Raw genomic sequence first — 256,192 nt, 5'->3', positions numbered from 1 at the left:
CCTCTGCATTTAACATTTCTGTTTTCCCAGGCCTCAGCTGCCAGCATAATGGATTGGGAATGCACATTTAAGGTGGAAAGCATTCCTGGAAACTGGCTGTTCTTCAAAGGCATATTTACTGGATGTTCCAATAGCCACGACACAATAAACATACAGCAGTATTACACTGGCTAAAAATATCTGGGATAAAAGAAGAGTGAAACTCCCATTGCCATTTTATTTAATATTTTTATCAATGATCTGAATGACTCCATATAAATCCTTGTCATGGGAAAGTTTGCAGATGCCAAAGAGATTGGTGGGAGGGGAACAAGAAGCAGGATTGGGTTATCAATACACTGGGATCTGACGTGAGTGAGAGCTGGCCCCATGCCAGTGAAATGTGATTTAAACAGCCAAACACAAGGTAAGAAATCTGAAACCAGAAACACAGGTTACACTCACAGGCTGCTGTCTCAGAAAGGAAGAGTTTGGAAAAGGACTTGGAGGACATTGGAGATTTGCTGTAGCCCTAAAGCTGCCATAAAGGGGGACTGTGATCACTCAGTGCTCAGAAGAGACAATGGATGATCCCAGCAGGAAGGATTCCTTCTGGCACACAGGAACCTGCTGGAAGGCCATGATCAGGCTCTGTTCCTTCCTTAATGGAAAAAGGGAAAATACAGGAGCAACACTGCAAAGCTAAACAGTGACTCTGGGGCTGGGAAATGGAAGGTGCCCAGTGCTCTCCTGAAGGAGCCCAAGGTGCCAGCTTGTCAAGGATGTGACTTGTCAAGGATCACTGCTCCAGGCACTGATATGGGATGGCAGTTGGTGAGGAGGACTCTTGGGAACAATGATACCTCTTCCAAGACAATTGCAAATTCAACCTTGAAGTAAAACCTAACAGAAACAGCCATGGAGGATGTCCAGCACTGGAAGAGCTTCCCAAGGCACCAGGTGAAATGATGAGGTCAGGTGTTTTCCAGAAGGGGCTCTTTAGCTGACCTCTGGAAGAAATTACACAGGGGATTGGTTACACTATGGAATCCCTGGATTACTACACTGGATTCTAGTCCTTGCACAGACTGTTTGGAGCAAGTGTCTCTTTGTATTTGAGGGAATGGAGGAAGCCTGTGGAATGGCTCAGGCAGCCTGGAAGACTTTTCCTGGCTGCCTCAAACTCTACACAAGGGGATACTCCTGCTTAAGCTTTACATACTGTAAGTTATAGGGCTGTCTCTTCCCAAATTAAACAAACAGAGATTCCCTCCTGCCGAGCTGAAAATCTCAGTATCAGTTTCTCCAGTCCTCAACAAATCCTCACCAGTCTGGCTCGGGAGAAAATGCATAAAGAACCCCCGTCTGCTCTGAGTTCCAGCTGGGGAGCTGCATGGATATCAGCAAGGTTTCAGGGTGTAACAGAGCAGAAACCAGCTCAGCATGCTCATCCTCTCAAGCTAAGTCTGTCCTTCTGTTTCCATAGATTAGCTCTTCCCTGCACTCCCCCTGCACAGGATGCCAGGCTGGCCACGGCAGCAGCGAGCCGGGAACAGCGGGAGGTCCTGCTTCATCCAGCACCAGCTCCCACGTCCCCAACAGTGGCAGCTTTTGTTCTCCTGGCTCCTGTCTGATCTCTCCAGCCCGTCTTACATTCCTCCTTCAGGGCCCCCTCCAAAAGTTACTCCACAAAACATGATCCTGCTTTTCTATTTCAAATCCAGACCTGGCATTGGAGCAAAAATAAAAAACGATCCATCATGGCACTGATGCACAAAGGTCTTTTTCCATCTCTGCCTTGGTTTGTGCAAGCTGAACTGTCACAAGCTGCTCTTTGAATACACAGGGAACACATGGATTCAGGGAGGGGGATACAAGGAGTGTATTTCCTGGATACAAAAGTGAATGCATGGAGTAAAGTGATCTTATCTGTACAGCTTCCTGCCAAAGCAAGCTGTGAGCTTGTGGCACTGGGTGAACCCCACTTCTCACTGCTCCCATTCAGTGCTGTGTCCCACTTGCCCTGTGTCTTGGCTCCTAAATCCCACATCATCAGTGGCAACTTTTCCACCATAGACCAGATCCTGGGGGAGCACCAGGTGCAAGTGCCCTTGGCAGATCCAAGTGTGCCCAGACAGTGCCATCCCTCCCCTTGGGAGCTACAGCGATTGTAATCACAAAACAAGCAACTTCCTGACTGGGAGCTATTGCTTCCCTGGAACAACAGCATTTCAGAGTGAATGTGTTAGCAAAACAATAAACCAGGCTGTGCATGTCCAGATTAACTTTCATCTGCTCTTTCCAGGAAGGAGGAGCTGCTCTGACAGCTCCCTGCACATCCCGTGCCTGTGCTGGTGTTTGCTTTGTCTGGAGCAGGGCGGCCCCTTTGAGGGGACTCTCCTGACCTTGCCAATTACTACAGTCAGGTCCAGTCTGCAGAACTGGAGTCCTTTCAGCCATGGGAAGAGCCCCAGAGACCCACAGAACCCATTCTGCTATTGAATGCTCCAAGCCATGGAGCCAGACCAAACCTATCCCAAGAAATTCCTCCCAAAACACAGAGTGGACCAGCACTGGGCATTTCACTCCCCAAATCTGTCCATATTGCTCCTTCCTGCTTCTAGTGCAGGTTGCACCTTTAGGAAGCCTCTCTGCCCCTGCCTGTCTCCCTGCAGGACCTCATGGTGCTTCCCAGACAGCCAACACAGCCCAATTAGCTCAATCTGCCCCCTTCCCCTCTGTTCTGATTTAGCTAAACAAGATTCCCATCAGCAGGAGAGGGAAGGGGGTATGACTGGAGCTCACAATTTACCCACAGTTGTCAAGAGCAGCTCATCCCTGGAACCAGGTTGGAATAACCTGCTGTAGTGGAAAGTGTCCCTGCCCATAGCAGGGGTTGGGACTGGATGGGCTCTAAATTCACCAGTCTGTGATTCCATGATTAGCCTCTTGTCTGTGAGTGAGTACAGCCTGCAGAGGTCCACACCCTGGGAGCTTGGCTTGGACCATCAAACCCTCTGACTTCTCCAACTCACTGTCAGGCTCTGAATAAAAGAAAATCGAAATAATCTAAAGAAAATCTAAATAAAATTCAGGCTCTGAATAAAAGAAAATCCAGAGCTGAGGTTCAGGAAGGGAACCGTGTGTTCTCATGCTGGAGGCCCTGAAGGAAGTGGAGGTGAATTCCCATAAAGAAATTACCAGGATCATTAAGGATTAATAATTATCTTTGCATCTGATAAGCTATTGGAGCTTTAATTTCCTGCAAGGTTTTGTGAGCTGTTGTGTGTACAACAAATTGTGTGTGAGCTCAGCCTGGCGTTCGCGGGCTCCGATGACAGCCTGGCTAAGATGTGCTCAGCCACCAGTTATTTTCCAATTAATGTGGAGCTGTGGTGTGATGAGTAATCCTGCACAGAGAGGGAATCTTAATTTGCCTGCCCTTAGAACAGGTTACTGGGATTTCTAATGGGTGGCAAACAATTGCAAATCCTAACTAACCAAAATAACAGGGCCCTGGCTGGTGTCAGGTCTAATTTCACTGAATGCCAGGATTGTTACATTCTCCTGTGGTGGTGGATTTTGAACTGGCACCAGGAATGAGTTATTCCCACTCCACAGGGATTTCAGATTTCATCTTTGCTTCTATCTTTGATTTATTGAACAGATTTATTTTCTGGGTTAGATGTTAATATTTTTGCCCTTCTGTTAATGATAAGGTTTGCAGTTCAGTGTCTCACTGGTGAAGGAATCAGGAGTGTGGGACCTGGGTGTGCTGGAAGTGTGATTGGCTGCCTTTAGACACTTCCACTGGCTCAGAAACACTGGTGTTCTCCCCCTTTGCAGAAATCTCAGTTCAAAAGCATCACTCTTCTCCCAGAAATGAATTCTGCCTCAGGAGCTGATTTAAATCAGAGACCAAAATAGAGGAAAAACCACTTTCCTGTTATTCTCACTCTTCCCCTGCTCAGAATCTCATGCAACAAATCAGCTGCTACTTACAGAACGTCTTCCCAAGACTGAGCTTTTCTCCTGGAGAGCTTGGAAGAGGAGGGCATGTCCCTCTGCCACTGGAGCAGCACAGGCAGCACATCACTCTGGAAGCTATCCCAGTTACCTTCTATCAACCACTACTGGGCAAACATTTATGGTGAGAGTGTCTTAAGGAGCCAAAAAATTTAAAAATGAAGGAAAACTCTCTCTGTGTCCTGCAGGTGATTTCTCTCCCCCCACTCTCCCAGTACAAACCTCCCCATCTCAACCCTAAAAACCCCAGTTTGTACAGAGCTCTGCCACGGAGCATCTTGGTCCAGTCAGGATCATGTTTTCAGTCTCCCTGCATAATTCAGCAAGATTTTACTGCCAGGAAGTAATTTCTCTGCAAAGAAAGACCAGTAAGTCTTGTCTGATCCCTTTAGCACTGTATAACTGCAAATTTAATGACCCTACATGCTGCCATGTCCTGTAAATCTTTAGTAAAAATATTAAAGAGCCCCAGCAGAGAATCTGCTGCTCAGCCCCCTCCTCACTGACACTCACCCTGAGCTCCAAGCCTTCTTCCTTTTTTATTTTACTCTTTTCCATAATATATTATTTTAACCTACATTTAGGGAGTTTGGACCATAATCCATCAGGCAAAATTTTCTTAAAGCCTCTTGGACAACCAGATAGATTTATACTATCTAGCCTGATAGTTACTTCATTAGCATAAGTGATCAAATTAGTCTGACATGATTTACCTGCAATATATCCATGCTGACTCATTCCTATTACGGTAAATTTATACATCCTAAAAAAAAAAATAAAATTGAGCTGCAGACTAACTGTAAATGAACATTTTGGAAGGGGATTCCTCTGGAATTTCTGCCTCCTGTTGTTATTTCTGTTGGGATGGAGCACAGCCATTGTTGGGTTGTTTTGGGAATGGGCTGGACTAAAAGTGAGCCAGAGGGTACAGGAACAAGTGGAGGCATGAAAGAACTATCACTGCAGAGAGGGCAGCCACAGTCAGAGATTCTTGACTCCTTTCAGAGAGAGACACAGCACAAGGAATTAAGCCTGGTACAAGACACTCAAAGTGGGATTTATCTGATCTGATTTTCTACAGACCCCAGTGAAGCACCTTGGGCAAGAGAGAGAGGAGCAGATCCACCCAGGAGCTTCCAACCACAGACCCACCATTGCCTTCTAACAAAACTACTAAAGCCCACCTCCCCAAAAACCAAAAAAAGCTATTGAGTGGCCAAACTATCTGTTTCTTACAGTTCCTTTCCCCACCATGGTGGGCAATAATGTCCTTCCCCAAAGGGTTTACCCAGAGCTGAATGCAGCTGCCAGGCCCCAGGCAGCAGCCCCAGCCTGCAGGGATTGCTGCTGGCACAGCACACAGGCACTCACTGGGGCCTGGGGTGCAATTCCAGCTCTGCTCCTGTCCTCTTGTGCCACCTTTAGGCACAGCACCTTCCTCCCAGAGCTGCCTTCCCTCCCACCTCGAGCCTGCTTTGGTTAAACCTGAACTCTCCAGAGGACAGAGCAGCTCAGGTATCTCCCTGAGTCCTCTGGGCAAAGATGCCTAAATCTGCTTCCAACTCTTTCAGTCAAAGCAGAGACTTTTCTTCCATTTTGCTGTTGGCTGAACATTCAGTTGAGATTCCTCACACAGGATTTAAAGATGGGAGAGGAGGGAGAGAGACTTTTGATATGGGCAGGTAGTGGCAGGGCAAGGGGCAGTAGTTTTAAACTGCCACAGGGCAGGGATGGATGGGATATTGAGAATGAGGAATTGTTCCCTGGCAGGGTGGGCAGGCCCTGGCACAGGTGCCCAGAGCAGCTGGGGCTGCCCCTGCATCCCTGGCAGCGCCCAAGGCCAGGCTGGACAGGGCTGGGAGCAGCCTGGGACAGTGGAAGGGGTCCCTGCCATGGCAGGGGTGGGATGGGATGAACTTTAATGTCCCTTCCAACCCAAACCATTCTGGTATTCCATGACCTGGGAACTTAACCACATAGCACTGCTAAATGAAATTTTGTCCAGGGAAGCATTTTGATATCAAAGGATGCTCCCAAAGGCTCACTCCACATGCAGCTATTGGGTAACCTGTGTTACCACCTGAATCATAAAATTACATTTTCATGTCAACCCTGTTCTCCAAGACAATGAAGCCACATTCAACATCGTGTTGAGGGCAAGGTCAGTCAAGTAGTTTTTAAATGGTCACCGTTGAGAGGTAAAACAAAGGTCCAGTCATTAAAGCACTGGAAAACTGGGCCTTTTTCACTACATAATCCTCTGTCAAGCCTCCCCACTCAGTGGTTGGCACAGTAAAATAATATAGCCAGAGATGATATTTTTTTCCTCCTACATAAACTCTCATTTAGTTTCTCGAGGGAAAGAAAAACCTCTTCAAGCTCTTAAGAGTTTAAAGAGAAATAAAGCTAAGTGTGACAGTCACTGAGGCATTTCCAGCCTGCTGTGTTGGATCAAGGGATGAGTTTTGTCCTTGAGGAAGAACAGGCACCAGTGAGGATTCATCCCTGACCAAGCAGCAAAATTCAGTGTAACTGAGGCTGGTCCTTAAGCACTGTTGACTTCAAAAGGTTTTAAGCACATATTTAAAATTATGGGAGGCTTTGATAACCTGGGACCTTACTCAAATCCAAGGATCTCTCTAGGAGAGGAGGAGATGCTGTCTCCAAGCACAGGACACACATGGCACTCCAGGTAACCCCTGAATTAGCACATAATCTGTGCCCTGCCAGGAAATCTGAGTCTCTTCTCCATGAGCACCATGAACATCATGGCAGTGCTGCAGGAACTTTCTCCTTAATTACATGGGCTCTCTAGAGCAACCAGGCACTGTGTAATTAGTCCCAAAATGAAGCATTTCAGTAACTTGCATTTAACACGTAGTACTGCCATCCTGATTGTCAGCCAGTGTTCAGCCACCATAAAAAGATGTTCTTCTTACACAGGAAAACAGATTTTTTCTGCTTCTAAGATGCTGCAGATTGGAGAATTTTTCCAGGCTTTATTACCATCAAGTCCTGTGTCCTTACAGATCTCAGGGTCAGCACTGACAAGGGAGCTTATCAGGCAGAATGATCTCTGGAGCAGGTTCCCAGCTGGATTAAGCACTGCTGTGAATGGAGGAAATCAACCCAAAAAATAACAGGGAAAATGACAGCCTTTCTGCCATTTGACAGAGATCTTGCTTTTCCCTTTTTTCCCTTGTACACGTTCATAATTTTGTAGACAGGTAATTACATGTCTGATGTAAAGACCACCCCTCCTAGTTCAGGCTTCAAAGCTGGCAGAATTCAGATGCAATTTTATCACAGCAATCACAGATCCAGCAGAAATGCAGCTGGGATGGAGGTGGAAGATCTCACTTCCAGTCGAGGTATTCAAGTGAGAGACAGGGAATCAGCCACAGAGCTGCTGCTCTTGCCTTTACCTTCATCCTCCAAGGAAGGAATGCACAGGTGAGCTCAGTTCTCCCCCAAGACAGGGATCCAGGCCACCCCAGCTCCCAGCTGAGCAGGACTGCACCCAGGAAGGTGAATTAAGTGGGGTGAACCAAGATCACCCTAAACCCGAGCCTGTTTCCTACAGCCAGCTCAGCATCCCAGCCCTGCCATTCCCATCTCTCCCACCCTGGCTGTGGCAGGGGCAGAGGCAGCTCAGTCTGCCCAGCCTCCCTGCCCAGACATGCCCTTCCTTCCCCATGGAGCCCCACAGCCACATTCCCTTGGACTGGAAAGCTTCTGGCAGGCAATGGCTGGCAGCCATGTGGGCCAGTGAGCACATGTTATTTGGGGAGGGCAGGAGTGAGGAACACCTCAGAATTTAGGGCATGGTAGCCCAATTCCAGCTTCCTCTGAAGCATGGAGTGGACTCTGCTCAGGAGAGGAGCTGGTGTAGAATTCAGAATCACAGAACATTCTGAGCTGGAAGGGACCCAGGAGGATCATCAAGTCCCACTCTGAAGTGAATAGCTCATACAGGGGTCAAACCCACAACCCTGGCATTATTAGCACCATGCTCTGACCACCTGAGCTAATCCCAGTGAAGAACCACAGGGAATTTTCAGAAGGACACTGCCCAGAGACTCTGGTCTGTTGTCATGAGCTGGTCTGGGGGCGTCAGAGCGAGAGCTGCGCTGCCAAGGCTGCCAAGATCAGGTGTAAATGAACACATCAAACAAGCAGAGAAAAAAGCAGGAGTGCAGTGAACAAACATTTGCTTTAACAGCAGCTTCTACTCACCTGGATCTTGTCAAAACACCTTTATCTCATAAGCAGCACTGCTCAGCATCAGCGCCGTGCCATCCTAGTAGGGCAAACAAACCTTCCCACAAGATGTGAAGATAAAGGGGAAGAATAAAAACAGCTTCACTGGTTTTCTAGTGACAGGATGGCCAGTGGAGAAAACTGATATTCCCTGAACAAAACCAAACACTGGCTAGGAAATGAGCCCTGAAATTACCATCAGACATTTCCCTGTCTAACAGACGCTTGTTCTGGAGGTCTTCAGTCATTATTATTTCAGGGTTGTGCCTGGCATCAATTCTTTCTGACACATACAGACAGAACAAGCCAGAAATGGATCCCAACTGCTCCTAAGAAACTCCAGCCCTGGGGACTGCCCCTCTCCAGCCCAGGAGATCTGCTCACACTGTTACTATTCTTACCACTTTCCCAGCACCTACATTGAATATCCTTTGCTGTTAAGGCCATTCTTGCCCTCCCAGCACAGACCCATCCCTCCCTCTTTGCCAGAGCATCATCACCAGGTGCTCTCCTGCCCAAACATGTCCAGTTCCCTCTGTCTGCTCCCCGAGCAAATGTTCCCTGGAATTCTGATAGCTCCAACCTGCTGCTCATCTCTGTTGGTGTGTGCACCTCCTGTCCCCCACTGAGGCAGGTTTACAGATCTTTCAGGTGCAATTTCTATTTTATGAATAAAAGAAAAGATCTGGTCAATCAGAGACATGAGAAAAAAGACACAGGAGCCCTGTCTCTGCTCAAACACGCCCAAAGAGCAAAAGCCTAAAATACACTGTGGATGAGCAGATAAAACCAGGAGCATCACAACTGAATTGGGATGCCTGGTCACTTTAGCTCTGTCACAACTGTACCCTGCTGGTGCTATTGAAGCCTCTCAGCTGCCCTTTAGCAGCACGTCCCTTTCTGAAGCTGCCAGGCCTTTGTTCCTCCCCAGAATAGTGTCCTGCTCGTGCACACAGGGGCAGGGCAAGGTTGGACACTGTGCACTGCATTGTACTGTCAGCCTAAATAGAAGCTGATGGGATAATAATTAATTGCAGTCTCCCTGTAATAAAAGACAAGGCAAAGCCAGAGATATAAATAAAATCATCAAAGGGACTCACAGAATAGGAGCTGTGTCTGCATTTTGTGGGCAATTTACAAGCCAAAGGAAGGTTGGGAACCCAAGGACTGAAAAGCAATAAAAATCTATGGAGCCCTCAGAAAACCGTGACAGCGTCTCGCTGATCTGTCTTGTTACCAGGCAGAGGTATAAATTCCCTCAACATCTCTGTTGTTTAAGGAGCTGGAAAGGGAAGGGGAAAGCAGGGCTTGGAGTGGGAGTGACCCCCAGCTCACTGAGCCCCGCTCAGCGGGGAGGTGCCCTGGGAAGAATAGAGGAGACAGAAGGCACCCAGCTCTGCTCCGGGGGCTGCCAGCAAAGCACCAGCCTGGAAACGGAGCCTGCCGAGCTCCGGCCAGCCCCAGGGCTTTCACCGAGACGTTTTTAACTCTCTTTGTGCCGCGAGGGCTCCTTTCCTTATGGCCTGCACAAAAGCAAACCCTCCCCTGACCCGCAGCTGCCTGTCGCTGCTCCCCGGCTGTCACCGCCTTCCAGCCCAGGGCCAGACTGGGGAGGAGGCACAGCCGGGGCTCAAAGGGCCCCGACACTGCCCCGGCCTGAGCAGCTGCAGCCTGAGAACACGGCAGGGAGGAGAGAGGGGAATCCTCCCCCTGCGCCCTCCCCGTGAGGCCGTGAGAGAGGAAAATGGATAGAAAGGAGCGTGGATACGAAGGGAGGGGAGGGCAAGATCCTCCGTCCCGTTTAATGCCTCATTCTCACTAAAGTCGGACAAACAGGTACCTAAACCCCCTCAACGCTGCTGCCATGACACATCCTGTGCTCAGCAGCCTGCCCTGATCCCCAGATCTTTCCACGCAGCCTCAAAGACAGAAGGGCTGAAGGAAGATGACCAGGTGCTCCCATAAAAGGGGGAGAGGTACAGCCCTCCCAGACATCTGGGCCAAACGGCTGCTGCTCCAGGCCCCTTCTCCTGGGAAACGGGCTATTGTACATTCAGCTCATCTCCATATGGCCCTGGATCCCAGCACTGAGATACACAGCCTTCCCTCCTTCATCCCTAAAGTGGATGGAGAGGTCAGGAACAGTGGGAAAGCAAAGGAGACACACCCTCAGCCTCTGGTAAAAGCTTTTCTTGCTAAGTGTGTGCATAGCAGGGACGAGCTGGGAGCACAGATCCCAAATCCCAGCCCCACATCTGAGCTTTGTTTTGTGTTCCTCTTTCCTCTCCCTGGCTTTTTTTTTTTTTTTTTTTTTTTAATTCTCCTTTCAGAACCTTCTTCTCTGGCTAAACCAAGCCAAGGTAAAGAAACAACAACTAATTAAAAGGAACTGACATTGCACAATGTCCCCCCAAAGGCAAACACGATCTTCTTCCCAAAGAACAAATAAGTCCTCAACTAAACAACGGCTTCCTTAATGGAGTCAGCAAAGTCTTTCTTCCACCCGATCCCTAAACAAAGCAACCAGAGAGGAAAGTCACCTCCCTTTCCCTGCTCCTGCTTGCCAGGGCTTTTCATCCCCGCAGCAGTGATGGGATGGGAAAGGGGCTCTGCCCTGCTGGGGACCTACTGGGAGGTCAGCAGAGAGGGGATGATCACAGACCAGCCCTGCCCTGTCAGGAAGGAGAGGGGATACAGCCCCAGCCAGCCCTGCGGGCAGCACAGCTCTGGCCAGCCCAGGAGCTCAGGCTACAACTTTTGCCTTTGCTTCCAAGCAGGGCACAGAACCAAAGCTGGGTTGGTTGGATTTAGGGACCAGGTGCTGGATCTAAAAGGAGAAGCCTGTGTGAGATGAGGGTCAGCCACACCTTTCCAGTCTAAACAGCTCTCTCTTCTCTATGCTCAGAAGTTGGATTGATTATTTTAAAGCTCTTTTTCAACCTGAAGGATTTTATGATTGTGTGACACTATCCAAGGACCCGGAGGGGCGATGCCCAGAGCAAACTCAGCAGTGCAGCATCTCCAGCTTGGCTCCAGGGAACTCAGAATGGATCAATCAGAAGTCTCCTGTCACCTGGCAGGTATCCTGATAAAGCCCATCCCTGTCTGGGTGCAGAGCTGGAGTGATGGGTGGTGTGGGGAGAGAAAGGCAAACTGAGAGTTAATCTGTGTCCTTGACTCCAAGCAAGTTGAGAGCTGCTAGAGAGAGTGGGAGAGATCTGGAAAGCACCCAAACGTTTGTGGGGCCTGCCACCAGATCCTCCCTCTAGCTTGCAAGCAATGCTGTGGGTAGGGAGAAGGGAAGGAGACTCCAAGTGCTGCCAAGGGAAGAGCACACTGTGGGTACACGAGCAGGAAAATCAGAGCTCAGCTGCAGCTGTGCCAGCTTTGTCACTGCCCACTCCCAAGGACCACCCTTGTGCCATCTGCCAGCCAGGGTGGCCTCTCACTGCTCCCTAATCTGGCTCAGCCAACATGAGCTGTCTTTTTCCATACCCTACACGTGCATGAGCACTTCCCTTCTGCCTCCTTGTCCCTCTGTGGGAGGGATGGATGGGTGGGTGGGTGGGGAATGCACATGAGGAGTTATCAGCACACTGCTGGTGTCCCACATTTCACATCCATCGTTTCCTGAGGTTTTAAAAGACCACAGCTCAGCTTGCTCCTCAGGAGCCCTCCCAACCCACACCTATGTCACACATCCCTCAGCCAAGGCCATTTTAGAGGGATTCACTTTGTGCTCTCAGGGCAGCCTTGTATTGCCAGACACCACAATGAGCCACAGAACACAGGGATTCTGGACCCAGAAAGTCTCCAGAGACCGCAGCTTGATAAGGAAGACATTGGCAATCCCTATTCCTTCAGCCAAAGAGCTCTCAAGGCTGAATTCAGTCACCATGAAGCTGGCCAAGGTCTTTGGTGGGTGAGAGCCATCAAAATGTCCAGCCTGCCCTCTGTGCAGGAGGACACAGGCCTGGTGAGATGAGCCCCACAGCTCCAACACCAAACATTTCTCAGAGCACTCAGCCAGGAAGACCCTCCTTGCCCAGCTGGTCCAGAAGCTTCTTCTGCCAAGGGCACAGTCCTGGTTGTCCTCCTGACCTGAGAACCAACATTACTGCTGAACTTCAAATCCAGGGCTGCCCCTAAACCCCCCAACTCCATCCTTTCCTGCAGCTCCAGAGGGCTGGATGGCCACAAGTGCCTGCTGGGGGGGAGTGTCCCAGGGCCTCTCTGGTGAGCCAGGGCAGGCTCTGCAGAGGCAGCTCCTGCTGAGGGTCAGATCCTGACACTGCCAGACTGGGCACAAGAGCAGCGTTGTCAGCAGGGCCCTCACCCAGCCCTGTGTGACTCTGCCCTGCCCAGAACAGACACACAAACAGAGCCACTTCCCCGAGCTGCAGGAGCAGCCCTGCCAGCAGAGGGGCCGTAACCTTTTGCTGAAATACACCAACTTCAAAAAATTCCATTCTGGGGACAGAACAGATGCTCATCTATCACACCTTCAGCTGTAAGATATCCCCTTCCCACCAGGAGGCTTTTTTTTAACCTGCATCCAGGCAACGGGAGCCACGCTGGCTGATGGACACATTGCACAGCCAGCCCGAGGTAATTCCTGCTCACGGGCAGGGGAGGGAGAGCTTGGGAACGGCTCTGCTCAAGGCTCCAGAAGGTGATTAAATACTGGGCTGCTCAGAACCACACTGGCAGCCAGGCAGGAACAGGTCAGAGGTGAGGAGGGAGGATCTCACCATGTGAATATGGAGTATAAAGGGAAGCATCTCCCTCTGATTCTGATTCCAGCCTCTTGTGCAGTGTGAGCAGAGGAACAGGTTGGAGGAGAGGCTGCCTGTGCTGAGCTGTCACAGCAGCACCCAGAGAGGACAGGGATTGGACTCAAGCTTAGAAACTGCTCCAGCCTGTGCATGGAAGAAGGGGAAGGGTGCAGGCACCTCCTCTGCCCACCCTCAGCCTGGATCCAGGACTGCTGCTCCTTCAGCCTCAGCAGGCTGATCAGGCAGAACCTTGGGCCTCCTGCCTTTCCTGTTCCTGAGCCATCCTGCCTGCTGTGCAATTTAGGAAGTGTGGCACAGACTGTGCAGGGTGTGAGCACACTCACATGCTAAACCAAATGCAGTTCAAGGTTTTTTATCAGGACGTGATAACACCTGGACTTTGGGCATGTATTCAGACTAGTTTAGTGATTAGTAGTAAATATTCTTGGTGATAGCACGTGTGAAATGCAAGCCAGAGCTCTTTTGATCTTCTGTCTTCGTTCTCCTGGATCCTGGACTCCATGGCACAAGGAACCACATGACTGCAGCCATGGGAGGTGAGTGCTCAATGAAGAACATTGCTGTGTCCTCTCCTGCTCTGCACTCCAAGATCCTGCTGTTACAGCCTGCTGGGATTGCTGGAAGGAGGCAGCTGAGTGAGAAATCATGGATTTTAAATAAAAACAGAGGAGTCCTGATGGATATGGCATAAGGACATGTGGGCTCAGCTTTCCCCAGGGCTTGGACAGGTTCTTGAGCCTTGTGAGCAGTCAAAGATGATGATGATACCAGATGCTCATGGTGCTCCAAGGCACTGTTCCCTGCTCCTCAGAAGCTCCACAGATATCCTGCAGACCCATCAGTGGAAGGCACAGCAAGAGCAGAGCACACAGGATGCCTAGGGCCATGTCATCGTGTGCTGCTAATGCCATGAGGAAGGAAGCACCATACCTTGCAGTTTATTTATTATTCTGTGTGCCCCAAGAGCAAAACCAGATACCAGCAGCTCTCCCTGCTATAGGATTCCTGGAAGAGAGCACTCCATCCAGCTGAGCTCCCACGGACAAGTGAGGGCTGGTGTGTTCAAGCAGGTGTGTTAAAACTCTCCCTGTGACAGAATTTTACAGCCCCTGAGATGCTGCAGCCTTCCATTAATGCTGCACTTGACTTTCCAGGCTCTGTCCCTCACTGGCAGCCTCATGATGCTGAGGTGAGTCCTACAGAGCCATTTCCCTGAGCTCACCCTTCCAGGCACATCAGATTCACCAGCTCAGAGGCAGCAGCAGCAGCATCCTGAGAGGCTGTTGAGGGCAGGAGGGCAGAGCTGCCAAGTCCTGAGGGGATCTTCCAGCTTAAACTTTATCTGCTGGAGACCTGCAGCCCCTGAGCTCACACTTGTTGGGCACTGTGCTCACAGAAGAGCCCTGCAGTGCTACAGCAGTTCCTCTGTTCTTTACAAGAGTTTTCTTCCTCCACAAAGGTGTTCTTTTACAGGCATTTCCTTCTCAGGTGTCCCCACAGCGTGTCTGGGTGCTGCAGAGCTGCTGTGGGCACATGATGTGACTTCCACAGTGCTGGGAACGGGGCAAGGAGAACAGGCAGGCCCTGAACCCAAGGAACCTCCCACCCTGGGCTTATCATTCCAAGGCCTGGTTGCTCCATAAACCTGGAGCATGGAGGTGTGACCATGGAGCCATGGAGGAGCATGGAGCATGGAGGTGTGAGCAAGGAGGATCACAGCTGTGTGGAAGGCACTGGACTGCCATGGAGGGCTGTGGGAGCAGAGCTATTTGAGTCACTCAGTGAAGACTTCAGCCACACTGACTGCAGAGTACCCCAGGGTTTAGGACAGAGCCCTGCTCAGGGTGACAGCCAGGGGCTGGCTGCTGGCAGAGCACAAGGCACAGCTCCAGCTCAGCAGGGCCATTTGTTCTTTGACTTCATCTTCATCTTCATCCCTGGGCTGTTCTGAAGGAAAGTTTGTGTGAGACAAACACACATGGCACACAATGCCAGCTTCAGAGCAAGCTGTGAGGAGGCAGATTGAGCTCTCTGTGCAAACCAACAGCAAAACCATTCCTTGGTGGCTTCTCTTGTGGGACACTTCAAAGGCACCACGCAGCCACAACGCTGCTGCTGCCCTGGGGAAGGACTCTCTGAATACCCTCTGTGAATGAGAAGTAAAAATTAAGCACTTCTATTTGGCACGTGCAGCCCAATAAAGATCCCTGAATGCTCAGCTTCTCATTGAACCTAAGGCAGGCTGTTAATTCGTTATTCACTTCCCAGCCTGGAAGGAAAAGCATGTTATACCCGAGGGCCAGAACTGATGAACAGAGCCATAAATCAAGCAGTTTACAAGACCAGCAATTAGGAAACAAGCCGACAGAAGGGAGAACTCTGTCAGTAATAAAGCAGACACACCACAGGATCTGCTGAGTGCTCAAAGCAACAGGGGATACACAGTCCTTTCCACACTCCATCTCTAATTCTTCCAGTCCTTTGCTGTTTTTTCCCTCTCTCTCCTACTTCCTTTTATTTCCTCCTGCCCTCCCTCCAGCTTTTCCTCTGTTCTCTCCCTCCTCTCTTCCAGAAATCCTGTTCTTCCAGTGAATGCAGGAGCACACCTGCTGAGCAAATGGGTTTGGCAGCTGCTGCCCAGGAGCAGAGGCAGATGCTGGGTACCAGCAGCCACAGGATGATGGATATGGGCAGCCCACAGGTGCAGGGTGGCATGGGGGCAGCTGGGTGCTGCTCTCCAGCCCAAGCACTGCACAGTGCAGGGCAGGGGACAGGTCCTGGGATGGTGGTGCTGGGGGAGAGAGTGGCAGTGGCACAAATAAGGAAGGCATGGGGTGACTCTAAACCACCTCACTTGCTTCTGCCCTACTCATATCCTGGATCCAGCACCAGTCAGATCCAGCTCCCTTGACTTTGACAGCAACTTCCAACACTCTCCCAATATCTCCTTCTCTCTTCCTACTTCCCTGTCCCTTGACATTACTCCAGATGATCTCCTGGAGAGAAGCCACTGGGTGGCCAAGGGGCTTCAGTGGCTTTAGACCCATTGCAGGTCCTGATCCCATGGGCAGCTCTGCACCATGTAGCCCCATAGAACCCCCCCAGAGAAGGGAGGCAGTGCTGGGGGCTGGCTGGACACTCCTTCCCAGATGCTGCATTCCTGTGGAGCAGCACTCTGGGCAGAGTCAGCCCTGAGCAGCTGTTCTGCACACAGCACAGGCATCCACATGTGAAATCCCAGTGCAGGACATGGGCTTGAACCACCTCTCACATCCCCCCTGCTCCATGCTCTGCCACAGCTGCTGAACATCACAGATTTGGGAAATCACAGCCAGAGGTGAGAGATTTTTGGCACCAGTCTCCCTATAACAAGAGGAATATGGCTAATTATGAACCTCCTTTTATCAAGAAAGGAGGGAGACCAGACACTCCTCCAGTCACCCCAAGACCAAACAGATCAAGTTATGCCAAGAATTAAGTGTGTGATATTCCAGTGCAGCCTGGAGGAGCCTTATGTTAACAATGAGCATCACTCCAACACCCTCCACGCTGCCTACAAGTGGAAAAGCCAAAGATTTGTCAGGAAAAGTTGTCCATGAGAGGAGGAAACATCTCCTCTAACCTTGAGCAGAGAGAGATTAATAATCCAGCTCCCCCAGCGCTGGGGACGAGAGGCTTTGATGAGCTCTTTGGCAAGTGCTGTAGGAAGAGGCTGCAATGCAAAGTTAAATAATTAGGTCACTGCAGAGCACGAGGAAAGAAAGTAGAAATGTTCTCTGATTCCAGAGAAGGAGCAAACAGCTGCATTTCTGGAGACAGGCTGCATCAAACTCCCCGAGGAGTTGAGGAGGGGAATGGGTTTCAAGGTCTTGGGGAAAGCAAATCCCAGACACGAGGCCATGACAACAAAGCACACTCAACAGCTGGGACTCCTTGGGACAAGACAGGAAATCCTCTTCCAAGAAAGGTTTTTCCCACTCAGATCTTGGCAAGCCACTGTGAGCATTTACCTTTCACTTATGCAAGGTCTCTCTCAGGCCAGCCAGCCATGGATTCCAGAACAACTGGACAGTTTCTGAACTACTATGACTCACCCTAAATGTGTTTGAAGACAGGGGAGATCCCAACAGAGCTGTGTGGGGCTTGCCTCAGTTATCCCAATATAGATGCAGGGAGCCCCTGAGGCAGGGAATAATGTGCCCTGACTCCATGATTCAGAAGGCAGAACAATTGCTTTATTAAGCTACACTATATTACATTAATGCTATACTAAATTACATACTAAAGAGATACTAAAGAAAAACCCATGACTGTCTGCAGACAGCCAGGACACAGCTTTGACCCAATTGGCCAAGGAATTAAAACAACCTTCACTGGTGTCCAATTAACAAATCACTTTGGGTAACCAATCTCCATAACACATTCCACGTGTGCAAAACAACAGGGGCAGTGAACAGAGATAAGAATTGGTTTTTTTTTCTGAGCTTCTCACTGCCTTTCCCAGGAAAAATCCTGGGATAGAGCTGTGCCTGCTGCTCTCTGTGAAGAGAGCTGCAGCCACATCCCAGCCCATGGTGTTGCCCTGGGTTCCCAGTGCCATGCAGGGAGCACCTGTGGAGCAGTGCTGCTCTTTGTCACCTCTGAGCACAGAGCCCACAGGGGAGTCACAGGTGTCTCCTGCTGCACCATCCCAAGTCTCTCAGCTGTCCATGGCGCACAGGAAGGAAGAACAAGAGGGAATAACAACTGCTGGCACTTGGGCCAAGGGTTTGTTTGCCCAGAAGTGCCACAGAGGACCTCCACAGCATCAGGTAGGTTGGGAGTGGCGCTTGAAGGGAATCCCAGGCGCGCTCCGGGAAGGTCAGAGCTCCACAGTGAGCCATATGTTCAGCCTTGGCTTCCCCTCCCAGTGCCAGGACATGTCTGTGAGGAAGGAAGCCAGAGGGAATGTGGATCACCACTGAGACAGAGCCTCTCCTTGGCTCCCACCCTAATTAACCATCAGAAGAGCCCTGCCTTGCCAATAAAGAATGTGGGTAGGTAATTAATTAGTGGCCTACTGGGATCCCGGCACCTCTCACCCAAGCCCAGCTCCATGGATTGATACAAAGTGGATTTCATGGAAACACAGTGGTTTTCCCATTGTGGCTTTGAGCTAAATGGAACTGGTTTTGGAAGGAACCTCATTCACAGTCCTGTCCCATGACTGATGCTTGGCTCCTCACCCTGCATGTACAGGAGGAGACTGGAAAGGAACCTGCCTGTGGAATGCAGGAATGACACAGAGAGAGCCCCTGAACTGATTTGTGAGCTATTTATGTTCTCCATCCTCCCTGAATAAGAAACCAGCAAAAGCAGAAGGACACAACAATCCTTTCCCACAGGAGGAAGCTGGAGGTGAAAAGTGTCCAGGAGCTGGAACAGGGACAGCAAACTGAGGCTCAGGTGGTTCTTTTCCTCTCCCATGACAATGGGTGACATTGAAGCACCAAGGTGTCAGGCCCAGGGGAAGGAGCAAGGGCAGAAAGAGCATCAGGAAATCACATCAGGGCAGCCAAAAATGTTTTTAAGAGATGCTCAGAAGACAAGATGAGGAGCAGCTGCCAGAGGTCAAGGGATAATCTCTCTGGCCTGGGATGGAATAACACTTTTCTGGGGGTACTGAGGGTCTGGCACCATGGATGATACCCACTCTGCCACATCCCATGCAGAGATCCAAACCAGAGCCAGCTGCAGCATCCTGCAGATGCACAGAACATGCACAGCATGAGACAAAGCCACACTGTTGGGTGTCAGGGCTGGTTTGTAGGCCCAACCAGTGACAGAGCTCTAGAGGGCAAAGAGAACAGAAAGAAAGGTCACTCTGTTTAGAACAAGGGGCTCAGAGCCAGACAGAGCACAGTATCAGCAGTGGGACAGGCCAGAACAGCCCTGTACCCCAGGAGAAAGGAGCCATCCTCCGCCCAAACTTGCAGTTGTCCTCCCTTCCTAACAAGTTTCTGGCTCATTAACCTTGTTTTGCTTCTCTTCATCTCCTTTATTGCAGCTGGAGCCTTTCCAGCTCCCTCTCCTGGCTTGATGTCCCTGTCCCTTGCAGCCCTGCTTCGGGGGGACAGGTGCCATGCTGCTCTTGTCTGTCTGTCCCTAAGACACAGCATTGTCCCAACACCAGCAACTTCTCCCAGGTGACATCCACACTGGGAGCTATTGTAACCTCTCCTTTCAGAGTCCTCTGATAGCCCTTGTCCAAATAAACTCATCTTGAAAAGATCAGGATTTTTCTTTCCAACAGACACCTTTTTCACTCCTCTCAGTCAGCTCTCCTTTTTCCACATAAAGCTGTCAGTTCCATGAAAATGTCAGCTCAAGGCTCGGCAACCATCGAGAAACAGATCAAGTGGAATGAATCATTTGGAAAGCGAAGAACAGAACAGAGAAATCTATGATTCATCCACACCTTGGGTACAGCGGGCACTCGTGGTCCCTTCATCTCAAAAGGGGATATCAGAACTGAAACAGATTCTGAAAAGAGCACAACAGATGGTGGCAGACACACAGCATAATTAAAAGCACAATTACCGAGGCACAATGAAGTAGGCTCAGCCTCGTTAGTGTGCAAGAGAAAAGGCTCGTGGGGAAAAAGTCAGGGTGTGAAGTCATTATTGCTGTGAAGGGGGCTTGGCTCCTCACCTCCTCCTCCAAGCCAAGGGCTCAGGGCTGTGGATTAAGCTCAGAGAAGCACCCCAGGAGGTGCAGCTCACCCCTCCTGCCGTAGACCAGGGAATCCATCCTCTACATCTGCTCCTGAAGCTGGCACGGAGGCTTTGCTTCCAGTGTCTCAGGAACACAGGGACAACCACATTCACCTCTACAATTCCCATTATCTCCTTCTCTCAGTCAAACATCCTCTCTTTTCTCTATCATATTAGGAGAAAAGCTCATCCCAGTGTTCTCAGGAGTAAGTTAATTATACCAGTGCTGAAGGCCTTTCCTTGCCTCTCCCCATCTGTCATCTTTCATTCATTATGAAGGAATGAGCCCCCACCTTCTATCAGCTCATAGCACCAGGCCACCCACCAGATTTCCAAGGAAGCACTGTCGTGCTTTTCTTTATTCATGCTTCTAGCAGGGAAAAACACCCAGAAAGCTCCTCACTTGTCTTCAAAACCTCCTTTTGCTGTGACTCTGCAGCAAGTTTGCCAGCACAGCACCAGGATCACAGTCAGGATCCCTTCACTGCTCCTCTGTTCACCTCCACCAGTCTCACACTTCAGCAGGAGCTCTTCAGGACAAGCCTCCTCCTTTTCCCTGGTGCAATTCCACAACTCAGAGCTTGGTTTTGCAGCTCTCCTGCTGAGGATGTACCACAAGAGCTTCCCCAGCTTCAGTATCTTCCTCTTCTGATCCATTCCTTCCCAAAGGACCATGGGAGGGACATTCAGGCCCCTCACTGTACTGGTCCCACTCTCTTCCTAGACTGGTTGAGCTGGGCCAGGGCATGCAATGGTCTGGGCTGGCCCCAAGTCCTCTGTGGTCTGCAGGGAAGGAGCTCCTTGGATCCAGATTTGTGTGTGGAATTAGCTGGAATCCCTTCAAAAGCCTGTGACACTTCATCTCCTCAGCAAAACATCTGAGATGCTGCACATTTATTTACTGTGATGTTCCAAGTTATAAAGTGCCTTTCTAAACCACCCCTGGATAACACTGGATGGGAGCTGGAATCGTCCCCTCTGCACTTGGAAAAGCCCACAAAGAGGCTGGAGGAGCTCTAGGAGCACAGGGGAAGCCTGGTGGGTGTTAAGTCAGTGATAAACCTGCTTTGAAAGCAGAACCTCTGCTAGCATAGAAAAGGGCCAAGATTTTGGAAAAGATTTCACACTCAGTGCTGAGCACTGTGCTCAGGAAAACCCAATTATCCAGGACAGCAGCCCAGAGAGGCAGAACAATCCCTGCCCTTGAAGACAAACAAAAGCTGACTGGATAATGGCCAGACCAACTGGACTTCACTGGCTCCAGCTGGCTCTGGAGACTCCCTGAGTGTCCTTTCACCCCATTATCCACTGCCTGGGGAACTACACATCCCTGGCACCACAGGCAAGTCCCAGTTGCACAGGGATCAGCAAGGCTCTCCCAGTCAGCCCCAGAGCACGCCCTGGAGCTCAGCTCTCCTCCTTGGCTCCCTGGCATGAGGTACCCACAGCAGAGGAGCAGGCCCTGAGCTGGGTGCCTTTTGCACACAGGAAAATGGCTCCTGTCTTGACAGCTTTCCTACAGTCCTGTGGATAAGCCAGAGGGTGCCCCTGGAAAAACAATCTGCAGGAAAGTTGAAATGTTGGAGTGAAAGTCTCACTGGTTTGCATTTGAATTTCAGTAAAAATGCACTTAGACCAATGTTTGGCTCCAAAAACCCTTCCAGGTTTGAAAGCAGCTCCTAAGAGCCTTGCTAAAGCAGTTCTTGGCAGTGGGGTGCTGTCTGCAGAAGAAACACCAGTTCCCACTGACAGACACAGGATGGGAACTGCCCCTCCCTCACAGCAGACACCCCAGGACTGGCATCCTGTAAGGATGGATTTTACCCTTCACCTGGGGATCATCATGGAAAACAAGGGGTTATAAAGCCACTTTATAACCTGGAACATCACAGCAAATAAATGTGCAGCATCTCAGATGTTCTGCTGAAGAGATGAGGCGTTGTGGGCTTTTGATAAGATTCCAACTAATTCCACATACAAATCTGGCTCCAAGGCCCTCCCTTCCACGCAGACTGTTACTAAGGCCTTGACTCAAAAGGCTGAATGCAGTGACTGACTGCATTCCTCCTGACCAGGTCTTTCTCTGGCCTCTTCTCCCTTGCTGCAAAGCTTGGCCCTCCCTAACAGTGCAGCACAAGGGAAGAGAGGACCATGCTGCAGGACATAGGTTGAAGGATGTTGGGTTTTGATGCTTGCAGGGACTTGTTTTGAACTGAGACCACTTGGATTTGCTTGGACATTTGTAGCCCCAGACCCCCAAGGCTGTGCAGTAGCACAGGGGAGGGTAGTTCTGCCACCAGGGAGCTCAGCCCTGAAGTCTGTGTGTATTCCAGGGCTGGCAGGAAAATAGGGAGGAGCAGAGGCAGCATCACAAGGGGAAACATGAGAGACTTCCCTTGGAATAATCCCTTCCATGGAGAGGGGTTCAAGCAGCTGTAGGCTCTTCCAGATTACACCTTCCAAATCCCTGGGATCAAGCAGAAAGAGGCTGAGTTGTTGTTTCCACAGCCTCACTCTGGAAACTACACCCAGTAACACTTCACAGAGATGGTTCAGGACTGGCCCTGCTCCTGTTCTCCACAATGCAATAAAAAGTGTGCTGGCAGCTCAGAGAATTCCCCATGGCGTGTTCAGATGTGGCTGATGTCCTTTAAAATAATCAGTGCATCCTCCAAAACACTGCCTGCATTCCCTGCTCCTGAAAACTGCCTGCTGGAAGTGCTAATGTGCTGTTAGACTCTGTGTGATGATTATAGATGATAAACATAATTATTTTGGGTCCTGATTGCCTCTGCTGTCTCCATTCTGTTGCTGATGTGTAAAGCAATCTCAGTGTTATCAGTTTTATGGGCAGAGTGTGGAGGTACAGATTTATTCCTGAAGCCAAACCCTCAGGGAACAACCCCCCCTCCCCCCTGAGGCACTGAGCTGTGCTGTGACAGATTCCTGCTGCTTGGAGCGTGGAGTCTTTAAGATGCACCTGAACAGTGCCCAGCCCAGGTCAGACAGTGATGGAGGTGGGTTTCCTCATCCAGCTGTAAATCCCAGGGGATTTCCCACTGGTGATGGAGTGGGAGTGATTTGACTGACCTCTGCCCAAAGCAGTGCTGCCAGGCAGGTACCTCACAACAGGACTTCATGGACATGAAGAAAATCAAGCCTCCTAAAGCAGCACAGTGGCCCATTCAACCTGGGGTACTGTGAGTGAAGCTGGGGTGGGGGAGCCCTTCAGATTAGGACCAGCAGATGCCTCAGGTTGGGATCCAGAGCACAAACCTCTGACTTTTGCTTAAACCCCTGACTAATCCATCCTCCAAAAGAGTGCAATTGTTTCCCAGCCATGAAAATAAAGACAGCACTGCTAAGCCCTATGGGAGGATGTCATTGTCCCTTATAGAAAAGGTGAGAGACAGGAGACATATACTGTGACAACTGTAGGGATCTGCACAGGAGAAATAACCAAAGGAAGGCCCACCCTTTGTGTTCCATCATCTTCTCTTTACTGTCATACTGTCCTGTTTGTGGCCTTGGGCTGTGAACTCCCTCTTGTACCACCCCTGGCACATCCTGAGAGAGATGGAAGTGGCATGGTCTGTACAGCACCATGAACATTCCTGCCAGTGCAGGAGGAAAGGGTTACTGGAGAAGGCTGAGGAGCAGAAGGAATAGTGGGATTGGCAGATTTTAAGCTCCCCAAGCAGCCCTGCTTCCCTCCACACTAACCCCATCATGACCTGGCTCCACAGAGACAGCCACTGCCTGGAAAACAACTTGCTCTTTAAGTTTTATTATTAAATAAATAAATCCAGCCAGCTATCACAAGGCCCTGCAGCCAGAGCAGCCAAGGAAAGGATTGGAGAAGGCAGAAAAGCTCCAGTGAGAGCAGGTAACCAGAGACATGTTCAGCACAGAGCAGAGACAAGGCTCCTCACATGAGCAGGCTGCAGCCCCACAAAGATCCCCCCTGGCCTGGCCTGGCTGTGCAGGGAATTCACACGTACAGGCAGGGCGACGCCGAGCCCTGGCTGCTCAACAATCAACTTTTATTCTCTGCAGACCAGCAAAGCCAAGATTTCAGTAAACACACAACCCCAAAAATGTGCCTGTGGATTGGGTAGAGCAGAGCCTGTGCTCTGCCTGCCAAACTACAAAGGCCTGCTCTGCTGGGTGGTTTCACGGTGAGGTTTCTGTGGGGAGGAAGTGTTTCCAGTGGTCAGGGCAGGGAGCAGGGCTCCAGGAGAGCTGCATCCATCCCTGGCTCTAGGAATGTGGAAAGCTCTGATTGCAGGAAATCTCACACACACTCAGAGCTGCTCTCCCTCTGCACATCCCTCCTTGCTGAGGCACAGAGCTCTGAGGGAAGGCTGATAACACTGCCTGACCTTGCAGGGGTGTTGTGGTGCTGGGTGATTGATGCCTGAAAGGCTGTCAGAGCTCTCTGGATTAAAATCTCCCTGCAAGGCACTGGGAGACTGCACATACGGGTGCAGACACTGAGGGATGCAGCTCACACTCTCTGCTCCCCTCCCTGCCTGCAAATCCCCACATGGACTTGCTGGGCCTGCTACTCCTGCATTTAAATATTTACAAGATGGGCCTGCAGAAAAGCTGGGGTTTAGAGCAGAGCAGCCAACACTCAGCTCAAAGCTGCCCTGACAAACCCAGCCTGCTGCTCAGGCTGCCCAGGCTCAGCCCCAGCTCTGCTGAGCCCACAGCAGACACAGCCCAGCCCTGCTCAGTTTGGCCAGGCTGGAACCTGGGACCTCCTCTGGCCCTTGGCATGGCTTTCTCTTCCTTTCACCCTCCATGTCATTCACATGCTGCCTACTCCATCTTTTACCTCATTCATGAAGACAATAAAAAGGCTGGAAGCCCTGATCCCTGTGGCCTGCCTTTGGAAAAGTGAGGTACTTTACCTCCTTGAGCAGCCCCCATCACCTCCTCCATGGGAAGGACCTTGCCTGGAGGTGTGCAGAGCTCATAGAGCAGCTCCTCTGCCCCTGGGGAGAAACCCCCAACTGCACCAACAGTTTCTATAACAAATGAAAAAGCAAGCAGGAAGGAGCATCACTGTCACAGGATGGCTCTGTGTTGAGTAGCTGTGCTGGGCTTGGCTCTTTACAGTATTTTATTCAACTTTTGGGCTCCCTTCTTGTCCTAAACAGATCTGGACACTGTTAACTTTTCTAAATCTTCTTTTACCTTATTGGCTGTGTTTCAGAAATAGGTGGCATGAGTCAATCACAGAGGACCAGTTTATAACATTGTAAGCTACTTCCCTCAAGTGGAGGGAATAAAAATCACTCAGCTGTGTGTCACAGGCTCTGTGTGTACCTCAGGTAGGGGGAAGATAATGGGAGATGGACACCTGCACGAGGTAGAACCTACCAAGGTGTCTGAAAGGTGTTAGGAGAACAGAAACATTGCCAGTGACAGTACAGAAGAAACTTTCCCACTGCACAGACCTCAAGGCACATGGGGGCACCCTGTGGGTCAGATCCCAAAGGGGCAGGTGCTCTGAGAGCCCAGCAAGTTCCCACATGGACAGCTCCTCTACATCCATGCCCAGGCTCTGGGAACATGCTGAATGCAAGCTGAGATGAGTGACAAGTGCTCCTACACAGCATTTCAGCACAAATGGAAGAGACTGCTTAGAAGCAGCTTGAGGGGTGGGTGAAAGACCTGTGGAACAAAGCTTTCCTGCCTCCCAGAGCTGGGCTGCCAGGCAGGATGGGATGGAGGGCACCAGGCCCAGCTGAGGGAGCTGCCAGCACTGGTGGTGGGAGCTGCACTCACCCTGAGGCTCTGTCTCATCTCACGGTCTCTGTTTTCCTCGGAGAAGCCAATGAAACACAAAGAATCCCCATTTCATCACAGTTCTACAGGTGTGGAGACAGCAGCCCAGCTCCAGCCTCTTCCCTGTGCTGTGAGCAGGAGGATGTTTCATCTCCTGCAAATGCAAAGAGATAACAGGGGTTTAGCACGAGGCAGGATTTGTTTCTGATCAGCCCAACAAAAGGACACACAACCCGTTTATCACTGGAAATTAATTGTGCCATCAATGCAGATGCCTGCAATTACTTCTGTTAAATATTATCTTTAATTAACTGTAAAATATATAATTAATAAACTTGCCCCCTCATTTTTGTTAAGTTTCACTGCTAAGACCTTATTACTGAAATAAATCTTCCTAGCAACACACGTTGGCAGAACAGAGGAAGGTGCACGCCTCCAGCACAGGATAATTTCCGTATGGGAAGTGGAATTAGGAGGGAGGAATAATCACCTCTCTTCATGGCTAGGACTGTAGAGACACCCCACTCTGCCACCAGTTGTTTCAGCTTGTGCTGCTTGGAAGCAGGCACAGAGAATCTGCTTTGGCTGCCAGGGATGGCTCACTCTGAAAGCTGTCAGGCAGATGCATGCTCGTCTTTCAAGCCTGGAGAAACAAAAAAATAAATTTCCTTTTCTGATTTATAGTCCATTAAAGAAGTTTTCTGACTGTAAAGCTGCACAGAAAGACCTTGGTGGTTAGGCTGGTTCTTTTAGAAGCCCTGTGTTGCTCCAGCTCTCAGTGCTGGGCTAGAGCTGCATGACTGATTTGCTTCCCACTTACATCAGAACTGTTTGGATTCAGGGAGGTTTGGGGATGGCTCTTAAACCATCCCAATTAGAAACGCTTCAAAAACATTGCTGAAATTTGACTCCAAGCATAAAATTCCCCTTAGACTTTGTCTCCACTTGTGATCTTTACCTCAAGTTCGTTGATTGCCAGATTAACCAGAGGTAATTAAAATATTTCCAAAGGCTGTTCTGGGCAACACTTTTTGCCTTGCTGCAGGTGACAAATGTTTGTGGTTTGCCTGAGGCTGGTGTTCCCTCCTGCCTGAGCTGAGCATGCCAAACCCAGAGGAATGCCTGCTCCATCACCTTCCTCCCTGCCTGGGGAAGGTGGCACAGGGACCCAGGGGCTGCTGGCACGAGGGAGGAGTGAACAAGCACAGAGATCCAGCTCCTGGGCATGGAGGGACATAAAGAGGCACACAGGAGGGAAAGGGCTCTATGGCTTTAGAGGAAACCCTGCAATTTCCCTGCTTTTGCAGGTACCTGCATGGCCCCCAGCAGAGCCCACAGCCTGGCAGTGTCAGTGCAGGTGAACTTCAGAAACAGAAGCACAGAAGCACTGAGGCTGGGAAAGACCTGTGTGATCACCAAGTCCAACTCTCCAGCCAGCAGCACCACCATGGTCACCACTAAATCATGTCCTCAGGTGCCATTTGCACATCTTTTTTGGACACTTCCAGGGATGGTGGCTCCAGCACTTTCCTGTTCCAATGCCTGACCACCCTTTCTGTGGAGAAGTTTTTCCTAATACCTGGTCTAAACCTCCCCTGACACAATTTTCCCTTCAATGCCCTGGTTTGGTCCCATTTGGAGCTATTTCACAGAATCACTGAGGTTGGAAAAGCCCTCCAAGACAATCAAGTCCCACCTATGATTGATCCCCACCCTGTCCCCAGCCCAGAGCACTGAGTGCCTCCTCCAGGCATTCCTTGGACACCTCCAGGGATGGGGACTCCAAACCTCCCTGGGCAGCCCCTTCCAATGTCTGAGCAACCTTTCCATGGAGAAATTCCTCCTGATGTCCAACCTGAAGCTCCCCTGGCACAGCCTGAGGCCTTTTCCTCTTGTCTTTAGTAGAAGAGGAGAAGGATTCTCACCTTAACCACTGTACCAAGGTTTTAGCAATGAGATGAACGTGGGGAGACAGAGGGTATCAGTTCCTGGCCATCCACTACCACTTTGTCACCCCATTTTGCAGCTGTGAGCAGACTAAAAAGGGCTCTGTGGGTTGTGGGTGCTGAAATGTCCAACCCCTGACACAGAGCAGGTCCTGTCTCAAAAAAACATAGGGGAGACCCTCACCCTGCTACAGCCTGAGTCTAAAGAAAGGGCTCCATTCTCCACTTCATTTAACTACCACTTAAAAATGGTGTCAGACAAATGTTAAAACAGCCAGCCAATTTGATTACACAAAAATTTTAGAGTCAGCAAATTATCTAGTGAAATGATGCATATAGAAATGTTAATTCAACAGCAACCAAAGCCTTCCACATCCCTTAACATCTAAAGATGATAATTCTACACAAAGAAAAGAGAGGCCTGAGCATACTGTCCTTGCTGGAGAAATTACAGGAATATTCTAGCTCCCACCTACACGGTATCCTATATGCAGTGATATAAATAGCAGGGGCTGAGGGAGAGTTTAGAAGTGGGTTTGGGCTGGAAGCTCTGAAATCATATTATTTGCCCTGGGTTTGCTGGGAGAGAGGCTCCAGTATCAGCCCATTCCCACCATGTGCCTCTCTGCAGAATCTTTCTGTATAAAAGTCTAATTTTCCTGTTCTATACAAAGCATAAAGGTATTTTATTTTGACACACACATACTCCCACCCTCGGGAGTGAGGACCCTTTGTGCCCACTCCCAGGCATTTTGTTCCTCAGGATCCCTGCTGGATCAGACCAGGAACACTGGAGAGGGAGAATGGAAGAGTTAAGCAACTTAACTCTCTGGCTCTCGGGCCGCAGAAGGGGAGGGAGCAGGGAGGCAAAGCATCTGGCTTCCCTGCTTCCCTAACAGCCTGGCGGGAAGGCTGCTGTCAATTCCGCCTTCTGCCTTGTTGGAAGAAAGTAGAAGTGACAAGAGGCCCTGCAGGCAGGCAGCCAGCAACCAGAAATTCAATTGTGCTACCTCCTGAAACTGGACTCTTTTTTTGGAGACCCTTTCCCTGAAATTGTTTTGACTTTAAAGAAAGGACTGTCATCACAGTCCAGGGCCAATTCATCACCCCTGCTCTCCTGGCTCTCCTTGCCTCCATGCAAGCACATTTGCACAAAAGGATTTCCATTTTCTGGGCTGCTCTACAACCAGCCTCACCCACAATAAATACACAGACCCATAAATATGCACACACACACACACACACAGACACACAAACACTGTTATTTATAGGTACAGCCAGACGCCCGGCCGGGTGTGTTCCTTCACTGTGTAACACCAGGGCTGCAGCAGCTGAATTTACTCCACACCCCCAGCTCAGCAAGCAGAGTGTGGGCCATACGGTCTGTCCCAGGGGCTTAGACCAACTGGTTATTGGCTGGTGCTGTTGTTCCTCTAACAAGCCCCTGGATATATGGCAGGGGCTGCAGAGAAATGCAGCTGGAGGAGCCTCTCCCTGTCAGCAGCAATCTGTCACCGCGCGCCCGCGCCCGCCCCGTGCAGCACAAAAGCTGCACGCCAGTGTCAGCACAAAGGTCAGGCTGCAGGTAGGCTGGGGGGGTTCTTCGTTTCTGGCAACGTGCAGCCAGCTTGAGGCACCGTCTGGATGCTGCAGCAGGAATTTCAGCCTCACAGATGCCTGGCTATAATTTAAAACGAGGCAGCATTTCCATTACAAACCCCATTTTTCCCTGTGGATTTATACCTCAGCTATTCAGCTCCACTTTGGGGTGGACCTTCTTCACATTTTTCCTGCACAACATTTAAATCCAGCTCAGCCTCTGTTGGTTGTGAGATGGAGAAGGAAATTACGTATGCACACAAACACTCACGAGCACACACAAAAAGCTTACACAAACATATGCCCGCAGAGAGATCTGTCACAAAAAACCAGACCAGCCAATGCAAATAAGCTCAATTTTAAAAGTGAATTAATTTGACTCGATTATTCTAAATTATTAACAAGTTCCAGCAACCTTAGAATGCAATAACCACACTCGAGCTTTCATCCGGGTTAAATGGAAACAGATAACTCACACTGATAGAGATGATACCAGTACAAATCTGTGACAGCAAAGTTGGAGGCACAAACCCGACCCACTCGGAGCCCCTCTCCTTGCAGCAGTGTGGTAACAACTCCTGGATGCTTCCCCTCCCCTGAAATATTCCAGTGCCATGAATCACCCCTGACAGAGCCAGAACCCCCCTGTTTCCCTGGTTGCCAGGTGAAACCTGACCTGCACCACACTCCTGTCTGTTTATAACTTGCTTTGCCTTAAAAAGCCCATTTTGTTAGGGTTTTTTTAACTCTCTATCGATTCTACTTTGATGTAGTCCAATAAAGCACATTGACAGGAGCAATTTATGTTGGCCAGTGCCTCCAGTTCCAAGGAAGCCTTCCTGGCATATGAAGAAGGGTTAAGCACCTGGCAAGTACCATACAGGTTATCTAGTTATCCCAGATTACCAGGCCTGAGATGAGGAATGACCTCCTGTTTCTCCCACTCCCAAGCAGAAATTGGTATGATTCTCTCTATGATCACTTCCTCACACCACACAGAAACATTAGGAAATGTGACAAGGATTTTCTCCATCTGAAAAGGAAAAAGCTGAAAGTGGCCACTGGAAGGAGATGAGCATTCCCTCACCTCTGATGGCACAGAAACCAATCCTGGGGCACCAGAGCTGGCACTGGTACCAGCAGGGCTCAAGCACCTGGAAATTGTAAGATGTGCCTATTCACATTCCTGCACAGGTGTGCAAATGCAAATTGTTCCAGTGGCACAAAGATCTCAATGAGGCAGTTAGGAATAGCATGGATTTATCCTGTCAGCTGGAAACGTTGCTGGTGTGCACATGATATGCTGTACTCCCTCTTCCTTTCCTGGTTTCACACTCAGACCTTGCTCCTGAGGCTGGGGAAGCACTGACCAAGAGCATCACTCAGGGAAGACATTTAGTAGATGTTTAGGTGGCTCCTAAGTGCAATCTAACAGTTTCCTTGCCTTTTGCTGAGAGGACAGAGGAGCAGAGCTGAGAGCTGCAGGGATTGGAAAACTCAGCTCAATTTAGCTACAGGGCAGTTTAAAGTGCCTGTTGCATTTTTCATTTAAGTACAGCAAATCCCCTCACTAAGCACCAGCTCAGGTGGCCATAGCTCCTGGAATGCTAAGTGGGGAGCAGGTATTGGACAGGCCATGCATCAGGCAGAGCAGGGAGCAGCTGGAGAGGGACCCTGTCCTTCCAGGGAGGAGATGCCACCTGTCAGCAGCGCCCGCCGCTCCGCAGGCATCCGACCATGCTGGATTCTCATCCATCCAAAGCTTCCTGCAGTCACCAGGCATGGATAGGGTTTCACTCCTCACCAGCTGGAGCTCCAGGAAAGGCAAGTCCAAGTCTCTGTCTCCAGAAATGAAGATGAGGGGGGAACAGAGAGGCTGCAGTCGTGACACAGCAGAGATGGCCCTTGGTCACCTCCCGTGCCAACGGGACACTTGGGTGCTGAAAATGCAGCCCAGCACTTACAAAAGGAAAAGAACACAACAAAAACTTGGTCTTAAAACCCACCCAGACCTGCTGCCCCTGTGCCAGGCTCCCAGGGAGCCCCTGCTGCAAGAAGGGGGACAAGGCACAATTATTTGCCATGAGGCTGAGAGCACCTAACTTAGAGCTCTTCATTTATCAGAGAAAGAGCTGCAGAGCCTCCTGTCTCCTCACAGAGAGCCCTTCCCAGCACCAGCAGGAGGTTTCCTCATCCATGCATGCACCCTGAGCTCCATGGGCAGCTGGCAGTGCCCAGGGCTGAGGAAGGATGGCTGAGTGTGGCAGCCAGGCTGGAGCACAGGCAGACAGGAGGAGGGAGAGGAGCTGCAGCAGCCCTGGGTGAGCTGAGATGGACACAGGGCTCTGCACAGTGACCCCACTGTGTGGCTGCTCCAGGATCCCCCAGAGCTCCCACATGGCAGCTCCTGAGTGCTCAGGGGCTGCCAGGACAAGCACGTGGCACTCACTGGCATCCCACCCAGCAGTTATGAAGCCATCACTTGCTCAGGCTGTCCCCAGACAGTGCCAGCAGAGCTCTGCCTGCTCTCACCTGATTGGCATTTTTGGATGCTGTCACTGAGAGGCAGTTTTGGAGCTTTGGGACCTGCTGAGGAGAATGAGGCCAAATTCTCAGCCCTTCTGCCTCCCCACTTCTGCCCTGCTTTCTCTTTTCTGGAAAGTTTTCCCATGCTAAGTATAGCTCCTAACAGGTGCATGACCAGAGGGGACTGTCAGGGATGCAGCTGTCCCCACAGAGGCCTGGCTCCATCTCCATCTGTCTCACTGGAGCTGTCCATGCTGCCTGGCTGAGCTCTCTGGACACAGGATGGGGGAGCAGCAGGGATGCAGGCAGGAAATACACGTACACACACACAGGGAGGGAGATTGTGCCAGGGAATGCCACAAACAAAGCCTCTAACATCAAACTAATGCATCCTTTGAGGCTTTCAAGACCCCTTGGCACACACAGGCAGGTTGCCAGCTAACTCATCTCTCTTCCTTGCCATGCTACCAGCCTGATGCCAAGGTCAAGCTTTAAAGGAAAGCTGGCTGCTCTGTAATCCCCTGTGCCTCATTTGGGGATGCCATAAACTCGTAAGGATCAGTGACAGAAAATATTTGACTGGGGCCAAGGCCAGTGTGATGCCTGAAGTGTTCCCTTGCCCGGGCACTGCCAGTCCTGCCTCCCACCCTGCCAGCCCCACAGCAGCCCCTTCCAGCTGGGAACCAGCCCTGGGGCTGCAGGTGAGGTGAGGCAGTGACACAGGGAGCTGGGATCCCTCTAACACCCCAGAGTGGGCAGGGGACATCAGGAGGCACCTCCACATGCACAGTGGTGACAAGGTGTCCCAAATTGTAGGGGACAGGTGCTGGGGTGACCATGCTGGGCACTGAGTTGGGGAGATGAAAATAGGAGCAAGAGGGATAAGTGACAACCCTGCTCACAAACTAAAGGTGCTTCCAATCCCTGAGGTGTCCTGGGATAATTCCAGGCTGAGAGGACATGAGGAAAGAAGAATTTTGGAACAGCCCACTGGGTGTTGCAGCAGATCTGGTTCACAAATCTGGGTCCTGGGATGTGTGCTGTGCTAACAGGCTGGCTTGGCTTAATGGGAGGGTGATGAAAACCATCTGCAGAGAATAGGATGGCACAGTGACATCAGCACCACTGGAAGAACAGAGGAGGAGGAGGTTTCTGCAGTCACACTGGGCCACCACAGGACGTGCTGCAGGCTGTACTTTGGCCCCAGAGTCCCACATCTGAATTTGGGGAACCCAGAGCCCAACTCCCTGCTCAAGCTGCAGGAAAGTGAGCCACAACCAGCCCTCAAAACTCTGCTGGGGCTCAGTGAAGGGGTGGGAGGGGCTGGGTGAGACTGATGTGTATAAATCCTTAGCAGAGGGAAAATCCATTCTCTTCTTTAATTCTCTGCTCAAATGAATTTTGAAATGAAACCACACTGCTGGTAGCAATCCAGTCACACCCTCCCAAAGGAAGAACCCTGCATCCTGGGTTGACATTTTTTCCCTGGATCTGGGGTGACTTTCCTTCACCCTTTCACAACAACTCCTTTCAGGCAGAAGTGCTGACTGAAGCTCTCTGGGTCTCCAAAGACCATTCCATCAGCTCGGTGCTGCTGGGGCTGCCAGGCTGAGTTATCACAGGTCCTGCCCTCCCCTGCCATTAATACCTGCTCACCAAGGGAGCCCCAGCCAGCCCAGGCAGAGAAAGGCAACCTTGAGCTGCAGGAGTCTCCCACAGTAAGGAAGGAGGCATCAAAGGGAAAAAAGAGAAAAATAAATGTACCCCAGGCATCTCTGGATAGTCTTAACAGAGCTCAGACAGCCCCAGGAAAGGAATGAATTACTGGGAGTCATGAACTTTCCAGCTCACATTCCCCAAGGAGCTCCAGCCACACCTCATGCCCAGCCTGATGTCCCACAGCTCTGTGTCCCACAGTCTGGGGTCTCCTTCTGTCCCAGTCCAACCCCTTCCTGCCAGGCAGAGGCTCACACTCCTGTCCTGCTGCCACCTGTGTGACTGTGCCAGGTAACACCTGTAAATTATCTTCCTGCCAAAGCCCAGAGTAAACCAAGACAGAAGCAACACCCAGCACTGCAGCAGCACAGCTGGAACATCTGCAGCGTTGTGCAATCCCCTGCCTGGCCAGACGTGGGACTGAGAAAGGGCTTTCTGCTGAAAAATCCAAGACATGGGTAAAATTCTCTTTGTTTTTGGTTTTAATCCCAGACCTTGAGTGCCTAAACCCCAGGACTCGTGCCAGCACCCCAGCAATGAGCACAGTCACCCCTTGAACACTCCAGAAGTGAACAGGATCAGTGACCAAACATGGGAGCAGGGCTTTGTCCCTGGCCAGGGACACCAGCAGCACAAACCCAACTCAGGGATCTGAGCAGCCTTGGTCAAACCTCCTGCCTGCACTTCACCATCCAAACATCAATCTCCTGGGGGAGGAGGGGGGTTGATGTGCTCTGTGGATTAGAGCTGGTGAATTAAGAACCTATAAAGATATTATCTAGGATCAGCCTTGAGAGCCCCAAAACACCCAGAGCCACAACTTTACTACAAAGCCTTCAGAAACAGGGTGTTCTTCAGTCCCCATCTCCTGGGGCCCTGTGTCTGCATGCAAAATTCCACTTTTGTTACTGCAAAAATGGCATTCCAGGCTCCCACAGCTGAAAAGTCTGAGAATGCAGCTGAAGGATTAAACCCCTCCTCCCCAGACCAGAAAATAAAGAGAACTAAAGCAGTTCTGCAAACTAGAAGGATTTGAAGCCAATTTTGTGACTGTATCAGGCAGACCTGGCATTCTTTGTACTCAGGAGAAGCAGGGCAGAATAAAGGGGGATTGACCAGAGGACTGGGATGGCTCCCTCCTATGTGCACATTTCTGGAGGTGGAAGAGAGGAGGCAGAGGGAACAGGAGCAGACATTTGAGAGACATTTACAAACGGATTTCTGAGCCAAAATTTCCCCTCAGTTGCACCTGCACATCTCTGCAAACATACCTGGCCTCTGCACTGTGGGTTGAGGACAATTTAACCTGGAGTCTGAACAACGGGATTAAGCACTGGATCAGCAGAAAAATGGTTGCAGATAGCTACGATTGCCACTGGAGAGTGATTGTTTCCCTGAGCCACATTGTGAAAGTGTCGGTGCCTTTGTGAGATTTAATGGCCCAATTATCGCAGGCGGTGTCACCTCCTCCCTTTGTGCATGCCCAGACCTGCTCTGTGCCTTCCTTCCCCTCTCCCGCTCTGCCAGCAGGCAAACACACCTTTGCTGCTTCTTCCTGGGTAGTTCTCAACCCACCTTCTCCCCTGCCCAGGGATGGGGGGCCGGGGATGCCAGACCAGGTGGTCTCTGGGATGGCTGTCTCATCCTAAAGGTGGCTATTTGGGTCTTTTTCCATGGGTGAAAATCGAAGTTTTTACTTAATTCACAAAAATCTAATTTAAAAAATTCTCATTGAAGTCATGTCAAGCTCTCCTCCCAAACATCAGAGTGAGCCACCATCCTGGTCTCCAGCAGCTGCAGCCTCTGTCACACAGCACCTGTCAGCATCCCAGCAGCTCCACCTGGCACTCACAGCAAGGGGCTTGGCTGGGATGTCCAAGGAAGGGGATTGAGAGGGCCCTGCCAGACTACAAAGTGCTTTATCACCCAAAGACTGAGGTTACACCCAGGCAGAGATCAACCAGTCTCTGTTAGCCCCACAATCCCTCTCTAAGGAACATCCACTGAATACTCCATAGGCACAGAAACCTACCTTTGGTACCTGGCTCCTTGGAGAGCAGCACCTGAGCCAAAAGCCCACAGAGCTGTGGCAATGGGCAGTGCTGCTCCTCCCCAGCACAGCAGGGTCAGGCCACAGGGAGAGTTAATCCCACAATGGTTGGGTTGGAAGGGACCTCAGAGCTCACCCAGTTCCACCCTGCCAGGGACAGGGACAATTTCACTGGGCCAGTTCGCTCCAAGCCCCATCCAGCTTGGCCTTGGATACTTTCAAATTAATTCCAGAATTCAAGAAGGGGCAGGGGCTGGTGTCAGGAAGGGGCAAAGCTCCTCTTCTGCTCTCCTAAGAGCAGCCTGCAGCAGGCCATCCAAGATATCCTCACCGGATATTAATAAAGCACTATAACAACCAGAATTAGAGAGTTTCACCACAGGATTGGACATTTATGTGCACAAGAACAGCATCTGAGGGACTCCAGCTCCAGTGACAATCAGAGCAGCTCCTGCCTCTCCTGCTCTGGGGTAGGAGCTGCTGCCAGCTGGGGTCAGGGGGGAATCTCCCCTCACAGGGTAGTATTGCACAATTATGGCCATTATGGGATTTTTATGTCTTCCTTTAAGGCATCCAGCTCAGCTTCTGGTGGAGACAGGATACAGGGCTGGAAGTTCTGTTGGTCTGTTCAGCTCAGTTTTTATGTCCTAATACAAAATTAATGCTTCTCTCACTGAGACTTCATGAGGCAAAGCTGCCTGCTCTGGGCATTCCAACTGGCAAAGCAAAAGTGGGGCTGCAAATTGATTCCTTCCCAATGCTCCTGGATGGAACACATCCCTCAGCTCCCACCCAGGCTCTCTGACTCACCTACACCAGTGCAGCCCCCCAGACTCTCAGGAGCAGCACCCTGGTGCTGCAGTTTGCAGCTCCCATGCTCGAGGGGTCCCTCAGCCTCCTGCTTCCTCTGCCAGGGATGCCAGATCCACAAATCCCTGCTGCAATACAGGTGGGCTGCAGGCACTTTAAACCTGACTGTGCCTCCTCTTCAGCAGCCTCTCCTGCTGACTAAGGGGCTGCCTGTCAGGTTAGGCAGGAACAGCTGTCTCAAAAACTGTATTTCAGGATTCACACAGAGGTTCCTTCTGATTGTATGGAACAACACCTCATTCATCATTCAGAGTGCCAGACAGAGCCACTCATCTTCACTCGATGACACCTCTTATCTACAAACACCTCGACTGACTCACAACCAGCCTGTGAACCCATCAGGATCTTTTTACCATGCCAGGGGCAGGTTTTCCTGGCTCACATCCAGCACAGTGCTGGGGGCTGGAAGAATTCCTTGCTCCCACGAGGACTTTTTCAGGGTTTTTCTGAGCAGACACTGTGCTCCTAGCGACTGGAGCAGGCTGTTTTTCTGGAGCTGATAATTTTGGTGTCCAAGTGGAAGCCAAGCTCTGCAATTGCCTTGTGTGTGGCTGGCTTGTGGCTTGCCCTGAGGGAATCCATGGCACTGCTGGGAATTCTGACCCCAGAGTCCTGACTCAGGCGTTCTGCAAAACCACAGGGCCTGTTGCTTCCAGGCCCATCTCTGTGCTCCTGTGTCTCTGCTGGGGCCAGCACAGGGATGGAAAAGGCAGGATTTGAACTGCTGGACCCACAACAAGGAGAGAAGTGAGCAGCAGTCATCTCCCACAGTGCAGCTCCAGAAGCCTCTTCCCTTTGGCTTTGTGTCCAGCTGTGAACCTGCAACAACTTCCACCATCCTCACCTTCCTGCTTCCACCTGATCCTCTCCAAGCCATCTCCACCTCACTGCAGGCTGCCACAGAGCTCCTCTACCTCCTCCAACCAATGCCATAAAGTAAATTATGGTGCACTGTTACTGATGGGGGAGCTTTGACACACACAGCTTAATTCACTGGGAAAGAGGACTCAAATATTAGGCCCTGACTCTGAAATAGGGAATTTCTCTGGGTGGCCCTTAGTGACAAACTGACCACACAGAACAATGAGGCAGAGGACCAGAGCCCCTGAGCCCATCCTGTGACACCAAACACTCCTGCTGTGCCCTGCTCTGATCACAGCACCATGCTGAACCCTCCTTCACCCTGCAGCTCTCTCTGTCTAGGGAACAATGTCCTGATTCCTAGAGGGATGTCGACCAAATCATAAAGATGTAATGACATTGTCTGGGCTGACATGCTGATCAATGCCTTTCATGCAAAATTATGCTTTCTGCAACTAATAAATATTGATCCTTTTTGTTCCTGTGCAGCTCTGCAATAAAGAGTGACTTAAATGTCTGCCAGCTCTGAGCTTCCACCATCATTTTCCAGCCCCCAGCTCCTTGGCAGCATCCCTCTGCACTTCCTACTGACACTGGTGCCAGTGCCTGATCCCAAGGAGGGCACAGCACCCCCATGAACATCCACCTCCCTCTGTTCTCCTGTCCTTTGAATGGTCCTCATGTCACAGGGGTTCATGGGAAGCAGTGGAAAATAAATGGAATTGGAGAGAGTGCTGGAGAAGGGGAGCAGGGTCATGTCCTGGGCACATTTAGGATAATAAACAGGAGGAACCAGGCCAAGTGCAGAACAAATAGAAACATTTACAACTGCTTGGCAGGGGAATCATGTAAGTGCTAATGGGCTTGGTTCAGACTCCTTAAATCAAAGCTCTGGGCTCGGCAGCCAGCGCCTGCTGACAAACTCTGCTGGACACAGGGATCCATTCAGCCCTGAGGAAAGCCTGGGCTCCACGTGGCAGCAAGTCCTGCTCCATTTGCTCCTCTTCTGGACAGGGGTGAAGCAGGACCCTGCCCTTGACACCCACTTGGCTCCCTCAGCTGCCCACCCCAGAGCCCGGTGGCCGCTGCTCCTGCCCGCACACGGACCCCAGGGTGATGTGATGGAACCCCCAGGTTGGGTTCTGGACCCTCTTTGCTCCAGGTCTCACTCCTCTGCCTCTCATCCTCCCATCTCCCCAGCCCCAGCTGGAAGAGGAGCCTTTCCCAGCCTCCCAGGAGTGCAGAGAAGGGAGCTGCCCCAGAGTGCACAAGGTGTGAACTCAGAGCCAGGGCTGCAAATGGATTGATGATGACAGGCAGAGGCCTGGCTTCAGTCACTGCTGCCTGGCAGCCAGGCACTGATTGGATCTGTGTGCTACACACATTTTGGGAGCACACTGCCTTCCTCTGCTGAAGGGATTCAAACCCATCCTGAGCAGAGTTCAGCTGCAAGAGTGAACCACAAAGCAGGAAGGGCCAAAGGTCCACAGTGCCCTGTACAACCTCAGGGAAATGTGTCCTGCTCCCTTCCCCATGCAGACAGCAGAGTGCTGAGAAGGCTTTTAAGGCAAAAAAACCTACAGATAAATACTCTGCCTCTGGATTACAGAGCTTAAAATATGATGGCATCTCCCCCAGATTGTGAATGGGTTCCCTGAAGAGCTCCTACAGTTCTGAGACCCTCCCTTCCCCATTCCCCTCCTGGGAGTATTGGAGAGGCAAAGGGCTGCTGTTCCAGCAGATTTGCAGGAGTGGGAGTTGAAGAATCAATGAAGCTCTGAAAGCCAGTGGGGAAAGTCATTCTGCACCTTCCTGACACCAGGAATAAATGATTCAGCTGGAAAGGGAAAAAAAAATCCAACAACCCTCAAATGAGGCTGGAATTACCCTCTGGAGAGATATTTCATCTTGAGGAATTGTGTTTGCTGCAGTGTTCATCTTACTGAGCCACAGCAAGGCTTTAATATCCAGCAAAAGGTCAAACCTAAATGGGAATTGCCAGAGCCTGCTGGAGCTCCTGCCTGCACATGAGCTCCCAACCCTCACATGGAGCAGCTCTGCCCAAACCAAGGCCTGAAACAGGGAATGGAGCTGAGCTGGACCCTGTAGGGATATCTCCCTTCCTTATGGGATATTTCCCTTCCCAATGGGATCCCAGACACAGCTCAGCCCTGCACTCACTCCCTTTGGATGGATACAAAAGGAACAGGGGCTGTTTGGAGAGAATGCTGAGAGCTTCCAGATGTTTCCACCCAAGGGATCTCCCTGATTGTCAAGGAAGATGGGATTTCAAGGCACCTGAGGGCTGCAGAGGCAGCTGCCAGCTGCTCCTCAGCTGGAACATCCATGCTTGAGGCATTGCCAGTGCCTCCAAGTCCAGCACAGTCTGCAGGGCTGTGGGAGCTCTCTCCTCATGCCCATCAGCTCCCCATGGATAGAGAGTTCTTCCCACTTTTCCCATTTCTGCTTTGGTACTGCTGCTGTCTCCCTCCACCCACACATCTGCTTAGCCTCTCCTTGGTAATTTGTATTCTTCTTCCTTGCCTCAGACTGAGCTCTGCGCCCTGTGACTCTGGTATGGCAATCCCAGGCTGCAGCAGAGTTCCAGGGATCAATTAGGCACACAGGAGATGAAGGCAGGTGAAGCCAGGGAGCTTCCTGTCCCCTCCACACCGAGACAAAGGTGAATGTCCAAGAAAAGAAAGGGAACTGAGCCCTTCCTGACACATCCACCATCCCCCCAGGAGGGCACAATGCTCATCAGTGAGCTCAGCAGAGCAGAGGGGGGGATTTTACCTAAAGCAGAGCTGAAAATCTGCTTGAGCTTTGAGCTTGATAGCAAAACTGGTCCCATGCTGCAGGCTAAATCCAGACCCTGCAAGGAAACAGATTTGGGACCTATCAGCAATCCTGACAGCCCTGAGCCTTCCAGTGGCCACCTCAGTCATCCCACACCACGTGGAGCCCTCCTGCTTTCCTGTTCAGGACCTCATCAACCTCTACCAATGCATTCTCATCCTGCCCAGCAATTCCAGCTGTCCTTTCAGCCATTCCTGATGAACAAGGTGCCATCCATGATGGGCAACACGCTGGTTTCTGTGCCAATGTGGAGGAACATCCACTGGGGATGGAACTACCACTCTCACTTCCACATGTGACTCAAGCCAGATTTCACTATGTACAGAGAGATTAAATTTCTCTAAGGTTAACACAAGATAATTTTTTGTTCAAATATTTACAGTTAGAGCTCACCAGAAAATCAACAGGATTCTGCTGGACAACACTCAACTATCCACATCCCTCAAAGGCAAACAGGGTTTTTATGTGGTATTTAAAGTATCCTGAGAAGCCATCCAGAATGAAGCCCTCACAACTGCTCCTGTGCCAGGCTGGGTCTGTGCCATACATCCATGCCTCTGAGGGAAGCAGGAAAACTTGCTGGCCTTTTCTCCCTAATAATGAGCCCACATGGACACAGCCAGAGCAGGTCACCAGCCCTCACATGGTCACACAAACAGAGGAGGTGGAGACCATTCAGAACTGCATCCAGCAGCCACATACTTGGGAAGCCCATGCTGGGGAAAATGGGCTCAGGTTGCTTCTCCTCGTGTTTGGCTTTGTGGAGATGTTTGTGTCTCCTGGATGCAAAACTTCCCTGGCAACAAACCAGAGCTGTCATTTGGAATCTTGTCCTTTCTGTCCAGGATGTTTAAATTCAAGCCTCAAACTTGTGGTTGGCAGGGAACAGGGGCAAACAAAGAGCCAAACAATCTGCTGTCAGCTCCTGAGTGCCCAGCCTGCCCAGTTATCCCTCCTGTCCATGGGGAATGGTGGAGTACAGAGGCTCAGGGGCCAGTCACAGATTGAAGCTGCTCAGACTTACAAGACAGAATTAAAAAAGCCCAGCAGACAATAAGTGTACTGAAACATTTAGGTTTTGCTCCCTCCTCTGCAGGGTCTGTTGTTTCACGAGCAGAAGGGACTCACCCACAGCTGCACTAAACATCTGGGGCTTGAGGAACATTCCCTGTCTGCTTCTGAACCTTTGTTTGCTACTCCCCCAACCCCTGACCCTCTTTTGACATGCCAACCTTTACTTGAAGCTCCCCTCACTCCCTCCTGAGACTGCTCCTGTCTGCTGTGTGTGCACCTGAGATTCCATGGTTTTCTGTCAGGGAAGTTTTCTGGGAGGGAAGTTTGCCAGAGCTGCTGTGTCAGGTGCTAAGCTCAGGTGGGAATTGTTCTCTCCCTCCTCTGCTCCTTTCCAAGGGTTAAGAGGGAAGGTGAGCACAGGCTGGATCCCTGTGTGAAGAGCTCTGAAGGGAGCACAGACATCCTCAGACGTTACTCCCACCGAGGTGATTTAACAGCCTCCCTTGCCTAGGTGAACAATCAGCTTTCCAAGGGAGGGAACGACTTTCTGAGGCTTTTCTAACAGGCAGTGCTTTTCTGGGATGAAGCTCCTGCCTTTGAAGGTCTCTGATCTCTCCCAGTGCCCTGGGGCTTTCTCCTTACTCTGCTCATCCTGCAAATGCATCCCGTGCCAGCTTCTCTCTCTGCTGGGTTCAGAAACATTTCCCTGCAGCCACAGAGTTTGTGTATGGTGCCCTCAATCCACCAGGCTCACAGGGAATGCAGGAGTGCACACAACTCCTTCCTCTTGGTCATCCCCTCTAACCCAGCCCTACAGATGGCAGGTCAGCCCTCCCTGTGCTGCTGAAAAAGGGAGCACAGAGGCAAGGGCAATGCAGACAACGTCCTAAACAAATCTGCTGTTTACAAGGTCCTCTGTAAACTGTTTACTTTGCTGGGGAGAAAGCATGGAGGCACAGCAGCTGGAGAGTGCTCTTCCCACTGGGAACAACTCCACTCCCGTTTGCTCCACTGCTGTGGGAGGGACTGGAGCCCATGCACATCTGGAAATGGTGCAAAGGCATGAGAGGAAAGAAGAGGCAGCAAAACGCCAGCACCACCCACTCCCCCAGGCTGTCAGGAGCTCTGGCTACCTCAGCACTGCCTCCCAGAGCACACTCTGAGGAAGGTGGTCTGTCCCTGGGGTGCAAGGTGACAGGGAACAGCCATCCTCAGGCTCTGAGCAGTGCCTGTGATGGTCAGGCTGAGCTGTTCCCTGCTGCCAGAGGAAGCACCCAGCCAGCCCTGAAGATCACTTGGAGCCACTTGGCTCTTGGGCTGTGTGAGGAGGGAGCCTTGTGACTCTCATCCCTCAGAAATGTGGTGTGTGGTGCCTCCTGCTCATGGTTAAACATGGGGCCTCAGGAATACCAGCTAGAACATTGTAAAGTGCTGGCATAAAATAAAAGAATGTGCCTCTAATCTGCCTGTTTCCTGTCCATGGAAAGTTCTTTGAAGTGCCTGTGCTCAGGGCAGTGCTGGAACAGCCATGATCCAGCTGACCAGCACAACACTGGCTGGTGACACAGCGTGACTGCCCAAGCCCTGGGGGCTGCCACGGGGCAAGGAGGCTCTGAGGGGGGACATGGAAGAGTTAAAACACCCTGCATCAGTCCCCTTCACACTGCAAGGTTGGTTTTGTTACTTGAGCAGGATGTGAGAAAACACAGCCTCCACTCAAGGAAGGTGAGAAGTGCTGTGAAGCCAGAAATAGTCCCAGAGGGGTAGGGGAATGGGCAGCCAGCTGGAGCAGCAAGGACAGAGAAAACATCCTCCCTACACATGATATGGCAACCCCTGACCTGCTGGTTGGAAAGAAATACAGGTACAATGACTAAAAAATACAAAAAAGAAAGTGGGCAAACTCAGGCTGCCCAGAGCAGCTGTGGCTGCCCCATCCCTGGAAGTGTCCAAGGCCAGGTTGGATGGGGCTTGGACAAACCTGGGACAGTGGAAGGTGTCCCTGCCCATGGCAGGGGGTGGAATGAGGTGATTTTTAAGGTCCCTTCCAACCAAAACCAGTCTGTGACTCTATGATTATAGGTACAATGATTTTTAAAACAAAGGAAATGGTCAAACTCACCCATTTGGTGTGAAGGGCAGGCAGGGACACTGCAGTGCTCCATCAGAAGGGGTAAGAGATGTTCATCCACATTTACTCTCAAACACAGAACAACTCCACTCTCAGCACCTTCACTCTCCATCCAGTCATTCTTCCAGGGCCCAGTTGTGTCCCTGTCCTGATCAGGAAGAGGATGGAGGGGTCTCCCAGCAGAACCAAACATCTCAGCCAGTCAGAATGTCAGTGGCATCTGCAGGACCCCTCAAGGACTGAGCTAAAAGAAAAACAACAGAGGAAAAAAATACCCAAACTTTGTCAGGCCAAGCCATTACAAAAGACCATCAAGTTCCTTTGTTGAAGAAAAAAACTCAAATCCAAAATCATTTTTCACAGCCAACCCCAAAGAAAATTTGTTTGGTTTTGGTTTCAGAAGCTTTTGTGCAGCTCTAAAAGCATCAGCCAGCTACATTTCTGAATGAAATGGCTCCACAAAATGAAAACTTGAGCAATTTTGTTTTAAACTAAGTCAGAAAGGACTGGAGCCGTAATCCCCTAGGAGTGCTGGATGTGTTTCCTTGGCTCAAAATGACTTGCTGAGTTTGCCCTGAATTTAGTGGATATTTTTGCTCAACACCACATGGCTCAGGCACAGTGACAAAGCACCTTCAGATTCCAGTCCTTGCAGTGACCTGCAGGGATACCCCAGTGCTCCCTAAGCCTTGAGAAAGGCCCTGTGGAGGTGGGTAGGCACAGTTTGGAAAAGGTGTTAGGGCTTTTTGGTGAGTGGGCAGCCTTTCCCACTTCTATTTTAATTCTGAGACTCACTCTTCTTCATACAACCAGCACAGCCAGGGCAAAGAGATTCCTTCAGGCAACATCTCCAGTGTGAGCACCTTGCCCAAAAATCCCACAGGCAAAGGCAGAGGGACAGCACAGCAAATTAATCTGTCATAAATTCCCTCATGCCTGGTGTGACAGGCTGGTCAGCACCTGTGTCCTCTAATGACAAAGGGATCATCTCTTCCCTTCTTCTTCCCAGGGGTTTTATTACTACAAACCTTTAAAACATAGACAAAATGGCCAGGAATTAACCCACACATTTTCTCAGCATGAAGCTCCAGACTCACATGTCAGGCAATGTTCCAAAATCATCTGCTGGAATGCTGTCCCAGACATCCACCTGGAGCAGCCTCCTCCTGTGCCTTCCAGGAGCATCCCCATCCCTCCCCATTGATTCAGAGCATGGCTGGGATATGGTCTGTGTTCCTGGCAGCTGTGGGAAGGGGAAAAGCAGAGCTGGGAGGAGGCAGTGGCCTGGTTTGGGATGAGGATTTGTGCTCCCCATGCCTCCCCAAGGTCAGGGGGCGGTGGGAGCTGCCCCCAGCCCTGCATCCCCTCACCCCTGTTTCTAGACAACCCTCCCTGCTGGCATGCCAAGGGCCTTTCCATGCATGGAAGTATTGAGGAATTCTTGCAATTAATTCCCTGTCATCCCCCAGACAGCTGTGCTGTGGAGGAGTGCCACAGAGCAGCAAGCAGGGGGCAAAGACAGACAGACTGCCAAGGGAGGCACTGGGGTCACACCTGTGCTGCTCCAGAGCTGTGCTGGGAGAAAGGCCTGACCAAGCTCCAGAGGGAATGGCAGCTCCTAAGTCAAACCCAAGTAATAAGGTGGTCTTGTAGGGGGAAAAGATTAATCATTATTGGCAGCAAAGAATGTGCAAGTCTAACAAAAGCTAAAGGGTTTTTTATTACAGTCCAACTGCAGCTGGGAAGACAATGTTAGCAAAGAATCATTAAATCTGTTGCAAGAATAAATTTTCTTTGATCCAAACCATAAAATGGGAGTGAAATCCTCTTAAGCCAGCAGCAGCTCCTAATGGAATAGACATTATTATTTTTTTTGCAAACCAATAATAAAAAATAAAAAGGGGTTAGATTATTAAGTGAATAGATTAGGCTCCCAAATGGTAAATATTTAGTCAAGCAAAACCTGCCTAATTTAATACCTGCCTCAATTAATTTTTCACTTTGGGATTATAATTGAAGGGAATAAGGGCATTTTCTGACTGTACAACAGGGATTCATGAACCCTGTTTTCCCAGAATTCAGGCAGGAGAAGAAAGACCTAGGGAAACTTTCCCTTGCTAACCCCAGGTAACATCAGTGCTGCTGCATGTGCCAGTGATGAGCTGGCAGCTTCTGCAAGCCTGGAAGATGGAAGGTGAAGCCAAGGTCCCCTCTCACAGATGGTCATTAAATTTCCTGAAACATCTGACCAGGAGGTCACTCCTGATATTATCAAATTTAAAAAATATTACAGAAAATTTGAAGCAATTTCTTACTGCAGTCTGATTTAGTCCCTGCTTTCAGGGCAAGCTTGGAATATTCCTCCCTCAGTGCTTTTCCCTCTCTGCCAGACACAGGAGATGTGGGAAGGGAGTGGAACTCTGAGCTCCAGCATTCACAGGGGCTCTGTACACCCAGGTGGGGAAATTTCCCTTCTCTGGGGCAGGTGGTGTAAAGAGAGTGTGTCCTGTGCCCAGGGAGCCTTTTCCACTCCAGACACTCCTCCTCTATGCTCTGGACAATCTGTCTTCCTCCTCCATGGGCTCTGCTCCCTTCCCACTCTCCAGAGGGCATCCTTGGCTGCTCAGACCTTTCAGGCCTCTAAAAGATGACCTGATCTAGACATGGCCTCTGCACAGTGGAGCTTTACATCAGCAAGTCAAAGGAGGGGACTCTGCCCCCTCAGGTGAGACCCCACCTGCAGAGCTGCCCCAGCCCTGGGGCCAGCACAGAGAGGATGTGGAGCTGCTGGAGAGAGCCCAGAGGGGGGCATGGAGATGCTCTGAGGGTGGAGCCCCTCTGCTCTGGAGCCAGGCTGGGAGATCTGGGGCTGCTCACCCGGACAAGAGAAGGCTCCAGGGAACCCTCAGAGCCCCTGCCAGGGCCTGAAGGGGCTCCAGGAGAGCTGGAGAGGGACAAGGGATGGAGGGACAGGACACAGGGAATGGCTTCCCACTGCCAGAGAGCAGGGATGGATGAGATATTGGGAAGGAATTCCTGGATGGGAGGATGGGGAGGCCCTGGCCCACATTGCCCAGAGCAGCTGTGGCTGCCCCTGGATCCCTGGCAGTGTCCAAGGTGAGGTTGGACAGAGCTTGGAGCACCCTGGGACAGTGGAAGATGTCCCTGCTTGTGACAGGGGGTGAGACTGGATGAGCTTTAATGTCCCTTCCAGCCCAGCCAGGCTGGGATTCTCTGATTCCATGATTTTTACAGCTCATATGCACAAAACACACTGATGTGCTCAGTAACAGCCATCCACCACTGCTCGCTGTCCCCATCACTTGCACAAGAGTTCTAGAGATGAAGATTCCTGGAGCAGCTCCAGACCCCACTACAAGGGGATATCACCACTAGGTCTGCCCTGGAAAGAACCACATGGCCACTGGCTTGCAGCTGGCAACCAACTCTGATATCCTGCTCCTGGAAGCACACACTGCAATAAGGGGGAAGAAGAGAAACATTTGAGTACAAACCTTCCTGCCTGCAAGCATTTCTGATCCTGGCTTGACCAGCTCAAACTCGGCTCCAGGAGTGTAAACTTCAGTGCATGTCAGAAGTCTTTTGGGGAGGAAGATGAGAAAGCACAGGGGTTTATCTGACATAGATCTTGCTGTCATGTCAGAGCTCTGTTGCTTTTGTTTTCCAGACAGGAACCTCACTGGCAAGTGCTGGTGAGTGCTGCAGGCTCGTGCAGCCTCTCCACACAAATTCCTGGTGCAGGTCTGGTTGTATGTTGTGCACAAGGGTTAGTGGGGACAAAAATGAGAGAGAGATGGATTCAATAATGAAATCTTGAAGTAAAAATGTGGCTGGTCAGCTGACAGAGAAGGTCAGGAGTACTTTAGACCCAAACAGTTCTTAAATCCAGGTAAGAAACGGGACATCTGTGGCAACAGCAGAATCATCAGAAATAGCAGTTAATCCCAAATTGGGAGCAAGTAAAGCCCAGAGCTTGCCAGAGAACAACATGTCAGCAGGATTAGGGGCAAACCTTACAGGGCAGCTGTGATTCTGAAGGCCTGAGAAGCCAATTGTGATCAAAGAGGCACGCAGGCACAAGAGGAAACAGCATGGAACCCAGAATCCTCCTCCTGAAGGCAGATGGAGGTGAGTGACAGCCCAGCAGATCCTTTCCAAATCACCCCCCGGGTCCCAGGAGCAATGGATGGGGGACTGCTCACGTGACGCTGACTGACACGCTGCAAGATTGTCTGTGGGAAAGGAACAAGAGGGGTAATTTTATTGTCACGTCCCGCAGGGGGGTGTAAGGAAAATCACAGCATGAGAAAATGACAGTGTATCTGTCTGAGGTCATTTGCATGCCCAGATAATCTGTGGGAGGAGAGCCAGAGTTGCTGTGTTTGACAGAGGCAACACCATGACAATGGGCCTGGGAATGGGGAGATTTGCAAGCCCTGAAACCAGCCTGGTGTTTGCTGCTCTCAGAAACCAAAAGGATCTGACTTCATCATTTAGGCTTCCAGGATTACACTTTCCTCCCTCATTATGGGCTGTATGATGGTCTCATCTTGCTGATGGCACAGAGGGACAGTCCCACGCTCAGAAGTGTGCCCACACCCCAAGGACACACTTAGGGGACACAAAGAGACCATACACAGGCAAAGGAGCAGAAACATGAAGGCAGACATTGGGTAGCTGTAGCAGTGCAGCCCAGTAGATTTTGGCAGGGATCCAGAAGAAGGAAAAAAGGCTTTGTCAGTGGTTACAGGTTGATCCTCTGCTGCAGAGGGAGTAACCTGGGAGAAACACACGGTGGCAGATGGGAACTGGCATGGCTGGCAGGAACACTCAGCATGTCTGCAGTGGAAAATCCAGCTGATGGTTGGATGGAGCAGGGCCAGGAGGACAGGCTGCCTGCAGGAGGCAAGGCACTGCACAGGGAGTGTGAGGAGATGGTGACAGGCTGGGTGAGACTCACTCACACAACCCTTTAACACTGCACTGCCAGAGGCTCCCAGGAAAATCCCAATGATAAGGTGTGTGGGACTCTGCACAGCACTGATAAGTGTGGCAGAAATCTGATTGCTTCAAAAACCTGGGCATTCCAAAGGGATTTCAGCTGGGTGCACAGGGAGGACGAGTTGGATTTCAGAGATAACCTTTGGGCAGAACCATCCAGCTTTCAGCAAAGCCCAGATATGGGTATTTAGAGAAAGGTCAAGTCAAAGAGAATGGAGGGGGTGAGTGGATGGTGAGAAAGAGACATCAAGAAAGGAGCAGGGAAGAGCAAGTATGAGGAGATTTAAAACTCCTGAGCTGAAGGCAGAAGGTAGGTGTCCAGGAAGGGCAGTCAGAAAGCAGAATGTGAATTAATTTGGACAGTGCAGGATGGTTTAGAAGGAAAGTGGTTGCTCTGTGAGTCATCAGCAGGACATTAAATATGCAAAATTTGTAAATAAGGTCACCCCGAGAGGGAACACAGCAGGAAGAGAGGAGGGCTGGGCAAATAGCCAAGGATGGAGCAGGTGAAGTAGCTGACAGTACCTGAGGATTGTCAAGCAGGGCAGGCACAGCCCCAGATCCATCAAGGCAGGGGGAATTGGACAGAGGGGAATCACAAACCTCCCCTCCACCAACAGGTAGACTTGTCCCTAGCAGACCCAAAGAGAAAGCAAACTGTGATGTCAGTGTGCTAGTGGTAGCCATACATTGGAAAAGACAAGCCCACAGCTGCAGCTGGCAGGGAGTTGTGTGGGAAGCTGAGCCTACCCAGCATTATTCAGCTGCTTCCCAGGTGCTGGAAGAGCCAGAGCTCGTGTCTGAGATTGCAGGGGCAGGAGCAGTGGGATCCTGAAAGGCTCAATTGACCCCAGGTTACAGAGCCAGCTGGGCACAGGCCAGGGCTGAGCTCACCCACTCACCTGGAGCTGGCTGGGAAGCAGAAGGCAGCTGGGGGGAATGCCAGGTTACCTTGCTGCTGCCAATGGCCTCTCATTTGTCAGCGAGGGATGCAGGCAATTTACACAGGGATGGGGGACTGGTGCAGGTGTTAGGCAGCCACCCTGAGAGCTCAAGACAACAAAGAGATCCTGAAAAAAAAGCAGATCCATTTCTAGCTGCAGAGAGGCTCTTAGCAAGTCCAGCAAGCCCCAGGCAGAGCTAGGGGAAGGGGGGCTGGGAACAGACCACTGGGACAATGGTCCAAGGACAAAAGGGCTGCATTAAAGGGCCTATTCTGGCAGTTAAGCCAGGTTTAAGCAATTTTGCTGCTGCCCAATCTGAGGCTAATAATGAGTCAGTCTTAAAACCTGGAAATGCCTGGCCAAGTCAGTGGAGAAGAGAGGGTGAAGCACTTAAGCAGTCCAAACATTATGTTTCTTTCTGTCTGCACGTTCAGGACAAAGGCAAACTGCTCTCAGGTTTAAAGTACACGATTCCTGATGGAAGGAAGATATTACACAGACCTGCTGTGGTGCTGTGGTGGGGTGAGGAGCCTTAACATCTCTGTCTGGGGCAACCCCCAGAGGCAAAGTTCAGTGAGCTGGTGCCAGGGTGAGTGGCAGAGGTTATCCAAAAGCCAGGCTCCATGAAATGCAGTTAGTCAGGACAAAGTGCCTGGTCTCTACAGGCTGCCTGCTTTGCTGTTTACCTGACCCAGCAATCCAGAATTTCTTTTACACAGCTTCATTTATAAAAGAATCCAGTCTGCAAAGCACAGCTTAGCCCAAATTTCCACTACCAGACTTCATCAGATCACTCCAGGCTCTGAGACCACTGTCTCCACACAGTAATAGACATTATCCTCAGGCTTTGTGTGTGTTTATGTTACCCTTCCATTTTCCCTTCAGATATGACATGCAATTCTAGAAAACATGTTATAAACTCTTCTGCTCTGGAGTTCTGCCACCTCTGATTGCACTCATTTCAGCCAAGGATGTAGTTTCAAAGTAAATCAATAAACAGGGCTTAAAAGGGTCCTACAGACAGAGGCTGGGGGCAGCACCACCTCCCCCTCCCCAGTTATCTCTGCTGTGCTTCAACCTAACCAAGTAAATGGGTGAAATCCAAACAGGAAAACACTCCCCAAAGCTCCCCAGTGCTGCTTTACAATATGGGAGTAGGGGCCAGGGCCTGCCTTGCACCTGGAATATCACTTCCAGTGTTCAGAGTTCCCAGTGAGCATGAGTGGGTGTCACAGCACAATCAGGGCAGCTGGGAGGCTCTCCCAGGGATCATGGGCAGGGGTACCCCTCACTGCCAGCCTGTGGTACCCACGGGGGGCTGCAGCCAGGGTCTCCTGCTTGCTGCAGGTGCTTCTGGAGAAACCCAAGGAAACATCTCAACCCCAGTGAGAGACTGGAATGGCAAACCTGGAAAGCCTGGATTCAGAAGGGGGGCATGCACCTCCCACTCTTACTGAAGACGTTTAGGGCCCCTTAGGCTTCCTATCACATGGAGAGGAGCACATCCAAGTACAGCATACCTAGATTTGTCTGGGAATCCCAGGGGAGCACATCTTCACTCCTAATCCTCCTTTACACTGCTTGTGGCTTCTCATGCTTCCCAGCACACCAACAGCCATACAGACACAGGATCTGATCCTTGGGAGTCTCCCAAGAAGCTCTAACAAGGTTGTACCTCCTCAAGCAGCTCCTCCAAGGTGACCCTAATGGACCCCATGAGCAGAGCATGGACTGCTGGCTGAACACCTCCCTAGGGAAGAGCTGAGAGCTGGATTATTCATCACCAGGAGCTGTCCTGCTCTCCAGGATCAATGCACACATGGGCAAGGAACTCTTTGTGTCAGAGAAACCTCTGACACAAAGCCTGCTTGGATGCACTCACAGCAGGATTTACAGAGCAAATTAACTCCACTGGTTGAATTACTAGCATTTTTTTTCTTTCAAAATCTCCAAAGGCTGCATAGACACAATGCTGACAACTCAGCCAGAGAGGAGGGCTGCTGTTGCACACAATGAGAATGAAGACTCCCTCACTCTGCCACCAAACAACTGTTGGGTTTTTGCCTGGCTGCATCTTCAGTTGAGATCTCCATTACTTGTGTGCTGATGGTTGTATTGGTGTGTCTGCCTGGGCTTCCTTGGGCCAGCTCAAGACATCTGCTCTGCTGCTTTTCCTTGCTGTAAAACAGAATGAATCATTCAGGCTAGAAGTGATCTCTTGTTTTGGTTGTCTTCATGGGCTGGTCTCTGTTCAGTGCTCTGTGCTCTGTTTCCAAATCCAGCATTGTGTGTGTAGAATCTGATTAGGGGAGTTTACACCACCAGAATATACATCCAGTGTAGCAATTGCACACAGCTCTGGAAGAGCCTCCCACACAACACACTGGCACAGTGAAGCTTCTACTAGAGACATGTGGGACGAGCAGCCCACGTGTCTCCTGCACAACCAGATTACTCAGCCCCAGAGTGCTGCTCAAAGCAGCATTTCCTTGGGATTCAGGGAGAGATCCCACAGCCTGCTGCTCTTTTTTGTGGGGTCTGTCCTCGTTCACAGAGCTATTACTCATTGTCTGTAAGGCTGGATGCCACCAAGGTGCTCTGAGCTATCCCAGCCTGCAAAGAAGGTTCCTGTGAGCTGCACTGAGTGACACAAGTGCCAGAAGCCATATCCATGACATTCCCCTGCACAGCACCAGGCATCTGAACTGCACACACCGCTGTGGTGCCTCAGTTTCTCTCTGTACCTCCAGCACAGGCTTCCCTGCCCTTCACCCAGGCAAACCACAAATTCAAAAGGCCAAATTCTTCCCTGTGTCCATGCAAAGCAGCCCCTGTGACCCCTGCAGAGCAAGGAGAACCCTCCCACCCTGCCCAGGACTGCAGAGCTCTGTTATGTGGCCCCAGTGCAACACTTCCAACCCCAAAGCTGCTTTTCCTGCTGGGAACCATCCCCTGCTCTGGGCACCTGCAGCACTGAGCAGCTTTAGGGGTGCTCAGCCATGGGGTAATTAATGAACACATGTAATCACTTCTATTATCTGCAATTTGAAGGCAACTCTTATCAAGGCAGAGCTGGAGCTGTGCCCACCCAGGGCACAGCCACATCTGGGGCTCAGGACCTTTGCTCACTCATTCTCCCTGGCTGCTCAGGGAGTCAGGTGCTGCCGTTCCTAGAAGGTGAATAAATTATTACTGCAAATTACTCTGATGAAGTGGCTTTTATTAGAAAGCCAGACACAAAGGGAGTTTGCTGATTGGCTCCCAGTGATGTCATACCCAGCACAGCACTCAAACACAGAGATACGAATTTTCTCGTCTATATTTTGCATATAATTTTCATTTTCTCCTGGCAATAAAGACACCAGCGAAGCCTTTCACTCAGGGAGGGTGGTGGGGGGTCTGTACTGCTCAAGTGGCTGATGAAAGAGAAGTGGCCTTTGTTCCTCTGTCTTGCAGGGAACCTCAGGCTAACAGTTTGCACCCACAAAGGCACTGTGGTTTATTGCTCTATTACAAACCCATCACTCCATTTTCTTAGGTGGATAGCAGAGAAATTGGCATTTTTTTGGCTTCATTGTATCTAAAATCATTCTGATCACAGAGATTTTGCTATTTACAAGCTGAAGCTTAAAGTGCAGATAAAGCAACAGCTTTCTGATTGTCATCAGAAGATGGGTACAGGGCTTTGGGAAAAAAACAGGCAGCAAAATCCCACCTAATTATTTATTTTCCAAGTTTCACATAGTGGTTGTTTCTCCCTGCAAAGCCATTGTGAGTTCTCAGTGAGGACTGTCAGAGGCAGACTCAGTGACCAGCACACCGTGTGCTCTCACTCCTCTTCCCTAATTGAATGTCCTATCAAACTTACAGAATTTCCCTAGGAAACATTCCAGCTTTAATCATTTCTGGATGCAACAGGCTCAAACAGCAGAGCCCTGTGTGGAGAGCAGGCATGGAAGTATCCCTTGCCTCACTGAACTGGAATGAACTCCCAAATTCAAGCGAAGGCTGTGGTTTCCTCAGCAGCTCCCTCACGCAAGGCTGCCGCAGTTCTGGGCCCCTGTTGTCCCTGCTGACCCTGGGCATGGGCAGAGGGGAAGGTTTTCCATACCTTCCTGCCTCCATTATGTACCAGCGAGGTGTAAATTTTGCTGGGATGGCCAAGTGTAACATTTCCAGCCCTGGAAACAGGCTCCTGCTTGTTCTGTGCAAACACTGGGCTCTCCTCCAACAGAGCCAGCACAAATCCTGAGCTGACCTACAGTGCCTGCCTATTCCCCTTTGATTATGGCTCCAAAGTCATTTGTCCTACAAGGGCAGAAAACAAAACATATCTATCACTTGGAAGATGTCCTGGAAACCCCCAGACAGTTGCACTGATGAAACTGGACACTGAGGGCTACTGGAGAGCTCAAACATAGTTAGATTTGCTGTTCCCAGTCCTGGGGTCACGACTCCCATGCAACATCATCAACTCCACTTTATTCCAGGTGGCTTGAAGTTGGAAATCATTCTCTCTTATTGTCTGAAGATTTGCTGAGCTGCCTGCCCTTTGTGGAAAACAGGAGCTGCCCTCAGACTCCTGGATGTTGGATCTGAGGCTTTTGAAATCCTGAGGGTGAAGGTGCAAGGAACAGGCATCCGGGAAGGAGAGCGCCTGACTGTGAATCAGAGTGAGAAGGAATGTGAAGGCTGCAGTCCTGGGAGAGGATGCTGGCTGAGACACGCAGCCAGCAGCAGCAAAAAGGGAATGGGCTCTCAGGTTTAAGACCTGGAACAGATTCAAATCACCCCTTTTAGGTCTGACCTCCTTGCCTATCTGAGGAAGACAGCAGAGAGGGGAGGGAGCCATGAATCTTGGATCCTGTCCTTATGTGGCTTGGCCCTACATCCCTCTTTGCTTTTACCACTCCATGTGTAGAACAGAGGGTTATTAAAAGCACCAGAAGAATCTCAAGTAAAACAATTTTACTGTTTTAAGAGCTTTGTTATAGCATCTCTGGAGCTCTGGCTCGGACCACCGCAGACCATTGTCGGGAAGCTCTAAACAGCCTTTGGATATTGAATTACTGCTCAGAAACGTATCAAATTCCAAAATTGCAAACACTCATTCGGTCCAAAAAAAGAAGCCTCTGTAGAACAGTACCCACTCACACAGACAGCAAAACCATCATGCTGGCCTAACTCAGCTTCCCTTCCCCACCCAGAGCAACAGCCTTGCCCCAGTCTCATTCCAGCAGTGTTATTTTCCTGGGAAGCAGCAGGGCTCTAGAGGAGAACACAGTCCCACCTACTCATCACTCACCTCCAAACAAGAGCCCTTCTATTGCTTGGCTTTTAATGAAATTGGGGCTTGATATCTCAGTCAGCCCCTCCCTTCCACTTGAGGACAGCATTAGCATCAGTCTGGATTATAATATCCAGTAAGATGTTCTGGGGCGATATGAATCAAAGCCCTGAAAGTGGGATTGTGTTTAATTAATTGTGGCTGACAGATGAAGGTATTGATCGTAGATTGAGAGGTTCAGGACTGGCCCAGGGGATAATTATTGCAGGGCACACTGTGTTAGGGTGATATTTTTTTAATTTCTGGCGATGTAGGAGGGAAGCAGGGGGGAAATAAGTGAATAATTGCAGCTAATTAGGACTTGTGTATGCATCCCAAATTAATTTGTTTGAATAATCAACCACCAACAGCAGTCTGATCCAAAAGGAAAAGGAAACAACTGCTCAGAAAGATCTCAATTCCTCCCATAAATTGTGCAGTCCCATGTCTGGGATAAACGTTTTATGGAATTGAGGCCCTAAATACAGAAGGGGAATCGGGCAAGATTATTGAGTGGAAACACTTGCTTTTGCCTAAGATCTCCAATAAATCAAAGGGGGTGGGTGAGGCAGTGGGATGGCAGGGTGTGGGATAGCAGATGATGCTCCTGCTGTGGCCCCCACCCTGTCTATCCCTATCCATGTGCAACAGCCCCCCCGCCTGACCGCCGGCCGCCACCCCCTTCCCAGGTGGGACACGGGAGGTGCGGGACGGTCACGGGGGGATCAGACACACAACTGCTGTCGGGAGGTGCGGGACGGTCACGGGAGGGATCAGACACACAACTGCTGTCGGGAGGTGCGGGACGGTCACGGGAGGGATCAGACACACAACTGCTGTCGGGAGGTGCGGGATGGTCACGGTGGGGATCAGACACACAACTGCTGTCGGGAGGTGCGGGATGGTCACGGTGGGGATCAGACACACAACTGCTGTCGCCGCGGGGCTCATGAGGGGTGTCTCGGGCGAGGAGAGGGCAGATGGAGGCGAGGCTGCGGCAGCAATCTGTGTCCCGGTGCTCGGCCCCTCGCTCCGGTCCGCGGGATCCCCGTAATCCCCCCCGGCAGCCCTGCTGCTACAAACACTCTCATCACCAGCACAGCGGGGGCAGCTCAGCACAGACAGCGAATGATCTAGCGGGGGGTTAATAAAAGGACTGGCGCAGAACAAAAAGCCTGTCAGCCGCCACAAGATGTGCTCTCCTCCCCTTGTGCCCCCCAGGAAATTAAAAACCGGAGCCTGTGGTGTGCAGTGTTCTCTGCGGGACTGGACGGGGCACTGGGATGTGGAAGGGTAGGGTGGGAAGGGGGAAGTAGGGAGTTAAATGTTTGTCCCAGCTGTTGTTTCTGACGCGATCTGTCAAGAGCTGTTACTCAAAAGGACAGGACTACCTGGTCTTTCCAAACCTGAAGAGACCAAGGCACATTTCTGTGTGCTGCTGCCAGTAGCTCCTCCTGGAGAGAGTCCACTACATCCTGCCAGGCTGCTGTGCCTGACACCACCGAAGTCCATGTTTCCATGGAAATGGGGAGAGAACGGATGCCTGTGACACGACATACCTTTCCTGATGTACATTTGGACCACTTCTAACATCCCTTTCTAGCGACAACCTTCAGGACTGGATATTTTGCAGGCACAACCGAAACAGAACAAGAAGGGGGGAAAGATATCTGGTATGAATCAAACCCTACCATGAATGATGGTATTAATCAAACCCCACCATCCTTTCTGGTGAGCAGCAGCTGAACTCCAAAGTACATTAATCCACTAAAACACCCTTCTAGGCAGAGAGACCCCCGCACTAAACACCATACAATTCACAAGCGCATAGTGAGGATCTGCCCCTCCCCTCTCCGGGCTGGGTTGGGTAAAGTTTCCAGCAGCATTTCCCTGCCGAGGGCTGCGATCGCAGCGCTCGGAGGTTCCCCGGCGTTTCCCCGTGCGCAGCCCGGGCTGCGCAGCGCGGGCCCGCAGCGCCCTCTCCCGCGGCACCGGGGCACCCCCGGCAGTCCGGGGCTGCCCTGCCCGGTACCCCCGGCAGTCCGGGGCTGCCCTGCCCTGCCCGGTACCCGGGCGGTCAGTACCGCCCACCCAGGGCTAACCCCGGCACCATCCAAACCAGCAGCGACTTCTGTGCGCTTTGAGGGATTCTGGTGAGCAGAGAGAAGCTGTTGGGGAAGATGAAACAGGAAAGCCTTATAAATATGATTGCCTGGCAAAAGATTTTGAAAATATAGAAACTATAAGCGAGATTGAAATGAAAGCAAGCTTTGAGATACCTCAGTTAGTGAACAACTGGAAAACAATGGTGTGGCCAGCTGAGGGTGATCCCCTTTTGATGGAACAACACCCTCTGCCTGCAGACAGGCCCAAGGCTCAGAGCAGACCCCACTAGCTTGACAGAAGGGGTCCAAAGAGGAGTTTTTAGGATTTAAAATGTAACACAGTGTGGTAATGTAATAATTCTTATAGGCTGTATGGAAATGCTATAGGATTTGTATCTTGTACTAGATTGGTTAGTGAGAATCAGAATATTCAACACAGAAGGAGATTTATTGTATTGTAACGGGAACTTTGCACTCTTACCCTTTTACTCCTCTTACACTTTTGCTCTCTTGCCCTTTTACTCTCTTACCCTCTCATCCTCTTTCCCCCTCTCTCCTCTCAGCCCTGCTCTGAGCTGTGGCTGGCAGCTCCCAGTAGGGCCCTGCCCCCAGGCCCTTTGCAATAAACCCCAAGTTCCAGACCTGGCTGCAGAGATCTCTCATCTCCATCCATCCTGACCGTGCTGCCCCCAACACTCCTACAAGAAGCAGAAGGCTTTGCCTACCTACAGCTTGCCAACAACGCTGGGCACTTCAGATAAAAGTGAGGAGGCTCACAGAAGCTTTGCTGAGGGTATGTCAGTTTGGCATCTCTCAGAAGAGCGTGGAATAAAGCCATTATCCCTCTCTTGGACGCAGTGCTCAGCACGTGAGGTCTGGCTGCACCTCAGGGTGTCAAGCAGCCAAAGCCTCACTGGTCTGTTCTCAGAGGTTTTGTGCAGCCTCTCCCAGCAGCTGCTCCTGTCCCACACTGCCCTGGGCATCTCTGTGCCCACACTGCAGACCAGCCTGCCCTGCACCTCACTCCAGACCCATCAGCACAGCACATTAGGAGGAGAAACACGAGAGATTTGCAAAGCCAAAGGCAAAGCAATGACAAATTTTGTCTCTGTAGGGAGTTTGCCTGGGATTATTATCATTTTAAAGGGCAAGTTACTGCTCCTAGAGCTAGGAGCCAAGGATTTGAATAAAGGAGCTTCATGAATGCAGATACATTGCATAGACAGAATAAATAAAGCTTATCCACAGCTGCCATTTTACTTTCCAAGTGGGTGAAAATGAGATGTGCCATCCCCAGGAGATGCAGAAAGGGCTTCAGCCCCTTCATTAGACACAGAGAAGAGGCCGAGATGCCAGGCCTGGCTGAGTGCTTCCACCCTGCCAGGAGAGCAATGTGCTGGACAAGGAGCCTTCCCCCAAGGAACACCACTCCCAGGAAGCAAAGGCTTCCTGGCTACCATGAAAACACTTGGAAACTGGAAACACTCCTGCCCTTCCTCAGTGCAAGGGACTCCAGAAGACACCGGTGTCAGAGCCAGAGCCAGCTACACCCACAGGACATTCAGCACCACACTGCAGCTCCTGAATAAAGTCAGCAGAATAAATGATAAATGAAATAAAATGGGATTTCAATTGACCAGAACATTTCATTCAGTCCAAAAGCAAATGAGAAGCCCAGGGCTCCCTGTGAGCAAGAAGCAGCAGCACTGTGACATGTCCCAGCCCTGCCCTCCCCAGTGTGGGCACTCACAGCATCTGGCCAGATGTGCCCTCAGGCCCTACACCTTGGCTCATGCACCAGCACCTGCTGCTGGGAAATAAGTTTTTTCAACATTCCTTCCTGCCACATCCATCTCAGACAGTAGAAATAACCATCATGTCTCTCACACCATGTTACATGTCCTGACAGATCTGCCCAGCCAAGACATCCCTTGTAACCCCAGCCTTGATTTTTCCCTGATCTCAGTGCATTTGGCACCAAAGGGATTTTCTCCAGGCTTGGGAAGTTGTTACTTCTTTTGGTGCCATTGGGAAAACTGTGTGTGCTGTGTGGGAGATCAGCTGGGCTGAGTGCAAGCAGCCCTGTAGTGACAGGAGGGTGGTTTATGTGGGGTTGTAACAGGGCTGGGATATGCTCCATGGCAGGCAGCAGGTCTGTGTTCCTCCTGCTGCTGCTGAGCACATCCCTGCACATATCCTGTCCCCCAAGTCTCATTTGTCCTACACCTGCAGTGAGTGTGTGTATTTTTGGTCTTGGGGAAGCATACAAGCAAGAATTTACCTGCTTAATGGGTTCTGCTGGGTCCCACCTGTCCACAAAGAGCAGTGTAACACTGGCAGGACCTCTTGGTGGTAGTTCCACGTGGTCTTTGTGTGCTGGTGATAGAGGATTTGTTTTTTCTTAGCACTTTTCTGCTTTGTTTTGGGTCTTCCACCACTGCTGGCTGTGGCAACATTGAAAGCACCAGCTTCAGGGTGTGCAGGCACCAAAGTGAGGAAATTCCCCTTTTGGTGCTCTAGGTAAGGACAGATCAAATCCAAAGCAGACAAGGGCAAGGAGCCCATGCTCCTGACTCCATCACCGAAGACATACACTCACCCTGGGATCAAACACTGTGCCAGGATGCCACGTCCAGCTCTGGCAGCACAAAGGCTCCCTGCTGTTCACTCTGTCTGCACTCTATTTGTGCTCACCTCAGCTGCTGGACTGGCACCCCATGGCCTTAACTTCAGGAGGGTGACAGTGACACTGTCCTGACAGAGCTCTCCTGAGGGCTGAAGCCCTGCCAGTGCTCAACACCTCCTCACTCACTTTGCCCTAGGCAGGCTCCAAACCCACCTCTCCCACTGCGCTGCCCACAGCTCCTCCCAAGCTCACAGCACCTGTTACTCCAGCAAAGAAGTGGATCCCAGTCATGTGAGGACACTTGCAGAGCCCCAGCTTTGCAGGGACTGGAGTTGGTAGTTTATGCCTCCAGGGTGACATTGCAGATGAAAATCAAAACGCCAGAACCGACCAAAGGAATTTTAAAAAGCATTTTCTGCTTTTAGGCAGCTGAGGGATGAACAGATCTAGATTCACTGGGCTTAGGTCAGTCTGTCTGAGATCCACGGGTCCTTCTTGCTCTGTCCTTCCACTTCTTCCCCTTCCCAGAAACACCCAGCTGAGTCTCTCACTGTGCAACTCCCAGGTCAGTCTTTAGAGGGGCTGCAGTAGTTTATTTGTTTAAATCTCTGCAGGCACTCAGACTTCTCAGGAGCCCTCAATCTTGACAGAGTAGCAAATATTCACAACTGTAAATGTGTCTTGCACAGTTTGTTCTCAGATTCCTGCTAACAGCACCCAAAGTTTGGCTGATGCCCTCTTTTTCTGCGTTTTCTTTTATATGGAACAAACATCTTGTTTTGCCATTACCTTGTGGTATTTATGATGTGTAAGGCTGCTCAGGGTTCCAACTCTGTACCCTTGTGTCCTTTTCTCCTCCACAGACACAAGCTGCAGCATGTCACTTCAGCAGAATGTGCCAAAGGCATTTGGGGGGCACTCACAGTGGCATTTTACAACTGCTCCTTGGGGATTTGATCTCTTCCTTCTTAAAAGACCTTCTGTCCTTGAGATATAGCTTGAACTTTTCACATGAGACCACAATATGCTAAACATTCCTGTGCTATTTAGAGCCATCTTTGCTCTGTTGATAGCAGTGACATGCCCAGGAAAGCCACTGCTCTGCTGGCACTCCATTTACTGGCAACAGGTGACATGGTCAACCCTATTACTGATGGATAAGACCTGCTGTGGGTGTGTCACGTGGATGTAAATGTCTCCCTAACAGTTCTCTTTGGTAGGGTCAACTCAAGGCTTGCAAATATTTGGAAGGAAGCTGGAGTTTTTACATCCCAACAGCATCTGATCTGGCAGTCCACATCTTTCCTGGGCCAAGTCCAAACCTCAGGAATTCAGCAGGTGCCTGCTGTGTGCTATTACAAACCAGGATTTCATCTGAGGTTTACTCCCCCAGCTCTTGTTAGTAGACTGATGGCTTTGTGATTATGATTTTCCTCAGCTTCTGTCTTGAGATATTTCTGTGCCTGAGATTGTCACTGGGCACTGCACTGACTCCCACTTCTCTCTGATTGCTGTGCTAATGAGACACTGAATAACCCACATAAAAAATGCTTTCCTTGGGTTGAAGCATGGTGTCACTCCCCCCATTTCACAATAAGGTCAGAAGGAGACTCCCTGAGACCTGCTAGCCTAGGAAACAAACCTAAATCCCTGCCTGGGGGGATTCAAGTTCAGCTGCTGTTCATGGGCCATGCAGCACCAACCAGCCCTGCCTGGGGCAGACACAACCTTGTCCTACCTCCCTTACCTGTTACCCATGAGCAGCACAGGGCTCACAACTGTTACTCTCTGGCCTGCCAAGCAGAAATTACTATTTCAGTCAGAACGTTGGAGGCTGATGGAAATCTGACAGTCCATGGCTAAGCTGCCAGCTGGGAAGTGGGTGGAAATGAATCTTTTGTCGAATAGTTAAACTGCCTTTTCTCCAGATTAATTAATTCACAAAAAATGCATCCCTTCCTGGGTTTCACAGCTGAAAACAAAGCCAGTCTCACCTCCCCTGCACTATCTGTCAGTCGTACCACAAAGTGTGGAAGCGCTCACTCCATCGTTCCTCGTGTGATCAAATCCTGGGGAAAAAAGAAAATCCCTGCACTGGTTCCAATTCACCTGAGGTTCTGAGCTGCCCCACATCCATTTTTCAAACAGTTACACCCAAACAGCTGGTTCTGCCTTGAACTGATCCACAGGGCCATGACCCCAGGCAGAAGCCCCAGCACAAACTCAAAGCACTCAAGGCACTGCCCAGTTCTATTTTCAGCCCAACTTTCCCTCAGTTTGAATTAAATGCCAGGTGTCTGTTCCATATCTCCAACCCTCAGATCACATTTGGTTTCCCATGGACCAGATCCAAGGAGTGATGGATAGCTGGACAGGTGCCCAGCTGAAAGCTCAAGAGCCCAGCAGTGAGAAGCATCTCAGCACCTGTGTCTTGACAGAGACAGGAGCAGGCTGAAAATCCAGCTGTCCACAGGCTCCTGCTCCTCATCTGCTAGCACAGCACCTTGGATAATCTCAAAGCCCACTCATCAGGTGCTCAGGGCATAGCTGTGCCCTATCTCAGCCCCATGTCCTGTGCAGCTGCCCAGACCTGTCTTTCTCACCTTCAGCTGCCAGCTAAGTGCTAAATCTGTAGCAGACTCCAAAGATTATCAGTTCTTTTCCTGTAAGGAAGCTTTGTTTGGGAAAGGCTTCCTCACACACCTCTATATTTGGCACCTTAGCACTCCACTTGAAGTGAAAACCAAGCCCAGTAACATCCCTCCCCTCCAGAGTAGGCCACAAGGCACTCACAGCATGTGCAGACTCCCACAGGCCACTACCCCACCTCTGGAACAGTGAGATACCTGGGAAAGGAAAAGCCATCCCTCCCTGCTCACCCTCTAGATACAGAAGACTTCACAGTCCCCTGGAGTTGAAGGGTTCCTTTTCAGACAACTCTTCCTTGTACAGAAGCTGGTCCAGATCAACAGATTGTTCTTTCCTGGTTATTTTTATACTATATCATTTTTGAGGTTAACAAGCAGCCAAAACTGTCCTTGTAAGCCTGAGTTTGGCTAAGGAGAGTGTTCTGTCAGCAGCTGATTCCTCAGGAGGAAATCACTGAAAAGTCTGTTGTTTCCTTTGGAGATGAATGACCTCCTCCAGACAGCAGATGGAGTAGTCACTTGCTGCTGAGGTCTTCTGCAGCAGGATGTTTCAGCGAGAGGAAAAGGGGGAGGAATAAAGTAACATTCTGTCTTGGCCACTTCCGAGAAGGGAAAGGTCACAACAGTCATTTCTGAAATCCAGAGAGCAGCAGAAGTAGAGAAGCATCAGTTTCTTTTCTTCTGTACTTTTGTGAGGATGAAGGAGGAAGAGTCTTTCTCAGTTTGTCCACCATGGAGAGGCTTTCAGGGCCTCTTTAGCCCCTTGTCCCCATCAGTGCCCAACAGCCATTTCTACTCGAGTTGTGCTGTGCTGTGAGGCAGGGAGATCAAGCATCCCCCTCACCCCAAACAGCCTGAGGATGCTGCAGGGAAGCCCTCAGTCCTGCAGCACTAACAAAGCACAGGCTGAGCTCCCAGAATGGAGACAGTCAATCACATGCAGACTTGCAAAAGGCAGTCTCTGGAGCCTGAGCTGGTTGATCACCCAGCAACTTCCCTGGGAACCTACCTGGGTTTCCCTTTGATCTCTTTTGGTTAGTACTTCTCCTTGTCATGTGTGATGCCCAGCCTAGAGGCAAGACATCCTCACAAGACTTATAAGTGCCACAGAACTACAAAGGAAAAAGGAATTTCATCCTCACAAAGCCTGAGCAATATCTATACACACACATAAGAAAAAGCAGACTTCAAACACTTACAAAAGGACTTATTGTGTTCTGGATTTCTGTGGTTTTCCAGTGTCTTACAGCTTTATTTCAGGACCATAAGATACTTTCTTTGAAACCTTTTCAAGCTCTTCCCCACACAACCAGTTTTAGCATCCCTTTGCTCCTCCACCCCTCTTTATTTTATAAAAGATTTTCTGGGTGTTCTGACTGTGCATCACTTTCCTCAACCATGTTTTTTCTATTTCTCTGATTGTTGTCTCTTTATGGAAGAGGTTAGAGACCTCTTTTACCTACTTAAACAATATAGTTCCATCTGCAGCTACAATCACTACCTTTGGTCTCATTTAACAGCAAGCACTCCATGCCCTATGCTTCCTGTATTCACACAGAAGCAAAATACCAGGGACACCTTTGTCACAGCAAATTCCATGGCCCAAACCTCTGTGGACAGATCTAGAGCTGACAGCTTTGCCAGGCACTGCTATTTATGAGCTGTGTCTGTTAACACACAACCCAGGGGGGTGTGTGAGCAGTTTACAGTATGAACTATGAAATACACAAGTAGGTTTGGCAGTCTCAATGGTGACATTCTCAAACAACTGCCTCTCAGAAGACCAATACACACATTCACTGCAAAGTCTGACTCAGGGCTTCAGCTGGCATGTTAAAATATGCCCAGCTTACACTGTTGCATAAGGCACATCCTATCTGGATCAGCCACCCCTGAGAGAGCACCTGACTGCACATTCTGCAGTTCCTGGAGCTGTAGCACAGCCTGGAAGATGCTAAGGAAGAGACAGGGATCAGGAGGAGGGAGCAGAGGCGGCCCCAGTGCTGCTCTGTGGGAGTGATGAGATCTGTAAGGCAGGATCCCCAAGGATGAGCAGCTGATGTCACCTCACGCTGTCCCCACCCTGAGGGACTCTCCCACAGGGCTGTGGGTGACTGGAGCAGCAAAATGGCAGCTGAGCCAGTGGGAGAGAACCAGTCCCCATGGACTCACAGCCCTGTGCCCACAACACAGATGATGTGCTTCTCTTCAAGCCAGGTCTTATGAGCTCTCAGAGAAACCCATCACAGCTGAGAGAGCTCAGCTTCCACTAACAGCATAAAATTAGCAGGATGGCTTCTGAGTTAGTGTTGGAAACAGAAAAAGGTTTAATAAAAGGCAAAATAACAAAGTTCTTACAGAGAAAAACCAAACCAGGGGCAAGAGGCTCTTGCTCCTGCTAAAACACTCCACAAAAGCAATTATTTCCTTTGTTCTCTTCCTTTTCTAGTGAATTACCTAGGCCAGACCTCTTGGCCTCTGTCCAACTGGACAGCCCCAGGTATGAGGTGAAGTCCCAAAAGTCCTATGAGGTGTCTTTTGTACCAAACTGGGAGAGAAACTTCTGGGCTTTGTGCCTTTTTAAGCAGACAATGAATAATTTAGTCACTCCGTCAACAGGGGGCACCAAGACTGCCTGTTCCAGACACGCCTAGGACACACACCAAGTGAGGAACAGAAACACGTTATGTTCACACCGAGAGCTCAAGTGCATATTTGCTGGTAAAACTGTGGCACTCTCTTTCCCTCTCCCCTGCTCATGGAAAGCTGAGGGGGTCCTGTCCCTTGCAAAGTGCCCTCAGAAGCCCCCACACACAGCTCTGAAGCTGAGTCCCTACAGCACAGCACACACGTTGGCTTCTCTGTTCTCACCTTTCCAGGCCTACCTAAATCCTTCTTCCATAATCCTCTGCCACAGCAAGGGCTTCCACTACAGCCTCAAAGGCTGCAAATCAAAGGCTTCTCAAGCACCCAGCTTTAGGGAGTTTTCTACAACACTAACAGAAATGAAGGTTTTAGCATGTAATTTTGCTGGTGGGGTTGTACTACACCAGTTTGTGGTACATGATGAGGTTTTAGCCTTTTGTATCACAGGAATTGGTAGGCATCAAACATTTCAAGGCACACTCACTCCCAACAACACTGGCACTGCCATTAGTGCTGAAATGATGTGAATATAAATTATAACAACCAAAATACAGAATCCAAAGTATTTACAATGAGCTACAACCCACAGAACACTCACCAATGGGCATGCTAATTGGATGGGTGTAGGGTACTGCAGAATAATTCAAGTTTGGATTTCAGAGTTCCTTCCCAGAGATAAGACTGAGCATCTGTCATCCATCTTCTACCTTGCCAAGTTAAGAAAACATGAAAACACTTCAAGCATTGCTCTGCTCACCTATACCCATCCTTTCTTCTGAACAACACACCTCTTGTGGCAGCATATACCACAGCTGAGATAGCACAATACACAGAGCATCATCACACAATATCAGGAGGCTTCAACCCATACAGAGTAACAACACACCACTTCAGAAGGCTTCAGGCATCTGCCCATACAGAGAAACACCATGTCACACCAGAAAGCTGCAAGCCTCTGCCCTTCCCATTCTTTAGCCCAACCTTTTATACCCCTTGTATTTATGCACTGCCCCTGGGTGCCCTCTGCTCCCTTTGGTGGTTGCTCAGTGCCCCTGGGCACTCCATGGCTCATTGCTGGCAGTGCTGCTCACCTGCTGCTCACAGCTGCACCCACTGGGGATGAGCTGCAGCCCCACTCCCAATCACCACACACTGGGTGCCTACAACCTCTAACACATCTTATCACTCTCATGTTTACAGGGCCACACCTGACAGATAAACTCGGGTTTGGCTGCAGAGCTCAGCTCCTGCCAGTGTTGTAGCTGGAGTCACACAGGAGCATAACTGGAAATGCAGGCAAAAAACATTCCTACCAAAGTTTCTCACTTCCTGAGGATGACTTCCTAACCTGTCTTCTTCCCACAAATTTTAGTTGTTCCATCTTCATTGATCTGAACCATTTGCTCCAGAAACAAGCAGCTCAGCAGTCACTGCAATCACCTCTGATTGCTTGGGGTGTTCCCCAAGCTGGCACCAGTGCCTACTTGGGCTGGTTTGACAGTGCCAAGTGCCTCCTACAAACTGACACCAGGAACCTGGGCTGCTGACTTTTGTTTGCTAGAGAAAATGCCTGAACAGTTGTTCAGGGGCCTGAGGCCCAAAATGGCCACTGCCTGCTGGAATTTCACCTTTCACAGGATGCCTCCCAGACCCAAGCTGGCACCAGTGCCAACTCGGGCTGGTTTGACAGTGCCAAGTGGCTCCTGCAATCTGCCATCAGGAGCATGGGAAGGTGAGTTTGTTTCCAGGGGAAAAGGGCTGGCATTTGTGTTCAGGGTCATGTGGCCTGGAGTGGCCAGCTGCCACCAGCACAGGATGTGGCTCATGCCATGCCCAGCTCCTGTGGATTTTCTGGAAGCCAGGCTGGTCACCACAGGGTGTGAGCAACCAGCACTGCAAGATCCAGCAATGTGGCTCCAACTGAAAGAAATGCATATATTTGGACATGGATGATGCCAGCTCTTGCCTGGTGTCTCAGGCAAAATGGAAATAGTTCCTCCTCTCACTGCTGAGCTGTCAAAAACTGGGAGGTGGCAAGGTCTCCAAGAAGGCAGATTCATAACCTGGGAGAGAGGGAAAGGGATTTTCTGTGCAGAAATACTTTTGCACAGCAAATCTCTCCAATGTGGTTCAGATTCTCTAGAACATCCACACAAGTGGCATCTGGCAGCTTCAGACTCTCCCAACTCTCATTCTGGGAACAGAGTTGCCAGAGAAGCTGATAGTAATTATTTAAAACTGGGATTTGCTTATTTCCCATGCCATTCTACTTCTGAAGCGCTGCTCTACTGAGGAGAGGTTTGCAACTGCCAAGACATGAGAGAGTGTTTGTTATTAACACATCACTAAATAATCAGGGGCCTAGCAGGGGGCTGGGCATGCACATGAGTCCTCCTCTGTTGCTGATAGTGTGGATGGAAGTCCCCAGGTATCCCATTAGGTGACAAGTGAGAATGAGTACTGCAGCCAAAACCAAGCAATTTGGCACAATTTAGTAGAGAGATGGCATTTTCTGCTCGTAAAGGGCCCAGAATTGGAACAGCATGAGATGTTTCTGATTGAGATGGAGCTGTGCTGGCCAAGCTGAGTGGGTGTCTCACAGAGCAGAGCAGCAGTGGGTGTTGAAGTCCAGGACTGAGATCTGCTGGCAGAGCTCAGATGGGGAATGTTGCCCAGTTTCTGAGAACAACACTGAGTGTGTATTTTAATTAGAGCTCCTCTGCTCATCTGCATGGCTCAGCAGAAACTTTGTGAATTTTCTAGGCCTTTATTAGGATCCATCTTTCTTCTCCTCCCCCAGTGAAGCCACACCAATAGCAACCACCCACCCCACATGTTCTGCTGCTGGCTGCCATGGAATGCCACAGGTAGGCACTGACTCCATGTCCATGGAGTGGGGTGTGTCTGGAAAGAGTGTCCAGATCAGACTAAATGAGCCCTGTGAGCAAAGGCAGTCTGATAGCAAGGTATGATGAGACACAGATGAGTGAGCTGGACACACAAAACCTGAGTGACAGACTCCAGGGTGCCTGGGGAAGGCAGAGATAAGGGACAGTACATTGGGAGTGTTGGGCAGGACAGGGGCCCAGAGGGCTGCAAGGACCTGCCATCCAAATCGTGCCCTGGGTCCTGCCCAGTGTTCATTGGCTCCATCCCAGGCACTGCAGACACACATGACCCATCCTAACAACAATAAAGGAATTCATACTTTGGGAAGGCTCCTCCCCTCCCTGTGTTGTGCACTGACCTAGAGTTTAACTGGCCAAAGCAGCTCAACGGGAATGAGCCCATTTGAATATGGAAACTCAACTCAGTAAGGAGTAAAGACAATTGCTTCAAGCTTGTGAGTTCAGAGAAAGAAAAACAGGTTTCCAGATCTCCTTTGGGAACAAGAACCTGTGGCTTTCACCCCTCCCTGTTGTTTCCTCCCCGTGCCCACCCTCATTCCCTTCCCTCTTGCCCTCCTGCCTTATGAGGGGCTGGCAAACCCTCATTTCTCCAAGGCCATGGTCTGAAAAGCAAATTCAGTGAGGCCAAAAGCTCACACAGACAGGTCTGTCAGCTCTGAGTGGCCTGAGAACAGGTGCCACAGTGCAGCTCTGCAGAGCTGATCTTCAAACAAGCAAGAATCACATCCTTTGTCTGCTTCCTGCAGAACAAGGGGGTTTTCCACCTTTTTTCTTTTTCCCCCACCTTTTCTGGTTTTTTTATTTTTTTCCTAAAGGGAACAAGTTCCATTTCCAATAACTGAACACTGATTAAAACCACTGTCCTTCTACCACCCCCCCCAAGTTGCAAGCAGCTTACACTAAAAAGCTGTCAAGAAAAAGATTTCTTGTACAAGGATTTCATAACACCAGGGAAAAGAAATGAAAGAAAACTGTTGACATTAAATTTTAACTCTTTCCATTCTGAAAAATATTTTAAATCTTACCCTTCTCTTCTCATGCTTTTTCTCATCCCAGTGAAAATTCATTGAGATCAGTTTCAACTCTTGGAAATTACACACAGCAGTGACCCAGAGGCAATCAGCTTGCTATTTCCATAATTAAACAGGTATTTAATCAATACTTTTTATTCAGTCTGAGTTAGCTCATATGAATGCAACAGCCCTGTGTCCCTCTCTGGTACCTCTGACTGGAATTCATGGGGTGGCTCAAGGGCAGGCAATAAGGAGCTGGACTTCAGTTCTCAGCCAACAGTTTCACCTCTAATTTTGCTGTTTGAGGCAAATCAAGATCTCCATTGGCTTAAAAAATAAATGTTGACCAAGAAATGAGTGTTTAGCTCTTTAACTGAACAGGTTCTCTGAGAGAACTTGTCTTTTTATAGACCTCTTGTTTTTGTTGGCAGATTGTAAAATGAATCATACAATTACCTTTGCAGCCTTATTCAAGTGCACTGCCAGAACTGTCCATGGAGGCTGAGCACCAGCAGTTTACAAAGATCAAACTGAGGTGGGTCCTTCTCAGCAGCATCAATTGCATTGATGTGGAAACTGCATCTGCAGAAAAAAAAACCCCAAACTTTACTCTTCAGGGCAACAACTGCATCAGCACCACGTGTCGAACCAATCATCCCAATTGTGAATTGTGCCTGAATTCCCCAAAGTACTGCTGTGTCATATTGCTGCTCACAGCCACACCCTGACATGGGACTAATAATGGGGTCCCTGAGCAGTGACAATGCTCTGGGTTGAGGCTGCCCCATGGGCACATCTAATTATGATGTTCTGTGACAAGGCTATAAATACCCCTCGTCCCACAGGTGGAGCCCTCATTACAGCAGGGTTTTGGGGCAGGTATGTACTCTGTTGTCTCTGCCTGCCTGGGCTGGAGAGCTGTTTGTGACCATGAGAGCCTCACGGGCCTCTCCCCCAGGGAGCGTGAAACCTGCGAGATTTCATAAACACACATGGATCAAACATCAGCCAGAAAAGCACTGAAGGGGAAATGATTAAATCAGCTCAAATGAAAAAGCTACTGACAAAAACCAGAGACCACCTGAGCAAAGGAAAAGGGGAATTACACCTTAACCAAGCAACTCTGGTGAGCTGAACAGGGTCTGAGAGGAAAAGATGATCACTCTGTGAAGGGCTGCTATGGCAGGAAGGTATTCAAGGATAAAGAACTGCATGAAGGATCTGTTGAAAAACAGGGAAGGCAGAAAGGCCTCTAGTTTGTCTTCACAATTCTGTTCTTTAAGATCATTACATTATCGCTTTAGGCTCACAATCCCAGTCGTGCCCCAGGTCACCATCAGCTGTCAGGTGAGGAGGTTCTCACTCTCTCGTTCACCAGCAATTCCAGCCTCCACCATCCACCTGGCCTGCCCATCTTTGCACCCCCAAAGCTCTGAGGAATAACTTTCAGAGAAAGAGAATACATAAATAAATGAGGATGTCATTTATGGCAATGTCTAGGAAGAAAGGGGACCTGATGGTCAGCCAGTGAGCCATGAGGGCCAGACATGAATCCATGGCATGGCTGCTGACTAAATAGCGTCCTAAAAAGAAAGAAAAATCAGCAAAAAAGCCTTTCACTAATCTATCTCCTTTACTGCTTGCTTTGTCAGAGTCTGAGGAGATGACAATCACTCACAACACAGAACTGAATAAGGAAATTATCGGCTGCCTCAGCCAACGCGGTGTGGCACACAGTTGTCAAACTCTTGCAAATTTTGTCAGAAGTCTCTGAGTGAACGCTCCTGCAATTTCTAAAGAAGCCCAGAAAAACTCTCTTTCATTAGAAAGGGAAACTTCCTTCTTGCTCACTAGGGCATCTCTGTGAGAGATGCACCAGGCAGCAAAGGGCGTTCCCAGGGCTGCTCCCAGCGCCGGTGCCCTCAGGGGTGTGGGCAGGTCTAATGAAGCCAGCGCCGCACCCTGGGGAAGGCACGGAAGAGGCCGAGACAGACCGGGAACTTAAAAAAAAAAAAAAATATATATACATATATATATTAGGGTTGGTTATTAGCTTCAGACAGTGACTGGGTTGATGGATGTGAGCCTTTAGAGAAACTTTGGTATGAGGCAGGGCAGAGGAGCTGTGGGACTACAGGCACTGCACTGTTGGGGCAGAGTGGAAATACAACACAGACCCACAAAGGTGTTGGGGAACAAAGAAATAACGGCACCGTGAGGAGGAACCCCGGGGAGGGGATGGCCAGCAGTACCACGTACATAGGAGGCTGCAGGCATCAGCTCAGCACTACTGAAGGCCCCAGCACCGGGGCAGTGCTCACCGCGGGCTCCTCATCCCAGCTGCCTGAGGTTCCCGGAGGGCTCGGCCCGGCGGTGCCGTGAGGGAGCCTCCGTCCCGCCACCTCCCCTCACGACGCGCCGCCCACTGCCGCCTATGCTATTCTGGTGCCGACTTACGCAGGTGACGTAGCAGCATTGCCGGGCCGCACGCAAGTTTCTCAGAGGGGAGCGCTATTCCCATACCGATTTACGCAAGTAGCGCAACAGCACAGGCCGAGCCGCACGCAGATTGCGCATAAAGAGCGGCGCGCCGGGATTCCCGAAGAGATTTACGCCATCCGCCGGCCGGCGGGGGCGGGGCGCTACGGAGGCGGCGTAAGGAGGCCCCCGCCGGCGGCGCCCCGCCTCAGCCGCGGCGGCGGGGGAGGAGGAGGAGGAGCAGCGGAGCGCGCCCAGCGCGATGTGGCAGCGGTCGGTGTGCGTGGGCCTGCTGGCCCTGGCGCTGGGCTACCTGTGCGTGCTGGGCCCCGAGCTGCCCCCCGCGGCCCTGCGGCAGCTCTCGGCCTCATTGCTGGGGACGCTGCGCCGCGCCCGCTCGCTGGAGGCGCGCACGGTGGCGGCCTGGCAGGCGGCCATTGTCCGCCCTGCGCGCGGCTGGGCGCGCGTCGCCGTCGGGTAGGTGCGGGAGCGCGCGGGGAGCGCCCCTGGCGGCGGGGCGGGAGCGCGCCTGGGCCGGGATGCGCGTCCCGGTGTCCACGTGTGTGGGTATGGAATGTGCGGGTACGGATGTGCTGCGGCACCGGCGTGCATGGGGATGTATCCCGTACCTGGGATGTGTCTGCGCCGCCCAGGTGAGACCACACCTGCAGAGCTGCTTCAGCTCTGGAGTCCCCAACATCAGGACGTGGATTTGCTGGAGCATCTAGAGGAGACCACGGAGATGCTCTGAGGGTGGAGCCCCTCTGCTCTGGAGCCAGGCTGGGAGAGCTGGGGGTGCTCACCTGGACAAGAGAAGCTCCAGGGAAACCTCAGAGCCCTGCCAGGGCCTGAAGGGGCTCCAGGAGAGCTGGAGAGGGACTGGGGACAAGGGATGGAGTGACAGGACACAGGGAGTGGCTTCCCACTGCCATTGGGCAGGGATAGATGGGATATTGGGAAGGAATTCGTCTCAGTGAGGGTGGTGAGGCCCTGGCACAGGGTGCCCAGAGCAGCTGTGGCTGCCCCTGCATCCCTGGCAAGTTGAGGTTGGACAGGGCTTGGAGCAGCCTGGGATAGTAGAAGGTGTCCCTGCCCATGGCAGGGGATGGAGCTCAGATGACCTTGAAGGTCCCTTCCAATCCAAACCATTCCATGGTTCCATGAAAAAGAACTGGATGTGAGTGCAGCACCTCCCACAGTGCTGCTCAGTTGGAGTTGGATGTTGGCCGAGGGCATCAATGATCCAGAACACTCCTGTGGTGGGGATTTAAGTTGGGCTCTGGCCCTCTTGGAGCCCTTCTCAGAGATATTATTCCTACCAAACTTGTCTGTAAAACAACTTGGTGTACAGTCTGAGGTTTGGGGTTCAGGTCAGTTGGAGCTGCTGGTCCATCCAGCACAGGCTGGCAATAAATAGGTACCAGAGACAAGTTATAAAGTGAGAAAGGAGTGAAGTCTTTCTTTGGGAAGAGGTAACTGAGTCCAGACACAGCTGGAGAGAGATAAGGAGGGAAGGGACAGGGAAGGCAATGGATATTGAGCTCAGGGAAATTCAACACCCTTTCTCTTTTTAAAGTGGGAAGAGAACAAGGGGAAAGTTCAGGAATGTCACATTGATCATATATTTAGTGCTTGACTCACTTTCTTTTAAACATGGACATGGCAGGTAACTTGACTATGACTGGATGAATCATCCTTTGGATGTTGGAAGGAGTTATCCACGTCCATGGCTGTGTGGCTCTGTGTTAGCAGAGGAAGAGGACTTAGTTTTATCCCCTTGGATCTGTAATGATTCATTAAAACAAAATTTGGGGCTAAAATGCTGCTTGAATTTATGCTTTCTTTTCTGTGCGATGCTTGGGAATTTCTCTGTCCTTGTTGTAGCAGGTGATGCACATCCTGAGGATTTCTGGGTTGGTTACCTTGTGGAATGGAAAGCCTCAGGGTTTTTCATGTCCTTTATTTTGTGTGATGTAGCTTTTTTTTTTGTTGCAGCCCAAATGTGACTCCAGAGAGGTCAGTGCCAAGGGAATGCTGAGTGCTGAGCACTCCTCACTGACAGGGAGCAGGAACTGGCCCTTGGAGTGTCATGGGGGGAGAGCTGGAGAAACTCAGGGATCCTGCACGAGTTTGATTGATGGTTTGGATCCCTGTCAGGGAAATGTGGGACAGAGGAACAGAAATGGCACTTGACAGCAGCTACAGAAGATGTTTAAATTGCATCTCTGTGCAGTTGCTGATGTTATCTCAGGAAGTATTTCCTATTTGTTGTTATCGCTCTGAAACCACAGAGTGAGACAAGGGCAAGTGTTTCTAAATTGTCTTCTGGGGTTCTGGTTCCTGCCACAAAGTCTCCTGTCCTGTAGGCTGAATTAGACTGTGATTAAATCCATGAGACATGGGGACTGGAAGTCAGACTTTCCAAAAAAACCTGGATCTGCTGAAATGGTTCTTATCCTTCCCTTACAATTGCAGGATTTTTCTCCTGTTTCCACTGCAGGCTATTTCTGTAAGCTAGGGATGATCCTTTGGAAACTCATTTTCAAATATTTCAACTGACAAATTGCTCTCTTGACTTTTTGTAAACAGAGCCAGCCTGTGTGGGGAGTTGTGTGTGGGTTGGCTATTATTAGGAATAGTTGAAACTCCAGAGGCTGATCTAGCTGACTTCAACGCTTTCAGTTTTGTTTTAAACGTGCAGTTTTGAATCACATGCACATTTTAAACCCAAAATACATGGGTATTAGAAGCTTTTAAAAGCTTCTAAGAATTTAAAATGCCACTGTTACTATTCCTGTTTTTTTTTTTTTTTTAAGCAAGCCCAAGGCAGGAAATGAAGTAGAACCTGTATTGTAACACACTCAACCACCTTTGGACCACACAGCTTTCCTTGTTTTCGTGGAGCAGAAAGTTAGAAATCCCTCCCTGAGCACAATAAAAGCCAGTCAACCAGAGAAGCTTTAGGAGAGAATTTCAGGAAATTCCTGTGCCTTTTTTCCCTTTGGCTGGTTGTTCTCCCCCTGCAGAGTCAGGGATGTGCCCTCCCTGCCCTCCCAGGTGCCCTGAGGTCTGTGTGCTTTTCCCAGGACGCCTTTTCTTTCTCTCTCCCAGCGTCAACGCCTGCGTGGACGTGGTTCTGTCTGGGGTGAAGCTGCTGGAGGCTCTGGGCCTGGAGCCCAGTGATGGGAAGAACCATGCAGTCCTGAAATCTGGGCAGGACCTGAAGGAGGCTTTTGCCCACTTCATGGAGAGAGGGGCGGCTGCCGAGCGCTTCTTCAGCGATGCCGAGGCCTTCCAGGACATTGCCCGCACAGCCTCAGAGCACCCCGCAGCACAGGTGGGTCTGCACCCAGCACAGAGCCTTGGGAATCCTCTTCCCTACTTCCTTGTCACTGCTGACTTTCATTCTCTCTCTAGAGAGCAAATCATTGAGGAAGAAGCTTGTGGTGTAGCTTGAGTTGTGTTAATGGTTTTCCCTGGGATTCTGTCCCCGCTGCAGATGAGAGGAGGTTCAATGGTGTCTCCCCTGCTGACATTCCTAAACTGAAATGTCAGAGATGTCTCTTGGGAGCCAGATGGGGCTGAGGATGTAAAAGAGGCTGGGAGTGAGGAGTTGCCTGATTTTTAGCTGTATGGCCTGTTTTCTGTGAGAGAAGCCAGGAGTGGTTGGCCCATCCAGTGCCACCCTCTGCCATGGGCAGGGACACCTTCCACTAGATCAGGTTGCTCCAAGCCCTGTCCAACCTCACCTTGGGATCCAGGGGCAGCCCCAGCTGCTCTGGGCACCCTGTGCCAGGGCCTCACCACCTCACAGGGAAGAATTCCTTCCCAATATCCCATCTAACCCTGCCCAATGGCAGTGGGAAGCCATTCCCTGTGTCCTGTCCCTCCATCCCTTGTCCCCAGTCCCTCTCCAGCTCTCCTGGAGCCCCTTCAGGCCCTGGCAGGGGCTCTGAGGTTTCCCTGGCGCCTTCTCTTGTCCAGGTGAGCAGCCCCCAGCTCTCCCAGCCTGGCTCCAGAGCAGCCCTTGGACCTTCTCCATGGCCTCCTCTGAGCACCTGTGACCTCAGGACAACCCATATTCACTGCTTTTCAAGCTCAAATCAGAGTTGAACTGGAAAGTTTGACCTTTACTATTGAAGAAGCTTCCACAGTTCCTTTCACTTCACATGGGCACAGGCACCCGGTTTCAACTCAGCCTCAAACTGGAGGAAGAATTGCTGCAGATTTAAATGATTCCTTGTCAGCCTTGCTAAAAACCCACAGGGCTTTAGGCACAGAGAGGTTGCACAGGAGTAAGGGCTGATTAATTGATTTTTACATGGCTGTTACCTGAAGGTGAATATTAAGGTTATAAAAATAAAGAATGCTCAACTTGTTGAGATCTCACTGAGAACTGTAAGATCATTTTGCCTTCAGCCTCAACAACCTTTAGTAACGTGGGTACTGCTGAACCCTGTTCTAAAAAGCCAAAATCTCCAGCCTGTGCTGAGGACTAAATGTGTTTCAAGGTCCCAAAGCAAGGGGATGCCCACACCCAGCTCTGTTTGTTTTACAGCTTTACGTGGGAGGAAATGCTGCTCTCATCGGGCAGAAGCTTGCAACAAACCCAGACCTGAAGGTACACACGTTCAAACATCTCATGCCATTTGCTTGTGTTCTTTAATTTGCTTGTCTCCTGTTACTTCTGTGTAAATTTTGGGGATCTGGCAGTTATTTCTTAGGTTCTGCTGGTGGAACATATGGTTGGACTTCCAAGCTAATTTTTAAAAATTGAATTATTAACTTTTTAAAATCAGTTGTGTAGGAAATGCTTAAATTTTGGCAAGGGACATGGCAAGGGAAACTTTGTTTTTCCTTGTTTTCTAGATCCTCCTTTGTGGCCCAGTTGGTCCCAAACTCCATGAACTGCTCGATGACAATGTGGTTGTGCCACCTGAATCCATGCAGGAAAGAGATGAATTCCATCTTATCTTGGAATATCAAGCAGGTACAACGGAGCAGGTGTTCAGTGGTACCCCTGAACATCACTAAGATTGGTGCATTGTCATTCTGAACCTCCATAAACACTAAAATGCTCCCTGAAAACAGAGATTTAACCATGTTAAATCTGATGAAACTGGTAATCTTCTGTAATGAACCGCTGGAAACTGCTGATGAAATTCAGGGTAACCTTCATGTGATGAAGGTTAAAACAGTTCTAAAAGCTAAAATGGCTTTTCTTGCTGCTGATGGAACCCATTGAATTTGTGATTTTGCCCAGGAATAAAGCAGTTCACACACACTTGGTCCTGTTTGCTCCACCCCAGGTGAGCAGTGGGGCCGAGTGAGGGCACCCTCTGCCAACCGCTTCATCTTCTCCCACGACCTGTCCAACGGCGCCCTGAACATGCTGGAGGTGTTTGTGTCCAGCCTGGATGAGTTCCAGCCTGACCTGGTGGTGCTTTCAGGCCTGCACATGATGGAAGGGCAGAGCAAGGAGATGAGACAGAGGCGACTCATGGAGGTGAGATACTGAATCCCTGGATTTCCTTCAGCTCCCCTCCAAGTGTTTTTTTGTTTCCCCAGGTTTGAAGGTGTAGGAAGGCTGTGCCTTCAGAGCTCCCACAGGTCTCAGTACTGAATGCCAAAAGGAGAGTGGGAGCTGCAGGAATGGCTGAAGTCTAATCATGTAACACTGTCTCTTCTTGGATTCTGTGGCTTGTCTAGGGAAAAGAATGGCTGGTTGCCTGGCTGGAGGGTGTTGATCTGGTTACTGGGCTTATCTAGCAGCTGAACCAGGCTTTTTCTGTGCTGGACACAGATGATCCAGGTTATAATCAACACCTGCACTCCTCAAAGAGCATCTGTCTTGTGCCACCTGTTTTACAGCTGAGGGCTTATCCTGATGTAAGGCATTGGCATTTTTCATGTTCTGGGATCTGCTCCTCTGCAGCTGCTTCAGATTTGTGAGGTTTTTGGAAATAATCCATTAGAAAGGTTCTGAGCTGGGAGCAGATTAAGGTTAGATACAGTTTTCCTGTCCTCAGATTCTGCAAACTAGAAGTTGTTTTATTTCCTCTCCTTAGCAGTACATACACAGGTCAGACATCTCTTTGAATTGTTTATATCCACACACAGGGGGATTAAAGGATGTGTCTTTTGAGTCAAAAACCTTTTTCTTCTGTTCCTTAATAAATACGTGTTCTAAGGTTGTATTTTCCTTTTCCCTGTAGGCTGTGGCCTCCATCTCTGATATCCCAACCGACATTCCCATACACCTGGAGCTGGCCAGTATGACTGATCAGGATTTTATGAGCAACATTGTGCATCAGGTAAGGAAAATGAAAGGATGTGCTCTTTTCACTTCAGTATCACAGTGCACACACTAGTGCATGAATATAGAAATCAAAACTCAGCATTTGGACTGTACATTGGAAGGTGGATGAATTTGAGCTGAGTTTATAATTTTAAAGTATCCCTTGATTTCTTTGCAGAATTTCTTTCCCGGTGGTTCCTTGTTTGGCTTGACACAGCTCTGATCTCAGTGTTATGTTTTATGTGGAGCTGATGTGGTTGTTATTCTTTACTGTCTGGAAAATTAATTGCACCAAATGGAATGTTTTCTTGGCTAAGTAATTCTTGCCAACTTGTGGAAGTGCAGCGATTGGGAAACTGGGTGCTGCTTCTGCTGAGCCAGCAATGGGGTACTGCAAAAACCCCAGCCTGGGGAGGACTCCAGGTGTGACTCTGCTCCTGAAGGCAAACGTGCTGTCCCTGTTTCTGTTAGCAGGTCTTTCCCCTGGTGAACTCCATCGGGCTGAACGAGCAGGAGCTGCTGTTCCTCACCCAGTCTGCCTCTGGTCCCCACGCCTCCCTGGCCTCCTGGAGCGGCATTCCCGACGTGGGGGTGGTCAGTGACATCCTCTTCTGGATCCTGAAGGAGCACGGCAAGACGGCGCAGCGGGCCTCGGACCTGACCCGGATCCACTTCCACACGCTGGCCTACCACATCCTGGTCACCGTGGACGGCCACTGGGGCAACCAGGCAGCAGCAGTGGCAGCTGGGGCCAGGGCTGCCGGCACCCAGGCCTGTGCCACCGACACCATCGACACCAGCAAGGTCTTCCTCAAAGCTCCCCTGGAGTTTGTCACCTCCCACACGGAGGCGCCGTCCAAAATCTCCCTCAATCCGGACGAGCCCGTGGTGCAGTGGCACAGGGAAGGCATCTCCTTCCACTTCACCCCTGTGCTGGTGTGCAAGGATCCCGTGCGGACCGTGGGGCTCGGGGATGCCATCTCGGCCGAGGGACTGCTCTATTCTGAAGTGTATCCTCAGTAGCAAACCAGGAGCCTCCTTCTTCTCCAGCACTGCACGGTGTCTGAGACCCGTGGATTGGGATTTGAAGCAGTGGTGGTATAGGAACAGAACCAGGGTGTGGTGTGTTTTCTGGGTATAAATGAAAAAGAGCCAAAGAATAATTCCAGGTATAAACTGTCAGCTACATTCCAGTCACTCAGCAGTGACTCGAGCGCTTCACGTGCAGGTCAGGTGCAAATGTTTTAATATTTAATGTGAAAACTGGCTTTGTCTTAAGGGGGAGGGACACAAAGACCAAAATCCCTGGCTGGCAAAGTTTGCTGCTCGTAGCTCAGAATGGATCTTTTCTGGTAGTGCTGCAAAGTGCAGCAGCAGGAGAATTTTCTGCCTCTGGATCCCAGAGAGAGCACAGCAGTGCCCAGTCCTGCCTTGCCTCTGGTAAATTCAAAATAAAAGGCTTGTGGGTTATCTCCTCCCAGCACTTTGCAAACCTTCCTTGGGGTGAGGATGGAATTACTGCCTGGTGCAATCACCTCTCCGTGTGCCCAGCTCCAGAGGAGGCCACGGTCCCAAAATGTGACACAGACTGAACCTACTGCAGGCTGCACAGGTGATTCTGGATATCTGTGACTAAGGGTGTTCAACTGAGCCCCAGCAGCCTGTGCTTAGTTTTTAGGAAACAAGGAGTGAAGATAATCAGGTTTTCTGTTTGGGGGACAGCTCTGTTTCCCTGCCAGGGGACCCCCAAACCATTCCCTGTGTTTGCTGTACACTTAATACTCTGCTAATGGTGTGTTACAGAAAAGCTCTTGAGTGCTGGAGACTCATTTTTGGTTGTTTGAGAATGGTTGTGCCAAATTCTTCAGTCTCCCTGCCCTCTATTAGGAAAGTTTAATATATCAGGGAGGGTCCCTCTGGAAGCTCAAAAGCTGCAACAGGTGTTTTCCAGGTAAGACTGAAGTGAGGTGGCCTTTTCAGGGTTTGATCTTGGGTTTTTTTTTGACTAGGTCACTGATAGTTTCTTTGCTCTGGCCTGTGAAATTAAAAAAGCAGAATCATGTCTCCTTGTTAAATACTTTGCTTCTATTTTTTTACCTTTTCACAGTCACACACTAAGAATTGCAGAGCAGCAGCATGGTTTTCTCTCTTCCCAGCACGGTTTTGTCTCTGGCCACTTCAGGAACCTGGAGTGTATTTGCACAGCTCTCAAGGCAGTTTTCAGTAGAACTGGGTTAAGTGCAATCAGCCTGTCTGGGCAAGCCTGTGCCTTCCCAGAGCTTGGCAGAGGTTGTTCCAGGTCAGTCTTTGCACCTGAATGGAGGGAGGAGAGTCTGTGTCACTCAGGGTGGAGTGATCTGTTGCAGTAACACTGTCAGGCTGCTGTCAGTGGTGTTCTCTGTTGGGAAAAGCCATCCTGGCTGCTCTGCAAGGATGCAAATTGGCAGCTGTTGTACTTGCACTGACTCAGCACACAATGCTGTCTGTCATGTGTACTCAGCTTTCCCCTGAGCAGTGTTCTGTGTTGTAAAGAGCAGAAGTACAGTCAGTGCTGTGTTTTCCTGCAGCTCAGCCCACCTTGAGCTTCCCTTGAGTGTCAGCATTTTATCCAGGTACAGGATCTTCTTAAGACTTGAGGCATTTCAACCCAGATTATTTTTTTATGAAGATGATTATTACTACTATTATTATTATAATTGATAAACTGTAGCACAGGAGTTGGAGTTCTGGTTTAGTCTTCCAAAACTGAAAATAAATGAAAAGAACCTCTCTTTTTGGCTCACTTAGAGGTCCAAGGCCATTAGCAAGGCAGTTTTGCAGCCTGGGATGGTGGCCTTTTGGCACTCCACTCACTCCTAGGGCCACCAAAGGCCATGGATCTGCCAGCTGGAAACTGATCCTTGGCTTGTACTGTGGATTCTGGACCTGGAAACAAAACAAAACTAAATACACACAAGCTGTCACCAGCAATGGCCCTGCTGCTGTATTTCACTTCTTTCTTGCTAAAACACTTGCAGGGATGTGAGGCTGATGGGACTGACATTCCTTAGGGCCACCTAGAAACATGTGACTGCACACAGACCTTGTCCCAGGGTTAGCTGTGCTTGCACTGAACAGGAACGTGATAGGCTAAAATCAGCTTTTTTAATCTGAGTCAGTAAGTGCTGTAAAGAATCATTAAAAAGGAGCTTACTCCTTAGGAATCATCTGGGCCAAAAAGCTAAATTAATATAATTATTGTTAGCTCCTTCTTCCTGCTGCTCCTCACAGGTAGACATTTCTGCTGCAGCCCATTCTGGGTGTGCTGGAACACCTGGCATGGGGAGTCCCAGCTCTAATCCCAGCAGCTGGGGATGGCCAGGCTGCTCTCTACCCAAATCTGTTTTATCAGGCACATAGAGCTCATCTGCACCCAAAGTCAATTCCCAAGGAGAATCCTTAACCACCATGACCTGTTCATCAGCTGTGCCAGTGGGATCCCTGATTAAGTTGTGGAACAATCTATATGGTAATAAATCTGAATTGAATGGAGGGGCCCAGCAGCCTTTGCTTTGTTTCACATGCTGTGAACATGATGTGCTTAACTTCCTTCTGCCTTCCCAAATTAATGACAGGGAGACAGAGCTGCTGAAATGCTTCCCCTGTAGTTGTAGTCTCACACCCCTGCACAGCTACAGTAGTGACAACAAAGAAAAACTGCTTCAACAGCTGCAGAAATACCAAAGCTTCAAAACCAGGCTTGAGCTGACCCTGTTCCCCCTCATCCTCTGTCTCTACAAATTCTGTTTGTTCTCCTGTGTTACTTGTACCTTGAAATCCTCAGTGATGGATGACTCAAACCTCAGCCAGCCTCACTCCTGGAGCAGGGTTTGCAATGGAAATGTTTATTCACACAGATTCTGCTGGAGGTGCAGCAGCAGAGCTCAGCACTGTGACAGCTCACCATGGGAAAACCTGTGCACCTTGGTATTTTCACTTGTGTGTTCCTGTAGCCACCTTGGCTTGGGTTTATTTTGCCTTATCCACGATCCAAAATTAGCATTCTTCCCATGTTTCCTGTGTATGGCACTTAGTGAGGGTCAAGTGCTGGATTATTTGGGAGGTGTGAATCACAGGGGCCTGGCAGATCTCAAAGGACACGTTCCTTCTCCCCTGGGCCCTTGGTGCTGTGCCATGGAAGAGCCAATCCCAAATCCAACTCTTGCCAGTTTAAAGGCTCTTGACCTCTGTTCCTCTCCAGGGCAGTTTCTCAGCATTACTAAGAATTACTTGATTTTCTTTTGTTTCCTGGTTATCTCCTGTTGGGATGTGTGAGCTGACCTCCCTTCCCAAGTTCATTTACAGAACTGGTGCTGAAGTGTTCTTCCTCAGCCTTTAGCAAAGACCTCATTAACTGCTTTGTGCTGGATGTTTCAGAGCTCAGCTCAACTCATTAGCCACTGGAATCCAAAGCCTGGAAAGCAACAGAGCACTAAATCCATTCCAAAACCCAATGGAAAACCATCAGCAGTTGTGCTTGGGTTCTTTTTTCACTATTTATTCTGTAATGATACACTGAATAATCAGGGTTTGTGTGCCACAGGGTGACTTTTCCAGCCATGTCCTGAGCAAAGAGTTAAATAATGGGACAGTTCTGTGAAATGGTACAACAGAACTCAATTTCCAGTTATCCTGAACTGTTGGTTGGGGGTTCTTTTGGAGCTTGCAGCTTAGGTGGAAGCTGAGGGTTGTGAGGGGGTGAACAGCTGAAGTGTTTCTGTGCCAGTATTGTCTCTGTGCAATCTGTTCCAGAGCAGTGCTGGCACAGACTTGTGTCACACAATTGCTGCCTTGCTATTCCTGGGCTAAGGAACCTCAGAGTGTTGGGGAGAACAGGAGAAAACCAGAGGAAAATACTGGGTCTGAGTAACCTTAGCAATAAAACTTGGATTTCAGAGCCAGGAATGCTGGTTCTACCTCTTGGAGATGTCAGATGAAGTTCTCCTCTTTCACTTTGGAGCAGTTCCTTGTGTGGCATCTCAGCTGGATCCAGGCAGAATTCTCAGGGAGTCACTGGTCCAGACTCTGGTGGGAGGATGTTCCCTCAGGGAAGGAGAGGTGCAGGTTGCCAACAGCACATGGCCATTCCCTCCTGTGCCAGGAGCTCTGTTTCCAACACCCTGGCATCAGCCTGTGCTCAGCAGAGCTCACAGCAGCTGGGGAACACAAATGATGGCAGCAATTATCCCATTCAAATGCAAGGGGAGGCAATGGAAAAATAACCCTGGAAACCTCCACTGTGAATTTCTCAGGAAAGCTGCCCCTTGGTGCAGACTGGGTAAAACTGGGTTCAAATCTCACCTGTGTCTTCCATTAAAAACACAGATTTTTTGGAGCAGTTTGGTTTGAGGGAGTGGTAAAGCTTTCCTTGTAGCAGAGCTGGGTTTTCTCTTCTAGAAAAGTCTTGGCAGATGGAGTACTTGTTACAACATGGGCTCTTTTTGAATGCATTTATGTGTGGAGCTTATTATTTTAGCAAAGCTTTCCCCATTCAGCACTGAGGCTTGTCTGTCTCTGCAGAAGAGGCTTTGCCAACTGAAACCCACTCCCCAGCTGGGAAATCTAAATTCTCAACAGCTTTAAGGCCCCCACATCCACCTTGCTCAGTCACAACCAAGCACAGGAGCACAGCATGTACCCACTAATACTGCCTGTAGCATAAATCAGCATCCAGTTGTCTCAGGGACCTCAACACCACATTTTTTGGGTTGAACACATGTTGCTGGATAGACAGATCATTACTCTTGGCTGGAAAAAGGTCTTGCCACTCAGGCATTGATGTTTGAATGACTTTTGTTTTGTTTCCTGTGCAGCAGCCAAGATGCAAAGTACCTTGTGAGCTCTGCTTTACCCTGTTCATCACAGACCTTGCCCTAAAAAGGGGAAGAAAGGTCCTAAAGCAGATGGTTTCTGCTTCCCTCGAAATTAAGCTCATGATTCTTTCCAGTTAAGGGGGAGAAAAGAGGGGATTAGAATTATGGCTGATGCCAGAAACAGGTTTTGGAACATAAGGTGTGATTTCCAAAATCCCTAAATGCCTCAGTGCAGTCCTGCTGAAGACTCCCTTGCTTCATTCCAGCTGAAAGGGCAGTCCAGCCTCATCACCATGAGCACAAAAATGCTCTCCAGAATGATCCCAGCAATTCACTGCATGCAAATGCCACCATCACCATGCCCAAGGGAGGAAAGGGGACAGGACAGGAATTGCAGCTCTATTTATTATCCAACTGGAATTACATATTTAAAAATGCTCCCCTAGACATGAAGCTCCCAGGAAGAAAGAAGGTGTTACTGCTTCATTTCATAGAATTGGTTCACTGTTGCATAAGCTTTTCACAAAATAGATATTTAAAATAAATCCCTTCACAGTACCTCCAAGTGCAGTATGTGCTCCCTGTGTGACACTTATCCCATCAAAGCATCATAGGACAGAAATCTGCCTCGAATTCAAGTTTTGGGGCTGAAGTGAAGAATTCACAGCCCACCCCTGCTCTTCAATCCTCACCTCTTCTTCCCAGGCACTCTGTTAGGCTGCAGGGACTTTCAGTGTAAGAAGTTAAATGTGAATAAAAATCTCTGCACTGTACCTGACTGACATTGTTTCTTGTCTGGTTTGTTTCAAATTGCTAATGCTCTGCAAAAAAATTCTGTTTAACTCCTGGCAGGAGGGAATCCTTACAGAAGTGCTGCCCTGGGGCTGAACTGACACAAAACCCAGCAGAAAGGACACCTGAGAGGGAAAAAAAGCCACATTTAAGATAAGCAGTCAGTCTGGGCTACCAGAACCCAGGGGAAAGTGAGGGGTCCTGCTCTTTCAGTGCTCTCCAGGGACCAGGAGAGCACTTCAGCTCCTGGCTGGGCTCTAAAGATGCATTAATGCTTTTGGATAAGAGCAACAAACCACAGAGCACAGCTGAAGGCTGGGATGTACCCAGAGCCCTGCCTGTACCCTGCTGCCTCCAGGATGTTTCCATGACTAACCTTCCTCTCCTGGGCTGCTAATTATGGAGGGATACAGTCCAACAGTGCAGAACCAAAAGCAGGAAAGAAATTGTCAAACAGCTGGGGAGCTTCACCAGCAAACACAGAGCCCTGAAGCTTCAGTTTTTACTGGTTCTTTATGCAAACTCAGCTGCTCACCAGTTCAGCCACTGGAAGGGTTTGATTCTCCTCACCACCCAGGCTCCTAAATCACTACTGCTGGCTTTGCTACAGGTCCTTCTGGAGGACTCACACCCAGCCTGTAGAGAGCTGGACCCTCATGCTGTGTAGTGAGCTGTGACTGCACTAAGAGTAGCTACACAGCAACCTCTGGTCACTGCAGTGAGTGCCTGGAACAAGGCAGAGCCACAAGCTGAAGTCCCTGATAGAAAACAGCTCCATCCAGACTGACAGACAGTGGGGAGAAGCCACCCTGGGGCAGGTCCCTTTCTCCAATCCCAGGCAGCCCTGGAGAGGCTCCTGCACTGCCTGTGCTGCCCAGAGCTGCCCTACTCTGCTGCCTCCTGGCTCTGGTGCTTCTCCTTCCCCTGCTCCTCGTGCCCTGTGGGAGCTGAGTTCTCCTCAGGGCTCGTTTCTGAGTCCTGCTCCTGTTCTGGCTCCAGAGGCAGGGAGGGAGGCTTTTTTGGCAGAGCTGGTGTTGCAGCACCTGGGGAGAGAACACAGTTAAAGTTACTCTGTGCCTATGTGTGTGCTGTCTGCTCTTTATGTCCTTCTCAGCAGCAGAGGTGCAAAACAATCACAGCTTTTAATTACCCTCAGATTCCTCCTGCCTACCATTGGTTTATTGACACTGAGTTATCCAGACCTTACAGTGCCTGAAGTCCTGCTGAAAGGAAGCTCAGCTACAGTCAGAATTCAGTACAAATGTAGGAATTAACTCATGCCCTGGAAGGGAAAACATTTTCTAGAATAATGAATCCCAGAATGGTTTGGGTTGAGAAGGACCTTAAAGCCCATCTCATTCCATCCCCTGCCATGGGCAGGGACACCTTCCACTGTCCCAGGGTGCTCCCAGCCCTGTCCAGCCTGGCCTTGGACACTGCCAGGGATGCAGGGGCAGCCACAGCTGCTCTGGGCACCTGTGCCAGGGCCTCACCACCTCACAGGGAAGTGCCACTTCCAGTTCCACTGAAGCTGGTTTATGCTTAAGCTGCAAAGTGTTGCTTGCACTTCACAGCTTTAGCAAATATGGGGAGAGTTTCCAGGCAGGTAAAGTAGCTGCTTACAGAATTAAATCACAACAGGACACAAGTTGTTTCTACATTTACATTTAAGGTGCCAACTGGTGTTATGAACCAGCTCCCTTCTCTGATCTGGATGATGAAGTCCTTCAGGTACACCCTAAACCCCTGATGTGTCTTATTTTTCAGATTTTCTGGCTAAGTCTTCCCTGCATGGAAAGTTTATTCCATGTGTGAAAAATGGGACAGGTCCTTGGGGATGCCAAAGAAAGAGGCCTGGATTACACAACCACTCTCCTGGTTCAGCCCACAGGCAACAAGACTGAGAGTGACAGAAAATCACCACAGTGAGCAACATCTCCAGTGCATTCCTCCTTGGAAGCTGAGGGGTGAGAGGAGGTCAGCCTTGGAATGGCTCAGGAGATGCTCCCACCCAGCCCCAGCACATGCAGTGATGGGCTGAGCCTCCAAAGGCTCACACCACCCCTCAGTCCCACTAAATCCAGCAACACCTGCAAGGATGGGCAGCTTTGGAGCAATCCAGCTGCAGTTATTGTTGTCAGAGAATGGATGAAAGTACTTTGGGAAATTGTCCATCTTTTCCCTTCTCTGCAGCAGTCTGCCTGTGCATGGCAGCTCCTGGGCTCTTGCTAAGAAAGGCAAGAGGTCTGGTTGCTGAAACTGCTTCCTTCCCAGAGCAAGAGCACAATCTCATGCTAATGGAACCTTGCCCATTGTGGTTCAGACAGGAAGAGAAACTTTCCCAGCCTCCCACATCCCCACAAAAGCAGGAGAGTGAAATACACTACACAGAGCATCTTCCTGAACTCAGAAATCTGGGAAAGTTTTCACCAAATATTGCCCTCACTGCTGTGTCAGCAGTCAATCCCCTCCCACACAGGTGCTGTGACTCTTCCAAAGGGAAGAGAGATTTATTTTCTTCCCTCCCACATCTATACTTGAAAGAACAGCAGTGCAGACGTACCTGGGGGGAGCTGCATGGTTTTCCCATATCCTGCAGCAGAGGACATGGCTTGACCCAGGGCCTGGTTGGAGCCCAAAGGCTGCTGAGAGCTGGACTTCCCTGACCCAGCAGCTTTCTGCTTGGATTTGGACTCTTTTGAAGGCTTGCTCCACACCAGGCTCTCCCCAACCTGCAGGGCAGCCCCCATCTTCTGGGCCATCTCCACCATCTTCTCGAGAAGCAAAAAGAGAAGAGCACTGTAAGCAGGGACACTTCAGAGAACAATACAGTCAACAACTCCATCAAATAAAGAAAACCTACAAGAAAAGGTCGGTGGAGAGCTGGCTACAGTTTGGTGCTTGGGGGAAACATCTCCACTAATTCAGTCCCTTAATTAAGAGGGAATCTTGTCTTGCTGTGTATTGATTGAAGAACTGGGCTTCAAAGAGCAGAAAGGAAGCGAGCAGCTCTCAGCAGGCGCTCGCTCTGCCTGGAAAATCTCACAAGCACAATTTGCTCCTAATAACTGGACCCTAAGTCAAACCTTCTCCTCATTTGCTGCCAGCCCTGGGGTGGCTCCTGAGCTCAGGCACAAACCTCGGGGTCGAAGTCGGGCGTGCTGCTCTCCCTGGCCACGCTGACCTTCCTCTCCATCTCCTGGAACTGGCTCAGGGCCCCCTCCTTGTCGCCCTGGTTGTAGAGCAGGACAGCATAGTTCAGGTTGATGAGGGGGTTGCACCTGCAGCAGACACATGGGATGCATCACATTTCCTGAGGGAACAATTATCCTGGCTGCAGTAATGCTAAGATGTGCCTGAGCAAAGCTGGACACACCTCACTGTCTGGCAAAGTGCTTTGGGAGCATGGCTGAGACCCTCTTGCCTGATGACAGAGCCAGTGTTGGGCTCTGCAAAGGCCCTGGGTGTCAGTGCCAACAGAAACCCCCCATCACTGCCTCCCTCTCTGCAACAGCCAGCTCTGGGGGCAATCCTGGGACTCTCTGGCCTCCCAGCCCCACCAGTCATGGGGCTTTTTCATACTGAGACAGATGATTGATGTTTCTCTGATTTACCTCAGAGTCTCCCAGCATTCCCAGTCTGCAGGAGAGCAGCTCATCATGGGACAGGCAGCACAACAGAGCCCTGCTCTTGGGTTTTATAACCTGACACACCACAGGATGTGCTGTTTACATTTCATTTCCTCACCTCCTCTCTCTCCTACCCCAGCTGCACGCAGCTGCAGGTACTGCTACAGGTGAACACAAGCACCTGCACACTCCTGCCCCCTTCCTGAATGAAGATTTCACAAGGCAGAACTGCTCATACACTCTCATTTCCCAAACAGTCCATCTCCTTCACTGGGATACATCAACCCTCTCCATCTGGGCTGGCCAGGTGACACTGTCATGTTTTCTGAAAAATCCTTTCACCAGGATTTCTTCTCCTGGGAAGCTGAGAAGCCTCAGAGAAAAATGAAAACAATAATTATCTGATTGCTTCTCCTGTTTTGCTGCTTTGGAATGTGGTCTGGAGATTGTTTACAGGTGGTTGTTGGATTGGTTTCATGTGAATTGTTTTAACTTAATGACCAATCACCATCAGCTCTGTCAGACTCTGAGGAGTCAGTCACAAGTTTTTCATCATCATTCTTGTTAAGCCTTCTGATGTATCCTTTCTCTTTCTTTAGTTTTTGTATAGCATTCTTTAATACAATATCATATCATAAAATAATAAATCAGCCTTCTGAGAACATGGAGTCAGATTCCTCATCCCTCACCTCGTCCTGGGGACCCAGCAAACTCAACAGCCAGGGTGGGTGGAGCAGCTCTGCCTGCTCACAGCTCCCTGTGTGGACCCCACAGGAGCATCCCTGCACCCAGGCCAGGCAGGGATGCTCTGATGCTCCATGGATTGACAAGAAATGTGAGTGAGGTACTGGTGCCCTCTCCTGGAGCATGGCTGGGATAACTGGAACCATCCATGGCCAAGGCAGAGGCAAAAATAAATAAATAATATCCTGTAAAAGTTTTATAAAGAATATCCTTGATTTAAATATATTTTAATTCTATTTTGCCTTTAATTTTTGCTGGTGTTAATGGATTAATGGTCTCTTTTTATTCACTAGAGCTCCTGCTTGACCAGTCTGTTGTTAACAACAGTTTTTAATGAACTCTCTGTTCATTAAAAGCTGTTGTCAATCAGTGAGCACTGTCTTGTACTTGCACTTTGAAATACCCCCAGGATGGGCAGTGAGTTTTGTGAATACATGTTTGCTGTCTCACTTTTTTGTCCCCATTGCTCCTCTGGAGCAATGCAGAAGGGAAGGATCCTGCTGGCCCTGGGCAATAAATGAAGTGTAACCTGCAGGCCCTGACTCTCCAGTCCTGGTGATTCTCCATCCCAGGGCAAGGAAGGCAACTCTTAAAAGAAATCTCACTGCATTTATAACCATGGCTTCTTCTCCTTTAACCAGGAAACTGGAATGCTGAGCCCACCACAGAATAAGCCCTCCTCCCTGTCTTTGCCAAAACACTGAGGAGATCAGTCAGTCCTGAGAACGGCCAGTTTTAAAATTAATTGAACCTGATGGAGCTATTTCACCACCTTCAAGAGCTGAGAAGCAATATGACAGTCAGAGAAAAATCAATAGCTGAATACCCACAGAAAGGACAGTTACAAGCCACAACCAGGAGTGGAACACATTTTTCTTAAGAGTTTTCCAAGTTATTTCTATTCCAGCCCCCAGCATGGCACCTAGGCCACTACAAAGGCATTCCTGGTGATGGAAACCAACCACCTTCATCCCCACCAGCTCAGAACACACCAGCAAGGGAAACTTGTGGGGACACAGATTCAGCCTCACAGCCTGGATGTTCCCCCCAGCAGGCCCTGGCAGTGGGAATTCATTTTTGCTTTGATGAGGGTTTATTTTCCTGGTCAGACCATAGAGCTGAAGCATTGCTCAAGTGCCAAATACCTGGGCAAAGTTGTAGAGCCCATTTACTGTTCCTTCTCTTTGAGCAAAGCACACAAGGCCCTGACTAAGGAGTCTGAGCTGCCTTTAAGGTCCTGTCCTGCCTTGCTATGCATGGAAAGATGATCAGGAACAGAATCATGGAATGGTTTGGGTGGGAAAAGACCTTAAATCCCATCCAGTGCCACCCCTGCCATGGCAGGGACACCTTCCACTGTCCCAGGTGCTCCAAGCCCTGTCCAGCCTGGCCTTGGGCACTGCCAGGGATGCAGGGACAGCCCCAGCTGCTCTGGGCACCCTGTGCCAGGGCCTGCCCTCCCTCACAGGGAGGGATTCATCCCTGGTGTCCCATCTACCACCAGCCTGTGTGGCCCCTGCAGATCAAAGTGCTTTTGGCACTGCCCTGTCAGCTGGAGACAGGCTCTGGAGTGCTGGTAGGTCTAAGTCTGCAAATATTCACAGTAAACTGGGAGAGAAACAAAACTATTAATAAATATGAGGTAATTTTGGTTTTGTGCCTGGAATGATGACATACTCTGAGGTTCAGCTTAACATTTCTGAAATCAAGTGCTCTGATTTTAAGACTTAGACTGCAAACATAGATGTTCTTAATGAAGGAGCTGCCCTTTAACTTGCTTTATACAAACTTTTGCACATTCTCCCAGCTAAAGTCTTCCCTCTGCCCAATTCAGAACAGGCTCTACCCCAGACATCTCACTGCTCTGCACTGTGTTTAAATTTTGGGTTAAAAAGTATGTTTTCTTCTACTCAATCTGCTCCACTGTGTATAAATATTCACCAAAAAGAGGACTGGCATCCAAAGTCACCACCACTGATTCACTACCCAAACAGCAAAACAAAAAACAGCTCTGGGTTGCTCTGAAATAAAATCCTCTCTCATTTTTCAGAGCTGACTTAAATTAAAAAGAAAAAAAAAGAGTTTTAACACTGTCACTGTCACAGCTACAAGAATAAAAGTATTTCCCAACGACAAACCATTTAGGGTTGAGATAGAGTGAGAGGCAAAGGGAATGAGTGCAGGGAGGCAAAGCAAGCCCAAACCAGTGACAGCTCTGACAAAAACTTACTTGTCCAAGGCCACAGCTTGCTCATAGGAACATTTGGCATTCTCAATGTCTTCAAGGTTGGTCAGAGCAACTGCACCAAAGCAAAACATACACACAGGAGGAGATGTTTCACAAGCAGCTGATTTTTAGGACAATTCTGAATGTCATCAAATAGGTGTCAGCAGGGTTGTCTGGACTCCTGCCAGGATTAACCCTACTGGATGGAATGGCCTGGGTTGGAAGTGACCTTAAAGCTCATCCAGTCTCAACCTGCTATGGACAGGGACACCTCTCACTATCCCAGGTTGTTTCAAGTCCTGCCCAGCCTGGCCTTGGACACTTCCAGGGATCCAGGGGCAGCCACAGCTGCTCTGGGCAACCTGTGCCAGGGAAGGATTTCTTCCTAATATCCCATCTAACCATACAATGTCATTTCTGACATATTTATCTCATTTCATCCCAAAAATATCCAGTGCTGGAAACCCACACCCACTCCTTAGGCAACCCAACCCCAGTCTCACATGTGCCAAGACTTTTCCAATATTTAATCTGGATCTGACTGCAGTTTTCCCTTCTATTTCCCCACAGAGAAGAGACTGGGCATCAGCTCCTTAGTAAAGCCTTTATGGCATGTTTCTTTACTTCACCCCACACCTCCTGTCTGTGCTGTGGTGTTCCCAAGAGGGATGCACAGGGAGCATCCCATACCTGCCAGGAGCATGTAGAGCTCTGCCATCTTGGGCTGGAAGTTGATGGCAGCACTGAGGAAGTGGAAGGCTGAGGCATACTGCTGCATTGTGAGGTGCACCAAGCCCAGGTTGTACAGGATCTTCCAGTCAAAGGGAGCCAGGTAGTTTGCCCTCTTTAAGCAGCTGACAGCCTTGGGAAAAAAGGGATAAATGTGCTAGAACAGCCCCCACATTCTCAGGTTTCTGTGGTTGAGATGACCCCCAAGGTATTAGAAAGTCTTTTTTCTCCAGGACCAAAGAAGTCAAGATTTGTCTGTTCTGCTTTTCAGGGTTGTTTATGTTCTCTTATCTGTTCCATTCTTTCTCTAAGAAAGAAAGAATCAAGAAAGAATCTGCTGAGATCTGTCCAGCAGGTTGGGTTGTGGCACAGTGACAGCCCTTGGGGTGGTGTTGGCTTTTTATACTAAGAACTACCTGTACTTTATTTACAATGATTTTCCAATACCTACCACCTATGTTAGACACTCTGTCTTTATTCTAAACCAATCCAAAAGTGTCACCATCCCATCAGAAGATGGAGGACAAGAAGAAGGACAGGACATGCCCAGATTCCTCCATCTTGCCTCTTGAACCCCCATTCTAAAACCCCAAAATTCTACTTTTTCACCCTGTGACAAATTCACCATCATTCTACTCCAACTCCTGTGGCTTGTAAATCTCACACAAAGTTGGTAATGGTTTCCATGGACTAAAATCCAAGGCACAGGTGGTTTTGACTCTGTGCCAAGGTCTCTGAGCCCCCTGCCAGGGTCTGGAATCACCCAGGGCAGCCAGAGCAATGTCCTGGGTCCCGACACCACATGACAGGAATCTTGTGCTTGCATGAAATTGGATGCAGATGGGAGAAAAAATGGAAACTGAATACTTACTGCCACATATTTCTTCTTCCCAAAGAAGCACATGCCAATGTTGTTCCAGAGTGGGGGGCTCTCAGGAACACTGCTGGCCACCACCTTGTACTTGGAGAGGGCGACATCGAAATCCCCGTGGGCCTGCATCATGCTGCCAGCAGCCAGGGTGGCCTGGGGACAAGACACAACAGTGACCCACTCACAGCCCCATCTGCTCCCACAGGAGAGAACAAAATGATTCAAGTAAAACCATCCCAGGAACAACCATTTCACTTCTAAGCACTGCCAAGATCAACAGTGGGAGCAGATGGGGATTCTGGAATCTCCCACCACAGAGCAGAACACAGGGTGAGGAACAAACCTGAGTCTGCTTCTCCCTGCACTGTTTGAATCATAACTGTGTTAGAAATGAGTTTGCCCAGAGGAGCTGTGGCTGCCCCATCCCTGAAGTGTCCAGGCCATGCTGATGGAGCACCCTGGGACAGTGGAAGGGGGTGGAACAGGATGGGCTTTAAGGTCCCTTTCAAATCAAAGCATTCTGTGAGTCTGTGATTCCATAAGCATTGCAACATGACACTACAAATGTTTAGGGTATTTTTTGGGCTGACAGAAGTACTTCTTAAGACTGAGGCTCTGAAAAGATCTGTGCACTAATAGATTCCTTTTACAACCAAGCACAGATAGAAATAGTTCTGGTGTAAGTTAAGTGAGGAGTAAAATGTACTCAAGCAAGACATGCAGCAAAGCTCTCCTAGTTCACACTGACTGGCTGATACTGCAAATTAATGGGAATATGCATGGGGAAAAAAAAGGAAGTGAGTACAACACACTATATTTAAACCACACTAGTTAAGTCCTTTTTAAGATTTCACAGTGACAAGTAAAATTCCTAAGTGTAAAGGTGTTTTCACAACAACTCATGTTTGTCAACCACACATTTCAATGCTCTGCATCGCCAACAGGGGAAAAAAAGGAGAGAAATTAAGTAACAGCCCTAAAAAGGGAAGCAGTTCCACAATGACAAATGAAACCCAGACACCAAGCTCAGCTTTCCAGGCCAGAGCCAAGGAAATATACACAGCAGCTGGAAGCACAAGGCTATCAGCAGATGGGAGAATAATAAAATGCAATATCACTTGCATCACAAGGGACCTGGCACAGCTCTTCAGGGATTTTTAAAATCCAGAAGATCTTCCTTCCAAAGTAAATTCCACCTGGCTTTGGTGCAACTTCAGATTAAAAACCAAAGGGATCAATTTAATATCATCCCATATTCTGCCTCCTTCCCTTTCCCTACCTCCACACACATCCAACTCCCTACCCAGGGAAAAATCCCAGAAATGTATTTCACAAAAAGCTCTCTGGGCAGGATCCTTTCCAGCCTCTCCAGGCCCCAGATGCAGATGGCAGAGCTCTGACAGTGGCTTTAGGAGGTGTCCCCTCATGGTTCAGCTGGGTCATTTCCACTCCTCACCATACCTTGTAGTTGCCTGGGTCGTAGGTAAGCACATTCCCGAGGTGCTCAAAAGCCTTCTGGTACTCCCCAGCCTGGAAAATGAAGTACATAAGCATCAGAAATTCAGGAGTAAGGGGAGTTAAGAAGGAGAATACAGGGTTTGTGGGCACCAGAATTTCTGGTTCAGTCAGAAAAGTGAGTTTTACAGTGCTCCCATTACACACACATGTTCCTGTTTGATAATTCACAGAACAGATTCTAAGAATTTGACTTGGCTGGATTCACTGTTCTGACCCAACCACAAATGAGCTCTGGGTTCACAGGTCTCTGCTCCTTTCTCTAGCCCAGAACACAGGCTACAAACTGCTACTCTGCACATCCCCAAGTGCCTCACCACAAATTTCTCACTCCCCAGGGCTCTCCTGTTCAGGGCACTTCCCTTCCCTTGTCTTCTCAGGGACTGAAGGTGTTAGAGGGCATCACTGTGGCCATATATGAGCATGTGAGAGCTTGGAAACACTTAAATCCTACAGACTGCAACCACATAAGCTCCAAGGTCCCTTCCAAGCCATCCTGTGATTCTGTGGTTTCAACTGAATTCACCTGAAGCTCATCTCATTCCATGCCATAGGCAGGGACATCTTCCACTGTCCCAGGCTGCTCCAAGCCCCAGTGTCCCACCAGGCCTTGGGCACTGCCAGGGATGCAGGGGCAGCCCCAGCTGCTCTGGGCACCTGTGCCAGGGCCTGCCCACCCTCACAGGGACAATTCCTTCCCAATCTCCCATCCATCCCTGCCCTCTGGCAGTGGAAGCCACTCCCTGTGTCCTGTCCCTCCATCCCTTGTCCCAGTCCCTCTCCTGGAGCCCCTTCAGGCCCTGGCAGGGCTCTGAGGTTTCCCTGGAGCTTCTCTTGTCCAGGTGAGCAGCCCCAGCTCTCCCAGCCTGGCTCCAGAGCACCCTCAGAGCAGCTTGGGGGCCTCCTCCTCCTTTCAGGCACTACTCCCTACTCTTCTTTGCTTGTTCACTCTTTGGGAAGCCAGCTTCTGGAATAATCCAGCCCTTCCCATCCATTGCACAGACACAAGGATAAGCACACCTTTGTTATTTAAATTGATTCTGATTTTCCTTTATGGTGCATTAACACTCACAATTTCATGGCTGCTTTTTCAGGATAACTTGCAAGACTCCTGCTGCAGAAGCAAGGTAATGACTAGTCATGTTTTGTTATACTTGGAGGATTTATAACAGAGTTAGGGCTGTTGCCAAACAGAATTCCTGCTCTGGCTCTGCTCCAGGCAATCAGTTTGCTTTTAGCAGCAAAGACAAGATACAGAAAAGCAAGTTCTGTCCTGTTAAATTCAGTCTGTAGAGAAGCATGTGCAAGCAATGGGAAGGTGGATAGAAATTAACTCTATAAAAAAATCCAACAGGGTTATACTGAAAATAATTCAGTTTTTGTAACAGTAACAGCATTTAGTACCTGCAGGTACAGTAGGCCCAGGGCTGTGAGGAGGTCTGTGTTTTCTGGAGAAAACCTGGAACATAAAAGCCTGAGTTTGTTTTTCAGCCCTTCTAGAACAGGGTAAAAAATAGAACATGGAATTCTGATGCTACATTATTGTTGTATCAATCCAGGAAATTAAACTGTAATTACTAAAAACAATTATTAGAACTGCCATCATGGGGACTTCCTTTGAATAACATCACACCTCAGCTACCCAAATATCTTCTGGGGATTGGTGGGAAGGCACTAGGCTCTGTGAAATATATCTGGACACATAATAAGATAATGTGGTTTTGTTAAGCTTCAAAGTGAGTCTGAATCAGTGACCTGGAAATACAAAATGAGATTTTCCATTGTCTCTCATAAACCACCCTGTAAATCCATCCATCCTAAGCCTCTTGGGCCATGTAGGGCAGGCAATCCTCAGCATTCCTGATGGATTCTACACACTCCTCATCAGAATTTTAATTCACTTTATAAAAAGATTACAAATAAATAGGATGGAAACCACAACAAAAAAGGACAAAGCTGAGAGAGAGACACAATTTGTGGTCTCACTCACCCCAAAAGGAGTCAGTTTTTAATTCCCTGCTACCAAGACTTAAAAAAAAATCTGATCTGCACACTCACACTGGCACCTCTAAACTTCAACTACAACAGAACCACCTGTGCCTGGTGGAATATAGACAAGGAATAACAGACTATCCTGGAGCTGGAAACAGCAAGAAAAATGTCATAGGCAGATGAGAACAAAAAAAACCCCAGGAATAAACAGGAATGAAGAAGAAAGGAGGGCAGGGGAGCACCAGGATAAGAATATAAACCTGGTAAGATGCTTAGCAAGGATTATTTACGTAATAAACATTCTAGATTAGTCCAAATGCCTGCCCAACCCCAGCCACCCTCAGGCAGCAGTGGGGCAGACATGTAAGGAAACACTGCATCAGTACCCCCTGCCTCCCAACACACTCCTGATTTTCTTTCCAGTGCTCGCCTCCATGGCAAAGCTGCATTTGAAAGCACTGATAAGGCTTGGGAATGCCCTAAAACAAGGATATGTGGGCACTGAGGAGCAGGGATGGGGTGGGAGAAAGTGCCTGTGCCCAGCACACCTCCCTCAGCCACAAGCTGCTCTGAGGGAAAGCAGCAAGTGACCCCCAGGCAGAGATTTTGGGGGGACAGTCAGGGTTACATTGTTTTGGGAGATAAACCTTTGGCATGGATGAAGTCAGTTTTGGATCACTTTGCTCCCAGGCATCTCCATCCATTTGTTATTCCAATTTTTTCTGGCAGTCCTTCCAACAGCTCCCTTCTTCCCTGCCACACTGTTAGCAGGAGCAGAGACAGCTGAAGTGCTTGGAAGTGCCAGCTTTGCTCAGAGCCCCTGTAATTACCATTAGCTTTTTAATCATGGCCTCAATTCAGATCTGGGACACCAATCAATTTTCTCCTGGCATAGGATGGGAATGGGCAGATGGAAAAAAAGGGATATTTCTTACTCTACAGCTTTCTTATATACTTCAATGGCTTTATCCATCTCCCCCTCCAAGAGGTGAATTTTGCCCAGCATCATGTAGGTCAGGTCGTGTCTGTTGAGCTCCAGGGCATTGTTGAGCTGGTCTTGTGCCTAAAAACACAACCACAGAGAAGAAAAAAATAATAATTATTCCAGAGCCCTCAGCAGAGCAACGGCTCATGAGTAATCCCCAACAGCCAGGGAAGGAGAACAGCCAACAAACATCCCCTGCACCTGGAGAACACAAACCCCAGCCCAGCTAATCCTTGGAACAAGCTCTGCACCAGCAGCCACCTGCTTTTAGGGGCAGTAAAAGGCAACACTTTCAAGCCAAGCAAGAGGCATTTGCCTCGCCAGGAGGAGATGAGCACAGGCCTGCTCCTGGATTTGAGTTGGTTTGGCTTGAGGGACGCTCTGGATTTGCTGGGTGAACTGATACTTTGCAGCTTATTCTTCCTTAAAATGTCTATTCCAGCAGTGAGGAAGTGAAGATCTCGGGGGAGGTGTGAGCAGGTCCCATTTTGGAAGGTGTCAGTGCAGATAACAAATCCCAAGTGTGAACCCACACTCCAGAGGCTGCTTTTGCACAGGGATGCCTTGAACAGGGAGCACAGCTGGGGTTTGCTGCAAGGGCCACAGCACCCCACCAGCAAGGGCAGCAGGGAGGGGCTGGGCTAAATTTGGAACAAAAAGGGTCTAAATGCTGGTTTTTCCCTTAGAGTAGCTGGATCAGAGACAGCTCAGTGCTCACCACCAGCACTCAGGGGATGGTAAGTGAGGAACTGGGAATGGCACGCTCAGACCTGGGAATAAAACTGCATTTCAACCTCCAAAACTCCTGTACTAACTCCAGGTGTAGTTCAAAAGGAGCTTCAGACACAGGAGCAAAACCTTCCCATGGAGGAAAAAAGGACCTGCTGCACCTCCAGCAAACAACCCCACAACTCCTTCCCTCTGAGTCTGCCAGACCCAAGGAGCTGAGGTTTCCTGCAGGAACTCTCTGCATGAGATGCAGCAGTTGAGCTGGGGAAATGGTTTGGGGTTTTATCATCACCCTTCCCTTGCTTCAAGAGGATGGAGCTGGATTGCTGCTCCTACAAAGCCAGCAGTGTTCCTGGGTCTGCCTTTAAAGGGCTCAGACACTGAAGCAGCTCTTATTGGAGCACAGCCCATTTTCTGTCTAGTTTGAGGTTTCTCAAACATTCCCTTTAAAACCAAAAATGTTCTCTGAAAAATCTTAGATTTCAGAAAAAGCCTCTGGCCCTGCCACAGGGTGATCTCCCTTTACACAACCTCAATGACTTGCAGCTGACTCAAAGTAATTCAACACACAAATGGAAACAGAGCTCACAAACCTTTGCTCCCAGAAACAAAACACTGAAGCAGAAAACTTTCTTGAAGCTTCTTGCTGTAAATGATCCATTTCAATCTACCAAAGACAGTGAAATTTCTGGGATGCTTCCTTGCTTCCCACTGAAATTACCTTGTTGAAGTGTTTCAGGTACATGTAGCACACACCCAGGTTGTGGCTGATCTCCTGCATGAAAAAAAGCCAAATCAGCACAAGGTATGAAATAAAATCTGACAACTCTGACCCAGAGGAGGAGAGCCCTGTGACTGCCCACACCGTTCTTGCTTTTTAGAGCAAGTAAACCTATAAATTCCAGTTACTTCAGGCACCCACAGAGCTTAAGTGGGGTTGTACACAAAACGTTACAGTCCACTGAGACAAAAACCACAGAAATGACAAACCTCTTCTGAGACATCAGACATTTTGTTTTCAGAGAACAAGGAGCACAGACTGGTTTCTTCATTGTGGTGTCACCCTCTAAAACTTGCTGCCCTCATGGGTGACTCTGTTTGGCTGTACATCAGTAGGATATGCACAGTGTCCAACCCAGCTGGACAAAACTGAAGATGTGCCTCATTTCACAAAACACAACTTGAGCACTGGAATATCTGATATCCCTCTGGTATCCTAAACAATTTTGCACAGGGTAGGGAGATCCCTTAGGGATCCCAAACACTCTGGTCTGTAGGGAGCATCCCTGCCCCTAACTCCTCACCCCCAGTTTAACACAAAAGTCACCTTCCCAACCCCAGCAAATCCCTGAAAAGCAAAGTTCTCCCAATTTCTTATTTTATTCTGCTGAGCATTTCACTGATTGATCAGCTTAGACAGCCTTGACCTTTGGAAACTCTCTCACTTCCCCATCAACCTGTTTTCCTCCATGCAGCCTCTCCAGCTGTGCAGAACTGAATCAGTGACTCCAGGTTGCTGCAGGCTGTAGAATGAGGGAAGAGCAGAGTCTGATTCTGCTTCCAGTGCTGAGCCAGGAATGGGGAATAACTAATCAAAATACCCACTGGCATCTGCCTGCTGGGTTGTAAATAGGGTTACAAGCATGCCAAGCACTGGAAATGCAGGTGGAAAAAAGCCTTGTGATACAAAAGGTTTCTGAGCTGTCTGGCACAGGGTAATTTGAATAACACCAAAGCTATCCTTGTATCCTGAATTTTGGATGTACTGACAAACAAAGGAATGAGCTCACACATTGCAAGCCTGCTTTAGAAACACTTTGCAGGCAAAACAGGCACCTGCAGAAGGCTGCAAGGCATGGCCTCTCCCTCACCCACTGTCACACCCTTCCCTTTGCAATGCTCTTCCTCTCTTTTTGTCTTTTTATACAGAAGAGCTCATTGAATCACTGCTCCTGCATTTTCAATGATGTTTTGCATACAGAAAAGCTTTCCCAATTACTCAAGCAAGTTTTAATAACTGAGGTTTCCAAACTCTCCCCATATTTCCCTTAAAGCACAGATGTGGTTATGTTAAAATAGATCCTTGGCAAAGTTCCAACACACTGCTCAATTCTCTGTGCCCCAAGCCAGGGATTTGCCCCAGGGCATGGGATTTGGTTCCTGTGATCCACAGGCTGTGAGCTCACACTGCCTGTGGTCTGAGCCTGCTCACCATGGTTTGGGACAAGTTTGCAGTTATTACAAGGATCTGCAACCCCCCAAACACTCACCCAGTCCTTCTCATCGAGTTTTGCTGCTTCATTGTACACTTCAATGGCTGCCTTATGCTTCCCCAGGAGAAACCTGCAAAAGGATTGCAATTCTTATGTCTTTCCTGTTTTCAGACCCTGCTGTGCAGCCACTATCACCTTTGCCAGTGAGAAATTATCTTATTTGCTGTATCTCCAGACATCTGCAGGAGAAGTTTACAATCTGAGCACTGCTCCCTTTCAGGACCAAGGTCATCCATCCTGACACTACTGGGGATGTAAGGAATGAATGCCCAGGCTCTGCAACCTGCTTTTGTCTCCAAAGAAAGAGACAGGTGCCCCAACACAACATTCAGCAACAGAAAAGGATCTGTAGGGTAAGTCTGCCCAGCTCAGGTCAGCACCTGTAGCTCTGGACCTTGAAATCAGTATCACCTTTCTGCCTGAAGCCCAAAGAAAGAGAAAACACAAGAGCAGCCAGGCAGATAACAGAGATTCTGCTTAAAGAACAACCCACGCTTCTGGAAGCCAAGCCAAGTGTTGATAAGGAGGAAACATGTCTGGAATTAAGCAGCCTAAGAGAAAAACAAAGCATGGAAGTCCTGGGTGGCACATCCAAGAGAAACAACAAATAAAACACCACTCACAGGGATCGTGCCACCTGCTTGAGGTTGTCAGCGCTTCGAGGGTTCAGAATGGAACATGTCTGGAAAAGTTCAAGAGATTCTTGAATTTTCCCCTCCAAGCGAAATATCAAAGCTGTAAAACAACATAGAGCAGGCAAATGAATCCATTCTCAGCAGGAAAAACGTGCCTCTGACAGCAGGGAAAGAAGGAGGAGCACAGATCTATCACATCAGTGCTCCTCTGGTGCTTGTCCCTCCTGCAGCACCCACAGTTTTGTGCCCAAGGGCAGGACTCTGTGTGCCTGGGGAAATTCAGGGGTCAGAACAAAAGCTTTAAGCTTTAAACCTTGGGCAGTTGCTTGTACAGATGCAATCTGGATTTCTCCCCTCCCCAGCCTCTCCAGGCTGCAATATGTCCCTGCCAGCAAATCTCCACCGTCCCCCATCATGGCATTTGGAATTGGAATGTCACATTTTGGGAGACATTTTTTAGGGGCCAGAGGGCAGGGCAGGAAGAGGAATGCCATCCTTAGAGCAAGGAGTGAGACAATGATCACCTGGGGTGGGCAACAATCAGAAAACATGCATCTGTAACAGAATCAAACACACAGCAACACACTGAAGGTCAGGAACCCATACCCCAAAGAAGAACTGATGACAAATACAGAGAAAACAGGACATTTAATCTGCCCATTTCATGTGAAAATCCCAAATTTCAATACTAAATGGAGCAAGCAGAGGGGAAAAATTGTAATTTTTTCCCTATGTTCTATGGGAACATGGGGCAGGGAAATTCCATAGGTTAGGGAAATTCTGTGTTTCCCTCACCTATCCCCTGTATTGTTCTCTGTATCTCAAATCAGGGGTGACCTGCTTTAGTAAAAAGATTTTCAGACATACCTTGAACATAGACAGCATATTCACAGAGCCCTTGGGACTCCTGGAGCTGCTCTTTGATGACAGCCTGGAAGGACAAAATTGTAAACTCACATCATTTTAACAAAGTCAATTCCAGAGATTTGGTTCCAGTCACAAAAACCACAACCCCACCTCTAACAAGGGCACTGGACCATGATGGGACAACCACACAGTGCACACAACAGAGCTCTGTGCCAGGAACACTGTGGCCCTTTTAGTATTGCTCTGTTCATTCCTATTCCCAAAGATAATTAGGTACTACCTGGGGAAAACACCAGGAGGCATCTCTGAAAGCATCCTCTGCTGATAAAGGTCTCTACTCCAGGCCCTTTGTGAAGAAATAAATTGAACTGGAGCAACTGCAGCTGAGTGCATGAAAGCCAAAAGAACAAATGAGGAGTGAACAGGGAAAAAAATAAACAACTGATGAAAATGTAAATTCTTGCTGGCTTCATCCACACAGCTCCCAGTTTGGGGTGGGGTGGCTGCAGTCTGGATACATTCCATAGTCACAACTGGTCCCACTTTTGGAGGATGAACACCCTGGACAGGAATCAAGAGCGTAATTTCTGCTCTGAGACTGCCCTTTGTGCAGAAGTGGAAGAACACAGGGAGTAAGAGTAACTTCTGAGTGAGCAGTGACTGGTGCTTATCTGGCATTTCAGATGTGTATGGTCAGTAGCAGCATCCCCTGCCTCTGAGAGGAACAGAAGTGAAGGACCTGAAAACTGAACCCCAAATACAGCACGTGCGAGGAAAACTATTATTGAGAAAGTTATTCTTGAGAAGATATTAACTGAGAAGTTACCACTGAGAAGGAAAGCTCTTATTTACAACCCTCACTCGTGAAGAGAGGAAGGAAAAGGAAGAACAGGCCTGAGCTGCTCTTCTCTCACCTGTACCTGATAATTTATCTATGTAACTCTTTACAAAGTGCATGATTATAAAACACTGTACTCAGAAGTAACCAACATCTCCTCAATTCACATACTCTGGATTGTTCCATCTACATAAACCTGGATTCTCAGAGCAAGAGAGGGCAATAGAGAGCTATCTTTTAGAGAAATCTGATTAATTCTATAAACCCTAAGAAGTCCCACAGCAAAAGGCCCTCAGCTGAGGAATATGATCTCAAATCCCAGATTTCTTCCCCCAAGTTTATTTAAGGTGCTGATGACAGAATTTAGACACAACTGGCAGGAGACCAAGCAGTCTCTGTGTCATCTGCAGCTGCAGACTCTCAGGGATGTCTGCCTGGCACCTTGCTCAAGCAGCATTGAAAGGGTCAAAATCACTTTAATGCCTTCACTCTGGGGAGTTGATGTCAGTAAATAAACAGTTTTTAATGGCCTTTTAGTTCATTGAAAACTAAGGGAGATTTTAAATTCTGTTAGAGAGGGAGCATTTCAAAGCACTGATCGGGAAAGACCAAAATTCATTAACACAACAGGTCATTTGTTTCTCACTAAGACTAAGCTGATGGATTTTAACAACACCCAAACCGTCCTGGAATCTTCCAGTTTGATTGCAAAAACACTGATTTTTGAGCTCTGAGGAAAAGGAAAGCTGGCCTGCCAAGCAGAGGAGTATTTATTAGCTGTCTTCTCTCGATTTTCCCCTGCTATTTCCTTGCTTCCATGACTGATGAAGACACGGACACATCAGTGTTGCCTTTATATCATCCATTTGTTATTTTCTCTGGTTTCCTGAGCTGCACATATTTTTCTTTTCTGTGCTCTGTAATTCTACATCCCATCACAGAAACAATCAACACACAGAATCACACCAAGAAACTCCAGTCAGACCACAAAGAAAGGGAAACAATTTTCTGGTTTGAGGGCCAGTCCAGCTTGTGTCTCTATCTATGCCAACCAAGATCTGAGAGGAAATTACTGTAATGATACAACTCCCTGGCTCTGTTAATTAAGAGCTAAATGAAATTCCTCCAGCCTGCCCATTTCCTAAGCACCTCCAAGGCTTCTCCAGCAGAGGCAAGTCCTGACCAAAGTGGTGTTGCAGAAGCCAAAAAGACTTTTCAGATCTTTGCTGCACATGCCAGAATCAGAATGGCAACTCCTGTCCCCTCCTCCTGCCCATGGGTGCATCATCTTCTTGTGTTCATTTTATCAGAAAAACACACTGTTAAAAATAAAAATTTGCCATTTCCTTAGTCCACTTCCCATTATAATTCCAGACAACCAGTTCTAAGCTGCTCACCAAGCCCAAGATGAATTAGAGCATGCCATGGATCATGTGTAAAATGAAAGAATTTTGCTCAAGAGTTACCAGGATGGTTTTTATTTACACTTGGTAGTAATGTTTCCCTCAACTGAAGTGTTTTCATAGTGTCCCTGTAGTACCATCAAGAAACCTGCACTGTGGAACTGTGTTATTATCAGTTTGGAAAACCCTATCCATCACTTGGAACAACAGAGGTCTGCAGCTCTTTCCACTTTTCCCTTCCCAGTGACATCCTGAGCTCACAGACTGCTCCAGAGAGCTGCACCCTCAGATCCTGAAGGCAGCCAAGGACTGGAGACCACTGAAGTCATTTTACTCATGTTTTCTCTCGGTCCCTTTCTTCCAAAAGAAGTCAGGAAAGAGAGTGGTTGGGAAACTGTCAAGAAAACTGTTTTGTCATGACATCAGTGAAATAATTCCCACATTCTGGAGGCAGCTCTTACCTTGCACTCCTCGTAGTCTCTGCGGACGTAGAGCAGATAAATCAACCAGTTCTTCCTCTCTAGGAGTGGCAGCTCTGGGGCTGTACATGGAAAATATCCACAGAACACAAGGAATCAGACTGAGCAGCAGAGAATCTGGGAGAGATAGTCCCAGCCACCCCAACTGCCTGCACAAGGCAAGGAATTCAAGAACTGCAATTGCAATTAATGATTTGACTTAAAGGCTGGAGTGTGGATTTCTAAATAGGGTCTGGTTTTATTCTACTTCTCAAATTCGTGGATAAAACACCTTGGTCAGGATAGACACTAAATAAAAGCTCTAAGCAGAAAACTTCCACCTACTGGAAGATGGTCTACTGGAAGGTGTCCCTGCCCACAGCACAGGGCTGGAACAAGATGGGTTTTAAGGTCCCTTCCAACTCAAACCAGCCTGGGATTCTAAAAGACTTGAGGCATCAGCTCCTCCTGGAGCAGATCCTGGAGTAAACAGCTCCACACACACGTTTTAATTCAACACCAACACTGGTTGGAGGAATTGCATCTTTTCAAATACACAAGAAGGAAGGAGGAAATGAGTTGGATTCACATTTTGAATCTAGGGCAAAAGAATCAAAGGTCTTTAAGATGAATTTCTGGGACTGAATGAGCAGGAAACAGTAGATAAACACAAAAAGAGATAGGAGACATGGGGTCTGAAAGTGTGAATAATTTCAAAAGGTCAAACTTAGTTCTTTGAATCTGTGAAGGGACTATGAAACATCACAGGTCTGAGAGACTGAAGCCACTGCAGAAAAACATTTGATGCAGTGGAGGAGGAAGCCTTGTGCTCCAGCATTTCAATGGTGCAGAGCTGGCAGCAGTAATTACGGCAAATCACGGATGGATGTTGCTTAGCGATATCCACGTCGGGTTTACAAGTTGAACACACTGCTGTGCATTTCATTAAGGCTGAGAATGTATTGCCTGGGACTGGAGTCTCCATTCCGAGGGGTAACCATAGCAACTGGCCCAAAAGCTCCGTGTTTGCAAGTCAATATTGTGACACGAGCGCAGAGGCAAAGGCAGGCGAGGGCTGGGGCAGAGCTGGGGGGACACAGCACAGGGACACCTCCTGCAGCACAGGGACACCTCCTGCAGCACAGGGACACCTCCTGCAGCACAGGGACACCTCCTCCAGCACAGGGACACCTCCTGCACCACAGGGACACCTCCTGCACCACAGGGACACCTCCTGCAGCACAGGGACACCTCCTCCAGCACAGGGACACCTCCTGCAGCACAGGGACACCTCCTGCAGCACAGGGACACCTCCTGCAGCCCTTTGGAGGGAGCAGAGCCACCCCCGGACACGCTGGCTCAGCTCCAGCAGCACAGAGCAGAAGGTGACACTGGGGAGCCCGGGGCCCTCTGCCATCAGAGGTGAGGAAGAAGAAACCCTGCAGGGGAAGGGCTGGTGCCAAGTGTAATTATCTTTTGGAATGGCTGAGCTTTAATCGATTCTGGAGCACACCAGGCTCTTCCCCACAACCCACATCAAGTCCAGTTTCTCTTAGAGCTCCTAAATCCAACATCCTTTAGCTTTTGAATTTGGAAAACATTTCACAAAGCCATTCTCATTTTCTTGGTTTCTGGAGCACACCAGGCTCTCCCCCGTAACCCACATCAAGTCCAGTTTCTCTTAGAGCTCCTAAATCCAACACCCTTCAGCTGCTGAATTTGGAAAACATTTCACAAAGCCATTCTCATTTCCTTGGTTTTTCTTTCTTAAATTCCAGAGTATCCATCTAGATTTATATTAGAGCTGAGAATTAAATGTGCACACTAGCAATTTAAGGTCAAATAGCTTCTAAAGAAGGTTCAACTACCCTAAAACAAATAGAAAGCTTGCAGTCCAAACAAAAAAGTAATCCAAACACACAAAAGAGTAATCCAAACAAAAGAGTAATGCAAACAGGCTGAGCTTACAGAAACGCACAGATCAGGGATCCAAACATTCCCAAATTCTGCTCTGCTGTGGAGTATCCAGATCTTTGTAAGTAAAGCATTTTAATAAGCATGTTCCCAGATCAGATTAATTGATTTCTGATAGCTTCATGTTTCCCATTTGTCCTTCTTTCAGTGAGAGGAAGAAGGGAAGAGTCAAGAGGCTGCCTAAATAGCCACAAATTGATTGAAACCCCACTACTTCACATCTGAAGCCCACTCAGGGGCTACCAAATTCACTGACACTCTGTAATTACTTCCCTGTGCAGGTTATTACCAGTGCCAGGGTGTGACAGGCACACAACACCTGGGGGTGCTGGAAATGCTCTGTCCCATCCCTGGAAGTGTCCAAGGCCAGCCTGGATGGGGCTTGGAGCACCCTGGTCCAGTGGGAGGTGTCCCTGCCCATGGCAAGGGGTGGGATCAGATGGGTTTAAGGTCCCTTCCAACCCAAACCAGTCTGGGATTCTGTAAAAGCAGCTGGACTTGTGTGCCCTTCCTGCCTGGCATCTCCTGGTGCCACTATCTGATATAAAACCACCAAACATGACACACCTGGGCAGTTCCCACCTTCTTCTCTAAGTACCCTGCAAACTCTATGTACCCATCAACATTCCACTAACAGTCAGAACTGAAGCATCCTTCACCATTTTGTGCCTATTAATACAGCCTCAAATTAGAAAATCCTGCAGCTGTCTGAAATAGGGAATAGTCAAAAGAACTCCAGACACACCCCACCAGGTCTCCAACCATCTGTTCATGCCTTACTGGGAAGGTAAAAAGTACCATTAAAGGTTAAAATACACACCAGTGTTGTGGGCTAAGATAAGATGCCATTACACCAGAGAGGGGATGGAGGATTGCTTGTTTAATTCCTGAAGGAAAGAGCTTTTTCACACTTCTGAGACAAGAAGGATGTTGCACTCCACTCCCACACCATGGAAACGCCTGCTGGGAATAGGGATGGGAAGGGAGAAATGCTGAACATCAGACTGAGGGCTGAGCAGAACAACAGGCTGCAAAGGGGAAGGGGGAAACCCAAGGAGTTGCCTAAAAGTGCTGGGATGGAGAGAAAATGGAGAAATGGAAAGGCACTGTGAGCCCCAGGAGTGAGCACTGTTGACATCTGCAGATAAACCAGCTCTGCTTCCCCCAGGGATGCACCTGTGAGCTGAGGAAAACTCTGTGTGATTGGGAAAACACAGGGAGATTTGATGCTCCTAAAAGTCATTTGGAAATGGCAACAAGGCTGACTGAGGAGACACAAATCACTTTTTTTTCCTTCTTTCTCCCTAAGACAAGCAAATTGAAAGCAGACCAACAATTCTGATGTTTTTCAAAATCTGTGACAAAACTCATGGTTAAATTTAACACAGGAACATATCTGATACCCCCAAAAATAGCTGTGGGACGTAAAGGATTATTACCAGGCTCTGTGCCCTATTCAGATGCAGAAAGAATTAATGGAAATTATTTACACACCTCTCCAGAGCCTCAACCACTTAATGTGCATTCCAGCTTTCCCACAAAGCAGTGGATACCTGCTCCTGGTGAATTTATCTCCCTCAGGTTTGCTCCCCCAGCCTGCTGATAAGGGCTGGCACAGTGCAATGGGTCACTGCATTCTCCTGAAGAAAATGGAAATACAAATGCCTGGTAATTTGGGTCTCTAGCTCCAGAGAAAGGGAATAAAACACCTTCTTCAATCTATGGACCTTCAGGATTTTCTCCTATGTCACTGCTGTATGAAGAGACACTTTTCTTTGTCACCTCTAGCAATAATCCCAGGCACTGCACAGGTTGGAAAAGTGTGGTTTAGATCCTTCCTAGCAGTGAAGAAACAAAAAGCCATTATTTGCTGTAAATCAATCTGCCCAAAGGCCAGCTCAGGAAAACACAATCATCAAAGAACTTGGTATCTACATCAAAAAGAGTTTATAACTTGCATAATTGTCTTTCAGCCTCTCTTTTGTGGGACTACAAAAGTCCTGTGCCAGGGAGTCAGCCACCAAAAATATGATTAAATGCCTTTGAAGTGTGTTTTGATTGAATTCAAAAGGGAATCCATCTGATCCCCTCGCTGGCCAGTGATTGATTGCACGAGCCACTTCCAGCAATGTGATTTTTCTTTCTGACAATGCTCCTTTAAGGAAGCCACTGGAGCAGAAACCCTGACAGAATCAGAGTAAGATCATCAGATTTGTATCTGTGCTGCTCTATCATCACTCTTTCCCTTTATTCCTCCTCTTATAGATTTTCTCAGAGGACTGGAAAAAATAATAATGAGTTATTCCCTTTTGTGTAAACCTCCCTAGGTAATTATTTTGTGCTTGCATCTTCATATTGGGTAATTATAGCTTAGGGATGAACTATCAAACAGTGGGGTTTAGATTTAATAAAAGGCCTTTAAATTGCTGTAAAAATAAGAGGGGAAAAAGGCCCCAGAAGCTCCTATGAGATTTCATGGGGGAAATGATTGCTAAAGCACCAGCAGGAAGAAGTGGCTCAAGAAAAGGTTTCAGTCATCTCAGAGAGAAAAAACCAGTTCAGAGCCCAGCCCTCCTTCCAATCCAGATTATTGGAAAGGGTCCAAGCCCCAGTTCTCCCCTTCCAGCTCTGAGCCCAACCTGCAGCAGCCTGAGCAAGAGCAGCAAAGGGGCAAAAGACTCAAGAAGACACAAGAAGAACTTGTTATGGCCCAAAATCCCCAAGAACCTAAAGCACACATAACATACAGCACAAAGAGAGGTCAGAAAGGCTTTGCAAAGGCAGTTAAATAGAAGTAGTTTTAATTTTTTTATTCTGCAGTAGCTTCCTGAGCCACAGCCTAGATCCATTGTGGAAGGTACCACATATGTGGGATAGGTTTTCCAACAGGATTCAGCTGTCCCTTTCCAAATTCTAGTTCAAAATTCCATATTGCAAAACAGCATCATCCAAGAACAGAGATATTTTCAAAACTAACAAACACCCAGACAGTGCCTCAATTCTCTATTGTGACATTTTGATATTGAGGCAGCAGAAGCACAAAAGAATTTCATAAAGTGAATCAGAATCCCAGGATGGTTTGAGTTGGAAGGACCTTAAAGACAATCAAGTCCCAGTCCCCTGCCACCTTCCATTGTCCCAGGCTGCTCCAAGCCCTGTCCAAGCTGGCCTTGGACACTGCCAAGGATCCAGGGGCAGCCACAGCTGCTCTGGGCACCCTGTGCCAGGGCCTCAGCACCCTCACAGTCAAGAATTTCTTTCCAATATCTATGTCTAAATTCATGATTAAATTTGACACAAGAACATATCTGATCCCCCCCAAAATGGCTGTAGGAAGTAAAGGATTATTACCAGGCTCTGTGCTCTATTCAGATGCAGAAAGAATTAATGGAAATTATTTATACACCTCTCCAGAGCCACAACCATCTTAATTTCCAAGCCCCAGTGTCCCACCAGGCCTTGGGCACTTCCAGGGATGCAGGGGCAGCCACAGCTGCTCTGGGCACCCTGTGCCAGAGCCTGCCCACGCTCACAGCCAGGAATTCCTTCCCAATATCCCATCCATCCCTGCCCTCTGGCAGTTTCAAACCACAGCACCTTGCTCTGAAGTCAGAGGAGGAAGCAGGGCTGTGGCAAAGAGAGATGCAGGTTTTCAGCTCCCATCACCAGGCCAGGCTCACTGGGACACACAGCAGCAGGACTGGATGGGTTTGGACATTCAATCCCCACTCCCAAGTTATTCTGCTCATTGCCTTAATGGCAAACTCCCAATGGCATAAAGACAACCCACTTGTCTCTGCAGGGGAGCCTCCACATCTGAGAGGCAGCACATGGAATTCTGTGGGAGCACCACCAGCCCCCTCCCACACTCCCAGCCCAGCCTCCAGTGGCTGTGTGCTGCCATTCCTGCCAGGATTACCATTACTGCCACTCCCAGAGCCTGGGGAAGGTGCAGGCATAGCTGTGGTTAGAGCCCAAACACAGCTCTGTGCTCTCCTATCCATTTAAATAAACATGGATAGGGAGGATGAGCCCATCTGTGCTGTCTCCTTTTTGCCTTGAGCTTCACAAGCTGCCAACGCCAGGAATTCCTCTCCAGTTTGGAAATCCAGTGTCAGGGAGGGAATGAGCATCTTCTGGGCAAAAATTACATTAAAATAATAGGGCACACACTCCAACAGCTTCTACAGAACAACACAACCCTGCAGGGAATTGGATTTTCTGAAACAAGGTATGATAATGGAGAGAAAGCATTTGTAAGCTCTAATATCAATCTTCTTATCAAGATTTAAAACTAACAGACTGCCTTGGTGTCAGAAGAGCATCCTACAAATTTCCAGCAGAGCCAAATTTGACAAGAAATCCTCTTCCTTCCTCAGACTCTTTTACTGAGACTGTGGCAGTATAAATACATGAGAGCTTTGAAAGAAAACTAGCACAGGAACATTGCTCTTCCTACGCCCAGATCCATCCTTGGAGTTTGAAAATGGAGCTGTTAATGTATTCAAAACTCAGTAATAATGAAAAATAACCCCAAAACCCAGCACTCAGAAGAGGCTCTACGAGCTGTATTTCACTCACCATGTGTGAGGGAATATATGTGAGAATAAAGGTGTTTGTATGCACAAACCCCTCTAAAATGGATATAAACAACAACAAAAAAAGGACCAGCTTTACACTGCAGCCGTTCTCTGGTTAATCCCTTTTCCCTGTGTTTTCCTGTTTGCAAATTGTTGCTGGAGCACCTTTAAATCAAGCCCTAAAGCCGTGTGGTTGCTGGTTATTTACAGTCAGCTGGGGTTAATAAAACTCATCACACACAGCCGAGTGCTGGCTGGAGCTGTAACTCATCCCCAGAGCTGCCTCCCACGGTTTAATAGCTCCACGAGGGGCAGGGAAAGCTGGAAGGAGCCTGGAAAACAGAGGTTTAAACAACAAAAAAAAGCAACATTTCTGACTCTCCACCTCCCCCTGCAGGAAAATTAGCTAGGGATAGATGAAAGACTTCAAAATTGTATCTTAAATCTGATTTATACTCTAGGGCATGGGGAAGAAGGGGCATTTTCTCTTGCTACTATGCACTGCATAAATCTCATTGAGTTGCTTACTCAGATTTGTGGCTTTTTTCTGATTTAAGACATTTACAGTTCTGAGTTACTCCAAAGAAAGATGGTTTCCTTTATGAAATAAATACCCTGATTATTCAATTAATTTGCCAAATGAATAGAATTGATTTATTGAATTATTTGTGTTCTACTCCATGCTGCTCAAGTTCAACCTGAAGGTGAAGTGGGATGATCTGTAAATAAACACACACTTGTCACCCCCCTGGACCTCCCAGTGACAGTGAGGCTCCCAGGGGCAGAACCAGTTTGGTCACTGGGAAATCCCTGTTAGCAGTAGGAGGCTGCTGAGATATCACTGGGCAGCCCTGAGTCCATCTGGGGGGATGAGATTTACACACATCTTTAACACAAATACATGATACTGATCATTACTCCATAAAAAGTTGATATCAAGCCTGATAATGCTCAATTCAAATCTAAAATTTGATTCAAACAAATAACACTGGAGAGAGGTTTAGTAACAAATACCTTTAAAAAGAAATTTGAAAAATTTCTATGGTTTCTCTGAAAAATGAGAATTGAAAGTCTGTTTGCTCTTCATGAGCCAATTTTGACCATCAGTGCTGACTGCTGAGGAGAGATGTGCTCAGAACAGAGGAAAACCAAAAAATAGGGGGAAAAACCAAAAACCAGGCTACTTTATATGGCAGTTCCAAAGTCCCTGAGGATGCAGACACCACACTTGGAGATACTCAAGGCTCCAAGTCCTGGCATGACATCCAAATCTTCTCTGTTTAAACCATGTTCTGCCTGATGCCTGGTGCTCTTGTAGGCACGGTGGAGTCTGAGCCCTCTCTGGGTGTGTGTTCCCAGATTTGGGGAGCAGAGCAGACCATGGCAAAGGCATGGCAATAAAATGCCTTCTGAACAGCAGAGGTGGTCTGAGATACTCACTGCTGGCTCCTCTCTGCCTCCTCCCACAGCAACACTGGCATGGGAGATATTTCCCCCACATGTGGCTGCAGGCATTCCCAAAATAACCAGCTTCTCATTAATTCCAGCATCAGGAGCAAAGTAGTTTGGGGATTTCCAGTTCTAATCCCTCCTCTGGCTTTAATTCCTATGCTTAGTCTTTTTCTGTCTACAGCATGAGGTATTTTACATGAAAATTGAAACTAAAATAGTTGTAAGGCATTCGTAAGAAAAGCTTTTCCTTTAGAAAGCAAAATAAAATTCCAGCATGGAGAGGACCAGAATCCAGCCACATCAATCTTTGATATTTCCCACTCCATAAGGAATAGCACCTAGAACCTGTCCTCAGTTCATCCACTGCCAAAGAATGCTACATTGAAGGAATATTACAAGAACATAGATATATTTACACAAAAAAAAATATAGAAGCTGGTCTTGCAAACATTTCAATACTCCCTACACAAGACCCTATAGTTTGAGTTCTTCCAGCCTCATTGCCTCAGGATAAAGTTTTCCAGGAGGGAAATCCCAGCCTATCCCAGGATGAACATTTGCCTGTGCACCTTCACTCTTCCCTACTGCACAAATGTGTTAATGCTATAGTCTTTAATTACACAGTCACAGAAGCACAGCCTGCCTCCTTCTAATTAGAAGTATAAAAATGAATCACAGTCATGCAGGGAATGAAATTATTGAGAATTATGAATAAACCAGTGATAAAATCCCAGGACTTGCAGCATGTGTAATGCAGCTGGAAGCGTTGGCAGTGAAGGGGACAAGCCCTGCAAGGAGTGAATGGAGATATTTTTTATTCAAAAAGCCCTCAGTGAGCTGCTCCATGCTCAACATGTCCTGTCATTCCTGTGCCACAGATGCTGTTGGAGAGCTGGGCTAAATGCCAACAGGTGATTCTGTCCCTAAAGACTCAGATGCCCAAATTCCAGCTGCACAGACACTGGGAATTCTGACTCTTGAGTGAGCTGCATCTCCTTCACGTGTCTGAAAATGAAGAGATGAGTGAGCTGCCTTGGGCTGTCTCCAAGGTAAAGGAGAGGAAGAGGCATCCTTAGGAAGGGATCCATCCCAGCACAGGTGGCTGGGAGAGGTCAGGGAATGGCACAGATGCCCTTTGCACTGACTACACATGCAGCACGGGTGATCTGCTGAGACTTGCTCTGCATCAGAGACAACTCAGTGCAGAGAGATGAATCCCACCCTTCCTAAATTTGTCACTCACTATTTTTACAGAATTATTTTTAAATTCCCACCAGGAGATGCTATTTTATCTGTATGCAACACGCCAAAAAACTGCAGCTGAAGGCTTTAAAATCAGAAGACACTTGCCTGGCACCAAGGACTTTCAAAGAAGCTTCAAAAAATGAATTTACCTGTTTTAAAAACTGGCACTAAAATGTTCCCTGTTGTGCTGCCTGCAAAGGATTCCCTGCTCCTCTCAGCACAGATATTAATATACACACACAAGAGGGCAGAGCTGTGCTAGCACATTCCATTTTAAATATTACCAGTTCTTTGCAGTGCAGGGATTACTGGGCTGGTATTCTGGGGAGAAGAGGATGAAGTGAAGGATATTATAGAATTTAATTACCCAGAAATGATAATCCATTTTTTTAATCTCACTACTCAAAACTAGCAGCTGCATCAGATCCTGAGCATCACACACAGCACTCGCTGCTCCCCACTTATCGGCGAGATGGAAATACCCAAGTCTCTTACATAAAACAATGATGTAATTACCAACTAATCTAGCTTATTTAGGAACCAATTTCTTCCCACGAGGTTGGGGGTTCAAATGGACTAAAAGATCTTGGCTTGCATGTGGCCAAATGGAAGCGAATGGGTATGGACAGATAAGGGCTGGATTGCCTCCCTCCGACCATGACATTCCACTAAGGCCTTTTCTTTCTGACACACTTAGAAGTATTAATTAATTTAACTCAAGGGGGTTGTTTTTATCTGGATTTCTCAGGCAGCTTCACTCTTACAAGTTCAAAGGCAGCTTTGAAGCCAGCTCAAAGAATGGATTTATATTGATTTAAGAAACTGTACCAGAAATTCAGAAATGATCAGCACTGCAAGTGCATGGAATCGACTCCACAGGGTAGAGAGTTCCTGCTCTTCAGATTAAATACTCACAGAATCCCTCAAAACATCTGCAGGAGCAGGAGGGATCCCCACTGGTTCATCTGGGCAAGCAGGAGCCACCCAGAGAGAGACAGGACAGCTTATCAAAAGCCACTTACCTATTTCTGCATAATCTGAGCATTATTTATTATTATTTATTGCATTCTTATCCATTAGCATTATTAAGAGCCACATTTTGAGATTGTTTATTGGCACTTCCTAACCAGAGCCACCACCCATCAGGCCAAGCAGTGCATTGTAATATATCCATTTATATGATACTTTTCATTTCATGTCTCCAAATGTTTTGTTAACCAAAAGCCTGCAGCATCCAAAACCTATCACTGGATATTAGGCCAAGCTTGTGGTTGATAAATGGAAAGCAACAAAAGCCAGAGCACTTTGCCAAAGGTCACACATAAATCCTTCCTTCAAACCCTAGAAAAAACATACCTACAAAGCACCCAAAAAATACCCCAATGCCCAGGCCCAGGAGAACACTTGATGTCTGCTAACAGTTTCACAGGGTTTTCATTTTGAAAATTATTTACCTGACCCTTCCTGTGGCAAGTGTAGAGGTGGTTGATGACAATTCAGAATTCTCATTCTTGACAGATTAATGGATTTTTAGGACAAGTTCTTCCCAGTGATTCAAGCAAAATCAATTCTGCTTCAGTGAGTTTATTATACTGTGTACATATTTAGGATTCTACCTTGTCATTAAAACACCATCAGTGCATCTCAGAAAGTCTGAGGTCTCATATTCATGTAGAAATCCAAATGCATTTAAAATTGTCCCATTAACCTCTGAACTGTTATTAGATAAACACGAGCTCAGAACTTACTTTCTAAACGTTTTTTCCACAATAAAGGGAAATAAATTGGAGTTATGTTCCATAAAAATCAACAATACAAGCTGGTAAAAGCAATTCTCCACTCCAGTACCATCAGATCCTATAAAATTATTTGATTTGCCTGTGTGGGAAAAAGAAAGTGGGAAAAAGATGGGAGACAGCCTATCTCAATTCCAAACCAGTAAAGCATTTAGGAAAATATCTGATTAATTTAGAATGCAGGAGGGAGATTAAAATCCCACCTCATCACACACTGACATTAACTCCTTATCACTTCAAGGAACAGAGCTTGAATTTATTTATTCCACCCTCAGTTGCTTGGGGATCAACAGAGGGAGAGTTATGGATGGAGCAACAAAGGGAACTGATTTTGGGAGCAGCTCTCCCAACAGGGGATAAAGGACAAAACAATGAATGCTACTCCTGTGTCAGCTGCTGAGGGACAATTGTCACCAAGGGTGGCCACAGATACTTGGAGGGGTCACCTCCACCCGTGCTGTTAATTCAGATCATTGCAGGGAGAGATTTCAAACCTGATTCCACCAACACCATCTGCTCCAGAATCTTGCTGAACACTCATCCTCTTCCTCAGGGCTGGCCTGCCTACAAGCCAGAGCCTCCCAAATCCCAACTTTCAGGCTTTGGCAGCCCAACATGAGGGATCAGCTACTCCATGAACAAATTCCAACTCCAAACTCAACATTATCCTTCTAAGAGCCAAACAATGCAGTTGCTAAACTCTGGTTGTAGGTTCCACCTTTTCTTGGCTCACAGGGAGGATCATGGGAGGAAAGCAAGGAACAGGGAGGGGAAGCTACAAAATTCAGGTTCAATATATCCAAAGGAAAACAAGGAACAGTGAGGGGAAACCACTCAATTCAGGTTCAATATATCCAAAGGAAAGTAAGGAACAAGGAGGGGAAACCACGCAATTCAGGTTCAATATATCCAGTGGAAAGCAAGGAACAGGGAGGGGAAGCTACAAAATTCAGGTTCAATATATCCAAAGGAAAGTAAGGAACAGGGAGGGGAAACCACTCAATTCAGGTTCAATATATCCAATGGAAAGCAAGGAACAGTGAAGGGAAACCACTCAATTCAGGTTCAATATATCCAGTGGAAAGCAAGGAACAGTGAAGGGAAACCACTCAATTCAGGTTCAATATATCCAAAGGAAAGTAAGGAACAGGGAGGGGAAACCACTCAATTCAGGTTCAATATATCCAAAGGAAAGTAAGGAACAGTGAGGCGAAACCACTCAATTCAGGTTCAATATATCCAATGGAAATCAAGGATCAGTGAGGAGAAGCTCCTCAATTCAGGTTCAATATATCCAATGGAAAGCAAGGAACAGGGAGTGAAAGCTCCTCAATTCAGGTTCAATATATCCAGTAGAAAGCAAGGAACAGGGAGGGGAAACCACTCAATTCAGGTTCAATATATCCAATGGAAAGCAAGGAACAGTGAAGGGAAACCACTCAATTCAGGTTCAATATATCCAGTGGAAAGCAAGGAACAGGGAGGGGAAGCTACAAAATTCAGGTTCAATGTATCAGACCTGCATTGCTGAAAACGTGGCCTTCTGGTTAAAGCTACAAACCTCACGTGTGTATTTTGTCATTCCAATGATTTTTGGCAAATTTGAGACTCCATTCTCAGAAACACACACTTATTGCCTCATTCCTGCCCAGTACAAGGACAGACAAGCTGGACAGGCTGAATGCAGCACTGTGATGGTTAACATAGAGCCTCAGCAATGGCTTGGTCCCACTCTGCTACACCTGTGTGCAACCACATCATCCATTATTGCTCTATTTGGGCAGGAATTTTACCCACACCAAACTGTTCATATGGTCTCTGCATTTCACAGACCTGTTTGTGCTAATGTTGAGCACAGGATCTCTCTTGCTAGAGAAAACACTGACACTAAAGCTTTATCCTGCTTGAAAACACAATGCAAATAGAAAAAGGCAATTTGCTGCAACAGAAAGTGGCCATTCAATGTTTAAAATGCCAGTTTAAAATAAGTTTAGCAGCACTTTTCTGTTCAAACAGCACTGATGTAACCTGGCTCCTAAAGTTCATCGTAATTCTTCTCAGCCAAACTAAAATTTAATTAAGATGTTCTACAAATATTCTATTAAAAAAAACGCAGCTGTCATGGGAAATAGATGCTGCTCTTTCCTGCCAAATTCCACCAAAAAACATCCAACATCCTTTCGTTCTCCCTCCTCCTCTTTTTCGTGCCCCCAGTCCCCCACCCACACACAGAGGACACTGTTACATCACTCCAAGTACAAATCTTTTTGCTGCCCTCATTTCCCAGAGATTAACGATCAGGCAGCTCAAATCAGCTTTCCCAGCTGCACTGAAGTCAAATATTAAATGGCAAAGCCCAAAGGCTTTAAAGGCATTTCAGTCAGAACAACCCGAGGTGTGCCAGGCCTGGAGATGCCTCAATTTACCTTAAAGGACACAAAAGAGAATTACAAAAATCACGGGCTAGATAATTCTTTTAAAAATCATCCTAGTTTACTTGGAGTCAGGGGTTGTGTCAGTATAAAAGGGAGATCCAGAGCCACAAATAAATGGGACATGCACGAGGAGGAAGAGCAGGGTGGGGGTTATGGAGGATGAGATGGGAGTCATAACCTTTATAGGAAAGGATAGAGATGAAATAGCTCACCAGGGAGCCCATCAGTGCCTCCATGGAAGTCAGACTAATTGCCTCAAAGTAACCAATTTAGAGTCATTTTAGAGCAATCATTGCTCTGAAAGAGTTGAGGGTCAAGATAAAAGTAAATTTGGGAGTTATTTTTACTTTCATGCAGGCCTGAAGCAGTAGCAATCTTCTCCTCAGCTCTGGGCAAGCTCCCAAAGAGGCCTGGGCTTGTGCTGAGCCAAGCCCCATCTCCAGGACAGCCACACTGTGCTCAGGGGCTGGAATTCTCCTACGGGAATTGGGACTATGCAAGGTTGGCCTGAGCTCCCCAAGAGCAAAGTGGTTATTCCAGCTTCCCAAGGCCTGGACATGCAGGACAAAGAACCCAGTTAGGCAGAATGTCATTGCAGAGTGTCATTGCAGAGCCCAGCTGCTAATCCAACTCCTCTTTACTGCCAGCATTATCCCAAGGCAGGCTCCATCCCATTCCCCATCAGGAATACTCTGCCAGGGCACAAAATGGCCAAAGGGCTGTGCTCACCAGCTGAGGGAGGGTCCCTGAATGCAAAGGCAAGGCAAAAGGAGGACTGCTTCTGGCACTGGGAGTAAATACCCTTAATTAAAATCTGAATTGATGGGGCCCTCTGCACACTTGAGAAAGGAGAATCTATCAAAAACCATCCCAAAAGCTCAGTTCAGGTAGGCACAAAAGCTCTGCAGTGAGCACAGCTGTGCTGGAAGGGGAGCAGTGCCACAGAGAAGGGAACACTTTGTGTGTGTTAGGACAAGTCCTGCCTCATGAATGAGGGAAAGCAGAAAAGGAGATTCTGAAGAATTTACCAGATCCCTCAAAAAGCAGCAGGATTTGGTCAAACATTTGGAACCAACAACAGAAATTGTACCTGTTCCAGTTCAGATTCAACCAAGACTTCAAAACCAACAATTTGCACTGAGTGAATTAACACATTTTCATTATTAAAAGAAAACAAACAAAGGTAAATAACTATAATTAAACTCACAACCTGCCTGATTTGATATCACTTTTACTTCAAAAACTGGAACATGTGACATAAAAAAACCCCACAAGACGGAATGTTTGCTTCCAGAGCAAGACATCATTCTGAAGACCCCAAACAAACCTGTTATTATTTCAGAGGATAAATGAGTATCAAACCCATTAACAGCCCCACCAGTAAGTACACAATAAAATAAACACTCTCACAGATTATAAGCAAACAATACAGGCCGTGGCTATGGTAAGTCAGCCAGGAACAGCACTGAGCTCACAGAGACCCTGGAAAAATACTGGTACTCAGCAAATTACAGTCTAGACAGTCTCCTCTTTTCCCAGAGGACATTTATTTCCTCCTAGACAGCTGCAAACACTAGAGAAGAAACCTTAAAACCAACCTGCCCAAGAAACAGAATCAGATCTTCAAACAAACCTTTTTTAGCACGAGGTTTTGTTGGTTCTGTAGCCGCTGGCGATGAAGAAACCTGAAAAGACAGAAACCAGGAGTAGTAAATAGACCAGGCAAGGTTTCTTGAAGCTCTGTTCCAGAAAATAATCAGAAAGGACAACTGGCAAATCCCAAAGGAGGGCATAAAAATAGCAGCATTGCTGCTGGACAAACTCTGCCCTGCCAAGCAAGGAGAGATTTCTGTTCCACAGCTCCATTAAATAAACACCCCTGTGGTGCAGCACATCCCTGTTGGTGGGGTCACTTCTGATCACCTGCATCTTTACCTTTACCTTGCAAAAAAAAGCAATACTGAAGCATTTAAAAACCTAATTAGAGATCACACAGAAAATGAGTCAAAACCATTTATCATCAAACATTTATGAAGTTAATTAGGGCAAAGCTGTTCCTGGGAATCATCTGAGTCCACAGGATGTGAGCACAGGGATGTCCCATCACATGGAGGGCAGGGGACCTCCCCCAGCAAACACCGTCCAGAGCTTCCAGTCCGTGGCAAATACATTAATTTTATATGATTTTCTTACTTTGCATCAGCCATCAAACCTTCATGGAAGAGAAATGGGCTTACACAGGAAAGTATTTTTATATTTCCCTCTGATTTTTGGGAAGACACAACGTGGGATTTTATACACCTGTGTCACCTTCCCTCTCCTTAATAAATAATTTTTAAAATCAGAGATTCAGTCAATCTTTGTTCCTTGCAATGTTTTGGGAACATTTTCTAATTGCATCTTTTCTTTCTTTACTGGAGATGGGGCAGATCAGAGAGGCTGAGACATGAAAAATAACCCAAAAAAGGCTCTTCCTTTTTTATTTTTTTTTCTGTTAACTTTTTTGTTTCTTAACAATTTCTAAAATTTTAATGACTTTTCAGATTCCTATTGTGAAAAACTGATCTGCTATTTTCATGGATTTACCCAACTCTGAGCACTCTATCCTCAGGAGGAATAACCAGCACAAACACCTCATTTTTTTTACATATTGCAATTTTTTTTAAAATCTATACACCTATCATTCCGAGTCCTCTCACTCTGCTAAGACTTTCCTGGAGTTTCTCCTATTTCCTCCTCACCTGAGTAACTTTCTACCCATTCTTTTGTCCAGATCATTTCTAAGTACACTGAATAACTCAGGCCTGGTCCTTACCCCTGAGGGGCTCCACAGCAACCACTCTCCACCCCAAAAAACTGAATAATTATGGAATGGCTTGGGTTGGAAGTGCCTTAAAGATCATTTCGTTCAGTCCTCTGCCATGGGCAGGGACACCTTCCACTATCCCAGGCTGCTCCAAGCTCCGTCCAGCCTGGCCTTGGGCACTGCCAGGGATCCAGGGGCAGCCACAGCTGCTCTGGGCACCCTGTGCCAGGGCCTGCCCACCCTCACAGGGAGGAATTCCTTCCCAATATCCCATCTAACCCTACCCTTTTCCACTTTTTAGCCATTCCCTGTGTCCTGTCCCTCCATCCCTTGTCCCCTGTCCCTCTCCAGCTCTCCTGGAGCCCCTTCAAGGCCCTGGCAGGGCTCTGAGGGTCTCTCCGAGCCTCCTTTTCTCTGCACACCTCCAGCTTCCTCAGCCGCTCCTTGTGCTGCAGCCCCTTCCCCATCTCCTTTACTTTTCCCCTGTTCCAGCATCTAATAATCGATAACTAATGTTGATTACCTCAGCACAGGCTGAAGTTCCCTCACGTTTTCCATACCAAGAGTGCAGATTAAAAACTCGCTCTTCAAAAGAACTTCCCGCCGCCGCTGCCACCCCTCACTTCCCTTCCCGTCCCCTCCCGTTCCTCTCCCGTCCATGTCCCCTCTCCCCCCTCAGCCCGGGCGCCTCTCTCCCCTCTCCCCTCACCGCGGCGTCCTGAGGCTCCGCCATGGCCGCGGCGGGCCGGGGTTGCCATGGCGACAGCCGCCACTTCCGGCACGGCCATGGCGCGCGGGGCACGGCGGGAAGGTGGCGGCGGGAGGACTCGCGCCCTCCTCCCCAGTCAATCCCGGTCCCCGTTTGACCTGAAAAACACCCGAAAAACCACAGAAATAATAAAATGCCCAGATTTTGGAAGGTTTTATTGGGAACTCCGCGGTGTAGAGGGAAATGAGGCCGCCAGTGAAGAGGGATAGGCCGGGAAGCGCTGAGCGGCCGCGGCCCCGCTGTCTCCCCGCCCCACAGTAGCAGCAGGGAGGGAGGTTGGGATGGCGGATTTTGTTTATTTTCCTTTATACTTCCACAGTGTCTCTGGGGATGGTAATTCACCTGCGAGCGCCTGAAACCCGGGGGAAAGGAGCTGCAGCAGGGTTCTCCCACAGAGCAGGGCTTTGTCACTGTCTCCAGGTTTGCCAACAGCCATCGGGACTGAGGACGCCACAGAGCGGGTTTCCTTTGGAGGGGAGTGCCCTCAGCCCTGGCGTTTTCCTTTCGGGGAACGCGGAGCGAAAACCCAACGCCTCTGTGCTTGCACCTGCCCTGCCCAGCCCAGCTTCCAAGCGTTTCACTGCATGGACAGAGAATTCCCACCGGGAATGGCAGGGACGGATACGGGCAGGGTCGCTCCACGCAGCCCTGCGCCATCCCACCCCTCCAGGCAGCACCAGGAACAGCACGGGGAAAGCGGCTGCGCTCCCTCACGTCTGATTTCCAGGGCAAATAAAGGGAAAAACAGGGACAAAACCACACCACGTCTGATTTCCAGGGCAAATAAAGGGAAAAGCAGGGATACAGGGACAAAACCACATCCGTGGAACGTCAGTAGGAACAGTGAGGGAGGCGAAGTGAGCCCGCTGCCAGCTGGAAACAGCATCCCGTGTTACAGCCCTGTCTGGGATCTGCCTTTTTTATCTGATCCCTTCACAACTTCCATCCCCTGGAAGCTGGCAGAGCGGCAGGAGGCTTGGAGGACACTTGCCTGGCGAAAAATACCACAGAAGGAATTCCTATACAGGAGTAAATTTAATAAAACCACCACCAATTGTTTACTTTAACATAGCTCTTGTTACAGAAATCATAAAAATGGACTCAGTAGCTAAACTCATTAGTTCTTTCCCCTTTTAATTGAAAAATACTCCGCTGATTTCAGCTTCTACTGCACTAGATGGAGTGTTAAATAGTTGCCAGGACAGGACGCCCAGTGATTGAGCCCAAAACAAACACAAAGACAATTCCATCAGCTTTCCTTTTCCATGTTACGACTCGTTATAATGAAGTGAAAATTAAAACAGCAAGAAAGGGTCCATTTGACACATGAAAGGTGGAGGGAGAGGAGATCCACAGCCGAAATCTCGCAGGAAGTCTTTAGAGAAGTGGTGCAAAACACCCCTCCTTGTCCTGCCTCGGGATCCAAAACAAACCTCTAAACACACACACACACACACAAACACACTCACACGCCTCCTCTGGGATCACAGCACGTGTCCTGCGTGCACCAGTGGGAACAGAGAGCTGGATTTGGGCAGGTAAAGATCTGGGGCCAAAAATAAACCAAGAAAAAGGCAAGGCATCCTGAACCAGAGCTCCAGGAGCTGCGAGGGGCCGCGTCCGTCGCCAGCAATGGATACACACACAGACCTGGGGGAGGCCCTGGACAGAAAGGAACTGCAGGAAGAGGAGAAACCCAACTGCTCTTTTGGAAAAAGCCTTCCAAAAAGAAAAAAAAAAAATAAAAAATATATATATATCGATATATTCACTACACCAGCACACGCTTCCCCCACCCCAGCCCAGGGAAAAAAAAACCAAAACCAAACAAAAGAATCAAACTGAAAGAAAATGCACAGCAAATAGACATAATCTTGAAGATTTTTAAAGAATAAATATTTTTTTGTAATTAAACATTATGCAAACACGTGCCACGCTTGCTCTTTGTCCATGCATATGCGCTATATACAACTTTGAAAAATACTGTGTTGTCCTCTTTTTGTTTTAAAAGTCATATACAAAGGTTGGGTTTTTTTTTTTCCTTACTGTGTACCCCCCTCCTTCCCTCCCCAAAAATCCTCTTTACAATGAGCCAATCCACATTCAACCATGTATTTGGGTGGCAGAGAGGAGGAGGGGGGCGGGAGAGCCACCCCCCTTACCAAAGTCCATCAAAATGGCTGGTTTGGACATGAAAAGCAGTGTCAAGAAACTGGTTTAAGTTTCATCTGTACTACACACAGGAAAAGAAAGAGAGAAAAGAAAAAGGAGTCGGCTTGGAGGATGAAGCTACGTTACAAGTTAAAGTTGGAGGGTTTTTTAGTGCGTCTGTCACACTCTTGGCCGCCTAGAATACTGTTGTACAATGGTTTATCTACCTTTTTTTTTTATTACAATATAATTTACTTAATTTTTCTGTTAACAAAACAGAATCCCGGTACTACAGACCAGCGGTGTAAGAGGCGGAGCAGCGCCCTGGGTGGGTTTTATTGGAATTGCATGAGCACTCTAGGATGGGAAAGGGTTCAGAGTTCATTGCTGTGGGGCCGGGCTCAGTCCTCGATGTACTCCCACAGGTCCTTCTCGTAGCCTTCATGCACGTGCTGCAACAAAACCCTCCGCCGGCTCTCGCAGTATCTGCAGGGGACAGGGACAGCATGGAAAAGGCACGTCAGGAATCGCGGAGCAGCCCTTGTTGAGCTGTGATTTCAGGATTTACCTCAGAAACCGGGTTCCTCCCATAGGTGATTGCCTTCTGGGTTTGTCAGTCACCTCTCCCTCCCCCCTCCCAGCACTGTCAGTCCTGGCATTCCAGAAGGGCCTCGAGTGATTGGCAGATTCAAAGGATGCCCTCCACCCCTGGGGGGACATTGGCCCATCCAAGTGTCCTTTGTCCCTTAGACCTCCCCTCCCATACGTGGTTGGTGGTCCCCATGTTCCTTCCCTCCCCCTCTCCCCCTGGTAAAAGGGCGAGCAAACCACACGGTTTGGAGAGTTCTGTTGGAGCTGTTGCTGGATTCAGGGGCCTGTGGGCCAGAATAAAGCTCTGGATCCAAACCCTCCATCAGAACCAACTCCTTTCCTTCACCATCGCCTTAAAGCTTCGCCGGCAGAGGGAAACCTGAGGAGCGGCCCCTCCACGGGAGGAGGCTCCATCCCGCCACCACCAGAGCTCCTGTGTGCCTGGACCTGCCTCCACGTGCTCAGCAGCAGCACCCAGCCAGCCAAAAGTGTCTCTGAGGTGAAAACACCACAGTTGCTGCTTTTTGGTCAAGCAGCAAGGGCCAGACAAGCTCAGGCACATCCTGTCCAGCTGTATTGGTAATATTCCAATAGCCTGGCACCAAGTTATCCAAACCTACAGTATCCCTCACGTCCTGTCCCAGACTGCAAGGCAAGATGTATTCTATTTGCCATCTGTTGGCAGTTGTGTTCTGTTCAGTGGGCTCCTTATTTCTTCCATAACCACTCCTCCCTCCGGGGACACATCTGCTGATAAGAGGCTATTGAATGTCACTGCATGGCTGATAAGAGCTACAGCATCCCATTGGGAGATGTGAGCCCAGAGGGAGGAGCCAAGCATTCCTAACTGGATATAATCTGAGATTCTGGAACACCAGCACGGCTTCTCCACTGGATTTCCCAGAGGAACAGCAGCTGCCCCTTGCCCTGGATCTTCAGAGGAAGAGACTGCACCTTTCTCCAGGATCCCTGCTCCAGCAGAGCCAGCCCTGACACTGCAGGAGGGCTGAGCCACAATTCCAATGGGACTGCTGCCAACAGCCTGACCCACAGGGTGTCAGGCTGGGTTCTGACTCTGTCAGTGTTGTTTTAGTTTACTGCATTGTTTATTTTATCCTTTTATTTTCTTACCTATTAAAGAACTTTATTTCTTGCTCCCATATTTTTTGCCTGAGAGCCCCTTAATTTAAAATTGATAGCAATTCAATTTTGTAAACCCCTTCTCAGGGGGAGGGTTTTACATTCTCCATTTCAGGGGAGGCTCCTGCCTTCCTTAGCAGGCACCTGTCTTTCCAAACCAAGACACTTCCAAAAGAGGTGATCCTCCAAGAAGGGAGTTTGTATTTACAGCCCGTTAACAGTGCTAATTAAGACTTTGGTTGCTCCAGTCACTCAGCTTCAGGTCCCTGCCCGAAACCAGTGTGCAAATTCAGAGTTTTTCAGGCAAAAGCATTCCCAAAGCCTCTACAGCTGAGAAACCATCAGGAATAACTGGAGGAGGAGGAAGCAGCAGCTGTGGTTTGAAAAAGTCTGAGCACAGGTTCGTGGAGACACATGGAATGGGATGAGCTCTCCTCAAATATGGCCTGCTGCCTGCTCTAAGCGCCATCAGGACAACAAAAAGCCACATGTTAGCTGGGAAAAACTAGCTGGAGGTGTTCAAGGCCAGGTGGGATGAGGCCACCTGGTCTAGTGGAAAGTGCCCCTGCCCATGGTAGGAGGTGGAACAATATTTACTTTAAGATCCCTTCCAATCCAAACCAGTCCGTGATGAAAACCTCAGGAGCACTGACACAGTTTTAGATGGAGATGGAAGCAGTCCAAAGGGTTACTGGTCTGGCTGGAGAGCAGGTTTCACACCTCACATCCCAACATGTGGCTCTCAGAGGGACACTACACCTGTGGAGTATTCCCACCTACTCTGACTGAAAAATGCTGCACACAAAACTGATCCAAGAGCCCTCCCAGGATCCTGAGGAAAAGGGATATCACAGAACACAGCAAAGAATGTCATTTTGGGTGTGTTAGAAGACAAAAAGCACAGAAACATTGAATGAATTCAGGTTCCAAGAGGCAAACTCTAAATAAGTTTGCTGGGAACCTGGCTTGCTTGGCAGCGGTCACACACCCCTCAGGAGAAGCCTCCCAGTGGAGTGAAGCTATCCCTGACCACAGCACACATTAACACCTGGCAGCAATTCCTCACCTTCTGCTCAGGACCTGATCAGAGTGACTGATTTATCCATCAGAGCAGCTGTGGCTCCCCTCACTGCTGTCAGCTGGTCAAGAGAAACCCCTGTACACAAAGTCCCATTGATTTTCAGGAGCATGTGATGGCAAACACGTGGTCTCTGCTTTCCAAACTTTAGTTATTTTTCTGCTGGATGGGTGTGGGGGGCTTAATCCTGTTTTCTAGATAGGTCTTTGCAAGCAAAGAGATCCAAACAGCTGAAACTAAACCAGCCTGGAGGGCAGTTCCTGCAGCTTCCCAGAGCTCTTTAAACCCACTTCGATGACATCCTGCTCCCAGTCTTGCATCAAAGGGCACCATGCAGGACATGATTAAGACATGACTGAACTGGTTAATAAGGGACCTGCACGGGCTTGACAGATGTATTCTTTCTTCCCAGAAATGTGAAGGCAGGTTTGGGATACTGTTTCCAAGCAATTCAGGCTATATTAGTTTGTAATTTCACCCCTACAGAAGCATCCAGGTTCAGAGGACTGAAGTAAACAAGCAGCTTCATCTGAAATACCAAATTAATGGTGGCCTTAAAGGGTAAATTACAAAATGTCTCCAAAAAGAAGGTCAGGAAAGTCTTGTCCAGCCCCAGCTGTGCTGCCAGAGTTGGACAGGATGAGCCACCAAATCTTAACAGCTCCTGCCACGCCCCACAGTCCATTGAGTCCTACAGCTCACCCTACTTTGGATATTTTCTTCCCCCTAAGCCAGGCATAACAAATTCAGTGATTTTGGCAAAATGCCTCAGAAATGCAAGCCCTAATCCTGTGACTCATCCGCATTTTCAGCTTTGTACTTTTCCACTGTGCAGAAATGATTCCCCTGGGACTGAACAAAGCACTGGCATCTGTGTCACCTGGACCCCAGTCCCCTGCTCCCCTTCCCAGCTGGGCAGGCTGCTCTATCCCTCTTCCTCGGGGACAGCTTTCCTACACCCACGTTCTGCACAAATGGACCCAGCAGACAATTAAAGAGCCAATTGCTCTCTGCTGGCAGCTCATCCTTGGCCAAAGCTGGCAGCTTGGAATAACAAAGTCACTCCTTGTTCTTTGGCCCTGGCTCTGTGGGTCCCAGTCTGGTGCTGGCCATTCCCACACGCTCCTTCTGTGCAGTAACAGCAGTGTACTGAGAGCCATTGCTTCTGGACACAGGATTTTTTCCATTCTGGGGTTGGATCTTCCAGCTCCTGCTCTGCAGAGCAGATGGAAGGCAGAGCTTGGAGCCTCTCCCCACAGGCTGTCACCTCCCCTGAGAGCTGGTCCCAGCAGGGACACAAAAACAACTGCCAGCATCTGCGTGAGGGCTTCACCCGGAGGATTCGGGGCTGGCTCGGGACAGCGCTGCTGCTCTCAGAGATCCAGGGACTGGCTGATCACAATGGGTGGCACAAAGCCAAGAGCAAACAGCTTCCCAAGGATGTGGCTCTGGAGAAAATTGTATCTTGGCAAGTGCTCAGGTCACTACCTGACACAGGGCATGGCAACACTTGGCTGCTTTGAGAGAAAGGAGTATTCCAACACAAACCTGTACTTATCCTGTACTTTCTGCTTTATGTCTTGCAGCGAATCTTGGGATATATCTCGCTCCAGGTACCCAGAAAGCACCTCTGTAGCATTCTCTAAGTCTGCTTGGTTATTCTGTAAAGACAAAAGAAAAAAGTGTTTGAAGGGGGGTAGAGGAAAGGGGGAGATTTTTATTTCAGAGCAATTGGCATCAGTACCAAAATAAAAAAGGATTAGATATCATGGAATCCCAGATTGATTTTGGGTGGAAAGGGACATTGAAATTCATCCAGTTCCATCACTGCCATGGGCCACCTTCCACTAGATCAGGTTGCTCCAACCCCCATTCAACAAGGCCTTGAACACTTCCAGGGATGGGGCAGCCATAGCTTTGTGATTCTGTGACTCCTCCAGCACACCATCCTACACAATGCCCAGAGAACCTCTAACTTTTACACAACAGAATATTAAGCCAGACTAACTTGGGTAAAAGTGGGGACTAGAGGCCTCCAAGCATTAAATCTTATTTCCTCAGTTTTACAATTTGAATTCCTGACAACCCCATTTTCTCCTACCTCAAAGATAATGGACTGATTATTCTTTTTGAGGTAGAAGGCAAAGACGTAAGTGTACATGAGTGTGGCACGACACTGGCAGAGGACGTCGACTGCTTTCTTCAGGAACTGCACCTCGATCCATGACATGTTGTGCTGCTGCATCTCCTCCATCTTCTGCTTCACCTGAGCGTAGAGCTTGTGCTCGAAGCGCAGGCTCTGCATGTGGTTCATGTAGCGGTTGCAGTAGAACAGGTACCTCTGCAGGGCTGCTCGGGATCGCTGTGTTAATTCCCATTAGGGAGAAAGAAAACAAATAGTTAAAATAAAGTAATGGCTGCAAGAGAAGTAAACCCTTCACAAGGCTCTTCCTGATCCAGAGAATGAGCTTCCTTTCCAAAGGAGGCTCCTCTCCTGTCGTGTTGGGCAGACGGCTCCGTGCGGCCCCGCTAACCCTGGGAAGCGCCCCGGGCACTTCCCAGCACAGCTCTGACATCCTGACTCCCAACCTTGGAAGCAATTACAATCACACTGCTCCAGCCTCATCACTTCCGTATTTCAGCCTCTCAACTCAAGGTACAGCACTCAAATGCTTCCAGTGTCATGACAAAAGTGAGAAGATGATGTTTTGTTGGGGGGTTTTTTGCTAATAAGGAATTCTAATTACTGTGCTTGTGCTAAGAGGGCAATCTCAGGTTGATTATAAAGCAGGGGAAAGGCACCGTGTGCTAAACAAGAGAACCAAGATGACTCAATACACAGTCATTAATCTCATTTTCTTCACACTGACAGACCAGCTGTAAAAAACTAACACCACGGGCATGGTTCAACTTGTGTGCTCTGGATGTACAAAGGTAGCAAGCACATAGCAGGCAAAGCCATCCCTATCTTAAAAGTCAAAAGACTTAACTGTCCTTTGGATTTGTGCCTGAATCCGTGAACTCCTTCAGAGCAGATGTGTAGGCTTAGAGAAAGCACAGCACAGGGCCGATGATCTCCCTCATCACCAAAGGTTATGGACTCACCTCCTGTGCATCCCTTGCTGCCTTTGCATCATCCTCATTGTAGCGATTACAGTTGTACCTGTAACAGGGACACCGATTCCACAGATTTCAGTCCAAATCCGTGCCGTTTGCACCACGACCTCCTCGCCTTCCAGCAAGGCACGCTCCCGAACTCACCAGGCAGATCCGTGGGGCTCCCAGGGGCCCAGACACACCCAGCAGAACTCCGCCTTGCAGTTCTGGTTCCGACAGACCATGTGGTTGCAGCCCCCGTCCTTCTCGATGGTGACGTGGCATTTCGGGCATTCCTGTCCACAGGACAGAGAGCACCGTTAGCAGGGCAAGCACGGAACCCCAACAGCCTGGGGAACTTGGAAGGGGTCCCACGGCAGGCAGACAGAGCACGTCAAGGGAAATACATGATTTAATTCTTCCCTTTGGACATCGAGATCCTCTTCAGTCAGGCCTTAAAATACTTCCAAACCCGGAGCAGTTAGATAGAAAAAAACTTAAGGAATAACATATTTTATCTATGCTGCTCTCACAGAGGGACACTGGGCGAGTCACTTCATGACCTTCCCCAAAATCCCAGCAGAGGGATGGTCTCTAAGAGCCTGGGAAGCATGTGGCTTTCCTCACCACCAAGTGTCTGGTCCACTCTGGGACTGAGACCAAGCCGGAATCACGCTGTTACCAATCCTGCAGCTGTAACACGCCATCCAGAAAGGAGCTGAAAACATGCAGCAAGACTCTAGTGTGCTTCAAAGAAGCTGCTGTCAGCTAAAAAGACACTTCTCTTCCTGAGGTGTTTCCATGTTTCCCATCAGGTCCCTTTTTTCCCTTCATGTGACACCTCACTGAAGACTTTTCCATAAAAGCTCACATGGGGTTTCCCTTTCAGGAGTAAGGCTTTTGACAAATGTGAGTATCTCAAAGGGCAGCTCTGCACAGGGAAATATCTGGGGAATATAACACCAATATCATGGTCTCCATGAGATTGGAAGTTTAACAAATCAACAAAGCAGCAAATACAAAGAAAAAAACTGCATAAATAAAACCAAAACCATTTTAGGCTGAATCAGCTCCTTGTCCAGCTCATCCCACAACCACACCAGCCTTCATGAAGTTTCTGCACGATCCAGTTTTTATATGTAACACAGTAACAAACATATCCAGACCAGTGATACACACACCTGTGAAATCAGCTGCAGCTTTTGGGTCAGAAGCATGTGAAATCCCCTCCCCAGTCTGGAGCATGTCTTTGCGAACCAAAGCAAGCAGTTCCTACCATAGCATTCAGATAAACTCTCAGCAAAGGAAGAAACCAACGTGCACAATCACTCCAGAACTGCTGTTTCTATATAGGACACAATCTAATGGGTTCTCTCTGAGTGTCCCAACTATTACTGCATTTTAGATGAGTTTTCGAGTTTGGATTGTCATAGACAGGACAATTTGCACATCAAACCAATGGGATCAAGCAGCAACCAAGCACAAAAGAGGGATTTTCCAGATCTGCCTTTTTCCCAGTCACCTGTGTTTGTTCTTCAGACTCAGTAACTGTACTACAAACAGAGTAAGTGAAGCACAGTAGCTCCTGTCTTTCAGGTGGGACCAAGTTTTCCAATGTGTCCGCAGTGCTCAGGGCTTTGAGCTCTGGAATGCAAACTAGGACAAAAAGACCCTTCCAGTGCTGAAAGGGCTCCAGGAGAGCCTGTAGAGGGACTTTGGACAAGAGGGAATGGTTGTCCACTGCCAGAGGGCAGGATTGGATGGGATACTGGGAAGAAATTCTTCCCTGTGAGGGTGGGGAGGCCCTGGCACAGGTGCCCAGAGCAGCTGTGGCTGCCCCATGCCTGGAAGTGTCCAAGGCCAGGTTGGACGGGGCTTGGAGCACCCTGGGCTAGTGGTAGGTGGGAGAGGTGGAACTTGATTTAAGATCCTTCCAACTCAAACCATTCCATGATTCTAGGATCTCATTCCAGCCCTTTTCTCACAGGGAATGCCATCCTTTCCACACCTTTGTGGTCCTGTCTAGCAAAGCACAAGGAAGAGGTGATACAGTATCTGTGCAGATCCCTAAAGCTGTGTAAAAGTGTAAAGTTAAGTATTATTAAAAATTAAAGCCATGAAAAGCACATACTAAAGAAATGCTGGACACCAGCAGAAAAAGAAGTAGTAACTACTCAAGTCACCAACAGAACAAGTGGGAGAGATTTATAGATTGAGGATAGGGAAGGAAGCTCTCCCTGAGAATTACAGCCATGCAACAACCCAACAGGCAGCAAATCAAGTTACTAAACCTGCAGATTATTGTGCACATTATCAGTCACAGCACAGCACAGAAGTGACCTCATTAACATTGTTCCACTTCAAACAATTCCATACTGGGCTTGGAAACAAAAGCCTGGGCAAACCTGGCAAAGGAGAACAATCCTGATTTTGTTGTAAAAGTCCATGCACATATAAAGCACCATAAACCTCAGCAGCTCTTTTATGAACAGGAAGCTAAATAGAAACATGTTTCTTATTTCAGGGCAAGTGAAAGAGGTTAGTCCTTTCCAGAACTCCCAGAGGAACTGGTGGACATCAGCCTCCCACAGCCACATTCACATCAATGCCTTCACCCTTGCCCATCCTATAAAGACTCATCAAAAACCACAGGGATTTCTTAATGAATTTCAACAAAACCCAAAAACTTAATTATGGCTAGCACAAAAAAACAATACACCATTCTAACACCTAGAGTCACAGAGCAAAACTTTTTTAAACAGATTTGAAACACCAGTTCATCTGAGAAAGGGAGATGGCACTTGGGCACTTTTAGAAAACCACAGATCAGGGCTCCAGTGCAGTGGGAAATGGAGGAGCACAGTTTGGTGCTGGTGCCCAGGAGGATTCCATGTCCTGCCAGAATTTCCACACATTAGAACAAATGCAGGATCCCCAGAAAGTACAGAGGGAGCACTTTAAGCCATTAAAAAGTGACCTGAAAAGGGAGAGATGTGGGCTCATGCCATTTTATCTCATGCACAGGAGAAAAACAGCCAATGGATTTTTTGGGGAAGAAAATGTGCCTGGTTTATCCATCAGCCCTTCAAGCTCTCTCTGGCCTGCAAGGGAAGGATGGGGACATGCCAGGAGCCAAAGAAGCAACGCTGGGGCTTCTTTAGTACCAGATGAACAACTTTCATTAACACCAAATTAAGTTCCACAATAAAAAGCAGTGCCTTGTGTAAAGGCCAGCACCTCACTGGCTTTATTCTTTTCCCTTTGGTATTCCAAGAAGCAGAGATTCAAATCACACTCAGGTTCCAAACAGGCTTCCCCTCCTCCTTTTAGACCACTTCTAGATACACCATAAGAGCCCAAAATAAATGCACAAATCCAAGTTTTCTCTATTTTTCACTCCTTTAGATGTCCATTTGATGAAAGTAATGGATCTCTGTGGTTCCTTTATTCCCAAATACCTGAAACTTGCCGAGTTTAACTCAAGAAAGGAAGAACCGAGTTTGTAAAATAAACTGAAAAAGGAAGAAATGTGCAAATCCTTGGACTATTCAACACCATTCCTCAAGAAGACTGAGAATTACAGGCTCGATAAAGAACTTGTATTGCCTTATCTCAACTTTAAATTAATCTAGTTAAGCTGAACTCATGTGAAAGTAGCTTATTTTAAGAAAAAAGCCATCTACTCCAGCACATTCTGCTGCAAGGGCTGTATCTTTTGTAGAAGTAGAAGGAATTTAGGTCTCCTAAGTGCAAGTAAATGAATGCAAAAGAATAAAAAAATCATATCAGAAACCACAGAACTCACTACTCGAATCTCGTTTTTCATTCAGACCACTCTACATAATTCATCAAAAAATGCATCACATCATTCCAGTTTGGGAACAGAACCCAATTCAGCTGGGTTTCACTCTTCTGTTCTCTCACACAATTGCCTAATCTTCCTTTCCAACTCCATCTCCCAGGACAAGCCGGAACAAATGTATCTCACATTCTCCCGTTGCAAAGGATTATCCAGATTTCAAGCCCACATTCCAGAGGATTGGTATTTCTCTTTTACACCTTCATCTTGGTTATGACAGGAAGTCTCCTTCCCTGAGAGGAGCCCACATGGGACAGCATTCATGCCTGGATGGCTCCAGAAAGCGCTTTCCAAAAGCCAGAAACAGCAACGGAGAGCGTAGTCACAACTGAGTTCCTTGGAGAGCTGTTCCCAATGATAATGGAGATTTCTGCATCTGATGGTACCTGATTCCTTTCTAGTTCTTCAGAATGAAGTTCAACACAGAATTTAAGCTGTGAAGCCACCAGTGCAGGCACAAGTTGTGCCTCACCAAACACGGCTGCCCTGCTTTCCTGTTAGGAACAGTACAGAGAGAAAGGAGGGGTGGATACACACTCCAGCTGCACAGTTCCCATCCCAGGTTACTGCCACAGCCCCACACCCAGACAGCACTTGGGCTTCTCCATGCCTCTGGTCAGGGAGCAGCAGGGAACAGAGGCAGGACCTGGATGCAGCCCCACGATCCAGGGCTGACCTGGCTCTCTGGAGGCTGCAAAGCTCCCAGGACACACATCCCACAGGCCAAAGCTGCAGATCCCACCTTCCCCAAGGCAGGGATCAGCATGAGGGTGGTACTCTTCCTGCCAACTTTCCCCTCAATTGAATCCAGCATCAGCTCAGAGAGAAGAATGCCATATTGTCCTTCAGCTAATTCAATGGATATGGATGCTGTAAGACTCCAGGACTGCTGGCTTGCTCAGATGTCTGGAGTAATTACCCTGATGGCAATTTTTCTCCCTGCTGCAGCCTGGGCTCCTAAGTATTCCCATGTAGGAATGTCTGGGACAGTATTAGAGGAAGTAGCTTAGACAGTGATGTCCCAGAGCAGCAGTTCTGCTGCTCACACCAGACTAAAGGTACCAGTGAAGAAGCAGGGCTGGTGCCAGATGCCACCCTCCAGATGGGTGTTTCCCACCCCAAAAAAATCTTCTTATTCCCAAGGCAGGGGCAGGTAGAAGATGGGGAATCCCAAGATCTCGAGGGCTTTAACAGGCAAAGCAGGGCTGTTGCTGTTCCAGTGTCCCAAATATGTGAGACCCAAGGCTAGCAGTGCTTACACTCTGCCTTTTCCAAGCTATTGGCTGCTCTTCCTCAGGTTTAATAGGAACAGTCCCTGAAGACCCAGCAAACTCCAGACAAACCTGGTTCAGTCCCAGAGCCACTTTGGAACACACTGAGACAAAGGCAAAGTCCCTCTGGTGACTCTGTGAGCTCCAGGCAGGGCCCACTCCAGGCTGATCTGAGCTGCCCAGCAGGGGTTTCCCTGCCACCATAACACAACATTCCAGCTCGATGAAAACCAGGCAGCCAGCAAACAATGCCATTAACCACTTACACAACAGAGCTAAGAAAACAAAGCAGCCATTTCCTCACTCCCTCCCCACCTTCCTCCTTCAGCTGGGAGCCCCAGGCCTGCTCCTCACCCCCATGGGATCTGCTGCTTTTGTGTCCTTGTCACCATGACAATCTTGGTTTTAATTTGTCCCAAAACGATCAAATGCCTAAGTTTCAGGCAAAGTTGGGCTAAGTAGAAGGAAGATCTTTACATAATGAAATCCCAGACAGCTGTTCTGCCAGTCTCCACCTGGAATGCTGCCCAGCAGAAATGAAGGCTCCTCCAGAGGCCAATCCCAGGGATTTGAAGGCAGATGTAAATGATCCCAGCCAAACTGAGCCACGGGTGGTGGTAACATGTTCCACACATGGAATGGGCCAGGGATTTGCTTAGGGAAGCCACTGGTGCCAGACAGGAGCCCAAAGACTCAAATCTTGAGCTTCCTTTGAGTCTCCAATTAACTGTTTCTTGCAGGCACTTTCCTTCACTGAACTTGAAGAAACTCACCTGATTCCAGGCATTAAGACCTGTTCACTCTTCAAACAAGAGCACTTGAGTGCACTGTGGATTTTAAGGCTTGCTCTTAACAGGGAACAGAAAAAGCAATCCTAGTGCAAGGAATTAGATTGATGTCCTTTTCACCTGACTGTATAAAATCTGTATAAAATCTCTATATAAAATGGAGAAAACCTCTCACCTTTGTGTTGGCTGCAATCCAATTGGAGGTTTCACTGTCATCATCACACTTCTTAATCCATTTCTTTAACCACTGTCAGAAAAATGATGGAAGAAGAGTGTTCAATGTAGCTGGAGGAACTGCAAATGTTCCCAAGACACCTGCTCACATTAAGGAAAGGTACACCCAGCCACATGGGAAATGGGGAGTGTTGGTGCTGGAAAACTGTGCAAACAGCCACTAATTTAGTGGCAGACAATTGCTGCTGCTCAATCCTGAACCAGCACAAACACTCCTGCAATGAGTTTGCAGCTCTTAATCAACACAAACTTCATGTTGGACTCTTAAATAATAAGGACATTTTGGCTTTGGGGTGACTAATTGTGGCCTTCCAGTACCTGAAAGGAGCCTACAAGAAAGATGAAGAGAGACTGTTTACAAGGGCCTGAGGGACAGGACACAAGGAATGGCTTCCCACTGCCAGAGGGCAGGGATAGATGGGATACTGGGAAGGAATTGATCCCTGTGAGGGTGGGGAGGCCCTGGCACAGGCTGCCCAGAGAAGCTGTGCCTTCCCCACCCCTGGAAGTGTTCAAGGATAGGGCTTGGAGCACCCTGGGCTAGTGGAAGGTATCCCAGCCCATGGCAGGCTGTGGGAGTAGATAATGTTTAAAGTCCCTTCCAACCTAAACCAGCAAAACCAAATTAATTCCTCCAGTACAACAGATAACACCTGACAAAGCATCAAACACCTACAGGAACAACTCCTACAGGAATGCTCCTTGTCCAAAAAGCACCTTCACTCCTCTCAGGGGGTCACAGGTCTAACAGCCTCCTCTTCCAGACAACTCCCACCTGGATGAGGCACTGTTCCCTCACAAGATCCAACTGAGAGGCAGCAGTAAAGGCACCCAAATAGGATTTCACTGCTGGTTCTCACCCTGGGATTTTAACAGGTGAGCTACTCTGCTCCGTGGTGGGAACAAAAATTGGGCTCAGTAATCCCTGGGGGTCCCTTCCAGCTCAGGATTATCTATGATTCTATGGACAGCCACAAAAAACTTGGGCTTCATTGCTAAGTCTTGCACATAAATGTATTTTAAACTTTTTCAAAACATAGATTTGTACAAGAACCTTGATATACTCACCTTGCATTTAACAGGATCATGCCAGTTTTCACCACAGTTAAAGCTGTAAGGGAAAGAAAGGGAAAATAAGCAGATTGTATTTGTAATTAAACAGTGTAAGTAAGTTTTCTTCTGGGTTGTTCAAAGCCAGTCCTAAGGAAACTCAACACACCCCCCTTCAATCTTGAAATCCCTCAAGGGCCACTTCAAAACAGTGACAGAACAAGGGGGAATGGCTTCCCACTGCCAAAGGACAGAGTTAGATGGGATTATTAGGGAGAAATTCTTTACTGTGAGAGCTGTGAGACACTGAAACTGGTTTCTAGAGAAGGCATCCCATCCCTGGAGTGCCCAAGGCCAGGCTGGACAGGACTTGGAGCAGCCTGGGATAGTGGAAGGTGTCCCTGCCTATTGTAAATCAAAGGTGACTCTGACGAAGGGGAGAGAGAAAGATGCATCTGACTCCACTGATATCAGAAGCTAATTAATTACTTTATTATACTATACTATACTATATACATTTCATCTAAACTGAATCTGCCCAGCACTCACTCCTGCACACAACTGCTTACACTGCACTGAATCTTGTGACTGTCACCTGACAGTCCACACACACACACACACTCTTGGCCCTGACAGGCCAAGGAAACAAAACATCCTCACTCTGGATAAACAATCTCCATATTGCATTCTACTTTGGCACAACACAGGTACAGCAAGTGATAAGAATTGTGTTTTCCCTTTCTCTGAGGTTCAGAGAATGTGAATCTCAGAAATCCTTGGGAAGAATTGTGCCTTGCTTTTCCTTGAGAGAAGAATGTGGCAACACCTGCCCGTGGCAGGGGGTGGAACTGGATCACCTTTAAGGTCCCTCCCAAGCCAAAGCAGCCTCCATGAACACACACTAACACACTTCAGGGCAGTGAGTACAAGGCACTATCAGCATCTTTTCCGTGCTGGCTCTTACCAGAACTGACGGCCGCATTTGCAGCGCACGGGTTTCGCATCCGGGTACTGCACTTTAACGACGTGGTGGCAGTCGGGGGCAGGACACCACTTTAACAGTCGATTACACTGGGAAACAAAGCACACATCCCACATCACAGGGGAAGGCTGTGCTCAAGGACAGCTCCTGCCCTGCATCCCTTTGTTGTGGCTGCAAGCAGCTAAGAGATTAAAACCAAACCCACTGCACCCATCACTTCTGGCAAGGACTGAAAGCTTGATCCTGTAACAACTCCTGCCCCCGGCTCTACAGGACAGCTCAAGCCACACAGCTGGGAAATTGGGACAGTGCAAACATCTTGCAAAGCACCTTTCTCCAAGTTTATTTGGAGCCTATAAAACTATCAGTGTTTTGCTAAAGCACTTTTGCAGTTTTACTTTAACTGGCAAAATGTTTAAGGCATGTTCTTGTTTACAGCATTTCCTGGTTTTCAATGTGAAGTATCTCAGGTAACACTCAAGAGTCATAAATATTACATAACTATTATGTAACTACTATAACTACGTAATTCTGCTTCTCAGAACTCTAATATTAAGCAACAGCTCTTACATTCTCTTTAGGTCTTTTGTCCTAAAGTTTTTTTAGTATTTTCCTACAATTATCCCTGTAACGCAAAGGATTATAAAACAACCCCTGCCTTCACACCTGATTAGAGACTATGCAAAAAACCTGCACTGCAGTTCTAAACAAGCCTCCAGCCTCTGGCTGGCTACACGTGTGAGACAAACCCTACAAGGCATCAAAAAAATTCAAATAAAAACTCACCTCTACAAAACTATTGGTTATTAAATGCTGGTACTTTAATTTAACCTTGGAATCTGTGATCAGACGCCTGTGGGAAGGGAAGAAACAGAAAAATTGTAGCAGCAATCTTGTTTTTTCCATATACTGCCCTTAAGTTAAGACAAATAGGTTTGATTCATCCTTCTACACTTGCAGGTACTTTTTGTACTTACCTGTTCCCTATTTATTTGTTAGATCATTTTGAAAACTACATTCATTCTATTCAATATACAAATATATTAGCTTCAGAAACAGAAAGCTCATGCAGTTCAAAAGAACTGAACAACTTGGTGTGAAGATTTTTATTTAAAAATACTTTCCTGAAGAGCCCAAGAAACAAAGCAAGTAATTTAATCAGCTCATTTACATAAAACAAGCACATTTTGTGGCAAATCCCTTTAAAAAGCTCCAGAACAACCCTTGTGTGGCTAATAACTTTGGGAAGCTTCATGTTAGCTGGGTTTCAGTGGAATGCTACAGCTTCAGCTTAAAAATTAATGGTGCTTTAATCTATTTACCATAAAAACAAAGTTGACTTGAATTCAGTATCACTGGGGGTGTACACAACATGGACTTTAAATTAATTCCAGTCTGCTTGGAACTGGGAGAGTAGAGGAAAACTCAATGATGGGAACCCTTGACAAGCACAGTGACCACTTTTCTCCTGGGCACACCATTCCAGCTGGTATTTGCAGACTGCCCAGTCTAAATGCATCCAAAATAACTTAATTATGGATTGCTGAGCACTTCTAAAAATGTCTTTTAGCTATGACTGAAGTGTCTTCCCAATATATCTAAATATAAAGCTGCACTGACACACCCTTTGTGGCAGTCCTGGTTTAAATCCTACTGTGGAATACAGCTTGATACAGGCCACACCATGGCTAAATATTGGAATTAATGGATTTTCCTTTCCAGATGCAGGCCAAAACTAAGGGTATTCCTGCATGTTATCCTTACAACACTCCCTGAGGAGCAGTGTGTGCCCATGGGATGTGCACAAATCCCAGCTCTGGGCAGCTGGGAAGCTCCTCTCCCAAGCACATGCTGGTTATTATATAAATCACAGCACGTGGCAGCTCAATTCCCAGGGCTAAAATAAAACAAATCAGCTGACAAAGCATCTCCTGCAATTCTGGAGTCAAACTTACTGAAGAATGAGAAAACAATTTGAATTTGGTATTAACTATAAATCTCTTTTTTTTACCCCATACCTGGGCTTCAAGACATACTAAATATCACCTTGAAAATGTACTGTACTATAACAAGATATCAGGTACTGGAATTTAAATTAATAGTCATGCCATGACTAACCAGAGCACATAATCCATTGGTTTTTTTGCTTATCAATCTGCTTTGATTGCCCCAATCAACATCACCAGGTCAAGATCTTCAAGAATTTTGCTTTGAATGTTACTGTCTTTTGGCAAATCATAAATGAAACTAGACAAATTAAGAGGTGAAACTCATGCCCAGAGCCCATAAATCAGATTAATTTTGTGTTCATATCGCTTGGAAACTGAGAGCTGGAGACTTTGTAAACAGAAAAGGACCTAAAAAGTAATAATTAACAACACAGAAGTGAGTACAGGTTCCAGTTGAGATAATTTACATTTTTTGTCATATATATTGACATATCCTAAGATTGCCACATTTGTCTTTGTTGGCTTTTAAAGGAAAGAGTTTTTTTCAAAAATGCACCTTCCTCCCCACAGAAATGCATGTAAGACCAGGGAAAGGTGGACTTTTACCTCTAGAAACAGTTTCTAGTTTTACTCAGACAAATGGGACTTGTTTGCTTTAGAGCCAGCTGCCACTGCCCTATCCCAGGCCTCAACCCTGCTCTCTCCAGCCAAGGGGAATCCCAAGCACTGCCCTCCTTTCCTTGCTGCTGCCACTGCCACCTCCAATGCTTTCAGCTACTCCATTTCACATGCAGTGTTTGAACAGCTCATTCCAACTGTTGCAATCAAGAAGACACTCCAACAAGTCCTGCTGAGAGCGTTCGACTGCACAAATTGAAGTTCAACCTCTGGTAAACAAAAATCTCAATCAAGTTACTCAAGACATGCCAACTTCAGCTCAGTTTCCACCCACTAGGCTCTACAAACCACCCCTCAACAGGGCAGGAAAGCATTTCAGCTACTTCCACTTCCATTCAGCCTACACTCCATGAGTAACCAAGAGCCAAAATTGGGAAAATCGCTACTCTGAAAGCAGCTGATAATAAAAACCACCAAATTAATATCAATGAGTGAGTCAGGCTTCAGGAAGGAAAGAATAAGGTAACAGAATAAGCCTCTACTGAGATGTGTTAGCAAGAAGAATTAAAATGAACTTGAACAAAGCTCAACATTATGAAGGATATTGCTCATGCAACAACCTCCCTCAGTATAAAAGAGAAGGAAGCTCATGGAGTTCACTGCTCCACCATGAACTGTATCAGTCATTCTGCAGCTGGACAACTTCATAATTCCAAGGATAGAGGATGACACCCAACCTTAATCAAATCTTGTGTTCGAGGGTCAACTGCCTCCTATCAGAGGGCAAAAACCACATCCTACATCAGCCCTTAGGACTCCTGTCCTCTGACTCACCTCTTAACTACAGCTATAGGGCTTGGGCAACCAGTGGGTTGACCTGGGTAGAAGTCCTAAATTCCTACATAAATCAAAGGAAACAAAATGCACAAAGCAGTAAAACAGGGTTTGGAAACCCTGGTGTCACACTGACCAAACTGGTCAGGGAGTGTTTCCTCCCAGTGTCATCACATGGGGTTTTCACATCTAAACAGGAAGTTAAGAGACATCCTGGAATCAAAGCAGACAGTTCAAGACAGTTCCTCTGCTGCCTGCAAGCCTCTGTGCAGTTTGTTAGAAGCATTTGACTAGATCTGAATAGCACATAAGTAACACAATGGAAAGAGAGAGCAAAGCCATGAGAATTACTTACATAACTGTATTGTCGTCCACTAAGATATCACAGCCATGGGCAGGGCATGAAATGGTCTGGGAAAACACAAAAAGTCAGAGGAGGAACAGTGGTTATCCTGGCTTTGCATCACAAGGAATTCCAAGGCAACAGACTTCACTACAATCCACAGCCAAAGGAGTGCCCTGCCTCTCCCAGGTGTGCCACTGCTTCCTCCTTCCCCAGCCCAGAAACCTGCACCAACCCCACTGAATTCTCTCCAGATTGACCTCAGCAGAGCCTGCAGCCCCCAAACCTTTGGGGTTTGGCTTTTCTCTGTTGTTCTTTTGGGTTTTTTTTAACTTTAGCAGAGAGACTGTTCCATCTCTCTGACCCTGTTTCTCCAATGCACAGAATTTCCAGAAATAAGCCATGAGGTGAGTTGAGATTTTACCTGTCCCATGCCTTCCTCCATTATTTTGGTAGTTAAATATTCACTCCAGCACTGCATACAGAATTTGTGTCCACACTCTAGGCCAGTGAAGTACTGCAATAACAAAGAACACAAGACATGGCCTCATTTTATCACATGGATTGACTCAACAATTTCACCCTTCTTGGTGCTGTGCAGTTCATCCACCCCATCCCTCATTCCTCACACCAAAGCTGAGACACTGCTATTCTCTTTGCATCATCACCCCTACAGAACACTGCCAAGGCAGCCTTAGTCACTCTTCCAAAGCCAGACTTTAATCCCCAAGCCCAGCAGCAAGGACAGGTGTGGCCAGTGTTTCCATCCTGCCCATTTCAATTCATCCTTGTTTTAGGAGTGTATATGGTGCACAGCATGGCTCTCTCCCATTCTGCTTTGGAAATCAGTCAAATAAATGCAACACCAAACAGGTCACAGTGACAAGGATACAGAGTCTTCATTACTCCTGTTTTTTCCCTTTGGCACATGTGGGTGCTGCCCAGAAGTCCCAAACCTCCCCAGGGAAGTCCACCCTAAAACCCAGATGCTCATCAGATGAGGACACTCAAGATCCTAATTGGCAGGTGTAAATTGCTAAATAGAATTCAATAATGACCTGCTGTCACAGACAGCAACAGGGACAACTCCATCCTTGTCTGCATCATCTGCACAGAGCTGTCAAGATATCATCTGGGACTCAGTGGTTACACAAGGGGTGGAGAAGCAAACACTGCTGAGGAAAGACTGGAATCAAAGTACTTTGCTCTGGTCAGCTGAAAGTTATTTTATACTCAAAGTCAGCACCAAGGAAAACTGTATTTAAAACACTTCATTTGTACCACTATTGAGGTAGTATTTGCTGGCTCAGCTTTTCAAACCAACTTCTCAGCTAGTGAGATAAAACCAGAACTCTACCCTCAGACACCATCAAACCATGAGAACTCCACAGAGGAAAGAACCTGGAATCCTCTGTGGAACAGCCCAAAACAACAGCAGGATGGTGGTAATTGAGGAAGGGAGAATCCACTTGAGGCAAATGCTCTTTCCAAGCATTCTCAGACACCGCAGATCCATTCTGTCCATCCCACAGAGGTGCAGCAGCTGTGCTGTGCCATCTCTGGATGCTCTGGCACTGCCCAGGGCAGGTGCCTGTCAGCAGCCCTTTGCCAGGGCTGGCAGGCTGTGACTGCACTGCTCTGACACTCCTGCCACCAGCTCAGGCTGCAGCTGTGAGCACCAACACGGCTCAGTCTGACCTGTCTGGGTCAGGGAAACTTGGTTCTGACTTGGTTCCAGGTAAAAATAGAAACATCCACCCCAAAAAAACAACAAAGAGACCAGAGAGGAGGCTGACACCTATGTGGTGCCAGGTACACTGGCTGCAAGAGTGCAAAAAGACACCTTCCAATTTCTGAACCCTTACTGAGCCAGCTAACAAGGTGTCTGATGCTCCACAGATGCTGCTGTGCCCAAGTGGCATCTCCTGGAGATGCAGAGTTAAGAGTAAAAACACTTCAACATCTGGAACTTTTGGGATGCCACAGCATGAAACCATGCCAAAGACTGCACTGGCTTTTCTGTGAATTCTGGCTTCTCCACATGTGATGGGAAGAAAGCACAGATAAGGAATCATCCCAAACTGAACCCAAACACTCCTCATGCAGCAGGCACACATGAGGAACCAGCACAGAACACATCTTCATGTGAGACCTGTTTTGGTTATTTCAGGCAGGGAAATGCTTTGCTGAATGCCCACAGAAAGGCAGCCACCACCACACTTCCTCCCAGGCTGCAAGGAATGTAGAGAATCTCTCAGCTCTTTTCTTTACTTTGAGGGAGTTCCCAATTATTTTTGGCTCAGCTGACAGCAGATGTCAAGGGAGCAAATAAAAAGGCCAACATAAAACCACCAAGGATGGGGGGAGCAGTGATTCCTTAGGCAGCTCCTTAGCCCAGGGGACAGCTCTGCTGTCACCACATCTGCGCTCAGCATCTGCAGTCTGAACAAAGCAGGATGTTCCTAAAAACACCCCCAGCCCGCTCTCCTGAGGGTGAGGGGCAAGAGAGGAGGAAGGCAAAGCCACAACCCTCTCAATTCCTGTCTTCCCAATAAAGGTGTCACCCAAAAGAACTGCTGGGACCTGAAAGTGCTTGACAGGGACACAGAGCAGGTGAAACATCTCCTTAAGTCCTCAGACTAGCAGGGTGAGAGCTTCAAATGCTTTGTTTGGCAGGTGTTTCCCAAAACCTCAAACCACAACTCTCTGGAGGTGACTGAAGAGCTATAGAGACTTTGTAGATGGGAGAGAGGGAATTTCAGGACTAACTGCAACAACTTTCATTGTTGAGAGAGAATTTCAAGATTCCTGCAACAACTGTACACTGTAAAACTCTTAACACCTCCAAACTCTCAGCTTTCCATAGGCTGAAAGGGGCTCTCAGTGCAAAAACCCCCCAGCTTTCATGTGGAAAAATAATTAGCTGATTATTGCAAGAGGATTTTCAAAGCTGAGATTTTAGTTGGGCATTGAACATAAAAATAATCCTAGAATTTATAATTCACATAGACTAAAAAAGCTTCAAAACAGATTTCAATCACCTTAGACACAGACACTACAGCCTTTTACAGAAGAAATAATAAATACTAGCTTTCCTATGGGCTCCAACTTTTCTGTAGGGCCAAGAAACAGAGTCCTCTCTGATGTCTTTTAACACCAGCAACAGAGAGAGCCCTGCTCACCTGCAACATCTCTCTGCTCCAGCTAAAAATCTGCTCTTCTAACAACTGGGCCACTGCTATTTGAGCTACAAAATCAAGAAGTGTTAGCATGTTTTGTGCTGCTCTTCCCAGTTTCAAAACTCTAGACAATGCTGGGGTGTGGTTTTAGAGGCTATCCTGTGCAGGGCCAGGAGTTGGACTCCATGATCCTTGTGGGCCTGTCCCATGATTCTGTGATTCTGCTCCCCAGGTAGCACAGCAGCCCCAGCCAGAGGACAGGCCTGTCACTTGTGAGCTGTACCCCCACCCAGCACAACAACTACATTAAAATGGAGAGAACAATATATTAGAATATATTGCCTTTCTTTTTCAAAGCACCTCATCATACAGAGCAAGAATTTGCCTTCCCAGCTACTCTTCACAAGGAAGTCAGGGCACACAAGGCTGAAGAGAGACACATGAAGCCTTGTGGTTCCTGGCTGAAGAGCAACAGGGACCTTGATGCTGAGAATGAGAGGCCTGAAGCTGGGCTTGGCTCAGCTCTGTTCACTCCAGGGAAGAAGATCCAGAGCAAGGGAGAGGCCACAGCCAGGGAACTTCACCTCAAGCTACTCCTGAACCCCAAAATTTATCGTGGTGCTTTGCTGAAAACACACCCAGAGCAAAGCCTTATGTCAGAGCAGCTCTGCCTGGCAAGGCCCAGCCCTTGTTTTAGGGTGTTCTGGAGGAGCAGCTCCCCCACAAAGAACAGGTTCCAACAAAAGAATTCCTTACTATCAGCACTTTGCCTTTCTTTGCTTTCTGATGAACTCTCCTATTTGAGCTTTTCCACTCACCTCCTTTTCTCCCAGGTCTCCCAACAGCATGTCCTGCCCCTAGGAGCCCCAGCAGAGCCTGGACCTCTTAGCAATGTATGGGAATGCTTCAGTTTGGTCAACAGTGACCAAAAAAAGTAGCACTATCACCCAGAGCATTGATGCAGAGCCCCAGCAAGCACTGGGTAACACACCCTCATGTCTGACCAAAAGGGTATTGTCCAATATAATAAAGATCCAAAGACATCCACATTTTACTTCTACTACTTTTTCCTAGACTTCCTACTTTGACTATTTTGCTTTTAAAAGCTGTTTCCTACCTTGTCTTTCTATTTAAGTAAATCCTTTTGCCCATCATGATTTTCACAAGTTTGAATTTCACACATCCTTTATCTGTACACCTGACTTGGTATCAGACCTTTGCAAACATCACCTGCTTGCTTTTTCCTGAACTTTACCACACCACTGCCTGGGCCCCAGCACCCTCAGAGGTGCTGTGCAGGAAAATGTGAAGTTTCAGGTTGGAAATTTGGGGAGTTGCTACTCAAGTAGTGTTGGAACCCTGCATGCTGAGAATTTTAAACTTTCTGTGCTGAAAGGCACAGACTTGCAAGAGAGCACTGCATTTGACCTGAGGCTGTGGAGAAGATTTCCAAAATTGATTGATAGCACTGGGATTATGTGCGTGTATTTGGTCAGAAGTGTGTAATATCACAGGGTGGAAAACTTAGAGTTTGGGGTTTTGGAATATAGAAAAAATATGAAATTTATATGTATAAATATGAATTTATATGAAATATTATTTCATATAAATGTGTATGAAATAAATAAAGATGGAGGTTTTAGGGCAGAGGCAGGTTGTTCTTTACCTTCTTCTTTGTGGGTTTGGGTGATGTTTTGTAATTGGACAGAAAATTCTGCATTGAGAGCTTCAAGGGATCAGTTATTGGGTTAAAAGGGAAAATAATCTAGGTGTCATTTCTTAATTGGATAGTTTAGTCTTAAAAGACCTTGTAACCAGAGATTGCTGGCCATTTTGTGCCTTCTAATGAAACGCTGCTGAATGCATGGTTGTGAGGCTGTTTCACTGATAAAAATAATCAACACCTGAGTCCAAACATGAACTAGCATCTCAGTCTACCATCAAACTTCAATCCCAACCTCAAGACACTGACAGGCAGCAGCAGGGCCCCTGGGTACTCACGGAGTTTGGGTAGTTCAGATAGCAGATCTGACAGGACATGTCCTGGGCTGATGATCTGGTGTTCATCTGGCGCGTTCGCGACTTTTTACTTGGATTAATTACGTGACACTCTGCAAAGAGCTTCTCCAAGTTGCCATCAAAGTACCTGCACAACACAGGACAGAGTGAACATTTAACCACCTTCTAAATCAGATTTCCATTCTATGTAGCAGTTAAGTGTACAAAGATGCTTTTTGTATTTCAAAACTCATACACCCACTGCTTCCAACAAACCCTTCTCTAATACAACACAGAGGTGGATATTAGACAACTGCAGAATTTCAGAGACTCTCACTTGAATAAACACTCCTGAAATTCAGGCACCTTCAATTCTTCAGCTGCATTTCAAGTAATTTGTGACTCTCCCAATTGGTTGGCATTAGAATTCCAGGACAGGAAACGAGAGCAAGAACACCTGAGTTCACAGTTCAGGCATTGGAACACCTTCCTAAAACACAGGTTTGATGCCTTCAAGCTCAATTCTTTTCAACTGAAGCCTTCCATTTTTCCTAATAGTCTAACCCTTAGCCATCTGAACATCTTTTCTCTTCAATCAACCTGAGGTAATTTAACAACCTCCTAAAAACGACAGTTCCAGGTTTACAATGCTTCCAAAGATCAGGTACCTATTGGAAAGGAGGATGCAAAATTGCTTGGGGGCTGAAAAGAGATCACTTCCTTTCTATTTCCTATTCCCTTAAGGAAAGCAATATTGGTTTGCTTCAAAGGCTTATAAAAAGCTCTTTCTTGGAGAGGAGGACCAAACTGGAGAGAATCATTATCAGAAAGCTCAGCCTCTTCCCAGAATCCTTCACACACCTTTCTCCAGCCTGCAGCAGCTGCAAAGAACTAATTAAACCAGACAATTAACCAGCCCCATCACATGCACACATCCCCCAGCTAAACCCAGTAAGTCATTCCTCAGCTCCACTACAGCTCTACCTACCAACAAGGCTTGATTTATAATTGAAAAAATATCAATTTTCCTGCTGTTTCATATGTTTCTCATGCAGTTCATGTATTTTAGATCTTAAATTTCAAGACACTGAATCTGGAGGGAAGTGGTGAATTCTGGCATCACAGTAGCCAGGAGGCTTTGCCATTGTTTTTCAATGTTAGCTCAGGATTTTACTCAACCAAGTTCTTTAGTTTGCTTAGAGAATTATATTTACAAATTTGTACGTTATATTTAAATCTAAATATATAAAATTATATATTTAGAAAATTTTAGCAAGTGAATTCAGTGAAGTCCCATCACAGGCAGTATTTGTTTATTAAGAATCATGGATAAATATTAAGTCCACAAAAGTTTTCCAGCCTTCCAACTGCTCTTAGAGGCAGCAGGAGCAGCACAGGACATGCTCTGAGGAGAGGAGATACAGCTGGGTGAGAAGTTTGCAAGGAAAATAGTTTTGTATACAAATGCTATGATGCAACTTGAACCCTGATACTCATGACCAGCTAAATGCTTATGGAAATACCAGAGGTTTTTGTAGTGGTAGGCTGGTTTTAAGGGTAAATATCCATGTCAGGAACTTGACTTTTTTCACCTGGAATTTCCTATCCCCTTTAAATACCTATGGATAGTATTCCTGCTTCTCCATGCTGTTTTCTTTTTATGCATTTTCTTTCTGAGTAAGTAATTTCCACATTTATTTTTAGGTATGTCTCTCAGACTCATACTCATGCAGCCACTGGGTTGTAAGAACTCCAGAAAACGCAGAGGAAAATTGCATTTTTAGAGTGGATCTCCCTGAAAACACAGCTCTAATGGATACTCCCAAGTCCAACAGCTCTCTAACTGCTCCACCACTCCTCAGGCAAACATGCCAATGGCTCAGTCAGAAGACTCTTGCAGTTCCTTCAAAGGTTAGGAACAACACCAAATTCCAATTACCATCCCTTTTTCCCACTCATTCCAGCATCACCACAATCCATCCATGCAGGCAGATCTCCCCTTGCCCTTCCCATGTTCTTTGGTCAAAGGATTCCCAGGCAGCAGCTCTAACACCCTTCCCTCCCACAGCAGGTGAGCTCCATGTGACATTCACCATCTTCTCTGGCCAGCAAACCTTCACCACCACCACTCTCCATTTCCATTCATCCTCCTTGAATCCAAGGAAGCCAGAACACATGCAACCCCAGTCCTGATCTGACCCTGATCTCATACAATTTCACTTAGATTTCTCCTCCAAATCTCACCTAATGCACTGCAAATGGCTCCATTTCTCCAGATCTGCTCCATGTCAGCATTGCTCCTCCCTTCCTTTACAACTCCAAGAATTCTGATTTTTCCTCAAATATTCTCTATTAATGAGTTGGTTCTTGGTACCTCCCTCCATCCTTATTTTCATCCTAGGGAGGAGCACAGCACCTCCAAGAGCCCTTTAAATCCTGTGCCCTGCTTTCCCTTCACAATGCAGACACTGAGTAATTCCAGCTCTTCTGGTGCACAAGAATTTCCTCTATTAATTCTCTGAAGTTCATTTGCTTCATCACAAAGTTGGGGGGGGGGGGGGGTTCTGCTATTTTCAAAGGAATGGACAAACCAGTGTTTGTCCATTATTTTCAAGTATTTCTACTCACCAAGACCAAACCTATAACAACATCAAGTCCTTTTGGCAGAGGGATCAAGCTGTCAGCCCCTTTATCTCCTCAAAATTCCCTCCTGCTGTTTGTAACTGCCTAATCGCCATTTTCCAGACATAATCAAATCTTACCCATGGGAGTACCAAAGATAAAAAGCCTTTTCACTGAAAAAAAAATTGCTTCTAGTACACACTTTGGGCTATTTACTTCCATGGAAGAGCATTTGTGAGTTGTCAGTGCATCAAAACACTCAGAGTAAAAGATATCTCCACATCAAAACTCCTGCCATGCACCATTTTTCACCTGTTCAGCCTCTGCTGAAGAGTGGAAAGTGTTTATTTGTTCCAAGAAAAGCAGGCAGCAGGTTCTGGAGAAGAGGCAATCTGGGCATTCCTGACATCCCTCCTCCACTCAGAGAAAACAGGGACATGTGGCCACCAAGATAAGCAGCTACAAGGGACTGCTCTATCTCTGGCTGCGCCTCCAGGGATTAAATCAGGCCTTGGGGACATGCTGAGACACTGTTCTCTTTAAAAAATGACCAGAGGAAGGCACATAAAGCAGGAGAGCTGCATTTTAACCTCTTCATCACACAGAGGTGCCTCCCCAAACTCCCCTCAGGAGAGGACACCATCAGCCTCCATCAGGAATTGGAAGGTAGTAATAATTAAAGCACTTTCATCACTTGGTTCTGAGGTGATGTGGTCATTCTGCACCTGGTGCTCTCCTATCCCTATGAATCAAGCTTGCAAGACCCAGGAAAACAATATCTGACATCTTTATTCTCCTTAATGCAGCATATCAGAGGCTGAACTAGTATTTCCTCCACTCATCACTTCCATCCTACAAACAAACCCACCCTAAATCCCCAATTTTGCTTTTGCACACAAACAATTAAAGTGGGACAGGGCAGTTTTTTAATTGTGGCTGTTATTACTTTACTGTAAGTGGAATAAATATCTGTAGCACATCTGCCCTCTGAACATCACTGTGTAATTACTCCATGACAAAGCTGGCACAGACAGTAACAACCTGCTCATTAAAAACAGGCATAACAAGGCTTAAAAAAAGTGGGAAAACAGAAATTTTCATGTCACAAGCTCAGACCTCCCCACTTCTCAACAAAAGAGGAGCCACTTGGTTGAAGTGCTTTCCTCCAGGCCAGGACTGATAAGGCTGCTGGGAGCTCGTGCTGACTCACCATGAGCTAAGAGAAAACAGGCTCTAATTAGGAACTGCAAATATACCATCAAACAACAGGAACTTTCCAGCAAAATGTATATTTTGGGGTGGTTTTTTCACCGTAATCCTCACCTATCACCACAGCAATGACCAAACCCTCTGGAACAGTAACAGTTCTCAGTCTCCTACCCAGCTTCTTACTCCTGCTTTAACACAGCTCAGCACTCCAGAAGATTTCATGGAAGTTATTTGGTGCAGAAGTGTCAGAAGGCAGCACCAGGCACTGGAGAGATCCTGTTTTGGTGTCTTTCTAATACAACAGGACATCAATAAGCACCAAAACTGGGAGCAGTGTGCAATAGGTCTGCCTAAGCAAGTCCTGCATTCTGTTACTCACAGGGGTAATCCTGCTGAGTTAAGTATTTTAATGAATATGTTTACCTGTGGATTTGTAAATATAACATGTACTTAAACTGGAACAGCCTTAACAATAACACCTCATATTGACCTGGCTGGCACCTCCCTTGAGAAAAAAAAAAAAAACAAAAACAAAACCACAGCCCAATTTTTTATTTTTAAATTGATGGCAGCCCTAAACAAGCTTTCAACAACACGGGACAAAACCTACTTGTGTAGAGGTATCTCCCAGCCAAGGAGAGTGAACTTTACCCCAACTAAGAGAATCAGCCCAAGAAACTCAAATATCAAGTGTTGCAAAGCAGGTATTAAATCAGAATTCTTAACAGCTGTAGTTAGAGTTAAATAGTGGATATATTTGTAAAGCAAAGCTTTCAGGTTTCCAACATTTGCTAAAAGAGGTCAATCTCAGGAAAATAAGGACTAGAAAGCTGTAAAAAAATACAATCACTTCAGAAAAAAAATGTAGGTTAAACAAAACATAAGATATACCTGAGCACCTAACCAAAAATATTACACAAAGGGCACTAAAGATGTTCTAAATCCATTAGCCAAGGATAGCACAAATATTTATACTCAAAAATAATTACTGACAGTGTGAAAACCTTTGCTCCTCTTTCCCTGGGTGACAGAGTACCAAACTACAGGGGCTCAGCCCCAGGGTCAGTGAAGGGACATTTATCAATTCACAGGAGCACCAACAACTGCTCCTGGTTTACCAAGCACATCTCATCTTCCCATACCATTTCCTTTGCCTGATAATCAGGGTGATTAAGGGAAAAGTCAACTAATGATCCTACCAGGCCCTCCACACCATTGGTCACTTCACACCAAGTAAGACCAGCACAACCAGCAAGTCCCTGTACAGCTTTTACTGCTCTTTTTGGTCCAGATTAATTCTCCTCCCAGCTTCTAAAGGAATTTAAATTCTCCAGCTCCCTCAATTCTCTTCAATACAAAACTGGCATTGGAATGAACCAAATGCAGCTGGATTTGGTCTCACTGTATAACAACAAACTGAGAAGTACCTTTACCAAGCAACATTCCAAGAGCTGGGAATCAGAGATGGGAAATAACCATAAAACACTCTGCTCTGAGGGGGAGGGAGAGGCAAAATTCAAGCCATTATTTACACACCCTAAAGAAAACCTGGAGCTGTGGAGATGAAGACAAGGCAGGACCATTATCAGCCAGGAACAATTTAGCCTTGGCCAGAGCAGCAAATCAACATGTCAGGAATACACATGCCAGCATGACAGGCACGAACAGCTAAACCCAAATCCAAAACAGTTGCTAGATAACAAGAACCTGTTCCTTCTTGCTTTTTTCCAAAGCCTGCCCAAAGCCTGTACATGTTCAAACTGGAAATCCTTCTTTCCAATGGGCAACATAACTTCCACAACTTTAAATCTAACCAGGCATCAGTAATATTAAAACAATGAGTCACAAGTCACCCTTAGCTGGGAAAGGGGGAACATTTTGAGCTTACACAAAAGATCCTCCTGCCACACACTGAGCATTCATCCATCCTCACTTGATCCAGGAACAAACATTTTTTCCAGCTCTGCAGCTGCTTACCTCTCCATCAGCTTCTCCTTATCCCAGTTGAAATGGCTAAGCAGTATTCGAGTGATAGTCGCTGGGTTCTGGAGAAAGAAGAGAAAAACAATCATTGAGTGAGAACACGAGGCACAGCTTTGAATAGGGATAGGGAAAATCAGGGTGTCTGATAACATCATCTGTTCAGACAGTACAGGTTTACAGGCATGGACTGGGAAATAGCTGGACTTGACAGATAGACAAATTTTAAAGAAAAAAAAACCCCAACTCTATAAATCCAAGCACCTGAATAAAATGAGAATTTGGTTGAAGATTTAAGGACCAGACTAATTATACCTATCACAGTGCCAACATCTCTACATCCAGCATGCCCACACAATGCAATTCCAGGATGGCTGTAAAATGGAGAAAGGGCTGATTTCTACCCATCACATCCATTTTTGCCACAATCTCCACACTACTTGCAGAGCAAGAATAATCCAGTCCTGGCCATCAAAACACTTGGGCTGAAAACTGTCCTAGAACACAACTGGCTGCCAGTGTAAGATGACAAAGTCCTTGGAAGACCTCAGAAGTTCCTGAAGCACCATCAAATCCAGAAAAAAAAAAAACTCAGGACAGCTAAGGAAAGAAATACTGTCCAGAAAAGTCAGAAGGAAGGTGGAATATAAGAGCTGATTTTCACTGGTGTACAAGTTTTTATTCCAACTAAATCTGAACCATCAGCCAAGAGTTTGATTATATGAGAAACACACCAGACCATATGGCTTCTGTAACACCCCAGAACCACGTTTTAGCTCTCAAAATCCACTCTCCAGGCTCAGTTTTAGGACCATTTACATGCAAAGGAGACAAGAGCAGGGCCCTGAGAGCGGCTGCGTGTACTTTGCCATTTGACACAAAAATGGAAGTTTGCCTCAGGGCCAACGTTCAATGGACGCTCTGAAGCTGTTGAAAAGTAGGACATAAACCAGCAATGTGATTTCCTGAGCCCTGCAGCTACAGCCACAACCCGATGCTGCCAAAAGCCAATGCTGTCACCCACAGCAGAGATCCCACCCCATCCCTGCATCTCCTGCCCTCATCAGCCCATACCACTACAGCCATTTTATGCTGCAAATAATGACTCAGAAACTGATCTTCTCTTTTCCTTTAGGTTGTGTTTTTCATGGAATCAGTTCTCCAATCTATTTGATTGCCTGACCACACAAACAGCTGCATTAGCACAAGGGGAAAGCAGGACAGCCTCTTTCACCAGCACCACCACCAAAACCTTCACTGAAATAAAGCCCTAGGGTGACAATGTAATAAGCACAAAGAACCAGTCTTGTGGTTTATACTACAAAAAGCGACACTCCTCTCCTTCTACAGTATGTTCTGACTCTTATTAATGCCAGCACAGATTGTTTAAGGCCAAACTAAGAATTTTTTTCCAGCTTACAAAGCCCATGTGAAGCAAAGCAGCTTTAGAAGCTGTTTGAGCAGATCCCTGATGGAACCCCATGAACAGCTGGGACAGCAGATCCACACAGTATGGGGCAGGAGATAGCAGAAATGGGTATTGCATGGTGACACTGTGGTTCTGGCCCACATCTGAAGCAGTCCTCAGGTGACAGGGATCCAAGCTCTTCCCTGCAGCAACACCAGGTGCCTGGCTGACAACCACATGTCACCAGCCCTCCAACAACATCCCTCCCTCATCCAGCCTTGCAAGGGGAGCAAGCAGCTCAACCCTTTCAAGTCAGTCCTGCTAACAAAGAAGCTCTATGGGAATTTAAGGGTCTCCTTCACCCAAAGGTTGTGGGGTTTAGTTTCTGATCTTTTCAGGTAATTTTGTATTTGGATCTCCATAACAGCCTTTTCTGTAACTCTGGCTGTACTATGTAGGAGTACTTGAAAGGAGTTCTTAAAAGCTCACTTAGACATAATTCCTGGAGCAATTTAATCAAAGATAAAAATATACTTTAGTAAATAAGCCAATCTTATCTCTAGATTATCTTGGTTATGATACCAGCCCCTGTAATTCTCCAGTTATGAATTTCAGATGGCAAAGCACACAGCCCTTCAACATAAGGAGTCTTCACTCAGCCCAGAAATCTGCCAGATGTACAGAGAAACACAATTTTCTCCATTTCTCAAGCAAAGGCATTGAGAGAGCTTTAATTAAAATCAGCCCAAAGTCTTGTCCTATCTTCTACCACAGCAGCCCACTTGGCCACTTATTAAGGCTTCTGGGAATACCTGTTAATCACTTAATAGGCTAAGAGGCAGCTGAGGTAGTGGTCTTTGGCTGATTTTAAAAAGACAGAAGCTTTCTCCTGCACTGAAGGAAGAATTACAGTTCATGGGTAAGAAACTCCAGTGGTCTGCAGTGATTATTAAGTGTGATCCAGCAAATACCACTCCCCAAAGGAGATGTGGCTGGAAAGGACAAGAGGGTTTCATCTGTGGCTTCTCCATTTTCCCAACACGCAGGCACTGCAGCTTTCCAAAAGTTTCCCTAGGTCAGAGCCCCCAGGTATCCCAGCACTGCGAGGTTAGGGTACAAAACTGGACATCATTTAGGATTTTACTGTTGACTCTGTGAGCTATCACCTTCTTCTGCCTTGCTGGGCTCCAGCTTCCTCCAGCACTGTTGGTTGAACATTTTAAAAAAGAAAGGAAACGCCAGCAGCATGACAAGCTCCCACCAGAAATAGCTGGGCTGCCTGCTTTCACTGCCTGCCACATCCCAGATGTAGCATTCAAACCTCCCCTGGCTGTTTCCCAGACACAGAAGGCAAGAATTAACACAGCCCTGCCCTTGCTCATCCCTGAACAGGGATACAACCTGGGCTGGAGGAGCACAGAACACTGGGAGGAAGGCAACTAAGGGGCAAATCAGAGTAAAATACAAAAGTTCTGACATGAAGGATTGTTCCAGCCCAAGACCAGGCACACCATCATGGAATGCACAGACTTCCCTCGCAGTTACTGCAGAGCAGGGCTGGAGGAGTAAACCACAGCACCCAGCCCAGTGAGAGCTGTGCCCTGTACCTCAGGCACTCAGGGTTAAAACACCACCAAAATCATTTGCTATTTCAACACCAGTTCCACTCCAGCTTTCCACCAACCCTCAGCCATCACTCTGGACACTCATTCTGTAAAAATTAATGGAATGTCCAAATCCTGGCTTACACAGCACTGGGAAGTCAGGGGCTCTGTCTGCCTCCTGGTTTGGCACACAGGATTATTTCCTACGACCACACCACACAGATTAGTTATGAACAGGCTCTGCTGCTGCTCAGACGGGATTACTCCTTAGGCTGAGAGAACACGCTCCTACTAAAGCTATTTTCTGTTTACAAAGATGAATTTTCCTACAGAAAGCAGCCAGGGAGGACAGAGAGCAAAGGGAACAGCCAACACGTTCTCCTCCAAACGTGGTCTGATGAAAGCTGAAACAGCAGATCTCACTTACAGCAGCCTCCTATTAAATTTTACATGTTGGATTGCCTGGAGCTGAGGGCAGCAAGCCTGTTGATATCCAGATAGGAACAAACCCGAGGAAAGCAGCCATTTTGTTGAAATTCTCTGGGCACTTCAAAAGATTTCCTAACAAAACATTCCAAATAAAGCTCTGCCCAGAGAGAAACACCCTCAGTCCTTCAGCAGGGAATTTTATTTTTTTTTTGAGCTAACAAAGCAACCAAGTCCCACATATGCTTCAAACAAATTCCACTCCACCATAGCTTTTCACTGGAGGTATTTGCATTTACTGTCCTTATCTAGGTTGCCATGCTCCAGCACACCAATGCAAGCAGGAGATACAGCCTTACAAAGGTCTGGACTTCACCAAAGAAGCATTATTAATTCAAATAAAACTCCTTAATTTAATAGAATTTAATTCAGCTGGAAGCTTCATCAGTGATAAGAGTTAGAATTCTTTTTGCTGTCAAAATAGGAAAGTATGAATCGGAAGGAAGAATCTGGATGCACTTAAATGCGTAAATGAATTATAAATTAAATATTATTAGAACATTAGCTTGAATCAGAATTTCCAAGCAGCACAGTTTGCTGAATGACAGTTGGGAACACTTGATCCATTCATGTTTCCATCCATCAAGACGAGCTGCATGGTTAATTCTTGATGTTATTACAAAGAAAAGCACATTCTACAGTTCGGCTTCTCCTCACATGCTAGGAATCAGTTCCTGGTTCAGTTTCAGCATTTACTGCAAATAAAACCATTTAAGAACAACTTAGGATTTTGCTGGAGAACTGAGCTTTTCTCCTGGAGAGATGATATTGATAAATTCTTTGTTTGGTTTTGTTCCACATCAGGGATGGTTTTGTTTTCTACCCATGGTAGCTTCTGAACTCCAAAAGTTTTCATCCCAACTGCAGCACCTCCATCCCAATATCAGAGGGTTTTACAGCAATAAGGAATTGATGCCACTTCCAGTTGGGTTTTTACACAATCGCTTTGCAGTTGTGAGTCCAAGCAGATGCTCCAGAAACCCTGACTTTGCCCAAGCCTAAGAAGTCTGTAGAGGGTTCCAACCTCAGCAATGTCCACTGCTGTACTCCATGGGGACACAAGGCTGGGTTTACATTTCCCAGCACAAGAAACCCATGGTTTCACATCAGCTGACAAGACTGAGGGTTTGGCTCGGTGGAGGAGCAAAGAGCCACCACAAGCTACTGCTGGTGTGAAGCCAAGCAGCACAAACATCTGCTGCAGTGAGGTGCACCTGGGGACACATCACCACTGTCAATATTTAACCAGCCAAACCCCCAGTGTTTGCAACAGTAGAGCACCAAGTGGAAACTCCTGCTGCCCAGCATCTCCAAGGCTTGCCACATGCACTCTGTGCCATGGGAGAAGCAGTGATAAATAACCCAGAGGTGGTGTTTAACAGCAGTGGGGAGAGGAGAAGGAACCCCACCGTGAGACTGTGACCAACACCAGGCACCAAAGAGCTGCTTCATCACACAATAACCAAGGGCACCAGCCCAAAATTCTGCAATAACCTGATGTCTGCTCCCCTTGGACACTCTGCTCTCTCCCAGCCCCACACAGCTAATCACAGATATAAAAATACAGCTAGAAAGTGTCTTAAGTCAGCTTTTAACCTGCTAAAACAGATTGCAGTACAACTGTCAGCAAAAGGTTTGCACTGTTCTGCAAGTGGACTGAGTGACCTTCATTTGTGGAGATCCATTCACATCCATTCTTCCAGGAGACAATTACAGGAAATCTTACAAGCACAAAACCTCATTTCTAGCAGTTTACTAAAATTCCCAGGAAGCCAGCACAGAAGACGAGATCCAAGTGTTGAGTACTTCCAGGACATGATCTCAAACTTGCTGGTTTTTAAACACCACCAACTGAGCACTCTGAGAAGCTGCTGGAAAACTTCCGTGTAATCGAATATTCCCTGGCTCAATTACAGCCAGAACATGAGAGGGCTGCTGTCAGAAGAGGACAGCAGCTAAAGGACTCCATCTGCCAACCCACGCGTGCTCTCTCCCTCTGCCATCCCCTGGGGTCTGGGACACAATCACACCATGGACATTTCTGCCATTGGCCATATCAGGGCTCACAGGGACAGCACTGGGACACGCTGGTGGGGTCTCAGACAGTTCTCACCTTCCCCTCAGAGATAAAACCAGCATCAGATCTGCTCATTCTCTGTACCCCACGGAGGGGATTGTCTTTGTATCTTACATATTACTGAAGCCGTATCAGAAGACTGGAGTTAGAACTCTAAACCACCTGAAAATGTACCAGTTTCCTGCCATTTCCACACAACTCCACAAGAAGCCAGGCTACTCTCTGTGACTGCTGTTATCTGCTGTCCTCCATCTGGCATTTGCCACCTCACTACAACTTCCCATTATCACAGAGCCTTCAAGTTCGACACCCATCATCTCCTCAGCTCCCTCCATCTTTCTTCATCTCGTTAACTTCCCTTCACACATCATCTCCTAATTCTGAAAATTAAGTTTTACTGAATTAGTACCATTACCTGATGGCACCCAATGGTAGCTTGAGCTGATGATCAGTTTGTAGTAACTTACGTGCACTTGACTGACTGTTTCCAGCTCTGATGAACATACATTCTTCTAGCAGGGGAAGATAATAAAAAGCAACTTCAGCGAAAACTCTATTACTTCAGTTAATTGGTTCAAGAGACAGAAATGAAGCAGTCAGCTGCTTTACATTTTCTCAGAGCCTTTTGGAAAGCTTTCAGGTTAATGATTAGGAGCTGCAATGAAGAGCCATTGTCTAATAGAGCTTTTAAAAGCAGAAAAAAATACTAAAGCAACAATTCCGGGATGAATTAGCAAATTTGGAAATGCAAAAACTGAATTTGCACTGTAATACTTCAAAATAAAAGAAGATGGCATGGATTCACCCTGCTGCTCTCAGACGATTGCAGAAGCTCCACCACCAGCTCAACACAAAAAACGACCAGGGAAGGCCTCTTGGAGGATTTCAGCTATGCTCACTTCCATAGCAGGAGAGCTAGGGTTGATGACAGGACACAGAGAGATGCTAACCGTTATTTTATGCATTTAGTTTGAAGAACACTTTGGTTTCTACTTCCTTTTGCTAGTTCTGGAGAATAAAGTCCATCCTTAAAGAGGAAGGACCCACAGATCCTGAGCTGGTGTTCTACTGCCCACAACAGCAGTATCACCCAGAGGGTTTCTTTCTTCCTGGTGTCTCCCAGCACAAGAAATCCCAACATATGAACAAAAGCTCAGTAAAGCTGGGTAGACAACACAAGCTCCAGCTCTGGTTTCTGGAGTCTGTGCTGAGCAACTGCAGCTGCTGTGCTGAGTGCTGGGTGGGAGCACATGGGTGCCAGCGTACGCTGCACAACGGCTTTATTCAATCCTGAGCCTCCCACTCAAGGATTTGCAAAGACTTGCCTTAAAAGAGTAGGAGAAGGTGATGGCATCATTTCCATATAATTCTCTCAGTTTACTATTTCAGCAGCCCTGTAATATCTCCCCATCAGCTGAGGAGGAAGCAAACAGCCCCCAGTGCTGCAGCCAGGCTGGGCACGAGGGGAGAGCAAAAACCCTGCAAGTTTTGGCTACCGTGGATGTAAAGGGCTTGTGTGTTCATCCAGGTAAAATCCAAGTCCCTGGTAATCACCAATTTCCCCCTCAAGTTAAGCCTTTAGTCAACATCCAGTGCCACAGAGCTGCTCTGACAGGATGAGACCCCAATGAAACAGAAATGGATATTCAGGAATCAATACCAGACCTCGGTGTCCCCATCACAAATGGTCACCTTCCCTGCTGGTCAACAGAACACCACTCCCACAACCAGGGTCCACAAAGAATATCTGAGCCCACTTCCCTCTTGACACCACTGCTCTTCCAGAGCTCCAGGTTCCATTTTTCCTCCTCTATCCAACATAACCCCAATCCTATTGAAATTCTCACCCCACCACATAGCTACTGAACTCATGTCATATATGGGTCACAAATGTTTCCAACACTATCAGACACAAAACTTGGGTTTTCTCCAAATCACAAGCATCCCTAAGGCAGAAAGAACATCATTAGATACTTTCAGTTCTATACAGTCTCAAGAAGACTACACACAGGGACAGTTTCAGTTCTTTCTCAGACCAATATAACAACTCACTAATGCCTGGCTTGAATAAAACACACTGTGCTGCTTCAAGAGGAAAGCAAAGGCACATTTTGCCACAGAAAAAGAACTACACTGAATGAAGGCAGTGACTGACAGAAAGTACCAAAACACCACGGCTTGGCCCAAGAGCACAGTTCAGACATCTCTCCCCCTGCACAAGATTCCAGAGAGGCCAAGGAAGACTCTGGACACCCAGAACAGCTTAGCTATGCACCAGCTCTATTTCTGCCTGTGAGATGAAGTGACAGCAACTTGGATTACGATTTTAATCTGAAATAGGGCAGTAACTGGGCAAGACCAGACCAGTTCAGAAAATATTTATTCAGCAGTAACACAAGCTCACACAAGCACTGGCTCCTGGACTTGCCACTGGAGTCAGTGATGGGAGCAGGAGTGACCAGACACAGGAACTGACTGGGTAAAGGGGGTGGCAGGTTTATTTTAACACAGACAGGATCACTGTGTCACCAGACAGCTGAGCTGGAACAACCTGGACAACAGGGACTTGCTTCCAAGAAATCTGTTTGTCTCAGTCTGCCAAAAGCCATGTGTCAGACACATTAAAGCTGGGCCTTCCCCAATCAACAGACCCCCAAATCTTCTTGTCCAAAGACTGTAAAGCATATTGGGGTATACTCTGATGCCAGGTACAGTCAAAGGTCCCATTTTTTTCTCCATTATCTCACCAGCTCTGAAGAGCAGGCCCTCACCCTCTTCACCCCAAGGTCTGGGGTCTGTATTCACCTGGCCTACCAAATAGCAGATCCTGATAGTAAACTGTGGGAATACTGCCAATATCTACTACCAAGTGTCCTCAATGTAGCCACGTGAGCCTGACAGAAATACACTCTTTTATTAGTCAATGTTGGAAAGACTGGAAGTGGCATATGTCAGGCCAGCTACCCATCAAGCTGACAAAAGGAAACAACCCAAAGCACATTTTTCATGTGCTGTCTTCAGTGACTCAACTCCTGAATGAACTGTGCATTTCTGGGAAGGTACAGGTCTGCTGATGTGAGCTCCAGAAACTGTCCTGTTTGCAGGCAGAATGGATGTTAAAGGAATAAAGCTGAAAGATGAACTGCACATCTGCTTTCTTCCTTTACATCATTTTGTACAAGTCTTCTGGAGTCTCAAAAAAGCTTTCCCTGCTCTTTTCCTTCTTTCCAATATGTACTGGTACATTGACTCAGCTCTTTCACCACCATGTGCACTGCCAGGGCCTGGCCCAGAGCCAGGGGCACCCAAAGGGCTGTACCCACATCCTGGGGTTTATAAATCTGTACAAGAGTGGCACTGCTCCTCCACACCAGGGAGGAAAACTGCTGGCTCTGCTGGCTCCTTCCTGCAGCAGCTCATGCAGTGTAAGGAACAGGCACCTCAGCTCTGGCCAGTGAATGATTCCCCAGTTAACAGCACCCAGCATTTCATGGATTTTGCACATCTTTAGCACAACAGAACTTTGCTTTTGCTGCTTTAAGCACATTCAGAGGCATCAGCCAAACCAGGGCAGTGTTAGGATACTGCTATGAGCAAATGAGTGGAGGAAGTATCAGAAGCACTTGAAGAAATAATGATACCATGGTATACTTCAAATGCTTAGAAGAAATCAGACAAACTCTAGGAGGATGAAGGTATTATTCTAATACTCAGCATCACAGCTGTACTGGGAAGGGTAAATTCCCAATAACTTGGGGACTTTTTTCCACAGCCTATTTCCATGGCAGACCTGTCTGTAGGCTCAAATGTGTGCCATGAAAACAACTGATTTTCTCAGTTAACTGTTGTAAGTTCTCAGCAAAGGGCTCTCAAATTGTCCTTCCAGATGATGATTTAAGGGTGTCCCCTCCTCAGACAGTGTGCAAGCAGAGGATCAGCCTCCAAGGATGCTCAGCATCAATGTGTCTCTCAAACACTGCTGGTTATGTCTCAGGTTTTGGGTGATCTGAGCTGCTTTTGTTACTGGGCACTGCTGGAGAACACCTATCACAGGGTGCTTGGGCACAAAGACACATGAGTTGTTTAGTACAGAAGATATAATCCAGCCAAACTCTGGATCACCTCAAGACAGACACTGTTGATTCCTAAAAATCACAGGATAACCTGACTGTGAACGGAGAAATCCCCAGAAATCCTCAGACTCACGGGTATTTGGGGGAAATAACTCACCATGCAAAAATCTCACAGTAACATGCCCTGTGCAGCCTGTCCTGAGTCCTGACTTCCAGTTCAGAACATTATAATTAACATTTTCCAACAAATATACAGACAGGAAAAAGAAAATGGTAAGGGATGATAACTTCTTCCATGAGTACAATGGGGTGGCACCCACAAACTCCTGCAAGTTAAAGATCTACCAATGTAAGTAAACAAAAGCCATCCCAGTGAATAACTTCTCTCATGGCAATGGCCAGGTTACCTCAAAAATATTTGGATACATAGTCACTGGTGGCATGCAAGTGTTAACCCTTTCATCAGCAGTGTGACTACTGAGAAAAATAGGCTCGGCACAAGAATTTTTAGCCAGGGATGATTTACATGAGTATTTTTGGAGAACAAAAAAATCCTTAACATTTTTCTAGCTTCTTTTCCTCTTCCAGGCCCTAGTGAGGTGAGCACTTGGTACTTTTCTTCAGTTCTCTGTCCTTCATTGCTTCTGATTTTGTCCCTTCTTCAAAGGAACATCCACTTTTATGACCCATTCCCTCTCCACTGGGGCAAAGAGGAAGTCTTCCCATTGCACAGAAGCATCACCACACTCCATAGTATTTTAGGAAAGAAAAAAAACACATTCCTCAGGGTGACTTCATCTCCCCATCACAGACAAAATATGTTTCAAACACCCAATGTCACCCTGACAAACAGGCAGGAAATCCATTCTGGTAATGCCTATGCCTTAGTCTACAACTCTCAATCATGGAAAAAAAAAATAGCCATCTTATGAAGCTCTTTAGGCCCAGGAAACCACTGCCAATGCAGCAGTGGCTTGGGGATGTAATCTTTGGCAGCATCTTGACGCTGGCAGCAGCCCCAGCGCAGATGTGGTTGTGGCTTGTACCACTTCCCTGCAAAAAGCAGCTTTACCTGCAAAAGCACTTTGTTCTGCTGGCACAACCTGCATCTGCACTTGGAAAACCTGCCAGCATCCTTTTCCCAACAAGCCTCTTCTAGCTGGGATCATTTTTTAATGATGACTTCGCAGTTTATTTACCACACTCTGCTCATTTATTCTTACTTAGTTTTACAGCCAACAAAACACAGCCCTGGCAACACGTTACTTTATAAGCTGGGATTTCCGCTACAAGAAGTAATTTTGTCTCTTTATACCCCAAAACGTTTTCCTCCAAGGGTTCTGCAGAAGCCACCTTTGAAGAAAAGATAGTCTGGAGACATGAGGAGTTTAGTAATCACTTGTTCACTCTTGTTCCCAACAAGATATACCTCGAAGTCTAACTGCAGTCTCCAATTGCTGCAGGTATTTTTAACCAGCTACCTGAACTCCCTCAAGTTAAGAGAAAATAGTCTGGTGGGATCTGATACAGGAATAGCAGCACACAAGTCATACAGCAGTGGGGGAGAATGGGAAACCTCCAGTGTTTTCACCATTTTCTTGTTTAAGGGCTTTGAAGACTTGCCTCTACACAGACTTGCACTCATTTTATCAGAACTGTTTCTACAGCTGTTGAGTCAAACCAGCAAGGAGGTGCAGATTCCCTACCCCTTTTCCCTTTTGGTAGGGAATGGGAAACAAACCTGGACATGCAATTTTGTATTTGATGGACTTCACACCAGGTGACAAGTATATCCCTTGTTCCTGTCCCATTAAAATATTACTGTCATGTAGACATTGGGCTTCTGCAAGAGGAAAACCACACCCAATCAGCCCTGCCTTGTAACTGCTGTGCAGGGCAGCAAGAGGAATAATTACACTAATGACTGGTGAATAATTGAGTGCACTGAACAGGCTGGCACCCAGCCTCCTCCAAATGCCAGTGCTGCCTGCAGAAACACCCTGGCAAAGGACAGGAGGGAATTACAGCAGGCACAGGAGAGTGACACAGAGCCCAAACACCCTCCCTCCAGAGAGCTTCAGTATCCATCATCCCTAAAGAGAACTCCAAGACCTTGCACTGCTCCCCTTCTAGAAGTTATCAGCCCAGCCAGAAATGGTTTTGTGCACATTTTCAAGCATCAATTTCAGCTCTATTAACAGTACAAATAAGGACATTTCAAGCATGTCATATTATCAAGTAAAATAAAGAGACTGGTTATTACAGAACAACCTAATGCATATCTAAAATGTGTATAAATCAAAGACTATCACCTTAATTTGCTCAGATGGCCTTTCAGTCATTGCAGAAGTATTACAAACTATCAAAACAAAGACATCCAACACATTATTTCATCAGATCTTCACAGTGTACAGAAATTGTTAATTTTTTTATTGAATTGTTATTTTATATTATAGTTATTTTCATCTATGCACACTAGGTGAGATTTTACCCCAAGGACCTTCCAGTTTACACTGTTGCTCCCAGAGGAAAAATTACACTGCTAACTAAGAGCTGGAATGTTGCTCTTCCCCCCTTTTTATTAAAAAGCTGCTGTTCAGCCTGGTTTTAATACACATTGTTTAACAAAGCTCTGTCATTTCCAACTCCTGCTCTGGAATCCAAGCTCAAGACATGGCTCTCCCACACTCTTCTTTTCACACCATTCTTTTTACTCCCTATTTCTCAAATGCTAGATGAGTAGGATAAAGAGAACTAGGAGTTAACTCAGTCTTAAGTTTTTCTTCCCACACAGGAAAGCTCATGGCAAGGGAGGCTGTTTATTCATGTGAGTCCTCCTGGTTTCCCCTAATCCCTCTCCACATTTCTGTCTGCCAGACAAAGGAATGCTGATTGCATTTGTGTTTTGTTGCACAAGAACACACCAAGCCCACAGTTACCAGCTGCAGAGGGCATCAAAATGTTGAAAAACTCTCCAGAGCTCTTCCCAAAGTTAAATATGCACTTCTAACTAGATGTGCACACAAAACAGACCACAGAAACGTGGAGGTGTGGATGCACATCCATTTGTTTGGCTGACAGAGGAGAACAATTCAAACACCATCACTTCTGGCACCTGGAACAAAGCAGCTGCTCATGGGGTCAGAGGGCTGAGCAAGAAGAGCAGAGAGGAGACACTTTGGAGAGTTCCCTGATCCCCTGCATTCTACAGCCCTGCAAACAGCTGCATGCAGGCAGCCAGGAATGGGAACTGTCCAGGACCAACACCCATGTAACCACGGCTCTGCTGTGGGTGCACAGGTCTGTACATCCCAAAAAGCACCACTGGGGATGAGTGTCAGACACTCAAACATCAGAATGGTTCGAGTGAGTTGGTGTTTCAAGCCAACCAAGCCCATCCCAAGTGCCCCAACTCCAAAACCCAAAGGCAAGCCCCAAAGAAGTGCCCCTGCACTGTCACTACCATGGCAGGTCCACACACCCACCAAAGCAAGCACAGGACAGTAAAAACAGCCATGTCCTGCTGTGCTTTTTACACAAGGGTGTTGTTCAAATGCCAGCTCCTTCCTCTGTGGCTCTGCAAGTATTTTGCTGAAGAAAACAGCAAAAAAACCACCCTGTGCAGGGCAGCACCCAACACACTCCTTCAGAGGCTGACCCAGTCACAAACACCAGGCAGGAAATGGGAACCTTCAGAACCGCTTCAAATTCTCATTTCTTTACCTTGGAAGAAACTCTCTTCAGGCTGCCTCCTTAATAAGAATTGCAAATATTAGTTTAAAAAGAAAACCTTTGAACTAACACTCAAAGAAGTCGGTTATTTTGGCATTTGACTACTTTTAGGTGCAATTATACGGATTCTTCTGGTTCTACTAAGTTTTTACTGTGTCTTCTCCACTTTGAGAGGACTTTAACTGTGCCCAAGTAGAATCCTTTTGAGCAGGAACTGCTACTCTATCCTGATTATCTGCTGGGAAACAGAGTCTGCATCCCTCATCTGGTGAAACCACTGCAACAAACAATTTTTCTGAAGGCAATAAGCGAATATGCAAGCTTTTAATTTGAAACATTGGGACTATCTTCCTTCAGCTCTCAAATTCCTCAAATCAGAAAGCAACAAAAGCTTCATCTGTTGTGAATTAAAATGCACATGACAAGGCCTATTTGTGGTGTCACAGTACATGGAGAGTCCCTCCCCTCAGACCAGGAAGCCTTTCACATCTCCACGCTTGAGACACAAGCACTGTCCCACAAGACCTAATTTTGAAGCAGATGGCCAAGACATCATCCTTGCACTGCTTGTCCCTGGAAACAAGAGGTGCCACATGGTGCTCTAACATATTAGTTTTTAACCAAGGAAGATACAAAACCAGGAATGTTTTATAAAGACTGGGCAGAAGTATCTTCATGTGCAGTAAGTGGGCACCAGTGAAAACCACCAGGAGAAGACCAAGAAGCCCAGCTTTAGGTAGGTTCTACACTCAATTACCACCAAATTACAGCCAAGAGCCACCTGCTGTCAGGCTTGTCAGCTACTGCCCTGTCCCCAGCAGCTGTATTTGGCTCCTACATCCACACAGGACCACAACCTTTTGCCATCACAAGCCTGGCAACAAGGACAGGCACCACAGCACGGCCTGGAGAAGCTGTGCTGGGCTCCATGCTTCTCCAGAGGGAGGACACATCCCTCCAAAGCCAAATCCTTGTTTCTCCCTTTTTACTAGGCAGTGGCAATGCCTATCAGCTCTGGGCTCCACCAGTTCCCAAAAGTTGCCCAAAACTCAAGGCAAGTCTGCTGGCAATGCCAAAATGTGCCACAACTGCCCAAGAGGCTTTCACAAAGGGCTTACTCACTTCTTCCAAGCGACTTTGCTGCTGCCAAAAGTTATCTACGTCAGGTTTTGGATCTGAAATGATTCCCAACATCTGGAAGAAGTTCTCAGTCTTTAAAAACAAGGAAAAGACTCAATGCCAACGGTTCTGTTTGAGTGTTGTGTATGTACAGTGGTTCAAACCCTCACCACAGTGAGCTGCTCTGAGTACCAGAGATTGTGACCTGGCATTGCTACACCTCCTAAACAAGGGGTCACTCCTGCAAGAGCCTCTGCACCTACACGGGCATTCCAAATTCAGGCAAGGTACACACCTGTGAAGTATAAACCCAGTTACACTTGAAACAACTACTGAGGGAAGCCCTGGATGGCAGTTTTCAAAGCATTCATTTAAACAGTGTTTCCATCACAGCTCAAGATCAAAAGCTAAGAGCAAGGCAAGGAATTCCATACAGGCCAAGCTCAGGGTTTCCAACACTCCCAACACCAAACATCCAGGATGGTGAAGATACTTGAATATTATCAGCATTTCCATTATCAAATTACTAATGATTTTTCTCCACCTGAATGCCTCATCCCCTCAGAGCCTCCTGCACCAACATCCCCCACAAAAAGCCAGCAGCCCTCTCCCAAACCTGAGGCATCTGTATTCTGGGCTGTGCTCAAATGCACCATTTGGCATTAGTGAGCAGCTACAAACCCTCCCAAGGTGTTTTACAATAAACGAGGCTGCAATTTCCTTGCAGTTGCTGAAGCTCCTAAATGACTTGATGAATCCAGCAGCATTAAGCACTTGTATGCACCCAACGGCCTCCAAACATCCTTTGTGGCTGTCAGGGATCCAGCACAGCCAGGCACAAAGAGAAAACATCACTTACAATACTCAGAGCCTGATAATTACAGAAGTACCAGAAATCTGGAGGACCCTGGAGTTCAGGACTGAGCCATCTGGAAAGAACTTCCAGCCTTATCAGTTACAGACAATTCCAGGTTCTTTTCCCAGTTAACCAGCTCTCCTAAACACAGGAATGAGTTGCTACCTTCTCCAGGAAAAAAAAAAAAAAGGCTCCTACAAAGAAATTCCAGATGAAAACATTGACTTGCTGTTAAAACAACTACAATGTGGAGATCAACCATCACACCTGACACCAACAGCAGAACCACATTCTCATTTGTTTCATTAATGGAGTAAAGGGGAAGAGAAATTAGCTTAGAAATAGAAAACTGAAAACCATTCAACAGGTGCCAAAGACACAGGACTGCCCTACATTTCCAAAGGGCATTGGAGCTTTGGGGTTTATTTGCTGTTAAAAACTTGAACTCATGCAAGGTTAAAACTAAGGGGTCAGAGTTTGGGACAAGTATAAAAGGGGAATCCATGGTTTTGTTTTTAATGATGCTTTAACACCCAGAAATACCTCATTTTGCATCAACTGCAGTCTCACAGCTTCCACTTTATAGCAGAAACAACCCTTCTACTTTGCACAGCAGGGATGGTCCTGCTCACTGAAATTAAACCCACAGGGAATAGCAACAACTGTATTTACTATTTAGTTTTAGCTTTCTGGAAATAAACATTTAAAAGCAGCTCAAAAAAAAATTAGTGTTTTCAGTTTCACTTTGAAACATCCCAGAACACATTGATTCCCATCTGCACCCCAAGGCCTCTAAGGAAAAGGCTGCATTGCTGTGATTTTGGGAAAACTACATTGAGCCAAAAGCAACCAGCATCAAATGTTTTCACACATGGCCAACCACAAGATTTGCATTTGGCCTAACAGAAACATAAAGCACAAAGCAAATGGGTCATATCTAAGTACTAAGTTGAAATTCCTCTAGAGACTTAACAAGACTTTTCTACCTGGTAATGCTGAAATTTAAAGTAATACTAAAAAAAAATTCTATAAATACTCAGAATTACATGTCTTGGCAGTCAGGAACAGACACCATGTCATTTCCAAAAGCTTTGGAGTGATTGCTTATACAAGATTCCAGGAATGCTTTGTCACAACCAAGTTTATTCCATTCCTTGGAAATATTAAATGCATTCCTACCATAATGAAACACCTTATAAACACCACATGACAGAAACATGGGGTTTCAGAAAGCATTTCCTCCCAGCATCATAACATTCAGGCCCCTGACATGAATTTTATTATCAAATAAGTAACCACAGGGAGGTTTGCTAATGCACCTCGGGCTGTGAGAGGGCCCGGATGGAAGCAGCACCAGCCTCCAGTGCTTCCACCCACAGACTCCCACCTAATGCTTGTCAGGCAGCTCCAAGCACTCCCGATTTCCAAGATGTCATCTTCAGCATTAAATACAGCTTTAAGCACGACCCTGTACTACAAGCAGCAATTCCTGTTGCTCACTGGCAAGTCATCCCTGTTTTGGGCAATACCTTTGGAATGTGCTGCCCACAGTATGCTGAATTACACCAGGATTGGGAAGATTTCCTAAGTTCTGCCTGAAATTCAGGATGTTTTGTCCAAGCAAGTGAAGCCACTGTTTAACAAGACCCCCTCCTGTAACAATGGGTTTGTACTTGTCATCACAGAGCTCTATTTAACCAGGGCTGTGAACTCCAGGGGCCTCTGGGAAAAGGCACTCCTCAACAAAGAGGGGTTTTTAACTCCTGAGTGGTCTGGGGTTTGGACTTATTTTAATGGCAAAGCTTCTACCAGCAAGGACCTCACCTTGCTTCCAAAGAAGTCATCCAGGTCCACAATCTGAATGAGAAACCTGTACTTGATACAAATACTCTGATGTTACATCTGACCTGGTCTGCTCTAAAAAATCTAATTTAAAGCCTTTAATCAAAAGAAAAGGTATTTTTGAGCTAGACTAAGTTTTGTTGGATCCAAGAATGCCACATCCTTCCAGAGCAAACTCAGGTCTGAAGCTAAACATGCTCACAATCATGCAGGCCAGGCACAACACCCAGCCACATGCAGGATCCTGATCCCTGCTGTGGGGTGGGGAAAGAAAACAAGAGGCTCAAACTCCTTTTTCTGCCACTTCAGAGCTTCATCCCAGTATTTTCAATACCTCAACATTACAAAGTCCAGGAAGAATGAATATGGTCAGTGACATCACAACAATGTCATTGGAATGCTCCAGAAAAAGGCAGGCAAAAAGGGGAAATTAATCCCACCTGGTAATACTGGAATTGCACAAGGTTACAACAAAGCAAGGAGAATACTGGGCCAAGCCAGGCTACAGAGAAACATCATGTGCTCTACTCAAGAGCAGAAATAAATATGCCATTCTAAACATTTTTCAAGTTTATTTTCAGAAAAAACCTAGAGCAAAAATGGAAATAGCAATCTGATATTAAAAAAAAAAAAAAAAGAAGTGGCAGTGGATTAATTGGACAAAAGTTCAGAGAGGAAGAATATGGGGAAGACATTTAACTGTGGGAAAATACCTTTGGGAGGAGAAGCCTTTTGTTCCACAGCACCTCTATGTCTAGGTTTTTACAGTCCCTTGCTAACTTATTCTGCCAGCAGCTGGAAAACCACCAGAAACTCGCCTGTTTACTTAGACAACTAAAATTCCAAATACCATGGCAAATGGCTCTCTGCTCCACCTAATCACACGGAGAGGATGGGAGGAATACTCAAGTCTCAGCCAACCAACAGCACAAGGTTAAGGGGTTATTCATACCCCTATTTTTGCATTTGGAGAGCAAGGGGAATTCTTGTTGTGCGACACATGGAGACAAATCAGATTATGAGCATAAGTGCCAAATACTGTACAAAACCCACCATTAAACACCTGAAATCCTGCTTATGCTCAGACAAGAAAGAGCAAGTGTAAAATATTCTGAATATCTGAGACCTGCCTGGCTCACTGCAGGTTCAGTGGCCTTAGGGAGGCCAAGTGATGAGAGTTTGGCACTGAGCAGATGTCTCCAAAAGCCCATTCCACACTAAGGGGTGAATCACAGGCTCTGTGAACAGCAACTTAGGCACAAGTTAGCTCCTACTTCTGCAAAGTCTCCATCAGATCAAATCCCTTCCCTGAAAAGTTCATGTTTTTTCACACACAGCTTGTATTTGGAAATGACCAAATGGATGGGAGAAAAAATTTAATTTAGACCATTCAACCATAGCCCTGACAGCTAGTAACTGCTTAAATGGAGTGTTTTAATACAGAGTTACACCTGCCATGGCTCAGATACCTCCTTGAAAATATTCTGTGGCTCCCTGTTCCATTTTCCTTTCCCTGCAGCTGCAAAACAAAACCCCATTTATACCTTACATTGGATCATCAAAAAAATCACTCATTAGAGAGCACAAGACCCACAGCTGAAGTTTTCAGGCTGCACATTACATCTCCCTTGAACAAATAAGTTCAAAGCACTCAAAAATGTAACCACAACCATCACTATTTGCTCCCAAGAACCCACGGCAGACACACACGGACCAAAGCCATCAGTACTTGACTGGAACAAGTGAATCACAGCTCAGCAACCGAGGATCCGCAGCAGGATCCCGAGCCAATGTGACTCCAGAAAAGGTTTACTGAACCAGAAAAGCAGCAGCAGCAATCCTGGTTGGGTGCCAAACACAAGGAAATAAACAGAACAGAGCCCTGGAAGGTTTCACCAGCAGCCACAGGAGTGAGGATGAGCAAATCCTGAAGCATTGGCCAAAGTCGGGCCAGTTACCCCAGAAATGTGATGGCAGGAAAATGGCATTGAACAGCCATCCTCAGCAACTGAGAGCTTTCCTACCCTCTCCTGATGCAGGTCCAGGGCCTAAGCTGCTTTTGGGCCCTGAGTTTACCCACGATATTCTCAACAGACAGACTTTGTGCACCCTGCTCTGCTAAAGCAGGAGGAACCACTGCAAACGCCAGGCAGTAACTGGAGCAGGAGAGCAGCCACGGGAAGGTCGGGGGTGGTTCTGCAGAGCCCAGCACAGGGTCAGGCCTCCAGCTGCCACCCCGAGGATGGGGCAGAACAAGGGGCTCGTCACCTCAACCCATTGCTCTCCTCTATTTCTGCAACTCACAGGTCTAGGACACAAGTCAAACAGCTTCAGGGTGGTTTAAGAGGAGGGCAAATCCACTCAGACCAGCAATCAGCACCTTCTCTAACAAATTCATTCACAAAGAACATGCAGGTGAATCCACCAGCCAGGTCTGGAAAATGCAGGAGCAGGAGCACTCACAGCTCCTCACTGGCAGCAACTTTTCCACCACTTGTCTTATGCAAAGATAAGGAGTATGTCAGAGTCTGTTCAAAAAAACAGAATGGGACATGACTTTTGCAATCTTAATTATTAAACACAGACTCACTATTTTAATGGCTCTTTGAAAGAGTAAAAAGCTGAAGGTCCCAACTGTTTGCATGTCTGCCTGCCAACTGTTTCCCTGCCTACATCAGGATCAATAACTGGGAGCAAAGAAACATCCCTGTTTAACCATGAGATCTTCTTTAACTGCAGGGTAATCAGCTAATCCGGGCAGACTCCTTTATTCAGCTCTACACGGGCAATGCTATCATTAAAGTTATAAACTTTAATTTGACTCAAGGAATGCCATTTACTAATTTAGCACGCAAATATTTTTACAGCTGTTTGCATCAAGTTCCATATAAACTACAGGGGATTTATAGCACATGAAGGAACATTTTAAAGTTGCTGTTACAGCCACTGCAGAGCACAGGACAGTTGGAGAAAAAACATTCACTGAGGTATCTCGTGTTTAAAGAGATTTACCAACACACACAACCAGCCCAGCAACTGCTTTCTGGGCACTGGATCCCTCAATATTTAATATCCACAGATTTCTCATGCTATTCCCGTTGGCATACTGGATAAAGGGTAGCAACTTCCTAGTGGCTCTGAGTAATGGCAAAATAAACGGGAACTAAAGAAATCTCATCACCTGAAGAAAAGTGACCTGAATCGAGAACTTGATGGTGAGCTGGAGCCAAACCCTGCCACGAACATTTAGAAAAGGATGCTAAACTGCTTCAATGGCTTGATTTTTTTCCCCAAAAACTTAGGAGGCAAGACATAAGACGTAGATACTTTGATCTAAAGAAGGTAGATGTTATTTCAAACTCTATTTCAGTTTTAAAGAGACGCGCTTAAAAACTGAGGGTAAAAAAAGTTACGGTTGTGAAGGGATTGCTCGTACCCCTCCTGGTCTGTGCTGGAAATAAACACAAGGTTCAACCTCTGTGTGTGGCGGGGGGAAGGGAAGGGAGACGGCAACAAAACCAGAGCGGTGCCTCTCCTGGAATTCCAGGGCTTGCCATGGACTCCGCGGGTTAGCGAAGGAGCTGGAGGAGCTACACCCCCCAAACATCATGAGGACGGAGGGGAGTCAAGAAAAAAACATAGATTACGGCCCCCAGCTCGCAACCACACAAAGAAAGAGGAGCCCTTTCAGTGCCAAAGGCCTCGTTCCCGACGCTTCCACAGCAGGAAGCGAGATCCTGGCCGGGCCCAAGGGGCCTCCCGGGAGAATGGGGGGACGAGGAGTCCTCTCCACCCCCAGGGTGTAGCGAGAGGAGTCGCTCCCCGCGCCCCTCCAGCGTCGGAGATACCGAGTTGAGCCCCCTCCGGCCCCGGGGGGTACTCAGGAGCCCGCTCCAGCCCCGGGGTTACCGACAAGTGTGTGTGAGGCCCTGGTCCGCGGACGCGCCGGGCCCGGTGGCCCGCAGGAGGCCGCTGGCCCGTCCCGCCACCCCCCACGCCCCTTTCCCGGTGCGTCCCCCCCAGTCCCGGCGCCGGGGGGCCGCACCTGGATGACCTCGTTGACCTCGCGGATGCACTCCACCATGTGCTGCAGGATCTGCTCGGCCGTCAGCACCTCGTAGCGATAATCCTCCTCCTGCTCGGGGCCGCCGCCGGGGCCCGGTCCGCCGCCCAGGCCGCCACCGCCGCCGCCGCCGCCGGGGCCCAGCCCGCCCGTCTCACTGCCCAACAGCCCGTCGCGCTCCCCGCCGACGCGCAGCCCGGGCTCCACCAGCTCTACTTCGCCCAGGTCCAGATTATCGTCGGGCTCGTCTTCTTCCTCGTCCTCCTCGTCCTCCTCCGCGCCGCTGTCCTCACTGCACTCCTCGTCCTCGTCGAACTCGTAGTTGTACCCCTCGTCCGAGTCCATGGCGAGGCGCTGAGGGAGCGGCGGCGGCTCCCGCGGCCTCCCCGCGCCCGGCCCCGCCGCCGCCGCCGTTGGCCCCGGCCCGGCCCGGCCCCGCCGCGCCTCAACCGCCGCCAACAAAGGGCCGCGGCCGCCGCGCTCCGTCACCGCGCGCCCCACGCGTCACCGCCGCCCGCCCGCGCCTGCGCGCCCGCTACCATCTGACCCCGCCCGCCGCCGCCGCCATCTTGGGTGCGCGACACGCCCCCAGCCAGCCCCCGCCCGCCTCATGCCCGCGCCGCCATGTTGAGTGTGGCGCGGCGCCAGGGTGGGTGCGGCAGGGAACCAGCGCGGAATCACCGCGGAATCACCGCACCCACTGGGGTGGAAAAGACCTCCGAAAGCATCGACTCCAACCTGAGACCCAACACCGTGCTGTCAACCAGACCACGGCACTGAGTGCCTACGTCCAGTCCTTCCTTGGACACCTCCACGGATGGGGATTCCACTATGTCCCCATCCAATGCCTGACAGCCCTTTCCATGGAGAAATTCCTCCTGATGTCCAACCTGAGGCTCCCCTGGCACAGCTTGAGGACTTCTCCTCTTGTCCTGTTTCCTGTCCCCTGGGAGCAGAGCCCGACCTCCCCAGCTGTGCCCTCCTGTCAGGGAGTTATGCACAGCCAGAAGGTCCCTCCTGAGCCTCCTTTCTCCAGGCTGAGCCCCCCCCTGCTCCCTCGGCTGCTCCTGGTGCTACACAGTATTAAGCGGTTGGGATGGACCTTAAAGCTCATCTCATCTCACCCCCTGCCATGGACAGGGACGCCTTCCACTATCCCAGGTTGCTCCAAGCCCCATCCAACCCGGCCTTGGACACTTCCAGGGATCCAGGGGCAGCCACAGCTGCTCTGGGCACCCTGTGCCAGGGCCTCCCCACCCTCACAGGGAGGAATTTCTCCCCAGTATGTAACTTAAATTTTCCCTTTTTCAGTTTGTACCCATTACTCTGTCCTATCCCTACAGTTCCTGATGAAGCTGGGGGGGTGGGGGAGCAGAAGGTTTGGGGGGTCACCAGCTTCTCCTTCTGCCCACCCGGTGATGGGACATGAGGTGGAGCTGGGGCATGGAGCCCTCATGAACTGTGCTGTGAGCCAAGCATGGAGAAAACTTCCAGTGCTACCATTAAATTGAGTGGTCTCTGGCAAGCGACTTGTGAGGACAATGTGATGGAAATGTGAGGGAAATGTGAGGAAAAGGTATAGGAAAATAGGTTGCACTGCCTCAAAATCAGAATAAAATTGTACTGAAATGCTCCAGGCAGAAATTCCTAGTCATTCCATGGGATAAACATGAGCCCACTGTTCCTGGGGGGATCCTGACTGTGCCAGGTGGCATTTCCAAGCTCCAGTGTTGTCTTCTAGTCTGTGAAGATGTACTACTTGGGTTTTCACTGGTGCCAGGCTTGATTCCCTTTATTCTCTGTTAATTTGGCATTTTGCAGAGAGAAGAACACACAAGTGGTTTCACCCACCCCCAGACCAGGGATAGACTTTTTTACCTCCTGGAGTTGACAAGTGCCCTGGGCAGTTCAGGAATGCTGTTCCCAGGTGGTCTCATCCCTGCTAGAGCCTCTCACCTGAACACTGAGCTGCTACAAAGGGCAGGATGAACACTGAGGTGCTGCAGGGGCTGAGCACCCTTTGTCTCAGCCTTCCCTGCCTCCAGCATCAGCTGTGCTCAGCCTGACATGGAGGAGGCTCACTGGGCTCATTGTCTGCAGCCGTTCGGGGAGCTCACGGAACTCCGGTTGGCTTGGAAACAAGGCTGCAGTCTGGCCCAGAGGAGAACCAGCCGCTCCCCGCTCTCCACCACTGTCCTCATTCACCGTGGATGTGAGAGCCTGGCACAGCCCCAGGAGGGCTCCAGGGTTACCTTCTCCTGCTGGTGCTCACCTTCCACTTCCTCATGCCCTGGGGAATAATTTCTTGCGGGGGTGAAGTGAGGCCATTCGGATGTGGTGATGTTATTCACCCACTCTGCTCGGATGAAGATGAGATTCATCAGGGCAGTATGTGGTGTAGGTGTGACAAATTTCATCAGCTCTTTGGGACAGGAGTCATCTGCTGCAGCAGAATCCTGCTTCCTGCTTCTGTCTCATACAAATCCCTTGTGAAACAGGAAGAAAATTAGAAGACACATCCCAAAGGGTGTTTATTTCCTGCTGGAACACAGCATAATGATGGCCACAGTGACAGGGGTTTACACATGCAGGTGCCCTCAGGGATCTGAGTAGATTAAGTGTCCCATGGCCTGGTAGATGTCTCTAAAACCCTCACTGGGTACCCAGCTTCATCCTCAGACACACAGGGAGCAGCTCCCTGAGCTCTGCTCTGCTCAGGTCAAGAGCACACAGGGCATGCACATTGCCTCATGCCATGCTACCCAGTCAATAAAGCCAGTTCTCTAATTACCCAACTTAGGTGGAATTGCAAAGGCCAGAGCTTTAATCATCCTGCCCTACATAAATGTAAGTAGCCTTGACTTGGTTCAGCTCCAGATGCACCATCTGGACACCTGCCAGGCTGGTCCCACGTCATGTGTGGGCTCAGGTGGTTGCTCCAGGTCCTCACCCCATGCTTCATCCCCAAGGGGGACTGTGTGTCACCCCCTGGGACTCTGAGCTAGTCCTGCCCAGCTGGTGGCATGCCCAGCTCCTGGCCAACAATGACAAGGTACAAGCCTTTTTGGGGCTGCTCATCTGCCCACGGGACCCCAAGAAAGGCACTGACAAAACAATGGGGTTTGGCTTCATTGGATTTTGGTGGCTTTGGACACAAAAATCTTTTGCCAAGGTGATCTTCCCCTCAAGGACAGACCCAGGAGAGTGTTTGGGAAGGATCTGTTCCTGGGAGCAGGGACTGGCCATTTCCAGGTGCTCCAAGAACCTCCCTACAGCCCTGTCCTGGCCCTGGCCAAGGCTGCAGAGTTCAGCCCAGAGCCTTGCACAGAGCCCAGAGAGAGAAGGTTCTGGAGCCAGGCTGGGAGAGCTGGGGGTGCTCACCCCAAGAACAAGAGAAGGCTCCAGGGAGACCTCAGAGCCCTGCGAGGGTGTAAAGGGGCTCCAGGAGAGCTGGAGAGGGACTTGAGACAAGGAATGGACTGACAGGACACAGGGAATGGCTTCCACTACCAGAGGGCAGGGTTAGATAGGGGAGAAATTCTTCCCTGTGAGGGTGGGGAGGCCCTGGCACAGGTTGCCCAGGGCAGCTGTGGCTGCCCATGGAAGTGTTCCAGGCCAGGTTGGACAGGGCTTGGAGCACCCTGGGATGGTGGAAGGTGTCTCTGTCCATGGCAGGGGCTGGAACAAAATGATCTTTAGAGGTAGGGACCTACCTTCCTACCCAAACCATGCTATGATTCTATGATGGTTCTATGATTCCAGTAATAAATATTTATAAACAGTGATGGGATCATCTCAATGACATCCCACAAATAAAGGAAACCAGTTCTCCTTCTACAGTTCCAGCCTTACCTTTCCCAACTGCAAGACGGGCATCAGCATTTTGCAGCTGGTTACTCCAGCAACAGTTGCACTAATACATCTCAAAAATACTCTTTGGAATGAAGTTTTATCTGTGCCTTTTGCAAAAGGCTTTTCTTTATTTTGAAATTTCAAACCAACGGTCACATATGAAGCCCGGGTCACCCACCACCTTTCTTGTAGGTGGTTGGCAAAAAGTACCTGAGAAAAGCAGGGCTGCTGCCTTTAGCTCATTTGGAGGGGATCTGCACTGTCTCTGGGGATTTTAGGACTCCAGCTACTGAGGAAAGCCAAAAACTGCTCTTCTGCCCACTCTGAAAAATGATTTAGATCTCCATAGACACCTGGTGCTTTTTCACTTTATTCTTGCAAGAGCTTAATTACCCAAGTGATTCTGGTAACTGTTAACACTGAAGCTGACAAGAATAAAATATTGCCTTGCAATCACCTTGCTCCCCAAAGTTAAGCACATGCTTACAGGATTTATGGGAGCGTCGCCTCTGGGCATAGGGAGTTTGTCACGGCGCATCCACAGGCTCTGATTGATTCCAGCTCAGCCCCACAGCCGTGACTGGGAGCAGCCAGGGACAGCAGCCACATGTACTCAGCCTCCACAAGAACTTGCAGCATCTCCTCGTGACAAGCCCTGATTCGTGATGCCAAAATGCTGTGAAAGTGCTGGTGCCCCACACCACAAACCGCCTGCAGATTCAGGGTGAACCTCCCATCCCACCCAGCCTCTTTCCTGCTCCTGCATTCCTTGAGGCAGGCAGGATCTCTGGAAAAAGCCTTTCTTCTCCATCACCAGAGACACACAGAGCTCCCACGCCGGGAGAAAGGAAATCCAGAAGATTTCTCAATGCCTAGGGCTTGATTTTGGGTGTCTGCACACTCTTTAACAACCTCAACCATAAGCATGGGCTGAGCAGCCCCTCGGATCACCACTCCAAAGCTGTGCAAGCTGGAGATAACTCAGAAGACAAAAAAGCTCTGTGATAACATCAACAGGGGAAACACCACCAGGCTGAGCTTGAGTCAGGACCCCAAATCCTCCACACTGATGAACACATCTCACTTCAAGCTTTTTGATTTAAACTCCACTCTCAAGCTCCTAACTGTTGAAATAGCAGAATTGATAAGTGGTGATCTAGCTGGGAAGGTAGGGATGTGGAAATGAGTTATCCTGTGCTTTGAAAAGTGCTGGAATGCATCCCTGTGCCTCCAAAAGCATCCTGCTATATATACCAGCTTGCTTCAGGCCCCCAAAACATCAAGGTTCCTCGTGGGCTGAGTTGTTAGAGCTGGTGAGAATCACCTGGATGTGGATTTAGCATCTCATGTTTAGGATCTTCTTTGTGCACATGCTAAAGCTCAACCAAATGTCTCTGGGGGCTCCTGCTGGGTGTTTAAATGGGGGCACCCCTCTGCTTGATGATAAGCAACGTCATCCCTGAAATACAAAGATGTGCAACAGAAGGGTCCACACCTGAAAAGACCTGGCACATGCTGACCACACTTCCTCCAGATCACCACCACAAGTAAGGACACTTCAACCCCAAAACCCTTGTGCTTCCAGTCCAAATCCCATCATTATTTTACCAAGGATTAAAGTGAAGGTAAACAAGCAAATGGAGACAGTAGTTTTGCCCAGAAAGACATGCCAAAATTCAAGTTAGAGGTATTTCCAGGAGATGATCTGTGTTTTCCAAAGCCCTCTTCCAGCCACACCATCAACAGGTCCCTTGAGCTGGAAGTTGCTTCATTCAGGAGCAATTTTCCTAGACAGTGTTGGCTCAAAGAGCAAAGCAAATAGAAAACTCATGCCCTGTGAAGGTGTTCATGAATGGCTTCTCATCAGAGGAAGAATCAGTGTGCAAAACACCCTCCTGGTTAAATGCAGAAGCAGCCAACATTATGGGGAGTTAGGCAGCATAATAAATGGAATTATATATTTTAAAAATGCTGTGATGCAACTGCACTGATAGCCCAAAGGCCACCTTCATGCACCGAAGTCAAACAAACCAGAAAGACTCAAATGTGACACCAGCTAGGTTTTATAACAATTTATGTCAGAATAATTAATTTGGATTGTTACCAAATTCATTGTTGGTAGCAAGCAGGTAATTCAGCAATGTTCTGGCACAGCAGTTTTTTGCAGTCCTCCAGCAAGTCCCAACTTTTGCATCAGAGGGGTTTGTACCTAAGCCAGTACCTAAGCTTTGTACCTAAGCCAGTACAACCCTGCCTGGGGTTCACTCCCTGCATGTTCCTTGCTGAACTACCTTGGAAAAGGCCTCCCAGGTGGTTTTATCAGCCTGCAGATCTGCTCTGAGCCCATGAGCTGATTATTGATGGGCTACTGAAGAGCATCAGCAGCTTCAGGCTGCTGGTGCTCTGTGCCTGCCACAGGACAGAGTGCAAACCAGGTTCTTCCAGCCAAGCTCCAGAGTTAGACACACATTTAAGCAGTTTTTTTATGTAAAGAAACACTCGAAAATCAGACTGTTAGTCTGGATTAATGCCGGCCAGCTACAGATGAACTTCAATGAGTCATCCCCCAGAGACATCAGGTCCCCTAAAATAGCATCAGCAACTGAATCTGTAGAAAGGCTGGAATATTTGGACTGAAAGCTCTGATCACAATGCTTTACATAAGCTGGCAAACATGCCACTCTCCCCAGGCTGAAATGAGAATTCGCCTCAAGCCAGGGCACTCCCACAGTTCTGTCTCTTGCGCTGGGAAGCACAGTCCTGACATTGCCTGATGGAAGACAGCAATAAACTGGCTTGTTTGGGGTGTTCTTCCTTCCACTGAAATTTTAATTCAGTGAAACTACTTGAGGACAAGTCCAGAGATACTGAAATCAACCAAATACAGTCAGAAAATGGTGGTAACAGCTGGTGCTCCAGAAGTTTGCACAGGGAAAAGCAACAAACCCAACTTGAGACCGCAGAGGTTTTATGCAGACTGGCAGCAGGAAACTTGAATGCAAAGAATGACAGGGGCCACTTTCCCAGAGGTCTGACACAGGCTGGAATACAGGTGTTCTCTTTTCCTGCTGTGTGATGAGGACAGAGGTAAAGAAGGGCCACAAAATCCTGGAAGAATAGTGAGGAAGCAGCCTGGCATGTGCCATTGTGTTGAATTTGGGTCCTGCCACCTCTGTAGGGAAAACAAGGGATGATTGTCAGGAGCCTGAGGGAACCAACAAGCTTTAATTGACCCTTTAATTGGTCCCTCTCCTGAGACCTCCACCCATGAACTCCATAAGTTCCATTATTTCTGAGATCCAGGCAACCAATTCCTCCTGATCTCTTATATGAGTGTACCTGCTCCTAGGTATTCCTAAATTGATGTTGGACTTCACTCAGTGCCTTTAATTCTCTGTTGGTCCAGCCCTGTGCTCTGTTAGCCTGGCTGTGGAGGTACACCCACCTGGTAAGGCTGTGCCTGTCCTTGGCTCCTGGCTCACCTTCCCATTAGATGGACTTTGCTGTTTTACACAGCTGGAAAAGAAAGATGCAGTGCTGTGTAGGTGTTGAGCTCATGGCAACACCATTTGGCTCTCTTTGACCCCCTTCCTGATGGAGCCCAGCTTCTCTATCTCTAGGTGACCCTTAGTCCCCTCCCTATGGATGGGGAGCTCCCCATGAGCTCCCTATAAATTTTCACTAACCTCATTAAATTCCCACAATCCCATTTAGACCCAAACCTGTGATCTCCTCCTGGTGCCTCATTTCCCCACAAGTTTTTCACCTCCACGTCACCCCCAAGAACTTCACTGGAACCTCACAGCCTTCTTCAACACTGGAGAGCACCTCCCTCCATCTCTCCCCAGCCCCACTGAAACCCTTCCATGTCTTCCCAGCTCTTTTTCTTTCCCCATCAGTCTCCAGCTTTGTGCTGGTGCTATTCTAACCTTTGACAACAAGTTTCTTGTGTTTTTTTTTCTACAAAAAGCTTTTTTCCTGTTGATCCTGTTCTCTCTACACTGCTCCCATGAGGGACAATACCTTACATTCCCCACCAGACCTTTCCATAGCTATGTCCTGCTCACACAGAATGGTTTTTCCTCTTGTGTGATGGGGCCATCTCCCTTGTCACACTTTCTCCTGTGCCATTTGTTTAATTTCCTCCTTGCTCCCATGCCTCTGGCTTGTCTCCCAGCACGCCTGATACCTTGGAGTTTTCTGGGACATCAGGTTTTTAATAATTTGATGGAATGAGTTCCCTTGTAGGTTTGTGCTGGCAATTAGATGGGTAAGACCTGGGCTTAAGGCCCTTATTTGAGTTGGGGATTGCTAAGGAAAGCAGAGCTGGAGGGAGGAAGCAAATTAAATAGAGTTCATCTGAGGTTAAGGCTTTCCTTGGAAAAGCCAAGCACTGCACGGAAAGCATCCCTGCACCACTTCATTGTGAGGATCCACCATGGAATAAAGCCCCTTTTATTTGTACAACCCAATCAATATTTCACTGGCCACATATAAAATATCCTTGGAAACCAGTGCAAAGGATGATTTATATATTGCTCATAAAAATACACAGCACCAACAGAAGATGCTTTAACCCAAGGTGGATCCAAAGCATGGGAAAGGGGTGCCGGTTTTCAGCTGAGAGAGGTCTAGTTAGGTTAGATACAAGGAAGAATTTATTTACAATGGGGGTGGTGAGGCCCTGGTGTAGGTTGCCCAGAAAAGCTGTAGGTGCCCCATCCCTGGAAGTGTCCAAAGCCAGGTTGGACACAGGGCCTGGAGCAAGGTGGGATAGAGGAAGATGTCCCTGCTCATGGCTGGAGATGGAATTAAATGGTCTTTACGATCACTTTCAGCCCAAAACACTACATGATTCCACGAAAGCAGCAGAGGTGAAATACATGATTTAAACCATCAATCTCCTCAAACCCGGTGCAGGCTGCTGAAGCTCCCTGGCGGCAGTAATCATGGCTGGGGTGGGGGGGGCTGTAAAGCCTGAAGGCTGGGACAGAAATGATTTTCGGTGGGGAGCTGCAGGGGCTTCCATACCTTATTACAAGAGAAGGAGGGAAGGGTGGACTGCCGGGGGAGGCTGTGGGCCAGCGGGGGGAACGCCGTGAGGGCGGGCCCGAGCTGCCATTTCGCGGCCGCCCGGCCCCCCGCTGTCGGGCGGTGCCGCCTCCCTCAGGCTCGGGCGCGACATGGCGGCGGCGCGGGCGCTGCAGCTGTCGCTGCTCCGGCTGCTGCTGCTCCCGCCCCTGCTGCTGCCGGGCCCGGCGGGGGCCGTGTGGCCGCAGCCCCAGGCCCAGAGCTTCCCGCCCGGCGGCGGCCGCTGCCCGGTGCTCGCCCGCGGGTTCCGCTTCGCCGTGGCGGACGGCTCGGCCGTGGGGCCGGGCTGCGCCGTGCTGGACGCCGCCTTCCAGCGGTACTGGCCGCTGCTCTTCGGCCGTCCCACCGGTGAGGGCCGCGGCGGGCGCTGACCCTTCTTCTCCGTGGCTTTGAGCTTAAACAGCCCCCCGACACCCTCGCTAATTCTGGGGTCAGACCGCGGGGTTTGGTGGCCGTCTGCCTCCCCTCAGTTCTGCGGCGGCAGGTGGGGTGGGAGTTGTGGTTTGGATGGAGTCTGGTGGCAAGGGCAGCGATGGGTTGGGATTTGGAGAGCAGTGCCTATGGCACGTGTGGAAGGAATCTAATCGAGTTTGGCACAGCACTAGTTGTCCTTCTGCCAAGATTTCGGCTCTCGCTATCAAGAGTTTTCTCTATTTCATTTTTTGCTTCCTCCAGGTAGTGTTAATCTCTCCATTGCTTCATTTCACTTCCTTCTCTTGTGGCTGCAGGGAGAGCTGCTCCCACTCTTGCAGCCATTCCTGCTTCAGGGTTACTGCTCAGTCTTGGCTGTTAGCAGCTCTCGGTGGCCTGTGTGAGGTCTCACCTGGAGGAAAGACTTCTGCTTTGTGTGTGTTCTTCCAAGTACATACTTGTGCCACAGGACACCTCTGCCAAAGTGGAGCTGCTAAAAGTCCTGAGGCAGCGTGGCTTTTCTGCCAGGGAGGGATTAGCTCCTGGATTCATCCTGAAATTGTAGGGTAAGATGAGGAAAGGCAAAAGCTTTGAGAGTCTGGATTTGCTGTGGGACAGGCTCTAAAGGTTTCTTGAACCCAGACTTCTTCATGACAGCACCCATTGCTTGCCTGGGATGAGCTGCAGGAAATCTCTTGGCTGTGGAGCCGACGTGCAGGGACGCTCAGTAGCTGCGTGGGTCTGCTGCAGCCTGAAGTGCTATATGCAGGGAGTATGAAGCACTTCATTCATCAAAAAGAGCTAGTAACTCTGCTCCCGAGTGTTTTAAATGTCAGTGTGAACTCTGTCGCTGCTGATCAAAGCAGAGAAGGGTGGCAGTATTGGAAGCTGCTTGGCTTTGTCTTGAGTACATCATACTTTGAAAAAAGCAGGTTTGAAACAGAGAACCCTTTGGCTTATTTTATTTCTTCAACTCTTGTGAGTAGAAGTAGAAATAAATTTTGATTTGAGAGCCAAAAAGGCTCCTCTTGGTTCTCTTTTGCTGCTAGGAACTAAAAACAGCTGATCTAATTATTCACGCTCTCCTGTTCCACTCAGAGGGGAAATGTGACCATCAAATCACTTGGACCAACACTGCGATCACAAGATCCAGCTCACACTCATCACTTTCCATATGCCCTGCTTTCTGATGTTCAAGCTACACAAATTATTTTAAGGCCTTTTTTCCCCTCTTTTCCTTCGGTTTTTTTTTTGGTCTTTTTTTTTTCCGCATGGGTGGTTAGTAAGAACAGGCAGTGGAAACCTTGGATGAAAGGAAATCATTTGTATTAATAGAGGAAATAAATGGCAGAAACCATTTTCTGGCTGCGCTGCCTTGCAGGTGTGGTTGGTGGTGGTGCCTGGCTGCACCTTGGCCTAGGGGGCTGTGTTTGGGTTGGGAAGCACCTCACCCAGCAGGTTCAAACACGGCGTGTGATGGTGGGACCAATTCTGTCGAGGCTCCTCAGCAGAATGAGTGCTCCCAGGCCTGAGAGCGGCTGTTCCCGGTGAACTGCCGCCTTCCCGAGCGGAGGGAGCAGGTCTTGCTGTGCTGCTTGCACATCTGTGAGGTTGCCTTGGCTACCAGCTTGTCTGCAACCGAGAGGAAAGCTCAAAACAGGGCTGGCTTCAAGCTGTTTTCCTTCTCTCCGCAGAGGTTTCGTCATCCCTTCATGGAGAAATCGGGATTTCTGTCAGCTCCTGTGAGCTGTGGAGCAGGGGCTCTCTGCATTTTTCTGAAATGCTGGCAGTGCCACAGTCTCTCTGGAAACTTCTTGATACTCTTGGCTTATTCAAAGCCAAGCTCTTTATTTTTAGTGACCACATTGAGCATTGGCTATTCCTGGGAATGCTGTGGGGTGTAGGTATGGACCTTGTCTGGGATGAGCAGGGTCCCACCCTGCTACCCCATGCTCCTTCTGGCAACTGACTGCTTTAAGTCCATTGCACCCCAATGAAGGCTGAGCATCCCTTTGGAATGGGGGAGTGACTCAAGTGGGAATTCAGGCTTGTGCATCCTTGGAAGTGCTCTTCAGTTAGGGAAGTGTGCCCAGAGCTCCTACTTGAGGTCTCAATGTGACTGGACTCGTTTCTCTGGCTGCTACACCTGGATCCTGCTCTGCAGAAGGTGAAGTCAATTGGGAGCTTTTCTGAGCTGGCTGAGACCTTTTGATTGCCTCTAACTCAGCCCAGTTTAACAGATTCATTCTCCACCCTTTTTTAAAGATTTTCTTTGCCCTTTTCCAAGAAGTTTGGGTAGAGCAGAGCTCTTGGGCTTGTAGTTTTTTGCAGTGCTGGGAAATCTTGGAAACAAGAAGCTCTTCACCCTCTTAGAGAAGCTTTCACTAGCCATGGCTGTAGTGTAAGAGCCAGGGCTGGTGTCCAGGAAGCCTCAGGGGCTGCTGCTAGTCCATATTCCGATGTTTCTCCTCTCTTGTGTGCTCCTTTAAGCTTCCTTGTGGGCTTCCTCACAGGTTGGGATCAGCTCATGTTCTCCTGTTTGGCTGTGTTGAAATTAACCCCTGCTGAACACCGTGGTGTTTGTTTTGGGGTGCAGGAAGGGGTGCCTGTTTCTGCCTCCATCCCTAGCTGGGCTGGGAGGATGGTGGTGGGCTTGGAAGCAGGGAGAAGAGCTGGGATGGGGTTGATGTGCATGGTTTGTGTCCTTTGCAGAGAATGAGCCATCCTGGGAAACACCCTGCACCAAGCTTCTTGTCTATGTTTCCACTCCAGGCTGTGATGGGTTTCCCAGCCTGGACTCCAATGAAAGCTGTAAGTGACAGGGTTGGGAGTGAGAGGGAACGTGGCTGTTTCTGTGCCTGTCACTGGGAAGTAGCACTGTGCAGTTACCCTTGGATTTGGGGAGGTCACCAATTCCCTGCTCTTGAGACGCTGGGGCAGGGCAGGAAGAACCTGAGAGTGCTGATAAAACAGTGGAGAGAGGATTAAAACAGGAAGAAAGAACCAAAATTCAGTTCTCTGGGGTCTGGGGTGCAGTTCTGTACCTGAGCCCTGCCCAGTGCTGTTGTGGCAGTGTGGGCCATCCCTCTGATGCTGTTTTTCAGATAAGCTGTCTGTCTCCAAAGGCTCCATGCTGCTCTCAGCAGAGACCATCTGGGGAGCTCTCCGAGGTGAGCTGTGCTTCCCACAGGGCATTCCCACTCTCCCTGCCTCGGGCCTGTGGGGATGTCTCCAGTGCCTCCCTCTTTCCATAGACTTTGTTAATTGAGCTCTGCTCCTTTGGGGGTGTCTGTGCTGAGAAAGGGGCTGTGTGTTTTCCTGCAGGCCTGGAAACATTCAGCCAGCTTGTTGGGAGAGATGAGAATGGCACGGTGAGTCCTAGCCTCATCCCCTGGGGGCAGGCAGCTCCCCATAGTGCCCCAGCCTCCATGGGCACAGGCTGAGAGTTGCTGGGATGCTTGGAATGAGTGGGCACAGCCTTGCCAAGGGCCAGGTGGAAATTCATGGATCCAGCCAGATCCCTGCCTTCTGAGTGCGTAAAGAAGTGCTGCAGCTCTTTCTGGACACTTTGCACTCTGGGCAGTGAGAGCACCTCTGTCCTGCCAACCCTGGGGACAGTGGTGACCCTCAATGTCTCTTGCTAATGGCCATTTGTCCAACATCCTGCTCACATCTTCCTCGTGTCTTCTGTGTGCAGTACTACATCAATGAGACAGAAATCGTGGACTTTCCCCGCTTCCCTCACCGGGGACTGTTGCTGGACACCTCTCGACACTACCTGCCTCTGAAAGCTATCCTGGAAACTCTGGTAGGACACCCATGCTGGGAAATGAAAGCTATCCTGGAAACTCTGGTAGGACACCCATGCTGGGAAATGAGATGGTTTAATTGGGTGTCCCTTCCCCTGTGACAACTGAGCTCCCTTGTTTGGGTGATTTCTCAGCTGCCTTTGTTAAAAAGAACACCCTGAGGTATTTTGGATCCCTGCAGTCCAGGTTAGTCTTCAGGGCTGAGTTGTTTCTAAGGGAAGGGAAAACACTGGCAAAGGTGGGTGGTGGTTCTATGCTCATCCCAAGCAGAATTAAACTTCCAGATCTCCACCAGTGGCTCAGTTACAGGGAGAACAGGGATTTTACTAAGCAGAAGTATTCCTGGCCCTGTGCAACTTTTGTGTTTGGAGAGAGGTGTCTGAATCCCTCTTGGATCCTGGGGAGCATCTAGGGAGACTCTGCCTTGTCCTTCTGGAGCTGGAGGACCTTGTTCTCTATCTGTGGCAAGCTGGGTGACCTTTCAGAAGGGATGGGACATGTTTCATCTTTGTCCTGTTCCTTCCCAGGACGTCATGGCTTACAACAAGTTCAATGTCTTTCACTGGCACATTGTGGATGACCCATCTTTCCCCTATGAGAGTTCCACATTCCCAGAGCTCAGCAAGCAGGTAATGATCACCATGTAAAGCCCAGCTCAGGTGAGCAGATCCCTGCCTCTGCTCCTGAGCAAGGCACTGAGCTTTCCTGTGTCCCAGGGAGCCTTCAATGCCATGACCCACGTGTACACAGCCAGTGACGTGCGCAGCGTGATCGAGTACGCCCGGCTGCGCGGCATCAGAGTCATCGCCGAGTTCGACACCCCCGGCCACACCCTCTCCTGGGGGCCAGGTGAGGAGCACACCCTGCCTGCTGCTGCTGCTCTGAGGAGACTTGGAGCTGTCCCAGGGGCAGGAATGGGTGCTGCAATCTGGACCCTAAAAGCTGGGTGTGAGCAGCAGTGTCCCACAGGCTGGCTTTGATGAGGAGCAAACCATTATTTGGGGGATGTGGGGCCCAGTGATCCAACTTCAAGAGCAAAATTCAAAGGGAAACATTTCCACATTTCCATGTTTTCTTGGGTCCAAGCTGGGTAATTTTTTGTGGGAGCATCTGCTCTGTCAAAACTAACACTATGGCTTATTGCAAGGTTCTTGTGTAACTGAGGGTACAGCTGGCCAAGCTTCCTTGCTCTGCTCAGCTGTGTCCAGTCCTGACACACTGCTTTCTACTCCAGGGACTGTGTCTCCTATGTCTAAAAGTGCAAGAAGCTCCAGGAAAACATTCCATTGGTTTTTTCTCTTCTTTCCCTGCCTCCAAATGCCAGGGCCCATGTTAAAATTCTCTGTGTGTGTGGTCACAGCTGGAACTGTGGCTGTCCCTCCTTCCTTGTCCCCTGACAGGCCCTAAGTTGTGCTGAGGGGAACTGTAGAGGGAATTGCCCCTTCCTCACCATCTTGCATTTGTTATCATCAGGTGCTCCAGGCCTCCTGACTCCCTGCTATATGGGCAAGGCTCCTTCTGGAGTCTATGGGCCCATCAACCCCATTGTTAACAGCACCTACCAGTTTGTGACCAGGTTGTTCCAAGAGGTCAGCACTGTGTTCCCAGACTTCTTTCTCCACCTTGGTGGTGATGAGGTAGATTTCACGTGCTGGTGAGTTTGAGATCAGTCTGGATGGGGGCTGGGGGCAAGTATTTGGGATTGGAGTCCCAGCCTGTGGCTTCTTGATCATGAGCTTTGGTGTCCTGCTCTCCCAGGCCAGGGGTAGTGGTGGTGCTTGGGATTTTTGAGATTTCTGTGCTCATGGTGATGCTGAATGTAGGGAGCTGCTGGTGCTGGTGCTGGTCCAGCCACAGCTCTGGAATACCTGGGCAAGCCTTGGACTGTTGTGGGAGGGACTTGACCATGCCTTGACCTTACTGCAGAGCTCAGGTTACAATGGTTTTATTTCTTCTCTCTGGTGCACAGGAAATCCAATCCAGAAATCCGTGCTTTCATGGTTGAGATGGGCCTTGGTGAAGATTACAAAAAATTAGAGTCTTTCTACATCCAGAGGTAAGGACAGGGCATCCAGGGCCTGCTGCTGCACTGTGTCACCAGCTCAAATGTCTTCTGTCCTGGGGACACCAGATGTCCTTTCCAGGAGCTTCCCTGTTGGTCATGTCTCCCTGAGCCCAAAAGGGAACATTTGAGTGGGAGATTGACCACAAAAAAGCCCCTCCTGGGGCTGAGGAGAAAGAAGCCCCATAAGGGGCTGTGCTCTTTCTCTCCTCCTTCAGAAGCACCTCCACATCCTGCTGAGGGTGTTGGGAATATCTGTGCTACTCCTTAGCCTGTATGTAACCACCAAAAAGGGAATCAGTGAGATCACCCAAACCTTGGTACTTTTCCCACTCTAGGCTTCTGGACATCGTCTCTTCCCTTGGCAAAGGTTATATTGTATGGCAGGAGGTGTTTGACAACGACGTGAAGGTGAGAGCTGCCTGTGCTGGGTGAACAGTGCCAGCATCCCCCCTGACACACTGGTGTGCTCTGGGGGGCTGTGCTGGGGTGAGCAGTGCCAGCATCCCCCCTGACACACTGGTGTGCTCTGGGGCTGGTGGGTGTTACTCTGTAATGGGACTGTGGTTGGTCTCAAGATGGTGCTGCCAGTGAGCTGTCCTCATCATGGCTTTGTCACACTGCTGCCAATGCTCTGCTTGCTCTAGGATGCAGGTTTTAACCCTGCCCAGGACACTCTGCAAATGGCCTTATCCCTCCTGTTGTTCCTGCAAACCAGATGGGAAGTGGCTCAAAAATCAAGCCCAAGTCTGCTTCAGCTTCCTTTTGGGGGTGTGGAGGGGTCAGTGCACTCTGCTCAGGGGAGCAGGTGATGCTTCTGTCACTGCACTGATCCCTGCCCTGTGTTCACCTGTGCTCCTCAGCTGAGGCCTGACACCATCATCCACGTGTGGAAGGAGAACAACCTGCAGTACCTGAACGAGATAGCCAATGTCACCAGGTCTGGCTACAGGGCTCTGCTCTCTGCACCCTGGTACCTCAACCGCATCTCCTACGGGCAGGACTGGATAGAAGCCTATAAGGTGGAGCCCTTGATGTTTGAAGGTGTGTTCCTTGTGTCCCCTTTCTGCATGGCAGCTGCCTTAGCACTCAGATGTAGTGCCAGGAGTGTCTGTTTTGCTGTCCCCTCCACAGGCAGCCCTGAGCAGAAGGCCCTGGTGATCGGTGGCGAGGCCTGCATGTGGGGTGAATATGTGGATGTCACCAACCTGACCCCCAGGCTCTGGTAAGGGAGGCCACAAGGAGGTCACTTGGGTTGTGTGAGGCTGGGCTTGCATCCCTTTTCTTTGCCACTGAGTGTCATGTGCTGAACTCATGGGTTTGATCTGCACGTGGTGCCTGTCCCTGTCCTCCCTGTGCTGGTAACAGCTTCACTGGGGCTGAAATGGGAGTTTGCAAGGCTGTAACAACCTGCTGCTGCAACCAGGTTGTGTTTAACAGCCTTCTGTGCTGTCACCCTGGTCTGCTCCTGATGGGCACGTGTCTGGGAACAGGGAACAGATCTTGGGATACTCTGAAGCCTTTGTGTGTGGAAGGACACTGATTAGGAAAGTGCTTGGGAGTTCAGGGCTTCATGTAAGAATCTTCTGAGCTCCCCCTTGTCCTGACTGCCTGTCTCTTGTCTTCAAGGCCAAGAGCTGGGGCCGTAGCTGAAAGACTCTGGAGCAATGAGACTGTTGGGAACGTGCAGGACGCATACGCCCGGCTGGCGGAGTTCCGCTGCACGCTGCTGGGGTAACCATCCTGGGGCACCTGCCCTTGCCCTGCTGCTCTGGGCTCAACCCTGGGAGGGCAGGAGGGAGAAGGGCTTGCCCTGCTGCAAAATGACCCTTGTTCCTCTGGAAAGCCCTGGTTTTTGTGCTGCCTGTGTGTGGGCAGAGCCTGCTTTGTGCAGCGCTGGAAGAGCGCTCCTGCTGCTGGCGTAGGCTGGTGGCTCTGGCGAGGAGAGGGCTTTGTGCTGAGGAAGGAGGGGACTTGTCAGCTCTTGCCACTCCTCCTGCAGCACCAGCTTCCCCAGGAAACCTGTCCTCACCCCGTGCTCCCACACATGAGCAAAAAACTGAGTTTATAAGCACAGGATGAAAACCACTCCCTCCTTGTCACACCTGAAACGGGGCACCCACAGCCACCCTGTGCCACTGGAAGCCCTCAGACCTGGTGGTGTCTCTGCCTGTGCCTCTCCCTGATGCCATCCTTCTGTTCTCTTCCCAGGCGTGGTGTCCAGGCACAGCCTCTCTACGTCGGATACTGTGAGCATGAATTTGGCGGGGTTTGAAGGGAGAGCCCCACTGCCCTGTCTCTGTGCGTGCAGGAGGAATGTTCCCCCCTCAGAAGGGCAGAGGGACCCCTTGCCACCCCACCTTCTGCTCTGGCTTCATTCCAATGAACATTTCTTTTGCCTCGGCATGCACTTTTTACCTCTTTTTCTATTTTTATTTCTTTAAATCTATAAATAAATGACCCCAAAGAGGAAAAAGCTGCCTATTCCTGCTCATCTGGGGCTTGGGACACTGTGCAAGGGTTAGCAGGAGATGGGTAGGGCTTGCTCCAGAGATGCTGGTGGAGAAGCATCGTCCTGGCAGCTCTGGAGTTTGCAGGGTGCCTGCTCAGCTGGATGAACTGTGCTTAGCCTCTGCTGCTGTCCCAGGGTTTGCTTCTGCAGTCACATTGTGCTGTGGGGTCCTGTCCTTGTCCCTTATCTCTCCTCTGATGGCCAGGCCTGCAAGCCACCACCTCTGCTGCCCTAAACCCTGGTTGCTGCCACCTCCTCTGACTTTTCCTCAGCAGATGACACCCTGGAGCCTCTCTGAGGAGCCCTTGCAAATCTGCTGAGTGGTGCATGGATACTACAAAATCTCTGCTCAGCTCTTCAGGCTGTCACCTCTGCCTGGGATTTGGCCAGCTGACCATCCTCCTCCTGCTCTGTTATTCTCAGGGTGGGGAGCCCAGCTCCAGGTCTCCTCCATCCAGAGGGGTTGGTTTCAATGATGTTTTCCTTGGAGAAGAAACCAGTGGTGCTGCTGTCCCACAGAGCTGGGACAGGTGTGATTGTTGTCCTTCCATGGCTGGGATTGCCGTGCTGGAAACGGCATTCAGCTGAAAGCAGGGAATCTGTCAGGGAGAAATCCCTGCTGGCTGGGACTGTTGTATGTGTGTCTTGGTCTTAAGTGAGTGAGATGCACTGTTATGGCTGGAAACCTTTCATGACTGAACTTGAAATTAAAAATAGTGAATTAACAGTTATTACTGCCTCCTATTTTTACAAGTCAGATTTTTTTTCCTTTTTTTTTTTTCTCCCCAGTGTGCTGTAACATGGTACCTTGGCTGGGTGCTTTTGTCACTGCAGGGAGCTGCTGCTAGCAGGGATGGGGCAAGCAGGACCCTGACCCTGGGAAGGGTGCTCTGTTCCCAAGAATGTTGCTCTGTTCCCACAGATGATGCTATCCCATTCCCTGCCCTCATTCCACCCTCCCTTCTGCCTTGCTGGGCTCCCTTTCCCCCACAGCCAGGTGTGAGAGCCCCCAGGGCTTGGGATACCCGCGGAGGACCCATCAACATTGCACCTTCCACTGAAGCCTGGTATTGTGATCCAGGTTAAACATCACCCATGATCCCATTTCCCAGGGTGTCTGCACCAGCATTTTCCCAAACCCACCCTCATGGAGGTGGATCAGTGACGTTTCCAGCCTCGCAGGGGCCGGGATCCCGGGAGCGCCCCGCTCTCCCCGTCGCGGCTTTGCCGGGTGGCCCGTTCCTTCCAGAACATCTATTTTGGTCGTGTAAAACTTGCCGGGGAGCAGGGAACAGGGAACAGGCAGCGTGTGAATCACTCGGGGCCAACGGGTTTAAAAATAAACCCAAGCGGCGGCGAGGAGCAGCCGCCAAGCCCCCGGATTCCGGCAGGATTGTGCTCCACACGTCCCAAACCCACCCGTGGGCACTGGCACCAGCCAGGGGAGTTTATTGGGACACGCTTGCAGCGGCGGGCACCTGTGTGCATGGCGCGTGTGAGTGCTTGTAAACACGTGTGTGCATCGGGTGTGTGCCTGCAAGTGTGTGTGCAAGGTGTAAATACTCAGGGTGTGTAATGTGTGTGCTTGTAAACACGTGTGCACTGTGGGCATCGTGTGTGTGTGTGTGCTTGTAAACACGTGTGCACCGTGGGCATCGTGTGTGTGTGTGCTTGTAAACACGTGTGCACCGTGGGCATTGTGTGTGTGTGTGCTTGTAAACACGTGTGCACCGTGGACATTGTGTGTGTGTGTGTGTGCTTGTAAACACGTGTGCACCGTGGGCATCGTGTGTGTGTGTGTGCTTGTAAACACGTGTGCACCGTGGGCATCGTGTGTGTGTGCTTGTAAACGTGTGTCTGCTTGTGAGCACACATTTGCACACACGTGGTTGTGGGTCCTCACATCCACTCGTGCACACACACATAAGGGTCATTGAACACACATGCATTAAGGGCCCTTGCACGTGTGCACTCACACACATGCACAAATGCACTCGTTCACACATGCATGTGGGTCCTTGCACACATGCACTCATGCACAAGCTTGCACACACGTGCATATAGGTGTGCAAGCATGCATACACTTGTGCATGTGCCTGCACACCTGTGCATATGGATCCCTGCACACTTGCACACACGTGCATGTGTGTCCCTCATGCACATACTTGCACTCCTATGTACACACACACACACTTCCACTCATGAGCGAGGGAGTCCTTGCACACATGTGCATATAAGCCGTTGCACACGTGTGCATGTGGGTCCTTGCAAGCCCATACATTCCTGTACACACTTGCACACACATGCACACACGTGCAAATACCCCCACACATCATTGCCCAGACTCACACCCATGTGCTGTGCATGCCCTTGCACACACTTACACACACGTGTGCACTCTTGCAGCCCCTGTATGTTCCTGCACACGCTTGAACACACATGCACACGTTTGTGCAGACTTGCACATGCTTGCACACGTGCTCACACACGCATGTGCACGGTGGCACACGCTCACACCCCTTCCCACACTCACAAGCCCCTGCACACCCGAGGCAGCGCGCTGGGGAAGCCAGGCTTCCCCCCACCTGGCTGCTGCTTTGGGACTAATTAATTAATTAACGACAACACCAGGTATTAAAGCTGCTCAGTCTAATTACAGATCTTTCGGGGTGACGTGGGATGCAGGAGGGAAGTGCTCTCCTCCTCCCCCTTCTGGGGCAGCCCCAGGGAGCAATAGGGGCAGTGTGGGGTCCATGGAGGCGAAAAACTCAACAAAGTGTCCAAATTGACCCTTTTTGAGCCTGTTCTGTGTGTTTAAACCTTGCTCTGAGGTGGGGAGCAGAGAGGGGTTAAGTCTGGATGCTACTAAAGGGCTGCAGGGAGGAAGGTGGGAGGCTGCTCTGCTCCTTGGACAGCCCTGGCTGGGGTTGGGGGGATGATGGGGCAAAAGGGGGATGGAGGGGGGCGAGGGACTGGAGGCGGGATGGAGGTGGTGAGGGATGATGGGGGAAAGGGAGGGACATAGGTGGTCATGGGGGTGATGAGGGATGAGGAGAAAGGGGGTACATAGGGGGATATGAGGGGGATGGGGGTTGGCGGGGCATGACAGGGGGTGATGGGGGTCATAGGAAGTGATGGGAGGGATGGGGAGGGAGACCGGGGGTGATGGAGAGGATGGGGGTGATGGAGATGGTGGGGGGTGATGGGAGGTGATGGAGAGGATGGGGATGATGGGGGAGGGTGATGGAGGTGATGGGGGTGATGGTGGTGATAGGGGTTATGGAGATGTTGGGAGGTGATGGGGGGTGATAAGGATTCTGGTGGTGGGGGGGTGCGGGGGGGTGTGTGATGGTAATGATGGGGGCTGATGGAGGATGATCGGGATCATGGGGATCATGGGGGTGACGGGGGTGACAGGGGCCGAACGGGGAGACACGGGGGGCAATGGACGGGAGGGTGACGAGCGGGGGGGTCCGGGGTGAGCCCGGCAGGGCGCAGCAGTGGGCGGGGCCGGGACGCGCCCCGCCCCTCTTTCCGCCCCGCGGTTCTGATTGGCCACCGCCCCCTCATTATGCTAATACAGCACCCCTGGGCGGGGCCGTCCGGCTGACGTCACGGGCCCGCTGGCGGGCGCGGGCCGAGCCGAGCCGAGCCGAGAGGTGCCGAGCGGGGCGGTGCCGAGCGGTGCCGAGGCGAGCCGAGCGGTGCCGAGCGGTGCCGAGCGGTGCCGGGCGGTGCCGAGCGGTGCCGGTCGGGCGGGGCGGGGCGCGGAACGGGCCATGGCGGCGGCGGCGGCGGGCGAGGCGGCGGGGGCGGCGTTCAGCACCGCGAACAGCGGCCGGGTGAACGGGCTGAGCCGCCCGCCCGGCGCCATCGCCATGAAGGACCACGACGCCATCAAGCTGTTCGTGGGGCAGATTCCGCGCAACCTGGAGGAGAGCGACCTCAAGCCGCTCTTCGAGGAGTTCGGCCGCATCTACGAGCTCACCGTGCTCAAGGATCGCTTCACCGGCATGCACAAAGGTGCGGGGGCGGCGGGCCGGGGCACCCCCCGGGTGGGATGCCCTGATGTGGGACACCCAGGTGTGGGGGCTGTCCTGAGGTGAGGTGGGACACGCTGGGGTGGGGGGGATCCTCAGTGAGGTACCACTATGGTGGGATGTCCTGAGGTGGGGAGCACCCTCAGTGAGGTACTGCTGTGGTGGGACACCCTCAGTGAGCTACTGTTCTGGTGGGACACCCTGAGATGGGGGGGATCCTCAGTGAGGTACTGTTCTAGTGGGACACCCTGAGGTGGGGGGGGATCCTCAGCGAGGTACCACTCTGGTGAGACACCCTGATGTGGGGGGAATCCTCAGTGAGGTACTGTTCTAGTGGGATGTCCTGAGGTGGAGGGGGTCCTCAGAGAGGTACCGCTCTGGTGGGACACCCTGAGGTGTGGGTGACACCCTTCAGTGAGGTACCACTCTGGTGGGACACCCTGAGGTGTGGGTGACACCCTTCAGTGAGGTACCACTCTGGTGGGACACCCTGAGGTGTGGGTGACACCCTTCAGTGAGGTACCACTCTGGTGGGACACCCTGAGGTGTGGGTGACACCCTTCAGAGAGGTACCACTCTGGTGGGACACCCTGAGGTGGGGGGGGGGATCCTCAGTGAGATACTGCTCTGGTGGGACACCCTGAGGCTGGGGGGACCCTCAGTGAGATACTGCTCTGGTGGGACACCCTGAGATGGGGGACCCCTCAGTGAGGTACTGCTCTGGTGGGACACCCTGAGGTGGAGTATCCTGGGATGGGAGACCCCTCAGGTGGGACATCACTGAGATGTGGCACCTAAGTATGGACCACCTGTGAGGCAGGACAAACTGAGGTGGGGGGAACCTCCCAGGTGAGGTCCTGTCCCTCAGGTGGGATACCCCTGAGGTGAGGTACCCCTCAAGTGGGACAGCTGGAGATGGATCATCCTGACACAGGGATACCCCTCAGGTGGGATGCCCTGAGGTGGGATGCTCTGAGGGTGGGGACCCCTCAGTTGTGGTACCCCTGTGGTGGGATAAACTGAGATGGAGCACCCTGGCATATAGGGGGACCCCTGGGGTGAAGATACTCCTGAAGTGGGACACCCTGAGGCAAAGGCACCCAATGTGAGCACCCCTGATATGACACAGCCTGAGGTAGGATATCCCTGAGGCAAAGGCACCCCTGAAATGTGGCTTCCCCATCAGATGGGACAACCTGAGGTTTGGTACCTGAGTGTGGGCCACCACTGAGGTGGGATGCCCTGAGATGAGGGTGCCCCTCGTGTGGGGCATCCTGAGATGGTGCATCCCGAGACAGGGATACCTCTAAGGTGGGACATGCCCGAGGTGGAGGCACCCATGAGGTGGGATAACCTGAGCTGGAGCACCCTGAGGTACAGCTGGGATGCTTTGAGAGGGGGCACCATGATCTGGAAGTATGCCTGAGGTCAGAGACACTGCTATGGGGCTCTTCTGAGATGGGGGTACCTGTGAGTGATGTAACCCTGAAATGGAGATGTCCCTAAGGTGGGACACCCTGAGGTGGGGTACCCAAATATGGGGCACCCCTCAGCTGAGTTACACCTGAGGTGAAGATATCCTTGATGTGGAGGCTACATCCATAGGTATGGGGCACCCTAAGGAGTGGAAACCTTTGGGGTGAAGGTACTCCTAAGTTGGAGGAAACCTTGAGGTACAGCATCCTGAGGTGGGAACACCCCAGAATGGACTGTTTGGATATATGGCCCCTCCTAAGATTGGGGTACCCCTGAGGAAGAGGGGAGCACCCACCAGGGGTCAGGGTGCTGCTGTCTGGCTTGGGGATACCCCTGGGATCAGTGCATCACAGGGCAGGGAGCACTGCAACGGATTTTAGAACATCTGCCTGCCTTGGGGGCACCTGTCTGGCATCAGCACAGCCACATGAGTTTGTGCACCCCTGGAGCTGGAGCACCCCTGGGGTACAGACACCCCACTGTGGATGGGGACGTGCCATGTCTGCAGTGTGTCCCAGGTGCTGCGGCCCTGTGGCACAGCATGAGGAGCAGTGACACACCCAGGGAGCCACACAGGCACTGCCAAGGTCTCCACGGAACCCCCCACCCAAGAGCTGTGCTGTGCAGCGCCAGAGCAGGGTCAAGGCACCCCAGGTGTCACCCAGACAGGAGCCACAAGCTGTCACCAAACCCCTGTGCCACAGCCAGCACCTGCTTCACTGGGACTTTCCTGGGAAGCCAAAACTTGGTGTTTGTGGTTGCTGCCTTGTCGATGCCCTTCAGCTATGGGGCAGCTGCCTGGACTCTATCAGTTTTGGCACTTTTGGCCTCCAGCATTTCTCCACTTGTCTCTGAAGCTGCTTCTGTGCCTGGATCAATGGGATTTGCACCCTTCCAGGCTCCCTCTGCACTTCCTCCAGCGCGGGCTTCAACGTCTGCGGCCCAGCCGCATGATTTAATTGCGGACGCTCCTCTAATTTGAACGGCATCCTCCCTCCCGGCGAGCCTCCAGAGCAGAACCGCTCCTGCGCCAGCCCTCCCAACTTCTCCAGAATGCCCGGGCACCGTCTACATTGTCGCCTGCAGGAAAAACAGGGAAAAAAAAACAGAGAAAGAAGAGCGGAGAGCAGGAAGCCAACATGATTACAGATGGTAAACACTGGAAATGGCACCGGGACTGAGGCGAGCTGCTGAGCTGATCTCCCCTTGCCACCCGCAGCGGGAGAGCATTGATCCAGGGGGATCTCTCCTTGCTCTCCGTTGAGGGCAGATGTCCCTAACGCCCCAAGGCGGGCGAGGGACCCCATCCCGCAGCGTCCCCCGCCCTGCCGCCATGCTCCCTCTCCTCCCAGGCACGCTGATTGTACTTATTAAGAGTTATTAATACTTAATCAGCTGGCGGATTTAATTGTGCCAATATTAAAAATGCATCAATGTCAATTTTATTCATTAAATATTTACTTTGTTGAAGGGAAACTGTTTTGCTGCTGTTTTAATATCACTTTCAGATGCTTTTGGATGTGACCCCAGCAAATTGGGGGGGAGCCCTCAGGGAGGGAGCGGTGCAGCAGTGGCACAGGCACCAGGAATGCTTCAGGAGACACGGAGCGAAGAGGACCGGACCCTGTCCCCAGGGCTCTCTCGTTGCTGCCAGCTCTGCGAGCGAGTGGCTCGGCAGCGTGAGTCAGCGTGGGAAAACCTCACCCCAGGCGTATTCCCGATTTCCAAAGCGCCATGATGTCGAAGGAGCCGGAGTGCCTTCACCACATGAATCTCATCCCAAGGAGGATGCTTAGGCTGGGAGAACTGTGGTGGCAAGAGAGGGTGCACAGCCTCAACACCTGGAGATCTGCTTCCTGGAGGACTCGGGCTGTGGCTTTCCCCAGGGCTGGGGCCAGAGTGCCACTGCCCATGTGCTGCCTGCTCCTCCCTGGCTCTTTCCTTCATCCTGCTGTTCCATCTCCTACCCTGTTCTGGGGGTGAACTGTGACCCTGTGTGTGCCCATCTGGGTGTAGAGTACCAGGGCACCAGGATGCTGGATGCTGGATGCCATGGGGCCAGGATGTCAGTGCAACGGGATGGTGGATGCCATGCTACTGAGCTGCTGGATGCCATAGTGCCAGGGTGCTGGATGCCACGGTGCCAGATCGTCAGGGTGCTTGTTGCTGGGTGCCATGGTGCTGAGGTGATGGATGCCACCATGCCAGGGTGCCAGATCCCAGTTTATAGACTGCCAGGGTGCCAGAATGCTGAATGTCAGGGTGCTGGGATGCTGGATGCCATGGTGCTGAGGTGCTGAATGCCACCATGCCAGGTTGCTGGGGTTCTGGATGCCGCTGTGCCAGGGTGCCAGAGTGCTGGGATGCTGGATGCCACAGGGCCAGCGTTCTGGATGCCAGGGTATCAAGTCCCAGGGTGCTGGTGTGCTGGGAATCACTGTGATGGATGCCAGGATGCTGAGACACCACAGTGCCATATCAGCTGTGCCACCAGCTCCCTGTGTGCACAGGGCACTGTGGCAATATCAGGCCGGATACTGATGCTGTCTCCCTGTCTCCACAGGCTGTGCCTTTCTCACCTACTGCGCCCGTGACTCCGCACTGAAGGCACAGAGTGCCCTGCACGAGCAGAAGACACTGCCAGGGGTAAGTGACACCAGGGCGGCGGGGTCAGTGGGGTAGGGCCTGGTGACACCTCCCTGAAGCACGGGAGAAATGAGTGACACTCAGGTGGTCCAGTTGAGCTGGAGCAGTACCTGGGGACACCTCCCCAAGGCATGGAAGCCTTAAGCGACACCGAGGGATCGGGGTGAGCCAGGGCGGGGGCTGGTGACACCTCCCCGAGGTGCGGGAGCCACTTCCAGCAGCCACAAACCGAGGCATCGATTTTCCAGCCGCCCGCGTGCTGTTGCGCTTTCTGTGGGCTCCGACCTCCCGAGCTTAACAAAGTGAAAATAAATATTTAATTATTCGCCTAAATAAAAATCAATAGGCCCGCGGGTTGGCTGGGGAAAGAGCCGGGGCCCATGAATATCAATCCCTGCTGTGTGTGTGTGGAGCTGACAGAGGGAGATGAGGTTTGCGGGGATGTGGCTTCCTGAGCCGTGCTCTCACCGGCAGGGCCATACTTCAGTAGGTTCAAGAGTTAACAGCCCACCTTGGCAGCCTAAAGGAGGCCAGGGTCAGGCCCTGCCTGGGGATTCTCATCAGGCACACGCAGGTGTGTATCACTATTGCCATGGCCCCTCGCTTGGGGATTGGGGGTGAGTGTGTGAGCACGTGTGTGCACATGGACGTGAGGGTGCGTGCCCCACAGGGGGTCACGGCTGTGCCCACCCCTCTGTGTGTGTGTGTGCACACAGCAGTGCAGGGGACTGTGTGCTTGTGCTCACACCCTGTGCCCATGCAGGTGCTCATACCTGTGTGTGCTCACCTGTCCGTGCCTGAGCACCCCTTCTGTTCTCACACACACCCATGTGTATGCTCTTGTGTACACTTGGGTACACACCTATGAGTGCCTGTGAACACACATCTGTGTCTGTGCACACCTCTCTGCTTGTGCACACAAGCACACCCATGTGCATTTATGTGACACCCCTCTACCTGTGCTCACCCCCTGTACCTGCTCGTACCCCTTGTACCTGTACTCACACACCTATACCGGTGCTCACATACCCTGTACCCGCTCATACCACCTGTACCTGTGCTCACCCCCTGTATCTACACATCCCCTGTTCGTGTATTCACACACCTGTGCTCACCCCCTGTACTTGCTCACACACCTATACCTGTGCTCACCCCTGTACCTGCTCATACCCTGTACCTGCACAGCCCCTGTACCTATGCTCATACCCTGTACCTGCTGACCCCCTGTACCTGCACACCCCCCGTGTTCCCACCCTCTCCCCCCAACCCCAGCCAGGCCCCGCCCCCGGCGTGTCGGGGGACCAGGGGCGTGTCCAGACGGTGATGGGCGTGTCCCCAATGAGGCCCCGCCCCCCGCCTGGCCCGGCCCGGCTCGGCTCGGCGGGGCTGCGGCCGCCCCGCCCTGTGCCCCGCCCCCCGCGCGCCGCTGCGCGAGCCCAGCCGAATCCGGCCGAGCCGAACCGAACCCAGCCGAGCCTTGCCGAACCCAGCCCAGCCCAGCCGAGCCCGGCCTTGCCGAGCCTTGCCGAGCTAAGCCGAACCCGGCCGAACCGTCTCGGGTGGAGCCGAGCGCAGCCGAGCTCAGCCGAACCTCCTCGGTGGAGCCGGCGGTCCGGCCGGTCCGGCCATGCAGCTGCCGCAGGTGCCGGCGCCGGGGCCGCGGCCGCCCGTGCTGTGGGTGCCCGCCGGGTCCAAGATCCTCTGCATCGAGGTAGGGCCCCGCCTTTGTCTGCCGCCGCCTCCGCCCGGCCCGGCACGGCCCGGCACCGCCCGGCAGCCTCCGCTCGCGCCGGGGTGGGGGGGCTGCACCGGAGGGGCTCTAGGAGGGATGTGGGTGATGGCGAAGGGGTGTATCTGCTCCCGGGGATGCTGTGTGGGAGCGGGGGTGATGGCGAGGGTGTAGATCCTGGCTCCTGGGGATGGGCATGGAGGGGTGTTAATGGTGAGCAGGGCGTATCTGCACACAGGGATGGGGATGGAGGGGTATTGGTGAGCGGGTGCTCCCAGGGATGGGTTGGAGATACAGCCGTGTTTGTGATCAGGGTGTAATTGCACACAGGGATGGTGGGTGTGAGTGGGGGTGATGGTGATGGAGTGCATCTGAACCCAGGGATGAGAATGAGAATGGAGCAGTGTTGGTGAGGGGGGTGTATCTGCTCCCAGGCATAGGATGGGAATGGAGTAATGCTGGTGATCAGGGTGTATTTGCACACAGGACAGGGATGGAGGGGTGTTGATGAGCAGGGTGAATGTGCACACGGGGTCGGGGTGTGTGAGTGGGCGTGTTGCAGGGTGTATCTGCACACAGGGATGAGGATGGAGGGGTGTTGGTGGGGAGGTGTATCTGCTCCCAGGGATGGGGTGGGCGGCTGTGGGTGTTGCAGGGTGTATCTGCACACAGGGATGAGGATTGGGGGTGTTGGTGACAGGGTGTATCTGCTCCCAGGAATGGGTGTTGGGGATGGAGGAGTGTTGGTGAGGAGGGTGTATTTGCACAGAAGAATGGGGTTGGAGGGGTGTTGGTGAGGGGATGTATCTGCACCCACAGATGGGGTGTGTGGGTGTGAGTGTTGCTGTGCAGGGTGTATCTGCACCCAGGGATGGGGTGCATGTATTGGTGATGAGGGTGTATTTGCACTCAGGGGTGGGGGCTCTGTGTGTGTGTGTGGCTGAGAGGGTGTATCTGCACCCAGGGAAAGGGAGGGTGTTGGCAGAGGGGTGTTGGTGATGTATCTGGACCCAGGGAGGCTGTGTGTGGTGAGGGTGTCGGTGAGGAGAGTGTTCTGGCACCCAGGAATGCTGGGGGTTGGTATTTGCAGGCAGGGATGGAGGATGATGGTGAGGAGGTGTATCTGCCCCCAGGGATGGGTTTGGTGTGTGTGCTGGCTGGAGGGTGTATTTTTCCACCGCAGCTCTGTGTGTGTGTGTGTGTGTGTGTGGTGCAGGTGTGCAAGGGGCAGCGCTCGGGGGGGGGTTGCACCCGCAGGCGGTGCAGGGAGGGGTGTGTGCATTGGCAGGGGAGCAGCTTTGACCCCCGGGTGTGTGCAGGTGGGTGTGCAAGCACGTGGGTGTCTGTGTGTGTGGGAAGAGGAGCTTAGGGTGTCTTTGCCCCCAGTGATGGTGACAGGGTGTGGGTGCACATGGGCTGGGGGAGTGGCAGCAGTGAGGGTGTGTGGGCACACCGGGTGTGACAGGGAGTGCAGGTGTGTGCAGGTGGGCTCAGGTGTGCATGGTGGCCATGGAGTTGGGATGTGGGTGTTGCTGGGGGTGCCGTGAGCCCACCCAAGGTGTCTGTGTGCCCACAGAGGGCTCCCAGGGGTCCCACTATGGGTCCTGCTGCTACAACAGGGAAACTGAGGCAAGGGGCATCATATCCCTGGCGCTGGCTGTGCATCCCAGGCTGTGTGCCCGTGGTTGAGTGTGATCCATGGCAGCAGGCAGGGCTCTGTGGGATGCATGGCATGCAGACTGGGGTTGTGCAGGTGCCCGTGGGGCTGTGTGCAGTGGTGCATGGGCACACGTGGGTGCTGGGACAGACGCGCGGTGTGCGCAGCGCTGCGTGGGCACACGTGTGCGGCTTCCGGGGTGTGTGGCTGTGCCAGGGGGACTGGGGGTGGCTGTGCTCGGGGAGTGCTGGGGTCTGTGGTTGTGTTCAGAGGCGTGTGGGCATGTGCAGGGTGTGCCAGGGTGGTCATACACGTGCAGGGTTGTGCAGTGGTGTGGCTGTCCCCAGGCTGGCTCTGTGGCCTTGCTGTGAGTTGCCCCCAGGGCTCAAGGTATTCCAGTGACAAGTGACTGCCAGTACCTCGGTTCCTGTCTCCCTGGGGTGGCATGGACATGAGGCTCCCACAGGCACTCGCTGCTCCAGTGTCACCTGCCACCTCCATCTCATTTGGGTGCATGGTGGCCTGCTGGATCCTCTGGCTGTTGGTTGTGAGGACAAGGAGGAGCAGTGTTATGTCAACGAAGGAACAAAGGCCAGAAGTGACCCACTGAGCACATCCCCTGGCAGTGATTCTATGGGCTGGCTCTCCCTGGTATCCAGTTTCTTAAGGGGCTCCAAATTTGGGTGGGTGACAGTGCCTGAGCAGTCAGGAGGTGGTTTAGCAACTGCTGGTGATCCCCTGTGCTGTGGAGCACCAGTGGTTTGGCCACGGGGTAGCTGGGGCTTTGTGAACTGCTGCTGATGGTTGGTGCTGGAACACCCCAAGCAGGGTGTCACTATGTCCTTGGGGTGTGGGAGATGGATGGATGGATGGATGCTGTGGGAGTGGAAAGGTGGGTGGTGGCAAGATGGAAGATGGATGGGCAGATGGAAGGGTGATCAGGGATGGATGGGTGTTGGGGATATGGATGGGTGTTGTGAGGATGGATGGGTGTTGAGGGATGGATAGAGGATCTTGGCAATATAGATAGATGCTGTGGGAATGGATGGGTGTATGGGGATGGATGTTGGGGATGTGGTTGGCTGCAGTGGGGATGGACAAGTATTCAGGGGTGGATGGATGGGTGTTGGTGATATAGATGGATGCTATGGGAACAAATGGGTGTTATGAGGATGGGGATATGAATGGGTTCTATGGGATGGATGGATGTTATGGGAATGGGTGCTGGGGTATGGCTATGGCTGGATGAATCCTGGGGGAAGATGGGTGTGTGGGTGTCCAGGATGGATGATGGATGGATGGATGGGTGTTGCAGGGTGGGTAGGTGGGTGTCAGGAGCAGGGGGAAATGCCTGGGTGGCTGTTTAGTGTGGGAGGATGGATAGAAGGCTGTGTGGACACGGTGCAGGGGTGCTGTGGGGACAATCAGGAGCTCTGGGTGCCACAGGGGGTCATCGAGCACCCTGTGGTGGGCACATCGTGATGTCAAGGGTGCCAAAACCTCCTTCTGGGGGTGTCTAGAGGCTAGGGCAATTTCTCCTTGGTGTGGTGTGGCAGCCCTGGGGTAGGTTAGCTGGTCCCTGAGGCCTGACATTTATAAACATCAGCCGCTCCCGGGGAATCAATACAGTTTAATAACCGGCGAGCGGAGACGGGAGACACATCAAAATGACATTCTGCGGCTCCGTAAATGTTATTCTAAATCATCCTCACTGGGTTTATTACATTAAGCATACAGCAGCGGGCATGGGAAATTTATTCCATCAAAGGCCATCACGCTGGTAAATGGGGCTGGCGGGTCAGTGGAGGGGGGCAGCCCCCCCCAAAATGATGTTCCCTCCTCCCGGCTGTGGCGGGGATGTGAGGGACAGCGGGGTTCTGGGTTTAGGGTCTCGGTGCTGTCACAGCCTCCAGAGTTTGGGGTGAGCCAAATCCTGCCCCTACACAAGGTGGATGTTTGGGGGACTGGTGACATAATGGGTGACACTGAGGTGTCCCTCAGTGCCACTCTGTGCCATCCCATGACTCCTGGGGACTCAGTCCCTTCCCTGGACCATCCCCAGCTCTGCGCTGACATTTCTCTCCACGTTTCCCTGGAGACGAGGCGGTTGCTGTGGAAACCTCCCTCCTCTTCTCTTTTACCCATCCTCTTCCTCAACCTGATGTGGGGGGGACTGTCTCTGCCCCCACCCATCCCTAAAATTTAGGGACCCCTACCAGGGGTGCAGTGGGGGCACCTGGAATGGGGGTGCACACACACATGGGGGCGACTGTGCCCGTGTGTGCTCAGGGCGTGTTCGTGTGTGCGCCCCCGCGCCGTCATGTGTGACATCTCGCTGTTGCCGTGGCGACCCCATCGAGCACATGGCTCGGGCTCCGCAGCATCGCGGGGGAAGCACGCTTGTTGCCATGGAAACGGCCATAATTGTAGCATTTTTCGGCTAAAAGAGGGGAAAAAGGAGGGGGAGAGAGGAGGAGGAGGAGGAAGGGCTCCATGGGGCAGCAGGCCAGGGATGTGCCTGCCAGCCCAGCGTGTCCTGCTGCACATGGGTGTCACGCTCGTGGGTGCACATGGCAGTGACAAGGATGAGGCCAAATTTGGGTGAGGTTTGGGAAAAGGAGGGCAATGGTGCCAGAGGGGCTGGGGCTGGCGGGGTGCTACTGCTGCCTCTGCAGTCCTTTGCAGTCGAGGAAAGCAGGCAGGCGGCCAAGCCTGGCACTGGCAGCCCCGCGGGCGCCTGCAGCACTGGGTGCCCATAGCCAGGGCCAGAGCATTGCCCTTTGCACATGGCATCCCCGGGTCTCTGTGGCCGCAAGCCCCAGATCTGTTCATGCAGGTCCCTCCCCTTTTCCCCAGCTCCCAGTGCCAGTCATTGGCCAAATGGCTGTTCCCCATGGGAAGGGTTCAGGGGCCCCCACACTGACCACCCGCTCTCGCTTGTGTTGCAGATGAACCGCCCCATCCAGGTGAAGCCGGCCGACAGCGAGGGCCGAGGAGGTAGGTCCTCAATTCTCCAGATACCTGGCATGGGCAGGGGGGCACAGGGTCGCCTAGGGGGTGATGGGGGACATGGTGACATCACGAGGGCTGCTGTGTGAAGGTTGGTTTTCAGAGGAATCCAAGAAAGGATCTGCCTTTGCTGGTGGCATCCAAAACTGGGTGCAGAGCAAATGCCATCTTCTCTCTCCCTGTCCGGTCAGCTGGGGGGAACATCCTGATATCATCCTGGGAATGTCCTGACATCATACCATGAGCATCCCAACATCTTGGGGGGCAGAGCGCCAGCCAGCTGTTCTCCCTCACCACCTGAATTTACCAAAAAATGCAATTCCCTCTCCAGAGCTGCCTGTGGGGACCCCGGGGCAGGAGTTGGCTGCATATGGCCCAAGCCCCTCTCAAACTACCACTCCCTCAAATTCTTTGTGAGCATTTGCCACTCATTGGGCTGTGGCATTGCCAGGCTGAGGTGGTCATTTGGGCAAAATCGCAGGAATTGGATCAAAATCCCACATCTGTTGTGTTGCTGGGCAGGTAGGCGCTATCGGACATGAAGGATGCTCTCCTGGGGCTGCCTGCACTTGGCAGGATGGCTAGGGTGGCTCCCCCCCATCCAAACCCTGTTATTAAACACACTGGGAGCTGGTCCCAGCATGTCCCAGAGGGACCTGGCAAATAAATTACCCACTTACCGAGCGTAATTGGTGAAGGATTAAAAATCAATGGGTGAGCTGGGGCTCCCATCTCCAGCCCCCTCACCCAGGAGGCAACGCTGGGCTGCCCAGCCCACTCCCCCTGGGAGGTGCTTTATGTTTAACTAGACAACACACGAGCCCTATTCCCTTAACTAATTTTCTTGGTACCTTAACGGACTAAGCATTCATCGTCTCCTGCCATTATTTATTTATTTCCCCAGCAACGCTCTTGACAGGGCACCTTATTTCCTTTGTCAAATGCCATTAGCGTGCGGCGGGAGCGCGCGGCCGCACAAGACAGATGCTGGTAATAATCATGAAATTCTCATTATTTACTATCCCTTCTCTTGTGTTTGGGTTATTGATGTCCCCTGGGCACGGCTGGAGGCTGCGGGTTGTTCTGTGAGTCGATCACATGAGGGTGATCACCTCCAGTTCGTGGATTCTCTTTGTTCCACTGCATCCCACCCCAGTGCTGGGGGCGCCAGCCCCCCCTATCCCTGAGAAAAGCCTCAGCTCCACTCCCTAAAGCAATGGCTCTTCCAGGACTCACCCCTCAGCAATTTCCCCACAGGAGAGGTTTTCCCACCCTGAGTGTTCTGTAGGATGGAGATGATAAGCCCAGCACCTTCTCCGTGGGATCGGTGTCGCTCCCTCCCTCTGATGTCACTTGGCTCCTTCTCCTCCATACACCATTTTTGGTGAGGGGTTGGGATGGTGAGTGACCTCCCACTCTCTGATGGGTTTGGTTTTGTTTTTAGAAGACAGGAAGCTCTTTGTGGGCATGCTGGGGAAGCAGCAGAGCGAGGACGACGTCCGCCGCCTCTTCGAGCCCTTCGGCCAGATTGAGGAATGCACCATCCTCCGAGGGCCTGATGGAGCCAGCAAAGGTGGGCTTTGGGGCAGGGGGTGGGCACCCTATGGACCCACAATGGCCAAATCCAACTTGTCCCATGTTCCCTCTGTTCCCTTAGGTTGTGCCTTTGTGAAATACGGCAGCCACGCCGAGGCACAGGCTGCCATCAACAGCCTGCATGGCAGCCAAACTATGCCGGTAAGTGCCAGGCTCACACCCTGCCCTGGCTGACCCCACGCTGCCTGCTTAATCCAATCACCCACTAATTTGATCCTCAGTCTAATTGCATCAAAATCCTACAGACTGGCAATTTGTTGGCCACATCACCCCAGGTTCCTCCTTGCCAAGGTGCTGAGCCCTAGAGGTGGGAGCATGGGGCTAATTCCGTGCCAGAGAAAGGGGCAGTTTAATTAACGCTGAAGGTCAGAATTGGGACAAGGAAAGGGAAAGGAGGCAGAGGTCAGGGAGCTGCCACTGGGGAGAAAAACTGGCTTTAATTAAACCTCACATTGATCACTGGTTGCTGCTGCCAAGCTGGGCAGCATCCCCAGGGCTGAGGCTGCTGCGGATGCTGTGAGCCACACCCACGGCAGGTGCACAGTTTGGGGCATTGCTGTGGTCCCACCATCAGCCCCATCTTCCCCCCACCTCAGGGCGCCTCATCCAGCCTGGTGGTGAAGTTTGCAGACACAGATAAGGAGAGGACCCTGCGGCGGATGCATCAGATGGCGGGGCAGCTGGGCATCTTCAACCCCATGACCATCCAGTTCGGTGCCTACGGGGCCTACACGCAAGCGGTAGGAGCCGGAGCAGCCCGGGGGCTTTGAGGTACCCCCGTGGGTGGGGGGGCTGGTTTGGCCCCTGAAAGCACCAGTGCCAGGGTGTGTGGATGCCTGGGAGGGCTGGTGTATCACAGTTTAAGGGCAGATGCAGGGCTTCCTGCCCACAGCTGAGGGTCGTTGTAGGGTTCAGTGGTCCCATATTTAGCATCACCGAGACCAAAATTCCTGTCCCTGGGTCTGGCAGCAGGTGGCATTTATCCCTCTGGACCCATCCAAAGCAGAGATGCTGATTTGCCCTCCCCTCTCTCTCCTTCTCTCTGCCTCTCGCTCTCTGTCCCCTTTCCCCCCTTGTTTCCCGAAGATCATGCAGCAGCAGGCAGCCCTGATGGCGGCCGCACAGGGCACCTGCCTCAACCCCATGGCTGCCATCGCTGCCGCCCAGATGCAACAAATGGCCGCCTTCAATGTCAGCGGGCTGGTGGCTGCTCCCCTCACTCCCTCTTCAGGTAGGACCCTGGCATTTGCCGTTTGACATCCTCGGGGGGCGCTCTCGGGGTGCTGCCGGCCCTGACGCCATGCTCCTGCAGGTACAAGCACCCCTCCGGGGATCAGCACGGCGCCGGTGCCCAGCATTGCCACGCCCATTGGGGTGAACGGCTTCAGCCCGCTGCCGCCCCAGACCAACGGGCAGCCCGCCTCCGAGACCATCTACACCAATGGCATCCACCCCTACCCAGGTACAGCCCTCTGGGGCCCCGCCGCGCCCCGGGGCTGGGGGAGTGTGCCTGGCTCATGCGGGACGCTCAAGGGGTGCTCCCCATCCCAGGAACACGCTGGATGAACCCGCCGTGTGCTCCCGTGGCATCACTGCAGGGAGGAGGGAATTCAGGCAGGGAGCAGCTCTGCCCCTCCATGGCAGCACTTGGTCAGGAGCCCTTTCCCGTGGGAGCTGTGCATGCATCCCTGGCTTTCTCTGGCTTATTCTATCTTCCTTCTCCTTTCTCTTCTCTTCCCAGCTCAAAGCCCCACGGTGGCAGACCCCCTCCAGCAGGCCTACGCCGGCATGCAGCACTATGCAGGTCTCAAACTTCACTTCCCACTCCTTCCCTCTCTCCCATCTTTGCTCCTCACTGTTATTTTTGGGAGTGAACCTCACCCTGGGGTTGAACATTGGACTGGGGCAGTGTATTTGGGCTTGGATTCATGAGGGGAGCAGCAGGGGCTGAGCCCTGGCAGGAGCTCCAGGGTGGCAGTGCTGATGAAAGAACCATCCCCTCATCCCACTGGCTCCTGTTATGGCCCCCCATGGAAATTTTGGATTGTGCAAAGTGAATTTTAATACCCACGGGACTGAGAGAACTCCATGGGGGAGCCCTGGCAGTGGTATTGAGAAGAGGGGGCAAGATTTGGGAGGTGACAGAGGGCCACACCAAGACACCAGAAGTCTGATGTTCATCATGTGGCCAAGTCTGATGGCCAAGGACATGGGCTGTGGAGGGAAAAGAGCCAGAGCCTTCCATGGAAATATGTCAAGCCCAGCAGCCATTTAATTAGGAGCATTGACAGCAACGTCCAGATTTGCAATAGAAAATCAAGTTTTGGACCCCAAATCTTTGGGGTTTTTCAGCCAAAAGTACCATCTTCCTCAGCCTTGAGGCTATATTACTGCTATCACCAGCATTTCTCCTGGGAGAGCTGTTCCCACATCCCTGGTGTGTCAGGAAGGGGTGGGAAGGGCAGAGCCAGCAGCTGTGGGGCAGGAGAGGCCCCTCGATGGCAGGTGGCAGCAGGGGACCTGCCTGTCCCAGCCCTCTCCGTGGCTGGGGCAGGTGCCATGGCCTCAGCTTCTTGTTTCTCTCTTCCAGCAGCATATCCCACTGCCTACGCTCCCATCAGCCAAGCCTTTCCCCAGCAAGCGCCCCTCATCCCGCAGCAGCAGAGAGAAGGTGAGGGGTGGGGGTCACCCCATGTGGGGCCAGTGGCTCCTCGGTGTCCCCCAGGGTGACCCCACCTCGTAGCTGACGTGTCCTGTCCTTTGTGTGTCACCCAGGTCCCGAGGGCTGTAACCTGTTTATTTATCACCTGCCCCAGGAGTTCGGGGACGCGGAGCTCACGCAGATGTTTTTGCCTTTCGGCAACGTCATCTCTGCCAAAGTCTTTGTGGACCGTGCCACCAACCAGAGTAAATGCTTTGGTAAGTCCCAGGGTGTGGCTCTCCCTGGTGTCCCAGCTCAGGGCTCCAGCTCTTCCCAGTCCCCAGCTCAAGGTTCCAGCTACCCTTAACATCGCAGCTTGGAGCTCTGGCCCTTCCTCAACATCCCAGCTCAGGGGTCTGGCTCTCTTCAGCATCCCATTTTAAATAGCTGATGCTCCTTGACATCCCAGTTCTTGCCAGTCTCCAGCTCCAGAGTCCCATTCTTTCTGGTCTCCAACCTGGAGGTCCAGCTCTCCTAATATTCCGGCTCAGGGGGTCTGTCTCTCCCCAAATCCCAGCTCAAGGGTTTGGCTCTCCCCAGTCTTCCCAGCTTGGGAGTCTGGCTCTTCTGGACAACCCAGAGTATCTTCATCTTAGGTGTCCAACTCTCCCTGAAGTCCCTGCTTGAGAGTCTGTCTCTCCAACATCTCATCTTGGGGATTTCTCTTTCCCTAGTCTCTCAGATGCCCATGTCTCCCTGCTGTCCCTTGCTTGGGGTCCAACTCTCCCTATGTCCCCTGCTCAGGGATCTGTATCTCCCTCTCAGAGACCTCAGTGTCCCCATAGACTCTTTCACTGTGGTGTCTTTAGAGGCCCTATCACCTCAGGGTCTCTGCAGACCTGGCCTACAGATGTTCCCTGAGCCCACACATCCCATCCTGGTGTCCCCACAGACCCCATCACCCTGGTATCTCCACATACCTGCAGACCTTGGTGTCCCCACAGACCTCATCACCTCAGTGTCCCTGCAGCCCCTATCACTTTAACAGATCCTGTCACCCCAGTGACCCCACAAATCCCATCCCATAGTATTCCTGCAGACAACTCCAGTGTCCTGTGGACCCTCTTATGATGCTGTCCTCACAGCCTTGTCAGCTCAGTATCCTTGCAGACCTTGGTGTCCCTGCAGGTGCCATCACCTGTCACCCAGTCCCCTGCAATCTGGGGCTGTGATGTTACCCAAGGACCCCCTCTCCCAGCACTCCCAAACCCGGGGCATCCCACAGGATTTCAGTGCCTGGCTTGAGGCAAGGCAGCCACCTGTGATGTGTGTGGTGACAAGCCCCCGTGTCCCCTCCCTGCCAGGTTTCGTCAGTTTTGACAATCCGACGAGTGCTCAGGCGGCCATTCAGGCCATGAATGGCTTCCAGATCGGCATGAAGAGGCTAAAAGTGCAGCTAAAGCGGCCGAAAGACGCCAACAGACCCTACTGACCCCAGCTCAGCCTGCGGAGAGGTGAGGGGCCTGGCCCTGGGGACGTGGCGGTCATGGAGCATCCCACTGTCCCTGTGTTACATCCCGAGTGTGTGCAGGGATCTCTGCCTGGCACCACCCACCCAGTGGATGTGGGTCCCTCCCTCCATCCCCCAGAAGCAGGCTGACAGCCCTTTCCTTCTGTTCCAGGTCGGACGTCCCGCAGTGTCTGACGACTTTCCCCTTCCCCAAGTGCAGTATCCAAACCCGTAACTCTCTTTCTTTGCAACACATCCCGGAGGAGGAAAAGGAGGAGGAGGAGGTGAAGGAGAAAACGGCAAAGAAGAGAGCGTTTTGGTCGTAGCTTTTCCTTTTTGAATTTTTTCCCAAACTGGTCTTGTTTGTTGTTTAACGGGAATGAGAGGAAGACAAGGAAGGAGGGGAGCGATGCGGTGCCGGGGCTGCGATTCGCCGCCGGCCGCTCGCCGGGACTCACCGGATCCCTCACTGGGAGCAAGGCTGATGGCTCTGGGCAGCCGGGCCATGATCTACCTTTGTTTTTTGGGTTTTTTTTAAAGCACCCATTTGCTGCTACCGATTTCCCAGGAGAAACGAGGAAAAGAGGCTCCAAATGGATTCTTAAACCAAAGCCGGTGGGACGGGACCAGCCTCGGGCGCTTCACCTGGAGGATGTTTGTTTGGATGATAAAGAAAAACGGCAAGATTTTCCTTTTTCCCTGCATTGGGGGAAAAAAAAAAGAAGGATCAAAGTATGTTGGACTTATAGAAGATATATATAAATAAGTATATATATATATATATCCCATGGAGCAGGGTGGCGGGACACGCGCTTCCCCTGCTTGTCACTGGCACAGGGACATAGGATTACTTGTTTCAGAGTCATATCATTCCTTAGAGTTTAGGGACCAAAGGACTATTGCTTTTTTTAAATATATCTATAAATAAATTAATTTAAAAAAAAAAACAAAACACACAAAAAAACTTCGGGAAAGGAGGAGAAAATCCAACAAAAATTAAGAAGGTTGAGTAAAACCCTCGGGCATTCAGAGCCACGAGCGTTTCCTACAGGGCTCGGATTTGGGGGGTTCAAGGGCTCGGTTTCGGGGGCCAGTTCGTGGCTGGGGATTGGGGGGATGCAGAGGGGATTTGTGGGAGGGACCTTCAGTGGCTCGCCCAGCTCCATGGCCCAGGGGGAGTTGGAGCTCCTCAGTTGCCTCTGGCAGAGGGTGGAGCGATGTGGTTCTTTGCATTTTGGGTTGGTTTGGGGGGATTTTTGGGTTGGGGTTTTTTTTTTTCAGCCAAAAAAACTTAAAAAAAAAAAAGAAAAATGTGAGGTTTCGGCCGAAATGAAGTGAAGCGAAATAAACTTATTTTGTCAAAATCGTCACCTTGGTTGGTTCTTTGGAGCAATCGCTGCCGCGTCCACCCCCAAACACAACACCCGGGCCCCCTTCATGGCCAGCTCAGCTCCAGCTGGGCTGGAGCATCCACCAGGATTTGGTGAAGCTGGGAGAGCACCATAGGCATCTCTTTTATTTGCTTTTTCACAGGAGTTGCTATTTTTTGGAGGAATTCACCCTGGCTGCAGAGGGAATCAGGACAGGATACAGCCCTGTGGTTTCACTGATCTTTCCAAGAGACATAGAGAGCTTCAGAGAGATGTGGCCATGTCCCATGAGATATCCCTTCGCACTTGTGGGTACAGCTGAGTGACTGCCAGGATCCCAGGAAAGTGACTTATTTTTTATTTGAGGAAAAAACCCCAAACCCCACAAATTGAAGCAACCCCCCCACCAAGGGGTAGGTGGCAGGGCCAAGGGTGAGGGAATGGCCACCAGCCCAGGTTTGGGTGGCCCTTGGATACTTGGAGCAGCCAGTGTGGGACAAGTGGGGATAGCCAGATGTTGGGATCCAGGGGGGACAGAGGACAGGGACATGCCAGAAGTGACACTGAGTGAACCCACTGGTGTAATGAACCTGTCAGGACTCAGGTGGTGACTCTACCAAAACCAGGATAATTCTTAGATCGGTTCTTAAATTCCATCATAAATCCTGGCTGAAATCCTGGTCTTGTGCTGCTGTGACTGACCTGGAGAGCCCCTGGACTGTGGGGACAGCAGTGCCCAGCCCCCTCTGCCCCTGAGCCCTGGCAGCCTCTGGGATATCTCTCCTGGGTTTCCATCCAGGTTTGGGTGTAGCAGGATGCAGCTGTGCTGGCACTGCCTCCGTGTCCATGGAGTTATTGGGATGGGCTTGGGCTGAAACAAAATGCTGTCCCTGGGAAGTTCCTTCCCATTTGAATCTCTGCTGCAGCACCGATGCCTGGGGGGCTGCCTCGTGGGGTCCCATGTTCCCACCCGAGGCACAATCCCTTCTCCGTCGTGTTCCGCCTCCACAGCACCATCCCTTTGCCATGGAGTGATGGGGGAGCAGCTGCCTCCCAGCCCTATCCCAAAGCTGCATCAATTCTCTATGGCACTTCCCCACCATCCCATCTCTTCCCCTCAATCCTATCCCTTCCCTATGAAGGGATTCCTTTCCTTTTTGCACGATCACCCTTCCCTCAATCCCATCCCTTCCCCAAGATACCATTCCCTTGTTTCCCACCTCTTCTCCACAATCCTATCCTTTTCTCATGATCCCATCCCTTACCTGTGCCCACATCCCTCCCCCAGGTTCCAATCCCTTGCCTGTGCCCCTATTCCTCCCTCACACTCCCACCCCCTCCCTTAAATCCCACTCCTTCCCCATGACTCCATCCCATCCCCTTCCAGTGATCCCACCCCTTTCCTGTGCCCCTTTCCTCACAATCCCATTCCCTCCCTGTACCCTCATCCCTTCCCCAGCATCCCCTTCCCACACCCCACACTTTAATTCAGAGTTAAATCCACAAACACTGATTCCTTTTCTCTTTTTTTTTTTTTCCTATGTTTTTGGGTTTGTTTTGGTTGTTTGGTTTTTTTTTTTGCTTCAGTTTCTCATCATTGATAAAAACGCCGTCGCTGCCAACGCCAGGAGGGGCCGTCCCCAGCCACGCTGGACCCACAGCTCCTTCTCCAGGCTGCCACAGAGTTGGGGACAGTGGGAAGGGGACAGGGAGGGGATAAGGGACCGCTGAACCTGCCTGGTGCTCACAGGGTGCCCAACGCCTATGTACAGGTGGAGCCGCCGGTGTTGCCCCGGCTCTGCCCTGCCCGGGGGGCTCAAAACCTGCTCGGCCCCTGCCCAGCCTTGCCCGGGGGCTCACTCAGTGCCCGGGGGGTCCCAGGGTGCCACCGCCACCGCTCAGTTTGTGTACACCTGAGTCCCGATCACACGCATGATCTCCTTCTGGATTTTGGGGTCCTGAGTATTGATATTGGCATCTCCCACTTGGCCATCTTCGTACCTGCAAGAGGAGAAGGGGCTCTGGGGGGTTCTGTGGGGGCCCCGCAAGTGCAGCAGGGTGGGCACAGCGGGACTCACACAAAGAAGAAGCGTGTGCAGACGTGGTCCGAGACAGGGCAGACCCAGATGTTGCCGTGTTTCTGCAGGTCCTTGGAGGTGATCACTGCTGGGGCAAGGGGCTGTTGGAGGCGGCACAGGGGACAGAGGGCCTGTCCCTCCACCCCTCCACCCACCTGGTGACCCCAAGGGTGCTGTCTGTCCCCCCCCCATTATCCCCCCACATCCCCACACCTTCGCAAAGCGCGATGCAGTTCAGGTTGCGGCTCTGGAGGAAGCGGGACTGGATGGAGCGGGTCTGTGGGAAGAGCAGCTGGTGTTACCACCCTGTCCCAAACACCCATGGGTGCCATGTCCCCATTCCCATCCTGCCCGGTGTCCCCTGGCCCATCACCTGGGGGATCGTGTTCATCCGGTTGTACCGCTGCACCAGCTCATCCTTCGACGGCATCCGGTGCTGCCCTTTCCCCATTCCTGTGGAAGAAGCAAGGCAGGGGCTGTCAGTCTCTCAGGGAACACCCTGGAGTGATGTGGGGACACATGCCACAGACAGGGATCGCCACCCTCAGTGCTCCTGAGCCCTGGGAACCCCCCAAAAGTGTGTGCAGCAGCTTCTGAAGCCTGGAGAATGCTGGGGGTTTGATTCTTTGGTGTGTGGGAAAGCCCCATCCTGGCTGGGAAAAGGCCGGTGCGATGGATGGATGTGGGATGCTGCCACTCCTGAGCGGCTTCTCCAGCCAGCACGATGCCAAACCTCCCCAGGCCCATGCAGGGAGTGGGAATGGGAGCACAGGCAGGACTGGGCAGCACAGGCAGGACTGGGCAGTGCAGGCAGCCTCTTACCTGAGTATCCAAAGGAAATACTGGAGATGGGGCTCAGATAGATGCCCTTGCCATAGGCTGCTCCATGCAGCTTGCGGGAAAATACCAGGGTGAGCGTGGTGGGATCACCCCAACAGTTCAGGCACGGCGGTAGTGGAGGAAGCCTGGCACTTCCCAATGTCTGCTCCCTCCCTGCCTTCCTGCCCCCTCCCTGCCCGCCTTGTGCTGGGTGCAGGGAGCAGACCGGTACCTGCAGTTTGGTGTAGGAGGCGTTGACCAGCCCGTTGCGGAGGATGGAATGCCAGTTCTCAATGTGAGAGCCACTGCAAAGAGCCAGCCCCACATCAGCCATCATCCCTCAGCCCCAGGGCGCCCACCCGGGGGGCTCCCACCATCCCTGCCTTGGGAACTCACTGGAAAGCGAAGGTGCTGCCGTAGAGTTTCTTGGCCGTGCGGAACCGAGCTTCCTTGGCCGGGGGGCTGCTGAGCAGGAGGAACTGGTGGGAGGTGTGCATGAACTTCAGCTGCTACCAGGGGAACGGGAAGAGCAGCGGCAGTGCCGGCAGGAGAGAGGACAGACAGACAGACAGAGAGAGATCATGCACGGCCGCCCGGCCCTGGATCCAGCCCAGCCTGGCTTTGGTGACTCCAAGTTTGCCAGAAGGGGCCTTTGCATCCCTGTCTTGTCCCCGTCCCACAGCCTGTGTAAAACATCCCCCTTCCTATATCCCTGTCCTGACTCCCATATCTCCCAGACTAGAACCCCACCCAGAGGGATCCATCCCACATCCCAGACCCTTCCATTGCCCATCCCATATCCTTACATGCCTCATCCTGAATCCCATCTCCTGTATCCCTCCATTCCACCTCCCATATTCCATATCCTTTATCCTGCACCCCACCTGGAGCCTAGCCTGGCCCCTTACCCTGCTGAGAGGCAGCTTGACAATGTGGGATCTGTTGCTGGAGATTATCCTTGGGAAGAGAAGGAGGAAGAGGAGGAGAGTCAGAAAAGGTGGTCCCAATCTGCCCCGAGATCATTAGATGCTCGTGACCCCCGCAAAAGAAAGATGATGAGGGGGTTGTGCCCCAGATACCTGGCTGCCCCCCACTCCATCCCATGTCCTGGGGAATGTGAGGCAGTGGGACAGACAAGGGGCAGCAGGAGAGGGCCACAGCACCCTCAGCCTTACCACTGCAGGAGGGGATGTGCCAGGGGGTCCAGCTTGTCCATCTGCTTCTTGATCTCCAGGTAGGACCCCTGGCAGAGGCAAGATGGGGTGCAGGTGGGTCTCCCAGCACCCACCCAGCCATGGGCAGATGGAGATCAGCACCAAAATGCCACTCCCAGCTTGGATCCCACCCTGGGGATGTCACATGGGGCTGTGGGACCACGCCACATACCTGGGTCATCTCCCGGATGGACATCACACTGTCCAGGGCCTTCTGCAGCCGCTCGTAGTTCTTCTTCTGCACATGGGGCAGGAGAGGAGTGGCCATCAGAGGGGTCTTTGGGGCTTCCTGTCACCCCCTGGTGTGGGGGAGCATTGTCCCCCCAGTGCTTACCTTGGGGTTGAAGGCCAGAGTTTTGGGGTCGTTGGGGTCCACCACGGAGGGGTAAGGCTCGAAGATGATGCTCTTGCGAGGGGACTCGAGGGCAGCGCGGCACATGGCCACCAGCAGGTCCACCACCTTGGGGCAGAGCACGGACTGAAGGGACAGGCCAGCCCCCATGGGACTGGGGGAGGTCACCAGCGTGCCCAGCCCTACCTCGGCACCCGTGGCCACCTCCTCGGCCGCGCCGGACATGACGCCCAGCGTGTAGAAGGAGAAGACGCAGAGCTCCCGGGTGCACACGGCCGGCTGTGGAGGGGACAGGAGAGTGCTGAGCGTCAGGGATGGTGACACAGGGACACAGCCCGCACCTGGCCTGGCCCTGCCACCCCACCTTCAGCATGGAGCCGTTCTGGAAGACGTGCTGCTCGTCACACACCACGCAGTACTCGTTGAGCGTCGGGATCCGCTGCTCCGCGTACTTCATGATCTGAGGGACAGGACGGAGGGAGTCAGGCCCTGCTGCAGGCACGGAGCTTGGGGGATGCTCCAGGCAGTGGGATGGGGATGAGTGGGGAGGATGATATGGGCAGTGGAGTGTGGATAAGTGGGATGTGGGGCACTGGGGAAGATGTTCTGGGCAATGGGACGGGGCTGAGTGCAATGTGGAACAGCGAGAAGGACACTCTGGGCATCAGGATAAGGATGAGCAGGACATGGGGTGGTAGGGAGAATGCTCCAGATAGCAGGACATGGATAAGTGGGAAGTGGGACAGGATGGGCAGCAGGCTGAGGATGAGCAGGATGCAGGACTCTCACCTGCACGAGGAAGCCGTACTCCAGCGTGGGGATGTTCTTGCAGTGGCCGCCGACCTGTGACGGAGCCAGAGCGGGGCCAGCTGCGTTATCCCCCTTCCCACACACAGCCCCAGCTCTGCATGGCACAGGCAGCCCCCAGCCCCCCCTGGTACAGCAGGACCCCCAACACACCAAAACCCTGGCACAGGAGAACTCCTGACATTCCAATGTGCCCCAACACAGTGAGACCCCCAACATGCCAACCCCCTCCCAACACAGCAGGACCACCAGCATCCCAACACCCCCAACACAGCTGGGACCCCTGACATGCCAACACCCCCAACACAGTGGGACCCTTGACATGCCACCACCTCCGCATAGCGGGACCCCCAACATGCCAACATCCCTGCCACATCAGGACCCCCAACGTGCCAACATTCCCTGGCACAGCAGGACCCCCAACATGCCAACATTCCCTGCCACATCAGGACCCCCAACATGCCAACATTCCCTGGTACAGCACAGATGCAGCACCAGGAGTGGGGTAAAATTCCACTGGACCCCACAGCCAGGGCCCAGCTCCCCAAGATCACCCAAGACTGGAGACAAGAAACCCTGCAGGGACTCCCCCCATCCCATGGGGGTCCCAGCACCCCAAAATAAATGATCAGACCCCAGAGGAGCCCCTGGGAAGGGGAAAGAAGAGAAAAGCAAACCCCAAGGCGGGGTGGCACCCACCAGGATGTTGAAGGGGGCAACACCTGCCTGGGTGCTGGCGGGTGGGTAGCCAAAAACTTCCACCTTGGGATTCTTCACCATGCAGGACACGGAGCGGTTCATCAGGCGGTTCACACGAGGCTCGGGGATGCCCAGTTTGCCCTTCAGCACTGAATCTTGGATAACAGGGAAGCTGGGAGACCTGCAGGCACAGAATCCCCCTGAGCACCTGTCTGTCACTGTTCCCTGCTCCTCCATCACCCAGTGCCGGATCCACCCATCAGCTACTTGTTGGGAGCAACCTCCACCTGCCTGGGATCTGGTAGGGAGCAGCAGCATCCAAGTGGGGAAACTGAGGCACAGTGCCAGGCTTCACCTAGGATGAGGGGATGGAGGGCTGGTCCCCTGTGGGGACAGCATTGGGACCTTACTTGGGGATGGGTGAGAAGATGCTGAGCCCAGCACGGAACTTCTTGATGGTGCCGCTTGTCTTGAACCAGCTGTGCCGCTTCTCCTGCTGGGTCTTCAGGAAATCATTGCTGAGATGTTTCCATTGCTGGGATGTGAACATGCCCAGGATCCTGGCAAACAGGGAGGACAGCACCCATGGGTGTTTGGTGGTCCATGACACCCCCAGCCCCTCCTCTTCCCCACACACAGATGGTGGTGAGCCCGTCAAAGGATTGTGTGGTGCATAAAAGGTGGTGGCAAGGGGACATGTGGCACGTGGCCAGTTTTGGGGCAGAACAGTGACTCTGTGAGCCCCCCCCAGCCACCACCCTTGGTGCCCACCATGTTTCAGCTCTTACTTCTTCAGCTGCAGACCCAGCCCGAAGCCCTCCTTGTTGGACGGCTGGAAAACCTCGATGGACGGTTCTGTGGAGAGAGAGGAGGACGAGCCATGGGTGCTCCACTGTGCCTGTCCTGAGGGCACAGGGACCCCACACCCCGCCCGTCCCCACTCACCGGGGCCATCGAGGTACTGGGAGAGGGAGAAGCGCAGGCGGAGGACGATGGGCTCCGTCCGCAGCACCTTCCACGCCGTCGCCACCTCCTCCTGCCAGGGCAGAGACACTTTGGAACAGCCACGGGAGCTCCACCCAGGCAGGGGCATTTGGGGACCCCCTGGGAGCCTGTGCCCACCCTCCCCATGCCAGCAGTGCTGGGGAAACCCCAGGGACTCACATCGAGGAAGCTGATGTTCACATGGAGGTCGATGTCCACGTCATCGATGGTCCCATACTCCCTGTGAGGACACATGTGGCTGTGGCACGGGGGGTGGCACAGTGCTGGAACAGTGGCCTGGTGCCCACTGTGCCAGGGTGGGCAGGCTCATGGGACAGGCACATGGCATGTGTGGCTGCCGCATATCAAGTGTATGCAAGGGGGGAGTGCCCAGAATGTGGATGTGAACCTGGGAATGTGACAGCACAGCCAGGTGCTCAGGGGATGGCATGGCCAGGTGTGCTAGGGGTGCCATGGCTGAGCGCCTTGGGAATGGCACAGCTGGATGCCTGGACATGCCAGGTGCCTTGGTAATGCCATAGTCAGGTGCCCCGAGGATGGGACAGCTGGTTATGCAAGGGTGCCACTACTGGGTGCTCTAAGATGGCATGGTCAGGTGCCTGGGAATGGCATGGCCAGGTGTGCTGGGGATGGCACTGCTGGATGCCTGAGGATGGTACAGCCAGGTAACCCAAGGGTGGTACTGCTGGGTGTCTGGTAATGCCATGGCCAGGTGACCCAGTGATGCCACAGCTGAGAGCCCTGGATACAGCATAGCTGGGTGCCCAGGGATGGCACAGCTGGGTGTCTGAAGATGGCACAGATGAGTGCCTGGGGCTGCCACAGCTGGATGCTCCACAAATGCCATGTCTGGGTGCCCAAGGATAACACAGCCAAGTGCTCAGGGGATGCTGAGGCCAGGGTCCTGGGGAGGGTATGATTGAGCAATGGCTCAGCCAGGTGCCCTGGGGATGCCATGGTCAGGTGGCCTAGAGATGGCACAGCAGGATGCCTGGGCATGGCACAGCTGGGTACCCAGGGACAGCACAGCTGGGTACCCAGGGGCAGCACAGCCATCCTGGCACAGCCCAGCTATGTAGCTGGGCCTGGCAGTGCCCGGTGCAGGGCAGCAGGGCACCCACCTGACGGCCACGGCATTCTCGCTGTAGATCTCCTTCACCGCCTCGATGTCGGCGTCCAGCTGTGGGTGCCGGTACAGGTCGGCGGCGCAGGTCCCCTGTGGCACAGCACCGTCACACCCAGAGCCTCCCCAGGCCTGGCAGAGGACTCAGGATGGGGGTCCCTGAGCCCCCCGTGGCACCACGGGGACCCAGCACCCACCTGCACGCCATAGAGGAACTCCTCGGACTCATTGTCCCCATCGGAGTCATCGTCCGTCCAGTACTGGCCCTTGAGGTCCTGGGGACAGAGGGGTGGGAGGCAGCAGGGACGGGGGAGAAGAGGGTTGGGGAGTGGATTGGGGGAGCACATTAACAGGGAGGGAATTAGGGGGGAGCAAACTGGGGGAGCTGGTTCTGGGCAGAGGGTTGGGGGCGGTGGATTTGGAGAAGCAGTTAGGGGGAGCAGTAGGATAGGGAGAATGATGGGGCTTGGGGGGAGTGTTTGGGGGCAGCAGGATGGGATGTGGGCAGTGGGATGGGGGGAGCAGGATGGGAGGAATAATTTAGGGGGCAGTGGGATGGAGGAGCAGGTTGGAAGAGGGAGGATGGGGGGAGCAGATTAGAGGGGAGCAAGATGGAGACAGCAGGATGGACCAGCAGGACGAGGACACTGGAATGGGGGAACAGGATGAGAAGAGGATGGGGGAGCAAGATGGGAACAGAGCGACGGGGAACCAGTGTGGGGGAACAAGACGGGACAGCAGGATTAGGAAGCGGGATGGGAACAGCGGGATGGAGGACCGGGATGGGAACAGCGGGATGGAGGACCAGGATGGAGGAGCAGGACAGGCACTGCGCATGGAGCTGCCGGGGGATGCCCGGCCGATGGCGACGCGGGGGTCCCTCCTCCTGCTCCGGCCCCATCCCCGCCCCGAGCCGGGGGACCCCGGGACACGGGGGGACACCGAGGGCCGCTGCCCCTCCCCCGCCCCGGGCCGCCGCGGGCCCGTCCCGCCCCCTTGGCGGGCGCGCTCCCCCCTTGGCCGCGGCCGTGTCCCCGCGTCCCCTCCGCGTCCCGGCCCTCACCATGTCAGCGCGGGCCGGCCGGCGCGGGCACGGCCGCCATGCTGCCGGGGGGCCGCGCCTGACGTCAGAGCCGCCGCCCCGCGTCACCCCGCGGCGCCGCCATGACGTCACCGCCGGGGACCCCCCGACACCCTCCGAACCGTGAGGGGCGGGGCAGCGCCGTGAGGGGACGCGGAGCCGGGCCCAGGGCCGGGTGTCCCTGTCCCAGCACAGGGGGTGCTCATGCCGGGTGTCCCTCACTGTGACCCCTCGATCCAACGCGGGTCTCGTGTCCCCAGCACAGGGTGACCATTTTGGGGCCCCTCCCTGTCTGTCACAGCCCTCCCGCAGCCCAGCCCAGTGTCCCCAGCGTCCTCAGTGCAGGGTCCGCAGTTCCTAGCACAGTAACAGTATCCCCAGTGTCCCCAGTACAGAGTCCACAGTGTCTCCAGTGCAGCTCCCAGGCCCCCGGCACAGGGTGACCATTTTTGGTCCCTTCCATGTACCACAGGGTCCCCAGTGCACCCGGTGCAGGAGCCCTCTGTGGTCCCAGCAGACAGTGACCATTTTGGGTCCCCAGATGGTTGTCACAGTGTCCCTACAGTCCAGCACAGGGGCTGAGTGCCAGGTCCCTGTGCTAATGGCATGTCCCCAGGTGTCACCACGGTGCCAGTGTGGAGCCACTGTCATGGGTCACAGGCAAAAGGTCCCCATGGTTCTGGGATCATGTTCCCAATCCCTCCAGCATGGGGTGCCCAGTATTACCAGCCAAAGGCCATCATAGGTCTGGCATACAGTGTCCATGTTGGGTCCCACACAGCTGGGACAGTGTCCCCTGTGGCCCCAGCATCTCCAGCCTGGTCTCTCCTTGACCCCAGCACAGTGTCCTTAGCACCCCCAGCACTAATTCCTTAGGTTTTAAGTTTTACTGTTCTGCGTTGGTGTGCAACTTTAGCTTTTTTTTTTTTTTATTAAGTATTTTTTATATTAAGTATTCCTAGGATCTTTTCACGGTAGTGGAGACAAAACAATCCTGTTATAGCTGGAGACTCAAGGACAATCTCTTCAAACTTCAGGCCCAAAGCACACACATTGTGAAAAGAGGAGGGTGGGCAAGCAACCAAGGAGGATGAAACTTCATAATTTGAAGCTATTAACTAGATAGTTAACTCCTATATACAAAAGGACTAAAACTTATAAAAATGTGAGATCTCATGACCAATCCCTCCTTTGCTTCCATCTTGGAGCCGTCCAGACAGAGCCACGACTGTGGCTCAGGTATTGCCAGGGTGTGGCCTTTGAAGGCACTTCAATAAATATCCACTTTATTCCTCTTAACTCTGTCTAGCCTCTGCTCCAGCTCTTTAGATCAGCACCATGCCACCAACATCTCCAGTCTAGTGTCCCCAGTACTGTGTCCTTGTAGCCGCACACAGAAATTCCACACTGGTCCCCAGTGTCCCCATTGGGAAGTCTCAGGAGCTTCCGAAGCACCCCAAAACACAGAGAGCCGCTGCCCCCTGCAGAGTGAGGGACTCCTGAGGTGTGAGCTGGAGGCTCGATGTAGGTTGGGGGTGTCAGTGTGAGTTGAGAGGTTCGGTGTGGAGGGCTCGGTGTGAGTTGGGGGGGGGCTCGGTGTGAGTTGGGGGTGTCAGTGCGAGTAGGGGCTGTCGGTGTGAGTTGGGGGCCGCGGCCCCTTTAAGGCGGCGAGCACTCTCTGTCCTCGCACGCGGCGGCTGCGCCGCCTCCTCATTGGCCGGCCGAGCGCGTGCTGTGACTCAGAGCCTCCCCCTGCTGGTTTGTGCGTCCGCTCCTGAAAGTAGCTCCGGCGCCCCGCCCTTGCCGAGCGGGCTCCGGCCCCGGCAGGGCGGCCGGCGGAGGGATATGAGGGGGGCGGTGCTTCGACCAGCCGGGATTACTTTGACGGAGCATGTGGGGGCGGTGCTCAGAGCGGCGGCGGCGCTCAGAGTGAAAGGACGTGGTAGCGACGTGACTCAACGGCGGTAGGTAACGGCGCCCTGAGGGGCTGCGAGCGGTGGGGCCGGTCGCGCCGGTACCGCCGTTATGCCCATATTTCCGCCGCCGGGAGAAGGTCCCACCGGGCGGCGGTTGAGGGGAGGGGGCGCGCGCCCTACGGGACGGTTGAAGAGGGGGCGCGCGGGGGGCTCGCGGCGCCCAGCACGTGGCTGCCGGCAGCCCCAGCCCCGCGTCCCCATCTCTGCCTCCTCGAGCATCCCCCCGAGATCCCGCACCGGGAAACGCCCTTTCCGAGCATCCCCCCGCGACCCGGCACTGGGGAGCGCCCGCTCCGAGCATCCCTTCCGATCCCGCGCCGGGGAACGCCCGCTCCAAGCATCTCCCCATGGTCCACACCGGGAAACGGCCGCTCCGCGCACGGGGAGGGCGGCGGCGGGGGTCCGGTCTGGGGTGCGAGGGCTCGGGTGAATGAAGTGGGGCACGCAGGAGCGGGGAGCCCCGCGGGGGCCCGGCGGCCGTGCCGTTAAACGGAGCGCAGGGCGCCGCTGCGGCTGCCGCCCGGGCCGGGCAGTGCGGGAGGAGCTGCTGCGAGGCTGAGTCAGAGGCAGACGGAGTGAGGCGCTGGGCCGCCTCCCCCCCCCGTGCCCGCACTCACGTAAGAGCCGGCAGTTCCCCAAAGGGCATCAGCTTAAATCAGCGCCCGGCTCACTGCACCCACCACTGATGCTGCAGCCTCTTCCCGGCCCCCCCGAGAAGAGAAGGCCCCTTCTGAATTTATCTTCTCCCGTAATTGTGCCGGCTTAAACACATCCAATTGATTTAGATAGTTTTTCTCAACTGTGAAAACCTTTCAAACGTGTTTAAACCCCCTTTGCAGAGCTACCAAGGCATGAATAGCGCTTTTGTCGGCGGACAATGGCAACCTCCCGACTGTCTCCTCAGACTACTAAAAGTAGACGGCAATCTCTGAAAACGTGCTTTTGTTCTGACAAGGCAGTTCGGTATCAGAGAGGCCCAGGTTAACAAAAAAAAAATCAGTGTTTTGTGAAGGTTTTTGTCACGTTAAACTGTTAAATTTCCTGCTGCTCATCGTGAGTTGCCTTGGCTCAAAGGTGCAATGACAAATTTTTGGTTACTCAGACACGTCCAGGAACTTGTGCAATTCGAAGTGCTTAATTAAAAAACCAAACAAAAAAAAAAAAACCAACCATAAAACCCACTAAAGAGTGTAATTTTATGCCTGCTTATGGAGCAGAATTCTGGCCAATAACAAGGCGTTCGATGGGTTAATGGTCTGTACTGGTGCCAGCAGGTTTCCAGCCCATCACCGGATTATGCAGAAGGTTTTTGTGCTAGGCAGGAAGCGCTGCTGTGAGCCACGTGCTTGAACCGGGGACTTCTGCCTGTGAAACCCTTCTGAGAAACTTCACTTGCACTAGATAAAGAGCTTGGAGAGTCTGCAGCAGCCTGCGGTGGTTTTATTTTTTTTTTATTATTTTTTTAAATTACGTACTGTTTTATATATCTAAAGCTGTTATTAAAACCTTTATTTATTTATTGCTGTTAGCCGTAGTGATCCACCGCCGGCCTTAATTCCCTTTCCACCCAACAAGTTGATAATTTAATTTAAAGGGAATAAGAGGTTTCCCAGGCTGGCTGGAGCACGTGCTCTGTCCTTTATCTCCCTCCCGGCCGTTGTTCTCCCGGGGGAAGATGGAGCCGCAGCGGGTGGTGATGGATGGCACGTAGGGAATGGGGCTGCAGTACCGGGGCGCTGCCACGTGCAGCGATCTCCATCCTGGAAAGGGGATGCAGTGCAGTCAGTGGTCTACATTGCTGCCTAGTTCAATGTGAAAACCCCCAAGCTTTATTTTAACCTGTGAAGCAGGTTTTTACAGCTTGCCTCAAGGCAGCCAGGTGCTTTTTGCCAAGCTGAAGGGCTCCTTGTCCTCTGCAAGGTTAAGCCTGTAGGTGTGTCCTACAAATACCCTCGAGATCAGATAAGTCTTTCTCGTCACCAAACATCCGATGCTTGCCACCTCCTCTTATTTTTTTTAGTTAAGCTTTCCAGGGAGGGCAGCTCAGCTGAGCCAGCAGCACACGGGGAAGGTGCCAGACCCAGCCTGATCTTCCTGTTCCCCTTAGCCGAAAAGCTGGAGAGGCGTCTCCGTTGTGGGTCTCTCCTCCCGTGGATCCGCAGCTCAATGCTGGGGAGAGCATCGGCCAGCCAGGAGCAGGTGCTGGCTCCTGGGTTCCATCCAGGCTTGCAGAAAAGGGGTGGAATTTTGGGGTGGCCATTTTGTCCTTATGTAACGACGAGACACCACCTCCAGCACCAGCTGCCTGGCAGGAATGTGCTGTCCCTGGGAGAGGGGATGCCAGGCCAGGGTAAAAACCTGCTGCTCTGCAGAGCTGCATTTCTCTGTTGTTGAGTGCCTTCAGCTTCTGGAATGAGCAAAGCTGATGTTTTTCTAGGCGTCTTTTGGGAATCTGAAGGCCTGCCTGGTTTCATAACCCTGCCCTGAGCACTAACTCAAACCATTTCTGCCTCTGGGCAGGGTCACTGGGCATGAGCAGCCTTGTTCTGCAGCATCCGTGAGGTTGTGTAAGTGAGGCTGACTAGTAAATCCCGAATCATCGCCCCCTGGGAGCCTCCTGGCTGGAGCTCCTGCAGGCAGTGACACAGCTCTGGCTGTGGCCTGGGGACAGCCCCTGCTGCAGTTTCTACTTCCCTTTGTCACCAGTAACAGCAAAGACTTGGCCCTGGGTGGGGATTGCCTGGGCGGGGATTGCTGCTCCCTCTCCTTTCTCCATCCCCAGGGGGCATATCCAGAGTGACTGTGATTTCAGGCTTTCTCTCATCTGACCCATGGGATGGGCTGGGCTGGCTGGAGTTACTCACCTGGCTACAGTAAAAACCAGTCCCGACCTCAGATGGCTCAGTCTGGAATATTCTGGAGCTGTGGAGATACCAGAGATCACTGTGACACCCTGCCTGAAGCATGGGCAGGCCAAGTAATAAATTTGGGGATTTAATCGTTACTCCTTGAGGAATGAATTCAGGTTTATTCAGTGCTGGAAACATTCAGGCATTGTAGGGTATTGCTCACCCCCTCTTCCTCAATCTGCCCAGACTGAGTGCTCTGTGTTTTCTGGTGTCCTTAAAGTCCTTGCTCCTCTGTTTGATGTTAAAAAAAGCGGAGTAGTGGGAAATGCCAGACATTCCTGTTATAAATATGAGACTGGTCATTCCAGTAAAACTCAGTTGATGCTTTGTAAATGCACAGTGGTGGAAGGCAGAAGGGAGTATTGAAAAGACTCCTGGTGGTCGTGGGCATGGTGCTGTGGACAGATGGGTGCTTGGGATATTTTCTGGCTCCTGCGTCTCTGCTCTCGCCCCTGGACAAGGTCACTCTGTCTGCAGTTAATTTTTCTGAGCCCTCTGAACCTGCTGGAAAATCTTGTGAAGAGGATACAGGCTGGGAAGTGAACTTTTCCTTTCTCTTTATAAAGACTTCAAGGGTGTTAAAGTTATATTTGCAAATGACATGAGTGGGTGGGGGATTTCCATGAGGCAGGGAGCATTCACTTGACTATTTTTTATAAACTTCCAAACTGTGCTCTGGCTGCAGTTTCCGTGTTGGGATCCCTTGTTCAGTATTCCTCTTGTTCCTAGAAGCTGTGCAAACCTGATTGCCTGTGCGTGGAGGTGATTTCCCAGTAAAAGCTTGTTTTTTTTGGCATCTAAGGAACCTGACACTGCTGCAGGTGTCGGAGGGTGAAACAGCAAGTGTTAGAGGGCTGAAACACAATGTTTTAGAACTGACCAGAGGGTTTTCCTATAATAATGAGACTTCGTTGGGCTTTTTATGTGGGCAGACCTTCTTGTAGTGACTCCAGTGAATCAGCAGCTTTTGGCAGGGCTGAGGGAAAAAAAGCTTTGCCAGGTCAAATTATGGTTTTTGCTGGCCTGGATGCTGTGTGGCGCATGGCAGCGCGGCGAGGGTGAGTCAGGGCTGCCTGCGAGAGGATCTGCACGTACGTGAGGAAGGGCTGCGGAGCAGGGGAGGAGCATCAGGAGCAGGCTGGCAGGGCTCGCTCTGCCCTTCACTGTGCTCAGTGCTCCCAGCTCTGCCAGGGGTTGTGGGGTTATTGGTGCCTCTGTGTCAAAGCTGGATATGCTGAGCTGGCTGGTGTGTGCCCCTCACACCATTCTGTGTTTGATTGGTGGCCTTTGTCTGCCTGGGGCAGGCAGAACAAAAGGCCAGCTCTATTCCTGCTCTGTCCCAGCTTTTACAGAAACCCCCGTGTTTCTGTAAGCACATCTTGGACATGAAGGCTGCTCATGTCTGCTCTGAGTCTCACCTGTGTGCCCAGAACACAATGTTTGAAGCTAAACCAATCTTGAAAGACAAAACGAGTGATCTACCCATGCCAGTAGCCACCACCTTGCATCACTCTTTTACCAGAGGCTTTTGTAGTGCTGAGATTTTAGCCTGGGCAGGTCCAAGAGACAAAGCTTTGAGCTGCCACGACTGCTTGAGAACAAAATTATTGCAATTAGAAATGCCTGAGGCACCAGCACTGCTGTGAAATGAATGTTCTCCCATCCCAGTGGACTGTTCAGCTTCAGCTCAGCTTCCTCTTCGAAGGATAGGTTGGTTCCCAAAGAATAGGCTGGTCCTGCTGTTGTGGAAACTCTCTAGTCCAGAGGGGGCAAACAGCCTGAGTTCAGAGAGGTTTTTTAATCCATATGTTGAAAAATACGAGCAGTTTTAAACCTCATGATAAATTTTGGTGCTGTAGGTGAAGGGGAGTGCAGGACATGGGGGAGACCTGCAGCATCTTCAGTCAAAGAGGGACTTGGAGTGTCTTAAATCTTCAGTCTTTTATGTGTTCTCTGCCAAAGTGTTGCATTCAATCAACTCAAGTCTGCTTGCTTGTCCAGGCTTAGAGGATGGGGTTTAGGCTTATGTGGACTTTGCTGTGATTAGGTGCTCCTGGGCAGAAGGTTGCCCATGTCTGGGCGTGCTGCAGTCACGCCAGTGCCGAGCTGCTCCGGTCCCGTGTGGGATGGGATGTGCAGTTGAGGCCTGTTGGAGAAATGAGTGGAGAGCTGGGAGGGAGGAGGCAGAACCTCTGCCTGTCTGTGCACTCAAGTGCTTGAATTTTGTTGCGTTGTGTAGCTCCAAGGGAAGACTGGCAATGAAGAGAAGCTATGAAGGGAACATCTGCATAGAAGGCAGGTGAGCTTTGGGCGGTCCATGTGGGGGATGACATGGAAATAGAAATGTGCCTTGCCTGTTAGGATTCTCAAATAGGAATATAAAGATAGTTTGACCCAGTAGCAGCTTTCTTGTTACCTCCATATTCATCACATTGTTGTCTTGGTGTCTCTGCTTGATGGGCAGTTTGGGGTGGGTAATTCCCAAACCTGGCACCTCTTTCTTCCCTTCCAGACACAGGAATCTAGCAACCATGTCGAAGCACCATGATGCAGGGGCCATCCAGACCCAGCAGCTGCATGCTGCCATGGCAGACACCTTCCTGGAGCACATGTGCCGCCTGGACATCGACTCGGAGCCAACCATCGCCAGGAACACCGGCATCATCTGTACCATTGGTAGGCTATTCCTAGACAGGAGAGAATTGCAGCTAGGAGCCCACACCTTGGTGAAACTTAGGAGGGAAATTGTGAGAAGGATCTGACTTTCATCCCTTGCCAGGGCTGATCTTGTGTGGTGAAGGAACATGACTTTCCCATGTTTGCCTAACCTGTGTTACTGCTGGGAGTGAATCCAGTATCCAGGGAAATGGGAATCGCTTGGGTTCTGCTGCACTCCGTGGGCAAGTTAAAACAATATTTGCTGCTGCAGCGCTGAGCAATGCTGTATCCATTTACCTTTTCTCTTCCACATGAAACAGCCTGGTCTGTGTGGGTTACCTCATTATTTTTCTAAAGTTAATGTTCAAACTGTTTCTTCCTCCTAGGCCCGGCCTCCCGCTCTGTGGACAAGCTGAAGGAAATGATTAAAGCTGGAATGAACGTTGCCCGCCTCAACTTCTCTCACGGCACCCATGAGGTAAGGGTGTGGTCTGAGCTGCTACAGCCCTGTGTGTCTGCTGAGCCTGTCCTTAGGGAGGAGGGAAATCCAGCTTCATCCAGACCATCCCTGCTGTGGCAAGGTCCAATAGCTGCTTTTGGGGAAGGCATGCTGGTTGTACACACTGAGCCTGCGTCACTGTTGATAACATTGAAGTGTATTTTGTGAGCCATTTTGAAAGCAATTCAATTCCACGCCCTGCCCTGTAGTGGGGTGCCAGGTAACTGATACTTGACACTGTGTGCCAACGGCTTGCCATGAAATCCTTCAGTTCTTCCTCATATCCTGCTGTTCCCAAAGCTGCTGCTTCCCGGTGAGAGCAGAAGCTGAGAAGACCTCTCCCTGTTTTCACCTCTGCAGGAGGTCACACTATCAGTTAATCTCACTTTTTGTTGCATTGCTGGGGATTTTGCAAGCAGGTGATCCGTGAATGACCCTGATCAAAAGGCATCTGTTATTGGTGATTTTGAGGTAATTACTGTGCTCAGTGGGAAGAATGGGCCCCTAGGTTTTCTGGCTCACCAGCTGCTCCAGATGCATTCCTGGCACTCTGGAAGGTCCCACCGTGGAGCTTGGGACATGGTGTGGTGAGCTCAAAAAAATAAGGTCAGAAGAAATCAACACTCCTTGACAGTCAAGCCCTTATTGCTATAAATAGCTGACACCCTCAGTGATACTGGAGGAGCTGAGGATCCCATTCTGCTGAGGTTTTTTGGGGTTTTTTTTGACCCTGGCTGCTTTCCAACTTTCAAAATGTCACCCAGTAGCAGCTGTAGGTGGCTTTACTTAGTGACCCATGAGCCTTGTGGTATGCAACAGCTTGGCCTCTCACCCGGGTAGCCTTTAATGAGCACAGGGCAGTGTCAGGATCAAAAGGGCTGATACTTAACTGTGGGCAACCATCAGACCTTGACTAACCACACTGGGATAGTGTCAGTGCATGTCTTGCAGTTGGGAAATCAGCCTGGAGAAAGAATAATGTGGAGTAACTGCATCCCAGGAGGCAAATCCTTGCACCTGGGTGGCTCTTGGGCCAGGTGACAGATCAGGGACTTGGTGGCCAGGCTGAAACTGGGAATTCTGACACCGTTATTGCCCAGTTGCTGCATTCTGTAAACTTGGCTGAGGTTTTCCTGCGTTGTGTGAGGTCTAATCACACATTTCACACCAACAAAGCCGACTGCAGGCTCTGGGGTGGCTGTCACCTGCAGAGTGTGACCATCAGGCATAGCCAGTCCTGAGCTTGTGTCCCCTCCTGGCTCCTCCAAAATGCCCTCATTTCCAGTGAAGGCCCAAAGAGCTTCCATCTGTCACAGGTGCTTCAGTTTTTGTGTCCACCCCAAAGCATTTACCAGGGCTTGAGCTTTACAAGAGGTGCTTTGGCACCCACTTGGCTCCCCTTTACATAGACTAAAAATGGCTTTTACCTCCAGTTCTGCCTGCATTCCTGTTCTGCATGTGTAACTCTTCAGAAAGTCAGACTCCTAGGAGCCAGTTAGTCCTTGGTATCACACTAAAATGGAAATATCAGATAATTAGGTTCAGATAAGTGTTGTGGCACTGTCAGGGCATGCTTTTTGTGCTGCATCCACCCCAGCTGCTGTCCCTGGAAGGGTCAAGGCCGACTCAATCCCAGATTGCACACTGTCAATAAACTGACTCATTTTCCTGCTATAAAGAGTTATCAGCTGTTAGGTATTTCTGGCTAAGGGCACACATGTGAACTTCAGCATGGCTTTTTCCAGTCCAACCTTCCTGGTGCTGGCTTATCATCCCTGAGATATTGAAGTCAGTGTGGAGGGCTCGTGTTGGGGTGAGTGAGTGACACGAGGGAAACGAGTGTTTGGGGTGACTCAGGTCAACCTCCATCAGTTCATGTGCCACAGAGAGGAAAGGGTATGTGTTATCTGCTAGACTCTGTCAAGTGTTACACAACTCTTACTAGTTGTAAGTAGTTGAGGTTATCTCTTAATGCTCTTTAAACAAGGAAAGTAAATTGATCTCTTGGCCATCTGTACCACATTTGAGGGAGCTGGCATGGGTTTTGTCACAAAACTATCTAAAAACTGGCAGCATTTAGCAAAATGCTCTCCCAAACAAGGTTTGGAAGCCAGGTGTGTGGTGCTGGACTATTTAGCTGTCTGTGTTTGCTTTGACTCCGGAAATAAACTGTAAATATTTACATGGATAACCTTATTTTAGCAAGTCCTTTATCTGTGGGAATTCAGGCCAAAGAGTGAAAAGCCTGTCCACCTGCAGGACTGATAGTGGGTCAGGCTGGAAGTGTGTGTGGGAGCTAGCAGTGTGGAGAGGCATCTTCCCTTGCTCTGATGGGAGGAGGAGCACAGCCATGTGTGGCACTGTGACATTCTTCTGCCATCAGGTCTCTTTGAGTTCACACAGTTACCCAGCTGCTGGTGCTGTGAATGTTCTGCTGTGTTGAATAGGCAGGTGTTCAGGTAAGCTTTTGGAAAAGTTTCTCCTAAAGGTCTCTTGGTTGGTGAGCCACCTTTGATTGGCAGATGTGTGTCTCATAAAAAATCACCTCAGCCAGACCTTGGGACTGTCTCCTTGGGTTGTCCTTCTGGAATTAGAGCTGAGGGCACACCAGATAACTTCCAGACTCCTTCATGGCAGGAAGGCTCTTGTATCCTTGCACTATTACAGGAAGCTTTGTCTGGGTTAAATTTTGAAGGTAGAACTGAGACTGGGAGCAGAGCAGTCAGCTTGAGCAGCCTCTGGGATATACTGGGATCTTTTCTGTAAGCAGCCAAGTAGAACCAGCTTTAACATTTCCATCTTTTTTCTTTTCTTGCCAGTATCATGAGGGCACAATCAAGAACGTGCGAGAAGCCACAGAGAGCTTTGCCTCTGATCCCATCACCTACAGACCTGTGGCCATTGCACTGGACACCAAGGGACCTGAAATCAGAACTGGCCTCATTAAGGGAGTAAGTTGCTTTTTTTTATCACACTTTTTTCACCACACAGACTCGATACTGTGTTAAACCTGTGGCCATTTCCAAACAAAAAAATATTGTAGGAAATGAGGTAACAAACCACCTCCCAAAAGTTCTGACAGATTGCTGTGGGCTGCGAGGTGGTGGTGTACTGGTTTTTACTGGTTTTGTTGTCACACAGAGTGGCACAGCAGAAGTGGAGCTGAAGAAGGGCGCACAGCTCAAAGTGACCCTGGACGATGCCTTCATGGAGAACTGTGATGAGAACACGCTCTGGGTGGACTACAAGAATCTCATCAAAGTTGTAGAAGTTGGCAGCAAAGTCTATGTGGATGATGGTCTGATTTCTTTGGTGGTTAAAGAGAAAGGTGGGTAACAGCCATTTTAGCTCTGCCTGCTTGTGTGTTCCTCAGGACATACTTGTGGTTTCCCTCCAGTAACTGTTTCATAGATTGCAGCTGTAGAAAGGAGAACATGGTTCTTGATGGTTTAGTGAGACTTCGAGCTAAATTTCTCTATCTCAGGATACACTTTCTTTGGAAAGTGTAGGAACTTTCCAAAATTTAACTTCAGTTGGGTTTCACTGGGCTGGCATCAAAACCCCATCTTCAAAGGGAGTGTGTGGTAGGGCCATACCACTATTTGTGATCAGCCAGGCTAATTCATGTTCTTAATGAAAGCTTTAACTAGTTTTACAGCACAGACTCTGGGTTTTGTAGTTAAGAGACAGAACTAGTTTTAACTGGTAATGTAGAGGCAAGTTTACTTCCATAATACTCCCTTTATAATGCTGCCTAAACTGCTGTAGCCTCAAGCCTCTCAATCTGTGAGCATGTAGGGAGTGGGAGGTGAGGCTTTGGTGTTGCAGGGCTCTGTGTGCAAAATTGCAGCCTGCGAGCTTTTCTTGGGGGAGGCAATCCCAACCTCCTACAGTGAACAGCTGCTATCTTATCCAGGAACAGCCTAGAAGTTGTTTTACACCAATCTATTGTGTTCCCAAGGATGAACTGCCAGCCTGTGTGGTACAGAAGTGCTCTGAAGAGATGGGATGTGCTTTTTATCGCGTGTGCCGCTGTTGACAGTGCAGTTCCCAGGCAGGGAGGTGGTGTGGGAGCTGTTGGTAGCAGGAGCTGTCCTGTAAACACTGACCATGGGAACCTGTGTTTCAGGGAAGGACTATGTCATGACAGAGGTTGAGAACGGCGGCATGCTCGGCAGCAAGAAGGGCGTGAACCTGCCCGGCGCTGCCGTCGACCTGCCCGCCGTCTCTGAAAAGGACATTCAGGACCTAAAATTCGGTGTGGAGCAGAACGTGGATATGGTGTTTGCTTCCTTCATCCGCAAGGCTGCTGATGTCCACGCTGTCAGGAAGGTGCTGGGGGAGAAAGGGAAGAACATCAAGATCATCAGCAAGATCGAGAACCACGAGGGTGTGCGCAGGTGAGCTTTGTGCGGGGGATGCTTTGGGTTTGTCACGCTGAAATAAAGCAACTCACACTCCCTTTTTGTAGCTTCAGGCAGCTTTGTGTAGCACTGAATATGTGCTGTGCCTTGCTTCTGGTTTTCTTCCTCCTTCCTTGGCATTGCAAGAACTCAAACAGACCATGAAAAGCGTGAGTGCTCCTTTCAGAGGAGGACAGACAGATGGGAAGGTGCTTTGCAGAACAAATGGGGTAACACAGCTCTTCTCTCACTGTCAGGTTTGATGAGATCATGGAGGCCAGTGATGGCATTATGGTGGCCCGCGGTGACCTGGGAATCGAGATCCCAGCTGAAAAAGTCTTCCTCGCCCAGAAGATGATGATTGGGCGCTGCAACAGGGCTGGCAAACCCATCATCTGTGCCACTCAGGTACTGGAAACACCACCTTTGGCTCCTCACTGCCAGAGTCTACCCAGGAGGGAATGTTGGGGCAGCCATGGGTTGATGGCATTGATTAAAGAGTGAGATGTAGAGAAGTTTTGCTCATAGCTGAAAAGCTCATATTTTTAGGCATTGCTGTCTTTGGGATCTTTTCCCAGTTAGATTATGGGACCGCTTGCCAAAGGTTATATGCCTCAAAACATCACGTGGTAATGAGCCTTTGGGGCTGACCTTGCAAATTCCTGGGAAGAATGGCACATGCTTTTCCTTGGCATCTTGTGGCAACTCATCCCTGCCTGGCAGGGGTTTCCTGGGGTTCCCAAGTATTTTAGAAAATGTACCCGCACTGCAGCTTCAGAAGGAACTGAGTAAAGGATCCTTCTCCTTTTTCTGGGAGTGAATAGGGATCATTTGCACAGTCCTTGAGCACTGGGAGGACTGGTTTCCTAGCTGTCCTTGCTCTGCACACGGCTGTGGAAGTGAAGACTTCTTTAGACAGTAATCAGTAAAAAAGGTTCTGGATTTACAGTGGCATGTGCTCCTTTTTCCTGTATTGCTACAGAAATACAGCTGAAACACAACCTCAGGCAATGTCCTATGGGTGAAGCAAACAGTGTTTAAACAAGTGGTGAGCTCCAGCTGGGGGGAAGCTCAGCACCTGAGGAAGACAGGAGAGCTGGCCAGAAATGGGGTGTGGAAAGGGATTAGGAAGTGCTCACCTCATGGAAAGCTGTCCTGTTTTCCACTCTTTCAAGTGGGGATGCTTAGAAAGCTGGTGGAGTTAACTGTTCTGATTTTACTGCCCTGTACGTGTTGTCTAAAGCATTTGAACTCCTGTGTTGGGGGAAAGTGACTTCACTGGTGCAGATCCTGCTCATTATGATTTCTGGATGATATAATCCCCAAATTTGAGAATGTATGACTGGATTTGAGCTTTCCATAAATGCATCTAATGCCACACTGCTCTAGAGAGCTTAGAGTTCCTTGGACCAAGCTTTGTGCTGAGAAGTTGAAGTGGAAGGTTGGAGTATTTTGTCTGGGATGTTGTGTGGCTTAAATCTGCCTGGAAAAGGAGTAAATGTGGAATGGGTATAAAATGGAATGGATTGTTTTCCTTACTGATGGAGAACAAAGCTGGTTTAGGGACCAGACTCTCTTTCTGTTCCATACCCCTGGAGAACTCCTGGATTCCTGAGGCTGCATCCCACTTTGTACCCAAGCCATAAGGAGTACTGAAGTGCAGCCCCTTCCTGTGGCAGTGTGTTGATGCCTGTGGGTTTGTTCTCTCCCAGATGCTGGAGAGCATGATCAAGAAGCCTCGCCCGACCCGTGCTGAGGGCAGCGACGTGGCCAACGCCGTCCTGGACGGCGCGGACTGCATCATGCTGTCCGGGGAAACAGCCAAGGGAGACTATCCCCTGGAGGCTGTGCGCATGCAGCACGCTGTGAGTACTGCCTGCCCTGCCCTGCTGGGGACAGGGACACCACCTTGCTCTTGGCCACCTCAGCTGGCCACTCTAAGGCTGAAATGGCTGCCTAAAATTGCCATTTTTTGTCTTGCACTCTGCTGTGGGTGATTTTTTTTTTTGAACAAACGTGGTTCTGAGGGCTCGGAATCTCACTTTGTGTGCTCCAAACTTGCCAAGCAGAGCTGAGAGCTGCTCTGTAGTGCTGAGATATAAAACTTTAAATTTCTTTTTGCCTTTACCTCAATAGAAATTTCGTCCAATGTCCTATTGCAGTGGCATATTAAATGCCTTAAACTTCTGCAGGGTCAAGGAGCTGCTTTAAGCAGTTTAACTATAGATAATAAAAGGTTTTTGCTGAGTCCTGCATGGGAGGGGGTGGGGAGGCTCCTGAGGGTGATTTACAGCACTGTTGCATTCAGCACCTGCTGTGTGCTGGGGGTTGGGGGGGTTTGTTGCATGAGTACTGACAGCACCATATTTTTACATGCCTGAACTGCCAGAAACCTCTGCTCTGCTTCAAGTTCGTGTTTCAGCTGATAAAAGCCTCATGTCAAGTACCTGTGTGGGCATTGCTGCTCCCCAGTTACCAGTGCTGTGAATCACAACACAATGTGAATCACATCACAAGTTCTAACTCTCACCAGTTTTATTTGTAATTCAGCTTCTATAGGTTATTCAACTCAGCCAGTGTTGGTTTGCAGTGTGTTACCTAAACATCTTTTACCTCAGTATGGAGTGGTGTTTTTCTGCATGAGGCAAATGCAAAATACAGCTTACAATCAGTGGGCAGTGGTGCTCCTTTACAGGCCAAATACTAACTTCACTAACCAATACTAGTGCACCTTAAAGCTTCTCCCTCCTTTTCCAACCCCTAAATCACAAGGATCAACTGCCTACCGAGACTTGGGAACTTGCTGCAGCAAACCTTCCACCTGGGTTTCCATCCTGGCATTAATTCTTTGGTCTGGGCAGGCTCTATTGTACCTGTAGCTTGATTTGAGGATCTGTTGCATGTGCTTCCCTCTTCCTACAGACCTGGGCATGGTGTTCATTCCACCAGGGCTCCTGGAGAAGCACTGAAGGCTTTAACACTGTGCAGAAATTGAAATACAGATTGACTAAGTGCGAGATGTTCCAGGCAGCAAGGTCCCAACTCTTATGGTAGGAGCACATGCCAGTATAGTGAAGATCTTTCCTCTGAGCTAATTCAGTTCTTGTTAGTCAAGCCCAGCAACAATGTCTGAGTAACCATGGTCTGGGGATCTGCAGCATGGCTGGAGCAGGTGGATGTTACCATCTGAAGTGGGCAGTAGCAAACTTCCAAATACTGGGCAGGCTGATTGCTGTAGGTGGGAGTGGGCATGCTTCCCATTCCACTCCAGGATCCACACTTCAAAGCCCAGCCTAGCCATGATATGCTGCCTGATGGGACCAAGGTTTAAACAGCCTCTCCATTTTCCCTTCTCCCACCTCCCTGGTATCTCCATCCGTGCACCAACTGGAAACCCTCTATAGCTATTCCTGTCTGAGCAGATCCAGCTGTGGGGTGAAGTTAGGGGTTGCTGTGCCCCTCTGCAGCTGCTGTCAAAGCAGACACCTGTATTCCCACATTCCATTACACATGGGGAGTGCAGACTTCCCTCTAAAATCAGATCTGCTCTCTGTGTTACATGGACCTGCTGCATTTGTGCAGGAGCTGAAAATAAACTGCCAGACTTGCAGCTCCTGCATTTGGAGTAAGTGTTGTGATGCAAATACTCCCCTTTTATCTAAATCCAGCAGTAACAATATGCTTTAGGACAAGTTGGCACTGGCCTGCTTTTCTGGCCTGCTGCCTGTGTCCTGTTATTTTTAGACCTAAGATACTTAACTACTTTGGCTTAAACTGATAACTGTGGAAGGGATGATTCCCAGCATCACATAAAATAATTCATTAACACTAGAGTAGCAAAATTCTGATTTTTCTAACTCCAAAGCTTTCACTGTGATGGCCCATCAGTCTCCAATTCAACACGAACTTGTCATGCTTTGTGTAGCAGCTGTTCACTTTGTGGAGTAACTGGGTGAAGTTGTCCTTGAGAAGATCATGAACCTTTGCATGCTTTTCTAGTCTCTGCAAGCCTTCTTTATCAGGTTGTCAGGCTTTCCAAGATGATTAGACATGATGATTCCCAGGATTCTGGGATGAACAGGTTGCTGAACCTGTTGCCAGTGCTCAGCCAGAACACAAAGCCTTTAGTTGTGCCTCTGTCCCTCTCATCTCTCCATATCTGGCACTGTACAAACTGTCCCAACATCTGTGACAGCCCTATAAGGAAGACTTGTTCCTGTTTATTTCCCTGTTACCTAAAGGAAATTGGTATCCCATTTGGATGTGAAGCTTTATTGACTCTCAAGTTTAAATAAATCTTTGTTGGCTCTCAAACTAAATCTTTATTTGCTCTCAAGGGAAGCCAAATTTTCATTGACTCTGAAGTTAAACTAAATCTTCATTGACCCTGAAGTTAATCTAAATGTAACAAGACTGAGAGAACAGTCTCCCACCTTCAGGAGTGACATTTAAAATGTGTTACTTGCATGTTGGCTCCATGAAAACTGTTCCAGCAGCACTCTGTGCTGTTGGGAGCCTAGGAAAGGAAGCCAGATATTCCCTTTTACAAAATTGCAAGCAGGACCATGGGCAGGCAGGTAGGTGGCATAAGAGTCTCTCAGGGAAGTCATAAGCAGCCATGACAAAGCACGGTCTGGCTCTGAGCTGGCTTGTTCTGCTCCTTGAAAAGCAATTTAGGTTTGCCTGCTCTGCTGGAACTCCCAAATACAACAAGAATACCATGTTTGGAATGCCTGCCCAGTGCCTGGGGCCTGCCAGTCCCATGGTACGGTGAATTTTAGCCTGGTTTCATTTGGCAAAGTGAAAACCCGAGAGACAAAAAGCTTCACTGCTTCACCTTAATACCTTCTTGCATGCACTACTATGACAATTAAGCGAGTTAATATGATCTCACGTTCCTGTGGTATATCTTTCCTTCTTTTCTTTCCTCTGTTCTCCTCCTTCCCTCCTACTCGGGCCTGCAGATCGCCCGCGAGGCTGAGGCCGCAATGTTCCATCGCCAGCTGTTTGAAGAAATTTTACGGCTCAATGTTAACAACAGGGACCCTGCCGATGCCATGGCGGTGGGCGCCGTGGAGGCCTCTTTTAAGGGCTTAGCTGCAGCCCTGCTAGTCCTGACTGAGTCCGGCAGGTAGGGCTCAGAGAGGGGGCTTGGGCCAGCCCTTCCTGTGGCTAAACACGCTGCACTCTAACACTGCAGTCTTTGGCCAGCTGCTCACTGCCCATGCCAACCTTGTGTAACCGCTGCCATGTGAGCTGACCCTGTGCCAGGGAGGGATCCCAGCAGGCAGGAGCAGAGCGAGAGTGCCTGGCAGTTGGCATGAGTGTCACATGAGTGTGGGCTTGACAGGGCGAGGTGCCACCATTGGAAAAACAACCCTTGGGAATCGAGTGGTTCCTCTGCAGGGACGTGCTGTTGGGGTGAGCTTAGCCTGAGCTCGCTGGTTAATGCCAGCGCCACAGGCTGGCAGTGCAGATGTGGCACCCTGTGCCGGAGCGCCTCGCCCTGCCCCGTGCCCGAGTGCCTGCCGTGAGTGTTGTCTCCGAACGCGTGTTGCTCTTGTAGATTGCCCGGGAGGCCGAAGCCGCCATCTTTCACAGGCAGTTGTTTGAGGAACTGCGTCGTCTGACCCCCCTCAACTGCGACCCCACCGAGGCCGCTGCAGTTGGCGCTGTGGAAGCGTCCTTCAAGTGCTGCAGCGGGGCCATTATTGTCCTCACCAAATCTGGAAGGTAGGAGGGGACAGGTGCCCCCAGGTCAAGCCTGCTGTGTGACAGGGTGGGGGAAGGAGAATCCCATGGCTTTGAGAGACCAGTGGAGTCAGGTTCTGGCAGTGCCTGCAGTGGTGGTTCCTCGGGAGATGGACACACATCCCTACGCTCGGAGTCCTCGGCCTGCCTCTGCCAGCGTGGCACCAGCTCCGAGCCCAGCCTCCCCTCACTGCTGCAAGTGGCAGCGGCGCCAGCTGGAAGAGCCAAGGGAAAATAAGTGTTGCAGCTTCAATTCAAACTTCTTGGCAAGAAATCATCAATGTAACAGTGAGGCAGAAGTTCAGTGGATGCAGAATCTATTTTTTTTTTTTTTTAAATCAAGGCTTTGGCCTTTTCTAGTAGCATCCAAATTATTGGTCCCTTGCTAGACTTTGCAGTCATCAGCCTCTGCTTGCCTGAGCCTAAGGGCTGAAGAGGGACTGTGCAGCCTGTGATTGGTAGGCAGGGAAATGGAGAGAGTTGGAAATGTCCTCTTCCAGGATTCCTTGTCCCTGCCTGCAGGTAATCTCTGCACAGACAGGCATCTGGCAAGCACCAGATGAGCTCAGTGGCTGCAGGTGAAGAGTGCTGGAACAATGTAGTTTGGGATTTCTGTCCAGCAACGGTGACAGCTGCCAAGCAGAGACTTGTTCTTCCAGTTGTGGAATGGGAGCTGGAGCTTCATGGATCAGCTCTTCATCTAGAGGACCTGGGCTGCCTGCTCCCAAAGCATGTCCGACCATAAGTCTCAGACTGCTTTCTGGAAGGAAATCAGGAGTTCTCACACTGGATTCACACCAAAACAGTAGTGCAGCACACATACCTGAAGATGCAGACCATCGGTGAAACCTTCACCAAAATGTACAGCTTAAAATTATTTTGAGTGGAAAATTATTTTCTGCAGGGATGAGGAGGGAACTATAAGCACCGAGTTCTGGATGTCCTCATGCTTCTAATGTTTCTTGGTCAAATGTTCCAGCCTTACACTTGACCTTCTTAAAGAGATTTGAACTCTGATATTTGAATATTTTTAGCTGTGGATTAGGTTAACCCTTGTGAGTACCTGAATCTCCTGGAACTCACGGGAGGCGGCTCGGACATTGTGGGAAGGATTGTCTGAGAGCTGGCACGTATGGTTGGGTGCTTGGAGCAGTCTGCTGGCCCCTGCTTTAAGCAGCAAACTTTGCATCTGAATGTTGCTGAGCTTGGCTAGACTAAATGATGCTGCAAAAGCAAGTTGAGACACCAGCATGTCTGTTGAAAAGATGGAGCTGCTGATGCCATAGCCTTGCAGTTTGTATCCATTTGCAGATTCTCTCCCTCAGCAGTGCTCAGAGAAAGAGAAGCTGTAGTCTAGTCCTCGCCCAGGCTGTGCTGCTGCTCTTTTAAGGCGTTTTTTAAAGACTTTGTGCCCAACTTCCCAGTATAAATTTTGGCCTCTGTTGCATTTGCTTCCCATGAGGTGCAGGAGCAGAGCTCTGTGTGGAGGAACTGGCCTGTTTGCTGGCTTCAGTAGGTGGCTGGGGGGCAGATGGCTTCCTCCTTGGCATGCTTTGGGCAGCGCTGCTGGCGCCGGCTCTTTCTACCCTGAAAACCGGGAGCTCCTCAAAACAGGGAACGTTCAGGGACCCCTGTTGAGATGCCAAGGCCTGCTTGCGGAGGCCAGAATAAATGGCACCTCGCCACCCTAACATAGCAACGGAGACAAGTAAAGGCTTGTTCAGGGACCAAAACACCCTGATGGCACTTGCTAAACTTGGAGGTGAGATTGTCACCACCAGTGGGGACAGCCAGTGGTGGTCTGCCTCATTGACTAGTCCAACAGAGCATTAAGCTGGTTGGTGAGTGGCTTTTGTGCAGTGTGGTCACATCCCCCCAGAGGTTTTGGGGAGCCCTGGTGGCTGACAGACAGACTTTGGGCTGCTGTGCTCCTGCAGGCCGTTGCCAGGTGTCTCTCCGGAGGCTGTGGTGGCTGTGTGGAGCCCCAATGTGGCTGTTGTCCCTGCAGGTCGGCACACCTGGTGTCGCGGTACCGCCCGCGCGCCCCCATCATCGCCATCACGCGCAATGAGCAGACGGCGCGCCAGGCCCACCTGTACCGCGGCATCTTCCCCGTGCTCTGCAAAGACCCCGCCCTGGACGCCTGGGCCGAGGACGTGGACCTGCGCGTCGCCCTGGGCATGAATGTTGGTGAGTGGCACCCTCCCCCTGCCCTGGGACATGGCTCTGGTGGGATGTGGTGGCCCTGAGCACCTGGTTGATACTTGGGGGACACTGGTGATGGGGAGGAACTGGCTGGCTGCCTGTGTGGTAACTGGATCCGGACGGGAAATGGGCAGTGGTTGCATGAGCAGAACCTCATCTGGTTGGGAAATGGGGTGGTGGTTTGGCACAGCTTTCGTAAAGGAAATTCCTACACAAGACCAGGTTGGGTTTATGGTGGGTGGTGAGTGATAGGCCTGTGACACTCAGCAATCCTGAGGGACAAGGGAAGCCTGGAGTGGGGTTGACTCTGTCCTATACTCCCCCAAATCACGTGCTGTGGAATTTCAAGCTCTCTTGCAAAGAACCCCATAGCAGAGGCGAAGGGTGTCAGATGGGTGGGCAGCAGGAAGGTGGGGTTTTGATACCCTCCTGAAGCCGCAGCTGCTGTGGCACAGGCAGCCTTAGTGACTCGGGGAGTGGATGATGAACACTTGCCCCACGGCAAGGAGCCAGGGTGGGACTGGGCTCTGACGCCTCCCTCTTCTCTCCTAGGCAAAGCTCGAGGGTTCTTCAAGAGCGGCGACCTGGTGATCGTGCTGACGGGCTGGCGCCCCGGCTCTGGCTACACCAACACCATGCGTGCGGTGCCCGTACCCTGAGCGCCCACCGGGCCTTCTCCCCCTGCCCCTCCCCTCCCACCACCCCACTGCCCTGTCTCCCCTTGCAGTAGACCAGCCATCGCTTGCGCTGTTGTCCTTGTCCCTAGAGTGGATGTAGGTTGCTAAACACCACCCAGTGCAGCAGCAGCAGGGGCAAGAGACCTTAAATCACTAAAAAAAATATACTTGAAGTGTTTAGTTTTTTAAAAATCTCTCCCTGTAGTTAAAAGTCCTGCCTTGATGTGTGTTGGAGTCAGCGTAGGAGGTTCCTGCGTGCTGTTGGGACTCCTCTTTCCTGGTGACTGTCCTCAGAGTGTGAAATGTCCCTTTCCCTGGCTCTGGTGCAGGGTTTTGGGGAAGGGGAGAGGCGATGTTTAGTCAACGGTTCTGCTGGACCCCCTCCTTGCTCGAGGCAAGCTGCTACTCCCTCCTCCTGTAATGGCTACATGCCTCTCCAGACCCAATCCAAGGCAGATCCAGCCTTTCTGAGCTGGCTGTTTGGGGAATGGGGGCAGGGGAAGGGTGTTGGCTCCGTGCACAGAGCTTCCCGTGCTCCCCTTGCAGCGTTGTCTCCTGTGTTAGTCATGTTCCCCCACCACCCCAGAGCCCCCCCCTTACCCAGCACTCTGATGGGCCCTGGGGTGGAGAGCACAACTGTTCATCAATAAAGAAAAGCTGAAGCACCTGCTGGGCTAAGCTGCTCCTTTGGGGGTTCATGAGGGATCTGCAGGGGTAGGGGGAGATCTGGTGATGAAGGGCTGCAGGAGTTGGGGAGGTCTGTGAGGGTGGGGAAGTGCTTAAGGTTCTGGGTGGGGATCTGGTGAAGGAGTCTGCAGGGCTTGGGCTGGGAGAAACTGGGAGCTGGGGTTTCCGTGCCTGGGGGAGAGAGCCAGCAGGGGACCTGGTTGACATCCAGGCTGCTTTCCTCGGGAGCTCCGAGTGGCTCCGGCGTGGCCTGAGCCCCGCCCGGGGCGGAGGAAACCCGGAGCTCGCCCGCCGCGGCCCCTTTAAGAGGCTGTACCGCGGTCGCTTTAAGGGCCGGGACCCCGCCAGGCTCCGGCCCTCACGGTGGTGGGCGGGGCCTGCGGGGGCGGGACGCGGTGCTCAGAGTGGCGGAGGCGGGACTGGGCGGTGAGAGCCAATGGGCGGAAGGAAGGGGCGGGGCTCGGCAGCGTGCGGCCAATGGGCAGAGTGGAAGGCGACGGGCGGCCAATGGGCGGGCGCCGTGGCGGCGCGAGGAGGCCGGGGCGCGCGGGGCATGACGGCGGCGCGCGGGGCCGCGCGCAGGTAGCGGGGGGGCTCGAGGGGCTCCGGGCCTGGGGGGGACCCGACACTGAGGGGGGTTGGGGCCGGGAAGGGCCTCGGGGCCGGAGGGTGCCGGGGCCACGTCCCTCCCGCCGCCGTCGAGCCGGTGTTGGCCCTCGGCCTGTCCCAGCCGGCGGCGCCGCGCTGAGGGGAGCGCAGAAACACCGATACCCCTTCGCCCATTCCCTGAAGAGACGGACCGGGTCGGGCCGGGCCGGGGAGAAGTCCCGCCGCTGCCCGCCGGCGACCCGCCGGCTTCGCCTGAGGGGCTCTGAGCGCCGGCGGGGATGGGATCTGCGCCGGGGCTGCCCCGGGCGCGGCCCCGGCGGTGGCCGAGACCCACAGTCCCACCGTGCCCCGCACAGCCCCGTAGGCCGACGGTCGCCTCCCTCCGTGCTCCCTCCGTGCCGCGGGGCGCTCGGAGCGGCTCCCGGTGAGATGAGACCCTCTGACCTGCGGGCATCCCGGGACCCGGGTCTCGGCTCTGTCCCGCCGTGACCCCCGGTTCCCGGGGCGGGGAACACCGGGGACATCGCGGGAGAGACGCGCGGGGCTCCCTCCGGCCTTGACGTCGCGCCTCATTCTCTCCTGCCAGCGCCGCTCGGCTCCGGCCGTTCCTCTCCAGCATCCCGGGGTGGCTCCGCTCCAGCTCCGACACGCGGGACTGAAATGACCTTGGACGCCGGGACCAAGGGCAGCTCGCCGAATCCCGCCCGGGCTCGCTCGGGCCGCGGCCGCCCGCCCGCCGGTGCCTCCCTCCGCCTCTGAGCTTCCTGGGGTTTACGGGGAGGCGGGATCGCTGCCCGGCTCGCTCCGGCCTCCGCCGCGCGTTTCTCCGGCAGCGGGGAAGGAAGGGATCCAGCGAAAATCGCTCGGCGACGGAGGGGCTCGCGCCGGACCTTTTCCAGGCTGGATCCCAGCGCCGCGTAAGGGAAGGGAGACGGCGATCCCGTGGGAGGAGAGGCACCGGGTTTCGCCTGGCGAAACCTCGGGGTTCGGGGAGCCAGTGTGAGCAGGGAGGGGGTGTTAGAAATGGGCAAAGGGGCATCAGTTCGCTGGATTGTTTTCACTTTGCTGGGAACTTCTACATCAACCCTCTCTGCCTCCTCTCAGGAGCACTGAACTCCAACTGGTTTTGTTCCACTTGTATTTTGGGACACTTGGGATGGTGAGTTTACCTCAGGAGCAGTTTGGTGCTGAACAAATTCTTTGAGGAGGGTGACAGTATGAGCTGCTAGAAAGTGTTTTCCTCACTGTGCTGGCACTGGAAGCACCTCTTGGAAGGGAAACCTCCCTGTGCCTGGAGCCCAGCCTTACCCTGTGCTCCCAAACTCTGGATGTGTATTATCCCTGATGCATCTAGGAGCAAGATCTGGACAGAGGAGACAAAGCAGCTCCTGCCATGTCCCTGCTGGGACTGAGGATGCTCCTCACAGCCTCCAGACACCCCCAGAGCATCCCACTGCCAGCACTGTGTCCAGGAGTTGTCCCTGATGGTGGCCATGAGAGGGAGAGAAAACAAGGATGCAGCACTTCCAAGTGCTTTCCAGCCTGTGTGTTTTCTAATTTTAGGGGATTTCTGTGTGTTTGGTGACCTCAGAGGGGTTCTGATGCCTTTGCTGTCCCCGATCCCTGTGTGGTGCCCCTTGGTGTCAGCACCAGTTGGGGATAAATCTGCTCACCCGGATTAAGCAGTGCAGGCGCTTGCGGATTTAAGGGATGACGTGAGGGAAGCCAGAGAGTGCTGAGCTCTGGACAAGGAGGCTCCAGATAGGGTCAGAGCCCCTTTTCAGCATGGGAAAAGGGCAGATGAAGGCTTTGGTGCCTCCATGATAGGAGTTTCAGCCTCAGGGCAGGTTGGCATCCCCTGGCAGAGGATGCCTGAGGAGTCAGGTAGGGAACACACCTTTTGGTGCTATGCCAGAGGATGTTCCTGTTATTTGAGGTGCTTCTTGTTATTTGGTGCTTCTTGTCAGTAAGGTCTCCTTTCCCTTCTTGACACATCCTTTGACCTGAGCTCCTAAAAACCCACAACCTCAGTGTGTCCATCCCATCCCTGCAGTGCTTGGACTCTGGGCTGTGCAGGCAGGTCTTTGCCAACAGTGGCTGTGGGGATCCAGGAGCTATTTCCCAGCCTGTTTCCAACCACACGGCACCAGTGACTTCTGTTTGGTTCTGTGCCCCCATGGATGTGTTACCTGTTGTGGGAGCATTCCCTGTGCCTCCAGCTGGGACTCAGACAGGCTCCATTGCACCTGGACAGTGTTTTGGTCGGGGCTCTGAGGCTGTGGGGATGTGGGAGCTCACACAGCTTCAGCTCTCAGCCCATTGGGCTGGGATCCAGCTGCTGGGATCCAGCACCCCTATCCTGGCTCTTCCTGAGTTGGGGGGATTATTTCCATGGGTTTTTTTCAGATGAGCCCCTCGGAGCAGGAGCAGGATGTGTCTCTGGCAGTACAGGTGGTGAAGGAGGTGCTCTCAGAGTAGAGGAGGTTTGGTTGGCTCCTCGGCCTGGGCTCTGCCGCACTGCCACGGCATCACCCCGCGGGCCCCGGGCTGTGCTCCAGCTCTGCGCCTGTCCCGCCTGCTGCCGCTCATCCTGTCCTGCCGCCGCCCCACCTGCTCTGCCATCACCCCCTGCCTAGTGACCCGAGTGCTTTCCCTGGAATAATTTCCTCTCCATGGCTCTGTGGCTGTTTGCTGGCTCTGCCTTGCCACCGGTCCCCTGGGATCGTGCTCTGCTTGGCTGCCAGTGCCGCAGCAATCCGGTGGTGGTTTGCCGAGGGTGGAAGTGTCACCTTTGTGACCTGCCAGGTGATAACCTGCCTGTGGCGCTGGGCCCGTGTTTACTTTACCTGCTGTGGCTGATAAGCACCTCTGATAACGTTCTCGATGGTAAATAACTGGCTCTGAGGTGCCTGGTGATGGCTCTGCCCTGGGAAGATGGTGTTTGCCGACCAAGAGGAGCAGACCCTGGCTGAAATCCATCCCCACTGGGAATTTTGCAGACATGTGGTTTTTCCCATCCCAACCTCCAGCCCTTAAGGAGAAGAGTCTCTGCTTTGGGAGGGTGTTATCGCAGGGAGCCACAGCAATTTGGCTGCTCTGTTCTGAGCACTGGGGAGTCCCTGGCAGAAAAATGACTTTTTTTTTTATCTCCACGTGACTTGAGAAATAGCAGAAATATTCTTGCCGTCCTTGAGCAGCAGATTCTGACGTCTCTGTGCAGGCTGGGATTGAAGGGAACAGATTTACAGCTCCAGACCCCTTTTCCCCTTTCCCTAGGGGGCTGATGGGTGTCTCCTTGCAGTGCCACGCCGATGCATGAGAAGGCAGCTCCCCTGAAGAGCCCCGAGCCCAGGCACGGTCGTGAGAAGCTGGAGGTGTCCCACAAGCAGAAGAGTTTGGATTCCCTCGACGGCAGGTGAGGAGCAGCATCCCAGGGTCTGTCTGCAGTTGAGTGTTCTCTCTTTTCTGTCCTGCTGTGACTTTCCTGCTGCCTTTGAGCCTTGAATGCTGCCTGCCAGCTGGGGCAGGGCACAGGGGGGGCCCAACTTTGTTTTCTCCCTGAAATATTGTGGGTATAAAAGCAGAGAGGTTCAAGGGGTTTGGGGAAGGGGATGGTATTCCCACTGCTGAGGTTGTTGGTAGGATATTGCTCTCTCCATGGTTTGTCCTTCCATCTGTCTGTGGGATGGACATGGATGGATGTCCCTGTGCACGGCCAAAGCTGAGTCCACCCTCCTGCTCAGGCACATTCCCAAATTCCTGCCTCTGCTTTCCCTTGGGAATCCTTGCCCCAGCTGCCAAAGCTGCACATTTCCAGCTCCCAACCTGTCCTAAGCTGCTGCCAGGTCAACTCTGGGCTCCTTCCCCCAGAGCTGGGGTGTGTGTGAGGTACTTTGTCCTGGTGCCTTCACTGGCTCTCACCAGAGATCAGCCCTCAACAGCCAGTACTGACCCTCAGCAATGCCCAGTGCCACGATGAATCATGGAGACACCAAAAATGTGGCTTCCTTGGGGTCTCTCTTCAGTTCTGTACATTTTTCTGTGTCTCATATTGCAGCACATGTGTTTTGGGGAGTGGATGAGAGACCTGTGGCTCTTTGCTTACCTGGTGATGATTGTTCTTCCTTCCAGCCTCCGCCTGAACGAAGCCCTCAAGGATGAGGACATCAAGAAATGCCACCGGGAAGTGGTAAGCCTTTGGCTTTGGGAATGACCAGGCAGCTTCTGATGTGGGGCAGAGCATTTAATTTCAGGAGACCTGGTGATGGTTTTGTGTGGCCTGTGCTCTGCCTTGCAAACGCTTCCAGGATTTTCCATCTAGAGCAGAAGAGAAAGTGGAAATGTTGACTGAGAGCAGTTAAACTTCTGTCCATTTGAACCTTTTTGCTTGTTCAGATTATGCCCAAACTAGATGGTTTTGGTCCATCTACAGATAAGAGATGTTCTGGAAGAGGAAGGAATGACAGGAAGTGGCATTTTGCCTTTTCCCATGAAGGAAATGGAGGAGAAAAACATTTTTCAATTTCCTCAGAGGCATCAGGGAGGGTGACAGGGCCAGCAGTGGATTTGTGCTAGGAGCAGGGGGTAATGCCCTCCGTGTTCTCCTGGAATGCTCCCACTGGCACCCCCACCATCCCAGCATCCCTCTGGGAGGTGTCTGAGCCAACTGCAGCTGCTGCTGCGCCTTGATCCTCTTAGGGCCAGCTCATCTGGTGACAAGGTGCTCAGAGCAGAGGTGACCTTGTACCTGTGGGCAGGAGGGCTCTGCCTGCGTGGCTGCCACCAACCAGCCTTGCTGTGCCAGCCTTCTCTGCATCCTGGCAGAGCAGCTCCTCCCTTGGTGACAGCCGTGTCCCATGGGAGCATCCCGAGGGCAGGGGGCACAAAGCTGCCTTACAGGACCAGTTGAGCAGATTTATGGAAGGCATTGAAGCGCTTTGGAGCTTTACCTTGGCCACAGGAGCGTTTCAGGGCCGACCTGCCGAGCCTCCTGCGGCGGCTGCCGGCAGGCTTTGAAGTGGCGCCGGGAATATAAATAGCTGGATGGCGCGGCGCGATGGGCGCAAAGCAAGTGCTGTCACCGTGTCCCGGATAAGGGGAGAGGAGGAGGAGGAGGAGAGAAACCGCTGGGCAAAAGAAACTGCCTGCAGATGAGCCTGGCAGAGAACCGGCTCCTCAGCAGCCCCTGTAGCTATTAAGGGAAATGTTCATCTGGGAGGATGGCACAGCCTTCGCCGGGTGCTGGATCATCCAACCTTCCTCTAATCCGTCGGGGCTCCTGTTCCCAGCCCGGTGGGACCCCCCTGCGCCGGTCCCGGGTGCGGGCAGAGGGAGGTTTTCTTGCAGGACAGGAATTTTTGGGTCTCCTTATCGGCAAGGTCACCGGATAACTTTGCTCTGCTTTGCTTTCAGGCTGCTAGCAAGTACAACTCCCAGTACCACAAGCTGTTCAAGGACATCCCGACGGAGGAGAGCGTGCTGAAAGGTGGGTGCCAGGGTGAGGGATGGGCACGGAGGCAGCAGGATCTGGCACAGGCATTGCCACGGTTCTCTCTTTGCCTTGCAGTTTGCTCCTGTGCGCTCCAGAGAGACATCCTCATCCAGGGAAGGCTTTACATCTCCCCCAACTGGCTCTGCTTCTACGCAAACCTTTTTGGGAAGGACATTAAGGTAATGTGGGCACCTGCCCACCCTGGCCTCTCAGGGCTTGTAACCACAGCTTATCCCCTCCTTCACCCAAATCCCACCAAAATCCCCAACAAAAACCTCCAGTAGGAAGGGGAGCACGGCCGTGCCTCCCGCTCTGATGATCTGTGGCATCAGCCTGGGGATACCAAATACTGGTTTGGTTTAAAATTCCCTGATGCAAAACCTCCTTCCAGCCGCAATGGCGCTTGAAGGAAGATCAAAGGTTTTAGGGGGGGTGAGATTTGAATCCCTCTCGGCTTTTCTTCTTGATTTACAATCTGATGTTTCCCCATTAGTCTTGTGGCTGACGGATCTTGGGCAGAGATGACTTCCTTTAAAACTGGGCTGAAGGACTGAATTATTTATATGTGATGCTTTAAACAAATACCTGAAGGAAGCTCGAGGTTTCAGCAAAATTCCCCTGCCAAAAATAACATCCTGCCTTGTTTTTCACCCTCCCTGGGCTTGCATGGGGGGCTCTCCTGGTGGGTCTTAGGGGGGCTGGCTGGATGGTGCTTGTGCTGTGTCCATCCTGGTGTTCCTGCCCTGCAGGTGGTGATCCCAGTGGTGTCTGTACAGCTGATAAAGAAGCACAAGACAGCTCGGCTGCTGCCCAACGGCCTGGCCATCACCACCACTGCCAGCAGAAAGGTAACACCAACACACAGCAGATACCCGGGTCCAAACTGGATGTGGTTTGAGAGCAGTGAATGAAGCAATTCCCATCCCTGGTTAGGAAGTGAGAGTTGCTCTCTGTGCTGGTTGCCAGCCAGGGCAAACACCACAGCTTTGCTTTTGTTCCTGAATTTCACTTTGTTCCTGGACGAAGCAAAGCCCAAGTGAAACTCGGTCGAGCCTGACAAATCCCTGCCAGGCTCACGTAAAACCTTTAAACTCCTTAAACACAAGCAGGGAAAGGGTTTGGGCTGGCATTCAGCCAGAGCTGGTGGAAAACTTGGATACAGGGCTGCGTTTCCAGCTTTTAAATCCTGTTGGATGTTGTTGGCTGCAGTGAGCTGATGTAGTTTGTCCAAGTCCTCGCCTGCCTAGGTGCTGCTGCCAGCACTGTGTGTTGCCTGTCCCTGCCAGGGAGGGGGTTGTTCCTGCAGAATGTTGGGAGGCAGTTATTCCTGTGGAATTTGGGAGGTGGGTTTTAGCAGGGAGTGGCACAGGGCAGGATTTGGGCATTCAAAGCTACTGCATATCACCCAGGGGCTCTATGTCAGGCATGGTGAGTGTGGCCCTGTGTCCCTTCCATCCCTGGGGATGTTTTCTGTAGGTCCTGGCCCCATTTGCTGCTGTGTCCCTCTGGGTTGAGCATGGGAAAGCTGTAGGAACAGCAACTGAGCAAGACTGGCCCCAAAAAAAACTGGTCCAGGTTTTAGCAGGCTGCAAAAATAACAGCAGGGAAGCTCCATAGGGAAATGCCTGTGGGGGCTCCTGAAAACGGGGAGATTCAAGGGCATGATGTCTCTGCCTGTCCCTGCCTGGGGAGAAGTGGAGTCAGGATGGGGGGAAGCTCTCCCAACAGCTCACCTCTCTCTCTTGCAGTACATATTTGTGTCCCTCATCTCTCGTGACAGTGTCTATGATGTCCTGAGGAGAGTCTGCACCCACCTGCAGGTACCCACGCACCCACTCTGTGCCCCACTGTGTGTCCATGGCCCTGAGGCTCTGCACCTGCCCTTTGGGCTGAGCACAGCTCTTCATCACTGCCTCCGAGGCTTTGGACTGCTCCCAAAGCCCTCTCCAGCTCCCAGCATCCTCACTCCTCAGCAAGGGATGGGAAGAGGGGCAGGAGCCATGCCTTGGGCACATCCTAACCCTGTGGGCTTTTCTGGGTCATGGATGAGGCAGAGCTCCGAGTTTCTGCTCTCTCTCAGGGCGTGGGTGTGAATTATTTATAATCTGGTGGTAATACTCGTTCTGCCACTCTGCACATTGATGCCTTTTGCCCAGATCTAAAGTTTTAAGGGGAGGAAGAATGGTACAAAGTTAAAAAAGAATTTAACTTAAGTGAGGGAAGATGTCCATTAGCCCTTGAGCTGGAGAGGATGACTGTGGAGACCTCTTCTCCCTGACTTTGAAGCACATGGGAAGCTGTGCAGGAGCCCTGCCCTGCCCAGGAGGGTGTGTGCCAGCTGTGCCAGGGCAATGATTTGGATGATTCAGCCCTGTTGCCAAACTGAAGGACTTAATCTTTGAAACGTGCTGGGCTCTGCCCAGATGTACCCTTCTTTTTTTTACCCCCAATGTTTTATCCTGTCCATGGAAGCCCTTGGCTCAACCATGGCCCCACCAGGTTTTGTGATGGGAAGCAGTGATGCAGTGCCCTTTTCTCATGCCCCAGAACAGATTATAAGTTCTAGCAGCTGCTCTTCACAGTCTCAGCAGAAAAGCCCAAATTCCATTTTGTGGCTGAGGCTGAAGCAAGAGAGCTGGCACTGTAATGCCCCATCCTTTCCTCCCCATCCAGGTTTCCAGTAAGAAGAGCTTGAGTCTGAAGGAGCTGTCAGAGGAGCCGGACTCTGTGTCACTGGTGAGGGTCAGGGCAGCTCTGGGAGAGGAGAGGAGAGGAGAGGAGAGGAGAGGAGAGGAGAGGAGAGGAGAGGAGAGGAGAGGAGAGGAGAGGAGAGGAGAGGAGAGGAGAGGAGAGGAGAGGAGAGGAGAGGAGAGGAGAGGAGAGACCCCCTGACCTCATGTGGGTGGAGAGGGCCTGCCTGGTGCCCTTGGTGGGTTTGACACTGTCTGGTGGCTGCTCAGAGAGTTGGGAGAGAGCTGGTTCTTCTGTTGGTGCCATCAAAGGGTGCAGGGATGTGCCTGTTGCCATCACAGCTTGTCCTCTGAGACCCTCATCCCAGACTTGGCAGGAGCAGACGGGTCAAGAGGACTGGCTGAGCACAGCCACTGACTCTGTTTATAGGCAGAAAAACTTCAGAGTGATGTGGAAAATGCCACTACTCTGTTCCCTGATGGCTGATGCTGTTCACAGCTGGGAATGTTGGATAACAGGCTGGGAATGTGGCTGAGTTACCCAAAAATCTGCAGGATGAGTAGGGATGATGGGGGGAGAGGGAAACACCTGCTGAACCATGGCATGATCAGGAGCATGGGGGCCGTATCCTGCACCTTTGGAGCAGGGTCTCTTCCATGGCTGCTGGCCCTGAGCCTCGGGCTGGGTGCAGGAGGTGACAGTTGGGGTGCACCAGAGGGTGACAGGTGGGATGTCACCCATGGTCTGGTGACATCCCAGGGGTTAAAGACTCATTTCAAGGGAGTGAATGGTTTGAATCAGGAGTGACCCAGGCTGATCTGGCAGCATCTCCTGGTGCTTTGGTGGGATGCAGCCCTTTGGCAGCTCCAGCCCTGGGAACTCCCTCTCTGTGGCAGCTGCCATGCCATTTGATTTGTTGTCTTTTTGGGGCACTTTTTTTGCCCTATTTGGGGCATGCTGGAGAATTCCAGGTGACTGCTCTGAGCTTCAAGGGTGGAGGAGGCAGCAGCTGGAATTTGGGGCAGGTGTGGGGTGCATGGGCAGGTCCTTCTTTGGTAGTGGGAACCTGCATTCCCATGGAGCCATCATGGAAGACCAGCTCTCCCTCAGGAGGATGTTTTGAATGTGCTGGTGCTCCATGGAGATACTGTAAGGTTTGAGTTTGAATCTGGCCCCACCATATCTGGGGCACTGCTGGTTTCATTCATGGCTCACCAGGACTGTTCCCACAGGAGGTGATCGTCCCCGAGGGTAAGTGGAGGAAGGTGTCACCTACCTCACTGTCACTGTCACTGCCAGATGCCAACTACCAGTGCATCCACCGGACCTCTGTCAGCAGCCTGAGCACCAAGGAGAGCTCCTTCACCTCTGAGGAGCCACTGGTTTCAGGTGAGGGGCATCAGTTTGTGCCTTGCTCCATGTGGGTGATAACCTCCATAAAAGTGTGTTCATCCATTTGCTGCTCTCCTGCAGGGGAATTCTGCCTTACAGATTAGGCTGGGAGTCAGCAATAGAGTCCTGGGGATGGGCTGGGGTCTCCTGGCTGTGGGATCTGAGCCCATGAGGGAGGAATATTTGATGTTTCCTGGTTGCTGGAGGAGCAGGAGCAGCAGCCAAGTGTGGCTGTGCCACTGACTCCGGGTTTGCTTTCAGAAAGTGCAATAAATACCGAGGAGGAGCTGGAGGTGGAGCAGAGCTGTGTGGCAGAGCTGAGACCCTCTGACTACCAGCTCCTGAAGATCTTCATCGTGCTGTAAGTGTGCCAAGGGTGCAGGGAAGCTGGGGGGACACTGGCAATGTCAGTCTCAGTCTCAACTGGGTGTTTGGCTTGTTCCTCTGCTCCCAGCATCTGTCTCCTGGTGGTGTCCTCCTCGTACCTGGCATTCCGCATCTTCCGTCTGGAGCAGCAGCTCTGCTCTCTGAACCGGGATTACCTCTCCCGCGGGCACAGGAGGTGAGGGACCCTCAGGGACATGTTGGGATACACAGTGGAGGGAATGACTGGAGGACTTGAAGGAATGTGGGTGCAAAGAGGAATGGCTCCACTCTGATGTGTCTAAGGAATGCTTTGTCCCTTATCCTGGGCCTGCTGTTGGGCCCAGTGACAGAACCCACAGTGCCATCTCCAGACCAGAGGTGATCCCATCAACTGCTGGTTTGAGTGACTGGGAAGTTTTGCTGTCCCTAAGACTCTGGAGCTTGGGAAGAGGTTTCCTCATAGGTTTGGGCTTGGTTCTCCAGTTGTAGGAAGCACCAGGACATTTCCTTGGAGCTGGGCTGTTCCTGGGGACTAAGGCCATGGGCATCAGCATGGGATGGACAGGGAGGGGAATCTCCTTGGGCTGAGAACATCAGAAGGCACTGGGATGGGATAAGGAGCCTCTGCAGTTACTCATCCCATCTTCCCCACTCCCTGCTTGCAGGTGACCGTTCCCCAGGTGCTGGCTGAGGATGGACACTGAGGTGGTGGCACCCTGCCCACGGCTCCCGGTGCTGTGTCCTCCCAACCGTGGCTGTTACATTTGGTCCGGCTTTCCCTCGGCTGGTAAAATGGGACCAAGTATTTTCTCTCTTCCTTCGGGCACTTGCTCCTGGTGGGACTTTCCAGCCAGTTTCTGGCCACCAGTGCCAACTCCCCATCCCACTGGAAACCTGTTTTCTCCCTGGGACACTGCTGTGCTGTAGCACCGGACAATGGCTCGGGGCTGCCGAGCACTTGGACCTTCCCTTAGGACTTGCTGCTAAGATGGATGCTGGTTTTTATTTCAGGCTTGTTTATTTCTTGTTAAAAGATGACCTTGGGCTCACCAGGAACCCCCAGAAATGTGGATGAGTTGCCACTGCTGCTCTGGGAGAACCCACCTGTTTGTCTCAGTATCCCTGGGAATGTTCCTGGAGGAATGGCCCTGAACATAGGGATCTGTGGGGATGGGGAGAAAGGTCCCACTAGCCCTGTGGGGTGTCATTTATCCCACACACAAGGGAGGGGGTACAGGCCAGGGCTGCCCAGCCCTTCTCTCCTGGAGCACTGGGCTCAGAGGGGGGGATGTGTGTGTGTGTGTGTGTGTGTGTGTGTGAGTGTGTGTGTGTGTGTGTGTGTGTGCATCCCTTGCAAAGCACTTTAAGGTCCCCCAGACCAGGTGTCCTCTCTGGGGTTCACACCTGGCCAGGTGAACTGCTTGCTCCATGAGGACGCTGGAAAGGAGCCCATGGCTGGCACTGGGGAATGTCCCGGGGTGCAGTGTCTGTGCCCTGGCTCGTGTTAACCTTGTCACCACATGGAGCTGAGTGCTGCAGGATCTGTCTCACAGGATTTGTCCCTCAGCCCCCCTTGGAGCACCCTGGGGTGGCAGATGGTACCGGTGTGATTCCTTTCTTTCCTGTTTTTTTGGGAACTACAAGTGCTGACGGGGCCAAATCCCGGCGCCCTGGGGAAGAGCTCGCTGCTCGCTCCGGGCTTGGAACGGCTTTTAAATGGAATTACAATAAACCCAGGATTTTCTAGCACATCACTCTCTCTTACCAGCGTCCTCCACAGCGGTGCTAGGCTGTGAGCCCCAAAACCGGGCACCCCAAAATCTGTGCTGTCCCCGTGTCCCTTCAGGGGCGTGAGTGACATGGGCACAGCCCATCCTCTCATGGGGACAAGGGGACAGGGATGCTCCCGACGGAGGGGCCAAGGCGGTTCTTGCACTAGATGGCAGCAGAGACCGCGGGATGTGACGCGCTGGTGGCAGGGCCACCGTGGGGACAGCGGTGCCGGGGGAGGGAGCTGAGTTTCAGCCCCGCCCAGCTGGGGTGGGCAGGGTGAGCCTTCCTCTTTCTCCTCCTCCTCACTGCACATCCACAACCCAGTTCCACTCCTTTCCCCGGCCTAGACCATGCAGCAAAATGCATGAAACTGGCCTCACTTGGAAACCACGGTGGCACTGGTTAAGTGGGGACAGAGGTGGTGTCACCTGTTCTGGGCGGGATTTAGCAGCCGGGGGTGCCTGGGGGGATGGTCTGGTTTATTCAAAGCCC

The 256,192-nt window shown here is 50.3% G+C and overlaps 8 protein-coding genes across 24 annotated transcripts; 5 read left to right on the top strand and 3 right to left on the bottom strand.

Annotated features, from left to right (window-relative positions):
- The first annotated feature begins 71,004 nt into the window (after nt 1-71,004).
- ADPGK (ADP dependent glucokinase) lies at nt 71,005-79,271 on the top strand. 2 transcript variants are annotated; one of them, XM_036389561.2, is made up of 7 exons: nt 71,005-71,375; nt 74,010-74,235; nt 75,457-75,519; nt 75,768-75,888; nt 76,208-76,404; nt 77,114-77,212; nt 77,671-79,271. In XM_036389561.2, exons 1-7 carry the CDS (start codon nt 71,161-71,163, stop codon nt 78,217-78,219), a joined length of 1,470 nt encoding a protein of 489 aa, XP_036245454.1. In that variant the 5' UTR covers nt 71,005-71,160; the 3' UTR covers nt 78,220-79,271. The 2 variants fall into 2 exon arrangements, with proteins under 2 accessions (XP_036245454.1, XP_036245453.1); XM_036389560.2 differs by having other exon boundaries at nt 77,668-79,271.
- A 4,164-nt stretch (nt 79,272-83,435) lies between these two features.
- Nucleotides 83,436-120,797, bottom strand: BBS4 (Bardet-Biedl syndrome 4). 3 transcript variants are annotated; one of them, XM_036389558.1, is made up of 16 exons: nt 120,733-120,796; nt 118,851-118,902; nt 103,739-103,818; nt 101,037-101,100; nt 100,158-100,269; nt 99,532-99,604; nt 97,983-98,036; nt 96,483-96,610; nt 94,960-95,014; nt 93,502-93,570; nt 92,041-92,193; nt 91,131-91,302; nt 90,444-90,513; nt 86,980-87,121; nt 86,404-86,611; nt 83,436-84,883 (listed from the first exon to the last, which is right to left on the bottom strand). In XM_036389558.1, the coding sequence occupies exons 1-16, from the start codon at nt 120,754-120,756 to the stop codon at nt 84,726-84,728; spliced, it is 1,614 nt and encodes a 537-aa protein (XP_036245451.1). In that variant the 5' UTR covers nt 120,757-120,796; the 3' UTR covers nt 83,436-84,725. The 3 variants fall into 3 exon arrangements, with proteins under 3 accessions (XP_036245451.1, XP_036245450.1, XP_036245452.1); XM_036389557.1 differs by lacking the exon at nt 120,733-120,796 and having other exon boundaries at nt 118,851-119,010; XM_036389559.1 differs by lacking the exons at nt 90,444-90,513; nt 91,131-91,302 and having other exon boundaries at nt 120,733-120,797.
- Nucleotides 120,798-121,808: 1,011 nt separating this feature from the next.
- ARIH1 (ariadne RBR E3 ubiquitin protein ligase 1) lies at nt 121,809-173,481 on the bottom strand. Its single transcript, XM_036389562.2, has 14 exons — nt 173,007-173,481; nt 151,762-151,829; nt 145,957-146,101; nt 141,201-141,293; nt 140,789-140,844; nt 137,819-137,885; nt 137,015-137,121; nt 136,069-136,111; nt 134,942-135,013; nt 129,014-129,144; nt 128,858-128,915; nt 127,854-128,114; nt 127,301-127,413; nt 121,809-123,429 (listed from the first exon to the last, which is right to left on the bottom strand). The coding sequence occupies exons 1-14, from the start codon at nt 173,367-173,369 to the stop codon at nt 123,345-123,347; spliced, it is 1,662 nt and encodes a 553-aa protein (XP_036245455.1). The 5' UTR covers nt 173,370-173,481; the 3' UTR covers nt 121,809-123,344.
- An 8,578-nt stretch (nt 173,482-182,059) lies between these two features.
- HEXA (hexosaminidase subunit alpha) lies at nt 182,060-191,492 on the top strand. Of its 2 annotated transcripts, XM_036389945.1 has the most exons (14): nt 182,060-182,315; nt 185,091-185,189; nt 185,483-185,548; nt 185,703-185,749; nt 186,076-186,186; nt 186,715-186,816; nt 186,904-187,036; nt 187,661-187,841; nt 188,157-188,243; nt 188,588-188,660; nt 189,113-189,293; nt 189,384-189,474; nt 189,879-189,983; nt 190,461-191,492. In XM_036389945.1, the coding sequence occupies exons 1-14, from the start codon at nt 182,060-182,062 to the stop codon at nt 190,522-190,524; spliced, it is 1,596 nt and encodes a 531-aa protein (XP_036245838.1). In that variant the 3' UTR covers nt 190,525-191,492. The 2 variants fall into 2 exon arrangements, with proteins under 2 accessions (XP_036245838.1, XP_036245839.1); XM_036389946.1 differs by lacking the exons at nt 182,060-182,315; nt 185,091-185,189; nt 185,483-185,548; nt 185,703-185,749; nt 186,076-186,186 and adding an exon at nt 186,216-186,231.
- A 2,932-nt stretch (nt 191,493-194,424) lies between these two features.
- Nucleotides 194,425-212,435, top strand: CELF6 (CUGBP Elav-like family member 6). Of its 5 annotated transcripts, none has more exons than XM_036389354.2 (13): nt 194,425-194,784; nt 198,841-198,923; nt 205,258-205,306; nt 206,766-206,891; nt 206,976-207,055; nt 207,511-207,654; nt 208,001-208,145; nt 208,227-208,376; nt 208,656-208,718; nt 209,505-209,585; nt 209,690-209,833; nt 210,920-211,069; nt 211,238-212,435. In XM_036389354.2, the coding sequence occupies exons 1-12, from the start codon at nt 194,541-194,543 to the stop codon at nt 211,045-211,047; spliced, it is 1,437 nt and encodes a 478-aa protein (XP_036245247.2). In that variant the 5' UTR covers nt 194,425-194,540; the 3' UTR covers nt 211,048-211,069; nt 211,238-212,435. The 5 variants fall into 5 exon arrangements, with proteins under 5 accessions (XP_036245247.2, XP_036245243.2, XP_036245242.2 ...); XM_036389350.2 differs by having other exon boundaries at nt 194,426-194,784; nt 206,763-206,891; nt 209,508-209,585; XM_036389349.2 differs by having other exon boundaries at nt 194,426-194,784; nt 206,763-206,891.
- Nucleotides 212,436-213,978: 1,543 nt separating this feature from the next.
- On the bottom strand, nt 213,979-221,666 carry PARP6 (poly(ADP-ribose) polymerase family member 6). Of its 6 annotated transcripts, none has more exons than XM_036389346.2 (22): nt 221,596-221,666; nt 220,730-220,807; nt 220,531-220,625; nt 219,569-219,629; nt 219,350-219,440; nt 219,193-219,259; nt 218,815-218,964; nt 218,405-218,585; nt 217,688-217,741; nt 217,263-217,358; nt 217,085-217,177; nt 216,881-217,006; nt 216,719-216,784; nt 216,508-216,575; nt 216,241-216,289; nt 215,729-215,838; nt 215,565-215,637; nt 215,336-215,405; nt 214,887-214,966; nt 214,727-214,790; nt 214,514-214,598; nt 213,979-214,436 (listed from the first exon to the last, which is right to left on the bottom strand). In XM_036389346.2, exons 1-22 carry the CDS (start codon nt 221,596-221,598, stop codon nt 214,334-214,336), a joined length of 1,863 nt encoding a protein of 620 aa, XP_036245239.1. In that variant the 5' UTR covers nt 221,599-221,666; the 3' UTR covers nt 213,979-214,333. The 6 variants fall into 6 exon arrangements, 5 of the variants coding, with proteins under 5 accessions (XP_036245239.1, XP_036245240.1, XP_036245241.1 ...); XM_036389347.2 differs by having other exon boundaries at nt 215,729-215,841; nt 218,432-218,585; XM_036389348.2 differs by having other exon boundaries at nt 218,432-218,585.
- Nucleotides 221,667-223,472: 1,806 nt separating this feature from the next.
- Nucleotides 223,473-243,358, top strand: PKM (pyruvate kinase M1/2). 3 transcript variants are annotated; one of them, XM_036389910.2, is made up of 11 exons: nt 223,473-223,577; nt 229,011-229,174; nt 229,543-229,634; nt 232,475-232,606; nt 232,797-232,983; nt 233,785-234,055; nt 234,316-234,466; nt 235,771-235,923; nt 239,023-239,189; nt 241,818-241,999; nt 242,567-243,358. In XM_036389910.2, the coding sequence occupies exons 2-11, from the start codon at nt 229,030-229,032 to the stop codon at nt 242,671-242,673; spliced, it is 1,587 nt and encodes a 528-aa protein (XP_036245803.1). In that variant the 5' UTR covers nt 223,473-223,577; nt 229,011-229,029; the 3' UTR covers nt 242,674-243,358. The 3 variants fall into 3 exon arrangements, with proteins under 3 accessions (XP_036245803.1, XP_036245801.2, XP_036245802.2); XM_036389908.2 differs by lacking the exon at nt 223,473-223,577 and adding an exon at nt 228,759-228,797; XM_036389909.2 differs by lacking the exons at nt 223,473-223,577; nt 239,023-239,189 and adding exons at nt 228,773-228,797; nt 239,625-239,791.
- Nucleotides 243,359-243,913: 555 nt separating this feature from the next.
- On the top strand, nt 243,914-255,676 carry GRAMD2A (GRAM domain containing 2A). 2 transcript variants are annotated; one of them, XM_036390041.2, is made up of 13 exons: nt 243,914-243,960; nt 244,574-244,904; nt 247,289-247,402; nt 248,119-248,176; nt 249,400-249,472; nt 249,554-249,657; nt 250,228-250,326; nt 251,227-251,298; nt 252,152-252,214; nt 253,402-253,558; nt 253,823-253,922; nt 254,016-254,123; nt 254,593-255,676. In XM_036390041.2, exons 3-13 carry the CDS (start codon nt 247,299-247,301, stop codon nt 254,594-254,596), a joined length of 942 nt encoding a protein of 313 aa, XP_036245934.1. In that variant the 5' UTR covers nt 243,914-243,960; nt 244,574-244,904; nt 247,289-247,298; the 3' UTR covers nt 254,597-255,676. The 2 variants fall into 2 exon arrangements, with proteins under 2 accessions (XP_036245934.1, XP_036245935.1); XM_036390042.2 differs by lacking the exon at nt 243,914-243,960 and adding an exon at nt 244,208-244,411.
- The last annotated feature ends 516 nt before the right edge of the window (nt 255,677-256,192 follow it).

Source organism: Molothrus ater, chromosome 13 (assembly GCF_012460135.2).
Source record: "Molothrus ater isolate BHLD 08-10-18 breed brown headed cowbird chromosome 13, BPBGC_Mater_1.1, whole genome shotgun sequence".
Classification (NCBI taxonomy): Eukaryota; Metazoa; Chordata; class Aves; order Passeriformes; family Icteridae; genus Molothrus; species Molothrus ater.
The sequence above is the reverse complement of the archived record's forward strand: the minus strand, read 5'-3'. Positions and strand labels throughout refer to the sequence as shown.

Excerpts from the sequence above, each read along its gene's own strand:
- ADPGK (XM_036389560.2), top strand. The coding sequence starts at position 71,161 with ATGTGGCAGCGGTCGGTGTGCGTGGGCCTGCTGGCCCTGGCGCTGGGC. Across the intron at positions 71,376-74,009 it reads TGGGCGCGCGTCGCCGTCGG|CGTCAACGCCTGCGTGGACG; the intron begins GTAGGTGCGGGA and ends TCTCTCTCCCAG. Across the intron at positions 76,405-77,113 it reads GACAGAGGCGACTCATGGAG|GCTGTGGCCTCCATCTCTGA; the intron begins GTGAGATACTGA and ends TTTTCCCTGTAG.
- BBS4 (XM_036389557.1), bottom strand. The coding sequence starts at position 119,010 with ATGCCCTCCTTTGGGATTTGCCAGTTGTCCTTTCTGATTATTTTCTGG. Across the intron at positions 101,101-103,738 it reads GAGACTACGAGGAGTGCAAG|GCTGTCATCAAAGAGCAGCT; the intron begins GTAAGAGCTGCC and ends TTGTCCTTCCAG. Across the intron at positions 91,303-92,040 it reads GGAAGAAGAAATATGTGGCA|GCTGTCAGCTGCTTAAAGAG; the intron begins GTAAGTATTCAG and ends TTTTTTCCCAAG.
- ARIH1 (XM_036389562.2), bottom strand. The coding sequence starts at position 173,369 with ATGGACTCGGACGAGGGGTACAACTACGAGTTCGACGAGGACGAGGAG. Across the intron at positions 137,886-140,788 it reads GTGGACGACAATACAGTTAT|GCGTCTGATCACAGATTCCA; the intron begins GTAAGTAATTCT and ends CCCTTCCCACAG. Across the intron at positions 128,115-128,857 it reads CAGCAAGGGATGCACAGGAG|CGATCCCGAGCAGCCCTGCA; the intron begins GTGAGTCCATAA and ends GAATTAACACAG.
- HEXA (XM_036389945.1), top strand. The coding sequence starts at position 182,060 with ATGGCGGCGGCGCGGGCGCTGCAGCTGTCGCTGCTCCGGCTGCTGCTG. Across the intron at positions 187,037-187,660 it reads CACCCTCTCCTGGGGGCCAG|GTGCTCCAGGCCTCCTGACT; the intron begins GTGAGGAGCACA and ends TGTTATCATCAG. Across the intron at positions 188,661-189,112 it reads TGTTTGACAACGACGTGAAG|CTGAGGCCTGACACCATCAT; the intron begins GTGAGAGCTGCC and ends TGTGCTCCTCAG.
- CELF6 (XM_036389349.2), top strand. The coding sequence starts at position 194,541 with ATGGCGGCGGCGGCGGCGGGCGAGGCGGCGGGGGCGGCGTTCAGCACC. Across the intron at positions 194,785-198,840 it reads CTTCACCGGCATGCACAAAG|GCTGTGCCTTTCTCACCTAC; the intron begins GTGCGGGGGCGG and ends CTGTCTCCACAG. Across the intron at positions 209,834-210,919 it reads CAACCAGAGTAAATGCTTTG|GTTTCGTCAGTTTTGACAAT; the intron begins GTAAGTCCCAGG and ends CCTCCCTGCCAG.
- PARP6 (XM_036389344.2), bottom strand. Across the intron at positions 216,576-216,718 it reads CCATCCGGGAGATGACCCAG|GGGTCCTACCTGGAGATCAA; the intron begins GTATGTGGCGTG and ends TGCCTCTGCCAG. Across the intron at positions 215,638-215,728 it reads GGCAGCACCTTCGCTTTCCA|TGGCTCTCACATTGAGAACT; the intron begins GTGAGTTCCCAA and ends GGCTCTTTGCAG.
- PKM (XM_036389910.2), top strand. The coding sequence starts at position 229,030 with ATGTCGAAGCACCATGATGCAGGGGCCATCCAGACCCAGCAGCTGCAT. Across the intron at positions 232,607-232,796 it reads GAACTGGCCTCATTAAGGGA|AGTGGCACAGCAGAAGTGGA; the intron begins GTAAGTTGCTTT and ends GTTGTCACACAG. Across the intron at positions 242,000-242,566 it reads CGCCCTGGGCATGAATGTTG|GCAAAGCTCGAGGGTTCTTC; the intron begins GTGAGTGGCACC and ends CTTCTCTCCTAG.
- GRAMD2A (XM_036390041.2), top strand. The coding sequence starts at position 247,299 with ATGCATGAGAAGGCAGCTCCCCTGAAGAGCCCCGAGCCCAGGCACGGT. Across the intron at positions 248,177-249,399 it reads AGAAATGCCACCGGGAAGTG|GCTGCTAGCAAGTACAACTC; the intron begins GTAAGCCTTTGG and ends CTTTGCTTTCAG. Across the intron at positions 253,923-254,015 it reads CTGAAGATCTTCATCGTGCT|CATCTGTCTCCTGGTGGTGT; the intron begins GTAAGTGTGCCA and ends CTCTGCTCCCAG.